Below are 288358 nucleotides of genomic sequence, written 5' to 3' on the forward strand. Positions count from 1 at the left end.
GGCCTTTTTAGAGCTAGAGATAGACACTTAAAATAAAAATGTAAATACTTTTAATTTAAAGACTTTAAAAAAATCAACCTCCCTCTCTCACAACACTAGAATCAGGGGTCATCCCATGAAACCGATGGCCAGGAAATTTAGGACCAACAAAAGGAAGTCCTTTTTCATACAGTGCATACTTAACCTATGGAATTCTCTGCCACAGGGTGTTGTGCTGGCCACTAGCTTGGATGGCTCTAAAAGGGGCTTTGACCAATTCATGGAGGATAGGTCTATCAATGGCTGCTAGTCTTTATGGTTATAGGCTACCTTTTGGTTCATAGGCAGGATGCCTCTGAGTAGCAGTTGAAGGGAAACAAACGACAGCAGGAGAGAGGACACATCTTCATCAGCTGCCTGTGGACTTCCCAGAGGCATCTGTTGGGCCACTGTGGGAAAAGATGCTGGAATGGATGACGCGGGCAACTTCCTTATAAGGCATCATACACACTTGGAGTCGTGCCAGGTGGGGGTGTGTGTGTGAGTGGTCACCGGCCAGGTAATTAGTACTTTTCTCACTACCCCTGCCCAGCTGCCCTTTATGTTGTATTCAGCACCCCCAGCCCTTTACTTGTAAAGGGGAATCCTTGCCGGATTCACTGAACCGGTTAGGCAGCAAGAGCTTTGGTTTGAATTTGATCCAAACTCGGACCAAACCACGATTTTGGGTTCATGCACACCCCTAGAGCTTTATGATGGGGCACTGCTGGCCTGCAGTACAGCCCAATAAGCAGGATGGGCAGGGGTGCAAGCAGTGTTTCAACTGCCCAGATTCTTTAGTGGGACTGTTTAGCATTTTAACCTGCGGAATGTACCAGTGTTCTTTAGGTTTTCAGCTTGGTTTTAACTGGGGTCCCAGTGTTCAGCCATATGTTTTATACTGTTTTGCTGCCTGTTGTGTATTTATTTATTTAAAACTGTGTGTTATTTTACTGTGATTGTATTTGTAAGCTGCCCTGAGCAGTATTGTGTTGGTGGGACAGGATATAAATATTTTAAACACAAATAAAGAAATAAAAGACAAAAGAAGAAATGATATCCCCCAACAAGCCTAGAGGATGATCCTAGTTTTAAGGGGAGGTCCGGCTGTCAGTCCCATGATTCTCCTCAAGCACAAGAGAGGATGAATCTGGACTATATGGTACTTTTCTATCTCCAGCACTATTTAAGCTTCAATGGATTACTGTAGAGTCAGAAAAATAATACAGCAAACCAAGCAAGTTATGGTAGTAGCAATGCTGGCGATCAATTTGGAAAGCACACTTTTACAACATAAGTGTTGGTTCCCAAATATCAGCAGACTGTCTGACCTTCTACTGGAGTTAGTATGCTTCAAAGGCAGATGCATTATGTTTATTAAAGCTCGTCTCTTCCAGAGAGTCCGGACAGCCAAGGAGACCACCTCCATGCTTGGGAGACATCCGGGTTTAACCTGAAAACAATTATTGGAGTGCTTCTGCTGCTTCTGGCATACACCCAAATGCTCTGTCTAAAGCTACAGGGTGATTTAGAGGGCCTTTTTGAGTTTGTCAACCAACTAGACCTCACATTAGAGAAAGCCAAAGCCATTCTAAGCCTAGTTGATGATAGCCAACACCGAAGGTAAGACCACAGTTATGGTAGGGAACAGAGGATATGGGCCAGGCTGTACTTTGAGGTTAGGTCTTATTTGAACAGATCTAAGCTTAGAACAAGGGTTCCCAACCTTGGATTCCCAGATGTTGGTGGACTACAACTCCCATCATGCCCAGCCACAATAGCCTTTGACCATATTCAGCCCTCAGTAGCGGGGTGGTCTGGCCAATTCTGTGGTAGAACATGCTGCTTTTTGACATGACCAGGCTTCATGTGTAGTGAAAATATATCCCAGAATTCCTTGTGACAGTGGAGGGTACCAAGGACCATTAGCTCCCACTGTTACTTCAATTGTCACCTACCACTAATGGTCCCTAATAAAGGTGGTCTGAGGAACCTCCCCCCAAAATGTGAGCCAGTCTGGAATTCCACCAGGGAATTCTGTTCCACAACCCTGCAGAGAAGAATTGGAGCTGCAGAGGACCCCTAAAATTTTCTGCACCATTCCATAGATTTCAGCAGGGCTTACCTAGGAGAATCTCCCAGAAGATGTTGTCTATAATCTGTTTTCAATCAATTCATACTTTCTTTTTTGGTTTTTTTCTTCTTCTTTCCCTTTTCTCACAGTGGAAAACAGCATAATGAACTTGTATTTCATTTGAATATAGTTTATTAATGACACAAACCACTAATCTATTAATCAATTGAAAACAAGTTGGTAAAAGAAAGGAAAGATTTTTATTTTTTTTGTTAGAAATGGGAACACACACATCTTAAAAGGGGGCCATTATCTCTACGGGTTTCTCAGCTGAAGTAAAAACTCTGAAAATGATTTTCATTCATTTCTCATTAATATGCAAAATTATTCAAATGAGGCAGTAATTAACCATCTACTCAGTAGAAAACCTTTTCATGATAATTTATGATAAACTCAGTTGCAGCTTTGATTGAGATTGGGAAGCTAGCATGAATACAAAAAAGCACCTGAAAAAAAAATTATTTTAAACACCTAACTTATTGCTTGCCTAATTATATGGTAACCATGTTCGTAGTTTATTTCAAAGGCAGGCCTGTGGGCAATAATAACACAAGCTTCACATCCTTTTGAGCCTGCCCTACATTTCATCACAAGGCTTTCCTTTCCTTTACATTTCCTTCCACAATCGCCATTAGAGGGACACAGCCACACAGACATTTCACATTTATTTATTTACTTCTTATAAGATTTTCATAATGCCCTTTGGTAATATTTCCAGAGTGGTTTATTTTCATTTTTATTTATGTTATTGTTAAATTTATATACCACCTTTCATTAAAAACAATCCTAAGGCGGTTTACAAAAGACATACCTTAAAAACACAATAAAGTCAAACGATTCACAAAGTGCAGTGATTCAAAACAATGATGAGAACAGCAGTTACCTTAGCAATAACTGCTTAGCAGCAATAACTTAGCAATAAAATACCAGGGAGAACCAAAAAGTCTTCACCTGGCATCAAGGGGGTACCAAGCAAATGGCCCTGGGGAAAGAATTCCACTACCCATCTCAGTTTAGATGCTGGGAGTACCCAGGACCTTCAGCATACAAAGATCTCCATGGTTAAGATCTCCATGCACAGACAGATGTGGAAGCACTTTTCAGTGGTTCCCATTCATTTCTTTAGGGCTTGTATAGGCAGAGGGAGTGTTGTTTTGCTACCATAAATGAAGATCAATTTTCTTCCATTCCACTTGGTACACAAAGTGGACCAAGAATGTTTCTTCCTCGTCTGTTTCCCCAGTTGTGTGTCCCTTTCCTGGAAGCTCAGTGGAAGAACATCTGCTTTGCATGTTCAAGATCCCAGGTTCAATCCCTGGCATTTCTTGGTAGGGCTGGGAAAGAGACCAGCCTGAAACCTTGGAAAACCATTGACAGTCAATGTAGTTAGATAATACAGAGCTAGATTAACCCTTATTTGATTGATTGATTGATTGATTGATTGATAGTTAAATGTATATGCCGCCTTTCATTAAAATGAGTTGCTCTGGTGGCGACTCTGGACCGAACTTTCTGGTCCAGAAAGTCCGGCTGCCTCAGGGCTTTGGAATATGCTCCCTGCTGAAATAAGAGCATCTTATTTCAACAATAAATAAATAGTATTTTATAGATTTTAAATTTGGTTTTATATTTTTAGTTTAATATTCTTATTGTCATTTTATTTTATTTATTGTCATTTTATTGTATATTTTTTAACTTTTGTAAACCACCTTGAGATTGTTTTGAATGAAAGGTGGTATATAAATTCAACAATAAAATAAATAAATAAATAAATAAAATCTCCTTCTCTCTTTGTTTTCAGGAAGACCCTCAAGACTTTCCTGTTCTCACAAGCTTTTAATTAGAATTTTAATAATTTTAATAATTTCTTTTATATTGTTTTTATCATGTTTTATGTATTTTAACTTGTGATTTTAATGTTGGGATTTGTACACTGCCTAGAGATTTACATATCAGGTGGTATAAAAATATGATAAATAAATAATAAATAAAATAATCTCAAGGCAGTTTACAATAAAATTTAAAAATACAAAACTATTAAACAATTAAAACAATATAAATATTAAATTGGAATAAGGTGGCCCTCATTTTCTGTGGGCTTCGCATCCGTGGTTTTGTGTACCTGCGATTGAGTCTTAGAGACCCAATTTCATTATCTGCAGGTAGAAAAATAGGTGAAATTCACCTACCCATCATTTTGAGGGGACAGAAATGACCCAGAAATGACTTCCAATGTCATTTCTGGCTGCCATTTTCCAGCAGAGAGCCATTTTGTGGCTCTTAAAATGTTTTTAGTGACTATTTGACTGTTTTGGGGCAGAGTTGCAGGGACATTGTGGGAGAGCTGAAGAGATGGAGAATAAGGTACTGCCATTTTCTTCTCTTGTTTCTCCCCCTCCCTGCTTTTTGCCCCCCCCTTCTAACCCCCCCCCCAATTCCCATTGACTCAAGATTTTATTATTTGCAGTTTCCATTTCCGTGCCTATAGGCAAGAACAGAAGAACAGAAAATAACGAGGGCCACCTGTATAAGAAGAAATGCAAATCTATTTTAAAAGTTAAAAAAAAATCTACACAATAAAACCATGAGACGCAGCAGAGAAGCAGAAGCAACAAGAAAACCGCACTCCTATCGTATGGCTAAAAAAGCCCCACGATTTTACTTGTTTTCTAAAAACTGTGATGGAAACTGAGGAGTGGATGCTCACTGGGAGAACATTCCAAAGCTTAGTGGCAATAACTGGGAAGGCCTTGTTTCAATAGTTCAGGGGCATCATTAGGATCTGGCCTATGGGGCTTGGACCCCCAGTAAATGGCTCAGATCCCCAAATCTCATCAGCCACTTCATTTTCAATAGGGGTGGACAGTCCACTAGCAGCAACTATTTGTCTCCTCCCTAAAAGGCGCCTTTTAGGGAGGAGACAAATAGTTGCTGCTAGTGGACTGTCCACCCCTATTGAAAATGAAGTGGCTGATGAGATTTAGGGATCTGAGCCATTTACTGGGGGTCATAGGCCAGATCCTAATGATGCCCCTGAACTATTGAAACAAGGCCTTCCCAGTTCCTCCTCCAGGTTCCCTTTCCCCTTGGGGAGGAGTCAGACATACTTGTTCGAGGGGGAGCATAGGAACATAGGAAGCTGCCTTATACCAAGTCAGACCATTGGCATGATTGAGTTTAATTAGGAAAAGGGGAGGATGTAAGTCCCGCCCCTGCTGCATCACTCACCTGCACACCCCACCACTCACGGTTATGACAGGGTTTGTCTGAAGAAGGAAGAGCCCCTCCCAGTGATGTTCAAAAATAATATTACACCAGGGTAAGAAGTGTTTGTCCAGTGCTATGTTAAATTGTTTCATCTGGTCATCTATGAATCCCCTGGAGAAGAGTATGTTCTCTGCAGCTGGGCCAATAATACACAAAAGGGTATTCACTTGTTGCTCTTCAGGCTGTTTATCCAGGCCAGAAGTTTGAGAAAACCTCTGAAATCTATTTATCCAAAGAGGCCAGGCTTCAGGGTTTTCAAAATAAAATTCTGCAGGAGAGTTAACTTGGAAGCAGCTCAGGGTAGCAATAAGCTGGATTGCACTCACCCTTGGAAATCCTTGTAGGCCTCGCCTTTTCCATTGTAGGATTCTGTTCTCAGGTGGCTGGAGCTGTACGGTGCAGAAACAGGAGCAGTAGCTGGTTGTCTTACAGAGTTGGTAGACTTGATTCTGTGTTTCCCTGTTTCCATAATGAAGTTCTCAGTGCCCGGACACCATGTGGAGATAGCAAAGAGTGTGGACGCCATGAGCTGAAACAGAAACTAAACTTTTATTTTCTCTTTCCAAACCTTCCCTTTTTCCCCACATAGTGCCACCTTGTGGCCCTGAACTGTATACAACTGCAGTTGTCCCTCTCAAATTGCAGTTTTCCCAATTGCGCATTTGAGTATCTGCGACTAGGAAATTGTTACTGCCCTTGCCTGAGTATCCGTGGTTTGGTGGGTAGTTTATAATTTGGTGGGTTGGGGGGGGGATTCAGGGTCAGAGGATCATTTCTGGAGATCAGGGGGAAATTGGGGGGGGGTTGGAGGCAATTTTCAGGGGTCTGGTGTGATTTTGGGGGGTTCAAGGGGGTCATTTCTGAGGGTCAGAGGTAATTTACAGGGGTCAGGGGGTGATTTTCAGGGGGGCCATCAGGGGGACTGCCCTGATCGCCCCCCTTAAACAATTCTTTAACTTGTTTTTGGTCTTTCCACAACCACAATTCCCCTGTTTGCCATTGTTTTCAATGGCTTGTCTACCACAAATTTGCCAACCGGGAGGTTTTTTGGGAATGGAACCCTCGTGGGTCCATATAAGTAGTTAAAGGTAAAGTTGTGCCATCGAATCGGTGTCGACTCCTGGTGACCACAGAGCCCTGTGGTTTTCCTTAGTAGAATACAGGAGGGGTTTACCATTGCCATCTCCCACGCAGTGTGAGATGATGCCTTTCAGCATCTCCCTATATCACTGCTTCCCGATATAGGTGTTTCCCATAGTCTGGGAAGCATACCAGCAGGGATTTGAACCGGCAACCTATTGCTCCCTAGGCAAGTTACTTCCCCGCTGTGCCATTAGGTGGCTCATATAAGTAATTACCCCTCAACAAATAGGACTATAGAGCCAGAGGGGACCATTTGAGCATACAGTCTATCCCTCTGCTTTATGCAGGAAAATCAGAGGATATTTTTCTGAAGAAGGCAGTCACCTGAGTAACCTGAGTTCCTACCAACAACAGAATTGAAGCACTGCTTGATGGGAGATGTAGTCTGACAGTACACCGAACAGGAAATGAAGAGTGGGAGATTTGAACCAGGGCCTGGGCCTCAAATAAATTATAAAGCAGTTGTTGTGCATGTTTTGCTTATAACACTACACCATATTTAGACTTCATATGTTGCTCAGTTGCTTGACACACTATCTGGCTAGTGGGCTGGGTTGGCTCTGTATGCAGGAGAATTTCTTGGAGAAGGGGGCCCTTAAGCTTCAATGTTGTGCACACATGTGTTAAGTCCCATAAGTGTGCACAGCTTAGGTATGTGCAAATTGATTCAGGTACAAATCGATTTGTACCCAAATCTAGCTGAGTCGGGTGATTTGGAGACAAAAAAAATCACCCCTGTGGTCCTTTGGCAAGATGCGGGTACAAATAAAATTGGGCTAGATTCAATTCAAATTGATTCAAGATCGGATCCCTTCTATTAATTCCCCCAGAATCCCAGCTTTCTTTTTTTAAAAAAAGCTAAGCTCTATCCCTTGTGGAAGTGAAGTCATGGAGCAAAATGTGTGGTCACTATTTTTCAAGTGTTTGGATTTTTTGGTGTATAATAACCTTTCCTCAAAGAATCCCTATGAGAATTCAATACACACCTTCAATTCTTCTATTCATTTTAACTGTCTTTTCGACAGTGCCAACTGTCAACTGCCATGTGCTAACTACACCCCACTCCCACCTACAAGACAGTGGGGTACTACTCAGTTTATGTTCTAGAATTTTTTTTCAAGTGTTTAGTCTCTTTGGTGTCTAATAACCTTTCCTATGAGGATTCATTACACACCAAAGAGTATAAACACCTCAAAAATACCTAAAATATAAACTGAGTATCCAGTGGCTTGTGGGTTTTGGGGTAGTTGGAACATGGGATGCCACTAATTCCCCACCCCCACCTGCAAAGCAGTGGGGTCAAAATGAACAGAAGAAATGAAAGTGTGTAATGAAGACACCAAAGAATATAAACATTTCAAAATACCTTAAAAAGAAACTGAGTACTTTGGCACTGTCCAATGATAGTCAAAATGAACAGAAGAAACAAAGGTGTTAAATGAATCCTCATAGGGACTCATTATGAGGAAAAGTTATTAGACACCAAAGAATCTAAACTTTTCAATATTCCTAAAAATTAAAATGAGTACCCCACTGCCTTGCAGGTGAGTGGTGGGTGAGGTGTAGTTGGCACATGGCAGTTGACAGCTAGCACTGTCCAGAAAGAGTCAAAATGAACAGAAGAAATGAAGTTGTGCAATGAATCCTCATAGGGATTCATTATGAGGGAAAGTTACTATACACCAAAGAATGCAAACACTTGAAAAATAATGACTGCACATTTTGCTCCATAACTTCACTTCTACAAGGGCTTAGCTTTTTTTAAAAAAAAAATTAAAGCTGGGGGTCCGTTTTAGGGTTAGGATATGGCAACTTTGAATCGCCATTGTTTCCTATGGTAGAAATAGTTAAAATCAGTAAAAACTTTTTAAAAATCATTAAAAATCAACCAAGTGTCCCACCGCCTTGAAATTCGGGTGGTAGGTGGCACCCATGGGGACCTACCCACCACCCAAATTTGGTGCCCCTAGGACCTTGTTAAACTGGTCTGAATTGGTCCAAATCTAAATCAAAGCAAAGCAAATATAAATCAAATCTGGGGTGATTTGGAGGAGGTAGATTTGGATACAAAGCAAATCAAGGTTGATTTGTTTGGGGCACAAATCAAATCAAAAAAATCTATTTGTGCACATCCCTAGCATAGCTGTGAATAGGATTACAGCCTGAAATGTGGATAGCACTGTCAAATTCAGCAAACTGATGTACTGGGTCTAAAGAGTTCTGCTTAGTTACCCTTCGCAGGTTTCTCTAAAATCCAAAATATATTCCAGGCAAAGGCTCTTTGACTTCCTAGTATTTCCAAAGAAGATTTATGAATAACCCTGTTAGATTTTTGTAAAAGGATTATTAACCCTTCAATGCTTTGGGGACCATAACTGACCCCAAACATAGTCTATAACTGAAATCAAAAGGGTGTAAATACTGACCGTATCTCTGGTATTAACATGTGTAAAATGCTTTCTCCTAACATGTCTATTCATAGTCAATGTATGCTTCAATAAAGTGCCTGATCTTTCTATGTCAAGTATTCCCTTCCTATGGTTTGTGTATCTTACTTAATTCAGGTTTCTAAATGATCCCAACAGGATCAAAAAGCTTTCTTTAACAACACTATAACTGCTTTAGATTGATTCAGCAATGAAGGTAAGGTGTTAAACATTCAGGTTGTTGTTGTTGTTATCGTCTCCCAAAGGTGTTGTGTTTTTTTTTTTAAGAAGTGAATGAAGCAAGCTATCAGGGGTCTCAGAGACCCCATTTGATAGTCAAATAGATCTCATTTTTTCTCTAAAACATGGACTTATTTGGAACTATTTGACCCCAACATCAGATTAGTTAAAGTGATTTTTAACAAACAGAGGAAGGTTTTGGTTTTTTTTAATTAAATTTTTATTAATTTTAACAATATCCTAACAATCACAGCATATTGAACAAATATGGACTTCCCGCTCACACCTCCTTGTGAATCACCAAACTATAGAATTAACCCTTGCTATAATAATAATTCAAAACATAGATCCAAACCTTACAAACACAATTCTGATCTACCCAACCTGCTAATATTACTAGATTTCAAACCCTGTTGTAAAATCAATATTAGGAAAATAATTCTTTAAATCTAATAAGAATGGTTTCCAATCTTCTTTAAAGCATTCTAAAAAGCAGAGGAAGGTTAATAAAACTCCTTTCTTTTTCAGAGAGCATCAAGAAAGGTAACAAGGTGAATGGGTTGTGAATGTGATGTTATATGTGAATGTGGTTGTGTTCCTATCAGTGGAAAAGTTCAAGACAGGGGACATACTTCTGCTAAACACTGCGGCGGGGGGCGGGGGGGCGGTGCATTTCAGCAATTTTAGCTCTCTGGAGAAAAGCAAAGAACTAGAGGGGTGAAAAATGTCTTGCTGCAGTAACATTAAGAAAGTCAAGTGTGCGTTTGCGTCTGCGTTGAATACATGTTAATGGATGAAAAATTGTTCTTATTATTCTTTTTCTGCTTTGGGAACCTTTCCATTGAAAAGCAGCATATTATTAATAATGGATTATATGTCTGTATATAGTGCTATATACATAATAAAGTAAAGTCAGTGTCGACTCCTGGCAACCACAGAGCCCGGTGGTTGTCTTTGGTAGAATACAGGAGGGGTTTACCATTGCCTCCTCTGGCACAGTATGAGATGATGCCTTTCAGCATCTTCCTATATCGCTGCTGCTTGATATAGGTGTTTCCCATAGTCTGGGAAACATACCAGTGGGGATTCGAACCGGCAACCTCTAGCTTGCTAGTCAAGTCATTTCCCCGCTGCGCCATTAGGTGGCTTTTTATATACATAATACATGTTTCCCAGTGCAGGTGTTGTATATCTGTGCTGCTGCAGGTCTCTAGCACATGCAGAAACTTTGCTGCCCATGGAGGCAGTACCGGCACTGCTGTGCTGACTCTTGTGTGATTGCACATCTTGTGTTATTTGCAAGGGAAGTCTCCTGCGGTGTGCAATCACACAGGAGGTTTGAAGGCCGGAATTTTCCCCAGCCCTACCTGGAGATGCTGCCAGGGATTGAACCTGGGACCTTCTCTGTGCAAAGCATATACTCTGCCACTGAGTTAAGGCCCCATCCCTTTCACTGTCTCTCTGCCTAACGTACCCCAGAGGGTTTCTGTGAGGGCAAAAGAGAGACATGAACAAGTGAACAAGAGACATGAACAAGTCCCAATCACTTATGCATCCCATTTTCCCTTAAAACCCTCCAAGAAAGTCAATCCCATTCCACAGCCTCCTTAGACAGCTTATTCGATTGCTAAACTGCTATTAAAGTGAGGGGCCTTTTTCGTCTAATCTTCCACCTAAATCTACCTCCCTGTAATTTAAAGCCATTGTTTGTTTTCTTTTATCTTGGCCTCCACCTATTAAAAGTAATTGTTATTAGGCGTTTATCAGGGTTTTGTCTCTTTGGGAGAATAACCTGACGTGAACCATCCAAATGGCATCCAAATGTCTATGCACATTTTTCGGTAACACTTGCCCCATTGTTTCAGCGCCGGCCTCGCAACAAAACCTCGCCTCGTTTCCCCTCCCACCCACCCCTAATCAGTGTGCCATGTAATTGTTTTGTTTAGGAACATATTCCCCCAGCTCGTCTTCTTGTTCCAAACAATTCCGCACTTCCATGCCGCATTTGCCATCTACTGATCTAATACCTATACTTACAATCTGAATCTTTTGAAAGCATTTCCATTGTTCGTCATTATTTATTATGCTTCCTATTGTTTCCAGATGGTGCAGTGGAACAATAGAGTCATTCACTCCTCGGGAAAAATGAACCCAAATTAAGGGCAATATTGGGCCCATCTCTCTCCCAGGAGGGAGGCGTGAAAGTTTTGCACTCCCTTCCCTTTTGTGCCTGCACGGAAGGTGACAGGTTCCTCCACCAACCATACACCTACCAGGCTAATCAACAGCAGACTCAACCCTGCTCCTCATGGTTTTGGGGTTGTTTTTTTAACATAGTACGGCTATTATTCAGGAGGGGCTGGAGCTCAGTGAAAAAATATGTGTTTTGCATTAAGAAGAACCCAGGTTCAATCCTCAGCATCTCCTGATAGGCCTGGAAGAGACCCCTGTCTGAAATGCCTCTAGTCAGAGGAGACAATATTGAGCAAGGTTCCCAACCAGTAGTACTCCAGATGTTGCTGAACTGCATCTCCCATCATCCCCTGCTGCAATAAGTTGAAGGTGGGGATGATGGGAGTTGTCGTCTTGCAACATCTGGAGTGCTGTCGGTTGGGATCCCCTGAGCTAGATGGACCAGTGGTCTGACTGAGCTGAAGGAAGTCTCCTGTTCTGCCCGCCCTGAGCCTCTGCATGTTGCTGCCCCTTGTGGCAACTTGTTGCACTGCAGTAGATCCTCAAGTCTTTGGGGCTTTAGACAAGCCATGACACATGGGATCACCCATTGGCTACCCTGTAGCCGGAAGCAGTAGCGGAACCAGACCAGCGGTGGCCCATGTCCAGCTCCCACCACGGCCCTGTTCGCCCTGCCCCTACATCTGACATCAGACGTGGGGGTTAGCCACGCCCCCGTATCTGACGTCCGATGCGGGGGGCGTGGTCTGGCTCCCTAATGGGGCTGCACGGCCCCATTTGGGAGTTAGATTCAGGCCATCGCTGTGTTCGCAGCGTGGCCAGGAGTAGCTCTTCCCTGCCTTAAAGGCAGGGAGAGCCTCTCCTGGCCATCTAACTCCCGAATGGGGCCGCACAGCCCTGCTCAGGAGCTAAACCAGCCCCCCCCGCATCTGACATCAAACGCGGGGGCTTGTCGGGGCCACGAGGGGTGGCCCCTGAGGGGCAACAGCCCAGGTTCTTTGAACCCAGTCACCCAATAGTGGCTACGCCCCTGGCAAGAAGGACAAAAACAGGTTTCCTGTATAAGGAAGGCCTTGCCTGTGTGTTTGTTTTTTGAACTGTTAAAGAAGAGCTCCTTTGAACTGTTTGGCTTGACCTAGCATATTCCCCATCTACGGCAACTGGTTTGACCCTCTGGCTCCTGGCTGTGTGCTCAGCTTGACCTCTGGCATGTTCCTGACCTGCGCGGGTCGCTGCTTAGTGACTGATTCAGGCTGCTCAAAATAGGGCTGTTTGTGTTGCCCCAACAAAACAGTACAGTCGCTGACATCTGGACTAACCCTGCACTAGTGCAAACATGTTGCACAAGGGCAAGGATGTTGCACTAGCTAGTGCTGCTGACGGGGGAGCTAGTGCTGTACTGGTGCAATCGGTGGCATCCCTCCGGCAGTCCATCTACCCACTTGTGCAATGCTTGTGCAAGTGCACAAGAGAGGGCGCAGCTTTGAGCCACTGCTCAGCTTTGTGACCTTTTTGCCTATGTGCGTCTTTGTCCCTCGCACTGTATAGTGAAAACTTCACAATTGTAGTTCTGTGTAGAACTACATGATTATGTAGGAGCCACCAAAGCCAACAGTACATTTGTACCTGCCAGATGTTTTAGTTTCAGTGTAACTTTTTCTTGTCTGCTGTCAAAATGTGAAATGTTTTTGTTTTTTTAATGGTATGGTTAAAAAATATGTGTGGTAAGTGAGGAGTCCTGAAGTATCCCACTCCCCCCCTCCTTTATTATAAAGTCATTTTTTTCAAATCACCTTTCTGACACATTTGTCCATATTGATTAGATGCTTTTAAAATGACATTGTCTGACCTGTCGAAATCTATCAATTGCTCTTTGGCTGATGCTTAATTCCCAGGCTCCTGCACGACCAACAGTCAAGTGTGACTATTATTCATGAAGGCTTTTTTCTCTCCGACTCTCTCTCTCTCTCTTTGCTAAAGAAGATCAATAATCATATGCATATTAAATCTGCATTAGTGCTGCTGTTCAATTTGCTCTTTTAACTGGCCCCTCTCTGGATCCATTTCCCCCCCTTTTCCACCACACTAAACATATCACTGATAGCATTTCAAGCAAATGTATTTGATACCAAAATCCCCACAAGCCTTGGACCCTCGCCCCTTATTAAGAACTTGTTGCACATTAGGATAAATACTTATTCCCAGTGGCTTTCATCATGTTTTCATTTGGTGCACTGCAAACTCAACTATCAAATATGTTTTGCCCATTTTTCCCCCTTTTAAAACCCCGTATTGTGGGGACGGGATGCCTTAATTGTTCCCAAGACATTGGATAATCCACTTCTGATGGGTCTTAGGTTAAACTAATAGGCAAGCAAGTTACAGCTTAGCAGTGCTGGGTTTTAATCGAGTAATGAGCCCGCAGTATTGTAAAATTCAAAACTTGTCAAGATGAGTAGATCATTGCATTAAAAATTGGAGCAAGCGGCTAAACTGGTTATTTTTGTTTAAAAAGCAATCAATTATTTCACCAGAAAAAGAAAAAGAAATATCTGAGCCAACTGAAGGCATCCAAGGTTAATAGGCAGAAAACAACCACACAATCTCAGAATGGTTCAATGAAGGCATATACTTGGCGTTTTATCCTTCCCCCTTTCCCTTGGGTTTGGGAGTAGAAAAGGCATTTAGAAGGAAAAACACACAACCAAATAGCTGCAGAATATCTCTCTGTGTGTGTACACACACACACACACACTTCCAACTTTCTATCACACTCTAGAAGAAGCTGGATAGACCAATGGTCTGACTCAGCATAAGGCAGCTTTCTATGGAAGCAGCTCTTGAGAAGACAAGGCTCAGACCAGGGGAGGCAGCAAACTTTGTTTCTGTTCCTAAAGAAGAAAGCAAGCCAGCAAATCAATCAATCAACAAGAAAACAAGGGGGGGGGAGGCAAGGTAAGTTTGTTAGGGCTAGTCTTTCCTAGGGTTTGAATTCTGTTTTTCCTAGGGTTTGAGTACTGGGCAATCGCCCACAGAACTTCACCTTGCTACTTTGTAATGCCAGGTCAGTCCCAAATAAATCTGAGATCATTTATGACTTGATTGTGGATGAAGGAATCTGGTATGTATTACAGAGACCTAATCAGGAGAGGCTAGTGGTCTAGTCTGGTCCCAGATTATCCTGGTGGGATACTCTGTGGTGGAGCAGGTGAGTGGATATGGGCGGGGAGGTGGTGTAGCTTAGGGTGTGCACGGAACTGGCTGGCCCAGTTCGGTTTGAGTCCGGACCAGACTCAGACCTGACTGGGCCAGTTCAGTGCGGCACCCTTTGAAACACGCCCCCCCCCGGTCCGGTGCTAGGGGTGGTCACGAATATTTTTTAAATTTAAAATAAATTTAATTACCTTCTGCCCCTTTGGGGGGCTTCCTATAGGCCGTGGGGGGGCTGTCCATGAATGTTCCCCTGCTCCCCACCAACTTCTAAAATCACTGCCGCGGCCCGCTGGAGTGTTATTTTTTTGCCTGTTCGGGCCTTCATAAATCATCGCGGCAGCCATTTTGGAGGTTGCCGCACATGTGCAAATGGCCTCTGTGAGGCCTGGCATAGCCTAGGGCTTCGCAGAGACCATTTGCGCATGTGCGGCAGCCATTTTTTAAAAAAATTAAAAATGGCCACTGGGGGAAAAATGGCCACCGCGCATGCGCCAATGGTCTCTGCGAGGCCCTGGGACATGCCAGGCCTTGCAGAGGCCATATGTGCATGTGTGATGGCCTCCAAAACAGCCTCCGTGGCAATTTATGGAGGCCCAAACGGGCCAAAAAATAATACTCTGGTGGGCTGCGGTGGTGATTTAGAGGACAGCAGGGGGGCAGGGGAACATTTGCGGACCCCACCCCCCATGGCCTATAGGAAGCCCTCCGAAGGGACAGAAGGTAATTAATTTTTTTTTGATTTTTTAAAAAACAAAAAACAAAACCATGAGCCAGCCGGGGGGGGGGGGGGTCGGTACTGGGCTGGACGGAGCGGGTGGGGTTCAGTTTGACTCAGAACCCCCAAACCCCTGAATTGAGCCACCGGACCCTTGGACCCGTAGTGTGGCTGTGGTCTACAAAGATACCATCTCACTTACCAGGATCCCTGTCAGGCAATTGGCCTATATTAAATGTGTGTACCTAAGCCTAGGGAGAAAGGATTGACTGGGACTTCTGTTGGTGTACCAATCACCCTGCTGCCCAACAGAGTCCCTAACAGAGCTGATGGATCTGGTTGCAGAGTTAGGGTAGTAGTGGGGTACTTCAGTGTTCACTTCAGGACTGGGTTGTCTGGAGCAGCTCAGGAGTTCATAGAAGCCATGACAACTATTGGCCTATCCCAAGTGTTCTCAGGACCAATGCATATTGCTGGTCACACACTCCATTTGTTCTTATGCTCTGATCAGGGTGGTGTTTCGTGGGTTATTTCTCCATTGGTATGGATGGACCATCATCTATGTCATGAATGGACCACCATCTGCAGTCACAACCCACCTCTGCAGGGGTAAAGGACCTATTAGGTTGGTCCACCCAAGTAGCTTATTGGAACAATAGGATTCCAAGAAGCCTTGGAAGAGTTTGGAGTTGGCTCTGCCGATGATTCTGGCAATGCTCTGCTGCAAACAAGGAATAACATGCGTCCTTGACCCTTGCCCTTCATGGTTGGTGAAGGCTTCTAGGGTCCATGGGTAGCGGGGGTGGTGAATGCCTCTCTAGAGCAGGGGGTAGTCCCCCCTCACCTGAAGGAGTCAGTCATTAGGCCCCACCTTTAAAAGCCCTCAATGGACGCAGATGACTTAAATAAATTTCAACCAGTTGCAAACCTCTCGTTCTTGGGCAAGGTGTTGGAAAGCATTGTGGCATCTCAGGCACTTCAGGCAGTCCTGGATGAATCGGATTACTTAGCTCCTTCCCAGTCCAGCTTCCGACCTGGATATGGAACTGAAACTGCCTTGGTTGCCCTGGTGGATGATGCACGCCAGGAGACAGACAAAGGGAGTGTGACTCTGTTGACCCTCCTGGACCTCTCAGCAGCTTTCAGTACCATTGACCTAGGTATTCTTCTGTGACATCTTTCTGGGTTGGGACTTTGGGGCATGGTTATATGGTAGCTCCGCTCCTACTTGGAGCATTGTACTCAGAAGGTGATGGGGGGCAGTTTCTGCAATTTTGCAGCATTCACTGGTTCAATCCACTCATTCCTCTTGCTGACCCTGCCAACTCTGTGTGATTTAAAGTGATTTTGAGTGTTTCGGGGTGGGTGGGTTCAAAAGTGCCTTCAAGTGATTTGGGGGGCGTTCAAAATTTTCCAGAGGTTCAATTTGCTCACTCCTCTTGCTTATTCTTGGTGATTTTAAGGGATTCTGGGTGATTTGGGGCAATTTTTTGCTCCTTTTTCTTTTCTTTCTTTCTTTCTTTCTTTCTTTTTCTTTCTTTCTTTCTTTTTGGTGGTCTTTTTACAACTGCAGTTCCCCTAACTCCCTGATTCCCATTGATTTTAATTGCTCACCAAACACAAATTTGCCAACAGCGAGGTTCTGCCAGAACAGAACCCTTGCGGTTGGCAAGGGATGACTATAGTATTGTTCTGAGGTTGTTTCTTGAGACTAGTCTGGTATGCAAGCTCCCAGCATCACAGAACTAGCTAGCAGCATCCTTGCTGTTGCACAACACCTTTGCACAAGCGCTTGGATGCTGCCAGCAAAGAGCAAAAGAAGGGAGGAGAGCTGGTCTTGTGGTAGCAAGCATGAATTGTCTCCTTTTGCTAAGCAAGATCTACCCTGGTTTGCATTTGAATAGGGGACTTCATGTGAGGACGGTAAGATATACCCCTTAGGGAATAGGGCTGCTCTCAGAAGAACCTTACATACAGAAGGTTCCAAGTTCCTGCCGTGGTATTTCCAAGATAGGACTGAGGGAGACTCCTGCCTGCAAGCTTGGAAAAGCTGCTGCCAGTCTGTGTAGACAATAATCAGCTAGGTGGACCAATGCTCTGACTCGGTATATGGCAGCTTCCTAAGGTCCTCAGCTAAGGGTCCAGAGCTTAGCTTCATTTGAGCAAAGTTGCACACTTGGAACACTGTTCAAGATCAGGTCCTGCCTTAAGGACAGGCTTATAAAGAGGGCCTTTTCCACAGCAATAAAGTCACACATTCCTCAGATTTGGAGGGGAGGTTTCCACAAAGGAAGATCAGCCAGCTGTATTACAATGAAAGCTATGCACAGGCCTAGTAACTTCACACAGGGCTGTTGTTTCCCTCTTCTAGCTCAGGCAGTTCCTGATGGGTCCATGGATCGATTATCAAAGACTCACCTCCATCATCTAAGGATATTGGTTCTGGCCTTGCAAGGAGAAGCGAGGAAGTCATTGGGAAAGGCACTTCAGAGACACCTCAGAACAATGTGAAACAATGGATGTAGTATGACTTCATTTGTCCAAATGGGCTTGGAGGACATCCAAAATGTTCAGGTAATCAAATGCTCCAATAAAAGTAAGTGCTATTTACATGGGGGTTAGAGTGACCCAAGGCTACGTGGGTGACACACAGTGAATTTGGATAACTAGGCGCTTCAGATTTGCAGCTAGGTCAGCCAGGTCAAAACTTCAAAGGTAAGCAACATAATGGATCTGTAATGTCCTTTTGGGGAAGTTCTCTGAAGTTTCATGTCTTGAAAAGAAGAGGATTGCTTATGTTCAAAGGAACTGTGGCAAATAGAAAGAATGACTGTTTCTTTAGAAAAACATATGTATAGGAAAGAAAAATGCACCTGGTATCACCTGGCAAAGTTAAGAACATAAGAACAGCCCTGCTGGATCAGGCCCAAGGTCTATGTAGTCCAGCACCCTGTTTCCCATAGTGGACCAACAGATGCCTCTAAAGCCCACAGGCAAAAAGTGAGGGCATGACCTTTCTTCTGCTCTTCTTCCCCTGAAACTGGTATTTAGCAGCTGTGGCTTATAGTCATCAGACTAGTAGCCATTGATAGACCTGTCCTCCGTGCATTTGTTCCAAGGTCTTTTCACACAGTAGGTTTTTTCCTCTAGTATACACCCAGGGTTTCTGGACAGCACACCTACAATATGTGAATGCAGCCAACACATTTGCTAAGATGTGTGTCAAACAATTTTTCTTGCTAGGGATCCTGGATTGACTGTAGCTCTATCAATATCCACAGGCTGTGTTCAATGCAGGCATAATCTGTGTATGGTGTACTTATTTACATATCTGTATATACATACAGTTATTCACACGGTATATCCAACGCAGTACACTTCCTATTGATAGCCTGCATTTGAGGAGCCTTTACCTAGGTTCACTTTCAACATGAATGCGTGCATATTCATTCACACAAAAACATGTACATAGGTATGTACACATACATAGGATGGGGCTAATATTATAATGCCCTTGTACAAAATTATGGTGCGGCCACACTTGGAGTACTGCGTACAATTCTGGTCACCACATCTTAAAAAGGACATTGTAGAACTGGGAAAGGTGCAGAAGAGGGCAACCAAGATGATCAGGGGCCTAGAGCACCTTCCTTATGAGGCAAGGCTACAACACCTGGGGCTTTTTAGTTTAGAAAAAAGACGACTGCGGGGAGACATGATAGAGGTCTATAAAATCATGCATGGTGTGGAGAAAGTGGATAGAGAGAAATTCTTCTCCCTGTCACATATCACTAGAACCAGGGGTCATCCCATGAAATTGATTGCTGGGAAATCTAGGACCAACAAACGGAGGGCATTATAATATTAGCCGTTTTATTTTCAATCCCCTTCCTAATGATCCCTAGCATGGAATTGGCCTTTTTCACAGCTGCCGCACATTGAGTTGACACTTTCAATGAGCTGTCCACCAGGACCCTAAGATCCTGCTCCTGATCAGTCACCGACAGCTCAGATCCCATCAGTGTATACTTGAAGTTGGATCTTCAACTTTAGCGTATACTTGAATCTGTTTCTGAAGGTTGTGCATATTCTGCTCTTAGATTTAAAGTGAGGGACAGATGGTGGGTCTCATATGCCGAGATGGGTGAGTTGCGTGAAATGCGTGAAATGCACAGTCTTGGTATATTGCTGCTGAGACCAGCAGTAGCGCTTGCACCCACAGCCATGGCTCCAGCAGTTTGGCGGAACTCGTGTTTCCCTGCTATGTCTGAACCTCGCCATAGTGTCAGTTTACAACCTTCCTTGTGAGGCACAAAGCATGGATATTTCCAGGGACATGGGAACATAGAAAGCTGCCATATACTGAGTCAGTCCATTGGTCTATCAAGCTCAGTATTGTCTTCACAGGCTGGCAGCAGCTTTTCCAAGTTTGCAGGCAGGAATCCCTCTCAGCCCTCTCTTTGAGATGCTGCCAGGGAGGGAATATGGAACCTTCCACTCTTCCCAGAGTGGCTCAATCCCCTAAGGGGAATATCTTCAAGTGCTCACACTTGTAGTCTCCCATTCATATGCAACCAAGGCAGACCCTGCTTAGCTAAGGGGCCAAGTCATGCTTGCTACCACAAGACCAGCTCTCCTTTCCTGCTATACAATAGATATATCAGCTATTGTCTATATGCCCTTTAGAATATGTATTAACAGCACTGCCACCTGATTAAAACAAGTCTTAGTGGGTCAAACGTTCATCAATCTGCATGGCCCGAATGGATGCCCATCCATCTGCTGTTTTAGAGGGCAGGTTCAAGGGCATCCTTTTCCACGCCCGCCTCTGCCCTTGCGGTTCTGGCCAAGTGGAGACCAGTACACATTCAATTTTACACTGTGATTTTTTTAAGGAAGCCCGCTTGAGACTTATCTCCCCCTTATTGTCTAAGTTCTTAGGGCACTCTGATGATTTTTATTTGAAGTTTTTATTACTTCATCCAAATGAAAAAAATATTAATATAGTGGCCAGGTTTTGTTTTATAATCTGCAAAACTTTAGCACTGCATTTCATAAGTAGTTTATACATTTCTCTCTTCTCTTTTTTATTTTATTTACATGACGCATTGTTTGTATTTCTTTGTATATTGGTCTATGACCGTAATAAAGTTCTGTTCTGTTCTGTTCAATCTGCATGGATTTGCATATGACAATGTTTGTTAAATGCAAATGTTTTGTATTCTAAAAACATGGGTTTTGTTCAGATTGGTTGTGTGTGTGTGTGTGTGTGTGTGTGTGTCTCAGTAGGTGCCATCTTAGAAGATCTTTCCTGTGGAAGAGAGAAGGAGGGGGACACCCATGGTGATTAGCATCTACAGTTTCTACCACTATTTACATTCAAAACATTTTAAAGTGGACTTTAAAAAGTATGATTGGCAACACTTAAAAAAAAAAGGTTTAGTGCTTCAAAAACTTGGTTCTCCAGATGTTGTTGGACTTCAACTCTCATAATCCGCAGCCACAATGGCCAGTCTGAGAACCTCTGGGCCTTGAGTTAATTGAATCGATCCACAATAAAGGTTGCAACCTTGCTTATCACCTTTCTACAGGAAGCGGACTAGCCAGAAGCGGCACAGTCAAGAGTGTCTCCTAGACGCTATCTACAATGCCACCAGGGCAGTTGAGTAACTTCCTGGGCCAGAAAGTTTGAACACATGCCTCAATAGCTATGCTGTCATAGAAGTAGAGTCAAGAGAGCCTCAAGCAGGCCAACTTCCTAGCCCATACCGGATCTTCCATGCCCAAAGCAACCCTGAAAATTCTCCCTCTGACTCTAGGTATTGTTCAAAGGTGGCTGATTCCACACCTTCCAGTACTGCATTTCTTCATGCTGGCGAGGAAAAGGAGACACAAATCGGAGATCTGTCATGCTGGCTTAAGCCAGGATTCTTCAGAGAAAATCAGGTGTGCTCAAAGTCCTGCTGGGAGAAGGCACCATGCACTGGGTACAAAAGAACATAAGAACAGCCCTGATGGGTCGGGCCCAAGGCCCATCTAATCAGAGCATCCTGTAAACAGCATCCTGTTTCACACAGTGGCCTACCAGATGCCGTTGGAAGCCTACAGGCATTTGTTGAAGGCATGCCCTCTCTCCTGCTGTTACTCCCCTGCAACTGGTACTCAGAGGCATCCTGCCTTGGAGGCTGGCAGTGGCCCTCCGACTAATAGCCATTGATAGACCTCAGTGGCTACTAGTTGGGTTGCCAACTCTGTATGAAGTACTGTATGAACTCTGTATGAACTCTGTATGAAGACCAAAAGAGCTGGTCTTGTGGTAGCAAGCCTGAATTGTCCCCTTTGCTAAGCAGGGTCTGCCCTGGCTTTCATTTGAATGGAAGGCCACATATGAGCACTGTAAGATATTCCCCTCAGGGGATGGAGCCACTTTGGGAAGAGCATCTAGGTTCCAAGTTCCCTCCCTGAAATCTCCAAGATAGGGCTGGCAGAGACTCCTATCTGCAATCTCGGAGAAGCCACTGTCAGTCTGTGTAGACAATACTGAGCTAGATGGACCGATGGTCTGACTTGGTAGAAGGCAGCTTCCTATGTTCCAATGATTGTTGCTTAAATATTGTTGTTGCTTTTTTAAAAAAGCATTAGAACAACTAAAGCAATTTAGGCTTTTAAAGTTCCCAATATTTAGTAACTAATGAAATGACTTGAACTTTTATTTGATTGTAAATTCTGTTTGTCATGTTGTCACAGACGGGAGGCATAAAATATTCCTTTTTCCCCCTCCTCGCTTTGATGGCATAAATACTTCAGTGTCCTGCTGCTAAGATATATCAATCAAATCAAAGGTTTAAAAATGGGTAATTATCCAGGTGCGAGGATGAGAGCAAAAAACCAAGGCTTTCGTTGGCAGTCAATCGGTAAAGAATGCCTTCACAGTCAATAACCGGCTGCTACATGTACCTCTTGCAGAGTTATTACTGCAGAGTTCATAAAGTGGAACACAGCACTTCTGACAGAACTGTAAAGGGCTGAGTTTTTCAGATCAGTTTGGAAAAAATTGCTGGTTGTGTTGCAAATTAAAAACAAAACAAAAGACCACCACCAAACCTATGTAAGGTTGACTTTCCATGGAGGACACAGTTTTGTCACAGCAAGACAGAAGCCCTATTCATACGTTCTGTGGAATATTCGTACAACGAGTATACAGTGTCATTCACATGTAATGCTGACAGCAGATACAGAAGTACATTCCCTATTTGTGCCATGCATTTGAAGGTCCTGTATCCAGGTTCACTTTTTAAATGAGCACAGGTACAGTTATTCACACAAACATGTGTACAAGTGTACAGACATCTATTGACTCATACAGCATAATGAGGCTATTCCCACGATCCACGGAAAGCAGGCTTGGGAGTGTGGGAACCACCGGGATCGGGAGCGAGCCCGGTGCTCCCAAGGTGGCTAGCCTGCCTAGAACACCTTCCCCTTACATGAGGTTAACGGAGCGAGTGCTCCGTTAACCTCATTTCATTGCTCATGTGTTGCCACGGTGTGTGGCAACACATGAAGAGACCCCCGGCCAGGAGGCTTCAAGCAGCCTCCCAGGTTTGGAGGTCTGTCCAGTATGCCACGCACGCTCACGCAGGGCATCCTGGGACTTCTGGAGGTTGCGTGGCCCCCGATCTCCCCACAGAACCCCATCAGGCACTTTGCACATGTCGTGTGAAGCGCCAGAATTTCTGAATAGGGCTCTAGTCTCTCCTCCAAGCTAGTGACTCCCCATGACCCAGGCTGAGGGGAAATTTGGGGATAGCAAAGAAAGGCCTCATTTAACAAGTGTGAGGGAGTAACTTCACTCTTCGGAGTCCAGCTTTTCCCAGTACAAAGGCATTGGAGTACAAGCGTGTTGTTTTGAATTCTTCATGTGTTCTGTGTTTTACTTGATGTTTTAAGGCTGTGTTGTGAGCCACCCACGGAACAATTTTTTTATGGGAGGGGGTAACAAATAAAGTTTATAATAAAATGATGCTGCTGCTGCAGATATAATATAAACAACTTTATTTGTTACAATAATAATAAACAACCACAATAATAATAATAGTAGTAGCAGTAATAGTTATTATTCCACTCAGAGTTAGTAAGGAGTGGAGGGCTGGTCTTGTGGTAGCAAGCATGACTTGTCCCCTTAGCTAAGCAGGGCCCACCCTGGTTGCATTTTGAATGGGAGACCACATGTGAGCACTGTAAGATATTTCCCCTTAGGGCAGGGATGTCAAACTGTGGCCCTTCTGCAGATGTTGGCCTACAACTCCCATCATCCCTGGCTATTGGCCACTGTGGCTGGGGATTAAGGGAGTTGTAGTCCAAAAACAGCTGGAGGGCCACAGTTTGACATCCCTGCCTTAGGGGATGTAGCCACTCTGGGAAGAGCAGAAGGTTTCAAGTGATCATAGCACCAGTATTAGATCTCGGCTGACTGGGCAAATTTAAAGTGGTGGCTCTCCTATTCTTGGTGAAGGGAGAAGAACTGTATCCGTTCAAGCCCAGCACAGCATTCCTTCAGTGGCTACTGCTGGAACTTGCTTTGTGTTTCTTTTTATACTGTGAGCCCTCTAAGGACAGAGGACCGTCTTCTACTCTTTTTTCTATGCAATTTTTTTTGAGAAGTTTTCTGTTGAGGAGTGGTGTAATAGCAGCAGCAACAACAACAACATTTAGAATATTCTCCAGTTAGAGGGAAACGATTAGCCAAAACACCTTGCTTGTTTAAATGGTTTTTTTCAAACCTAGCTCATGCCTTTGTTTTCACTGACTACTTTGGTGCCATTTTGTCCCCGATTGCTGCTGCTTTCTCCTTCCTGGATTAGTCACATGGTTGATCCCAGCCAATAGGGGATCACAGTGAATGGAATGACAGCACATTGTCCGATAGCCAGTCAGATTTGGCTATGTGATCATACAGATAATTTGTGCAATGCTTCCTTGATTATTCATAAGTGATCCCACCAACCAGGAATGTGAATGTACATGGGATTACTGTATACCATGATGCTGGTTATATAGCAACATCACTGCAGGCAAGTGAAAACAATTGAGAGTGAGAAGTAAGATATGACAATGTAAATGAAAAGGCAAATATTTTCTTAAACAGTGCTGGGGAAATGTCAAAAAAGGGTCTTCCCAAAAGAGTTCCCCCAAACTTGTGACAGGAACATAGGAAGCTGCCATATACTGAGTCAGACCATTGGCCTATCTAGCTCAGTATTGTCTTTACAGACTGGCAGCGGCTTCTCCAAGGTTGCAGGCAGGAATCTCACTCAGCCCTATCTTGGAGAAGCCAGGGAGGGAACTTGAAACTTCCATCTCAGTTCAGGACTGACGTAAGAACCTGCTGCAACATCCACGCAAAAAGAATAGAGATGGTTTTTCTTTGACAGGGATTTTCACAATGTTGGTTCAAGCACGGCAGAGACCTTGCTTTTCCCTCACTGACCTTATTTATTGGAAGGGCAGGATCCAGGCCATCTCACTTATTGAGGTTTGTGACTAAGTGTGAGCTTGCACCCCGGTCTCGCTTGTTCAGGTTATCTATCCCTCATCTACTTGCCAGAGATGGGGAGGCTCTTATTTCAACAGGGAGCGCATTCCAAAGTCCAGGGGCTGCAACAGAAAAGGCCCGTTCCTGAGTAGCCACCAGATGAGCTGGTGGCAGCCGCAGGCAAACCTCTCCAGATGATCTTAGCAGACGGTGGGGCTCATGGTGAAGAAGACGTTCTCCTAGATGAAGGAGCCAACAAAAACAGTTGTGAAGGGAGAAGGCCAGGAGGGGAAGGGGTATTCCCAGTGTATATCACAGAGGGGCAGAATTCGTGGGTGGGTGCTCAATGCAAGGAGGTCCTGGCTCTCAGGGAACAAGTTCATTCCCTCAGAGCCAAAGTAGCTGATCTAGAGAAGCTCAAAGAGGCAGAGAGGTATGTGGACGAGACCTTCTGGGATGTGATAGAGGCATCCCATTCCCAGGTTGATGGCTCCACTGCTGTCATGGAGAGTGGAGATCTTGGGGAAGAAGATCTCTGAGGGAGAGGGAAACGCTTCCTTAGAAGAGACCCCTTCCATGGATGATGATGATGAAGACCTATGATGAGTACATATCCTCTCACACAGGGGATACTACTACAACAACAACAAATATTTATATTCTGCTTTTCAACCAAATTCTCAAAGGGGTTCTATAGAAATATAAATAATACATAAATAAGATGGCACCCTGTCCCCAAAGGGCTCACAATTTAAAAAAGAAATATAAGGCAGATACCAGCAACATCCACTGTAGGGATACTGTGCTGGGTTTGGATAGGGCCAGTTGCTCTCCCACTACTAAATATAAGATAATCACAAATTTAAATGACAGGGAGGGGTTAATGGGGTGTGTGTGGAGTAGCACTGTATGTTAAAAAATGGATGGAATCTAACAAACAAGAAAACCTAGGAAGACCAAGAAAAAATGTTGTGCTTGACAACTGGAAGCCTGAAAGGAAATGTGCTATTAGGAATATATTCTAAATAAAAGGGGACAGGTTCATGTGTGGAACTGTAACTGGTTGAATGATAGTTCATTAAATGGAGAGAAGTGGGGTTCCCTAGGGATCTGTTCTGGGGCCTGAGCCTTTTAATTTATTCATAAATGATCTAGAAGTTGGGGTAAGCAGTGAGGTGGCCAAATTTGCAGAAACCAAACTATTTAGAGTAGTGAAATGCACAACATATTGTAAGGAGCTCCAAAAGGATCTCTCCAAACAGGGGGAGTAGGCAACAAAATGGCAGATGGAGTTCAATGGTAGCAAGTGTAAAGTGATGCATATTGGGGCAAAAAAATTCCAATGAAACTAGATTGATGGGGTCTGAGCTGTCAGTGACTGGCCAGGAGAAGATCTTGAGGTCATGGAGGATAGCTTGTTGAAAGTGTTGACACAATGTGCGGAAGCAGCAAAAGAGGCCAATTCCGTGCTTGGCCAGTTCCATTCCTGGAAATATCAAAATGCCTTTATACCAATCCATAGTGCGACCACATTTGGAGTACTATGTACAGTTTTAATTTATTTATTATTTATTTAACACATTTTTATACCGCCCAAAACGCAAGTTCTCTGGGCAGTTCACAAGACAACAAAAACAACCAATAAAAAGACCAACATATCTCAACAATTAAAATTTAAAAAGTGAAAACTATTAAAACACAATTAAAACAATACCTAATTAAAAGCCTGGGTGAACAAATGCATCTTGACTGCCCTTTTAAAAGTTGTAAGAGATGCTCTTACTTAAGCAGGAAGTGTGTTCCAAAGCCTCAAGGCAGCATTGGAGAAGGCCCGTCCCTGAGTTGCCACCAGATGTGCTGATGGCAACTGCAGACGGACCCCAGATCACCATACTGATCCGGGGTCCGTCTGATCACCATACTCAAAGAGGACATTATAGAACTGGAGAAGGTGCAGAAGAGGGAAACCAAGGTGATCAGTAGCCTAGAGCACCTTCCTTACAAGGCAAGGATACAACACCTCTCTTATCAGACAATCTAGCCCACGTTACTCATAACGTGACTAGGTTTTGTGTAATAGCAATGAATATACGATGGCATCTAAAGAAGCTATTCCCACGATCACTGGAAAGCGGGCTAAGGGAGCTTAGCCCTCTTTCCACTGGTTGTGGGAACCACCTGGCTTGCAGCTGAGCCTGGTGCTCCCAAGGCGGCTAGCCCGCCTAATTCCCCCTCCCCTTAAATGAGGTTAACGGAGTGAGTGCTCCGTTAACCTCATTTCATTGCTTGTGTGTTGCTCCCGGGCTTGGGGGGTCTCTCCAGGGTCCACACGGCCCCTGATCCCCACAGCCTGTGCGGGCTCCATGACGGAGCTGGCAGCCGTGTGGGTGGCCAATCCGGCCACCCAGCTATGAGTGGCTGCTCATCTGCAGGGAGAGTGGGCTAAGCCCGCTCTGCCCAGAGAACCCACTCAGGCGCTTCACAAATGTTGTGTGAAGCACCTCAGTGCGTAATCTACTGGAGTAATCTACTATACTACTGTATATTTGTAAAGTTATTGTTGCTATATTATGGTATGGACCTGATTTTGTGCTCCTCACCCCCTTCTTACTTCTGTACTAGTCAAAGTCTGTAATAAAGTTTATCTAACACCTGGGGCTTTTTAGTTTAGGAAAAAAGACAACTGAGGGGTGACATGATAGAGGTCTATATAATTATGCATTTTGTGGAGAAAGTTGATAGAGAGAAATTTTTTTTCTCCTTCTTTCAAAACACTAGAACCAAAGGTCATCCCATGAAACTGATTGCCAAGAAATTTCGGTCCGACAAAAGGAAGTACTTTTTTCACACAACACATCATTAATCTGTGGAATTCTCAGCCACAAGGTGTGGTGAGAGGAACCCGCCTGGATGGCTTTAAGAAGGGCTTGGATAAATTCATGGAGGAGAAGTCTTTCAATGGCTGCTGGTCTGCGGCCTCAAGAAGCCTCTAAATACCAGATGCAGGGGAGCAACAGCAGGAGAGGGGGCATGCCCTCAGCTCTTGCCTGTGGCTTCCCAGAGGCATCTGGTGGGCCACTATGTGAAACAGGGTGCTGGACTAGATGGGCCTTGGACCTGCTCCAGCAGGGCTGTACTTATGTTCTTATGTATTTAAAAGATGCATCTAGACTCTTCGGAGGGGTCCTAGTGAGCATTGCTATGCAGATGCCCATCCAGATGTCCATCAGCATTAGCTGTGCATGCGCTCTAGTTTGTGGCAGCCCCTGACATCTGCTACAGCTCATTTATCCCATCCCCCACAAACAAGCAGTCAATGGCCAATCAGTGGTAGTCATGAACCAATCAAATAGTGTGATGCTGTTCCAGTTTGCCATAGAAGGGTTCACTGTGCTGGAACAAAAGCATTGTATATCTGTTCATTAACAAGAGTAAATACAACCCCCTGAAGATCCATTTTCATTAACTGGAATTATTACGTACATATAAAATGCGATCAATTAAAAACACAGCTAATATTACATGCAGATTCCGCATTTTAAATAATCATTAACTGGAATCTGCCTGTGCTTCTGTTGGAGTAAAAATGCAACGTGTCACTAGCTTTAAAGAAACAAAAATTAGTTTTAAACTGCTGGGAGCGGGAGGGGGGGAATCTTTTCTGAGCTTGAAAAGAGCCACGCAAAAGGGAAGAAAACACGGAAGACAAAACCTTTTGCCCTCTTGACCTGACTTGCAAGACCCAAATTTAAATCTTGCATTGCATGGCAAGCTAACTACTTGCTGGCCTGTTATCCCTGGTGAGCTCTTTGTTTTTTTCAAAATGGAGGTGGTGGGGGATGTAGGAAATTAGCTTGTCTGCACTTCTCTGGGCCAGGCGGTATTAAGAAGGCAGTAAAAATAGACAACTAACAAGGGAACATCTTTACAAGAGGGCATGGAAGCATTTAGACCTTGGTTTCTCTCTCTCTCTATCACACACACACACACTCCAGGACATGAGTGATCCATGTCCCTGCTGCGACAGACCCCAGCTGCAATCGCACATGAGAGCTAGCAAAACACTTTCCCCCGTGTCCTTGTGTTGTTCACTCTTTAGGACAACATGAACAGCCTCCCCCTAAAACCCAGGGTTCCTTTGCATCCTAAGCAAGGCAGCGTTAAAAGGGGAGGGCGAGGTACATGGCAGGAGCGTATGTGGAATTCGGAGTTGCCGGCATTGATATCTTTGCTATCAGCTTCCTCTATAAGGCCTAGCACGGGCCCAAAGAGCCTCTGGATGAATTGTATTTTCCAAGGGTTAATTAAGCTGTCTTGAGCTTCTGCATGAAGCGGGGGGACAAACTGGCACTCACAGCGTTTTCTGAAACCTGCTGTCGACATTACAGTCCCTGCTGCTTTTAGCTGTATCGATCGGATGCCTGACCTGTGAAATCCTTGATGGCGCAAAAGGCTGCAAGCTTACTGGAGCTTTCCATGGAAGCTTCAGGACAGCTTGTGTAGTCAAGTACAATTACCTGTCCCTCCAGGAGAGCCAATTAGTTCACAAAGAGCTGGAGCAGAACAAATGTTTTGTGTGTGATTTTAGAATCTTTACAGGGGGAAGGAAAGGGGGGGGCGAAGAGGAAGGAGAGGAGGGCTTTGTTCTCCCCATTCTTTTGTTTCTTTTCTAATGTTATGATTATTGTTCAACTTGTGTAGAGGTGTGTGTGTGTGTGTGTGTGTGTGTGTGTGTGTGTGTGTGTGTGTGAATATTCCCTCTGCAGGTCTCTTTCTGAGAATTTGTTGAGCACAGGGAAAACTATTTAAAGTTAGATAAGGTAATGATGCAATTACGCCTATTGCAATAAAATTCGGGAATATCTCAGAAATAGAGGGTAGCGTGTCTGTAATGTTGCTCCCATCTGACAAAACTTGCCCTGGCCCCTCCCATTTAATAACTCCCACACTGTCAACCTGACTATTAGGATTAGGCTATTTCAGGGGCCAGGAGGGAAGATGGTCAAGGCTATGACTGCAATACTTTGGGTGTCCATAAACTGAATACGGCTCGAAACTAAAAGCAGGAAGTCATTAGTGTGATTCTCAGAGCTGATGTCTACACGAATGCCTCTAAAAGGTGAGGAATGCACCAGTGGCCTTCAGAAAAGGCAGCAGAGATAATGATGTAGGATATCCCTGATGCCCTGAAATCATGTGTTTGATTCAATAAAATATGGTGATTTGATAAAATATGGTGATTTAGGACACGAGGGCAACAAGAAAAGTGGGGACAATAATTCCTTTTCTGGCCAACTTTGCAGGGTTCAAAAGGCCTCTAGGTGCCATCATATGAAAATGCCTTTTGCTGACTCAGACTATTGGTCCATTTAGTCCAGAAATGTCTTCAATGATTGCAAGAGCTCCTCAGAGTTTCAGACATGGGTCTTTCCCATCCCTACCTGGAGATGCCAGGGATTAAACCTGGGGCCCTCCACATGCATATGCGGTGCTCTAGCACTGAGCTGTGGTCGCACCCCGTGATCTAGACACAATTCTGGATACTGCTCTTGACACGGCTAAATTCTAATTATCCAGGAGTACTCTGAGAAATGCAGGGGCTGTGAATTTGGACTCTCAATAGTGGACTCCCACCACCACATAATCCCTGTCCACTTACAACTGAGCCCTATTTATATGTTATGCTCATTACTCACACAAGTGTATAGAGGTATAGATCTGTCCACAGGTGCAAGTAATCACACTTTATGTTGAACACATAATAGCCTTGTTCACATGACCCGAAACTTTCTCCCAAAGGCCAGTGTGTCATTGCAGGGACCTGGAAGAAAGCCCATTGGCTGGCAGGATGGGTGGGACAAGGAAGATAAAAGGGATAGGGGTGTGTGCTGTGAAAGCCATCTTGGGTCTAGAAGAAGTTCCAGTTTGGGTTGCTGGGCTTCAGGTCTGCCTGACCAAGAAGGATCACGGCAATGGTGGTGGTTATGGCGGTGGCGGCCTCCCCACCAGTGATGGTGTGCTCCTACCAGCTGCATGCTGGGGATGGATGGTGGGCTGCAAGAGCATGCTGGGATACGCCGCTGGGCCTGGGCTGTACACAGCAAGGAGGAGAATGGACGAGCGAGGTGGACCTGGAGGTGGAGCAGCATGGGTTTTTGGGACCTGTGCGCCCTATTATAGCTCCACCCCTAGATAACTGGACACTCAGAAGGATAACTGGACTCTCAGTTATCAGTCAGTGATATAACCGGACTCTTTTAAAAGGCTTTCTGCTGCACTTCTGCCAACAAAGTGAGGCTTTTCAGGATTACCACCCTGACAAAAACCAGGATCACCACCTAGACAAAAAAAGCTTATATAGGATGCTGCCTTATACTGAATCAGACAATTGGTTCATCCAGCTCAGAGTCATCATAAATTCGGAGTTGCCTTCAATTTACAGTAGCGGTATCCTCCACCTTAGGATGGGTCATCAATCTAGCCTGGCCCAGGCTTCCAGCAGCACCACATCTAGCCCCCTCATCCTCTGTACTTCTCTCACTAGGAATATAGGGAGCTGCCTTCTACTGAGTCAGACCCTTGGTCCATCTAGCTCAGTATTGTCTACACAGACTGGCAGCAGCTTCTCCAAGGTGGCAGGCAGCAATCTCTCTCAGCCCTATCTGGGAGATGCCAGGGAGGGAACTTGGAGCCTTCTGCATGCAAGCAGGCAGGTGCTCTTCCCAGAGCAGCCCCATCCCTTAAGAGGAATATCTCACAGTGCTCAGACATGCAGTCTCCCATTCAAATGCAAACCAAGGCAGACCCTGCTTAGCAAAGGGGACAATCCATGCTTCCTACCACAAGACCAGATATCCTCCCACTAAATAGCCCTTTACATGCCCTGCAGCTTCTTACCCCCATTCCAGTCCCATGTTCCTACATTTCCCGATTTCCCAACAGTCCTTGTGCTCTGTGGATCTTCCCATCCTCCCTTCCCTGCTCTTTGCCCATCAGATCCAGTGGGGGATGGTTGTCTGCCCTGGGAACCTCCACTGCCTTTTGGCCTGCTCTAGCACAGCAGCTGCCATCTAGGTGCCCAGGGATGGACCACAGGACTTGGATGCCACCACATAAAAAACTAGTATGTTGGGGAACCAAGCTAGGCTACAAGCTAGGCTTTCTACCCAATGTCTCATTCTCTAGGGCTCTCCTCCTCCTCCTCCTTCCCTCCCTTCTTATCATCATCATTTATTTGTTTGTTTGTTTGTTTGTTTGTTTGTTTATTATTTCTTACATTTCTATACTGCCAAGTCCCTGGGCAGTTCACTATCTAAAAACCATTAAAACACTGACACAATTAAAACAATTTAAAAATACAAATAAAACTGTAAAAACCCAAAGCTTTAAAACTATAAACTAAAAGCCTGACTAAACAGGTATGTTGCCAGGCCCTTCTTCAAAACATTCAGAGAAGGGGAAACTCTAATTTCATTAGGAAGCATGTTCCAGAATCCCAGAGCAACTCTAGGGAAGTCCCGGTTTTGAAACCCCACCAACCGAGCTGGTGGCAACAGCAATTGGACCTCCTCAGATGATTTTAATAGGCAGCAGGGTTGATGAAGAAGGCGGCGTTCTCTTAAATACCTTGGACCCAATAATGACATTATTATATATTTTATATTATATATTCTATAATATATTATTATCTCTATATATAATTATCGAAGGCGTACCCGTGGCTAATCCCATGCATGGCAGCTCTCACGAGAGTTCGCAAGCAGAAGCACCATGGTGATTGGGCAGTGGAGATTCCATATGCAGATAGGGAGGAGGAGCTTGTGAGAGCAGAAGCACCATGGTGATTGGGCAGTGGGGATTCGATATGCAGATAGGGAGGAGGAGCCTGTGTGTCAGCAATCTGGCCACCCGGAAGGGAAGTCCAGGAAGATAGTCCACAATACAAACTGGACTGCAGAAACGAAACATGGTTCAGAATAGTTCTCTATATCAGGCTTGGGCTGAAAGCTGTCGACACAAGGGTTGACAAATGTCTTCCAGCGGCTAACAGAAAGCTGTTGATTTGCTTTATAGTCCAAGCTGATAACTCTCATCTGGCAGGGATTCAAGGCTTATCAGTCCTCTGCAAGAGGCGTTTACTCCTCCTGATAGTTTCCAGCTGTGCTCTTCGCCTTGTGACAAGCCTTTGCTGTGGAGTCAGTGGGTGTTGCCTGCACAGCTCATCTTCTAGTCTGTCCGTCACTGTCTCTGCTGCCTCAGACTGCTGTGCCTGCTCTAAAACATCAGCCGGACCTTCGTCAGCCATCTCTTGGGAATTGACAGCCGGGCTCTGCCCCTCAGGCACCCCTGCATCTGCTGAAAGGCTGTCAGCTTCCCCTTCCTCCTTGCTATCTGAGATCGAGGGCATGGCACTGTGATGGTTAAGGTCAGTTGGAATGCAACGGTTACAGGTTGGAAGATGTTCTTGATTGTAGAGGAGAGAAGAATATATATATTAAAAGGGATAGTGGGCAGGGGTCTGTGAAGAGAGGGGTTGTGAGGGAGGAAAGAGTCCCTTCAGAGGAAGGAGGCTGCTGTTGTGTGAATTGGATGAGGAAACAAGATGAACAAGATCTGTTAACTCAGGGGGAGAGAGAGAGAGGAAGAGAGAAAGAAAGAATAAAAAACGAAAGGGAAGAAAGACAGGAGAAGAGCAAGAGAAGGAGAGTGAAAGGAAGAGAAAGAAGGAAGGGTGAGGGATGAGCCCGCACCTGTCTGCGGGCTGAGGTGAATGAGTCATCATGGCAGTGCGTATTGGAAGAAAGGGCCCGGTCAACCTCTGCTGCTGTTTGGGGCTACCAAGGCCATCGGTGGAGGGAGGGAGGCAGGCAAGGGACGGGCCTGGGCCTGTCAGCAGCCTGAGGGGAATGAGCAGCCATGGCGGTGGTGGCAGTGAGGAAGGGTCCAGTCAACCGCTGCTGCTGTTCCTGTGGTCAGGAATAGGAGCTGGCCTCAGGTGAGGTTGGGGAGTTCTCTGGGAATAGGGGGTTGCAGCTTGGCCAATAGGCTCCAACAATGCTTAAACCACAACCAAGAGGGGTGAGGGGGATGAAGTAAAGGGATGGAGGAGTGACAAAGAGGGGTGAGGGGGATGGAGGAGGAGGAGGAAGAGGAGGAGGAGCAGGAGTACGGCTCAGGTGAGGGTGGTGAGGGGGGCTGTGGCAGGGGGTGAGGGGAGCAATCAAGTACTAGCACGCAGACGCTCTGTGAAGGTTAAGATAGTTGTAGTTGTTGTTATTCATGATGATGATTACTAGTTCTGGGGAGGGCATGCTCTTCCTACCCAGTGGGGGCTTGACAGACGATCAAGCCCCCCCTCCTCCAAACTTGCTTGGATCAACACACAATCAAATATCAGGGGCGTGAGCAGCTCCCAAGCAAGGTAGGAGGCTTCTCCTACCCTAGTTCTGATTGTGAGGACAACCCTTCTCTGCGCAGGACGTGTTTGTGTATGTTGCAATCAGTCATGTGAGCCCGCCCTGGTGGTCTGAAGTAGTTCAGCCCAGACAGAGGTTTAGCATCTCAGTGAGAACTAGATCCAGCTATCCTGACGGGGCAGTGAGCAAGGAACCAGCAGCTGGCTCTTCTGCTTTGAGTCCAGTCCTTGCAGAGCCTGACAGCCTGTCTTCAGAATGCAATTATGGGCAAGCTCCAGCCTCTAGCTTTTCCAGCGCATGTGGAAAATATTCAGAAAATGCTAAGTTCTAACACACGCCAAGTGCCTTCGTATTTTTTTGTCTCCTCTGTTCTGGCAGCATCCTTCAAGTAAGGTTAGGATAAAAAGCGGTGAGTTTCCAGAGGTCACCCAGAGAGCATCATGGCTGAGCAAGGGATTTGAACTTGAATCGTGCACATCTGGTAATCTCTCCATCCGCCACGCCACAATGAAATGCTAAAAAGATTCAGGACTCTAGAAAATGACTTACTGCAGGTAAATAACTTAAAGATTAGAAATATATCAAAGGAAAGAGAAGAGTGGCCTCCAACCTGTAAATGCACCGGCTGGCAGGCAAAGGAGGCAGACGCACACTCAAAGCCATGGACTGTAGCAGGCAGCTAATCAGAGAGGAGTTGGAAATGTTGACGAGGCTGCAGAGAAGCATAAAGGTTGCTGATTTTGACACCAGCTGTCACAGGGAAGGGGCCGCTTCAGCAGCGGAGGAATGGCGGAACCAAAGGGCATCCTCCATCACACCACAAAGGGAATTAGAGGCCTGTGGGGGTGGGGGGAAGGCAGAGAAGCCCCTACGCCAACCAAGGATGCTTCTCTTTTTAGAGCGAGCTTACAGGGCACTGATGGCAACCATCAGAGTCCAGCTCCAGAGCCTCATGAAATATTTAAATAAATGGGATACAGATTAGATCTGGGCGATCAGAAATGTCAGAATGCCGATAGGGACGTTCCCTCCCATCACCACGCAGAGGCAGACAATTGTGCGGCAATTGGGCCAGGTATTATGGTGGGTGGGATGGTGGGTGTTCTTTCATTCCTGACCCAACACGGGCATGGGGGAGGCTGGGTGGGTGGAAAGAATGCCAGGAGAGTCCATGGGCAGGGAGGGGAATCATACTGGGGAGGCTAGGAACGAGTTATGGGAGACTGGAGAAAAGCATGGGGGTCCCTGGGGACTGTAGTTTCTCCCAGAACCTCTCCCATGGGAATCAAAGAATGCCTACCCAACCAACCACCACACTATCTGGGGCAAATGCCCCGTGATCGGGTGCCTCCATGTGGTGGAGGAAGGGAATGCCTTTATCGGAATTCCAATATTTCGAATAGCCCAAACCTAACAGGTGTAAGGGGATATGGTACAGCAGGGCTGCGCAACTTCAGCCCTCCAGTTGCTGTTGGACTGCAACTCCCAGCCTCCCCAATCCTGGCCAGTAATCAGGGATGATGGGAGTTGTAGTCGAAAACCAGAAAAATGTGTACCAGGATCTTATATATCACCAAAACTAACACCAAAAGATCCAAACAAAACAGCACTATTTAATATAGCACAATATTATATGAAATAACCACCCATATATAAATGCATAATGCAGAACTATAGAATGTCACAAAACCATGATAAAACCATCCATAAATGCCTCTGAGTACCAGTTGCAGGGGAGTAACAGCAGAAGAGAGGGCATGCCCTCAACTCCTGCCTGTGGCTTCCAGCAGCATCTGGTGGGCCACTGTGCGAAACAGGATTCTGGACTAGATGGGCCTTGGGCCCGATCCAGCAGGGCTGTTTTTATGCTCTTATGTTCTAAATGAATGTTCATAAGGCTCCACAATGGTGACCACTTCCGTTTCAGGAAATAAAGTCTTTTTCACCAAATATCAATTACACTACAAAAATTCTTGGAGACATTGTGAGTTATCGATAAAGAGTAATTTTGATTTACTTTTTTATGTAGTCCAGAGACTTCAGTTAGTTCCAAATGCAGCAGGCAGATTGGTATCTGGGGTGAGACCACATTATGCCTGTTTTTAAACAGTTGCACTGGATGCTGATATGTTTCTGGGCCACATACCAAGTGCTGGTTATTACCTTTAAAGTCCTGAATGGCTTAGGTCCGAGTTACGTGCAAGAGCGCCTTTCTCTACAAAATCCCCAATGTTTATTAAGATCATCAGGAGGGGTCTGTCTTTGGGAGCCTGCAGTTCATCTGATATTGACCTGGGATCAGGCCTTCTTAGTTGTCACCCCTAGATTGTGTAGCGCTCCCCGTGGATATAAGAGGATTATCTTCCTTGGAGGCCTTCGGGAGAGCCTTAAAGATCCATCTTTCTAACCTGGCTTTTAGTGATATCTAGTTTGAATTTGAATGAGTTGTAATCTGGTTTAAATATTTTTTGCTTTTAATTGCCTTATTATGTGTTTTTGATTTTAATGTAAACTGCCCCAAGACTCTTTAAGAAGGGTGGTATATAAATTGAATTAAACAAACAAATTAAATACTGGCTATTTCATATAATATTGTGCCTATATATGGTTATATATTTGGTTGGAGCTTTTGTTGTTAGTTTCGGGAATTGTAGTCCAGCATCTGCAGGAGGGCTGAAGTTGTGGAGCCCTGGAGTATGAGAATAAACATTCATTTAAATAAACAAGCACACAAATACATAAATGGATATGTTTTTATTTTCTATTAAACAGCACTGAGAACTTGGGTCGAAAAGTGGTATATACTAGGGATGTGCACGGAACTGGGCAGGGGTGGCTCGAGGGTGTGGGGGATGCCACTTTAAGGGCAGGGGAGGGTGCACTTACCCAGCCCCTTGCTTTTCCCCCGCCGGTGCTCGTTGTCCATAGAAGCCTTCGGGGCGGCAATGTACCTCCCTGCTGCCCCTTCCCTCTCTTCAGCTGGAAGTGGCCAGAAGTACCGGGTGCGCATGTGCATGTCACGCCCATCTGACGTGCATGTACATGCGCACATGTGCATGCACACCCATTACTTCTGGCCACTTCCAGCCGAAGAGGGAGAAGGGGAGGCAGGGAGGTATACTGCTGCCCCAAAGGCTTTTATGGACAACAAGTGCCAGTGGAGGGAAAGAGGGGGGAGGGGTAAGTGCACCCTCCCCCGCCCTTAAAGTGGCACCCCCCTGGCTTTGAACTTCAACCCCCCCGCCCCTGGTGTTCGAACCTGTTCGGAGGCCCATGAAAGGCCCTCTGAACAGGTTTGTGCACATCCCTAGTATATACATATTTGTAATAGGGGTGTTGGTAGGGTTCACTCCCTCTCATACCTGCCCAGGGTATTTCACCTGATGCCACTCATCACCTCCCAGCTTGCCCCACTGTGGCCTCTCAGTGATATCCCTTATCAAGGAACAGGATCTCTGCAGACCTTATTCTATTGTTATGATGTCATAAGAAGAGCATGGCTGGCTCACATGAATGCTACATGTGGTCCAGCTTCCTGGAGACTTGCATTTTGGGCGGTATACAAATGTGTTTAAAATAAAATAAAATAAAATAAAATAAAATAAAAGGTCATCTCCTCCTCTTGTGGAAGTGAACTCCAACCACTAATCATGCATTTTGTGAAAAGTTCTTCCTTTTGTCTGCCTGAATCTCCAGTTATGTGTCAGCATCTCTGGCCCAAGTGTCTCACATCCATCAGAAGAGTGCCATTGGGGTATGTATGGCTTCCTGGCACAGTGGCTTGCCCAGGATATTAATTAAGTGTCTGAAGGTAGGAAAACTTGCTCTGAGAATTCCTGCCCAATTATTTCCTGATTGGAAAACCCTCCTATAACAAGGTCCCCCCAGTTTGCTTGCTAGAAGACTATAGGAAAAAGATAAACCCAAGGACATGTTCTGAAGGTGATCAACGCGGCAACCTTACCAAGGCTCAAGCTAGTCTGGACCAGGTCAATGCCTGGATGGGAGACTGCTTGGAAACTCTATGGGCAGCTTCACATGTAACAGGGCACCTAAAGTTATTGTGAGCTGCCAGTTCCCAGGGCACGTGAAAGTACCCAACCTCTGGTCTCAGCAAGGAAATGCCAAGATTAGGTGTGTTATCAAAAGTGGCCCAAAAAAATGTCCAGCTAAAATGGGCTATATGCATTATTAACTGAAATATTCATTTTGGTGGAAGAGATAATAGTGACGATAAACTGGCTAGGACAAGCATCCTACCCAGTTTCGGGAGCTGAGCATGCTTTCAATTTTTTGTCCTCTTTCAGCAAAAAACCAAGTAGGAGGAGGGGGAAGTGATCACATGGGAGGTGGGCACAGGCTCTAATGGCACCATCCAAAACAGCATATTACTGAGTGAGGGTGAAGGAATTGCCATCACAGCCTGTCCCCACTTCTCACATGATAATTTTCCTCTCCTCCTACCTAGATTTTTGCTGACAGATGGCCAAAAATCAGAACATGTGCAGCTTCTGAAGCTGCGTAGAATACTTGTGGTAGTTTACCATTAAGAGAACTAGGACTGTGCAATTTGACTTGTGCGTGAAAAGATTCATGCTGAATTGGGGCGATTTGTATTATTCTAACACAAATCAAATCACCCTTAAAATAAAAAGGTGTATGAATTGAATTAGAATGTTAGAATCCAAATAGCCCAGATGCAACGCAAATTGATTTGTGTGATTCAAATGGCCATTTTGGCGGGCTTTCCCCCCATTGCTGATTGGTTTTCTTGCACTGGCTTCTGATTGGCTTGTGATCTCCTTGCTTCTTGGTTGGCTTGTTGTCATTCAAATCAAGAGTTGTCATGAGCAACTGTGCCCCCATTGGATGATGGGAGTGTGATCAGAAGGAATCAAGGAAGGTTTGACGTTGTGATTTTATTTTACCTGCACAGAGTGTAATATGCTGTGCTATTGCTGCTATATTAACTATCTGGTTTTGCGGGATATCAGGCTGACAAAGGCAGAATCTGGGTGCCTGCCTTTCTGCCTTGAGTTGTGGTTTGGTTTGTGTTGTGGCATTGGGCAGTGGCAGCTCAGGTCTCTCTCTTTCTGTGTAATATTTTCTTAGCAATTGCTGTGAGATGGGCTCCATGTCTGGCCTTGAGAGACTAACTTGTGCTTCACTCACTGCTCTGGTCTGCTCTGAAATCTGCATTGCAAGGTGTACTCACTCAATCAAAATGTGGCTGAAGACGTAGCTGTAGTTGAACTTATGACTATCCTTGCTGCTCCTAAGGGTGCTGCTGTGGCAGCTGTTGCAAAAGCTGGAAAGTAAAGATGGAGTCATAATTGTGTGTGAGAGAGAAACTTGTGCCAATGATGTTACTGCAGTGCAGGCACTGTGACTGACAGTGGATTCTGGGTCTGTGATACTTTTTTGCCCTCTTTGGACTGTGTGTTTGGCAAAATGTGTTGTTCTGTGTTGGGAGGGACTGTGTGTGCTTGTGTTCTGCAGTGTTGCTTTTCAGGCAGGGTTGCAAAATGTGTGCACTGCACTCCACTTGTTCCACCCATAGGGAACAATGGGGAACTCGAATCCTAGGGACACCACAGTAGGTTGGGTTGGGTGATCTGGTAAGATGGGTGCTACCTACCAACAACCCACAAAAGAAATGGGCAAGCTGACAACTTTTAATTTTTGTTTAACCTAAGCCCCCATAGATCCTGTGTTGGTTTTGGGGAAAGTTTGTGAAATGGCCCACTTGCCCATTTCTTTTGTGGATTGGGTGGTAGGTAGCACTCATCATGCTCTACCATCCAACCCACTTTGGTGTCCATAGGACCTACCCAAGGGGGGACAATGGGGTGATTCAAGTTCCTTATTGTTCCCTATGGGGAAATCATTGAGGAGTTGGGGTTTTTTTGCATTTTGGAATCAATTTTTGATTCAATCAATATTTTGCAATTTTTTGAATCAATTCATCGAACCATCCAGCAGTGGCCAGCTGGTTTGATGAATTGATACTGATTTTTGTGATACGATTCTAGGTTGATTCAAATAGCAAAAAACTATTCATGCACACCTCTAATGAGAACCAGACTATTGTTTTCTCCCTAAGAAGTGTCTGCAAAATCTTGTTGCGGAATCTCTCTAATCTTTTTGATGTTATATTTATATGTACAAATATTTTTTAAGCTGCTTACCCAACAGGCATACAATCTACAAAAGATGGACAACTAGCACAGATTAAAGCAGAGGTAATATTAAAATAATAATTATAGGCAATATCCAGCCCAATTTCATCAGGACTAAGTCAGGAGCAGGATCAAATAACCCATGGTGCCTTGTGTCTGGGAGCCGCCAAGCATCTGGCAAGAGCTGCCGGGCTCCCCCGCCCTGGTTAAGACTCCTGCCGCTGCCGCCATCTTGTGAACCCTATGTGAACAGGGGCCCATTCTCCCTTCACTACGCCCTGGGCTAAGTCTCCTAGAGAGTAAAGGGGCATAAATTAGTCATGACTAAATTATCTCATTGAGTTTAGTGCTGCTTAGTAATGACTAATTAGTCTGCTACAGGTTGAGTATTCCTTATCTGGACTGCTTGGGACCAGATAAGCTCAGGATTTTGGAATTTTCTAGATTTTGGAGTCGTCTATAAAGAGATTGTGGAACTCTCGTGGGAGCGTGCAAGAGTTCCACCTGCAAAAAAAAAATGGCGGCGGCAAGGAGGAGGAACAGAGCATAGCGAACAGGGATAGCAAACAGGACGTAGGAGTTTTGCAGGAGTTTAGCGGGAAGTGTGCGGGGGAGCCTAGAACAAGCCCCTGCGATCACAAGGAGCCTGTTGGAGAAGAGAATGTAAGTACATATCCCTCCCTTTGTTTCCCTCATATTCTTGAGAAAGGCTGTTTGGACAGTTAAATAGTTGACCATTACAGCTGAGACCTATCCTAATAAACTATCTAATAAATGGACAATAAGCTCCCTAAATACTGTAAACAACCAACAAAAACTGTATGAAGATAGAAGGTCAGCAGGGGAAGGGGCACTTCCCAGTGTATTGCACAGAGTGCCACATGTATGACTATTTGCCCCATGGGCAGAAGTCATGGGTGTGTGCTCGGTGCAAGGAGCTCCTGGCTCTCAGGGAACAAATCCGTTCCCTTGAGACCAAGGTGGCGGATCTGGAGAAGCTCAGAGAGACAGAGAGGCATGTAGACGAGACCTTCGGGGATGTGATAGAGGCATCCCACTCCAGAGCTGGTAGCTCCTCTGCTGTCAGGGAGAATAAAGGTCTTGGGCAAGGAGGACATCGGTCTGAGGAAGAGGGAAATGCTCCTTTAGAAGGGACCCCTTCCATGGATGATGAGCCCATATCCTCTCGCACAGGGGATACTCCTCTGGGGGGTGGGGGCCTCCTTGTAGTTGGTGATTCGATCATTAGGGGGATAGAGAGATGGGTTTGTGACCCGCGTGTTGACCGCACGGTGACTTGCCTGCCTGGTGCGAAGGTTGCGGACATTACACAGCGTCTAGACAGGCTCCTAGGCAGTGCTGGGGAGGAGACAGCTGTCGTGGTGCACATTGGCACCAACAATGTGGGGAAATGTAGTCGGGAGGTCCTGGAAGCCAGGTTTAGGCTGATAGGTAGCATTTTGAAGTCCAGGACCCCCAAGGTAGCATTCTCAGAAATGCTACCTGTTCCACGCACAAGTACAGTGAGACAGGCAGAGCTGAGGGGTTTCAATGCGTGGATGAGACGTTGGTGCCGGGAGGAGGGGTTTACATTTGTTAGGCACTGGGATACATTTTGGGGCAAGCAAGGCCTGTACAAAAGGGACGGGCTGCACTTGAATCAAGATGGAACCAGACTGCTGGCACTTAACATCAAAAAGGTTGCAGAGCAGCTTTTAAAATGACACCTGGGGAACAGCCGATGGGAGCTGGGCAGTATCCCGTTTGGCAAAAGCCATCCTTTAAAGTGTGAGGCTGCAAATAATTCAGATAAAACAGAAGGAGACAGAGCAGAACTGCATAAAGAGCAGACGGGAGCCTGTGCCAGCAGGTCAAAGAGTCAAAAGAATAGCATACATCAGGGGAGAGATTCAGCATATAGGTGCTTATATGCCAATGCCAGAAGCCTCCGAGCCAAGATGAGTGAGCTGGAGTGCTTGGTTGCTAATGCAGAAATAGATATAGTGGGCATAACAGAAACATGGTGGAACAGTGAGAACCAGTGGGACACTGTTTTCCCTGGGTATAAACTCTATAGAAAGGACAGGGAGGGGCGCCTTGGAGGAGGGGTAGCACTGTATGTTAAAAAAGGGATAGAATCTAACAAGCTAGAAAACCTAAGTGGACTGGAGTCCTCCACAGAAACCCTGTGGGTGACAATACAAGGCCGGAAAGGAAACGTGCTACTGGGGACGTGCTATCGCCCTCCGGATCATAATGCCGATAGTGACTGGGAGCTGCAGGAGGAAATCAGGGAGGCGTCAAGGAGAGGCAGGGCTGTAATTATGGGTGACTTCAATTACCCACACATAGACTGGGTAAATTCACATTAAAGTCAGGACAAAGAGGTCAAATTTCTAGATATGCTAAATGACTGTGCCCTAGAACAGTTGGTCATGGAACCAACCAGAGAGGAGGCGACCTTGGATCTAATTCTGAGTGACACCCAGGACCTGGTGCATGATGTCAATGTCATCGACCCTTTAGGGAACAGTGACCACAGTGCCATCAAATTCAGCATACATGCGGGGAGAGAATCACCAAGGATGTCTAACACAGACATTTTGAATTTCAGAAGAGGAAGCTTCTCCAAAATGAGGAGTATGGTGAAAAGAAAGCTGAGGGGGGAAATCAGGAGAGTCACTTTGCTCCAGAGTGCATGGAGTTTACTCAAAACCACAATACTAGAAGCCCAGTTAGATTGTATACCCAAAAGGAGGAAAGGTACCACTAAGTCCAGGAGGATGCCAGCAAGGCCTGTCCAAACGAAGAGAACAGAAAGGAACACAAACTCTGGCAAAAGAAATGCAAGGTGACAATAAGGGAGGCAAAAAGAGAGTTTGAGGAACATTTAGCCAAAAGTATCAAGGGGAATAACAAAAACTTCTTTAAGTACATCAGAAGCAGGAAAACTGCCAGGGAGGCAGTTGGACCATTAGACAATGAGGGAGTGAAAGGGATTGGAGGTTGCAGAGAAGCTGAATGAGTTCTTTGCATCTGTCTTCATGGCAGAGGATACTGAGCATATACCTGTTCCTTTTTAGGGATGGAGGCTAGAGAGCTGAGTCAGATAGAAGTGACAAGGGATGATGTTCTAAACTGTCTGGAAAAACTGAAAGCTAACAAATCACCAGGGCCAGATGGCATCCATCCAAGAGTCCTCACAGAACTCAAATGTGAAATTGCCGACCTCCTTGCTAAAATATTTAACTTATCCCTGAAATCACGCTCCGTACCAGAGGACTGGAGAGTAGCAAATGTAACACCGATTTTCAAAAAGGGATCCAGGGGCGATCCGGGAAATTACAGGCCAGTTAGCCTAACGTCCGTTCCAGGCAAATTGATGGAAAGCATCCTCAAGGATAAAATTGTAAAGCACCTAGAAGAACAGGCCCTGCTGGGAGTGAGCCAGCATGGCTTCCACAAAGGTAAATCTTGCCTCACCAACCTTTTGGACTTCTTTGAGAGTGTCAACAAGTGTGTGGATCAAGGTGATCCAGTTGACATAGTCTACCTGGACTTCCAAAAAGCTTTTGACAAAGTTCCTCATCAGAGACTCCTGAGGAAACTTAGCGGTCATGGGATAAGGGGACAAGTACATGTGTGGATTGAAAGACTAACTGGTTGAAAGACAGGAAACAGAGGGTAGGTATCAATGGAGAGTTTTCACAACAGAAGAAAGTAAGAAGTGGGGTCCCCCAGGGATCTGTACTGGGAACGGTGCTTTTTAATTTATTCATAAATGATCTAGAAGTAGGGGTAAGCAGCGAGGTGGCCATATTTGCAGATGATACCAAACTCTTCTGGGTAGTGAAATCCAAAACGGATTGTGAGCAGCTCCAAAAGGATCTCTCCAAAATGGGGGAGTGGGAGACAAAATGGCAAATGCGGTTCAATGTTAGCAAGTGTAAAGTGATGCACATTGGGACGAAAAACCCCAACTTCAAGTATATGCTGATAGGATCCGAGCTGTCGGTGATGGACCAGGAGAGGGATCTTGGGGTTGTGGTGGACAGCTCATTGAAAGTGTCGACTCAATGTGCGGCAGCTGTGAAAAAGGCCAATTCCATGCTAGGGATCATTAGGAAGGGGATTGAAAATAAAACGGCTAACACTATAATGCCCTTATACAAAACTATGGTGCGACCACACTTGGAGTACTGCATACAATTCTGGTCACCACATCTTAAAAAGGACATTGTTGAACTGGAGAAGGTACAGAAGAGGGCAACCAAGATGATCAGGGGCCTAGAGCACCTTTCTTATGAGGCAAGACTACAACACCTGGGGCTTTTTAGTTTAGAAAAAAGACGACTGCGGGGAGACATGATAGGGGTCTATAAAATCATGCATGGTGTGGAGAAAGTGGAGAGAGAGAAATTATTTTCCCTCTCACACAGCACCAGAAACAGGGGTCACTCCATGAAATTGATTGCCAGGAGGTCTAGGACCAACAAACGGAAGTACTTTTTCACACAACGCGTGATCCACTTGTGGAATTCTCTGCCACAGGATGTGGTGACAGCCAACAACCTGGATGGCTTTAAGAGGGGTTTGGGTGACTTCATGGAGGAGGGGGTCTATCAATGGCTACTAGTCGGAGGGCTGTGGGCCACCTCCAGCCTCAAAGGCAGGATGCCTCTGAGTACCAGTTGCAGGGGAGTAATGGCAGGAGAGAGGGCACACCCTCAACTCCTGTGTGTGGCTTCCAGCAGCATCTGGTGGGCCACTGTGTGAAACAGGATGCTGGACTAGATGGGCCTTGGGCCTGATCCAGCAGGGCTGTTCTTATGTTCTTATGAGGTGGGCGAGTGGAGGAGGCAGGAGGTACTGGTGACGGCGGGGGTGGGTGGGCAGCTGTGGGATGGCCGGGCCTGAGGGAGGCAGCAGGATGGCCATGGCCCTGGCCCTGAAGGCAGCTTGACTGTATTTTTAAAGTCAGGTGAGGTGGGGTTTTGGGGGTTGTTTTTTTTAAGGCTGTGGTGTCCGGATTTTGGAGCTTTCTGGATTTCGGGTGTCCAGATAAGGGATACCCGACCTGTATAGCACTTTGTGTAATATGCAGTTCCTAAAAAGAATGCAGTCCTAAAAGAACTTTTATAATGCTAGAAAATCCAATTCATGCAAATATTACGTTAGATGATGCAAAAAAAAAAAGGGCAGCTGAAAACTGATAATAAATGATAACTGGTTTTGATTGTGTCCATCCATTTTTGAATGGATGGTATAGAAATAAAATAAATAACAATGAGAAAAGTGAAGTGTGCAGTCTAGGCTACCTTGGAACCTAGACTTTGATTAAACATACCCATTTCTCCTTCCCTTGTCAAAGATGCTTCCCATAAGCTCCACTGCTATTCCCCACAGAGTTTTCTCCAATGAATGTAACACTCTTCTATAATAGTGATATCAGATCCCCAGTTCTGATTATTTTCTCCCACTCTATATTTTTCTAAATGCCATGGAAAGGAATTCTAGGCAACCAAGTATGTGTGCACAGACCAGGAAAATCACAGCTGTGTGTGGTAGCTGTGCACACCCAGTGTGCATATTACATTCACATAACATTGTACAGTTCTGAATTTCCCTTTTCAAAAGCCCTGTTCTGAATGCTGTCCATTACAGTATTTCCTAAGTGCCTAAAACCAAGGCTGAGATAAAGAGCAAGACTGAGGTTGATTAAAAGAGGTCTACAGTGCGGGAAAGATTTTGCCAAAAGAACTGTAAAATGAGGAAGGATTAAAGGAATCAGGCAGTTATGGAGAGACAAACCCATTTAATGGTCTTGACCAGTCAATTGTTGCTCCGGAGATCATATTTTTAAGGCTGAATTAAAAAAACGGCCACAAATTCTCTTTGCAAAGGGTGAAGTTGAGAAGACCTGGAAGCAGAGTTGCCACAATGTCATCTAAAGCAAAATTTGTGCAGTGCTGTGGTTCCTGCTAGAATCAAAATCTAGGAAAATAATGTCAATGAAACTAGCCTAGTAACATTTATCAGGCAAGGTTCGCACATATCTACTAGCAATTTATTTTGATCTTGAAAACAAACATACAAACAAGCAAATGCCATGTATCGATGCTAGGAGTTGCATTTTGCAGGTCTCTGGAATGTGAACATCTGTAGCCAGGGCTTCTGTTCAGCATAATCGCTTTTCTCTGATGGCCTGGACCAGTCAAACAATGAACTCTGACCCCTCTGGGCCTTGGAAAACATGATTTGTTGTCTTTGGGCTGATTCCCCTCTGACCACCAAAGCGATCAGTGAACCAGAGCCCACAAAACAGATAAACATGCCCTGTCTTTTGTTCAGCATCAAGATGTAATGTCTGGTGGAAAGAGAAGAGGGAACATTTATGTTTACATCACGTGCTTTTCTGCAGAGCAAAGCCACTGTCAAAAACAAAGTGGAGGGATCCATAGGGTTATCACCTTTCCTTTAAATGGCCCTGAAGACTAAAGCACTAGATTTCAAACACAGAACTGGGAAAGGTGCAGAAGAAGGCAAGCAAAATGATCATGGCCCTGGAGCACCTTCTTTATGAGGCAAGGCTACAGCATCTGGGGCTTTTTCGGTTGGAAAAGAGGCAACTATGGGGAGACATGATAGAGGTGTATAAAATTATGCATGGAGTAGAGAGAGTGGACAGAGAGAAATTTTCCTCCCTCTCTCACAGCACTGGAACCAGGGGTCATCCCATGAAACTGAAGGCCGGGAAATTTAGGACTGACAAGAAGAAATACTTTTTCACACAGTGCATAATTAATCTATGGAATTCTTTGCCATGGGATGTGGTGATGGCCACTAGCTTGGGTGGCTTTCAAAGGGGCTTAGACAATTTCACAGAAGACAGGTCTATCAATGGCTACTAGTCTAGTGGCTATAGGCCACCTCCAGCCTCAGAGTCAAGATGCCTCTAAGTACCAGTTGCAGGGGAGCAACAGCAAGAGAGAGGACATGCCTTCATCTCTCTTGCCTGTGGGCTTCTCAGAGGCATCTGGTGGGCCACTGTGTGAAGCAGGATGCTGGATTAGAGAAGCCTTGGGCCTGATTCAGTAGGGCTGTTCTTATGTTCTCCCTTCAGGGAACCCTTTTCTATATGAAATTGCCTGCCACGGGACACTGGTATGCATATAGTAGATCAGTCACAATTGGATCACTTCTCCAGCTGCGTCAGGAGCGTAGCCAAGAGAGAGTGGGCTGTGTTCACATAGTGAACAGAGGCAACCTCCCCACTTTCATGTGGCAGCCCCCACTTACTCCCTATCATTAGGAGGGGCTGCTGAGTTCCCCCTTCCCCCAGGCTGCCACTGCTGGTCACCAGCAGCCACCAGCAGCCACCTCTATTGGCCGCTCACCTGGCTCCGCCAACGGAAGGAGGGTGCGCAGTGCTCCTGATGGGCCTCCTTCCACTCTTTGAACCTGTCCACCCTATTATATCTCCTAGATCACTTTCAGTCCTCTCCTACAGCTATAAGGGGCATCCGTCTTTCAGGGAAGTTCATCTACCATTACTGATCATCTTACTGACAATGGGGCTGTTGCTCGGTGTTGGAGCATCTGCTTTGCATGCAGAAGGTTCCAAGTGCAATCCCTGGCTGCATCTCCAAGTAGGGGATGGGAAAGACTCCTGCCTGAAACCTCAGACAGCCACAGCCAGTCAGCGTGGACAGTATTGAACTAGATGGACTAATGGTCTGAGGAAGCTTCCTATGTTCCTATGTTGCTGTGACAAGTTTCCAGGCATGTCCTGGGCTTTCTAGACAAAGAGTGTCCAACCTTGGGTCCACACAGAGGCAGCCCTTCCATGAGGCAAGGTAAGGCAGTTGCCTCAAGCAGCAGATTTGGTGGGGGTGGGGGTACCAGCGAAGTGGCAAGATGTCTTTCTGCCCTTTAAAAAAGTGCCCGGGGAGGGGGGAAGGAGGGGAGAGTCACATAAAGAGGATGGCATTGGGTACTCTGCCTCAGATACTCAGAGGCCTTGAGCTGTCACGGTCCTTTGGCTAGTGCAGCTGGGGATGATGGGAGTTGTAGCGCAACATTTTGTTGTGCTACAAATGGCTGAGCCATTTTTTGGAAGGGCAGTATATCAATCAAATAAATAAAATAACATAAAATAAAATGGATGAAAGAATGAATGAATGCAATGAAATATAAACATTTGTGAACTCAAGGTTGGGAACCCCTGCTCTAGAGCAAGGATTCTCAACGTTGGGTCCCCAGATGTTATTGGACTTCAATTCCCATAATCCCCAACTAAAGGCCACTGGGGCTGGGGATTATGGGAGTTGAAGTCCAATAACATCTGGAGACCCAACGTTGAGAATCCCTGCTCTAGAGCACAGTTTGGCCTATAAAGTAAATAGGACTTGAGCATGTAAGAAGAGTGTGCTAAAAGGGAATGGGCTAAAACAACCCCAACAACGCTGGATAAATAATGTGCTCCTGTCAACTGAGCATTTGGTGTAATGGGACATGGAATGGAAAAATTTCTATCATTGTCCCGGGGGGGGGGGGCATGGAGAAAGGCAAGACGAGAGCTGCTCCATCTCCTCCCACTGGTGGTCTTGGCCACCAGTGGGCGGGAACCCATTTGCTTTTGAGGGACTCTAGAAGGGGGGCACAAATATATATGTTCACCCATTAGGAAGTTATTATGTGAGCCAGACTGCTGTTCCTCACTTCCCACCATTGTCCACTGCAGTGGCCATAGGGGTGATCTGTTTATCTTCCCCCTTCTTCCCTGAACCGCGCACCAGCAGAAAAGTGGGATATCAGAATTTTAGATGGTGAGTCCTCTGCAATCGGGGAGCCATTTTTTAAAACCCCTTTTGCTATGTAAACCTTGCTTTGAGAACTTCTAATGAAAACCACTCTATCTATCTATCTATCTATCTATCTATCTATCTATCTATCTATCTATCTATCTATCTATCTCATATTTTTATACTGCCCTATATATAATCCCAGGGTGGTTTATTATAATAAAATAATGACAACAACACTGGCCACCATCCTGTCTATGGCTACAGGTGAACTGCAAGAAGATGCTCCAGGGCTGCCGAAGGCATCCTGACAACCGCAGCACCAGCCCACATGCTAGGGGTGAAATGTGAAATTTTTACCAATCTTCCTTTCCCCTAGAATTGCTCTGTGCCACCCCCACCCCCTAAATGTCCCTGAGACCTAAGTGAGTCCCAGGGACTTTATTTTGGGTGGTACAGGAACTTATGGGGGAAGGGGAGATCAGCAAAATGACCCCCATTGTGTGGTGGCCATAGCTGAGTTACGTAATAGAAGTTTTCTGCTGCATGCACTTGCATGGCACATGTACAGGATTAGTCAGGGTGTTGGTCAACAATGACGGCTGACATATTGTGAAATATTCTGTCTGCCTTTTACTATGATGACCACTGTGGATATTTACATACTTTTTGTAATGGAACATGCACACATTTGCACAAGAGCGCTCTTGCACAAGACACAAGGTTGCACAAATGCAGCTGCATGTTGGTCAGCCACTGAAAATAGAGGTCAGCCATTGCTCAACTGCGATTGCGCAAGTCTTGCATTTTGCACCAGGGCGCTCTTGCTGAAAGGCATCATCTCATGCTGCATGGGAGGAGGCAATGGTAAACCCCTCCTGTATTCTACCAAGAAAACCACATGGCTCTGTGGTCACCAGGACTTGACACAGACTCAATGGTACAACCTTTCCTTTCCTTTGCTCTTGCACATGAGCACTCTTGTGCAACAACACACATGTTCCATTACAAGAGAGACAGGACATTGTGCAGTATGTCAGCCAACGTGTAGCAAGCAAGCAAGCAAATAAGTAAGTAAGAAAGAAAGTACGTAAATAAGCAAGCAAGCAACCCTTCACAGTTACCTTGAGGCTATTGTTAGGCTTGGTGCAGATTTACCAGGTCTGTTACCACATTTCTGATCTACAGCTCCAAAAAGAGGTGAGAAAAGTTCACCCAAATCTTTGTTAATATCCCCCATACACTGCTGGGTTATGGAGAACTCATCAGTCACACCGTTCATTATTCATATATCAGAGCTACTTTCTATATATATATATATATATATAAACTTAATTATTGTGATGGGGGAATATATTAAATATGACTCGCTTTTACTGCAGGATCGATTTTCTCCTGACCTCTGAATAAATATTGATCTCTGTGATCTTTAAATGTAGTCCAAGGGTTATTATATTAATGGCATATTAATAGGAAGTAGCCCTGACCGTGCAATATTAATATATTTGCATTGTTATGTCCCACGTCTCGCCCAAAAAGGCCAGGGAGAGAGACTGAAGAGTCGAGCTCCTCTTTGCCTGAGGAGAAATTAAGAGGTTCCTGCATTTTAATGAAGGATGAGCCATTTTCATCTGGCTAAACACTGAGAAATTCTTTGTGAAGTGGCCAGTGTACTGACCAATATGCAATAAGCTGGGCTGTGTGTATGTTCTGTGATTCTGGATTCTCTAATTATGTTCTGTGATAGAGTCTGCAAATGCAAAGTCTAGAGGGTGGCATGGGGTGGAGAATTCCACTTCCTGAGAATTGCAGCTGGGCTTGACCTCTAAAGTAGGATTGTGCCAAAGGTTTTCACAAAAGAGCTCTTGGATCAAAATTTGGGGGATAAGTATCCTGTTCTAGAATGAGCCGGGGTCTCTACCAAGGCAGAGATCCAGGAAGGACACAGACCTTGCTCAGCTCTTAAGGGAAAGGGTTCAGGACCTTGGCTAGCTCCAAGCAGGAACCCACGTGATCTGGTTTCACCTTATGGGGAGGAATGTCACTCTAGCATCTTCTTGGAGGACACTGTCCATTTGTATGGCTTCTGTCCAGGTAGAGTGAATTGGTTTCACCCCTTCCCTAGGGAAGACTCTCTTTCTTAAAGAAGCTTTGCCTGTTTTTCTAAATGTTTCTAGCTTCATTGGTGCTGAGGGACATGTACCAGGACTGGCAGATTATCAGAAAACTTCTCTTTGTCAGAGAATAAAGGCAGGCTTGCGTCCTTGGGCTATGGTGGAGATACTGACTCATGCTCCTTTGGTTCTCATGATATGTATGTGTGGAGGGTACCCGAAGAATGAGGTCACCCAGGGTCTGGATCATAGGATCTTCCCACTCTGTTTCATCCCCTTAACTGTCTGCCTTGTCCACCAGCTGGAGGGTCTCAGATCCAGAGTCAGGACAAGAAGGGGAAGCTGGCAATTCCTTTAAAATCCTTCCCTAGATTCACCTTTTTATTGCATCTATTGGACAGCAATGCTGCTCCTGGCCGCTGCTGAAGCTACCATCTTTTTACTCAGAAGTACCCTCCCCATGACACTATGCCATGACGCAAGGCTGCAGGGAGGGGACTCCACAGAACTGGAACTGAAATTTCTTCCAAGTGGCCTTTGAAAAAGAATGACAAGGTTCCTCCAAAGGAGAAACATTGGAGAACTTTCTCAGATGGCTCCTCTACATCCCTAGAAAGAATGCTGGCTGTCTGCAGCCACTGTTGGTGGTAAGTTCACCTGGTTTTCCCCTCCCATGAAGATGCGTTCCAACATCTCATTCTACTGCAGGGCTGCAGATCCTGCCACAAAGCATTTGATGAGTTCTTCCCCCGATTTTACTGAACTCCCCTAAAACACATTTTCTCTCTCCCAAAAGTGTATTTTCTCCCTGTCTCAAAGCAAATTGGACTTGCTCCTCAAGCTCTTCCTCTGAAGCCTTGTTCTCACTGTATACATACTCAGCCTCTGTTGTATCTGTCCTTATAATATGAGGGAAATGAATGAAAGTATTGCACTTCTAAATTGAGTCCCCAGAGGCAGTTCAGGGTGGTGTCAGATAGCTGAGTCACAATGGAAAGATGTCACTTGGGGACGCAAGTCTGAAGCAAGAACTGGGAGAGTCAGGAACACACTAGGTACCAGGGCTGCTCAGCTTCAGTCCTCCTGCAGATGTTGGCCTACAACTCCCATAATTCCTGGCTATTGGCCACTGTGACTGGGGATTATGGGAACTTTTTTTGGATTATGTAGTCCAAAAACAGCTGGGGGGCCAAAGCTGAGCAGGTCTGAAGTAGACAGTCAGGGGCCAGGATTGTCAAGTAAGAGCCAAGAGTGAGTAGCATGCCAAAGGCCAAAGCTGTGTAGTCATCCGGAGGTGCCAGACAGAAGCCAGGAGTCAGGAAAATGCCAAAGGTCGAACTGAGGAATAGTCAGGAGCCAAAGGGTCAGACAGAAGCCAGGAATCAGAAAGAAGCCAATGATCACACCGAGTAGAGCTTCAGGAGCAAGAGGACCTTGCGGAGGACCTTCCTGGCTGAGGCAAGGGCTGTCTCAGCCAGGAAGTCTATTACGCTTCCTGCTGCAGGGAGATCCAATAGGCGATCCCACAGGGTGGGGCTTGTGCATGACTCTGGATCACATAGGAAATGACTGGTGGTTGCTACTGACTTCCTCCATTGGTGTCCTACAGGACAGTTAGGCCGCAGCCAAGCAGGGATTCTCTGTGCGCTTTGCCTGAGGGAGGCCTTCTACCCCTGACACTGGGTGGGTCAGCCCCCATGGAAAAGGATCCTGCAAGGGATGCAGTGTACATCTGTGCATTGAACACACCATGATACACAGGACAGCCCAGGGGTATTTGCCTAGTACAAGTCTTCTATGCACTTTTCATAAGGGCAGGCATACTACTCCCCTGTCTATAAAGCAAGCCAACTGTAGTGTTTAATACAGCTGATGGCTGCCTTTATTTATTCTCTACAAATTCTGCCACATTTCAGAACCCTCCAAGAGGGGCAAGCATAAGGCCAGTCTTTGAATTCCTGTTTGTGTTATTACAGTCTAATGAATTAGGTTCTACAGCAGGTGTCAAATCATATCCGTTGTTTTGCAATCGACTCTGAATAGAAGATGTATTGCTCCTGCAAATGAATCTAATATGAATCTAATGAGCAGTAATGAGCAACTGTTTTGTCATTATTGAGGCAACCACTGTGATACTAATAAACTCTCATTTCTGCTCTTTAGAAGAAAGCACTGGCCGGGATTTATAACGTGGCCTTAATGTCCCTGAAGCCTGAGGCAAAAGAGTGGAGTGAAACCCCCTAAACTGAGCATAATTTAGTCATTTTCAATCCAGCGGCCCTCTTATTTTGTCTTATTAAAATGAAGCTGGTTTATGCCTTTCGAGCAATCTCTGGCTTTAAAGGGAAAGATGAAGAATGATTGTCTATTAAAGGAACATAAAGTTAAAGAGATGGGCATTCTGCCTTAATTTCATTTAATGTAAATATAATAATTGTCTGCCTCCGTACTCAATGGTCCTTTTGTAGCCATCAAGGCAACGGTGCAAAAACTCTTGGGAAGAGGGTGTTCAGAGGTCCTCAAGTCATATGAGGATGCTGGAAAGGAAGTTATTGGCTGCGCCAGGAGAAGCAGTGGTGATGGTCATATCAGTTCCCTCTCACATCACTTAACTCTCAGTACTGAGACATACGTAGCCAAGGCAAATCTAGACTGAGTACCCGCAGCGTCAGGCCTGTAGGGAGCAGGGTACTGGCTTTACTTGGCAGGAGACTAGGGTAGTTCACGGGAAATCAGGACCACGGCCAGCTCACTGTGGAAATAGTTACGAAGTCAGAGAAGATACACAGCCATCCAAATCACCATGCTTAAAATGTTGCTCCAGGAATTCCCAAAGCTGATGAAGAGCTTAAGTAACCCTGCAGTCTAGTTGGTGTCTCAAGCTCTATCCTCAGTGAGGAGCTATTAGTACTGTGATAGCTCTACTTACTCCTGCTTTCTGTTTACTGATATAGACCTTGGATGGTGACCCCTGCCTGATTTAACCTTGTGCCTGTTTTTGACCCATTGGTGTCTGACCTGCTTTCCCTGGAACTTGATGGAAACCTGGAACTTCTGCTGATTCTGACTACATCCATCTCTGCCCGTATAACACCAGTATAACACCACAGTATATCACCACAGTCAAGACAGCCAGTATAACACCACAGCCAAGAGAGATTAAGAAAATAAAAACTTGATTTCTAGAAACAGCTTCATCATCTCAGCAGATCTCAACAGATCTGTTACTCTCTGTCCAACCCAACTCAAAACTATTTTGGAGTTCCTTTTCCTTCCTTTCTCCCAGATTTTCATTTGGTTTGTTCCTTAAAAGGACAGTAGTACATTAACAATCAACACAATAAAAACCTCATTGAATTGCATGCCAATTACCTCTGCCTTGACATAGGTTGAGGGGCATATCCCTGCTGATTCCTGATGCATCTGTGGCCTTTAGGGAGTAAAAAACAATAACCTTGTTTCATCCCCTCATTCTGGAGCAACAGGATCCACAGGATCCACAGCTTATCTCAATGTTTGTGTACCAGCACGAAATGGGTGATGCCAGAAGTTCTCATGATCTGCGAGCATCTCCCACTCATTGGGAACATCTCCCATTTGTTAAGTTCTGTCTGAAACAGAATGAATCAGAGCATGTTTACATAGAAATATACCACTAAATTCAATGGGACTTTCTCTCTAGTAAAGTACACAGGATTGTGACCAAAGGAGATCATCCAATGAGCTTCAAGTATGCATCAATTCTGTGTCCAAGCATGCATAAAGGGGTAGTTAGTTTCCTTATTCAGCCCTGTAGTGCATAAGAACAGCCCTGCTGGATCAGGCCCAAGGCCTATAGTCCAGCATCTTTTTTCACACAGTGGCCCACCAGATGTCCCTGGGAAGTCCACAGGCAGTAGGTGAGGGCATGCCCTCTCTCCTGCTGTTGCTCCCCTGCAGCTTAAAGGCACGATGCCTTGAACAGCAGATGGAGGCTGTGACCAGGGGTGCCTATGCCCGGCTTCAGCTGGTTCACCAGTTACGGCCTTTTCTCGACCGGCAGGCCCTGGCAACAGTAACTCATGTCTTTATTACCTCTCATTTGGATTACTGTAATGCACTCTTCCTAGGGTTGCCTTTGAAAACAATTTGGAAGCTTCAACTAGTCCAGAATGCAGAGGCCTGCCTCCTCATGAGTGGCCGTAGATTTGATAGTGTCACTCCTCTCTTACAGCTGCTGCACTGGTTGTCTGTTCACTTCCGGGGCCAATTCAAGGTGCTGGTTCTCACCTACAAAACCCTTACAGGCTTAGCACCTGTATATCTCCAGGACCGCCTCTCTCAGCCAGTTGTATTCCGACCTGTGAGGCCTTCTCAGCTGGCCCCCCTTAGTGTCCTGGGCCCTGGTGTAGTATGTGGTGCCTTGGCCCACAGGAGGGCCTTCTCTGTGGCTGCCCTCTTCTTTGGAGCATTATTTCCCTCCTGATTCATTCAGCCCCCTCCCTGGCTGCTTTTAAGGCCCTTCTTAAGACCCACCTCTTTCTCCAGGCATTCACCCTTTAATTATTATTATTTTAATTAATTGTTATAGTATTGTTGTGCACCGACTAGAGTCTTTGGAGAAGGCGGTATTTAGAAAATTTTAATAAATAAATAATCAATAAATCTTGCCTCTGAGCCTGAAGGTGGTCTATAGCCCTCAGATAAGAAGCCGTTGATAGACCTGTACTCTATTATTGTTATTTATTGTTAGCCACCCAGAGAACTTGTGTTTTGGGTGGTATACAAATATGTTAAATAAAATAAATAAATAAATAAATAAATAAATAAATAAATAAATAAATAAATAAATAAATGATATTAATTTGTCTAAGCTCCTTTTAAAGCCATCCAGGTTAGTGGCCATCACCACATCCTGTGGCAGAGAATTCCACAGATTCCATAGAACCCTCCCGCCTCGTTTCCCCCACCGATGCTGCACTTTAAAAGGGTCTGGCAGGGCAGCAGCATATCTCCCTGCTGCCCCGTTCCCTCGTCTGACTTCCCCGTTCCCTTGTTGGACCGTATGTCATGAGCACACCCAATGTGTGCACTAGCGAGTGTGGTGTGTGCACACGAGCCTGATGTGCACATGCATGTGGGGTACTTCCTGTCACTTCCGGTCCGACCAGGGAATGGGGCAGCAGGGAGGCACGCTGCCACCCCACCGGACCCTTTTAAAGTGCAGCCCTGATGGGGAAAACATGGTGGGAGGGGTAAGAGCACCCTCCCCTGCCTTTAAAGGTATCCCCTCTGCCTTAAAACCGTCCGAACCACCAGTCATTCGAACCTGTTCAGAGGCCCATAAAAAGCCTCCAAACAGGTCCGCGCACATCCCTATCAATAACTTGCATCTAACTGGCTAGGTTGCAAGTCACCCAAAGAACAATTTGCTGTGGGGTGGCTAACAAATAAAGCTGTTCATTATTGTTCTTATTCATATTATTTATTTATCACTCATCTTCAGATAGGGCAGGGGAAAATCCCTTTCTGAAGCCTTGGATTGCTGCTGCCAGTCAATGTAGATGATACTGAGCTAGATGGACCAGTGGCCTGACTCAGTATAAGGCAGCTTCCTATTAATGTATACATGTAACCAGACAGTTTACAGCAATCAAAGAGAATCCCAGAGAGTAAGGGAATGAGAGTGAAGTATCCCCTTCTGTGTGTGCACCAACAAAGCAGCAGACTTTCCAGTCTACATAGTTTCCCAGTGGTCAGCAAGGGTTTCATCAACAAGAGGAAGGGGCTACCCCTGGAGAACATGAGCATGTCCACCTGGCCAGCCTGAATTCCAAATGTGCGTCTGCAAAATCTCCTTTGACAGAGAAGAGGCAGAGAAGAACATTTGGTGGCAATGATGCTTGACTCACAATACCTCCAAGTATTACAACTGGACAATGAATATTAAAACTGATGAATCCACTCACAATCAAGGATTCTTTTAGTTTGTTTTATAAGAGTCAAGGTTCCAGTTGTTGTCTTTTAATTTGTCAACCACCCAGAGAGCAGAGGACAACTGGTCTTGTGGGAGCAAGTATGAATTGTCCCCTTTTCTAAGCAGGGTCTGCCCTGGCTTACATTTGAATGGGAGACATGTGTGAGCACTGTAAGATATTCCCTTCAGGAGATGGGGCTGCTCTGGGAAGAGCATCTGCATGCTTGCATGCAGAAGGTTCCAAGTTCCCTCCTTGGAAGCATCTCTAAGATAGGGCTGAGAGAGATGGCTTCTCCAATGGCTTCTCCAAGGTTACTCCTTCCTGTAACCTTGGAGAAGCCATTGCCAGTCTGTGTAGACAATACTGAGCTAGAAGGACCAATCAATGGTCTGACTTGGTATAAGGCAGCTTCCTATGATTTTATATGGGGCAGTATGTAAACATGATAAATAAACCAATCCATTTGCAAGCATCCTTTCAGTGACTGGTCCCTGGTCTTTTAGCACTGGCTGTCTCACCTGTGTTATGTGACTGTCTCACATCCTTTGCATGTAGTTAAAGTGGGCATGTGCTTCATATGTCCGCAAGAGCAACCCGCCTTTTTACTCTGTGGATGATACATTTGCAGGTTAATCGAGGGCAGCGATCCAACAACTCCCAAACAGGACCTCTGCATGTTTACAACTGGCTTAGCCGAGGAGATGGCCAGCATCCAAATTCCGACACTCCCCTGCTCATCTGGTTTCCAAGTATAAATAATATGCATAATACAATAGTTGTGTTTAAAATAAAGGGGGGAAAAGGAGCAAAGACAGCTGGGTACCCACCATCACAGTCTGCGAGTAATGTCCCGAGAAGTGGTTCCAATGGTTTTCTGAAAGCTAAGTGCTAGCCTTCCATCAAAAATAATACTTTCGGTTGGTACAGAGCTTTCTCCCTGTGCAATAAAATGAGACTTACTGTAGAGATTTGTTCGGAAGGTTGAATGATTCTGCACAGGGTACAGCTGTTTGTTTTACTGCATTATGCACTATATACACACTTAACTACCGAACAGAGAACATATCGCTGGCATTTAAGGTATTATATAGACACAGTGGTGTAATTATGAGTGGGGAAACCAAAGGAAGGGGGAACAGAAGGGGAGGCTGCAATAAGTACCTCCCAATATTGTGAATTAGAGATGTGTGAATACCAGCAGCCCTGTTTGTGGGAGACATTCAAAGGCAGTGGAAATTTCCAAGTCACGCGTGCCTTTGTTCCATGCCTTTGGTTTCTGTGGTCAATAAGAAAACTGACAGACGGTGCCAGATCATTAACAGAAGATAGGCAAAGCACCTCCATGGGATTAAGGATGTTCCTCGCACCCAATGATTGCGCCCCCCGCCCATAAATTGGCTCATCCAAGTGTTGATGTTGATTGTGATTATCTCAAGGGGTTTCCTGTGTGGTCAAAAGGCACTTGAAGATGCCAGTTTAGCTGCTGCTACCCCTGGTATACCTACTCACACACCCCTGGGCAGAAAGGCCTTACTGTGGGGAGGTGGGGGCAGGTAGCAGAGGACTCCATTAGCATGGCAGAGAGGCTCTGTGGGACCTCCTTTTGGTGGCAAATGATGCATGAAGTGTCATCTCCTACCAAGGATTGTGGGACTGGACTACAAACTCCATGATCTTGACTAGAAGACACCCTTCAGTCTGAGGATCTTTGGGACTGAGGAGGAGAGAGCAGCAGGGAAGGCACAGGGCGGCAGAGGTAGGGGTTGAGCCCTGGTTTAAAAAAGGCTCTGCTTGTGGGCGGTGGTGGCTGGGCCCACAACAAATCTGGGGGTGCACAAGAGCATGCTGTCCACTTAAAGAAGAGTCCAGACCCCAGACAGGGATCTAAACACATGCTGCCTCATGTGCAGTCAGAGCATTAGTCCATCTAGTGCAATATAGTCAACTCTGACTGGCAGCAGCTCGCCAATGTCAGACAGAGATCTTTCCCAGTCCTGGTACAACAGGTCCATAGATGGACTTAGCCAGGGATTGAACCTGGGACCTTCTGAGAGCAAAGCATATGCTTTACCTCTGAGCTATGGCCCCTTCCCCAATGGGATCGACTTCCCTCCCAATACAGAACACTGAATGGATCTCTACGGTAGTGCCCCCGGTGGTCTACTGGGGAAGGGCCTGCACAGCAGGAACCGGATAAGCCTCACCTCCAGTGCAGCCTGCAGGGCTGGCTCAATTGCACAATCAGCTCAGGGGATTGCTTGGGGGACACACACCATGTTTTAGGGGTGCTAGGGTACTAGCAGATGATCTGGAAGGTGTTCCCAGCATCACTTGCCATGTCTCAGAGCATGCTGGGATGCAACTCTGAAATTGCATGGCCCAGCATCCCCTGCTGGGCTGTTTAGTTATAACTAGGCAACTTAACCTGGAAGGAAGCAGGAGATAAGCCCTATCCATGCATCATCGGGGCATAGTGGCTATTGAGCAAGGGGGGACAATTGTCCCCAGGCCCCAAGAGTCGGGGTCCCCAAGGTGCCCGCTCCCACACCCAGCCACTGAGCGTGCTCGCTGGCTAGGAACACAAGGCATGCTTCTCTCCTCCCCAGCCAGCATTTCATGGTGATGGACTCCTTCCCCCTGGGTATTGGCCCCTCCCCTGCATCTGATGTCAGATGCAAGAGGCCGGGGGCAGTGCTGAGATTGGGGCTGTGACAGCCCCAGCAGAGTTTCATTTCCCCTGCCAGCAGTTGGTGGAATCGCTGAAAGGGAGCACCTTTGAGCTCCCTTTCCGCAATTCCACCAACTGTTGACCATAGAAATGAAACTCTGCCAGGGCTGTCACAGCCCTGTTCTCAGCACTGCCCCACCCCACCCCCTTGCATGTGATGTCAGATGCAGGAGGTGTGGCTTGGGGCACTTTGCGCATGCGATGAAACACCAAGGGGGCGGGTGACCCACCAGTTTGACTTCATTCCCCGGCCTCTACCAAGCTCTCTGTGCCCCCTGTGCATCATGCTCAATGCACATACAAACATACATACAGTTATTCACATGTTACATTCAATGCACATACAATAGTACACTTCCTACCTTTACCCTGTGTGTGGGGGGGACTGTGTCCAGATTCACTTTTAAAGTGAATGCATGCATATTCATTGACACAAAAACACCTATAGGAACAGATATCTGCATGCACATATAACCATGTCCGAATAAGGCTAGAGTCTTATCTGTTTCCAATCCCATCACAGTTCTGAACACCTGAATGGAGTAACTCAGTAATGCACTCTCCAACACCAGTGATTCTTCTGAGGAGGACAATAATTTGTTTGATCAGGAGAGACTATTTATTTCTCCCCACTGTGCATGTATTTTGGAGAAGGACCACCAGACCTCAATGAAAATTGATCCCAGTTCTCCATGGTGCCAACGACCGTCATTACCAACAGTATCGCTTTGCTTTATCTTGATCTGTAATATGTGATGCCAGAAATACTCAATCACTTTGCAGTGGTTTTATTTGAAGCCAAAGAGAAGCTGCTGGATCTCTTTGTAAAAAAATTTCTCCCTAATTTCTTCTGAAATGGGAAGACTGGGATTCCCCCCAGTGCCAGTTAGAGAAAACATTCTCATTAGGTTTTTCAACTCTAGCAATAAGGGACAGAGTTTTGGCAGCAGAACCCCTTTGAGCAACTGCAGTCTTGTGTTAAAAACTGGTCACCTAGAAATGTCTTGTCTCTTTCAGCAGCGTTGGGCAGACTGCATGCTGAAGTAATCTACTTTGTTTTTTACTAGAACCTTGAGGTCCACCACATCGACCAGAACCACATGCAAAGTAGTGTCTGGGGAGAAGAGCCGGATGCAAAATGGTGGCTCAAGGCGGATAGAGCCAATTACCTATTGCACCCCATGAACCATTGGTGGTGTTTTGGTAAACCCATTCCTTGATCCAGGCCAGCTTTTGAATGGTGCTTTAGTTACTTGGATGCCAGTCCTGGAGTAGAGGCGGGGCTAACAAACAGCCAGCAGCAAGAGCACAGAAAAGCAGTCTGCACTACTTGCCTCTCTGTCCATCTTCTATATATTTATTTCTCCGAGGCATACTTGTTGCTAATCCCGTGTGTGGCAGCTCTTGCAAGAGTTCACAAGCAGCTGCCGATTAGTGATGGGATGGGGAGAAAATAGGGATGCTGGCCGCCAGTGGAATTGGGATGCTTGGAAAATAGGGATGCCAGTCGCTTGGAATTGGTGGGCGGGAGGAGGTGGTGGGCTGGCTTTCCTGCCTGCCTCCCTGCCTGCCAGAAAGTGCCAGGGGGGCAGAAGAAGCAGGCTGCTCCTGCCAGTGGGTGGCCTGCCGGTCAGCCGATGTGAGCAGGCAGCGGCAGCGGGCTGACCCGGCTGCTGGGAATTGGTGGGCAGGTGGGAGGAGGTGGCGGGCTGGCTTTCCGGCCGGCTGGCCCGCCAGCCAGAAACTGGGGGTGGGGAGAAGCGGGCTGCTCCTGCCAGCGGGCAGCAGGCCAGCCCGGCTGCGGGGAGCAGCAGGTGGTGGTGGCGGGCCGGGCCGGCCACTGGGAATTGGTGGGCGGGAGGAGGTGCTGGCTTTCTGGCCCGCCAGCTAGAAACCGCGGGCGGGGGGAGGAGAAGCAGGCTGGGCAGAGGGGGGGAGAAACAGGTGAGCGGGGGAAGAAGGAGGCCGACGGAGACGCAGATGCTCTGCGCCTGGCCCAGCTAGTAATATCTATTTCATTAAACTTTTAATTTTCCTGATTCCACTCCACTGCCTTGTTCTTGCATAGCACAACTCCTTCCCTTGGATTCTACACCATTTGCTGGGATATCTTGCATAAATCAAGTCAAATCGATCTTTGAATTGCTACTGATCAGGGATTCTTCTCACACAAAACTCTAATGCTGGCCAGCTGCACAAAAAGACTGCTCAAAAGCAATCAATTATTATTCACATTTTCCAGTGAGGCCAGGCCTGTCCTTATGACGGGGGGCCAGGGCAATCACCCCAGGCCCTGCTCTGGGACAGGCCCCCGCAAGATAGCAGCCTGCCCTGCAAAAAAAAAAATTGACTTTCCTCCCCTCTCCCAACCTGTAGAGCTGCAGCCTGCAGGAGCTGTGTGCAGGCAAGCCTGCTACTCAAAGGGTCCCTGCACAAGAGGAGAAGCTGCTCCAGCTCCCTTCCCTGGACCGACTGTCAGCTGTTCGGTGGGCGGGTGGACTTCTAAGGGCTTCTCTGCTGGAGCAGGACTCTCTGAAGGCCTCCCAGTTTCCTGGAGCTCTCTCCAAAACGTGAAGCTCTCCAGCCAGGAGGCAGAGTGACCAGCGCTGCCCACCAGAGCGCTGGGCACACCCTCTGTCCTCCCTGGGCTGTGCAGAGACCTTGTGCCTTCCTCCTCCTTCTCAGAGCCTGCAATGAAAGGTAAGGGATTTCCCTTTTTTCATAATTCCCCACCCCCTTGTATATTTATGGAATGGCTTCCTATAGGGCTTTGGTATCGGCCACAGATATAGGGCAGGGTGGGAGGGCTCTGAACATTGAAATTGAAATGGATGGGACAAATTGCTAATTTTTAATACATTTTTTAATTTTTTAAAAAATATATCAAAAAGTCCTACAAGTGGCTTGCTTCATGGCAGAAAATTACAAAAACTTCTGGAACTGAAGCTGCACCCCCTTGGACCATCATCCCACCCCCATGTGGAGGAATCTGCCCTTTGTCTTCATTAAAAAAAAGTAAAACCACCCCACTTTTTGCCCCGCCTTTTAGATCACCTGGAATGACTTGCATTAGGGCTTTGATATCGGGCACAGATATAGTATAGGATGGGAGGGCTCTGAATATTGAAATTGAAATGGATCGGACAAATTGTTCTTAATATTTTAAGAAATTGTTCTTAATACCGCCCTGAGCCATTTTGGAAGGGCGGTATATAAATCTACTAAATAAATAAATAAATAAAATAATAAAATAATTTTTTTTTATTTTTTAAGTATATAAATATCAGAAAAAAGTTCTATAAGTGGCTTGTTTCATGATTTTTAATAAATTTCCCTACTGCAGTAAAGCTGCCAGAAAGAGTTCTCTCTATCCATAGAATACTTCACAACTAGTGAAAAGTAGGGCTAACTGTAAACATCTAAATACACTTTATTTTATGTGTACATGCACTATGCTCAAGTTGGTTTGCAATCCCGAATGTCTGAGTGAGAACTGTGAAGCAAGGGGCATGTGTTGTGCTTTTAACTTTCCCCCCTTACAAATGACCTATATGACCAAGCTGGTTGGACATGTCCAAAAACCTCACTCACTTACTCACTCGCACTATTTACACAGTATTTACATCAGTCAGTATGATTTTGTAATCATACAAAATGTGAAGGGAGCCCCGCACGTGCTGATTCGCCCCCAGCCCTGCACCTCGCTAGGGACGGTCCTGAGTAAGGAACACATCACAGCTAAGAAATCAGTGATGAACACAAGTCCAGCTACAACCAGGGCTAGTTGTGGTGTGGAATAAATAGTAGGTCTATTCATGGACAAAACAATCAGATCAGATCTATTACTGATATGATCACATTGTTATTGAATCGTACAACTGATAACTGTATGAGCCAGGATTGAATCATTTGATGTATCAGAGTAGACGCAGCAGCCCATAGGATACAATGGTCCAAGAAAATGATGGGAAGTAATCAAAATGTCTATACAAATATTATTGTAAGTCAGAATGGGATGAAACTTTCCTAGTCCGGAAGGTATTCCAGACCTATTTGATGGTGGACCCTCCTTGGGTTTGGAAACCACCTAAAGTTCATTCAGAAGCACCTGGGTTTCTGAGAAGCAGGCAGTGCCTGAAGAAGCACTGATCTGAAGCAGAGATGTCAATCCTATCACTCTTCTCTATCCCATCCTCAGTGTTATATGGCACATCACCAGATTCACTGAGAAGCAACTTTTGTGACATCATCAACAAAGCAGACGGAAACAGCCCATCTATTTTTAATGTTTAAATTTTAGTGTTTTTAATGTTTACATTTTGTTCTTATTGTGACCCACCCAGAGATGTAAGGTTTGGGCAGTCTAGAAGTTTGTTAAATAAAAATAATAATTTAAAGATCTGGTCATGGGATGACGTTCAATACCACACGATACAGAAAATAATGCATTGGTTGCTGCCGGTATGAGCAATTTTGCATCAAAAATGAAAATGTCGCCAAGAGTACTAAACTGGATCCGATTATTCTTTCAATTTGATGCACAGCCCTAATAACTAGTGTCCGAGGTGAGAAGTATCTTTGGTGCCCACCCTCCACTGAATGGTTCATTCTACAGACAGTGAGCCACCAAGTTCAGCTTGGTGCTCCCTTCAGGTGGGCATCCTGAGCAACTGCCTGCCCTGCTTGCCCACCCTTAAGACTGCTCCTGGCTATGGCAGAGAATTTTTTGAATCTGCAATTTTATTTGCTATGGTTAAACTATTTGGGGTCAGAAACCCTTGCTAATCTGCTTTAAACCACCTGGAAATCTACCAGTAGATTCCAACTTGACTTCTGCCCACCCCTTTCACAGTGCTCTAGATCAGGGTTTCTTAACCTTGGGCCCCCAGATGTTGTTGTACTACAACTCCCAGAATCCCCAGACATGGCCTTAGTGGCTGGGGATTCTGGGAGTTATAGTCCCACAACATCTGGGGGCCCAAGGCTGAGAAACCCTGCTCTAGATGAATAGATCCTCTTCCCAACAATAGAAGTGATATTATTATTGCTGCTGTTGTTGTTGTTTACACAGTCAGACAGGTGTTATTGACTGGTTTGTTTTATCCAGACAGCGAGACCTTCCCAAGGACCTGGGATGGCTGAATTTTATTATCTATGTTGTTGCTGTTATAGATATCGTCGCAGAATATAGGCTGTTCCCAATTATGTTGCTTTTTGTAATTGGCTGATGGTGATTTCTGTGGCCCCTATGGTGTTGAGGTGCTCTTCAAATTGTTTTGGAATTGCACCTAAGGCACCAATTACCACTGGGATTATTTTGGTCTTCTTCTGCCACAGCCTTTCAATTTCAATTTGTAGATCTTTGTATTTGGTGATTTTTTTCTATTTCTTTTTCATCTATTCTGCTATCTCCTGGTATTGCTATGTCAATTATTTAACTTGTTTTTCTTTCTTCTCGACTACAGTTATATTCGGTGTATTGTGTGGCAGATGTTTGTCTGTTTGTAGTCGGAAGTCCCATAATATTTTTGCATCTTCATTTTCTACCACTTTTTCAATTTTATGGTCCCACCAATTTTTGGCTACAGGTAGCTTGCATTTTTTGCAGATGTTCCAATGTATCATCCCTGCTACCTTGTCACATGCCTTTGTTTGTAGTCAGTCTGTGTGATCTTTTTACAACAGCTGATTAGGTGGTCCACTGTTTCATCTGCTTCTTTACAAAGGCGGCACTTGCTGTTTGTGGTGGATTTTTCGACTTTTGCTCTTATTGCATTTGTTCTTAGTGCCTGTTCTTGTGCAGCCAGTATTAAACCCTCTGTTTCTTTCTTCAAGTTGCCATTCGTAAGCCATTGCCAGGTATTGGTGATGTCTGATTTTCCACTTATATTGTGCAAATATTGACCATGCAGTGGCTTATTTTTTCCATTTTTCTACTCAGTTCTTGACTTCTTCTTTCTTGTAGGCCTGCTTTGTTTCATTCGTGTTGAATAGTTTCTCATTATTGACCATTTGAAGTGCATCTTCTTCACTGTCCTTGATATATTCTTCAAGGCCTCTTTTCTCCTCCTCTACTGTTTGATGGACTTGCAGCATTCCTCTTCCACCTGAGCTGCGAGGGAGGTATAGCCTATCTACATCACTGTGGGGGTGCAGAGCATGATTGATGGTCATGATTTTCCTGGTCTTACGATCTAGCGTCTCTAGCTCTGCCTGCGTCCAGTCTATTATTCCTGCAGTGTATCTGATAACAGGTATAGCCCAGGTGTTTATGGCTTGTATGGTGTTCCCGCCATTGAGTTTGGACTTGAGGATTTTTCTAACTCTCCTGATGTATTCACTTCCAATTTTTCTTTTAACTTCAGTGTGTGCAATGTTATCAGCCTGGAGAATGCCCAAGTATTTGTAAGGTTCTTTCTCTTCCAGGTTCTTGATCTTGCTTCCATTGGGCAGTTCTATTCCTTCTGGGTTTTTTCCCCCCTCTGTTCATTATTAATGCAGCACACTTATCTAGTCCAAACTCCATTGCTATATCGCTACTGAATATACGGACAGTGTTTAGCATTATTATTATTATTATTATTATTATTAACTTTCAGTCTGTATAAATTTCCTTTTCAAGGAGACATGGAGTAAGCAAAACATTGTTAAATGTTTCCCAGAAGTGGCTTGTACAGTACATGGAAAAATTGCGACACAGTGGTTGAGAAACAAAGGCAAAATAAATACCATATTGTAACCCAAACAACCAGCAATTCAGAAGTACTCGCTAGATGTTCTATGTTTACATCAGATAAAATAGCCTCATTGCTTCCCATAAGGGTGTTTGTCCCTGACACTGCCATTATATCAATACAGCAACCTACTGTACTTGAATGGTTTGTCAAATTGAGCCTTTGTGGGAAGAAAAATAGATTGGCGCAGAAGGGTATTTTCTGAAATCCCTTAAAGATATAAATATCACTTGTGGGAATCTTGAGAGATGTGTCCTCTTTGGGCAAATGGTTTGCTTTTCACACAGGTGCTGCTTTTTATGTGGATGAGAATGAAACCTCACTTCAGGGCAGGAATTATCAGGTATTTTCACACATCACAAAAGTAGCCCCAAATTTATTTATTTATTTATTTATTTATTTAACACCCTCTTCCTCCAAGGAGCCCAGAGCAGTGTACTCCATACCTAAGTTTCTTCTCACAACAACCCTGTGAAGTAGGTTAGGCTGAGAGAGAAGTGACTGGCCCAGAGTCACCCAGCAAGTCTCATGGCTGAATGGGGATTTGAACTCGGGTCTCCCCGGTCCTAGTCCAGCACTCTAACCACTACACCACACTGGCCCTCTGACTGATCCAGGCTGTTTGGCACCAGTAAAGGTAAAGTGTGTCGTCGAGTCAGTGTCAACTCGTCACGACCACAGCCCCGTGGTTGTCGATTAATTCTGCCCTCCACAAATCCATGGATGCAGTCGGAGGTGGGAGGGGACTGTTGTGTTGTTTCCTCCACCGCCTCCTCCTCAATTTTGCTCTTCCTGTTCTCTGCCAGTGAATGGAGAGGAGGGCTGGGGCTTATGCCCAACTCCCTTCTCTGGAATGAAGAATAAAAGGCTGCAGTTGTAGAAAATCAGGGAGGACAATTGTTCCCACACCTTAACTAGGTTGTCCCAAGTGTCTAGAATAGTTTGGGGCTCTGCTTCCCCTAGAGGAGGTAGCCTGGATTAGGCTGGAGCTCTGGAATGCTCTCTCAGCACCCCAGACAGCTGCCTTCAGGGGCATAGGGTGACGGCATAAGTGGGTGAGCCAGGAGTTCCCCCAGCATTTTCCTGCCATGTGGTTCAAACACAGAAATTTTGAGCAGCTCCCAGACACGTGATACCTGCTCAAACTACAGTTGATGGTCTGATGACGCATCATTCTCACTGCATGCACTTATTTTGATGTAAACCGCCCTGAGCCATTTTTGGAAGGGCAGTATCTCAATCAATCAAACAGACAAAACAGATCGATTTTCTTTCTTTTAGTACTGCAAAAGACACCTAAACCTTGCTGCTTTTTTGAAACAAGTTCTTCAGTGTCTTTCCCGGTCTCTGTTCTTCATCTAGGTTGGCTCTAATAAACACACACACACACACACAAATGTGTTTACACAACTCGGCATCTGATTTGCTGCAGGCAGCAAATCTCACAAGATCATGATCTAGATCAGGGATTCTCAACGTTGGGTCCCCAGATGTTATTGGACTTCAGCTCCCATAATCCCCAACTAAAGGCCACTGGGGCGGGGGATTATGGGAGTTGAAGTCCAATAACATCTGGGGACCCAGCGTTGAGATTCCCTGATCTAGAGATACATACAGATACAGTATCACCTGGGCCAGTTATCTGGCCCTTTCATCGCAATGGCCGGGTAACAAGAATTTCACATGATATTTTGGTTGAAGGGAGATCTCCTATCTTCTAGCATAACAGGGAGGGCTGCAACATTTAGTTGATTGATTGATTAAATTACTCAGTTAAAACACTTTTGAACAATTTTAAAAGGGCCCTTGATTACTCAGGTGGCACATTTAAAAATAATGGCTAAATTACTTGTTCATGAAAGTACTTGCATAAACCAGTGGACAAGATCCAGTAGTTAGACATGTCTAAGTCCCATTAGCTAAGTAAATGAATAGTACTACTCAGGTGTTACTCTAAAGGACTACTTAATTCCAATGAGACTGCTCAGGAGTAATTTAGTCTGGTTGTCAAATTAATGGGACTTGAGTTGGTTGTGACTAACTTGACTCATTTATTTCAGTAGTGCTTAGTTACAACTTATGGAGTTTGGATCCTGCCCACAACCTACAAATGAGAATTTGGGGAGGAGAGCTGGTCTCGTGGAAGCCAGCATGAATTGTCCTCTTTGCTAAGCAGGGTCTGCCTTGGTTTGCATTTGAATGGGAGACTACATGTGTGAGCATTGCCAGATATTTCTCTTAGAGGATGGGGCCATGGTTCAGTGGGAGAACATCTGCACGCTGGCATCCTGAAGGAGTCCCAGTTTCACTCCCTGGCATCTCCACGTAGGGCTGGGAAATACTCTTGCCTGTAACCTTGGAGAGCTGCTGCCAGTCAGTGTAGACAATACTGAGCTAAATGGACCAATGGTCTGACTCAGTAGATGGCAGCTTCCCATTTTATTCTCTCTCTTCAGAGATGATGGTGCCCACTGTGACGCAGACATGCATAACCTAAAAGCAAAGTGTGTCGGGGGGAGCCTTTTTTTAAAAAAAGAAGTAGTGTGTTTTTGATATACAAAGACATGCAGATTTTCACAATTAATTGATTAAAACTCATGTGATAAATCAGCCACGATGTCTTTCATCTGGTGATAGCCATCACAACAAATCCACTGTACTGTCTCGCTCATTTTCTCTTGGTTGGTTTAAGCACTTAAAAAGTGCTTCACGCTTTGAACTTTCAGCGCTCTACAGAACGTTAAGAATTGTCCACCTGGGGGGAAAAATAAGAAGAAAAAGAAACCCTTAATCAGTCACCAGGCTGGCAAATTACACCATCGTGCCATCCATATTGAGTATGCCTTCTCCTAGACATAGTACATTAACTGACTCATTAGCTATTTCCAACCATATGGACTTGGGCTTGGGTGGGTCACTCTGATAATATTCTGAGGTGAGACTCCTTAATTATTGTAATTATGTGATCTCAATCATGAGGCCAGACACATGGAAGCGGGCCAGAGCCTTTAAAATGGGTGTCAGCACCCCCCAGACATTGACGGAGATGAACGGCCTGTCCTTTGGACGCCGAAGGTCCCTCGGTACCTGGAGAAGTAATTACCTGAAAAGTTCTGAGAAACTGGCGTCAAGCACTGAGTAGCACTAACGGAACTGCATAGGCGAGGATCACTTCCTCGGCTGCAGCTTTTGAGGAACACGCTTCATGCTGATGTACTTTATACAAGGTTGTTATGTTCCTGGGTGTAATTTTAGCGATGGTATTTTAAGCACTCTGGAGCTAAAGGGAGGGATGGCGAGAGAAAGTGCTGAAATGTCAGTGTTAAATACCACAAGGGTGTCACACCAGGCAACAGTGTGAGAAGTTACAAGTTGCTTGCCGTAGCTGTTGCAAACGGAGGTGCGAAATGGCAAGATTTCAAGATAATTGAACCATTCTTCTCCTTTCCGGCTCCAAGTTGGAACGGAGTTATTAAAAAAAAAAGGAAATAGAAAGGGATAAAATCAAAAGGGAGGTGGAACGACACCGCTGTCCGTCAAACGTGAAGGCAAAAGAATGTAATGGTGAATCAGGGCTGGGTACATAATATTGTGCATGGTGCTATGCAGGACTCAGAGTTTCAAGGCACTGCATCAACTCGGGCTGACTCATACATTTGCTACTGAGGCCATCTCATGGAAGGAAGCCTCCTGACACCTGTAGTGCTGGCTAATCCCTCAAGCAACTACAGGCAGCTGCGCCTTCAGATCTCCCCCTCCCTTCCAACTTTCTCCTTATTCTGTGCTTCAGGTAAGGATATTGCTGCCAGTGCTCATTCATCCTTGTGGCAGCTCAGCACCTACTGAACCTGGACAGTGATGTCCTCATTTCCTTTAGCAGAAAACATTAAAATAGTACAGTGGGGTATTACCGTGAGGGCGAGCGAATGGCAGTAGCAACTCTCCCATTGTCAAATCCAGGGTTTTGTGGCATGTGTGTGTGTACAGAGTATACAATACCTAGACTCAGTTATGACAAACGTAGACAAACTTAGTTGCCATTAAGAGAACTGCAAATTAATTCACTGCAGCTTGTTGAAAGGGAAACAATTGGAGGGGCCCTGAATAAAGAGACAATTATTAGATTCTCTCCCTTTTCACGCTCCCTGCAGGGTGAAAAGGGAGTACCCCAGATCATCTTTATCTCCTTTGCATCAAGAGGATGAGCTTTGGCTTTGTAAACTGAAAACACAGAGGTGCTGCATCACAGGAATTCTAAAATAGTGACTAGTAGGCCATTCAAGAGTTGGTCCATCCCAGCCATGTTGACTGAGGATACTACAGTGTTGTGGACCCTGCTAAAAATATTGAAGAGGAGAAGGAGGCTTGAGCCACATTTTTTCAGGCAATTGGAAAATCTGGATTTATGAATAACACCAAGATTCCTCTTGTCCTTTCTGCAGGGAGATGCTGTACTTCTGCTCCTGGAACTAAAGCAACTCCGCCATCAGTTCTACACAGACCTTTTGAGATTTGCAGCTGACTTCAGTGATGAAAAGCCACCATCCTTTCCTGATGACTACCTGATGTCATAAAGGCATGAGCTACTCTGGAGGTCAGAGGAATGCCTCAACAGCAAAAAGATCAGGCTCTTCAGAGAAGTGAGAGTCTAACCATACCAAAATAGCAACACTCACTGTGTGTGGCAAAGGCACCAACCGCCGAGAGTGAAAAACAGGAGGCAAGTGTCTCCTCTGTTGGCGGGAAAATGGTGGATTTCTTGTTGGATCTTTTGTCATAGGATAATAGCAATTCAGTTTGGTATCTCATATTCCACCTGGAAGGGAGGCAGGACACCTTCTAGTCCAGAGGCCCCCAAACCTGGGTCGCCAGATGTTACTGGACTAAAGTCATTGTGGCTGGGGACGATGGGAGTTGTACACAACATAGGAAGCTGCCTTCCACTGAGTCAGGTCATTGGTCCATCTACCTCAGTACTGTCTACTCTGACTGGCAGCCACTCTCCAAGGTTTCAGGCAAGAGTCTCTCCCAGCCCTGCTTGGAGATTCCAGGGAGTGAACTTCAACCTTCTGCATGCAAAGTAGATGCTCTGCTACTGAGCTATGGCTCCATCCCATAAGAACAGCCTGATGGATCAGGCCCAAAGCCAATCTAGTCCAGCATCCTGTTTCCCACATTGGCCCACCAGATGCCTCTGAGAAGCCCACAGGCAAGAGGCGAGGGCATGCCTTGTCTCTTGCTGTTGTTCCCCTGCAACTGGTACTCAGAGGCATCTTGCTTCCGAGTCTGGAGGTGGCCTATAGCCATCAGACTAATAGCCATTGATAGACCTGTCATAGGAACATAGGAAGCTGCTGTCACACACTGGCTTGAGACTGCAGTACCCAACCACCTCCCTTCCTCTGATTCTGTTCTTAGGCTGTGGAAGTGGCCCCAGAGGTGCTGGTGAGGGGGTTAATTGTCACCCTTTCCCTCTACCAGCTGTCAGGGAGAGGGGTAAGACTTCTCCTCACCAGGAGACTCTAGGTCCAATTCACCCCCATCTCTCCAAAGCTCCTCATCCCTGGCCATCTAAGCCTTAAATAAAGCCCTGCAATCAAGGGAATCTCAACCACCTCCCCCTGAATTCGCCCTCTCCAGTGTAGCTGCCTCCCTTCTCCCTCCTTCAGCTGTTGCCTCTCTTGCTTGCTGTTGAAGCCCTACCATCTCCGTGTCGCCTCTAGGAGGCAACCTATTGGGCCATGCTGGCCCATCCAGTCTGTGGGTTCCTGTGTGTCCTGGCTCTCCTTGGCAACTGTGTAGGGCCCCAGCTGACTTTGCCTGTACCCAGGACTGTATTGCCTCCGTCTTCTTGGCCCTCCGACTGGGTGAGTACTCGGGCCTGCCCGAGGCCAGTGGGAAGGCCCGATAGCTGCCATATACTGAGTCAGACCATAGGTCCAACTAGCTCAGTATTGTCTACACAGACTGGCAGCAGCTTCTCCAAGGTTACAGGCAGGAATCTCTCTCAGCCCTATCTTGGAGATGCTGCCAAGGAGGGAACTTGAACCTTCTGCTCGGCCCAGAACAACTCCATCCCCTAATGGGAATATCTTATAGTGCTCACTCATGTAATCTCCCATCCAAATGCAAACCAGGGCAGACCCTGTTTAGCAAAGGGGAGAGTTCATGCTTGGTACCACAAGATCAGCTCTCCTCCCTAAACCTCATGCACCACTGATGGAGTAGTATGAAAAGAAGGAAGCAGAAATTATATAAGGGCCGTTGAATAGAGGATGTGTATGGCAGACATTCTACTGCACTTGATAGAAAGGGCAATTGAGTACTAGATGCTCTACAGAACTTCTGCTGTGTGCTGCTGACCAGCAGTTCTACAGAGCTGCTCTTGTGGTAGTGAGCATGAATTGTCCAATTTGCTAAGCAGTGCCCACCTTGGTTTATGCTGGATGGGGGACTACATGCCAGTGTTATAAGATTCCCCTTTGGGGATGGGACCATAGCTCAGTGGGAAAGCATCTGCCTGCTTGTGTACAGAAGGCCCCAGGTTCACTCCCTGGCAGTATCTCCAGGCAGGGATGGGAGAGAGTCTTGCCTGAAACCTTGGAGTGCCATTTTCAGTCCATGGAGACAATACTTAGCTAGATGGACCAATGGTCTGACTCTGTATAAGGCAGCTTCTATGGTCCTATGTAGGGATGTGCACACAGGTTTGACGTCGAACGTATTCAACGTCAAAATGGTTCGGCTCGTCGAACCGAAACACCCCGTTTGGTCCGACCCCGGACTGAACCACCCCAGGGGTTCATGAGTTTTCGCAAATAGTTTTTCATACCATTCAGCCATGATACTTGCTGGGTGACTCTGGGCCAGTCACTTCTCTCTCAGCCAAACCTACTTCACAGGGTTGTTGTGAGGAGAAACTTAACTATGTACACTGCTCTGGGCTCCTTGGAGGAAGAGTGGGATATAAATGTAATAATGAATAAATAGATAAAAATAAAATTATCTTCATGTTCTGGTTTTTTGCTTTGCTTCTAGAGGCATTTCATTGGCTGTGGCTGAGAACCAACTACTGAACTGGAGTAAAGAATTAATGCCATTCACATTCTTCATGGCAATCATAGTGGTCAGACAGACACTCGATTTCTTCCCCTCCCCTTATTCTTTAGTAGGCTGTCTGGGACCTCTGGTAATGGTCACAGCTATTTTCATTGAATTTTAATAGATGTTCAGGTAGATATTCTATATTTAATGCACCCTACTGCAATTTGCTATCCATCGTGGGCTTGCGATGATATTTAATTAATATACAAGGTGATCTATTTAATCTTGAATGTGAAGCAAGCCCCATCTACCTAGACTCTCTAATGCAATTTTTTTTACAAATGGTGGGTCTGAGATAGGGCTGCCATATTCTGGCTCTCCAAATCCGGGTGCCTAATCTGCATGCTATGTAAATTGGCTTGCAAATAATTTGCATATGCAAATTAGCAGCTGCCCTTTCCAGTTGACTTGTATTTGCTCTGGATATCTACCAACAATAGTTGGGGGAGATATATTGCCTGGCCATTTTCCTTGACACATTAACAGCAGCAGTAGAACAACAACAAAAAATGCACAGCTTTTTAATTAAGGCTGCAATTCTGTACACACTTATTTGAGAGAGGATCTGATTGATACCAACTCTACGTACTTCTAAGTACTAGGTATGCATTGGATGTAAAGCCAAGCAAGTCATTAAACATTGCAATACACAGCCTGATAGGCAGATAGTGATTCACATCAAAAGCAAGCTATCCTCTCAACTGCCCGATAGAGATCCCCTGCTGATAACAAACAAGGCAACATTCCTCAGGGATTACTGTAACTTGGAGATGCCAGGGAGGGAACTGGAAACCTTCAGATGCTCTTCCCAGAGTGGCCCCATCCCATAAGGGGAATATCGCACAGTGCTCACACACATAGTCTCCCATTCAAATGCAAACCAGGGCAGACCCTGCTTAGCAAAGGGGCCTGCTTGCAGTGGCAAGACCAGTTCTCTTCCTTTAGTTAGTGATGAAACAAAACCCTAGCTCTCGGCTTTCGCTTTCCTTTCCCCGTTGTTTTCTGCAGGGGAAAGGCCAGACTAGGCAATCTTCAACTGGAAATCCTGACTTCTTTTATTTTCCAAATAGCAACCCGGGAAATAATTTGGACTGAACTGCAGTGTGAACGGAGGGGGGAGGCTTTAATCCTGGCCCTTACCCTGTACCAAAGCCCCAGCGACCATTGCCATGCCCCAAAGCTGCTATTGCCGTACTTACCTGCTATTGCCGTACTTACCTAAATAGAAGACAACCTTGAATTTAAGAGGACCCCCTTTTAAAATGTTGATTAAATATAGATTATACTATTTACCCCAAAGATCCCCCTCCCCCTGCCCATTTCTAACATAAAATAACTTGGAAAGGATTCAGGTAAATAAACAGAGGGGGAAACTTACAGGTGCAAACATAGTAGCTTGCAGGAAAATTGGGGAATTGGTGTGGGACAAAGGACTAAACCCCTTTCCTCCAGGATCCCAATTCAAATCTCTGCCCACCCCAACCCCCAGCTGTAGCTGCATTCTGAAAAATAGCAAGATTTTGAGAACTTCAGGCACGGAATGTCTGGTTTAGCCCTGAAATAATCTGCAGAAAACAGGAGGAAAGGAAAGTGGAAGCCGAGAACTAGGAATCTGTTTCATCAGCAATAAAAGGAGACTCGTCACGTCTGCCTTTGTGGTTAGGGCAATCTGGGTAGTTTCCAAGTGACTCATTGAGCCAGCTAAAGAGAAGCGCTTTCAGCTCTCTCTGATCTCAACAGGAGAGCTAAATACATACTGAAATATCTCCCATTGTAGTCAGTGGGACTTTAATGTGCTGAAATGTAGCTGGATTCTGGCCAGTTCCAGCAATTTCCTGATTCCATTTGGTGACAAGGGACCGGTTCAAGCGATCCGCGGCCACTGAGAGAACGTGCCCACCACCCAGCACCACTAACGGATGTGCTGACGAAATCCTGGCACACGTCCTTTAATCGGGTTTGAGGGGTCTGCTGGAAACGCAGCTCCTGACGGCATCAACTCTTAGCACCAGCAGCCCTATTGACCATGAGGGGCCCTGGGGTAGAGATAGTGAGCAAGGGAATCCCCTCTATGACTGCACTTTCTCTACCCTGATTCCCCTTTGTTAGACTGCAGGGCCGGTGCTACCATTAGCCCAACGAGGCAGCCGCCTAGGGCGCACACCTCCGAGCAGGGCAGAGTGTAGAGTGTCAATGTGTTAAGAGTGTGAGAAACCAGAATAATGAGTAGAAATGTGATGGGGGGGAACAGTTCATTGTTTTCAACACTAACAATACTGTTAAACCTTTTTTCTTGTGTGTGTGTGTGTGTGTGTGTGTGCGTGTGCAAGTACTTAGTCCTGCCTAGGGCGCAAAATAGTCTGCCACTGGCCCTGCTTCTCCCCTTCCTGAGGTGGAAGGCATGAAGGCCTTTCCTATCTCTCTGATGTATTCCCTAAATAAAATACACTAATAAAGAAATAATAAATAAATAAGAACCAGCATGGTGTAGTGGTTAGAGTGCTGGACTAGGACCGGGGAGAGCCGAGTTCAAGTCCCCATTCAGCCATGATACTAGCTGGGTGACTCTGGGCCAGTCACTTCTCTCGCAGCTTAACTTACTTCACAGGATTGTTGTGAGGAAAAACTTAAGTATGTAGTACACCACTCTGAGCTCCTTGGAGGAATAGCGGGATATAAAATGTAAATTTATTATTATTATTATTATTATTATTATTATTATTATTATTATTATTATACTTTACTTAGAAGTATAACTCCATTTCTCCCAACAATATTAATTAGCAGCACTCTCCTTACCTGTGCACTTCCCCTGTGGGTGGGGTAGATAAGTTCTCCCCTCCAAATCTCTAAGAAGGTGCTCACCCGAATTGCCTCTCTATATGTATTAAAGTGTTTTGTAGCGTTAGTGTTGCCAGATGCTGACTGTTACTGCGGATTCCCGACTATTCTGCCCAGAGGCGTAAGTTTTGTGCGGTATAAAAATATGTTAAATAAAATAAAATAAAATATTCTGGGGAAAAACAAACCCATTTCTGAGTTGGAGGGGCTGTCCGGAGTCTGGGGCCAACTGCCGTAGCGCCGCACAGCCGGCCAGCCAATTCTCCTTTTTTGAGTCACACACACAGTTGCTGCTGCTGTGTGGGCCACGGTGTGGTCACCAGCCAATCAGAGGCTCTCCTGCACACGTGGGGAGCCCAGCTGCACCCTCACCTGCCCCGAAAACCAACCACTCGGTAGGGATGTGCACGAGCTGGTTCGGTGCCTCCGGTGGGAAGCACTGAACCGGCTTGGGTGCTAGCGTTCAAGCCGGCTCGACGGGGCGGGGAGCAGTTCCCTTAAGGTGCCAGTAAAGACCTCCTTACCTGCTCCTCCGCACCCCGCCACTTTTCTGGGCACGTTGCCTGGTCCCAAATGGGCTGCGTGGAGCTGCAGCGCTGTTCCCTGCAGCCTCTGCGTGGCGTCGGAACACACATGGCCGCTGCGCATGCTCGCCGGCCATGTGCATGCCCACGCTGTGCAGAGGCTGCAGGGCACAGCGCTGCAGCCTCGTGCGGCTGTTTGGGGATCGGGCGCTGTGCCCGGAAAAGTGGCGGGGCAGGGAGGAGCAGAGAAGGAGCTCCTTACTGGCTCCTTAAGGGAACCGTTCCCTGCCCTGCTGGCCCATGCACGAGCCATTCGTACACAGCTCTACAGCTTGCTGGTGTGCCTGTGCAGTGTGGAGCACATGCGAAGAGCGGCAGCCAGCCAGCTGAGTCTGAACTGCACAAGCAAGAGTGTCCGCCAGCAAGCATCCTCCACCACCAGGAATTCCTGTGCCGCCCCGACCCATCCCTCGATGACAAGGATGCCGCCGGTCAGAGGAAGACGCAGCACGGAAGCTTCAAAGGAATGGCACTTACGGGGAAGCAGAGGAGACCTCGGTATCTGTGGTTCTTCATGCACTTATCAGGTTGGTCAATCATTGTTATCCCTGGCTTCGGGCGGCCCACATCTCTCTCTTTCTTTTCTGTGGTCACCTTGGCCTGCTTTCTGGTAAATCCCCTCTCTGGCACTGGTAGCCAGAGGCTATGATGCCCCATGATACATTTCAGAGAAATAGCTCCAGTGATTTCTGTGCAGGCACACTTTAGCATTTTGAGACTTGATTTATTTGCATTTAAATTCACAGTTGGAGCAAGTGGGACGGGAAAAATGTCTGTGTGTGGATAGATAGATAGATAGATAGATAGATAGATAGATAGATAGATAGACAGACAGACATATATAGAGGAGAGCTGATCTTGTGGTAGCAAGCATGACTTGTCCCCTTTGCTAAGCAAGGTCCACCCTGGTTACATATGAAAGGGAGACTAGAAGTGTGAGCACTGTAAGAGATTCCCCTCAGGGGGTGGAGCTGCTCTGGGAAGAGCAGAAGGTTCCAAGTTCCCTCCCTGGCAGCATCTCCAAGATAGGGCTGAGAGCGACTCCTGCCTGCAACCTTGGAGAAGCCGCTGCCAGTCTGTGAAGACAATACTGAGCTAGATAGACCAATGGTCTGACTCAGTATATGGCAGCTTTCTATGTTCCTATGTTCCTAGATATATAAATATAGATATAGATATATAGGGGAGGGAGAGAGAGGGAGAAAGAGAATTCTATTTCCCCCAAACTAATATTTCTGCTCTCCCACAGTTCTTGAGAGGAAGTTCCATTAACACCAGTGAGGCTTACTTCTGAGTACACATTCATGGTAGCAAGCTTTTTATTTTATAATAAAAGTTAAAGGGGGCGGAAGATTCCAGTAGCAATAAAACTGGCCTTGGTTTTAAGAAAAACTGCAAAGAACCATGAGAGAAGTGATGTGGCAAAAATGTGCTCAGGTACAGACGTGTGTGTGTGTATGGGGGGGTGTGTGCCTGGGGGAACCAGCCCACGATATGTCACCTTCTACAAAGACATGGGTGCTGTACAGGAGTGACCCCAACGGACCACAAGACGGGGCCGCCTTTGGCAGCCAGCTAGCCTCAGCCGCAGAGCTGTTTAGAGCTGGAGTCAAATGTGCATCCACCCTCCCACAAAGGCCGTGCGCTAGCAGCTGGGCAAAACAGAACCAGCAAACGCAGCAGACCCATATAACAACCCATCCTCAAGTAAAGGTTGGTGAACAACACTAGTTCACTCCCCCCTCCCCCAGTCATGTTATGTAATATATACGTCCCTCCAGGAGAATGATGGACTGGACCGCGTTTTCCTTGTCACAGCATCATTTTGGAATGAAGCAGTCAAACCAGCACCGTGGTGTGGTTAGTGTTGGACTAGGATGATGGATTGGGAAGAGCTAGGCTCAGATCCCCACTCAGTGATGAAACTCATGCGAGATAGAAAAGTAAAATAAGCAAATATTTGGGGAAGGGAACTGATACACCGACACGTCCTCCACGAATTTGCCAAAGCTTCTTTTAAAGCCATCAAGACTGGTGATCATAATCCTGCGGCAGAGAATCCCATAGATACGTTCTGTGCTCTGCCTTATGAGTTGTACTTATTCTCCAATTGTCCTATTTTTAGCAAAGTATGCATATAATTACCAATTAGCATATGCAAAGATTGTTCACAAAATGTGCACATGGAGCAGAGCTGGTCTTTGCAAGCATGTCCCCTTAGCTAAGCAGGGTCTGCCCTGGTTGCATATGAATGGGAGACTAGAAGTGCAAGCACTGTGAGATATTCCCCTTTCAGGGGATGGAGCCGCTCTGGGAAGAGCAGAAGGTTCCAAGTTCCCTCCCTGGCAGCATCTCCAAGATAGGGCTGAGAGAGATTCCTGCCTGCAACCTTGGAGAAACTGCTGCCATCATCTGTGAAGATGATACTGAGTTAGATAGACCAATGGTCTGACTCAGTATATGGCAGCTTCCTATGTTCCTATGGAGACTTTTTTTTTTAGTGAATAACACCAACTATTTCCACTTTTTTGGGTGATGGATTCTGACTGTTTTCACTATCTGGACCTGCCAACACTATGTAGAATGTGTAGGGGGGCATTTTGGATGAACGCTCCTCCTGCATAATTAAAGGATGTGCCAAGTTAGCACCAGCACATCCTTTAGTGGCCTCGGGTTGGGTGCATTCTGCAGCGGCCCAAGCAAAAAACACCCTGAGCTGTTTTTGGAAGGGCGGTATACTAAATAAATAAATAAAATAAAATAAAATAATTGCATGTGGCAGCCGCTGTTTTTCTTCAGCTGGCCCAAGATTATTTGTATATGCATCTACTGCACTCCCCTCTCAACCCCATTTCTGCCTCTTATCAGGTTATCTCATCATGCTATGGTGCTCTCAAGGACACCAGGAGGTTTTTCACATATGGTTCTATGCCTTAGGGTATCTGGAGAACAAATCTGCTTCGCAGCAGATTCGAGGCATTTTAAATTGAGGGATGAGATGGACCATTCACATAGCCATCAGCACCTCCATCAACACCTTTGAAGAAAGCAAGCCCCACCCCCGGAGTTTTTTTTCAAAAGCTGCTGGAAATAGAGGATTTTTTGCCCTGGACATAACTCGGGCTAAGCCAGAATTTGCAGCCTCCTTTTGGAGAAAAACAAAGCCCTGTCTGTCCTGCTCCCTGATAGCCTGCAGGGAGGTCGGGTTAAATCCAGAGAATTTGTGGACTGGCACACTCCAATCAAGATTGGATTTGGGGGGAAAGCCCTGTCTGTAAAACCTCCTGGCAGCACAAGTTTTGCAGGCTGGGAGGAGGATTTCCTCTGGATTTGCTGTGGGCTAACAGAGGTTCTCAAACTTGGGTCCCCAGATGTCATTGGACTATAGATCTCATCACCCCAGCACCATTGCTGCCATTGGAGCTGGGGATCATGGGATTCATTTAGCCCAGCAACATTTGGGGAACTCAGTTCTGAGAACCTCTGTTCTATAAGGAGAGCAGCAACACAAAGCACAAGAAGGATCTAGCATTCCCACAGAGCGTCTCTCTTAGGCCCAGTCTAAACATGCAGGAGGATGAGCTGGGGGACAAAGTGGTATCATCCCGAGGCCACTGAATCGCCAAATTGTGCAGCTGAAAGCAACTTTGGGGGTCTTCTAGTCCAACACCCTGCTCAGTGCAGGGATCAGAGATCTCAGTGCAAGGATCTCACTCTGCTCAGGGCAGGGATCTCCTATAACATCCCTGAAAGATGGCTGTCCAGCCTCTGTCTAAAAGCCTTCGGCAGAGGAGAGCCCACTACTGCACACAGCAGATTGTTCCACTGCCAAAGAGCAAATTGATCAAAGAGGCATCTTTTAAAGCGGCCATTCTCTTTCCTGAGCGGGGGAGAGCAACTGGCCCTCTCCATCCCCAGCACAGCATCCCTCCAGTGGCTGTTGCTGGCATCTATTTTAGATTGAGAGACCTATTTTGTTTCTATTTTAGATTGAGAGACCTTTGGGGACAGGGAGCCATTTTATTTTTTGGTGTCTAAGAACTTTTCCTCATAATGAATCCCTATGAGGATTCATTATATACCTTTATTTCTTCTGTTCATTTTGACTGTCATTGGACAGTGCCAGCTAACAACTGCCATGTGTCACAAAACAAATTGTGACCCACCCAGAGATTTTTATATGGGACAGTTCAGAAATGTGCTAAATAAACAAATTTCAACCTACTGGTTTTAGTCCTTTCCTCAGGTCTGCTCCTCTTTCTACGTGACGGCCCTTTCAATATTTGAAGACAGCTATCATATCTCCTCTTCGTCCTCTCTCCTCCAGGCTAAACATACCCAGCTCCTACAACCATTCCTCATAGGACCTACTTTCCAGACCCCTCGCCACCTTGTTCCCCTCCTGTGAATCTATTCCAGTTTATCAACGCCATCTTGCCACTTCAGACTTTCAGAGGCTTGTAGCAGCTTCAGTATGTGTGTGTTTCGGCAGGAAAACAATGTGGACATCAAAGATTTCCCTCCCCTTTTGCCTCTGCCCTATCTGGATTGGGCCCCCACATGCTTGCCATTTTTTAAAAAAATAAATTGTTCTGGTAAGAACTAATCTGCCTACTACTACTGTCCACTATCCTTACAACAGGACTAAATCTGGTCCAGATCGGTTAGGCAGTTCACAAGTTAGCCCACTTGTGCCTCAGCTGTTCAGGCATCCACCAACTTGCATCGGGGTGGATGACATCATCACAAACTACACTGTTGAGATGTCCCTATGTGTCCCTACAACTATACACAATTTGGTCCATATTGGTCCAAGCATTGTAGAGTTGATGGGGGAACAGACATGGACACACACACGATACCGGTTGATCTCCTAAGCCTATTGGAAAGTAGGCTAATAGGTCACAAACTAGGCACCAACGCTTTCAACACCTTGTCTAGTTTGACCCTAAGTTAGTGGCCATCCCCATAGGTTGACGTAGCGATGAATTTGAAGTCAGGGGTTCTCGAACCTCGGTCCTCAGATGTTGTTGGGACTTCAGCTCTCCTCATCTTTAGCATGGCCTTTGGCTAAATCTGAATAGATGAAACTGACCATATTCTTCCTCATTGGTTTATCCCTCAGTTTCCCTCCCCCTTCCTTGTTGCTTCCCTTGTGTGAAATTGCCCTTTAAGTGAATAAATAAATATCCCACTTTCCCCGCAAAGTGACTTGCAGCAGGTCAAACACATAAAAAGCAACTTAACCAAGTAATAATAATGGCGGGGGCGGGAAGGGCTAAACCCACAAACAGAAAGCAAAATAATGTAAGCTCCTTGGGGCAGGGAACCTTCCTGTACTTTTATTAGAGAAGAATCTAAACTTTTTTTAAAAAACCCTCTTTCATTCTCATGATTACACTGACGTTCCCCTGCTGCTTTTTCTTTCATTTCTAAAAAAAACCATAATAAACCCCAAACCCACACACACAGAACAAAAGGCAAAGTGCTGTAAGCTCCTCGGGGCAAGGACTTGTGCTTTTGCAAAGCGATAGGCAAACTTGCTTAGGATGGGGAATAGTGTCAGTAATCCTCTTAAGAAAACGTCTTGTGAACTGATACTGACTTTACTAGCAGTGGCTAGAGTGTGTGTAGCCATAAATGGAAACCGCAAAAGTGGATGGAGGAGATCTGGCATACTGCCTTGATGATAAAATTAAAATATTATACAAAAGCATTGGAAAGAAGAGGGCAAGACAGATTTCTGGAGGTATGGAACCTACTTATAGGCTACGGCAATCGTATTATACAGGATGATTTTCCTATGCTTGCGAGGTTTTCCTTTCCTGAGAGAGTATTATAAAAAGGCTTCAAAGGAGGTACAAATTTTAAGTAATTTTCTAATGTTAATAACCCTCAACAAAACTCTCGACTAACTGAAAGCTTTTGTGCGCGCGCGCAATAAAAGGTCGTTTTGTTGAGAGCTGGAGTTAATATGCACATTGCATCGTGGACATATCAACTTGCACTCATGTTAATAACGTCGTAGTCATTGTGATTGGTAACACTTGTGGGGTTTCCCCCGCTTTTGTAACTTGTAATTTTGTGTTGAGTATCAAAGTGGTATTCTCTGTGTGGGTACTGAGATAGATAGATAGATAGTTGCAAACCGCCCAGAAGCGGGAGTTTGGGGCGGTCTACAAATTTGATAGAGAACGATTGAAAGAACGCTTCTGCTCTTAGGATTACGTCCTTCCACTTTCTCTTGCATCCTCTAACACAAAAACGCATCACGCAACACACGCACAGAACATAAGAGAACACAGAGCGCGCGCACTCAACCCCCCCCCCCTACACACACACCCACCCCCACGCGCGCGCCCGCTCCCCACTTGCGCGTCTGCTTTGGATTTAATCCGGAGACGACGGGAAAGGAGGACCCGGTTTGTATCCCGCCCACTCCGCCTCTGATAGGCTGTCCCGGGCGAAGCACGCGCGCTAAGTTGCCGGCCGGCTCCTATTGTGACTGGGCCGTTCGCGGCCGGGCGCGCGCTTCTGGGGGTTCCGCCGCTGCCGGCCTGGGCTGCCCACGTGACCAAGCAGCTGCGTGCGTGGGGCGGCGCTGCTCCCGCTGGCAAGCCTTGGCCTCGGCGGGCAGGCGCCGGAGTAGAAAGAAAAAGAAGGAGGAAGATACAAAGTTTCCCGAAGGAGCAGCAGGAGGAGGCTGTCCCGGCCGGGGGTGCAGCCCGAGAAGGGACCCGCCTTGCCACAGGGGTAGGTCGGTGCTGTGCTTCTCAGAAAGAGAGAGGAGGAAAGGGGTGCCCCTGGGCAGGGGTTGGAGTGGGGTGGGTTCGCGGGAGCCAAACGAGTCTGGAGTGCTTGGTTCAGCCGGCAGCAGCAGGTTCCTCCGCCATCAGCATCCACACCCCTCCCCCGCTTTGCACATTTGGGCTGCTGAAGAGTGAAGAGCGGCTCGCACGCTGTAAAGGCTGCTGGGAGGCGAGTGCTGGGCATCCCTGCCCACAGAGAGCTGGTGCGGTTTGGACTGGCAAAAAACAAGGGAGCACAAACGCCTGGTAGTTGCGTTCTTCTTCTTGACATGTCTGCACTACCCTTTCTCTCTAAGAAGTGAAGTAAAGGGTGCCGTCGAGTCGATTTCGACTCCTGGCGCCCACAGAGCCCTGTGGCTTTCTTTGGCAGAATACAGGAGGGGTTTCCCATTGCCGTCTCCCGTGCAGTATGGCATGATGCCTTTCAGCATCTTCCTATATCTGCTGCCTGATATACTGCCAGCAGGGATTCGAACTGGAAACTTTTTGCTTGTTAGTCAAGCAGCTCCCTGCTGTGCCACTTGAGCCAGGCAAAATACAGCCCCCCCCCCCAAAAAAGTCCATAGACCTCAGGTTTAACCACACAACAACCCTAGGAGGTAGGCTAGCCCACTTCACCTAAGGAGCTGGCGGGGGAGGGTGGGCAATGAGGCAGCTGGGGTGGCTGCTCTCTCTCTCCTGCACAGACTGGCAGTTAACTGTGCAGCTTTACCTGATGAAGGGCCAGCCTGCAGGCGGTAAGATGGGAGAGAGGGGCGGCACCCAAGCTGCCTCCTTTTGTGCCCCCCCACACACCCCAGGTCCTTAGGACAAAATACTAAAGGGATAGGCTGAGAGAAAGAATGTGACTGTCCCAAAGTTAACATAGGCTGCCTTAGGAACATAGGAAGCTGCCTTATACTGAGTCAGACCATTGGTCCATCTAGGTCAGTATTGCCTCCACTGAATGGCAGTGGCTCTCCAAGGCCTTGGGCTGGAGTCTCTCCCAGCCCTGCCTGCAAGTGCCAAGAATCGAACCTGGGGCCTTCTGCACGCTCTTCCACTGACCTATAGCCACATTCCTATCCCCTAAGTACCTTATAGTGCTCTCATGTAGTCACCCATCCAAATGCAAGCCAAGGTAGACCCTGCTTAGGAAAGCAGGCAATTCAAGCTCACTACTGCAAGACCAGCTCTCCTTACCCAGTGGCTGAGTGGAGCTTTGACCCTGCATATCCTGGCCCTAGTCTGAAGCACCATTACACCACCCTGGCTCCCGGTCGATGAACTGGCGGGTTATACTGCAAAGCCCGTGGAGATGTGTTGCATGAGGGATGTGACCTCTCTGCACTGCAGTCAGCGAGGATCGGGCCACCTGGTGTTAGCTGAAGAGCTAGGTTTGGCCCTACATAAGAAGCTGCCATATACTGAGTCAGACCACTGGTCTATCTAGCTCAGTATTGTCTTCACAGACTGGCAGTGGCTTCTCCAAGGTTGCGGGCAGGAATTTCTCTCAGCCCTATCTTGGGGTTGCTGGGGAGGGGCCTGGGAGATTTCTGCATGCAAGTATGCCGGTGCTCTTCCCGGAGCAGCCCCGTCCCCTAAAGGGAATATCTTATAGTGCCCACACTTGTAGTCCCCCACTCAAATGCAGAGCAGGGCAAACAGTGCTTAGCAAAGGGGACAATTCATATTTGCTACCCCACCTTAAGTGGTGCAGCAGGGAAATGCTTGACTAACAAGCAGAAGGTTGCTGGTTTGAATCCCTGCTGGTATGTTTCCCAGACAATGGGAAGCACCTATATCGGGCAGGAGTGATATAGGAAGATGCTGAAAGGCATCATCTCATACTGCGCAGGAGGCGGCAATGGTAAACCCCTCCTGTATTCTACCAAAGACAACCACATGGCTCTGTGGGCGCCAGGAGTCGAAATCGACTTGACGGCACACTTTACCTTTACCACACATTTATGCTTACTACCACAATTCATGCTTGCTCTCTTCACATTAGTGTTGCCAACAAATGCAGTGCTTTTTACATTTCCCCATAGGAGTGAATGGCAGCCTTTCATGCATAGGGAGGGCACCATTGGAGAAGAGGCTACCCGTATTTCCCCGAATAGAAGAAGCCAACGACAGATATTTAACAAAGTTCCCAAAGGGGTTTAAATATGAATGAATGAATGGCTCCCTGTCCCCAAAGGTTTCCCAATCTTAAGAAGAAACATAAGATAGCCACCAGCAACAGCCACTGGAGGGATGCTGTGCTGGGGATGGATAGGGCCAGTTGCTCTCCCCCTGCTCAATAAAGAGAATTGACACTTTGAAAAGGTGCCTCTTTGCTCAGTTAGCAGGGGACAGTTAGCAGAAGACAACTGAATTTAACAGGGCCCTGAATTTAAGATGACCCCCTGTGGAGGATCTGCTCTGCTGTTAACAGCAGACACGGATACAGGAGACCGGATCTCCCCTGTTTAACTGCTGCCACCAAGTAAACTTTTGTGCTCCAGGCTGAGTCTACCAGAACAGTCTTTCAACCTTCTATTGCAAAAACAAACTTTGGTTAGGCCTATAGGTGTAGGGTCACAGAAGCGACAACTCTTCTATAAACAAGAAATGTTACTTTGTCATTAGTTCAATAAAAACCATCAACCAAAAGAGCACAAGGAACAGACAAAAAGTGGTCAAAAATGCACCCACCAACCTGACTGTTACTGAGCCCTAACGGAGAGTCCTTGACGATCACTTTTAGCAACTCGTAGTTCAGCCTCAGGTCTTGTTCTTTCCCGTCCTTAGTGACTTCTTTTCTGCAGAGATTTCACCTCTCTGCGAGTGATTTTAACAGCTCTGTGCCAGCAATTCTTCAGTTCTGTAGTCTCTCACCAGAACTCCCAACTTTCTCAGCTTGGACTGGAGCTTCAACTACCTCTTCTTCAAGTCCAACTCTTCTGACTTTCTCTAGGACTCTTTCTCTCAAAGCTTCCAATCTCAACTCTTTCCAGCTCTAGCTTCAACTCTAACTCTCTCTATATATATTCACATTTTTGCCCCAACAGTTTTTTAAACAATCCAATTAGTACAACTCAAAGTTCCCTCCATTTTTCAATGTATAACCAATGCAATTAAAATTCTCTTTCTCTCCAAAATCCAACCAGTGCATTGCATCATCCTTAACTGAAACTTGCTTCACAAAAGCCATGAACATTTGACCCTGCCAGTTTTGTTTTGTTTTTTTTAAATACATAGGGTCTTGCAAGCACAGAAATCCTATTTACAATAATGAAAGAGGTTTGGGCCTCATTCCTTCCCATCCCCTGATTTTTAACACCAAAGAACTTTTTTAAAAACAACAACCCCCCTAGGGGTTGGATTCAGGTAAATACAGTAAAACTGGTGATTACAGCCACTGAAGCTCGAGCTAGCTTCTCTGTGTGTAGCCCCTATGTGTTTCTGGTCATGTTAGGGTTAAATGTAGACTATTGTTGAGATCTAGTATTTATATAAAATGCTTTGTTCTCATAATGCATTCAAAGCAATTGAAAGTTCAACCATAAATGATCTTAATATGGCTTGCGAGAACTCTGTATATCAGAACTGATATGCCCGTATTGCAGATATAGGTGCTGAATAAAGCCTCATTGAACTCTGTGGAAGTTCTGAGGAAAAAAATGCATAGGATTGGGCTGGTAATCCTTTACTTGGTGCATATGGACTTAGATGCTGGTGATAATTGAGTGCCAGTCAGTCTTTATTATGGTCTTTATTAAAACCAATACACCTAAAACAGTTATGTACTTTTTTACACAGACATACTAATTGCACGACAATGCATTAATTTGGCCCATTTTCCAACAGAATGCAATGGGTTCATATTGCAGAGCAACACAATTTTGCAACTAGGAATGTAATTGATGAATCCTTGTCTATTAACAAGTCTTTGACATAAAATTTGTCAGAGCATCCCGGAACCTTTTTAAAAACAGATTTGATTAACCTTTGCCTGAGGTCCGTATAAGACACACACCACAAAAGCACATGGACAACCAACTCAATCTCTTCTGAGTTGAGTGCCCAAAATACATTCTGGGCCAAACTGGGCATAAACCTAAATGTGCAATTGCCACCAAAAATGTCAGCTGTGTATCCAGTCCCCTCTTGCATCATGTCTGAGAAAGTTGATCCGATTCAGCAGGGATCATCATCCTCATGTAGGTCATCCTCTGGCCATGGTGTTTAGTACAGGATATCCCCAGATATTCATTGTGCCTGGGGGTGATGGGATTTCTAGTTCAACAACATCTGGGGACCCAGTGTTGAGAGAGCCTATACTAGTAGAATTTATCTCTAGGCATGACGTCAATATGTTCTCTATGGGTCTCCTCAACACTCACTGCCAGCAGCCACTGATGTGGCTTGAGGATGAGGAGAACCTTGTGGTAGCAAGCATGACTTGTCCCCTTTGCTAAGCAGGGTTCTACCTGGTTTTACATGCATGAGCACTGTAAGATCTTCCCCTCGGGATGGAGCTGCTCTGGGAAGAGCATCTGCATGCTTGCATGCAGAGGGTTCCCAGTACCTTCCCTGGCATCTCCAAGATAGGGCTGAGAAAGACTCCTGCCTGCAAGCCTCTGCAAGTCTGTGTAGACAATACTGAGCTAGTTGGACCAATGGTCTGACTTGCTGTATGGCAGCTTCCTATGTTCCCTGCAACATTAGAATGTGGGTAAATTCTCAGACATGCTGCAGGAGGAGAGGGCTGGACCCATGTAGTTCGGCATCTTGTTTCTTATTATTTTTTAATTATTTATTTTTTATATTTATACCCCGCTCTTCCTCCAAGGAGCCCAGAGCAGTGCACTACATACTTAATTTTCTCCTCACAACAACCCTGTGAAGTAGGTTAGGCTGAGAGAGAAGTGACTGGCCCAGAGTCAACCAGCAAGTATCATGGCTGAATAGGGATTTGAACTCGGGTCTCCTCGGTCCTAGTCCAGCACTCTAACCACTATACCACGCTGGCTCAGCTTACAGCTGCAGCAGCTGTGTACAGTACTCTGTTGATGTCCAGTTTGACTCCCTGGGCTTTCCAGAATGATTGCATTATCGGGGTCTTTGTCCATCCACAGTCCAGAGGCAAAAGACATGGTGAATGAAAAGGGACCCAGAATGCTCAATTGCTACTCGATTCAGATGTGTTTTGTTGCACACCACTAGGCTTTTAAATGTACCACAAGCCCTCCTGCCTCCTTTGGCCTTCCTTGTGCTTGCCATTGGTAAGAGTAAAGTAGCAGATGCTGGCAGGGAAATTCTCCTCTAGTTCTTTACTTCCCCTCTGCCTTTTGCAGCAGTGCATGGAGATTATGCAGGTGAGGTTTTCTCCTCTGCTCTAAATCTATGCTAGGAAAAGCATCACTTGCGAAATGTCTGTATGTTTGTCACGGAACGTCTCGGAAGAGTGGGTGGAGGGAGGGGCGAAACCCAGCAACAGTTCTAGTTTCATTTTGCCTCATGATGAGTGAGAAGTTTTAAATCCGCTGCTCCATTTGAATGACATTTTAGCCCAGAGGAGTTGAACTACAACTCCTATCACCCCCTCCCCCCGCCACAGTATATTGACTCCCATCATTCCAACATACTGTGTCAGGGAGTTGTAGTTCATGAACAACGAGAGGGCCAGGTTTGCCTGCCCCTGCTTTAGCCCTCTTCACACGTTGTGTTGAACGCAGTGCAATCTGTGTGCAGTGCACACCCATACAGATCTGTATTTACGTGCAGTTATATGTTGAATGCATGTATAGCACGACACTTCCTTTCTCTGTCCTACATCTCGGGGGTTCTGTACCCAGGTTCACTTTTCTAATGAAAGTGTGTGCCATCATTCACACAATCACATGTGCATGAGTACAGACATCTGAATGCAAATACGAGTGGACTTCGTTATCCGCGGGAGTTCCATTCCCGCAGATTACTGCTGGTAACGAAACAGCGGATAAAGAGTAATTAAGTCTACGGGAATACGGGGCTTAGGTTTCCCGACTAAAAAACACACACAGAGAAAAAACCTCCAGAACAGGCCAAAATAGTGCCCTACCGTGCTCCATGGGTCCTTTGGCATCCAGCAATACCCTCCACCCCTGGTCCCAAATGGTCACCAAAATTGCATATTTTTTCAATTTTTTTTGGTTGAAATTAGCCACAAAATGGCTCCAGCGGACAAAATGGTGGCCAGAAGTGACCTCCACAGTCACTTCCAGCACTCTAGGAACTGCAGATACATGGGCTTTAACCCTTTTGTATCTGTGGCCATTGAAATTGGATGTCAATTAGATACCCGTGAATACATGAAACAGCACATAATCCGTATAAAACAAGGTTCTCTTGTCAACATAATGTCTGAAGAGGAATTAAGAGAGGCAATTAAGTGGAAGACATGACCTATAAACATGCAATGATTCAGTTTTATTTTCTTTTTTGTAGGAAACGTTTGGGAAACCTTCATAGCCTACATTTTCCTAAGGATTGGCATCTTCCTCTTCCTCCTTAAGGCGTGATGCCTCCTAAAAGGCAGGGGAAAAGCAACCTCCCAGTTCCCCTCCAAGAAGGAGTCATACTGAGAGACACAGCAAAGAGGGAGTGGAGACTAGGCTCTTTGGTTGCGCAGGGAGGATTTGGACTGATCTACCTAGGTAACGTATGGCATGGAACTAGAAAAACTGCTCTGCAATCTATGCATGATGGTGGTGTCCCTGTTCTGGGTGTGAAGAGAGGCGAATGCTGAGACCCCTGCACAGCTAAAGAATTAAAAACTTGCTGAAACGATGTGTAATGTAAAATGCCCTTGTGGTCAAAAGCAGCCCAAATGTACAGGGCATTATAGGAATCTAGCCAGGGGAGCACACAGCATTGTGTAAATGGTTAGAAAATGGGTTGAAATTCTGTACCCACATTCTGTGCCAAGAAAAATGCTATTCTGACATTTGTATACACGGCTACCGGTTGGAGGGCTATAGGCCAGGGATTCTCAACATTGGGTCCCCAGATGTTATTGGACTTCAACTCCCATAATTCCCAGCCCCAATGGCCTATGGTTGGGGATTATGGGAGTTGAAGTCCAATAACATCTGGGGACCCAAACTCCCATAATCCCCAACCATAGGCCATTGGGGCTGGGAATTATGGGAGTTGAAGTCCAATAACATCTAGGGACCCGACGTTGAGAATCTCTGCTATTGGCCACCTCAAGCCTCAAAGGCAGGATGCCTCTGAGTACCAGTTGCAGGAGGGAGGGCAGGCTCTCAACTCATGCCTGTGGGCTTCTCGTGGGCCACATCTTGTGGGCTACTGTGTGAAACAGGATGCTAGACTAGATGGGGCCTTGGGCCTGATCCAGCAGGGCTGTTCTTATGTTCTTATGATCTGCAGTTTCCCCTATTTTTGCATAATCCTGCCATTAAAAAAAAAAAAAAGACTTTGTACCCCAGAAATTCTGTGTTGTGCTAGTCATTGGAAGGCAGGGAACTGCTCAGGACACGAAAACTTTACCACAGCCTGCTGATCTTGTTCTGAACCCAGTCTCTGAGGTCTCAACAGGAATTACCTACCTGCTTTCAAGCTGCTTTGAACGGTTAATGGATGGTAAAGAATTGAGGATATCTCACACAATTCCTCTGTTGGCTTAGGAAAGACCATGTACTCTAATATGGTCTCCTGCCACACTGAAGCTATGCCTGTGACTTTAATTTTTATATTTTATCTCTGCTAACTAGACAAAGAGGCACCTTTCAAAGCAGTGATTCTTTTATATTTATTAGCACCTGGCCCTGTTCAGCCTCAGCACAGCATCCTCCCTGTTGCTGGCATGTACCTTGTATTTCTGTTTAGACTGTGAGTTCTTTGAGGGACTGGGAGCTGCTATCTTATTTTCTTTTTCTGTGTAAACCACTTTGAAATCTTTTCCACTGAAAAACAGTATGTAAAAGCTATTTCTAATTTAATCTTCCTGTTTGCTACAGGTTTGGGGTTTTATCGTTGTGGTTAGGGCCTTCGCCTGATAAAAGACATCTCAGTGGTTTGAGCAAATGATTGTTGATTTGTTAATTGATTGATCAATTGCATCTGTGTGCACTTGAGTATGACCAAAACAAAAGGTCCACTCGGACATCATGCACGTCCACCATAAAAACTTGGTTCCATGCAATGTTCCTGAGCCTTGGAAGGACCCCTACCCATTCCTGCCCATGTGAGCTTCCAAGAAATTCTACTTCCAATGTAGGCTAGAAAGAAATTGGGATCAGTTGCGATGTCCAAACTAACTGATTGTGGATTATTCAATCCATCTTGCTTGAAATCAAGTTGTGAAACCCCTTCGACCCTTGTATTTACATATCTAGGTTTATTTGAAGCAAGTTGGTTGGTATAAACCAAGAATTGTTGGTTTGGATGTCACGACTAATCCTGGTGTATTTCTAACCTAAACTCCAATTAGAATTGCTAGGAGGATCATGAGGCAGGAGTGAGGGACATCTCACGGAGCCAGGCTTCTACATAAGTGGTCCAGTAGAGTAGAAGAGGAAAACATACTTTCCCCCATTCTTAGATGGGTCATAGCTGGTGCTATTGTTGAAGGTATTTCCTCCTAAGTGGGAATAAAGGGGGAATGCCACCTATTAGATCACAACTGCACCACTTTGGCCCTCCTGCAGACGTTGGACTACAATTCCCATAATCTCTGACTGCTGGGGATGATGGGGGCTGTAGTCCAAAAACAGCTGGAGGGCTGAAGTTGTGCAGCCCTGTCATGCCTGCCATCCTCCAGTTTTTATAAGTATTTAACGCTTTTAAAAAGTACTGCCTGATTACTCAAGAATGGCATTCTTAGTTGATTTAAAATATTCTCAATCTTTTAATCTATTATTCATTATTTTATTTATTTATTATTTTATTTATTTATTTATTTATTTTAATTTATTTTAATTTAATATACTGCCTGACTCCAAAGGCTCTAGGCAGTTTTAACCAATGAATCAGTTGTGGTTTGTAGCCTGAAGTAGAAGGAGTTCTGTCCAATTGTTATGGCCATTAGTTTTGACAAAATAAATTTCTCTTGCCACTTTCATGCGCAGCTTTACAGCCATAAGGGCTGGAATCTTTTTTTTAAAATTAAAGCTGAAAGTCTTAAGAAGCTGGATTTTGCACCCACTACCGCATTCTGTGTTTTGTATCCTTGCCTGCAGAATTGTGAGATATTCCACACTGCTGTGGAAATGTTGCAAGGGGAAGAAGTGATTTACATGGCTTCTGTTTCTGACAATCCTTGTTCCTTAGGAACAGAGGAAGCTGCCTTCTGCTGGGTCAGACCCTTGGTCCATCTAGCTCAGTATTGTCTACACAGACTGGCAGCGGCTTCTCCAAGATTGCAGGCAGGTATCTCTCTCAGACCTATCTTGCAGAAGCCAGGGAGGGCACTGGGAACCATCTGCTCTTCCCGGAGTGGCCCCACCCCCTAATGGGAATATCTTACATTGGTCACATGCAGTCTCCCATTCAAATGCAAACCAGGATGGATCCTGCTTAGCAAAGGGGGTGATTCATGTTTGCTACCACAAGACCAGCTCTCTGCCCATTGTGAAAGAGAACGAGTTAAGAAGTATACAATGGCAAGGACACACACTAGTAGCTTAGAAAGGAGGGTTGTCCATAAGCAGATGCTCAGGTGATGCCAGACTATTTGCTACCATGCACACTCCTTAACATTGGCACCAAGACATGGCACTAGCTGTGTTGTGCGGAATACTCCTGAACTCCTCTCTAATTGGCAGCCAGGCCCTGTTGAAACTGGCATGCCACCTTCTGAATGGGCATTGAGACAGGATAGCAGATGGTCAGGAGCTGAGCTCTGCCAGAAGCCACCATGCGTAGCACAGCGAAGCATTCCAAAGCCCAGAGGGACATCCAGAAATGCCGAAGCGCATCACTTTTGCTCTTGAGGTTAAAGTCGGCTCTGAAAGTCAAAACAGTCGTTTCTGCAAGAGGCAAACTCTGCTTGTTGAGGATACTCTACTTGGGGGAATTAAAAAAGAGGGTACCTGAAAATAAACACGGCCTTCATTCTGTGACCTGGGTTTGATTAAGAAGGGAATAGACTTCTTAGCTGGATTAATTTAGAGATAGTGAAGGAATTAAATTGTATCTGTTGTCTACCAAGGTTCTGAGGCCGATGAGAGAGGGGAGAACCACTGGCCAAACCTCAGTAGATGGGAGATATTTAGACACACATGTAATTTAATTCCTTAATTCTTAATTCCTTCAACAAGGAAAAAGCTTTCCCCTGCTAACTGAGCAAAGAGGCACCTTTCCAAAGTGGTAATTCTCTTTATTGAGCAGGTGGAGAGCAACTGGCCCTCTCCATCCCCAGCACAGCATCCCTCCAGTGGCTGTTGCTGGTATCTACCTTGTGTTTCTTTTTTTAGACTGTGAGCCCTCTAAGGGCAGGGAGCCATCTTTATTTATATCTGTGTAAATTGCTTTGGAAACTTCTGTTGAAAAGCAGAATATACAAATTAATCGTATTCGTGTTGGAGTAACTTTTGATTAATGGTATGTGTCAGGAACAGGAAATGCTCCTGCCTTATTCTTCCAATCCTCCCCTTCAGTGTTCCCTCTAAAAGGGATCCCCAGATGTTGTTGACTACAACTCCCATAAGCCCCAAGCATAAGCCATAGCAGCTGGGGATTCTGGGAGATGTTGTCAAAAACATCTGGGATCCCTGTTACTGGGAACACGTGTGAGCATGAATTGTCCCCTTGGCTAAGCAGGTTCTGCCCTGGTTTGGATTTGGATGGGTGCCTACATGTGAGCGCTGCCTGCTGTCGGATATTCCCCTTAGGGGATGGGGCTGTAGCTCAGCGGGAGAGCAGCTGCTTTGCTTGCAGAAGGCCTCTGGGTCACTCCCTGGCATCTCTGGGTAGGGGTGGTAGACACTCCTGCCTGAAACCTTGGGAGAGCCATTGCCAGTCAGTGTAGATAGTTCTCAGCTAGATGGACCAATGATATAAGGACTCGGGATAAGGCAGCTTCCTAGGCTCCTAAATGTTGTTGGGTTACACTTTTGGCCATTGAGCCTGGGAGATATATGGGAGTTGTATATATGAGGTTGGAACACGAGGTTGTTCCACAACAACATGAGGTTGGAAACCCCTGCTCTAACATCTGATGAGGCCTTTTTGTGTGGCTACTTTCTGAAGTATGCACAGAAACTGGCCTTGACAAATTCTCTCTGGCTTTAGGAGCCAAATTGCCCTCTGCTGCATGAGGGGGGCTCACTGTGTAACCCTGCACTGATTCCCCCCCACTCCATGGGGTAATGGACTCCCCATCTTGCTTGATTGCTCCCTCTGCTTCCTGCTCATGTCTGGCTGGCTGAGACAGGTAAGGGACCCATGTGATCAGGAGGAGGGGAGAACAACCCTCCCTTGCCTTGCTTGCTCATTCTTCCTCTTGATTGCATCCGTCCATCACCTATTATGTTCATAAGAATGTAAGAACAGCCCCGCTGGATCAGGCCCAGGGCCCATCTAGTCCAGCATCCTGTTTCACACGGTGGTCCACCAGATGCTTCTGACAAGCTGTATTGATCAGCCTCCCCTCCCTCTAAAGAGTTCAACAGAAGTGAACCCTGTCTTGACTGACAGACTGGTCAACTCCAGGGCTCAGCCATTCAACAGGTGGGTGGGACCTAGAAAGCTGTTGCCAGGGAGGTTATTTGTGGAGAGAAGCTAGGCTGGAGGTGCACAGGAGGACATGTGGCCATGGAGGTTGGCTGCAGGAGAATAATTCTACAGATCCTGGAGAGACAGGAGGGCAGGAAGCTTGAATTCTTGTGAGGAGTTTGATGAGTTCAAGGCAAGGAGCCAGGGCTTTGGCTTCGGAAAGATTGATTTAGGGAAAGGTTTTAGTCAGACATTGTGTTAGAAACTTATATTTCTTTGTGTGTGTGCTTTGTATATCCCTGATAATGTTCTAGTATTGTTTACTTGCCACGTAATTGAATTAAGAAACATAGCCTATGCTCAAAACACCAAGGGCATTGCAATAGCCTCTGTAAACATTTAAGCATGCATTAAGACAACCTATTTTTGTAATCCTGCTAAGAATTCTTAACTATATAAAAGCTGAGAAAGCTTCAGATGGAAGCAGTCTGTAGTAATTGAATAAAACATTTTTTTAGTTCTTTTCTTTTTACAAGCCTCTCCGAGTCTGTTTTTAACTCAAGAAAAGGGCCCCCTCTGAAGGGAGATTACTCTGGTGCAAACACATATGTCCTCAAACGCTCAGCAGCTATCAGTTTTTCTCATCCCATGTAAGCTTACATGTGGAAAGTTTTTTTTTAATTTGCCCAATACACAGTTACAGAAGGACCTTGGATTACAGTACCCAATCGACTGGTCCAGTTCTCTGAAATTTTTAGGGTGCTTGGTGGCAGCGTCTTACAGTGCTAACTACCGATAATATGGAATAGTTTTAGGAAAAACCTAGTCAGACAGCTCAGCAGGGATGATTCAGAATTTCTTTCCCTCTCGTGAGCTTGCTCTGAGACAAAGGCTTTCATCCACTACAGAAGCCCACAGGCAAGGGGTGAGGGCATGTCCTCTCTCCTGCTGTTGCTCCCCTGAAGCTAGTATTGAGAGGTATCATGCCTCTGAGGCTGGAGGTGGCCCACCAAGCCTGGAGGATGCCAAGCTTACATTTCTAGGTGCCATGGCAAGCTGGCACCTGGGAGGAGAGTTGGTTTTGTGGTAGCAAGTACGAATTGTACCCTTTGTTAAGCAAGGTCTGCCCTGGTTTACATTTGCATGGGAGACTATGTGTATGAGCACTGTAAGATATTCCCCTTAGGGGATGGGGCTGCTCTGGGAAGAGCACTTGCATGCAGAAGGTTCCAGGATTCCTCCCTGGCATCTCCAAGATAAGGCTGAGAGAAATTCCTGCCTGCAACCTTGGAGAATCTGCTACCAGTCTGTGTAGACAATAGTGAGCTAGATGAGCCAATGGTTTGACTTGGTATAAGGCCGCTTCCTATGTTCCACTCTTGGCACCTGTGCCAGGGGTTGCTAACCCCTGCGTAACTTTACTTTTACTTGACATGCATGTTTGTGGGGCTGCTCAACTTCAGCCCTCCAGCTGGTTTGGACTACAACTGTCATAATCCCCAGCCATGGCAGTCAGTCACCAGGGTTTATGGGCATTGTAGGCCATAACTTTGGCCCTTCCAAGGGCCGAAGTTTGAGCAGCCCTGGTCTACTACCTAATTGGATTTTTGAATCTATTTTATTTGTTCTTTTGTTGATTTATTATTCTTGTTGTGTTTGTGCTGTTCATGTTGTGCGTTTAATTACATAAGATGCCTTGAGCACTCCCATTCAGAAAGGGAAAGTTGGGATGAAATTTTCAAATACAGAATTAAAACTCGGTGTGGTCCAAAGGATGGAGTGTCAGAACTGCATATTCAAGGCAGCGTATCAATGACAAGATGAGGAGAACAATTGCATAGGGTCTCTGGAGTGCTTTACAAGATGGAGATAAAGGAACAAGTTGCCCATGAAAATGTATGGGATGCTCTTTTTCTCTGCTCCTCCCTAGTACACATTACAGAACACAAAAAATGGAGAAACCTGTTGCTCCCATGCCTCTTTGTCCTTTGGAGATACCCTGGTAGAGGTAGAACTTGTCAAATGTTGTGTTTTGTTATTAGCCCAAGAGTCCAAGTGGTCAAAAAAAAAAAAGGGAAGTTGACAGGAAAACATTCATTAAATAAATAAATAGATAGATAGATAGATAGATAGATAGTGAGCTCGGTTTATATCAACAAGCAAAGCTTTGCTGGCTCAAAAACTGTGGATCAGGTGTGCTATCTGATCTTGACCAGTTTTCTTTGCATGTAGGAGTTAGCCCCAAAATTTAGGAGCCAGGTGATGGACACTTGGCACAATTTCCAGACTTAGTGACAGACGTTGTTGATGGTAAATGGACTTTGCTTTATCTCTTTTGCAAGTAACATACTTAGAACAGAAATAAGGCTGCTTGGGACAAAGATTTCATTCAAAAAACCCTCTGACTCTAAAATCCTAGTCTAGGCATCCTAGTGTTTTAGGCACCATGGCTGCCTGGTTTGGGATTTATTTTATTTATTAATTATTTATTTTATTTCTCAGATGTGTACACTGCCCCAAACTTTTGTCTCTGGGCGGTTAACAATAGCATAAAACAAGTTAAAAACACATGCAAAAACTTAAAACAATTTAACAATTTAAAATAAACCAGAGATTAAAACCTAAAAAATTTCAAAAATCTGGGAAAGCTTGGGCGAAAAGATGGGTCTTCAGGTGTTTTTTGAAAATTGCCAGAGATGGGGAGGATCATATCTCAGCAGGGAGCACATTCCACAATCTCAGGGCAGTGACCGAGAAGGCCCATCTCTGTGTAGCCACCAAAGGAGTCGGTGGTAACTGGAGACAGACCTCCTCCGATGACCTCAGTGGGCGGTGGGGCTCGTAGTGAAGAAGATGCTCTCTTAGCTCTCTTAGTCTCTGTTACACAGGGACTAGTTTGAGCCCCATGGTGAGGACTGCTTTGGAAGCACAAGAGAGTCCAGCTTATGGCTGGGCTGTGCTTGGAGGTGTGTGTCTGAGATCCGACAACTCAAAGTGAGTGTGATACATGTGACCCTGCAGTGTTTATGGTATGGGAAGTATAGTTGCATTGTTCCTCCTTGCATGCACATGGCGTGAAAGCCGAGTTGCAGTAAGCCCATGAGAGATGCTTGCATCTCCTTTGGCTACTCATGGCACCTTCCCATTTCCCAGAATTGTAGTACGAGCTGAATCGCACATTCTTTCTCAGGCACCCAAGTAGAAATGTTGGTTTTCTTTTCTTTCTTTCTTTCTTTCTTTCTTTCTTTCTTTCTTTCTTTCTTTCTTTCTCTCTCTCTCTTCAAAATACCTACTTGGAAAAGCCGTGGAAAGCTGTGCATTCTCCTCATGTGCTACAGTGCTCATTGTGCTAAGTTTGTCTTTAAGTGGGAATAAAAAGAAAAGGTGCCCCAACCACCCTGACGGATGATGGTACACACAGCGCTGCTGAAAGTGTGCTTGCAGGATTATAAACGGCTCACTAAGCAGGAGCTATAGCTCATTGGCAGAGTAGGTATTTTGTATGCAGAAAGTTCCTGGTTCAACCCCCAGTGCCACCACTTTAAGAATCTTAGGTAGCTGTCTTCTGGTAGCAAGCATGACCTGTCTCCTTTTCTAAGCAGGGTCCACCCTGGTTTGCATTTGAATGGGAGACTACTTGTGTGAGTACTGTAAGATATTCCTCTTAGGGGATAGGGCTGCTCTGGGAAGGCCAACCTGCATTCTTGCATGCAGAAGGCTCCAAGTTCCCTCCCTCAGGGGATGGAGCAATTCTTGGAAGAGCAGAAGTTTTCAAGTTCCCTCCCTGGCTTCTCCAAGATAGGACTGAGAGAGATTCCTGCCTGCAACTTTGCAGAAGCTGCTGCCAGTCTGTGATGACAATACTGAGCTAGAGAGACCAATGGTCTGGCTCGGTATACAGCAACTTCCTATGTTCCTATCCCCAGCTACAGTGGCCAGTAGCCAGGGATTATGGGAGTTGTAGGCCAACATTTGCAGGATGGCCAATGTTGAGCAGCCCTGGTTTAGATGCAAGTTGAGGAAGCCTGTGTGTGGGGTGTGTGTTGGGTTGGGTAGAAGAAGAGGAGGACAGAGAATGAGGAAACCATGAAAGTAATTGCGTTGTAAGAGTGGTTAATCCAGAAACAAAATTTCTTGATTAAAATAAGCCACCTTAAAATGGCCATTTGCACTTCCTGGTCCTAAAATATGGCTACAAATCATGGCTATTGTGATGCTGGTGGGTAAACTAAGCTCAGAGGAAATTATTTACTCTTCAAATTTTCATAACCATTGGATTTAAAAAAGCTACTTAGTGTGCATACAAGCCACTTTCTTGAGGCCATCCATATTTGCAAAATGAGCATGCTTTGCCAAAACCTCCAGCAGTAACAATGAGATCAGCTGTGGACAAGAGTTGGGAATTCTATTTAATTGCCAGTAGGCACTGTTTTTACCTTCCCCACTGTGTAAACTTTGCCTGCAAAACTGACTCCCTAAGATCTACTGCAGCCGCTTCCTCCGTTACTCCAAAAGATGATTGCCACAAAATTGAACGCCGTTACGTGAAAGCTGGCAGGCTCCAGCTGGCAAATAAAACCAGCAAGTTACTTGGTTGGACTTCTGTGTGCCGTGGTGCCAGGCTGCCAGTGAGCAGGGAGGAAAAGGCAATTTCCTCCCGAAGCGTGCTCTGATGTTGCTCTTGCTTATTAAAACTAATAAAAGCTGTGGGGAGGCGCCATTGCTCAGTGGAAGAGCACATGCATTGCATGCAGAAGGTCCCAGGTTCAGTCTCCGGAGAGCTGTGCTCAGAAAGACTAGCTGGAATTGGCGATCCTGGGCTAGAAAGACCAAATAGCTGACTCAGTACATGGGAACATAGGAAGCTGCCTTCTAGTGAGTCAGACCATTGGTCTATCTAGCTCAGTATTGTCTTCACAGACTGGCAGCGGCTTCCGCAAGGTTGCAGGCAGGAATCTCTGTCAGCTCTATCTTGGAGATGCCAGGGAGGGAACTTGGAACCTAGATGCTCTTCCCAGAGCGGCTCTATCCCCTAATGGGAATATTTTGCAGTGCTCACACTCCTAGTCTCCCATTCATATGCAACCAGGGTGGACCCTGCTTAGCTAGGAGGACAAGTCATGCTTGCTACCACAAGACCAGCTCTCCTCTCCGAGAAAGTAGCTTCATATGTGTTTCCCTCCAATCATTTAAGATTGCAGTGCAAGTCGACCAAAACTCTTGGATTTCATGATCCAGTGTAAATGGTATTTTTTAAAATAGAAAGGGGAAAACAAGCCAAGGGATTGAGGTATGGTATATAAGACCTTGTTTTGCTCTCACTATCTACTGATCAGCATGATTGGCTTGGAGCTTAACAGGACAGACAGTCAGAAGCAATAGAGCAAGGAAGACCAGTTCCTTAAGTGAGCACTGAGGACAGGTGTATTCCCTGACCAGTTGGAGGTCATATCCCTCACCAGTTGGAGGCTGGTTCTTCAAATCCTAGAGTGTTAGAGTTGGAAGGGAGCTTTGAAGTCATCTTGTCCAATTCTCCCCACCCCCCAGCTCAGTGAAGAAATCCGTAGAGTTTTTGTAAAACGTATGAAGTGAAATCTGATTTTCATGGCTGATATTCAGAGGAGTGGAATGCTTGTGGAATGAACAAACTTGTACTCGTTCAAGGAGTTGTGCTTAAAAGTGGGGATTTCTGCAAGGGCACTGTTGCCCTATAGTGCTCTTGTGCAAACGTTTCCATTAAAACCACCACTACTACGACAGATATTTATATACTGCTCTTCAACCAAATATTTCTCAAAGCGGTTTACATAGAAAAATAAGTAATACATAAATAAAGTGGCAACCTGTCTCCAAAGGCCTCACAATCATAAAAACAAAACAAAAACACATAAGGTAGATCCAGCAACAGCCACTGGAGGGATGCTGTGCTGGGGTTGGATAGGGCCAGTTGCTCTCCCCCTGCTAAATATAAGAGAAATCAGCCCTTTAAAAGGTGTCTCTCTGCTCACTTAGCAGGGGTCAGTGAGGTCTGCTGTAGTTGCACAAGCTCCTTGCTTAGCACAGGTAGCCAGAACAGTTCCCTGTAACAGGGATTTCCAGATGTTGTTGACTAAAGGTAAAGTGTGCCGTCAAGTCGATTTCAATTCCTAGTGCCCACAAAGCGCTGTGGTTTTCTTTTTAGCATACAGGAGGGGCTTACCACTGCCATCTCCCACGCAGTATAAGATGATGCCTTTTGGCATCTTCCTATATCGCTGCTGCCCGTTATAGTACCAGCGGGGATTCGAACCGGCAACCTTCCACTTAGGCAAGCATTTCCCCACTGCGCCACTCCCATAATCTCCAGTCAAAGGCCATTGCAGCTGGGGATGCTGGGGGTTGTAGTCAACAACGTCTGGAAATGCTTGTAACAGGGAACCCTAGTAACCAGCACAGCTGACTTGGTGCAGTGTCCTCCCACAAGGGGTATGTCTTCTGGATGTCAGCCAGTGTCCACCTCACACAGTCCAGCTTTCCTTACATTAGTTAAAGAGCCTTCCAAGCTTATTGAAAGACCTAGCAATTGGAGAGTGACATGATGTACGTGTGTGCCGGCCAGAGGGGGAGAGGTTGGTGCAGCCAGAGGTTGAAGGAACGAGCTAGTTGGGACCATAACAGCAGCCCTGTAAGGTAAAGTGTGCCATCAAGTCGATTTCAATTCCTGGTGCCCACAAAGCGCTGTGGTTTTCTTTTTAGAATACAGGAGGAGTTTACCATTGCCATCTCCCGCATAGTATAAGATGATGCCTTTCAGCATCTTCCTATATTGCTACTGCCCGATATAGGTGTTTCCCATAGTTTGGGAAACATACCAGTGGGGATTCGAACTGGCAACCTCTGGCTTGCTAATCAAGTCATTTCCCCGCTGCGCCATTAGGTGGCCACTAGAGACTATTATTAGGGATGGTCCGATTATGACTCATGTTAGGGGAATCCCAGAATGTCTCTACTGTCGGGGCTGTAGAAATCCACTAGTCTGTGACAAGTGAAAAATTATGCCTGATGAGTGGCGGGAAAAAATGCTGATGAGCAATGTACCAACATAACTTGATGAGTAAAATATTTTGTCTGGCTGATAAACTGAGCCAACATTTCTTTACCCCTGTCTAGTATGATGTCATTCTCTGTGTTGGAATGAAGAATTGGGCACAAGTATTGTAGGATTTCACTGCTCTGCTGTTGAGCACCTAGGGAAGGGTCAAATTGTGGGGGCTGGGTGGGTGTGAAGGGAGAAGAGAGAGTAATCACTGCAGAGGCCAGGGAACTCCCACTTGACAATCCCTGCCATAAAGGATGAAGCTGCTGTACCACGGCAGAAGAGGGAATTTTGGCTGGTCTGGTTTGTCGTGCCACTTAAGTGAGAGAAAGTGCCCTTCCATTCAGGGTACAGGAACCCCATCCTCTGATACATAATATTTACCCTAGAACAGGGTTGGGCCAACATGGCCCCCCAGCTGTTGTTGAACTACAACTCCCATCATCCCCAGCCACAATTTATTGTGACTCTGGAACATGGGAGTTGTAATTCAACGACTGAAGGGCTGGGTTTGCCCTCCTTGTCCTGGAGGAGAAGGGCCTTGAGTTCAGATCTCAGCTTTGCCATATTTCCTTCCTTCCTTCACTGCATTTCTTCTATTCCTCCTAGTATAGAAATCTCTAGGTGGTGTACAGATTAAAATATAATATGAAACAGAACATTTAAAATGCATAAAAACAGATAATATCACAATTGATAAAAACACACATTAAAATTTAAAATTTAAATGTCAGTTCAAAGCGTGGGAAAATAGGTACATCTTCAGGGTCCTCCTAAAAGCAAACAGAGAAGGAGATGCTCTTATTTCAGCAGGGAGTGTGTTCCAAAGTCCTGGGGCAGCTACAGAGAAGACCCAGTCCCAAGTTCCCATATATTAACTGTTTGGTCTTTGGGGCTAATTTTTGGCCTTGACTTTTAGTCTGTACAACTAGGAATCATGGGGATTTATCTCAGCAAGAGGTCATGGGGAAAACACAGTGAGAGTGCTGTATGTGGAAGTATCTGAGATGATTTCTGTAGTTTCCAGCCGTGAGGTGGCATTCCCCTGTTTATTTGGATAGCAGCTTTACCAAACATAGTCGTGTTCTTTGTGTGGAACATAGCACATGGCACCTTTTATTGCTTAGCTGGAATTCTGTTCAGTGATAAGAGGAATCGGTGCTTCCATAACTGTTTGTTTCCCCCAACCCACATTGTGTCTTGCAGCTTCCCCCCGCCTTGATGTTCCTGTAGACGACAGCGCAGATCATGTCATTAAAGTGGTAATTCTCATATCTTTTTTTTTCTTTTCCCAAAAAAAAGAATTTTCTTGGCACAGGGCTGCAAGTTGCTGTATTCAAGTGGATTGCATAGTTTCCTGATTAACTGCCGTCTTAATAACCATGTTGGACGAATACATCATTTCCTATTCCCACTTTGCAGTGAGCCTCTGGCCAGGGTGAGGGGACCTCCTGTGGCAAGGAGCATGGGAGGCCCAAGTCGCCCTCTGATGTATGAATCTCAATGGGTGGCCTGGAGGGCCTAGTTTGTTTTTGAATCTGTGGGTCCGTTGTTGTTTTGTTTGTGTACTGTAATGCTGTTCTATACTCTTGATTTTCTCTGTTTGAATACTTCCTGCTCTGTGTGTTTACCATCATATAGGGCAGGGGTGGGCAACCTTGGCCCTCCCACTGATTGCTGGACTACAACTCCCATCATCCCCAGCCACAATAAATTGTGGCTGGTGAATGATGGGAGTTGTAGTTCAGCAATCAGCTGGAGGGCCAAGTTTGCCCACCCCTGATGTAGTGTCATATAGGTCGGAAGGCAACTGGAAGAGCGAGGCGAGAAGGAGGCTTCAAAGCCATTGTGGGTGGAGTGGAAACTGGAATAGGCAGCTGATATAAGGCCCCTGTGCAGACATTAACCTATATAGGTGTCTGTGTACACCTATGTGGGCTTTCTGTGTGAATGACTATACGTAAATGGACTTGAGTACAGGCCCTGACAAACTCTGAGTACCAGTTGCAGAGGAGTCACAGCAGGAAAGAAGGCATGCCCTCAACTCCTGCCTGTGGCTTCCAGCGGCATCTGGTGGGCCACTGCGCAAAACAGGATGCTGGACTAGATGGGCCTCCTTGGGCCTGATCCAGCAGGGCTGTTCTTATGTTCTTAAATGCAGAGTACAGATAGGGCACTACTATACCTGCATTGAACATGATGAGGGAGGAACATGGGAGGAGAGCTGGTCTTGTGGTAGCAAGCATAAATGGTACCCTTTGCTAAGCAGGGTCTGCCCTGGTTTGCATTTGAATGGGAGACTACATGTATGAGCACCATAAGATATTCTCCTTCAGGGATGGGGCCACTCTGGGAAGAGCATCTGCCTGCTGATTCAGTATATGGCAGCTTTCTATGTTCCTATGTTCTAAAGTTCTTTCTCACAGAAGCCAAGTTATCTTCTAACTGGGTACCAAGACTTCCTCTGCTTCTGTAGCCCTACCTTGGGTGCTATTCCTTGGTTGCACTAAAATGGGATGGAAAGTTGTGAACTGACTTTAAAGAGACAGAGAGCTTGAAATGGACATGCACTCCCATTTTTTGAAAAAATAAGCCTGTCATTTTGAAACTTGCTAATCAGTTTTAGCCCCCTAAACTAGGAGCTTGGATAAAGAAAAGACTTGCATGTGGTTATACTAGAGGTCCATCTGAGGTTCATAATGCAGAAGAGATTTTCAGTCACTGGATAATACTTAAACTTTATTTGCATGTCATGTCCAAGGATTTGCAGCACCAAACTTTTTTGTCTTATGCAGGAATATCTTGAAAATGGACCCTTGTTTTCTGAGCTGAAATTCTACCAGCGAGCTGCAAAACAAGAGGACCGTAAGTTTGAGCAGCGCAACGGTCCTGTGTGGGTTTAGCATGTATACATTTTAAAGGGGCAATAAATCATGCTTGCTGAGATTGAACTATGTCACTCATAGGACACGTTACCTTCTGCAGTAGTAAACATGTCATTAAGCATGGCTTAAGTCCAGGTTACCTTAGAGAGTGCTGCCTTCTGTATGATCCTCAGCGCACGTTAAGGTTATCTGAGGAGGTCCATCTTCAGTGACCACCAGTATATCTGGTGGCGACTCAGAGGCAGGCCTTCTCTGTAGCTGCTCCTGGGCTGTGGAATACACTTCCGGCAGAAATCTGTAATCTGAGTTCATTATTGTCCTTCAGGAGAGCCCTTAAGACCTGTCCAATTGGCCTGGCCTTCCAGGTTTTTAAACTGTTTTATTTGTTAATTGGTTTTATATTGTGTTTGATTTTAACTGTTAATTGATTTTATTTGTTTTTGTTTTAATGTGAACTGCCCTGAGCCATTTTTGAAAGGGCGGTATAGAAATCAAATAAATTAATTAATTAAAGCATGTTTTTGGTCTTAATGATGATTTCTGACAACAGTTTCAAAAACTAAACTGGTTTTGCTTTTGAAGAGAAATAGACTCTAAAATCTCTTTTCTTTAAATTTTATCTTTTTGGTAGTTAATAGATGGAAGAAGGAGAAACATCTAGCGTTTTTAGGGATTCCTGTCTTCTATGGAGCAGGCCAGGCTGAACACAATGGCAAAAGGTAAGGAATATACACATACAAATGGAGTGAAATTTAAAAAAACCACCAGCATGTTGGGGTGGTGAGTCCAGCTTTTCCTTCCTTAAAATAGAAGGGAGAAGTCCATGGCTTGTGGATAGAACACACATCTTTGTCTGCAGCAGGTCATAAGGACAGCCCTGTGGGATAAGGCCCAAGGAAGCCCGTCTAGTCCACCATCCTGTTTCCCACAGTGGCCCAGCAGATGCCGCTGGGGAGCCCACAGGCAAGAGGTGAAGGCATGCCCTCTCTCCTGCTGTGGCTGCCTTTCAACTGGTATTCAGAGGTCCCCAGGTTCAATCCTTGGCTGCTTCAGTCAACTGGGTCTTGAAGAGTTGAGAGAGACCTCTGCCTATGACCCTGGAAAACTATTTACCAGTTCGACTATTGGGCTAGATCAGGGCTGCACAACATAGTGTCTCGCAGGCACTATAACCCCCATCATCCTTGACTGCTGGCCATGGTGGCTCTGGATGATGGGAGCTGTAGTGTTGCAACAGCTGGAGGACCAAAGTAGTGTAGCATTGAGCTAGATGGACCGAAGGCTTGATTTGGTACCAGGCAGCATGGGGGCAGATGGACGGATGGACTGTGTGCTTGGGCAGCAAAGTTGCACTTGTGTGAGAAAGTTGCAGATCTCCGAGAATCTGTACTGCTCCATAATGTGAAAGACCTAGTGGAAGATCTTTTCCGGGAGTCATGTACAAGGTTGCATTAGGAGTGTATAGAACATGCCAACGTCTTCTGCTTGCATTAGTCTCAAAGAGATACTTGCTAAGCAGGGTCCACCCTGGTTGCATTTGAATGGGAGACCACAGGTGAGCACCATAAGGTATTTCTCCTAGGAGGTGGGGCTGCTCTAGGAAGGGCATCCTTATGCTTACATGCAAAAGTTTCCAAGTTCCTTCCCTGGAATCTCCAAGATAGGGCTGAGAGAGACTCCTGCCTGCAACCTTGGAGAAGCCGCTGCCAATCTGGGTAGACAGTACTGAGTGAGATGGACTTATGGTCTGACTCAGTATATGGCAGCTTTCCGTGTTCCTATGATGACCCTTCCTCTGTGCAACACCCTTGTTCTATGTCTAGCACAGCTGCATTAGACTAGTCTGGAGCACAAGCACTTGCCTGCACAATGTCCATGTGCAAGTACAGTTGTAACTTTCCATTATTGATCCCAATGTCCACACTCCAGAGACTAAGACTGAAACAAATTTAGAGGCAAAGAAAACCACAAGCCATTAAAAACACTGATATTTATAAATCAGCATAAACAAACACACCTCTTATGCATATAATATCTGGTGGTTGTAGGCCATCTCCAGCCTCAGAGGCACGTTGACTCTCAGTACCAGTTGCAGGGGAGCAACCGCAGGATAGGGATGTGTGAACCGTTTGAAGGAGGTTTGGTTCTATGGCAAACTGATTCAGTTCAGCAGTTCCGGGGTCAAACTGCACCCCCTCCCTGTTTGGTCTGACCTTGGACCAACCCCACCCCAGTGGTTCGGGGGTTCGCGATTTTGGTTTGGTTTTTTTTTAACCTTTAGCCCCTTCAGGGGGCTTCCTCTAGGCCGGCGGGGGGGGGCGTTTCACGAAGGTTCCCCCTCTCCCTGCTGGCCTCGTTAATCACCGCCTGATTTTTTTTAACCCTTTGCTTCTTCGGGGGGCCTCGTTCATCACCTCTGCGACCCGTTCCACCCCCTTTTCCGGCCCTTTTGGGCCTCCGTATGTTGGCGCGGTGGCCATTTTTTCCGCCACCACGCATGCGCAAATGGCCTCTGTGAGGCCCTGGACCATGCCAGGCCTCGCAGAGGCCATTTGTGCATGTGTGGCGGCAGAGAAAATTGCTGCTGTGCCAATATACGGAGGCCCGAAAGGGCCGAAAAAGGGGGTGGAACGCGTCGCGGCGGTGATGAACGAGGCTGGCGGGGGGAGGGGAAACATTTGCGGACCCCTCCGCGGCCTAGAGGAAGCCCCCCGAAGGAGCAAAAGGTTAAAAAAAATCCCTTCCCAAAAAACTTTGCGTACTCCCCCGGACCGAACCAAAGTGTGTGTGGGGGGGGTGGGGGGGTTCTAAGGAGTGCCAGACCGAACTGGTCTGGTCAGGTTTGAGTCCAGTCCAAACTCAAACCGAACCAGGCCAGCCGGTTCCGTTCATATTCCTACCGCAGGAGAGAGGGCATGCACATACCTCTTGCCTGTGACTCCCCAGAGGCATCTGGTGGGCCACTGTGTGAAACAGGATGCTGGACTAGATGGGCCTTGGGCCTGATCCCGCAGGGCTGTTCTTATGTTCTTTTAATTAATATTGTTTTGATGGCTTTAATGCTGTTTTAAAATATTGTTTTAAAAAATTTAAATTGTTGTAATGTTTTAAACTTTTTGTTCTTGTTTTAACTAATGTTTTACTTTCTGTTTTTATTTTGTTGTAAACTGCCCAGTGATGTAAGTTTTGGGCGGTATAAAAATATGTTAAATAGTAAATAAATCACATCTTGCGCATAAAATGGGGCTTAGCGCCTGTTGACCTTCAGGAGCTCCTCTCGCCACCAATCCTGTCCCGCCCTGTGAGATCTTCTCAGGTTGCCCTTCCTTTGGTTCCTGGTCTTAGAGACGTCCCTAGTATTTCTCTGTTTTTGCCCTAGTACTCTGGAACTCTCCCACCACCCGATTTGGTCTGCCTACTCCCTTTCAGCCTTTAAATCCTTATTGAAGACATTTCTTTTCTGCTAGGCCTTTGCCCTTTAATTTAAATATATTATTATTATTATCTCGGATGCTGTTCTTGCCTAGTACACTTAAGTCTGTAGATTGGGTGGTAGATTAAATCTTTAAATAAATAATACAATTATGTATTTAAATCAGAAAACCAATTTCATCGAAAGGAGGCTGTTCACAAGGGTAGAAGCAAGCAAAACAAAAATGCAGGAGACTCACAGATGTTCTAATTCACAAAATCCTCAAGCCTCTCAGCAGTTCTTAGGCCCCGGTCTCCCTGGCTCCTGGTACTGACTCCTGGTGCAAAATTGGCCCTCTGGCTGCTGTTGAACAACATTTCCCATCATCCCTAGCCATAATTTATTGTGGCTGGGATGATGGGAGTTGTAGATCAACAACAGCTAGAGGGCTGAGTTTGCCCTGCTTTAGCTGAATGAATGATGCTTGAGATCGTAGATAATCCAGTCTCTTCTCCTTTTCAATAGTACAGTCTTTGCCCATTTTCTTATCTCAAACTCTTCTTCATAATCTCTTGCCAAGATCTCTTCTTCCTCTTTTCCCTACAGAGTCTCTGTTCTCAGGATTCTCCCTTACATGGTCTCCCTCCTACAGCACCCACCATAGTCAAAAATAATTCAGTGTACTTCCCATCCAACAGAAGGCTATATAGAATCACACAGACAGGTGGTTACACAATGGTCTTGTGAAAGCACACTGTTAGGATGTCAGCCAGTGTGTCCATGTGTACTATACATATTTTGTCATTGCTGCTGCTGCTGCTGCAGATGATGATGGTTAAGTGCTGTCAAATTGGTGTTGACTCTTAGCGACCACATAGATAGATTCTCTCCAGGATGATCTGTCTTCAACTTGGCCTTTAAGGTCTCTCAGTGGTGCATTCATTGCTGTTATAATCAAGTCCATCCACCTTGCTGCAGGTCGTCCTCTTCTTCTCTTTCCTTCAACTTTCCCGAGCATTATGGACTTCTCAAGAGAGCTGGGTTTTCACAGAATGTCCAAAGTATGATAGTGTGAGCCTGATCATTTGTGCCTCGAGTGAAAATCCTGGATTGATTTGTTCTAGGATCCATTTCTTTGTTTTCCTGGCTGTCCATGGTATCCTCAAAAGTCTTCTCCAGCACCAAAGTTCAAAAGCGTCAATAGTGATGTTAGTGCTGAATAATGATAGTGCTGAATAAGTGCTGGTACCCAGTGCTTAAGCCTGGTACTGATGCCTCTTCTTGGTTCTTTGTGTGTGTGCTTTAATAGTTACAGATTTATGGTGATGGAGAGATTAGGAGAGGACCTGCAAACCATCTTTAAAAGGAATGGAAAGCTTAACAAGGAATCGGTTCTGCAGATTGGGGCGCGAATGGTAGGTATTGGTGCTCATGGCAATGGGAAGCTGGAAGGCGATTGGTGCCCGTGGAGTCAATCCCACTCTCCTTGACACTTCACTTTCCTTTCAAGGGAAATGAAACAACCTATTTCAACATGCCTTCTTAAAGAAATGATCAGCCAGATGAAATTGCCTTGGGGGCTAGGGTTGTACCAGACTGGATATTCCTGAATATCCATTGTTCCTCTCTAAGCCCTACCTATATGGAGCAAGCCATGGCAGGCAGCTATGTAGCAGCTGGGGGAGCACAGTTGCACAGGACTATTGCACCAGCAATTGAGGACTGAGATGTTTAAATAAGAATTGAGGACTTTCCACCCACCCCTAGGTAGCACGCGGACTCACCCCCCACAGCTGTGCTTGGTTCGGCCTCCTCTTGAGGAGACTCTTCCATCATCAGTGGGCGAGTTGGCATCATCGCAGCTATCACCGGACCCAGGCTCAATGGTCACTCCTGGGGGTCGGTCATTCATTCATATACTGCCTTTCCCGAAGTGGCTCAGGGTGGTTTACATTAAAATAAAAAACGCATCTATATCACATGGAGTATACAACAGTAAGGAAATTAATCAAGTTAAAAAGCTAAAAGGCTGAGCTGAAACTGCATTTAAGACTTAAATGTTTTGAAAGCTTCGGACTGAAAGCTGCAAGTCAAGAGCGAAGCACCAAGAAGAACTATGATCTCAAGAAGGGCCATGGGAGGGAAATGGTCCTCCTAGCTCATGGCGGACGTGCTGTCAGCTAGGAATGTGCCGCTCTACCCTTTCCGAGCTCTATGTCCAGGCCCCTTCTGCTCACCGGCAATAGCCAGAGGGCCCCTCTGTTTCCTTGGCCACTCCCAACATAGCGTCTCCTGCAGCTAGCGATTCCCCAGCAGGGTTGGGTCTGGGATCCCCATGACCCAGTCTTCCTCAGGAGGGGCCTTGCCCAGGGGCTGAACAGCAGAGGGATCTCTGGTCCTGGACTGAGAGAGCAGCTAGTTGTGGCTTCCCTTCCAAGGACTCTTCAGGGTCCCAGTTGAGAGAGTCCCTGACAGCTCCTTGTCCTGTACTGCGATATAGTATATCTCTCATATACGATATAGTGATCGGTCCTGCAGGTTGTCTTTTTAAATTCCAGACTGACATTCTGGAGGCGTGCCCTTTGGCCTTTTCTTAATGTCTGTTGGCTTTCCAGTCCTTGTCTGTTTAGAAACACATGGCCTTTTTCTGAAAGTGACTTGCCATCCCCCCAGCCCAATTCCAGACCCATTTGCAAGCTCCTGCTCTTATGACTTGCTTTCTGTACTGATTTTATTGTTAAGAATGTTTGTATACACCACTTTCCCACAAACTAAGATTTTCCAGGGGGTATACACAGGAAAAGGAATAAGCTATTTCACGACATTAATAGAGTTTCAGATCTGCCTCTGGTTTACTAGCTGTGCCATTAATAATTTTAGATATGGGGGTGGTGGTGGGGAGTTGATGCCATGTGGTGGTTGAGAATGTGAGTTTGGAAGATCCTGGTTTCAAAACTCGCCTTGGCCATGACCTCAGTAGGTGGCTTGAGACCCCTATTCTCAGGCACTCTTAAGACTTCGAAGGGGTTCTGGGAGAGAATTGGCCATCGACAGGAGCAAGTGCATGATCCCAAACTGAATTCCAAAGAAGCAGAAGATCAGGAGGGCCAGAATCAGTAGTGGTTAGAGCATTAGACTAGGACTGGGGAGACTCAAGTTCAAATCTCCATTCAGTCACAAAACTCTCTGAGAAGGTCACTTATCTCTTAGCCTAACCTATCTCACCTGGTAGCTACCCCCTGGAAGCTGAGCAAAGTGTTCAAAGTGGTGATTCTCTTGAGTTTATTGGGGGAGAGCAACTGGCCCTTATCTAACCCCAGCACAGCATCCCTCCATTGGCTGCTGTTGGTGTATGCCTTATGTTTCTTTTTAGATTGTGAGGCCTTTGAGACAGGGAACCATATTATGTATTGATTATTTTTCTATGTTTTCTATATTATTTTTCTATGTTTTATTTTTCTATATTTACTTTGGAAACTTTTTGTGGAAAAGTGGCATATAAGTAGTGTTGTTGTGTGGATGAACATAAGTATGACTGGCACTTCAGAGGGAGAACAAGATATAAATGTAGTAATAACATAAACGCCAGGCAGGGGTCAAGCTTTACGGCAGTAATCAAGAAAAGGGAGACAAGAGTGCCTTTGCATTCAAGACAAGCTGCTCAGGCTGAGGAGGAAGCACTGAGGCTAGGGTTTTATAGGGTCTGATGGGCAGGGATTGGCCATTTGGGGGTCAGCTGACAGAATGCTCAGGCAGCCTGGGACTGCAGCCTAGGTGGCGCCATTGCAGCACAGCATTCAGTCTGCCGGCCTCACGGATGGAACGGAATGTGAATGGTGCAGTAGGTTAATTCTCTGAAGCCTGAATGCTAGGAGTCCCAGCTCAAGACCTGCCTTCCCTCTGTACCTCACTGGTACTTAACCTGTTAAATGGGATAATACTGTACTGATGCAATGACGTACAGGGTTGATATGGGGTGGGCTCTCCTTTTTTGCTGGAAGTTTCCAAGCAGAGGCTGAACAAGGCACCTGCCAGGGATGTTGTAGCCACTTCCTGCACTGAGCAGGACTAGAAGACCTGTAAGGTGCTTCCCAACACTGATTCAACACGCTGACTCTATAATGTATGTGAAGTGCAGAGCTAATTTATGTAATTGATTTACATTTACGCTTTACAGATGCTAAGTATTACTACTGTTTATGGCCTATTTAATCAGCCATTCAAGTCCCACCTCTCTCTTCACCCCAAATCAAGAAAATGCTTCATTTCTTTGAAATTATCCTTTCCCCTGCAACTTACTGTGTAACAACTAAAACTTGCTGAGCCTCCAAGGAATAGTTAGAGAGGTGATGATGATGTAAATACAAATTCTGGTTTCCTTTTTAAAATGTGTTTTTTTCCACTAGCTGGATGTCTTGGAATATATACACAAAAAAGAATATGTTCACGGGGACATTAAAGCAGCAAATTTACTTTTGGGCTACAGGAATCCACATGAGGTAAATACAGCATTCTTTCTTCTACTTTATTGTTACGTTTATACTGTCGCTCTAGTTCACGGTTGGTAAGAAAAATATTCATAGGGCTCTGTAGAAACCAAGGTGGCCTAAAGCTGCGTTTATTTTTTGAAGAAGAAAGCGGCTGATTTCTGTACTCCGGTTGTGTGGGTGAAATCTCTGAGATGGGATCTTCAAATGGCACCATTTGATGCTGTTGTCCTAGTGGAGTGATTGGGTGTGGAAATTCTTTTTCGTGTTAGGGCTGGCAACCCCATTCACTGTTCCACCTGCTCATAACCTTTTTGTGTAATCTTGCATTGTTGGGAAACCCCAAATTATGTGTGTGCTGTTGGAGCATGCATGGGGTTCTAAATGGGAGAATACGAATCCAAGACTAGATTCCCCCCAAGTTTTTTGATGTTAGAAATCAGGCAGTTGTTTTTAAATTTAGAGCAGTAAGAACAGCCCTGCTGGATCAGGCCCAAGGAAGCCCATCTAGTCCAACATCCTGTTTCACACACTGGCCCACCAGATGCTGCTGGAAGCCACAGGCAGGAGTTGAGGGCATTCCCTCTCTCCTGCTGTTACTCCCCTGCAACTGGTACTCAGAGGTATCCTGCCTTTGGGAGGTGGCCTATAGCCGTCCAACTAGTAGCCGATGATAGACCTCTCCTCCAGGAAGTTATCCAAACCCCTCTTAAAGCCATCCAGGTTGTTGGCTGTCACCACATCTTGTGGCAGAGAATTCCACAAGTCGATTACGTTGTGTGAAAAAGTACCTCCGTTTGCTTGTCCTAAATTTCCTGGCAATCAATTTCATGGGATGAGCCCTGGTTCTAGTGTTATGTGAGAGGGAGAAAAATTTCTCTCTATCCATTTTCTCCACACCATGCATGATTTTATAGACCTCTATCATGTCTCTCTGCAGTTGTCTTTTTTCCTAAACTAAATAGTCCTGTGCATTGTGGTCTTGCTTCATAAGAAAGGTGCTCCCCTGATCATCTTGGTTGCCCTCTTCTGCACCCTTTCCAGTTCTACAATGTCCTTTTTTAGATGTCTTCTTCCTTTCTGGCAAAAATAGAGTATAACCTATATTTTTAAGGGGGTCATGTTGGATCCAGAGACATCTTCTATTTGGGTAAATATGGTATCTCTCCCGTTTTGAGATCTTTGAAAATACATATCACAGTTGTAACGGCATGGAGGTCAGGGAGAAGGCCTGTTTTCAGAACCAGTTCTAAAAGCAGCAGCAGTGGCTGCTGGGCTTCTGCAGCCCTATCGAACATGTGAAGCTGACTCATGCTAGCCCTCTTCAGACACTATGCAGAACTCTTGTGCAGTGAGTATACACAGGTATAGTGGCTGACATGTTACGTTGAACACAGGAGCAGCAATAGACTTCCTATCTGTACCATGCATTTGCAGGCCCTGTATCCAGTTTCATGTTTAAAATGAATGCAGGTCCTGTCATTCACACAAAAACCCGTATGAGTGTATAAACTTCTTTGCACTTGAACAACATAATGTTTGAATAGGTCCAGCATGCGCAGTGGCTGGACTCAGGTTGCCCTGTTCAGACATTCTGTTGAACAAGTGTATAGGTGTCTATACACTTGTACATGTGTTTGTGTGGATGACCGGGCCAGTGTTCATTTTAAAAATGAACCTGAGCACAGGCCCCTCAAATGCAGATTGGAAGTGTAGTGCTGCACCTGTGTTCAACACAATGTGTCAACGACAACTATACCTGTGTACACTGTACACTCATCATACGAGTGTTGACTGTAATGTGTGAATAGAGTTCTGGTCCAGTAGCAGCAATAGCAATAGCACTTACATTTATATACCGCTCTATAGCCGGAGCTCTCTAAGCGGTTTACAATGATTTTAGCATATTGCCCCCAACATTCTGGGTACTCATTTTACCGACCTCGGAAGGATGGAAGGCTAAGTCAACCTTGAGCCCCTGGTCAGGATCGAACTTGTAACCTTCTGGTTACTGGGCGGCAGTTTTACCACTGCGCCACCTTGCAGTTGCGCCACCAGTGGCCAGTACTGTGTGCTATGACTGTCAGCAGCTCCACTCAGTTTCAGGTAGGGAGTTCTCTTATTGCCAGCTGCCTGGCATCTTAACTGGAGATTCAGCTCTCTCTGCCCACCTTTTGTGCTTTTTCCGTAGTAGCAATGCTCCTGTTTCCTGCTTTGTAACTTGAAATGATGGCAGGGACTGCAGCTGGGATCTTCATGCAAAAAAGATGCTTTGCGACTGAGCTGTGGCCGGTCACCCACTGTAGCATTGAGGACTCTAGTAGTGGTGGGAGGCATTGTCCATCTCTGTGTTGGCAAAGCAAGTTGAACCAGATCAATATTCTTGTGCCCAGGATAGCTTAGGGAAATTATAACACAACAGAACTGGCATTTAGGAAATTCCTACCTTTGTGCGGGCGAAAAGACTGAGTTGACATTCATGCTCAAAGGGTACTGGAATTTCTGTGTATTAATGCACAGGGACAGCAGCAGCTGCACACACACACACCCCACTAGCTGCCATCCACCCACACTCCTGTGTCGGTGGATACACACCATTATTGTACCGTGCATTCTTTCATGCGCCTTAGTACCTGCACTGCCAAAATCTTCCCCATCACATGGCAGAATGATAAAGGACCAAGCTACTTCAGGGTGGCTTGATTTTTTTTGCTTCTGTGAGGTAGCAAGGGAAGTCCTATCAGACACAGCCAGAAGATGCTAGGAGCACCTAAGCCTCATTAATTGCAGCAGAACGTGCAAAGCAAGCGTGTGTATGTTTACCCAGAAGCCAGGACATCCCACTGTGTTTTTGAGGCTTACTCCCTGGCTGGCACGCAGAGACCCGCAGCCTTGAGCGTGTCTCCTTTTTCTGTGAATTGCGTCTGTTCCAGTTAGGAACATAGGAAGCTGCCTTCTACCAAGCCAGACCTTTGGTCCATCTAGCTCAGTATTGTCTACACCAGGCATGCTCAACTTTGCCCCCGCCCAGCTGTTTTGGGACTACAACTCCCATAATCCCCAGACTCAGCCGCCAATAGCCAGGGATTATGGGAATTGTAGGCCAGCATCTGTAGGAGGGCCAAAGTTGAGTAGCCTTGGTCCACCCAGACTGGCAGTGGCTTCTCCATGGTTGAAGGCAGGAGTTTCTCTCAGCCCTATCTTGGAGCTGCCAGGGAGGGAACTTGAAACCTTCTGCTTGCAAATATGCAAAAACTCTTTGGATGTTTGCAAGCAGAAGGTTTCAAGTCCCTTCCCTGGCACCTCCAATATAGGGCTGAGAGAGACTCCATCTCTCTGAGAGAGACCCCACCGAGAGAGTGGCTCCATCCCTTATCTTACAGTGCTCACACGTGTCCCATTCAAATGCAAACCAGGGCAGACCCTCTTAGAAAAAGGGACAATTCATGCTTGCTACCACAAGACCAGCTCTCCTCTCTCAGGACCTTTCAAGCAAAGTCTCCTGTAGTCCTGCTCTGAAGCTTGCTCTAATACTGCATCCTTCTCCCCAAACAGTGAAAGGCTTTTTTGCTTAAGATGTGTAGGACTCGATCCATATGCTCTGCACACAATTCATTTATGTTGGGCAGAGAGAAGGCTGCATGGGAATTTGGGAGTGGTACTCAGATCTCCCATTGCACCTAACATTCATTTATACTTTCTGCCTGTGCAGGTGTATAGACAGGGAAGGTACTATAAGACTCTTCTGTGGGTGGACGTTGCCTTGTGGTGTGCACAAATTGGGGCCGCTTTTTTAAAAGCTTAAGTCAGGTTCTCAAACTTGGGTCCCTAGATGTTGTTGGTCTTCAGCTCCCATAATTCCAAGCCCCAATGAGCTGAAGTCCCAACATCATCTGGGGACCCAAGTTTGAGAACTCCTGGCTTAATACCAATCAAATAGTTTATTTAAAATATTTATACTCCATCCCTCCAGTACACTACTGCTCGGTGCAGCGCACAACAATAAAACAGATACAATGTAAAATAAAACTAATAAAATTAAACCAAATTAAGTAAACAAGTTAGAAGCCCAGGCTAAAACCACAATCAGAATTAAGTTTCAAATTAAGTTATTTAAAAAGTTAAAAATTGAGAATAATAAAAACTAAAGAACCTACCAGATCCTGTATAGCCAAAGATGGAACATTAAAAAGCCTCTTTAAAAAGATGTGTGTTTAAGTTGTTTTTTTGAAAACACTGAGAGAGGGAGCATGGCGAAGCTCTTCGGGGCAGGCATACCAAAGCCAAGGGGCCACAAACAAAAAGGCCCTGTCTCTAGTCCCCACCAACCGGATCTCTGTTATTGGCAGGACCTGAGATGATGAGCGGAGTCCCCTGGCAGGTTCATATGGTTTACTCAAAATGAAAGCAGCATAAATACAGAGGTAAATGGAGAAAGGTATTGCTCCTATCCAATCAGTTCCTCCATTTCTGCAGTGTTCTAAGCTGTGCTGGATGGTGCTGCTACATCAGACTTTGCCTTCTTTTAGCCACAGATATTTTTAGCAGCTGTTAATGAATTCCAAACCAGCTTGAACTGGGCCTTATCGAAGATACTGTTCACATGACCTAGTAAAATATAAATTGGGCCAAAAGAGTTATGGTTTGACACTGATGGATTTCATAAAGGAAGTTCTTCCAGAAAGCTTTTACTTTCAAGCAGTCCCAAGCTTGAAATTTGCCAACCATAAAACCTTGGAGAAGCCGCTGCCAGTCTGTGAAGACAGTACTGAGCTAGAGAGACCAATGGTCTGATTCAGTATATGGCAGGTTCCTATGTTCCTCTGAACATATGAAGTGCCTTACAGAGCATCGGATTACTGGTCCATTTAACCCAAGATTGCCTTCTCTCACTGGCCGAGGCTCGCTCCAGGTTTTCAGATGGTTCTTTCCCAGCCCGACCTGCAAATGCCAGATATTGAACCTGGAACCTGCTGCAGGCAAAGCTGGCGCTCTACCACTGACCTTTGACTCTTCCTCTCACCATATTTATTTATTTTATTTTTACACTTATAGCCCACCCTTCCTCCAAGGAGCAGTGTACATGGTTATGTTTATCCTCACAACAACCTACATATAGCCTGCATTGCTTTATACAAGTTGTTTTGTGTGGCCTTAAGTACCAACAGTGTAACATCTTTTTACACTGAAGAAGAAAAACACTTTACACTGAAAAGTAAAAGATTTTCTTTTGCATTAATATGTGGACTTGTGATCAGGTTATGCTTCCTTCCTGGAAACTTTCAGTTCTAGAAACTAAACAATTTATTCAACTGAAGGAAGAGCAGAGGATGAAGATGTAATAAATAAGCTTAAGGTGACATCAGAAAAGTCATTTGCAGGCAGTCCTTGGCTTAAGATGTTTTGAGTTGAGACAAAAGGCACTTAAGCTGTTTGTAAATTAGGAACATAGGGAGCTGCCATACTGTGAGTCAGACCATAGGTCCATCTCACTCAGTATTGTCTACACAGACTGGCAGCAGCTCCTCCAAGGTTGCAGGCAGGAATCTCTCTCAGCTCTATCTCGGAGAAGCCAGAGAGGGAACTTGGAGCCTAGATGCTCTTCCCAGAGCGGCTCCATCCCCCTAAGGGGAATATCTTACAGTGCAAATACTTTTAGTCTCCCTTTCGTATGCAACCAGGGCAGACCCTGCTTAGCTTAAGGGGACAAGTCATGCTTGCTACCACAAGACCAGCTCTCTTCCCTGAAGAACATAGGGAACTGCCTTATTTGTGTGTGGTGCGATGTAGAAATCCTCAGCGATGTAGAAATCCTTTGGGTGGTCTTTTGGGCAGCTGGTGGGGGGAGCTCTGTGTGCGTGTTGGTGCTTCTGCACATATAAGGGCTGGCTGGATTGGGTTCCCTGTCTGTAAAGGACATCCTAGTCAATGGGGATGTTTTGGTCCTGAGAAAAGAAGTGCTGTGGAAAGATCATGGTTTGGAACCTGCTGCAGTTGAGTGCCACTTTCCTACTAATAACACTGTCATGGAGCCACTCTGGGAAGAGCATCTGCCTGCTTGCATGCAGAAGGTTCCAAGTTCCCTCCCTGGCAGCATCTCCCAGACAGGGCTGAGAGAGACCCTTGCCTGCAACCTTGGAGAAGCCTCTGCCAGTCTGTGCAGACAATACTGAGCTGGATGGACCGATGGTCTGACTCTGTATATGGCAGCTTCCTATTGAGTTCTGTGGCCTAATTAAGTCTGCCTGCTAACACACTGCCGATCTAAATTTATTACTGAGCTAACAAAGCACTAAAACTCTCAAGGTGTCTTGTATGTCGGCTCCATTGCTGAAACGCGCAAGGGATGAACTACATCCCATATGACTGCTGCAAATATTTATATACTGCTTTCCAGCAAAAGTTCTCAAAGTGATTCACATGGAAAATAAATAATAAACAAAATGTTGCAGTTTAGCTCTGGTGTGCATGTGTTGCCTGAGCGTGTAAACCTTTTAGACACCTTTCCCCCTTGGAAGCAGAAGGGGGGCTACGACTCTCTTGAGGGAGTATTCTGCAAGCGGAGAAATGTTGTCCTCTTTTTGCTCTAGTCCTCCTTCCCCTCTCTCCTTTCCATGGAGTCCCCTTAGCTCCCTCCACTTGTTTGTCTCTTCACTGCACCCCCAGTGAGTTCTCATTTCCCCCCCAACTGTGTACAGAATGAGTTTTGTTCTGGGCAGCAGTATCAAGGCAGTGTGTGCACGGACATGCTTTCAGGGCGGGGCCTTCTCGATTCAACCTAAGCAGGATCTAAAATTGACTGAGTGGACATCAAAAAAATGTGTGAGTGTGTGCACATGCGCATGCATGCCTTAGAGGGAACACTGTCCTCAAACATTCGATCCCATTGACTAACATGGGGGTACTTTATGATGGGATTGGTCCCCTTGGGCTTTTGTCTTCAGATCAACTAAACACTGACATATAGGGATGTGCACGAACCTGTTCGGAGGCCCTTTTATGGGCCTCCAAATAGGTTTGAACACTGGCTGGTTCGAAGGTTTGATGGCAGGGTGTGTGAGTCTGCCTTTTAGGGGTGGGGGAGGATGCACTCTCCCCTCCCCCCCGGTGTTTCCCCCACCGGTGCTCGGTTTCCTAAAAGTCCGTCGGGGCAGCAGCGTACCTCCCTGCCGCCCCGTTGCCCCCTTTACCGGAAGTATTCGCCATCCTCGTGCATGCTGGTGCGTGAGCGTGGCATGCACATGTGTGCGCCCGATGTGCGCAGGTGTGTTGAATACTTCCGGTAAAGGGGGCAGCGGGGCGGCAGGGCGGTACGCTGCCACCCCTACGCCCTTAACGGCAGACACACATGCCCTGCTGTCGGACCGGCCCTTGCCGGTTCTGTGCACATCCCTGCTGACCTCCCAATCACCGGCAGCTGCTCCCGTTCTCCCTCAGTAAGAATCATGACCCTTCTAGCTCTTTCAGAAATAGATACAAGGTGGGTCCTGCTACAGCCCTCCTGAGAAGGTCGAAGGCTAGCCCCGGGGCTGCCCCCTTCCTTACACGCACATGCACGGAGCAGCTAGACCATGTGGGGAGTTTGAGAAGTAGGCAAACTAGACACAGGGTGGGTTTTTTTGAACGAGAGGATAAGGGCCTGGATTGAAGGGGAGTGAGGGGGAAAGAGAGGTTAACACCACCACACAACCAAACCGAAGGATAGTAAAGACACTAACCAGTCTAACCTCCCAGCTTCTTCTGGCTACCGCCAGGAGTAGAAAATCACTCTCTTTTGCTGAGTCACCAACTCTCTTTAGGCAGAGACTGGCTTTTCCTACTCCGAGTTAGAGACCTCCCTGGGATGCAGCTGGCACTCCTGGGGGCAGGGCCCAGCCGATCCCTGCAAAGCTGGGAAGGAACGGGACCCCAGGCTTTGCTTGCAACCTTTGCAATTCCTTTCAGTTCATCTAGCAAAGTAAAGAAGCCCCCAGCTCCACACTCAGTGAGTGCGGGTTCTCTGTTAACAGTTTGCTGTCCCCAAAGGGCTCGCAGTTGAAAAAGAAACATCAGGGAGACACACCAGCAACAGCCCCTGGAGGAACGCTGAGGCTGAACAGGAGCAGTTGCTCTCCCCCTGCTAAATATGAGAGATCCCACTTTAAAAGCTGCCTGTTTGCTCAGCCTGCTAACAAAGAGGCACCTTTTTAAAAACTGGTGATACTCTTTATTTAACAGGAGGAGAGCAACCGGCCCTATCCAGCCCTTGTCGCTGGTGTGTATCTTAGGTTTCCTTTTTAGATTGTGAGCCCTTTGCTGACGGAGACATTTTATTTATTTATTTTTATTTGTATTTGTAAGCTGCTTTGTTGAACAGTGGTGCATAAATATCCCTCATATTCAGCTAGTCTTTTGCACTGTGCAGACTTTGCACTTTGTACTTGTGCAGTCTTTTGGACTGCCCTGTCCTCATCGCTTCCTCTCGATGTGCTCCTTCTGCTGCCCTCTTGATATTCTCAGCATTAACTTTCCTGTGCGTGAAATGTTAAACCTGGATAATTAGGATGGATCTGTCTATGTCTTGTTGTTAAAATAAGGTTTTAATTTGGTTTCCTGTATCGCTAAAGTGTCAGAAAGGCAAATGGTGATACCACCGTAAGTATTGTGCAAAACCACCAGACATGTTTGGATATCTTTCTTCTTTATTTGAGCCCTGCTCCTGTGGCCGTATAGCCAGAAACCAGAGCTCCTTGCGCATGATGTATTCCAGATGTGGAACACAATGTACATGTTGCGTTGCTTGGTATGCAAGCCACTTTTAAAAATTCTTTTTTTAAAAAACCTAAAGTCTGAAGAAGGGTCACTTTTGCATTTGTTGCCATATTTACACTTTGTGACTACTTGGTAATCTCACACTTGGCTGCAATGGAAATTTTTGTGTGTTTTTGGACGTTCAGAAAATTTCACAAAATGGTTGGATTGAAATACAATTGAATGAGGTTACGGCTTTTAAAATATTCAGATTTTTGACTCCCTAGAGTCATTTCTCCTCCAGAGTACAATGTGGGGGTATTGGAACGTTTTTGTCAAGTGGGTTCAAATACGGTCATCTCTTGCCAGTGGCGGTTTTCCCAGTTGTGGTCTCGAGCATCCGCGACGGGCAAATTGTGGCAGGTCCTGCCAAACGTGACCTGAGTTTCCGTGGCTTGGTGAGATTTTTTTGGCAATTTGGGGGGGGGGGTTGGGGTCATTTCCGGGGTGCCCTTCATTCCTCTGACTCACTCCTGGTGATTTGGGGGGATTTTTTAACTGTATTTTTCAGTATTTTTGAGACCCCCAAAGTTCCCCCTTGTATTCTTGCCCTAACCCTTTGTTTGCCATTGATTTCAACGGCTCATCTACCACGAATCTGCCAACCGTGAGGTTTTCTTGGAACTGAACCCTCGCAGTTGGCGAGGGATAACTGTAATGTCGTCAACTTCACAGTTCAAATCTCCTTCACTTCACAATATATATGATTTTAGGCTCAAGTCAGACATTGTACCAAATCCATGATTTGGTGCAAACTGTAATCTAGAATCCAAATCATGGGTTGGGTTTCCAGATGTACAACATGAAAACCTGGCTGTTTATTTAATATATTTTTATACCACCCACTTCCAAAGTCTTTAGGTGGTTTACAAAAACAAACAAAAAATTAAGTGTTGTGAACACAGTGTTATGGAGTTTGGAACATTGGAAGTTGCCTTAAGAACATAAGAACAGCCCTGCTGGATCAGGCCCAAGGCCCATCTAGTCCAGCATCCTGTTTCTCACAGTGGCCCACCAGATGCTGCTGGAAGCCACAAGCAGGAGTTGAGGGCATGCCCTCTCTCCTGCCATTTCTCCCCTGCAACTGGTCCTCAAAGCCATCCTGCCTTTTGAGACTGGAGGTGGCCCACAGCTTCAGACCATGGGTCCACAGTCAGACCATGGGTCCATCTAGCTTAGTATTGTCTACACAGACTGGCAGCAACTTCTCCAAGGTTGCAGGCAGGAGCCTCTCTCTCAGTCCTATCTTGGAGATGACAGGGATTGAGTCTCAGACCTTCTGTATGCAAGCGTGCAGGTGCTCTAAGGAATGCACTAAAATGAATGACAGGGAATGCCCACTGAAAAGCCCTGATTCCTTCCAAATCGCCATGGGATGCATGGAATTTCCAAATGGCCAATGGCCATTTGGAAATTCCATGCATTCCTATGGCCTTCTGGAAGGAGGTACATAGGAAAATATCTGCCTTCTACTTCTGTCGAGTCAAGTCATCTTAAGTGGCACTGTGGGGAAATGCCTGACTAACAAGCAGAAGGTTGCCGGCTTGAATCCCCGCTGGTATGTTTCCACATCTATATTGGGCAGCAGTGGTATAGGAAGATATAATCTCACACTGCGTGGGAGGAGGCAATGGTAAACCCCTCCTGTATTCTACCAAAGAAAACCACTGGGCTCTGTGGGCACAAGAAGTCGGAATTGACTTGACGGCACACTTTACTTACCAAGTCAGACCATTGGTCCGTCTAGCTCAGTATTGTCTACCCAGACTGGCAGCAACTTCTCCAAGGTTTTAGGCAGGAGCCTCTCTCAACCCTGTCCGGAGATGCTACCGGGGAGGGAATCTGGATGCCAGCAGAATTCAGCCATAGTTCTACCATCTGTTCTTGCTGGAAATTTTCAGTTGCCTTGAAAATATTTTGGATTACACGGTGACGTAACTTTACCACCAAATTATTTTCTTAAGAATTTCCAAACTGTAAGAGCTGTTTGGTAGTTCTCATTCCCTAGAGGTTTTCAAACAAAAGATGGGCAGCCCCCTGTGAGGGATGCTGTAGCTGTTTCCTGCACTGAGCGGTGGGCTGGACTAAATGACCTCAGAGGCACCCTCCAGCTCTAGCATTCTATGATGTCTGTGACGTGCTGAGCTAATCTATAAAAAGTGCTTTGCAAATGCTAAGTATTACTGTTGGGGGGAAATGCATACGGTGCAAGGGTCACCAGAATTAGCACCAATACAAAAGTGTCATCTTCTTATTTTTAAAGGATGGGTATAAAACAAGCAAGTCATTTGTTTACTCGTAGAGGGATGACAAAAGGAACAATATAGAAGCAATGTTCTTTTGCGATGACCTCCTAAATGCTGCGCAGGGAATTGTGAGACAATTGGAATCTTCTGACCTTAGAAGGGCAACCTTCTACCCATCCATTTACTTGTTGGGAGCAGGGCCATTCAACAAGCTGTCGGGGCAAAGGAACAATTCTCTCGTCAATAAGCCTCTTAGCGTGCAACAATTGTTAAGTGTGTGTGTTAAGAGAGGAGGTGGATCCCTCTGCTGTTCTGTGTAGCTACTGGAGATGGGTTGTACTGCAATTGGTTTATATTTGCAGACCAATCTTATGTATGTAGAACATGCTTATGGTACCTCCCCATAAACATGTTGGGGTGTGTGGGGGTGACTGACGGTGGCACTTAATTCCTGCTTTTGCCCTTGTAAGTGTGAGCGCCCACAACGCTCATGACATTTGAAGAGGGCTTAGGTGTCACCGTTAAATATCTAGGGGCCTGGCTTTCTGGTGCCTGAGCTTTGTGGCGCCCTGGTTTAAAACTCCAAGAGGTGGAGTCTTGTGGTAAAGGTAAAGTTGTGCCATTGAGTCAGTGTCGACTCTTGGCAACCACAGAGCTCTGTGGTTTTCTTTGGTAGAATACAGGAGGGATTTACCATTGCCTCCTCCCACACAGTCTGAGATGATGCCTTTCAGCATCTTCCTACATTGCTGCTGCCCGATATAGGTGTTTCCCATAGTCCGGGAAACATACCAGTGGGGATTCGAACCAGCAACCTCTTGCTCCTAGGCAAGTTACTTTCCTGCTGCGCCATTAGGTGGCTTTGAGCCTTGTGCTAGCAAGCATGAATTGTCCCCATTGCTAAGCAATGTCTGCCCTGGTCTGCCTTTGAATGGGTGACTACATGTGTGAGCACTGTAAAATATTCCTCTTTGGGGACGGGGACGCTCTGGGGAGAGCATCTGCATTCTTGCATGCAGAAGGTTCCAAGTTCCCTCCCTGGCAGCATCTCCAAGATAGGGCTGAGAGAGACCCCTGCCTGCAACCTTGGAGAAGCCGCTGCCAGTCTGTGAAGACAATACTGGGTTAGATGGACCGAGGGTCTGACTCGGTATAAGCTTCCTATGTTGCTAAGAGAAAGGGTCGTACTGAAATAATTGATCTGAATAACGGTTTCCGACTTTGTAATTCATATATTTCCAGAACAAGCATGTATATGAGTCTGAATTGCAGCTTGCTAGCCTTGATTGAATTTTTTTTTTTAAGCAAACTGTTTTTCGGCCTAGATTAACACGCTGTATGGGAAAGGCCGCCTCCTACATTGCTAAGCTGGGTGAGAATGGGAGCTTCAGTCAGTTCCACTAAGTCGCTTCCTCTGTCACACTGACTTGATGCATTATTGTCTTCCGGCTCGGCTAGGTTGGGTACCAAGCAACATGAATTCACTGGAGGATACAGGAGAAAATAGAGTCGGTCAACCTGACAAAGCTTTATGCCTTGTCCCAGATTTCCCAGCGCCGCCTCCAGTCTTTAATCTTTGTATCGCAGTTTGTACAGGCCGTCAGGTGAGAAATATAATCAGTATAATCTTAAAAAGCTGTTGCCCCTGCAGGAAGAGAGAGCTGTGGTCCTGGTGCCATGCTCCAAATAGGCACAGGAGATGCTGTAGCGAGAAAGCATATGTTTAACACACACACACACACATACCAGCCATCCCAAGATTGTAAACCTGCCTGGAGCACAAACAGGAACCGGTAATTTTAACAGAATCAGCTACAAGATAGCCTGCCTGCTTTCTCTCTTTTTCTTTTTCTTTGAGAGGCAAGAAAAACCCCATCAAGAGCAATATAATTAAATTAAGAGCAAGGTCATTCTTGTGCTGCTCATATTTTTTTTTTCTTCTCCAGGGCAGGAATTTGCCTCCCAGGAGAACACAAAACTAGTTAGAGAGTGACACAGAAAGTAGTTTCTCTAACTTAGCGGCTGGCAAATTAAGACCATCTCTTTCTTAGCTTAGCCAAGCCTGAAAGATGGCTGTTTCCAAGGTGTGTTTGAGAATAGCTGTGTGAACGTCAAGGACAGCTGTCTCGGCAGCCGCTAAAATTGCTTAAGATAGTCGTTTTCAAGCGGGGGTTCCCTGATATTGTTGCACTACAACTTCCATCATCCACACAGCCACAACGGCCTTCAGCCTTTGCAGCTGGGGATGATTGGAGTTGTAGTCCCAGCATCAACTGGGATTCCTAGTTTGAGAATCATTGATTTGAAGGGTTCCTTGCTCAGTGTTTGCTCTTGGAATCCAGGTGCCAGAACTGACTTGGGCACTTCCTTCAGAATCCCCGGTTGATCGACTTGTTGCCGGCAGTGTGTGCTTCTAGTCCCCAAGGTAATGGACAACCTAATTGTGTGGCTATTGAGGGACGTGGCAATGCTTAAGTCTAATTGACAGAGGGTGGTCTGAGTGGCCATTGTCTTGCCCATCACCCCCCCCCCCGTGAGTCACGGCTAGCACACCTGTATGCATTCATTGTCTGCAATGACTTACAAGTGCCATTTCCACTTCTCTTCCACTACTGTTTTAGGCCCTGAGAATTAATTCCGAATTTTATAAGCATTTGCAACCAGAGTACAGCATACAAGGTTACGGACATTTGCTTGGATGTGCTTAATTCAAGCAATATTTCTACTGCAGAGTTCTGTCCTTGCTGGCTGGGAGATCAACTGCTTATTAAAAAGGAAATTGGCATCAGTTTTGCATAGTAAATGAAAAACGGACTGCTTGCATCAGCCAACTGTCATGTTGTGTCACCTTTCTCCCCTGCCCATTCCATGTTGCTCCACTGAATAGGGCCTTTTCTGCCGTGGCACCCCACCGTGTGTTCTTGGGAAGAGCCCCAGGCCCTATTTGTTCTGCTAAGCTTTTAATGGGAGTACTTGTTTTCTCGAGATTCCTTGCTGCTGTTTTGATGACCCTAGACTTTTAACTTTTAATGTTTGTTGTAGTTGGGTATTATAGCTTTGATTATACAGGTGGATGGTTGGAAAGGTGAGATGTAAATGGGGAATGATCAATTGCCCGGATGTTTCTGGGGGCCAGTATGAAGGGGAAGGTGGAGGAGGGAGTGTGGGCCAGTTACTGGGACGTGCTTGTTCCCAGTCAACTGCCTCGTGTTGCATTGGGACTCCGAGGCAAATGAGAACAATGGGGGCGTTCCTGTGGGGCGGAGGAGGAGAGGAGAGGAGAGCTGAGCTCTTCCTTACCCCATTTAGCCCCCATTTCCACAATCTTATTCAATGCTAAAAGGAGGTCGCGGCTGTTATACTGAGGAAGGCTGCACCAGTGCCATGAGAGAGCAGCCTAACAGAACTTCCCAACTGGAGCTGCACCAGTGGAGAGGGGAAGGGGAGGGACCATTTTTGATACCCTCCCCTTCCGCAGCAAGCCCTCTGTGCCCCCCGAAAATATGTCCTTGAGGGTTGCACAGCGCGCACAGACATCATTTTCAGGTGGCACAGAGGGCTTCTTGGGGAAGGGGCAGGCATCAAAAATTGACACACACACACAACTCTCTCTCTCTCTCTCTCTCCTGCAGTTAGTTGGGAGGTTCTGTTTGGTGGCTCTCTTGCTGCACTGGTGCATATTTGCTCTGTATGTCAGTTGGGGCAGAGCTATAATAGGGCACACGGGTCCCAAGAACCTGCCTTCTGGGCTGCCTCGCTCCTCTCTGGGGCCACCTTGCTCGCCTCCCCTCACCCACTGGCCAGCCACTCCCCGTCTCCATGTTTGCTGCCTATCTCCAGCGGTGTGCTCCTGCAGCCCGCTGTCGCTTCCTGCCCATCTCCAGCATGTATCTCTCTCAGCCTAACCTACCTCACAGGGTTGTTGTGAGGATAAACATAAGATTGTACTCTGTGCTCCTCAGAGGAAGAGCGAGATATAACTGTAATAAATAGATAAAGTGTAAAAATAAATATACTGCTTTTTCAGCAAAGTTCCCGAAGCGGTTTACATAGAGAGAGAGAAAATAAATAAGATGGATCCCTTTCCCCAAAGAGCTCACAATCTAAAAACCATAAGATAGAGGAGAGCTGGTCTTGTGGTAGCAAGCATGACTTGTCCACTTAGCTAAGCAGGGTCCACCCTGGTTGCATATGAATGGGAGACTAGAAGTATGAGCACTGTCAGATATTCCCCTCAGAGGATGGAGCCGCTTTGGGAAGAGCAGGATGTTTCAAGCTCCCTCCCTGGCAGCATCTCCATGATAGGCCTGAGAGAGACTCCTGACTGCAACCTTGGAGAAGCTGCTGCCAGTCTGTGTAGACCAGGGATTCTCAATGTTTGGTCCCCAGATGTTTTTGGACTTCAGCGCCCATAATCCCCAGCCCCAGTGGCCTTTGGTTGGGGATGATGGCAGTTGAAGTCCAATAACATCTGGGGACTCAACGCTGAGAATCCCTGGTGTAGACAATACTGAGATAGATAGGCCAAGGGTCTGACTCAGTATATGGCAGCTTCCTATGTAAGTCTCGGCTCCAACCCCTGGCACCTGCAGGTAGGGTTGGGAGTGACTTCTGCCTGAATCTTTGGAGAACCACTGCCAGTTCAGACCAGGGCTGCACAACTTTCGCCCTCTAGCTGCTATTGGACTACAACTCCCATCATTCCCTACATCCTCTGATGAAGGCAGTAGTGAGCCAGACGGACCAATGGTCTGACTCGGTATATGGCAGCTTCCTATGTAATCCTATTTGAGAACAGGGCCGTAGCTCAGCGGAAGAGCATTTTCTTGGCACGCAGGAATTCCAGGTTCAATCCTTGGCAGCGTCTCCAGGTAGGTCTGGGAGACACTCCTGCCTGACATCCTGGAGAGTATTTCCAGTCAGTGTGGGCAGCACTGTGCTAGATGGAGCAATGGTTGGACTCTGTATAAAGCAGCTTCCTATGTTCTTGGGTAGCAAGGGAGGAAGGATGGAGTTGTTGGAGGGAGCAGGGGAGTTGTGGATGGCGGAGAGTGGTGGAGTGAGGGTCACTGAGATATATTGAGGGATATATGATGGCAAGATAAGTTAATAGAGGTTTTGAAGGTAAGGTTGGGGTGTTCGTGCTGGATTTACTAGCAGAGAAGAATTCAGGGCAGTCATTTGAGGACCAGAGAAGAATTCAGGGCAGTCATTTGAGGAGGCCACCTCCAAAGACGACAACTTTGGGATTTCGCCCAGCTGCACGGTGTTCTAGGTTAGATGCATGTATTCCAAGAATGCCCTGTTGTCCGTGTCCCTCTGCCCATGGCTGATAGTACGAGAGCTCATTAAACATGGGTTGAAGAATGGGGTGATCTGGCAGTTGGGTATTGAGCACACAATTGGGTTTGCTTCAGACTTACCACCTGCACTGGGTTGCCATTGTGTTTGCTGGATCCAGGCACCATAGAATTGGCCTTAGGGAATCTTCTTTTTGGGAAGCATGGTGGTTGTCAGCCACCACCACCCCCCACACCATTTCTTTTGTTTCCCAGAAAACTTCCAAAAGCTGCTAAGTCAACTACAGAGAAATGTTCTCTCCTGGAGTTTCTTTTTCCAGTAGCAAATTAGTATGTGATACAGGGAGTGTTTGTGAAACTTTTTCCTCCATTCTTTTTTCCTGTAACCAGGGCTGTTATGAACTTGTTGAAGGGCTGGCTATTGAAAGATGGGATCTGTCGTGTCTGTGTGTGTGAGTGTGTTTAGTAAGGAGGAGAAGGGGTCCCATAAGCAGCATGAAGACAGATAAAAGACATATTGCACTTTATGATGTCTAGATGCCCACCTGGAGAGAAGAGAGCTTAGGAGCAAAATAGAGTGAAATCCTGTTCTGTTCTGAAATAAGATGGGGTATAGGCAGCCCACAACTTAGAAGGGGGGAGTGGAGCTGTTACAGCCCCCAGGTGTACATATTTTATCCGGAGGTGCCATTTGGCTTAATAAAATGCAGATCTAAGAGTGTCCTTAAGCCACCATTTTCCTCTGGCTTAATTAGAAAGGTTATACTTTTCCAGAGGACAAAAGCATCATTCATTTCTCTGTTCATGTCTTCCAGGTTTATCTTGCAGATTATGGACTCGCCTACAGATATTGTCCCTATGGGAAACACAAAGAGTATCTGGAAAATCCTAAGAAGGGCCATAATGGGACGATAGAGTTTACCAGCTTAGATGCCCACAAGGGAGTCGGTAGGCTTCTCTTTCTTCCCCCTCCCTTTCTAACACAAAAGGAGTCGTTGGACTCTGCAAACGCTGAAGCAGCAGTGGATTTCAGTGCCACTTCGTGGGCCTGTGTGTGGTGACCTCCCATCCTACTTGTGTCAATGGCTGTCGTAGATTGTGAGCCCTTTGGGGACGGGGATCCATCTTATTTATTTGTTATATCTCTGTGTAAACCGCCCTGAGCCATTGTTGAGAAGGGCGGTATAGAAACCGAATAAATAATGCCACACAAGGGTATGCCAGCCTGATGACGTTGCACGCACGCAAGTTGCACATCTGCAAAAACTGAGTCAGTGACGTCGCACAAGAACAAGCCCACTATTTACAATGGCCTTACTCTTGTGTGTTGCCGTTTTTGCCCCATTTTTACATTTGTGCAACTCGTAGGCATGGCATGCTGCCGGGCTGGCGTACCCTTGCACGGTAAGTCAATCCGTGTGGTGATCCACGCTGTGGCATAAAAGAGTGGGTGCTGAATAGTCCTACAAGGCAAGGAGATCTTTCTCTCCCTAAAATATGGCCTTCGGATGCACATTTTCACGTGTGGTGGGGTTTGAGCTGGAGGCTCTGTGGATCAGGTGCCGACTCCTTACAGCCCTTCCTTGATCTGGTCAACTCGGGAAGCCACCTGACTGTCCCTTCATGTCTCCAAACTCTTCGCCTGCCTGTCTAGAACTTGCAACGTCTAGTCAATTTAATTGGTTGGATTGACTTAAAACCTACCTGATTCACTGACTAAAAATGTGCCCTGATTAACTGGGGAGCAGATTTTAGTCGACACCAACTCGACAGTACAACTTTACCTTACATGCTGTACACACACTCAGCTCTCCAAAGATAATGGCTACTACTATTCATGCATAGGGAGGAGAGCTGGTTTTGTGATAGCAAGTATGACTTGTCCACTTTGCTAAGCAGGACCTGCCCTGGTTTGCATTTGAATGGGAGACTACATGTGTGAGCACTGTAAGATGCCTGCCCCTTAGGGAGTGGGCCCACTCTGGGAAGAGCACCTTGATGCTTGCATGTAAAAGGTTCCCAGTATCCTCCCTGGCATCTCCAAGATAGGGCTGAGAGAGACTCCTGCCTGCAACCCTTGGTCCATCTAGCTCAGTATTGTCTACCCGGACTGGTAGTGGCTTCTCCAAGGTTGCAGGAAGGAGTCTCTCTCGACCCTATCTTGGAGATGCCAGGGAGGGAACTTGGAACCTTTTGCTCTTCCCAGAGTAGCTCCATCCCTGAAGGGGAATATCTTGCAGTGCTCACACTTCTGGTCTCCCATTCAAATGCAACCAGAATGGTCCCTGCTTAGCTAAGGGGAAAAGCCATGCTTGCTTCCACAAGATCAGCCCTCCTCTCCCAAAGAACAATTGTCTCTTCATAAAGTAGATTGGAAGAGAGCAAGAGGGAGGGGAGAGTTTTCATTAAACCTGGCAGCTCAGATTCCAAGCAATACAGAAAAGAAAAATATAAGTTCCCTCACATCTAACTCGTTACTCACTAGCTGTGGCCTTCCCATCTCCCCAGCAGCTCTCAGCCTGCTTCTTCCTCAGGTCCCTCCGGGGACAGAACTAACTAACTGACCAAAGCTTTCTCCTCTCCAGAAAATGGCTGTGTGTGTAGTTCCCACCCAGTCCTCTGGATTGGTCCTTCTGTTTTTAATTCCCTGGGATTTTTTCCTGATTAGGAAGGGCCCACCCTCCGAGCAGTTGCTCTAAGTGAGGCCTCCCTCAAAGCCTTCCCATCGCGACTGTAGCGGAGGGCAACTCTTTCATTGCTTCCAGGCTTGCTGGTCCCGCGTCTCATACCAAAGCTTATAAGGCCCACAAAGCTCTCCTGGCTTTTGTCTGCAGGCCACCAAATTGGCTACTGCTGGACTAGGTGATCCTTTCAGTCTTTCCCCAACTCCCTTGCACCATGCTCTTTGGCAAGATAACTGGCTTCGTGTCGTGTATGCATTAAATTACTTAATCGTCTTCCCTTGTTCCTTTGCATGCTGTATAAAGTGTTAACTTTTTTTAAAAAAATCTCTTTTTTTTCCAGTAGCCTTTCATATATCTTACTTATTTAAACTCACTTTGACGGTATTGGAAACACATTTGCAGGTAAATTACATACATAGTCCTTTTATTGGATATCGATTGGACTGCCTTGCATTCCAAGGCAGACTTAATTCAACAATTCCCTAATTAGTTAAAGTCATAACCTGTGTCTTGTATTCATTTACCATTAATTAAACCTCAGCTGTTTATTACACTGCAGTCCAAATTCAATAGCAGGCCCATAGAGCCATAGAAATGGGAGTGGGAGGTCAATATTGGAGAAATATGGCACGCTGGGTGTCCCTCCCCCCGATGGCTGCATTGCTGGCAATCAATGTGGTCAATGCAACACGACTTTCTTAGTTGCTATGTCAGCAAGACAAAAAGTCAATTCTAATGTTATGCTACTGTGGGAAAAATAAAAGTGATCATTGCCAAACTTTGGTGCTCGTATAACTGAAGATTTTCCGGCTTCTTTGGAATTACATCTGGAATTTTATTTCCAAAGCGCCCACATGATTCTAATTCTCTCTCCTTCCCTTTCCCTCTCCTTAAAATCTACCTCTTTTACAAAGCTTTTAACTCGGGACCTAGCAAATCCCAGGCACCAAGGCACCATGGTGCCTAGAAATTTAGAGGTGGCAGTCACAAGGGTGTCCTCAAGTCCTGGGGTGGGTGGCAAAGCCAGCAATCCCATTCCCCACTCCACCCTGGGAGTGTGCCCCATTGAATTCAGTGGGAACTGGCTCCATCCATGGCGGTCGGGGCACTGCCCCCGCCCTGGATACCCATGGGCATCTAAACTAGGATATTCAGAGGCAGAGTTATCGAATAAACTCTTTATTTGTCCCAGGCAGCCCTGTTCCTATTCAAAGAATGCTACTTGTAAATGGAATGAAGAGAAGGCTGTTTGCCCTCCCGTTCCACAGTGTCCATGCCTAAGTTTGGTAATTTTGTCAAGTGCCCATTGTCTGGCTCCGACACCTTTAGACCGGCTCCTACAGCTAAAGAGAGCTTGTCACAGCCTCCTTTAACTTAATCCCTTACACTTCCCTGGTCCATAGGTGTGACTGCATTGGCTCACATTCACCGTTGTCTGTGTCTCTTCCTACCCCGTCAAAATTTAGACTGTATGCTCCTTGGTACGGGTTATACGGAGCTGCCTTGTGCCAAGTCAGATGCTTGTTCTGGGTATCGTCTACTCAACTGGAAGCAGCTCTCCAAGGTCTTGGGCAGAGAAAGGTCTTTCACAGCCCTGCAGGCTGCGATCCTTATACTGAAGCTTGCTGGAGACTGAAGATCTTCGGAGTTTCTGCATGGAAAATAGGTTCTCTGCCCCCCAAGCTCTGATCTCTTCCCACAAGGTTTTCCATAAAGCACCATATACACTGATGGCACTATATAAATATTCTCCATTTCTAAAGGGACAGGTTTTTGTGTGTGTTCTTCTCCGGCTCCTGCTGCCCACTTTTCTCAGAGACAGAGTGTCTGCAAACATTTGTGGTCGTTAATAGCTGCTGAACTGTTATCTTAAACTAATACTTTCTAACGAGTTTTACTTGGCACAAACAACTATATATTATTGCTTTTTCTATTAAAAGGACCATTGACCATGTAATGTAGAGGGGCCTTGATAATTTGCCAGCACCGTTAAGACCTGCAGTCATTTAACACTGGTCATTAGGAAAAATGGAATGGGACTTTTGCGCCTCTCTGATGCTGAGACAATTGCACTGTTTGACCTGCCGGGAACATTTTAGGAATAAAGAGGCCGTAATGGGCAAGCAGTTCCTGACCCATACGATGGGATAAAGAGGATGTGAATCTGTTAAAAGCAGTGATGCTGTGGCCTGTTTTGCTGCAGGCAGGCCGGCCCTGCTCTGTGCAATGTACCTACTATGTTTTGTGCAGGAATTATCCGATGAAAAACGGGATGTCCTGGCTGTACTTCTGTGGCAGCATCTTGAGTCTCGCTGTCTGAAGGCTTTCCCAGACGACCGTTGATCTCACCCCCCCTCCCTTTTTTTTAAGCTCCCGGGGTACTTCCTGCTGGGCTTTCATGCAGGATCGTGCAAGACAGACGAAAGGAAGTCCTTCTTTACGCAACGTGTTGTTAAACTATGGAATTGGCTGCTGCTAGATGTGGTGATGGCCACCCATCTAGATGGTGTTAAAAGGGCCTTGGACAGATTCATGGAGGATAGGGCTGTCAGTGGCTGCTTGCTGTTGTATCAGCGGTAGTGTCCTCCTAGGTGCCAGGGAACACCAGTGGGAGGGGTTGGTTGCCCTCTTTCCCCCTGCTTGCCAGCTTCCCAGATGCCCCTGGTGGGCCACCGTGTGAATCAGGATGCTGGACTAGATGGGCCTTTGGCCTGATCCAGCCAGGCTTCTCTTAGGTTCTTATCCAGATGCATGCATGGGTTTCTGAAGCGCTTACTTTTCCATCTCTTCTCATGGCTACTTTAAAGTAAAAGTGCTTTAAAAATAGCACCAAAGAGGTGCTCAGTGTCTGATCAAAGAGGCAAAACTTACAAGAAGGGAGAATGGCATTCTTCAGAAGTCCATGTGTTTACAGATCCCCACACACAAACACACCTACACCCATACACTTATTCACTTGTTCAGTACAAGGTCAGCAGTAGATCTCACTATCCCCTGCATTAAGCCCAGGCCTATATTCAGTGTCATTTCTAAAATGAACACACAGCAAGCATGAATTATCCCTGTGCTAAGCAGGGTCCACCCTGGTTACATAGGAACATAGGAAGCTGCCATATACTGAGTCAGACCATTGGTCTATCTAGCTCAGTATTGTCTTCACAGACTGGCAGTGGCTTCTCCAAGGTTGCAGGCAGGAATCTCTCTCAGCCCTATCTTGGAGATGCTGCGAGGGAGGGAACTTGGAACCTTCTGCTCTTCTCAGAGTGGCTCCATCCCCTGAGAGGGGAATATCTTCCAGTGCTCACACTTCTAGTCTCCCATTCATATGCAACCAGGGCAGACCCTGCTTAAGGGGACAAGTCATGCTTGATACCACAAGACCAGCATTTGAATGGGAGACTACATGTGAGCACTGCCAGATATTCCCCTTTGGGGATGGGGCTGCTCTGGGAAGAGCCACCTACATGCTTGCATGCAGAAGGTCCCAAGTTCCCTCCCTGGCAGCATTTCCAGATAGGGCTGGGAGAGATTCCTGCCTGCAACCTTAGAGAAGCCGCTGCCAGTCTGTGTAGACAATACTGAGCTAGATGGACCAATGGTCTGACTCGGTAGAAGGCTGATTCCTCTGTTCCTATATCATTCACATGAAAGATGTGTACAGACACCTGAGTGCACGAACAGCGTAATGCCTAAATGGGGATTATGTGGAGTGTGGAGCTGATAAGAATAAATGCAAGAACAGCTCCCCTCCTCACATGGTAACTGGGTTTCCTTAGTAGTGTGCTCTTGTATCTCTGTTTAAAAAACAGAATAGCAGCCGCCCGCCTTGTAGCAAGCCCAGTAAAATTTCCATGGAGCCAATAAAAATGCTGCATAAGTAATACACGCTTAGAACATTTGGTTCTTATTCCCTCACATTTAATTTCTTTGGGCTTGAAACGGATCATCTGAGTGAGCAACAGTACAATTGGCTTATTTTTATCCAACAGATCCTATTGAACATTAATTTTTGAAAATGTTGTTGTGTAAATGGTGTTGCTTTTCCTGCTTGTTTCTTGGTAATTAAAGAGAATTATGCCTACGTCAAGCATACCTCTTAAAAATTTGTTACATTGTTAGTAGTGTTAAAAAGTAATATTTGGATCGATGTGGTGTATGGATTTTTGTAGATTTTCTACTCACTGAGGCATGCAGTCAATACCTAATTTCTCTGGAGATATACTGCGCTTAACATATCGAGCGTCTCTTAAATACTCTGGGTTCTGCACACCAAGTGTGTAAGACCGGTTTTAATTTGCCATCATTGATGAACATAAGAGGAATATGAACTGTCTGAATTAAATTTGTTCCGATGTGTCTATCTGTACTGGTGGGAGGAGGGAGTTCAGGAGTCCTTCTTCCATCCAATCCCTTTAACAAGTAAATTATATAGCTGCTGCTAACAGATTTGCTCCCTGGAAATCAACATCTCGGTGTGCTTTATTAATTTGCCAAAGCCATGCTGAACACATTCATTCAGGTACTTAGCAGTGATATCGGGGCATTTTCACACTGGAGGCTTAAAAGTGCAGAGAGCCTGGGCAATGTAGTATGTTGGACTTGGACACAGATCCCCACTCAGTCATGAAGGTTGTGGATTGGGTCTTCCAGTGGAGTCATCTTGCAGAATTCAAGCGAGGAGATCTATCAGAGCATGTAGCTGTATATAGTGGACAGAGTGTTGAACTTGGACTGAGCAGATCTGAGTTCAGATCTCCGCTCTGTCACTAACAAGGTCACTAGAGGATTTTGGGCAAGTCGCATTCTGATGAATGAAGCACTAGTGCAGTGTGAGAGCTTCTGAAGAGCTCCAGACCTGTGACTGCACTGGGTTGCATGTGTGTGAGAGGAGGTGTGAAAGGAGAGCTGGTCTTGAGGTAGCAAGCATGACTTGTCCCCTTAGCTAAGCAGGGTCTGCCCTGGTTGCAAATGAATGGGAGACTAGAAGTGTGAGCACTGTATGATCTACCCCTTAAGGGATGGAGCCACTCTGGGAAGAGCAGGAGGTTCCAAGTTAATTCCCTGGTATCTCCAAGATAGGGCTGAGAGAGATTCCTGCCTGCATACTTGGGGAAGCCGCTGCCAGTCTGTATAGACAATACTGAGCTTGATGGACCAATGGTCTGACTCGGTATATGGCAGCTTCCTCTATGTGTTCATTCGTGTGCCAGTGTCAATGACTTCTCTTTCCCCCAGAAGCCAGAAGTTCTGTGCCACTCTTTGTTTGAATGGAGAATGGCTGCCATTTTAACCTGGTTATGAATGTTTTAATATAGCTGCACTGCCTGGTTTTTATTGAGGATTGATGTTTTGTTGTTTGGGGTTTTCTAAGTGGATGCTTGGGCTTTGTTTCATACACCTCTTTGGGTGCTGTCCCTTAGCAGAAGCATGGTCTGTAAATAAACTCTTGGCAACTACAGTTGACAGTGCTGTGCTGGGGTGAGCCCCTTCATCCCAGGAAAGAATCTGAGGCACGAACAGTATCTTTTGCTTATCTGCTGTGTTTCCTCTCACCCACCCTTCATAGAACTGGAAAATGGCACTCAAGATCAGTGGCTGACATCCTAACGATATCATTATTAGTTGAATTTTTAATTGTTAAGTATTTTAATTTTTCAGTAGTATATGGTTTTCCCCCCCTTTGTAAACTGCTTCAAGATTTAATGAGGAATGGTATAAGAATGCAATAATAAATAACAAAGTTTCTGAAAAGTTCAACTAACTTAGCTCCACAATTGGCTCAGGGGTGGTGACAAATTCCAACTACCTCCCCCTTCCCCAGCAAGTGTTCTGTGCCATCCAAAAGTGTGTCCTGGAGGGTCGCACAGCCCTTAGGGCTCTATTTCGGGGTGGCACAGAGGGCTTCCGGAGGAAGGGGAGCTCATCGGAATCCCCACACTCACCCACTAGTACTGGTGCAGCATTAGTCTTGAAGATGACTGAGGGAAGACATGATAGAGGTCTATAAAACCATGGATGGTGTGGAGAAAGTTGATAGAGATTTTTCTCCCTCTCGCATAACACTAGAACCAGGGGTCATCCCATGAAACTGATCGTCAAGAAATTTAGGACTGACAAAAGGATGTACTTTTTCACCAAACTCATGATTAACCTATGGAATTCTCTGCCATAAGACGTGGCAGCCAACAACCTGGATGGCTTTAAGAGGGGTTTGGATAAATTCATGGAGGAGAGGTCTATCAGTGGCTACTAGTCAGGGGGCTACAAGCCACCTCCAGCCTCAGATGCCTCTGAATACCCGTTGCAGGGGAGCTACAGCAGGTGAGAGGGCATGCCCTCAGCCCATGCCTGTGGGCTTCCCAGAGGCATCTGGTGGGCCACAGTGTGAAACAGGATGCTGGACTAGATGGGCCTTGGGCTTGATCCAACAGGGCTGTTCTTATGTTCTTCAGGACTCCTGGTACTCTGCCTGTGCTTCTCCCATTGCACCAGTATTTTGTTGGGATGTCAGCCACTGTCTTTTTCTCTACTGTGCCTGAAGAGGGTTCATGACTCTCATCTGCCTCAAAAACATCACTGCATGAATTCTCTCTTGCTATCCCCTTCCCAGGTTAACAAAGGTTCCTTCTCCCCACCCGCACAAGGAGGCCTTAGCAGGCATTCCGCAGATCTTGACTGGGATGAAATCACTTTCTTGTCCTAACATCATTCCCACTTTACAAATCTAAGCTGGGTTGTGACCGCACACTTACGAACTGGTTAGACTAAAAGTAGAAATTACTAAAATGTTTGGCTGGTGACAGTAGAAACACTGCATGCTGATAAACCAGTTCAAGTATTGTCACTTCAATGCTTATAATGAGGAAGGCAGTCTTAAATTCCTCCGTGTGCTGGGGCTTACCAGTTGTTGTTATGATGATGATTACCTTGTTGTTACTACCAGTTACCAGGGGCATACCAGGCATTATTTGGTGCACGAATTACATGCCGTAGATACGTTTGCATGCACAGGCGGAGTGGGGAGTTTTTGGCAACTCCACCTCCCCTCTGCAGCTGCCTCCTTCTAGGGATGTGCACAAAACACAGTTCATATCATGGATAGAACACTTTTGGGGCAAGGGGACCAGAACTTATAAGAAAAAGGAGAGCACGTCCTTAACTATTCTCTGCCACCCTATATAGCTTCCTGCTGGGGCGGCATGGCATAAGGACAGCCCTGCTGGATCATGCCCAAGGCCCATCTAGTTCAGCATCCTGTTTCACACAGTGGTCCACCAACTGCCTCTGGGGAGCCTACAGGCAAGAGGTATGTGCGTGCCCTTTGTCCTGCTGTTGCTCCCCTGCAATTGGTATTGAGAGGCATCAGCACACATGTGGTGTCTGCGCATGCGTGGGTGCCTTTTGTATGGTCAGCATGGTGTTGCTGTCCATACAAATGGTGCCTGCACATGTGCACACACCACACACAGCTTTTAAGGACATGCACTGCTCCAGCAGGAAGCTGTCTGGGGCAGCAGAGAGCAGGTAAGGACCTGCTCTCCTTTTTCTTAAAGTTCCTGGTCCCCCTGCCCAGAAAGTGCCTGAACCACAGTTCATGCACATCCCTAGCTTTTCATCTTTTGAAAATATGTCCTTGAGGGTCCTGCAGTCCTCGGGGATATATTATCAGGCATAGCTGGCTGCAGATGGAAGGAGAAACACTTATCTTCCCTCTCCAGGGAATTTGCTCCTCTTCTCCATGCATGCTCCAAAGTGTCCCATGGTCCCGGCTCTTAGTTTGGATATAGGCCACTATCCAGGCTATCATATCTGTATCCTAAAGCTGACCTAAAGTACATAGAGCAAGAGTTGTGTGCACTTTACACTTAATGGGGGTGGGATCAAGATACAATCATGTAGCCTGAATGAATTGTGTTTATTTAGAACTCTTGCCCTTCTTCAAGACTTACAGAGAAAATTCCCCCCCTAGAATAAGGAAATATATGGCTAGAGGTATGCATGGCCCTGAAGCTCCATCCCATTTTAAAGGTTTTTACCATTTGAATCCCCTCCGTTTCCAAGCCTGTATTGTAGTCTTGGGGACCAAAAGCTTGAAAGATCAGATTTTCGGAATTCAGAACCTGTCACCGGCAGTGTTCCCTCTAAGACGTGTGTGCATGCTCGCGTGTTTTTTTGATGTCTGCTCAGTTAATTTTAGATCCTGCTCAGGTTGAATCAGGAAGGTCCCTGCCTGAATGCACATGGGCACATGCTGCCTTGACACTGCCGCCCAGAACAAAATTCATTCTGCACACTGATGAGAAAAATTAGAACACTGGTCACCAGAGAGTCCATTAGCAAGGGATGACTGCAGAGCATACACCACTGTGCCTTACGCCCTGCTCCCTAGCAGGTAGCCCACAAGCCACTGAGCCTCTCTTCCTTCCATTCCTGTTGCTCCTGTCATTTGCCCTCCCCAGTGGTGGCAGTGGTGGAAATAACAAGGGGTCTGCCTTATTATTTTTTATTCAGTGCCCAAAAGTGCTATGCATATGTCAAATTAACAGCGGCAAGTCCCTGCCTGCAAGTTTACAGTGCAGTCTAAATAGACATGTAAGGAAAAGGAAGAAGTAAGGAAAGAGTGGAGGTAGAAACATGCTGGGCTAAAATTACAACCAACTAGGCAAAGAGGCACTACTATGAAGATTTGTATAAAGTGCCACCTTTCAACACAAAGTGCTTTAAAGGCCTGAGATTCGCTATAGGGTGGTATATAAATATGACAGATAAATACATGAGAATAAATAAATCAGTTTGCATAAGCAAATAAGATGGCCCCTTTCCCCAAAGGGCACACAATCTAAAAAGGAGGACATCAGCCACAACCACAGGAAGGGTGCTGGGCTGGATAGAGACAATTGCTCTCCCCCTGCTAAATTTAAGAGATTCACCACTTGAAAGGGTGTCTCTTTGCACCATTAAAGGTCATCTTTGCTGTCTGTTTGACTCCTGGTGCCCACAGAGCCCTGTGGTTTTGTTTGGTAGAATACAGGAGGGGTTTACCATTGCCATGTCCTGCACAGTATGAGATGATATAACCTCTCAGCATCTTCCTACATCGCTGCTGCCCGATATAGTACTAGTGGGGATTTGAACTGGCAAATTTCTGCTTGTTGGTCAAGCATTTCCCCACTGCACCACTAGGTGGCTTTTAGCAGAGGTAAAATACTGGCTTCTCAGTTCTGGTCACCGGTGTTCCTTCCAACAAAATCCCAGATGTTGTTGACTACAACTCTCATAATTCCCAGCCAAAGGCCTTTGCGGCTGGGGATGCTGGGAGTTGAAGTCAACAACATCTGGAATTCCCTGTTAGAGGGAATACTGCTGGTCACCATATTCTTCTAGATATCCAGTTCCTTTATGTTGCTACAGAAGTATATGCAACAGATCTAATACTGACATGAATGTCGAATTGTTGAGTATTGATGCTTCTATAAAGCTTGTTATTCCTGTTATACCTTAATGTGTATGTGCTGGCTCTAAAATGTATACATTTTAAAAATGGATAATAAGATTTAGTTACTGGAGCATTTACTATTTCCCTGCTTCAACCCCACATTATTTATTTGACTAAGTTACTGATGAACGGTTAATGAGGAAAGAATTTTCAGATACTTTCAAAAACGTTGTTCTAATTGTAAACATACTTGTCCAGAGAGAAATGGATCCGAATCTGATTTGAAATGAGAGTTGAGTTTTGTTGGGAAAATATAAGCATGTAAAAATGATAGATTATAGAGAGGAAAGATTGGATTTTTCAGAAGTGAAATAATCAGAATTGTCACTTTGTTTATAATATCTTAAAAATGATGAAGCCAGGTGTCGTCCCCCCGACAATTAATCTTTCTGAAATGGACAGAGAATTCCACTAACAATGTCTCTAGACTTTTCCAGTGTTTCCCCATAAGAGCATATATAGATAGATATATAAAACAACAAATATCCTCATCACCTTATTGCTTTGATCCTGTGTTTGCTCAGTGTAGACACCTTTACATAAAATTGTGTGGCTTTTGTTAGGGATGCAGATTGACACAGGACGGTAAACTATGTTGCAATGTATTGCTTACCTAGACATTTGCTATTTTATATTGGTGGCATAATGATTTAAAGGCAGCTTCAGTAGCTTATTCTTTCCCCTCATCTTTGGCAGTTCATGAACTTATTTCTTGTGTGTAATTGTTAGAGCATCAGAGCTGTTGTGAACAAATAAGGGTGTGGTGGATCTTTTCTCGCTGCCGGAGAACAGAGAATACAGAAAACTGAGCTGACCTCACAGATGTCTTGAATGTGCAAGTTTAAATAATGTTTTAAAAACACACCCAGAGAAATAGGGTGGATCTAAAAATTTACGGAACAGTGTTGATAGGACTGCAGAGTCTATAGAGGAAACGGTTTCTGTCTGAAGACGAGCGACAGGCTAGCGAGGGAAATCTCTGGAACCTGCCGTTACTTTTGGCTTTGTATCCTCTGTGCCCTCCGCTGCCAGGGTGCAGGGAGTGTGTTCAGTGGAGGAAGGGGAAGGCTAATTATCATTCTGGCAACCCGTCTGTTGAGGGTTTGTTGTAGCTTGTCTGTGTCTTGCAAAGCAGGTTCCAGAGTTAGGTTTTTGGTGGAAAGGGGGGAAATATGAAAGAGCAGATATAATCAGGTAGTGCCGTAATTGAGAATTAGCAGCGGTGGGGGGCACATGAAAGTGAATGGGAATATCTTGCCCTGTTTCCCTCCTTGGAATTAAGGAACCCTTATAGCAGAGGTGGGGAACCTTGGCCCTCCAGCTGTTTTTGAACTACAACTCCCACCATCCCCAGCCATTGTGGCTGGGAATGATGGGAGTTGTAGTTCAAAAACAGCTGGAGGGCCAAGGTTCCCCACCCCTGCCCTATAGGATGGCAAGTGTTAAAGATTGGGTTTTTCTTGCTTTCCTACAAGAAGCCAGGCCTCTGGATTTAGGACCTAGTTGAAGCTAGTACAGGATACAAACGACACCCAAGGGGATAAGATGGCATCCTGCTAGATTGAAGCGCCTTTCATAATCCGATAGTCTAGCAGCAGTTAATACAGAGAGAACATGTAAGAATTTATGTGCTTTCATCATAACTGAGAGGAAAAGTGTGTGTGTGTGTGTGTGTGTATAGGGGGAACAGGAACAGAGTTTTTTTGATTGGTGACTGCTGGGCTTCCAAGGAATCACTTTTTATAATTAAAAAGTGTGCTGAGAGTCTATGCTGGAAGTCCTTTAATGAAAGTCCACAGTACAATACTAGTTGGGTTAACGGCCATGCCATCTGGGGGGTCATCAGTCTTCGATATTCTGACCACCCCCACCCCCGAATACAAACTCCTATTTTTAGTGCAGAATGCAGGTGACTAAAAAGACAGTTTCAAATCTGCAAAGACTTCTTGCAGTGATATCTTGAGCTTTTTTTAAAAAAAATAACTTTTAATTTAATTATTTAACAGTGCATTTTTGTCCATGCATTTCTGGCTAGCCGTTTTTTTAAACTACAGACTAAAAAGTATGCTTGGAACAGTATGACAGGGTGCAGGATTCTATCTTTCCTTGATCTTTTGCTTAATGATTTCAGCTTTTGTTCAAAGGTTTCAAGAGAGCCTTAAAGACCCATCTTATTAGCCTGGCTTTTAATGATATCTAGTTTCTGGTTTAAGAGTGTGTGTGTTTTAAATTTATTTTATTAGGTGTGTTTGATTTTAATGTAAACCACCCTGAGCGTCTATAGGAAGGGCGTTCTATAAATCGAATGAATGAATGAATGAATGAAATGAATAAATAAGATGGTTTAAAACTGCAACTGGTGACACAGTCCTTGGATTGAATTTCTATGGGTCTGTTCTCCCTCCTCAGTCTCTTATCCCACCAACCTTCGCTCTGGGGAGTATATACCATCCTGAGTATAATTTAAGTTATTTGTCAGTGGTGCATGTTTTGTGGGGGGGGGGGGAGAGAGGAGTTCGCTTATGTTTATGTAAGACAACTTGTAGGTGAGGCCAGCTTGCCTTAACTGCAACATATTTTGTGCCTTTTCATGCTGTGGAAGTAAAACCAGGGTTAAATTTAATGAGCAGTTTCACTCCCCAAACCAAGTGATTTTAGCCTGTGTGGGAGAACTCCTGCATATCTGGCAGGCAGAGAGGCTGGTGTCCCGATAGCCACTAGAGGGCACTGTTGCCATGCCTTCCGCTCTCAAGCCGCTCTCATTGAGGCTCGGAGCAGGAGAGGGCATCACTGTTTAGTCTGCTGGGGAAGGGTCTCCGCATGACCAATGTAGACCCCATGGACTTCCTGGAACATGTGTTAGCAATTTAGCAGCAGACATTTATTTCTTTGTTTTACTGCCTGGCTTTTGGAGAAAGTGTTGGTGCCGGGTTATGGGCTGTCTGGATCATGTCAGAGGCCACAAGGCTCAAGTTCATGTGACAGGCCAAGCGAAGGAAGGATGAAGTCTGAGGAGGTGAGGAAGCTGACCCTCTCTCTCGGCAGCAACAAATCGTTGCCTGTCTGTGGACTGCAGCCAAAAGCCGGGCCGTTCAGAGTTCTTGGGACAGCTGCACAAACACCGTGCAATTCTGGCAGTTTCCCTGTTTCCTCCAACCACTGCTTGAAGTCACTGCTGTTTCTCTTTCTCACAAACGAGGGGGAAAGCCCTTAATGTTCATCTCTCTTTCTCTCTCTCTCTCTTTCTCCTCCTTTCTTACTTAATTTAGCACCATCCAGACGGGGAGACCTAGAAATCCTTGGCTACTGTATGCTCTACTGGTTGACTGGGAAACTACCCTGGGAGAAGAATCTGGGGGACCCTAGAGCTGTCCAGGCTGCAAAAACAAAGTAAAACAAAAGTTTTTTTTCCCCCTCTTGATTTAATTAGTGTTTATGTATCCTGTCTTTTCCCTAAGGCTTGGGGCAGTTGGCAGTTTTATTTATAATGACCAACATCCTAACGCTGCATGTGGACAATGAAGAATGTTGTGTGGGTGCAAGAAGAGCACATAACTGCAATAAATCATAAGGAATTTTGATATTGGGCTGTTGGGCCTCCTTGCAAAACATATGAAGTGTGCCATGGGTTACATGGCTTGTTGCACAAGCACAAACATGTTTGTGGTAGTGCAACACCAAGTCTGAAACTTGAGCTCCAGGTTTTACATAGAACGTAGGAAGCTGCCTTCTGCTGAGTCAGACATTGGTCCATCTAGCTCATTATTGTCTAGACAGACTGGCAGCGGCTTCTCCAGGGTTGCAGGCAGGAGTGTCTCTCAGCCCGACCTTGGAGATGCTGCCAGGGAGGGAACTTGGAACCTCCTGCATGCAAGCATGCAGGTGCTCTTCCCAGAGCAGCCCCATCCCCTAAGGGGAATATCTGGCAGTGCTCACATGTCTCCCATTCAAATGCAAACCAGGGCAGACCCTGCTTAGCAAAGTGGACGATTCATGCTTGCTGCCTCAAGACCAGCTCTCCTTCCTAGCTACTTTGTGCAAGTAGCTAGCCCAACAGCCTCATGCAAGGGCAACATTAGTCTGGATGTCAAACAATAATACCTGGACCTCTTTCCACCGCCAAAATGAGACTCTCAAAGCAGGTATGTTGATAAACAATAATGCACACTAAAATTCACCCCAACTCCAAACCAGAAAGCAAAACAGAAACAGTAGGAATAAAAACACCCCAAACAGGACCCCAAGTAAAAGTATTGTCCCTAGAGTTCCCCAGTATTTGAAGGGCTCCCAGGACTCCTCAGAGCCCCCGCAACCTCCCCATCCGGAGACAGGCCACTACAGTCACTGGCTCACTCACTCACTTAAATGTTACAGCTGTGAGACAGGCTATTCCAGTCACTGGCTTACATCCAAATCATTCCTCATAGGCAGTCTTATTGAAATTAATAGGACACGTTTGCCCTAACAAATTCAGTGGGAGTACATAGGAAGCTGCCCTATACTGAGTCAGACCACTGGTCCACCTCGCTCAGTATTGTCTTCACAGACTGGCAGCGGCTTTTTTTATATTTTTATTTTAAATTTTTTTTACATTTTGTATCCCGCTCTTTCTCCAAGGAGCCCAGAGCGGTGTACTACATACTTAGGTTTCTCGTCACAACAACCCTGTGAAGTAGGTTAGGCTGAGAGAGACGTGACTGGCCCAGAGTCACCCAGCAAGTCTCATGGCTGAATGGGGATTTGAACTCGGGTCTCCTCGGTCCTAGTCCAGCACTCTAACCACTACACCATGCTGGCTCTTCAAGGTTGCAGGCAGGAATCTCTCTCAGCCCTGTCTTGTTGAAGCCAGGGAGGGAACTTGGAACCTTCTGCTCTTCCCAGAGCAGCTCCATCCCCTGAGGGGAATATCACACCGTGCTCACACATTAAGTCTCCCATTCATATGCAACCAGGGTGGATCCTGCTTAGCTAAGGGGACAGGTCATGCTTGCTACCACAAGACCATTTCTCCTCTGAGACCCATGAGTAAATTAGTCTGAATGTAAGCCAGTGACACATACTCACACATTCTCTAAAACTCTCTGTGGAATACCTGAGCTAAAGGTTTGGAATAGGTATTTAAGATAACACTTTCGTCGTCTTCGTGAACCTTTCTGCCTATTAACCCTCATCCAGATTTTGGGTTGGATTCCCACCTCTAGCTGCCTAAAGGTGTGTAAACAAGCAAACCACTGCACTCCCAGATTCTTCTTGTCATTCTCTTACCTGCACTCCAGCTCATGATATATCCACACATATGGCCTCTCACCAGTTGTGATATTTACCTTACTGTATTAATAAAAATATGACACAGGGTAGAAAAGTACCCCAGAAATATATGGGGTTTCTATCCCATTCCCATTATAAGTCAGTTGGGGTGGGGGAGAACACCCTCTTTCTCTTTGGAAACTTCTGTTTTCTTTCCCTTGATGACAGTGTCTCAAAACCATTCTGAGGCACAGCAGAGTTCTGTGCTCTTGCGTTAAGGCAGACGAAACCAATCTCTCCCATAATGTCAGAACTACTGTTTGGAACAAGTAAAGCATGTGGAAATATCTGACCATGCAGAAGCAGGAGTTTTAGCCAGCAGAACAACGTTAAAGGATCACAATGGAAGCAACCACCACGACATGTCAGCTTCAGTAAGCCTGGCACCAGTGGATCCACCATCCATAGTACATCTCTGGTCTTTTCCCATTTCTCCTAGTGGGATACCGTCCAGAAGGGGTTGGGGGTTGGAGATTGGTTCCAGATGAAGATGTAGAGGTGAGATGTACAGTACTGAGCAGTCTGATGAACCTCACTCACTTGCCAGTGATGGTACCAAGAAAATGGGTTACATGACAAACAGAAATGGCAAAAGGTGGTCTAAAACCAGCCCGTCACTGGCCCACCATAGGCCACCTCCAGTCTCCAAAGCAAGATGCCTCTAAATATCAGGGGCAGGGGACCAAGGGCAGGAGAGAGGGCATGCCCTAACCTCTTGCCTGTGGGATTTTCAGAGGCATCGGGTGGGCCAATGTGTGAAACAGGGTGCTGGACTAGATGGGCCTTGGGCCTGATCCAGCAGGGTTGTTCTTATGGGACCACTGGGATAGAACGTGGAAATCTGGGGCCATTCTACTTCTGTGCCACAGTGCAGCTGAGATAGTTTGACTTGAGGACATCATAAGTAAGGTTCGATGACAAAGCTGCATGCCAGGAGAGGAGAATAATTGCCAAGCCAGCACCATTAGAGGTATCTGGACCTTGTGCAGCAGTAGCAGTGCTACATTCCTAGGTCTGACCTAACTGTTGATGGGCAGCCATTAGGTTTCTGAGACACTGTTCCTTCTGGGAACACATTCCAAGCAAGCCAAAGAAGTACAGTTTGAAAATATGATGGTGCTGTGATGCATAAACATCCTACCCACTAACAGGCGATGTTGACTTTGGGAGGCAAGCTGGAGGAGAACTGCAACAAAGATAAGGAGGACTGCAAGTTGTGCAGCAGTGTGTACAGCCATGGAACAACGCGTGAGGCTGCTTCAGTTGAATCACTCCTCTTCTTGCACTCCAAAACTCTGCTGGAGCATGTGTAGAGGGGTGATTCAGATTAGCGTCCCTCTCGCACGGTTGAAGGATTTGCCAAGAGCGCATCAGCACATTCACCAGTGACTTCAGGGCAGATGCCCTGAAGTCATTGTATGTGCAGGGATGTGTTCATCTGAACTTGCCATCAGAAAATGGTGATGGTGGGTGACTTTCCCCCCAGTGTACAGCTGCCGGAGGATCTCCTGAGCAAGGGGTTGGCCTCTGTAGCCATTGTGAGGCACAACAACAACATCAAATATTTATATACTGATTTTCAACGAAAGTTTCCAAAGTGGTTTACATAGATAGATAAAAAAAATGGATCCATGTCCCCAAAGGGCTCACAATCTAAAAAGAAACATAAGATAGACACCAGCCACAGTCACTGGAGGTACTGTTCTGGGGGTGGATAGGGCCAGTTACTCTCCCCCTGCTAAATAAAGAGAATCACCATGCTAAAAGGTGCCTCTTTGCCAAGTTAGCAGGGGTAAGCAACAAGCCAGACATACCCCCAGAGATGCAACCACATTCACAAAGGGAAGCACTGTCATTTGTGTTTGGCTTGGATGGACAAGCCAAGCTGATGAAGAGGAGAGCTGGTCTTGTGGTAGCAAGCATGACTTGTCCCCTTAGCTAAGTAGGGTCTGCCCTGGTTGCATATGAATGGGAGACTTGATGTGTGAGCACTGTAAGATATTCCCCTCAGGGGATGAAGCCGCTCTGGGAAGAGCAGAAGGTTCCAAGTTCCCTCCCTGGCTTCTCCAAGATAGGGCTGGGAGAGATTCCTGCCTGCAACCTTGGAGAAGCCACTGCCAGTCTGTGAAGACAAGACTGAGCTAGATGGACCAATGGTCTGACTCAGTATACGGTAGCTTCCTATGTCCCTATGACAGCAGATCATGGTCTTGCGTGTATCCAAGAAGTGTGTGCCCAGGTCAGCTGACAAGAAACCAAGCAAAAAATGTGATGGTGGTGGGAGACTGGCCCGCAGAAGGCCCTTGACCAGCTCCCAGATTGCCTTTAGGTTGGTCGCAGAGTGTCCTTGTAGAACCGAGCTGTGGAAGTATGGATCCTTATTAGTGTGGGGTCTGAAGTGTTCATTTTTCTGAGTTGAGAACTCGCTTTCAGTCACATGTGGTACCATGCTGAGGACGTGGGGGTCATCGCTGCACGCACGCACACATACACACGCCAGAATGAACTGTTAAATTATTGTGGTTCTGTGGCCTGAAAAAATTGGGGGACATCCAGTGTCTCCAATGGGACTACTTGGGAGTAGTAGGAAGTCCTAGTCATGTGTAAAACATCATGACTCCAGATAAGACGGTTGGTGGTGACAAAACCGCCTTTGTTCGGGTTGCCCCAGGACTTTGGAATGCGCTTCCTAACAAAATTAGACCCCCACCCCCCCTTCTGTGGAAATTTAAAGAAAGATCTGAAAACATACCTGTTTGATCATGCTTTTGTGTTTTGAGTTTTGGAGCTTTTATCTATATTTTAAATTGTCCTAAATGTGTTAACATTTTAATTGTTGTGTTTTAGATTGTGAACCACCCAGAGATTTGCATAGGGTGTGAAATAAATGTGCGAGAAATGTGCTCAATAAAATAAATAATAGAGTAACATTTGTGTTAAACGGTTGGGAATTCCGGGCCTTAGCTATGCAGCAGACAGGTTTTAAAGCTTGCTGGAACAAAACAGAAGCGGTGAAGGGACGTTGGCAGAGTGGCGGTTCAGCAGACCTCCAGAGCCAGAGAGTCTTGCGTTCTGGGTGCTGCAGCAGAATGGCCCTGACTGAGCTGAAGTTAGTAGATGTGGTGAAATCTGTTGGAAGCAATTGAACTTGGAGTTCATTGTGACTGACTAGTTTCAGAGCCACTCCGCATAGCCCACCTTAGCTTGAGGGAGGAGAGCTGGTCTTGTGGTAGTAAGGATGAATTGTCCCCTTTGCTTAGCAGGGTCCACCCTGGTTTGCATTTGAATGGGAGACTACATGTGAACACTGGGAGATATTCCCCCTAGGGGACGGGGCTGCTCTTTGAAGAGCAGCTGCATGCAGAAGGTTCCAGGTTCCCTCCCTGGCAGCATCTCCAAGATAGGGCTGCTACCTGCAGCCTTGGAGAAGCCGCTGGCAGTTTGGGCAGACAATCCTGAGCTGGATGGACCAGTGGTCTGACTCCATATATGGCAGCTTCCTATGTTCCTATGATGGGGACCAGTATTTGCAGAACATTGCATAAAATGATGGTTGAACTGTCTAAGCCAGGGCTGCACAACTCCGGCCTTCCAGCTTTTGTTGGACGATCACTCCCATCACCCTCTGCTGCCCTGGCCAATGATCAGGTGGTGGGAGTGGTAATCCAATTTCAGCTGGAGCGCTGAAGTTGTCCAGCCCTGTTATAAGGGGTGGTTTGTGGTGGGATTTACCTAAACCTTGCTTCACTGTCCTGAGTGATTTTTAAAAGAACACTTTATTGTGGTTTTGTTCATCTCTTTGGATGCTCGCAGAAAGGTGGTTCATAAATGTGAAAGATAAATATTGGGACCCTCTGCTTCACGTCCTCGAAGCATGCATCCTGTAATTAGCAACATTTTATCTCTCCTTTGCTCTTGCTGGTGTGGCTCCATAGAGCCAATTCCTTGAAATGCTGCTCATCAGCTACGCTGAGTTGGAAGTGGCGAAGGCAGCAAACTTTTAAGTAGGGCAAGTCACAACAGAGGTACACAATAGGGATGGCTGATCTGCAGAAATCAATCTGCACGTTCAGTTTGGCACTGGCTCTCTGCAGAGAGAGGGAGGTTAGCCTGCAGGCTGCGGATAATACAGATTGCATCTGTAAATGTTGACTTCGTACAGTATTGTTTAATATTTCCCTTTCAGAACTTCTGATCATTAAAGTTCCCCAAAAACTACCCCTTGTGCAATCCAACATTCAATCAATTTAACCCGCCATTAATTAATTAATTCTTTTTTAATTCTGCAGTCAAGCGTTAACCGCTTAGGGGTCCAATTCCTCTATCCCAAGATTCCTGTCAAAATCAAGATAGACAAACCATATGCAGTTCTTGATTCCATTGTACTCGCCCTGCTGGCAGTCAGAGGTGCAGAAGTGGGCAACCAAGATGATCAGGGGCCTAGAGCACCTTCCTTATGAGGCAAGGCTATAACACTTGGGGCTTTTTAGTTTAGAAAAAAGACTGCAGGGAGACATGATAGAGGTCTATACAATCATGCATGGTGTGGAGAAAGTGGATAGAGAGGAATTCTTCTCCCTCTCACATAACACTAGAACCAGGGGTCATCCCATGAAATTGATTGCCAGGAAATCTAGGATCAACAAACAGAACTACCTTTTCACATAACGCATAATCCACTTGTGGAATTCTCTGCCATGAGATTTGGTGACTGCCAACAAGCTGGATGGCTTTAAGAGGGGTTTGGATAACTTCATGGAGGAGAGGTCTACCAACGGCTACTAGTCAGAGAGCAGGATGCCTCTAAGTACCAGTTACAGGGGAGTAAGAGCAGGAGGGAGGGCATGCTCTCACCTCTTGCCTGTGGGCTTCTCAGAGGCATCTGGTGGGCCACTGTGCAAAACAGGATACTGGACTAGATGGGCCTTGGGCCTGATCCAGGAGGTTGTTCTTTCATTCTTATGCAGGGCTCCAGCTCTGTGATGGAGCACATGTGTTCTGTCTAGAAGACCCCATGCTCAATCCCAGTCAACTCGAGTTTAAAAATCTCGGGTAACAGGACTGAGAAAAATCTCTCCCGGAGGCTGGGAGAACTGTTGCTGGTCAGAGCCGACAATGATGGGCAAATGGTCTGATTAAGCATGTGGAAGCTCTGTGTAGTTGTGCGTTGACTGTTCTCACCTTTTGAGATGTGTTCTAGTTCATTTTTATTGTGTTGATAGAACATTTCTCTGTCCCTTGGGATATTTGTGCTCATTTCTCTCTCTCTCAAGGGAAGGAGGATCAGAGCATTGCTTTGCTTATCAAACAACCTGTGTTTGCTTCTTGATATCTCCAGTTAAAGGGTTATTGGGCAGAAGGGGTGGGTGGGAAAGGCCTCTGCTTGAGACTGTTGGGGACTTTAGGCAATCCTGGGTGAGTCGGACTATTCATCCATTTTAAGGTCTTCATCAGAGAGTTGGTTCCAGATACCCCTACCTTCAAACGTTAGGCAGGGTCTTCCCCAGAGATGTCAGGGATTGAACCTGGGACCTTCTCCATGTAAAACACATGCTCTACCACTGAGCTGCTACTCCTCTCAGATAGCATCTGTGTTCATCCCACTTATGGAAAACATCCCTGAAGAAATTTATTTGGTGCCATATTTTTTTTGTCTTTAAAAGGGTAAACTTAGATCAGTTTTAATGCTTGGCACTTTGCTCCACAAGCCATTTCCCTCCCAAATCGAGCCATGGCAGATTGTTGAGTGAGGAGATGGGAAGGGTTAAGCATCCCTCCACCATACAAGGCTTCACTCTCCCAAATCACTCCTCCCTCCCCACATGCATATGCTTTCTAATGTTTGGAAAGTCAGGTTCCCAGACCTGGGTCTCCACTGAGTTTGGCCTTGAATATGACCAAAACTCAAGATCTCCTACAGTTTAGCTCCTCTCTCTGGTCCTTGTGGACCCACCAAGAACAGCCCTGCTGGTTTGGGCCCAAGGCCTATCTAGTCCAGTGCCCTGTTTCCCTCAGTGGTCCACCAGGTACCTTGGGAAGCCATACAACCAGGAGTTGAAGGCATGCCCTCTCTCTTGCCATTGTTCCCCCTGCAACTGGTATTTGGAGGCATCCAGCTATAAGCCAGGCCTGCTCAACTTTGGGCCCCCCAAACTGTTTTTGGACTACAACTCTCATAATCCTTAGCCATAGTGGCCAATAACCAGGGATTATGGGAATTGTAGGCCAACATATGCAGGAGGGCCAAAGCTGAGCAGGCCTAGCCTATCACCATCAGAATTAGTATTAACTGATAGACCTGTCCTCCATGCATGTTTCTAAGTCCTATTTAAAGCCTTCCAAGCTGGTAGCTGTCACCATTTCCTGTGGCAGAGAATCCCATGTATTAACTGCTTTCTGTTATGAGAAATTCAAAGGTGTGAGAAATGGCCAGGCATGGAAATGCAGTCCCTCCAAGGTTTTGCTGGGCTGACTGACCTTGTCTTGCCAACTGTTTCTCACTCCTGTGTGCTGCTCCATCTTCCAAGAACTTGCTTGAAAGAGAAATTGTGTTTTGGACTTTCCCCAAAACTTCATAGAGAAAAACGCCAGTGCACTGTAAAAATGTGACCTCTGAGCATTGCCTTGGATTTGCAAAGAACCACCGGGTGCAAGGAGAAGAAAACAATAATAAAAGCATAATAATTAACAGTCAACCAGGAAAGTTGTCACATTGGCAGCCCCATGAGAGAGGCTTAAGTGTGGAGGATTCAGCAAATTGAATTTGGGCAACTGCCCATGATCCATTAGCTAAGAGGATGCGGAGTATGATGACCAGGTTCAGATACTAGCTCAGGGAAGGTTTTCCGGACAGCTTCTGGTGTTTTAGGGAATGAGTCACAAAACCTGACCTTGAGGCTTAAATGATATCACACAGGGACAGGTAGATTCGGATCTCATGTACAACGAAAATGCACAATCTCAAGATTAGCTTCTGGTGACCTACCAAATGTGCAGCATCATGCACTTTCTGTGTGTTTACATGGGTGCATGCCACTCATAGACAAGGTCAGGGGTTCCCAACCTGTGGACCTCCAGATGTTGCTGAACTACAGCTCCCATCATTCTTGGCCACAACTTACTGTGGCTGAGGATGATGGGAGTTGTAGTTCAGCAGCATCTGGAGGTCCACAGGTTGAGACCTAGGATCACCTGCCTCTTGATTCCGCTGTCATCTCTCTTCTATGAGCAGGTGTTCTGGTGGGCTGGGACTCCCAAGCTACAATTTTCCAGAAAATGGAAGCCGAGACAGGAATGCTTGCTACAAGAACCAGCCTCTAGTGCTGAAATGTCACCCTCCCCTTGAAATCCTCAAATTGTAAGGTTGAAAAGCAACTGAAGACGGCATATTCCCAGGGAGTCAGACAGCACAGCATTAGCAGCCCTGGGGTTACACATGGAACAAAGGAAGCTGCCATATACTGAGTCAGACCATTGGTCTATCTAGCTCAGTATTGTTTACACAAACTGGCAGCAGCTTCTCCAAGTTTGCAGGCAGGAATCTCTCAGCCCTATCTTGGAGAAGCCAGAGGGGAAACTTGAAACCTTCTGCTCTTCCCAGAGCGGCTCCATCCCCTGAGGGGAATATCTTACAGTGCTCAAATATGGTCTCCCATTCAAATACAACCAGGGCAGACCCTGCTCAGCTATGGGGACAAGTCATGCTTGCTTCCACAAGACCAGCTCTCCTCTCTGGGTTGGCGGGGGTCTGAGTCTCCCCAAGGGCAAAAGTGGGCTAGTTGGGTCCCCCCCCCCGACATAATGAGGTGTTGGCACCACTGTGAACCGACTCTTCTGTCGTCTCATTAAACAAGTGGGCAAGAAAATTATTGGGGACTCAAACTTGGAATCTTTAAATCGGATGTGTGAAATTCTACAGAATCTCATGTCAAAAGGTAAATGCCACTTGGGACTTCATAGCAGAAGGTGGATCGCCATGGTCCCAGCATATATTTACTGTACTTAAAAAAAAAAAAAAATTACATTGTATTCAAGCTGGGGGTAGGTTGTACTGTGTTATTAGTGGGGAAATGCCACAGAGAAACACAGGCAAGGAGCAGAGCATGGGTGGAAACAACTGAAGAACAGGGAGGGGACAGTCGGTTGGATTCTAAGGAACACAAGTCAAAAGAGGTCCTGCAAGCAGTTCTCTGCCCCTTCTCCTCATCACAGCAGCCCTCTGTGTCCCCCAATCAAATTTAGGAGGCTGGGAGTTCTCCAGAGCCAGGGTGCTATGGGATGCAGAGGGAACTGGGTGAAATTTGCCCCCTCCCTTGTACAAGTGGAAGTGCCTTCCTCCACGGAAGAGACACTTAGGAATAGGATCCAGCCCTGTATCTTTTGGTGACACTTTAAATTTTAATTTTACGTTTACATTTTATTTATTATTAATACATTTTATTTATTAACATATTGATGTACTGCCCCAAACCCTGTGTCTCTGGGTGGTTTATAGTAAAACAGCACAAATCAAAACATTAAAACAACTTAAAATTTTAAAACAATAGTTAAAATCTATGCGTCTAGTTAAAAGCCTGGATGAACAAATGTGTCTTAAACCCTTTTTTAAAAAGTCGTCAGAGATTGGCAGGCACTTATTTCAATAGGGAGTGCATTTCAAAGCCTCGGGGCAGCAATGGAGAAGGCCTGTCTTTGAGTAATCACCAGAAGAGCCAGTGGCAATTGCAGACGGACCTCTCCGGGTTATCTCAATGGGCGGCCAGGCTCATAACGAAGAAGGCGTTCTCTTAAATACCCTGGACCTAAGCTATTTAAATGCACCCATGGGTTTGAAAGCATGCAGTAAACCCCTATCTGGGAACTTGAGGCAATTGACAATTCCTGGACATGCATTTTGAAACGTTACAGAAAAGTTGCCATTGACATATGGGCACCATCTTTGCAGTGATGCACCCTAGCTTACCTAGGAGGTGCACACACAGGACTTTATACGTTTGATGCCCAGTCAGATCCTGGCTGTTTACAAAGGCTTCTGGCTTAGTCTGATGTGGATTCACTGTTGGAATGTTTTCTTCTTCCTCGTGTTGGCCATTTGAGATGGCTGAGCTGGGTTTTATTCTATTCGATTTTTGTAAGTGACTCTGAGTTGCTTGTTCAGAGAGGCAGGGCATAGCCTTTTGAAAATGAATGAAATTAAAGTAAAAGGGGTTCAAAATAGGTTTCTTATTTCCAATAGGCTTCTGGGCAAAATACAAAGTGCTAGTTATAAAGCCCTCAACGGCTTAAGCCCTGGGTATCTAAGAGAGCATCTTCTTCACTTCTTCATCTCTGGCAATTAAAAATAATAATTCTGAAAACTCATCTTTTCCCCCGAGCTTTCCCAGCTTTTTAGAACTGTCTGTTTTTAACTTTACGGCTGATTTTAAATTGTTGCGTTGTTTTAACTTTTTATATGTGTTTTAATTGTTTTGTGTTGACCGCCCAGAGACAAATGTTTGGGCAGTGTAGAAGTTTAATAAATCAATCAATAAATCTTGTCCTAGAAATTCATCCCCTCTCTAAATAGGGCAAATAACCTGGTGCAGTTTTACACTCAGCAGTAGTAGGGGTACCTGTCTCATTCATGCGAAGAATCGAGTTGCAGGCAGCAAGAAGCAGGCAGACGAACTGTGCTGAACTTTTAAGAAGGCAACCATTAATAATCTTTGGAGTGAGAGTAGCGAAGGTAAATTTATCCCAGGGGAATGCCTTCCTCCCATAAAACTACAGAGCACTTGGCAAGACCTCTTGAGAGTGGAGATATTTCCTTGGCCATAACTCTGCTCAGGCGCCTTCCATGCTTAGAGCTGCTCACTCCAAAGGGTTAAGATTTGTGGGTAGAGAACATGGGGCGATTGGTTAGCTGCTCGGGAGGTCTCCCCTTTCTCTTTTGAAACCGAGTCTTCCAAAAAGAGAGTGGCTTCCTCTGCCTCCCCTCCCCACCTCAGTGTGCTGCATTCTTATTGTTTCAGGCTCCTGGACGAACTCCCAGATTCAGTGACAAGGTGTGCTCCTTCAGGGATAGACTGTGGTAAGTGTAATCTCATGCAGCGTGTTTCTGCTTTGCACACAAAACTCAGAAGGGCGGGGGAGACACTTATGGCCAACGGTGACCTGAATTGCTCCCTGAAGCTGTCATTTGTCAGGAAAACCACACAGATACCTTTCACCCCTCATTTGGTCTTCATTGGCACACAGTAGCAAAGTGGCACCATTGCACCTGGCGACACCAGAGCCCTGTGGTTTTCGTTGGTAGAATACAGGAGGGGTTTACCATTGCCATCTCCCATGCAGTATGAGATGATGCCTTTCAGCATTTTCCTGTATCGCTGCTGCTCGATAGAGGTGTTTCCCATGGTCTGGGAAACATACCAGTGGGGATTCCAACCGGCAACCTCTTGCTCGCTAGGCAAGTCATTTCCCCAGTGCATACCATCTCTGAATCTGAACCATGAAATAGTATTGTATGTCATCACAGTAGGATTGATCATGACATACCAGTGATAGTGTAGCGTGGATGGGAGTTAAATATTAGGTTAGTGGCAATGATGTTGACTCCAGATTGTAGGGTTTTATTTTCTTTTAAGCCATACAGGCATAAAGATTTCAGTTCTTACCGGGCCTGTTCCAACATAGCTAGAAAGAGAGGAATTGCTCCTACGTGCTGCTTGAGAGCTGCATGTTCCTGGACTTGCTTATAGGTTGCCATGCCTATCCCCTACCTCTGCCTGTACTATGGGCCTTGACTCTTCCCCAGAAATGATTATTAGTTGGCTTTTTGGGTAGGTGCCTAATTCACATTACTTAATTGATTCAGAATTGCCAGTTTGGGGATTGACTCAGCAGCTCTGCTTCAGCACCCATTGGCCATTGAAAGGCAATGAGACAAGACCATGACATAGCCAACGGCCTCCTGGTCAAAGCAACATAAGGCAGAAAACCCATGCCTCCCATGAAAATGCTTACTGCAAACATAAATTCACTTGACGCAATAAAAGTCTGGAAACTCCTGATCGCTGTCCAATTGAAGTTTGTGTTCTACAGGTGAAATAGCCACATTCTTGGAAAACGTGCGTGATTTGCCATACAGTGAAGAACCGAAATACGATGTGCTGAAGGAGATCCTCTTGAGTAGCCTAGAACGCAGAGGAATCCGTTACCATGGCCCACTGGCTTTTACTGCTGCCCAAAGCACTCCGCGTGAATATGCTGCGAACCAGAGGAAAGTAAGTAAATAGTCAAGGCTGGATCAATAGGAGACGATATACAAGTTGTAAGAAATAGTGCCTCACGTACTGCGCAGGGAAATCCGGGTAGCTGGAGTCATCCGCGCTGCTGCGTCTGTGTAAACGCCGCTGGCGGTGTTGTTGAATAGCACTTTTCTGCTCTGTTGTAAAGTTGTGCAAAAATAGTGAGCTTCGCCTTGCGTAATGGTGTTTGCACAATTTTAAGACTGAGCAGAATAACACTGTTATGCAACAGCTGCAGCGGTGAGGGTGCAGCTTCAACTGCCCACGTTTCCTTGCGTGGAATCTGAGCTGCTTTTTGATAACATCAACATCTATTTCAGATTTTATTTTATTTAAATCTCTTTCAGAGAAAGTGACTCTTGGGTGGAGGGATGTATTTCTAATTTTTATTTATTTTTGTAAGTTAATTGTCAGCGAAATAATTTTATTTTTAAAAAGAACTGCAAGTAATGTTACCATTCCTTAAGCTTCACGGATTGAATGAAAGTAACTGGTTGCAGTATGTGAAAGTGGTGTCTCCGTCCCCACCCCTTTTCCATACAAGGAAGGAGCTGGTGATTGAAGACATTACACTAACAGCTGTTCTCTGTCAGTTTCATTGCATTTCTTAATTCCTTTTCCCCTGAATTTGCTCAAATGTTGATGTCGACCCTTAAGGAGGGGGGAAATGCCATAAGTCCTTTTGACGTGCAGCCTTTTGCCTCAAAATGTTAGACATGTATAGATTTGTGTGCTTTCTTTATAATGGGGAAGGTCTAGGAGTTAGTTTGCCAGTAGCACAGGGGCCAGTGCTGCCAGTCTAGAGGAGAGCTGGTCTTGTGGTAGCAAGCGTGACCTGTCCCCTTAGCTAAGCAGGGTCTGCTCTGGTTGCATCTGAATGGGAGACTTGATGTGTGAGCACTGGAAGATATTCCCCTCAGGGGATGGAGCTGCTCTGGGAAGAGCAGAAGGTTTCAAGTTCCCTCCCTGGTTTCTCCAAGATAGGGCTGAGAGAGATTCCGGCCTGCAACCTTGGAGAAGCCGCTGCCAGTCTGTGAAGACAATACTGAGCTAGATAGACCAATGGTCTGACTCAGTATATGGCAGCTCCCTATGTTCCTGAATGCTAACCTTTTCCTTAGAAAGCAGATTGAAAGCAGAGTTGCATTCATTTTTTTCTTTTCCCCCAAACAACTTTTGTCATATTTTGCTCTTGCCTCCTAAAAGCTGCTTTTTATGCAGTTCTTGGATTTCAGTGCTTTGTGAAGTTCACACGGGCAGCACCAACATGCCACCCATTGTCCACCTCCCAAATCTTGGCGCCATAGTTAGTTAGTTTGTTTTTTCAAATGTGCTTTTAAAATATTTTTTTAATGTTTTGTTTTATTTAGATTTAAAAAAAAAAAAAAAAAAACAACTACTACTACTTCGTGTTCTGTAATCAATAGCACTTACTGGATCCCATCAGAAATGTCAGTCATGGCTGTCTCCCATCCTAGGGAGAAGCCCGAACTCTTTGCTGATGCGTGTTCAATAAAGCAAGGTCAAGACGCCATTCATTTTTAATATTCCTAGTGAACTTTGGACCGTTGCGAGTGTCGGTGAGCCAAAAAATGCCGGATGCAAATGAATGTGACGGATCGGCTGAGAGATGAACGGCGATTCAAATCTTGGTGCACAGATGGTTCTGATTTGCCAAGTTTTGTAGCTGCTGCAACTGAAGACATAAAATAGCCGCCTAGTCATAAATTAGCTCTTTGGAAGCCAAACCTTGGCACCAGAGCTTTACAACCTTCAATTAGTAGCGAAAGAAGTATTTGAATGACTCTGGTATTGACATCTGTAGGTCTGCATAGTAATCATTCCTAATAGAAGAGAATCTCCGTTTGAGGGGCTTTTGCATGGCTAATTAACTACCAGTGAGAATATGTAATTTTTTCATGATCTCCCGATTGTCACCTTTCTCTCATGATACAATTACATTTTATTGTAGTGAGTGCCTTTGCAAACCCAATTGTCAGCACTATTTACGTTGTGCGGAAAAGGAGAACAAAAGTTCATGTTTAATAAAAAGCCACTGGATTTTGATCTTGGTAATTACCAAGACTTTTTTCCCCCAGAATTTTTATAGACTTTGGGTTTTTTATCCCTTTTACAACAAAGCAAAAAAGCCATTTCTTTGATAGTGGTTTGCTTGCTGTTGTGGTCACTGTTTAATCGATGCTAATTTTAGCAGCTCCTCTTGTTTCTGCAATTTGTAGATTTTCCGAAACTTAATTGAAGTATATATAAACAGTTCTAAAAAAAAATGCATCCACTTTCTCCATTACTGATTTTGACACTCGCCTCTCCACACCTGCACTAGAAATGTGGATTTAAGAACTAGCCATTGGCTATTTAAAGTTGGAGTGATGAACATTAATAATAATAATAAAATAATTAATAGGAACATAGGAAGCTGCCATATACTGAGTAAGACCATTGGTCTATCCAGCTCAGTATTGTCTTCAGACTGGCAGCGGCTTCTCCAAAGTTGCAGACACGAATCTCTCTCAGCCTTATCTTGGAGAGGCCAGGGAAGGAACTTGGAGCCTAGATGCTCTTCCCAGATTGGCTCCATCCCCTAAGGGGAATATCTTACTGTACTCACACTTCTAGTCTCCCATTCATATGCAACCAAGGCAGACCCTGCTTAGCTAAGGGGACAAGTCATGCTTGCTACCACAAGACTAGCTCTCCTCTCCCAGAGCTACATTAAGTGTCTCAAGAGCTTGGGCCTAACTAGAACTTTTGACCTGTTAAAAAACTGTGGATTCATGCCTTATTGCAAACTGAGCATACTTCAGTTTCAAGAGTGTTTTGCCATAGAGCATGAGCCCTCTTCAGACAGTATGCTGTACCTGCATTCAGATCTATGCACGCATAGCAACGCAGGACATCACCTTCTACAAGTCAGACCATTGGTCCATCTAGCTCAGTATTGTCTACAACGGCTGGCAGAAACTCTCCACCATTTCAAGCATGAGTCTTTCCCAATCTTACCTGGAGATGCCACTGAGCTATGGCCCTATCTCCTAAGGAGAACAGCTTACAGCAGACAATGGTCACATGTAGTCATCCATCTAAATGCAAACCAAGGCAAACAGTGCTTAGCAAAGGGGACAATTCATGCTCACTACTGCAAGACTGGCTTTCCACCTGTCTTTGGGTGGAGAGTCTTTTGTGTGAACGACGGTGGCGGCCTTCATGTTAAAACTGAACTTGGGCACAGGCCCTTTCAAATGCAGGATACAGATAGTGCATTCAACCCAATACGAGAATAACTGTATACAGACTGAGTGTTTGATGTAACTTGTGAATAGGGCTATGGCAGCTGCTAGTCAATAGCAATGTGCAAAATATTTGACCAAATTGATTCAAATTCGAATTGAATTTGAGTCGATTCAACTAGAAACTACTTGCACATATTCTGTTTGAATTTACCTGAACTCAAATTGAATTTGCTCGAATTCTGTTTGAATTCTCCCAAATCGCAATCAATTCGAAGGAATCCCATTCTGTGCAAGCAGTTTTGAGTTGAATCGATTCAAATTCAATGTGGTCTTTTTCCTTTCTTTCTTTCTTTCTTTCTTTCTTTCTTTCTTTCTTTCTTTCTTTCTTTCTTTCTTTCTTTCTTTGGCAAATTCCTGCTATTCAAGAAAGGCAACCTACGGGCATTCAGAGCTAGTGGCTCAGTTTTTTTTATTCTGGCCCCAAAAGATCTAAAGACCCGCTTGGCCATGCCTAATGTGATCTTTGACTTTAAATAGCAGACTCCTCCTGCTTTTGAAACTCCCCTTGCTCCAAAGGTAGCTTGCTGTGCAGTGGGGTGGGGGGTTGGGTGTATGATATGTGAGAAATGTCTAAAGCCCCCCCCCCCTGAACTCTTGCAGCTAGTTCCATGGTTTGGAATCAGTTCTGTGCTCAGTTGCAGCTCATTTGGCAGTGTGGGTCATTTTCTCAGGAAGAGTGAGTTGGTTGTGGAGGTCGGCACCAGCATGCATTCATTGTTTATCATGCCAATAGGAGCTTCTAGCCACTGTGATTTTGAAGGTGCAGCAGAACAGTCAGTGCACTGCTCAAAACTGGAAGAAAGCCAGAAGTCTAGTGCTCTTGCCAGTTCTGCCCCAGATCAAGTGCCAGTTAGCAAGAGGGCACTCATGATGCCTGCTTTGTGGCCTTTCTTTTGCTGAAGAACAAGAACTGTGGCAGAGAGAGGGTCATTAAATAGAGAACGTGTAAACACAAAGCATCAAGAACAATGATCATCGTTCTAATGTCTGTAAAGATCAATATTCAGTGCACAAAAGGGCTACCCAGTGAACACCAAAGGTTTCCCCTGGAAATCTGCTATGCTGTCGGGCAAAGCAAGGCTCCTCTTTTACCCTCTTCCATTTCATCAGAAAGTGCAAAATCTATTACATCTTGTATTTAGCTTAAAACTTATCTTGGATATTGGTGTCAAGCAAGATGTTGCTGAACTTTGATTGTAAGAAAATGAAGATCTGCCACAGTATTTGCTATTTGCAAGTGCATAACCCCATTTAAAGTCCATGAGCGAGGAGTGTCAATTATCACAGCTTCTGTTCCTTAGACACAGGCAGAAATATTTTTAATGGCCAATAACAAGGTCAGAGAGAAAACTGTGCTGTTTGCAGATGACTTGATCCTAGTCCCTATCATCCTCTGAATTTTCATGGGGAATTTCAAATATTCTCTTTCATTAGCATGAAATGCATACTTGCATCATCTCAGTTTTGAGCTGTTTTTAACTCAAGGGTATTTTAAAAGATAACATGATGTGAACCACTGGTAAATGGGGAATAAAGACAGGAAAGTCCATTTTCTGTGAAAAGCTTCAACTGCTTTCAAGTTTGAAAAACATTGTACTTCACCCTCAATTCTGCAACAATTGTGTCGGTGGAAATGGACTGCCTCTACAGAATACAAAGAAGGGGATAATCACTTATTCATAGATTCTGAGGCAGAAGTGGGACAAATGATCTCCCATATATTGCTTCGTGACCAGATAATCCTGGGTTTGCAATACAGATTAACTAGGAGCTGTCAACAGTTCCACGCTGGGTGTATTTACCAATATTGGTCGCTCAAAAGTAGTTCTTCCAAGGCCAGCGCACTGGCAAAAAGGCAGATACTGGTCCCGAGTAAGGAGATACTTCATTCCCATTCTATCTGCCCTCATACTTTACCTTCCCAGGACAAAGCAGACGAACGGAAGGATGTGATTAGACTGACAAATGCTATTGATAAAAGTCATTTTGCCCGTTAGATATTGCACTGTGTTTGTGGAGAGGGGCATTTCTGATGGTAACATTAGTTTGCTGAGCGATGACGTGACAACAAGTGAAAGACTTCTCCATGGAGAGCATAATTAGCCTGTCAGTAGATCTTGCTGCTGCGGAAGGTGGTGGTGAACACAGTCGAGATCAGGGATTCTCAGTGTTGGGTCCCCAGATGTTATTGGACTTCAACTCCCATAATCCCCAACCAAAGGCCACTGGGGCGGGGGATTATGGGAGTTGAAATCCAATAACATCTGGAGACCCAACGTTGAGAATCCTTGGTCTAGATGGCTTTAAAGGGGGGATAGGCAGATTCATGGAGGTCTGTCAGTCACTTCTGCTGAAACTGGAGGGGTGGACCAATTGCCTTTGGGCCCTACATGTGGACTTCCTGGAAGTATATTCATGGGAAACATGATGCTGCATTAGATGGACTTTGGTCTGTTTCAGCAAAGCTTTTATGTCCTTAACCTTCATTTTTCTATGACCTGCTAGATCGGGGTAGCCAACCTTGGCTTTCCAGCTGTTGTTGAACTAAAACTCCCATCAACCCCAGCCATAAACTGTGGCTGGGGGTGATGTGTGTTATAGTTCAACAGCTGGAGAGCCAAGGTTGCCTACCTGTGCTAGATGTTCTGAGTGCATTCACATAAGGAGTGTGGTTGTGTGATTGACATTAGAGAACTCGCTCACACCCACTAGAAAAGGTCAATAGAATGCTAAGGGCAGATTGTTAACACAAGTTGCAATATGATGTATTGGACTTGAACCGTGGAGACATATGTTCTTATGAATACATGAATAGAGCATTGGGTGCTCACATTCTTTGGGAATCTAAATTTATGGGAGGAGAGCTGGTCTCATAGCAAGCATGTACTGTCCCTTTTGCTAAGCAGGGGCCACAGTGGTTTGCTTTTGAATGGGAGATTACATGTGTGAGCACTGTAACATAGTCCCCTTAGGGGATGGGGCTTCAGCTGCTCTGGGAAGAGCATGCTTTTTGCATGCAGAAGGTTCCAAGTTCCCTCTCTGGCAGCATCTCCAAGACAGGGCTGAGAGAGACTCCTGTGCCTGAAACCCTGGAGACGCCACTGCCAGTCTGTGTAGACAATACTGACCTAGATAGACCAATGGTCTGACTCAGTATAAGGCAGCTTCCCATGACCTGCATTCAAATTCATATGTCACCAGTGAAGCTCACTAGATGACCTTGGGGCACGTAACTCTTAGGGATGTGCATCGGACTGATAATCAGCTGAGGACCGAGGCGATGCAAGCTCTATTGGGGCATTTTTCATCAGAAATGATGCCAATGAAAAATGTCTCCAATATCGATAGAAAATTCAATACAATAAAGAATTGCATCAGTTTTGTATTGGTGATGGCAGGGCTTCCCTCTGAGGCAGTATGTAGCAATTGAATGAAACTGTTTTTCTTTTTGTTCTTTTCTTTTTATAAGCCTCTCCCAGTGGGGTTTTTAACTCAGGAGAAAGGGGGTTCTGAAAGGGGATCTTTCTCTAGTGCAATCAGGTCCTCAGATGTTCAGCAACTACCAGTTTTCTCACCATGTGAAAGCTTGCGCGTGGAGGATTTTTGTGTACTTTTCCAATAGCAAAATAGAGTTTCCCTGGGATTCCACCCCATACCCAGGGAGGGTCAAGCTCTGTTGAAAAACAGGGGTGGTGGCAGCAGCCATGTTTGAACCTACCAGAAATACAGAAGAGTTTTAGGGGGTAGCCTTTGCCAGAAAGCTCAGCAGGGATAATTCTGCATTCTCTCTTCTGCTCACATGAGCTTTGCTCTGAGACAAAGGCTATAATCTGCTACAGCACCATCGAAGGACGTTAGAACCTTTTACTCCTGGGGGTGGGAGGGATGGCCACGCCTTGTAATTATTCTGATGCCTCAAGCTGTTTCCTTTTACCATACTATCCAGACCATCCCCTGTATTGGGTACTTGATGCCAGAATGGCTGGGATTGGGCCAATCATTTGGCCTGTCTGCTTTAAGTTCAAAAATTAAACCATCCCAGGAAGAACAGCACACCAATGTGATGGATTCAAGCAATCAGTGAATCCAAACATTTAACATGGGTGCAGAGTTGCTGATGGTGGATGGTGATGGTGGGGCACCTGCACGGCCTCTTGGAGCAACTGAGCACATGCCTATCAGCAAGCTCTAGAGAAGAGATGAAACTTGCCAGGGATCGCCACACGAAAGCAAGAAATGATTATTTTCTCATTTCAGCCATTGACATTAATTAGAATCATTGCAATAATGGAAAACTTATTTAGATATAGGTAAGAGCAGTTTAATTGACAGAGACTTATTGGTTTCACATCCAGTAAAGGTTAACAACATTCATCTACAGTTCTGAAAGAATCCATGAAACATTTTCAACAGTATGTCATATGTTGCCTTAGGGAAGCACAACTGCAGTGCTCATGTGACTAGCACATAAGAACTGCCCTGCTGGATCAGGCAGCCCAGTGGCCCACCAGATGCCGCTGGAGTGCCCACAGGCAAGAGGTGAAGGCATGCCCTCCCTCCTGCTGTTGCTCCCCTGCAACTGGTATTGAGAGGCATTGTGCCTCTGAGGCTGGAGGTGGCCCACAACCACCAGACTAGTAGCCACTGATAGACCTGTCCTCCATGAATCTATCTAAGCCCCTTTTAAATCCATCCAAGCTGGTGGCCATCACCACATCCCATGGCAAGGAATTCCATAGATTAATTTATGTGCTGTGTTAAAAAGTACTTCCTCTTGTAGATCCTAAATTTCCCAACTTTCAGTTTTGTGGGGTGACCTCTGGTTCTAGTGTTGTGGGAGAGGGAGAAAGATTTCTCTCTGTCCACCCTCTCCATTCCACACATAATTTTATACACAAGCAACAGAGGCCCTATATATCATTCTAACCTCCTTGTAAATGTTGCCACTTCCCTTGCGTGGGCATCCTCTTGGGGTGCCATGGCTAGAAAGTGCCCCTGCTCCATTCTTGGGCAACAGCCATGGGCCACCCAAGGCCTGCCTTGAGGCTTCCATGCTCATTCCAGCAGCAGCGGCCCCTGAGAAACTGAATCCTTGGTCACTTGTACCTTTTGAACAGGCTGCTTTGCCAAAGCCAACACCGATGCAAGTGAGAGACGTGAAGGAAAGCAAGCTGGAAAGCAAGGAACTTGCCTATCGCCGAAAAGCCGCTGTGGGGATAAAAAGCAGCCAAGCACAAGACCAGCGGATTCAGGCTGGCCTGAACAAGCCTCTTCAGACTGAAGTGGTGAGTGTGCTTTAGAGTTGCGTCAAATTGCACGTGGCTTTCTGAAACCCTTCCTTTGCTAGCTCTAGTTTTTTCTTTCCCCTCAGAAAGGTTATGTACAGATCAGAGACAGAAAAACGAAGGTTCCTCTTCCTCTCTCTGAAGTGTAAGTTTTCCATGAACGGGGAGATGTTGAATATAAAGTTGTTTGGAAGCGAGAAAGTGACTTGTCGTCCCCTCCCCACCTCCATTTTGAAAGGGTGCCAGCTACTGAGGACCTCAGCACCAGCCCTTTTTACGTATATTTGGATCTGTTCTGGTAGGATCACTTAGTTTTGGTGTTTCTTGGGCTGTAGCTGCTTCCAAACCTCCTAGATCTTCTGCAGGTTGGCAGCCTCGCTGATTTGTCTTGCCCGGGTCATTCGTTTTCAGCTTGATAACTGGGGCCCAGTCTGTGCACAGGACACGAGCCTTGGGTAGAAGCCTGAACCATGTAAGCATTTTTATGTCGATCCAGTCATGTTTAAATTCAGTAACGTGCTGGTCCAGTTGCGTGTTGCGCAAGCAAACCAGTTATCAATGTCATGGTTGGGTGAGCCACTGGTATGTCTCATGCCTAAGTGAGCTAACTAGGAATGTGTGGAGCCGGTTCTATTTGAACTCTAACTGGGCTGGTCCCTCGCAAAAGGGGCGCCGGTCCAAGTTCAGACCCAACTGACCCCTGTTTGAATGGAACCGGATTGGAACTGGTTCGGCAGTTCGAGGGGTATGCTTGCAAAGGGGAATCTGGTGAGGATTCCCCTTTGCAAGCAAGGTGTGGGGGGATGGGACCTGCTTTTAAAATACTTCTAATGGTAGCCTGTGAGGTGAGAGGGCACCTTACCACTGGCTCTGGTGGCTCATCTAAACTAGCCATAAAACTGGCTTCTGGACTAGGAGTCCAGTTCGAATTCAGCTCACATTTGAACCGAACCACCAAAATCGGTTCTATGCCACACCCCTAGAGCTAATGGGGTTAAGTGCATTTAAGCACGACTGGAAGCTTGGAGCGGGCTTTACCAGTGGCCAGAATCCACTGCTAGCCACAGTGCCTGCATTGACGCAAGTTGTTTTCCCACACACAATTATGACTCCTTACATCACTTCCCAGCATTGCAACAGCTGCCACAGCAGCACCCTTGGCAGGCAGTATAGCCATAAGCTCCACTAGAACATTGTCTTCAGCCACAATTTGACTGAGCAATCCTTGAAATGCGGATTGCCGGGCAGACCAGAGCAGTGAATGAAGGACAAGTTAGTCCAGGGCTCCTCAACTTCACCCCCTTCTGCAGTCATTGGCCTGCAACTCCCATAATCCCTGGCGATTGGCCACTCTGGTTGGGGATTATGGAAATTGTAGTCCAAACACAGCTGGAGGGCCGAAATTGAGCAGTCCTGAGTCTCAAAGCCAGACATGGGGCTCAACTCATAGCAATTGCCAATAAAATATTACAGAGAGAGGAAGAGCTGAGCTGACACTGTCCATTTCTCACCAGAACTATATTTCACAAATGGACCCAAACCACAACTCCAGGCAGGCAGCCAAGTCCAAGTTCAGCTTTGTCAATCAATCTGAGATCCAGCAAAACTACATAGTTATAGCAGCAAGCAATAGCACAGCAAGCATCTTATACTTCCTCGGGGCTAATGAGAACCACAAAATCAAACCTTCCTTCCATCCGTATCACAGAGAGACAGAGCGGTCATGGCCTGATGGACTAATGGTCTGACAAGAAACAAAGCTCCCAGACCACGCCTGCTCAACCTAGCCCCCCCCGCCAGCTGGTTTTGGACTACAACTCCCATGATTCCCAGCCACAATGACCAGTAGCCAGGGATTATGGGAGTTGTAGGCCAACATCTACAGGAGGGCCGAAGTTGAGCAGCCCTGTTCTACTCTTACCATGAGAAGAACTCACCTTTCTTCTCCAGCAAACATCCCTGCTTGCCTAGTAACACCATGGCCACAGATTGGTGTTGGGCCCTGGTTGACAACCTGACACATGGGTTCAGGGCACCAGTCCATCTCACCATTAGACGTGGTGGTGGAGTGCACGCGTGTGTCAGCAGCACAAATGGGCAGACTGTGGCACATCTGGGTTTGAGGTTGGCGTAATCTGTCAGTGGTGTTTGCAGTGGGCATGAGTGACCATGAGTCCCTTTTGAATACATTTTAGAATACCTCCCTTTTGTATCTCCCCCTCCCTCCCTACCAGTTGGGGCACGGTTGCCCATGACAACACTTTTTATTTATTTTTCTATCAATTTTGTATGCTGCCCCAAACTTCCATCTCTGGGTGGCTCACAACATTAAAAAGTTAAAAGACAGAAATAAAAACCTTACAACTAAAACCACAATTAAATTCAAAACCTTGGGTGAAAAGGTAGATTTTAAAAGATTTTTTTAAAAGATTTTTTTTTTTAGTTGTCAAGAGATGGGGAGGCTCTCATCTTGACAGGGAGTGTATTCCAGAGTCTCGGGGCAGCTCCTGCGTAGCTGCCAGACAAGCTGGTTGCAGCTGTAGACAGACCTCTCCAGATTTGTTTGATAAGCCAGCCAAGCCAATTGGAAGCTAGTGCCAGAAAACCAATCAGCAAGGAGAAAACAGGCCTCCAAAATGGTGCTTGCAATGTAAAAACGTTTCGATCGAAATGGGGTTTTGTTCCAAGCTTGAAACATGCCCTTTATTTAGAGGGTGTTTTGTTTTGAGCTTGAAACACTCAAAACAGCCTGTTTTGCATCAAAACATTTCAACATCAGAACGTTCTGCACATCCTCATTAGTTAGTTTCCCTTGCTTCTCCAAGTCCAGTGAAATTGAGGATAGATGTCTGCAGAATGCGGGGTGGAGGGTACAAAGGAACAAGCAAAATTCAGATCTTCAATTGCGTTTCCAGTTTATTGATAAACTGCAGAACTTTGATAATTACACTGGAAATAAAAATATCTTTCCTTATGCTTCCTTTTGGCATGCTTTTAAATATAGATTTCTTTTGTGAAGTGGGCTGTTGAAATGGGAAAACGGATGGAGGATGAGAATATAGTCATTTTTTCCTAGAAAGAAGAGAGGCTGTAGGCTCAGCTTGTCCTTTAAACCCTAAGCTAAGCATGCAAGTCAAGGCAAAGTATGCCCTCGACTTCTGAGGGAGTATATGGACTAGACTCCTGGGCTCAGCCCTGGTGCAATTTGACAAATAGTGTACGGCAGGGTGGCGGGGATCTTGTGACTATTAAGAGTAAAGAACAAGTAGATATTTGCACTTAATGAGCTGGATCTCACAATCAGCGAGACCCGGGTTGGGGAGCTAAGCGGGGAGAGTGAGCTAAGCCCGCTCTCCCCATAGACGATCAGGGCGGGAGCCCTGGGCAGCCTGATCGGCCGCCCACGTGATTGCCGACTCCATGATGGAGCCAGCAGGGCTGGGGAGTTCGGGGGGCCACGCGGCCCCCGGAAGCACCAGTATGCCCTGCATGAGTGCGCAGGGCATACTGGGGAGACCCCCTGCTTTTCAGTCTTCCGTTGGGGGTCTACTTGTGAGTAACTGCAGTGTGGAGCCACACTGTGGCTACTCATGGTAAAAAAAACCCGGGTCCGCCAAGCCCGGTGGTTCTCATGATTGTAGAGAATCGGGCTAGCGGAGGCTAGCCCGATTTTCTACAGCCATGTGAATAGCCCCAATGTGTGTGTTCTCTGGTCATAGTTTGCTGGCAACACAGATGGGGGGAGCAGTTACTGTCTAGAGAGATGCTGGAGCTTTATTCTGTCTGGGAGAGATGCCATTGCTCTGTAAGAGGGTGCCGTTGCTTAGGGGCAAGTGGCAAGCAGTCGGTGCGTGCTCCTTAGGAGTTCTCTCCCATCTCCCCAAACTTCTGTCTCTGGGCGGGTTGCAACATAAAACAAATTCAGACAAAAACCAAAACCTTAAAAACAATTTAAAATCACAGTGGAAGAAACCTTGGTGGACTTTTTTAGTTGTCAGTGATGGGGAGGCTCTTATTTCAACAGGGAGCACATTCCACACAGTCCCAGAGAGATCTTGGGTGATTGTATTGTTGTGCTTCCATACTTTCCAGCTGCAAAATGGCAGCAATTGTATAAATCCTACATAATGGACATATATGAAGTAGATGTCAAATCTGTAACAAATTCCTAAAAAACGTGCTGGTTTTTGAATCTGTGCCATGAGTGCAATGGTAAACCCCTCCTGTATTCTACCAAAGATAAGCACAGAGTGCAGTGGTCGCCAGGAGTTGACACCAACTTGACGGCACATTTTCTGTTCTCTGGTCTTGGATCATGATGATAAAGAACTGAATTGAACGTACATATGCATTTTATTTGCCATGCTGTGCATGAGTTGTGGATCTGCTGCTGTGCTCTAGGGCTGTTTGTACATTCAAATTTGGATTGTTAGCCCTGCCCTTGTTAGCTGGACAGTTAGGCTTGTAGACTCCACGAGGCTCCTGGATTGTCCCAAAGTCCATCAGCTGTGTCCATATTTTCTTCTGCAAAATGAGAGAGGATATGCTACTATGCCATAACTATTTGTGTGAAGGGGACGGCCGGGGCTGTCATGCTTGGTGCCATCACAGCAGTCTTTTCTTTGAGCTGCTGCAATCATATTTCAGAGTGGCCATGTGAACCTTTTAAAAAGTTCTGGTCCTCACACACAGCACATCCATAGGAGCAGTTGTGCCCTGTGTGTTGTGTCTCATCCAGGCCTCGCAGAAGCCTCTGAAAGCTGCTATATATAGGGCCCATTATTGTGTTGTGGCAGGTGTAATGAGTAAATAACTAATTGCATGGATTGCCAATTGCACAGATGGATGTCATCCAATCAAAAACTGTGGTCTACCCGGGTTTGGGAGCTGTGTGTGAAAACCTGGGTAGCTTTTCCTCCTACCTTCCTTCCACACAATCACGTCTCCCCAGGTTTTCCTCTTGCCTTGCTTCCACACAACCGAAAACTGGGAGTAGACACAGCTCCCAAACCTTGGGTAGAAGGCAGTTTTTGATTGTGTGAAGGACCTAGACTGTGTGCTCACCCAACTTAGTGCATGTAATGTGGTTGGCCCAGAGCATCTCCTGTAGATGAGGACACACACCCCTTTTGTGCCAGCCTAGATTTACCAGCTACAATGGAATGAAGGCAGAAGAGAGGTGTGTGGACTTGACGTGATGTATCTATGTTCTGCTGTTAGCTGCATTCGGAGTTGAAGAACTAGAAGGCAGAAAGCAGATTGGAGACATCAGCAGCTTTTTACACAGACACTGTTTGAATTTAACATCTCATTTCTTTGCTACAATGTTGCTTATAGTTACCAGAGACCAGTCAGTGTGTGCTCACTTCCAGAGTGCTTGGACAAAATCCAATGCCCCACTCCCACAAAACACGTAGGGGCTGCACCAAAGGTAAACATTTTGGGTACAAATAGAGGCTGGGGGTATGCAGGTATACGGAGCAATTATCAGAGAAGCCCTCAAAAGTTTAATTTTTATAGGAGCCGATGAGGGTTCATATGTGGCTCATTCTAGATCCTGAGCACGAGGGAGATGCAAAGTGACTGTTCCATGCTCTGCAAAGACTCCCCCTGCCTTGGCGAGGGATGGGGCTGTTTTTCACGGGGGTGGGGGAGGAATGTTTGCAAAAGCAGTTTCAGCCATAAGGGACGGTCTCCTGACTGCTTCACACAACACGGCAGCAGGGAAGTAGGAGACAACAACCATCTCCTGGCGAGCATGCATTTCTGGTTCTGCCACTGCTTCCGTGTCTTGCAAGCCTGCCAATGCCGGGTAGAGAATGCCTAGTCCCCTCTGCTGCCCAACGTTACCCACCCAACTTCAAATGTAGCAGATATGCTCACGGGGAGCCAGTGGTTTTCTCTTACTTGCTCACAGCTGTGCTGCATGAAGCCGCCCTGTGTTTGGGTCAACGGGAGAGCACTGAAGCCAGCCTACTTCCCTAGCTTGGAATGGAGGATTGCCACCAAAGGCCATCTGAGTAGTTTAGTTTCTGCCCCGGTAAAGGCAAAGCCCCGCTGCTGGATTGGGGCACTAAAGAGCCCGACAGGCCTTAGTGCCAGGAGTAGGCCTTAAGAAACCACACATTCTTTCCTTCCAGGTTTCCTTGGCTAGAGCACATAAGCATTGTGTTCTGTTATACAGAGTATCAGATGTAAGTGTTTGCTTTTATTTAAGTCCAAATTAAAAGGATGGACTCTCCTTTCTTCTTCTTCAGGAAAGAACAGAACCACTCCACAAGACCTTCCAGAAAATTGAAGATCACTCCGTAGGGAATGGATTTGCATATTCACCAGTTGGTCAACAAAGCTGCTATCAAACACGGACTAGCTCTTTTTCTGATTGCAGTACTTCATCACCTGTACTAAATGAAGATGGCTACTATCAGAGTAGCTCTTCTGTTCCTAATACTTCATCACCTGTACTAAGTGAAGAATTGAAACAATACATTATAGCCATAGCTGTTCTTATTGTCTTCATATTCTTTGCTTGGTTTTTCCTTTGAGATCACCTTCATCAGGGGTTAGACTGCAGAAATATGTAGTAAGGGATCCTTTGAAGTTTCAGATTTTCTTTGTAGACATTTTCAATGTGATTTGCTAGAATAATTTTTGCAAAGTAGAAATGTATTGTTAGAATATGAAAAATAAATTTCTTGAATTTTGCTTACACTATTTTCTAATGTTTGTAACTGAACAGACTGCTAGGTTTCTTCTACCTTTTACTATCTTAATTATATCCCCTAGGAACATACTTCACTGTTTGGAGTATTTAACTACTAGCTGGGCCAAGCACAAAGCATCTGCGCCTCTAGTTCTCCCGCCGCTTTCTTCCCTCCGCCATCTTTCCCGCCTCGCCCGCAAGCCTGTTCGCTGGTGCTTTCCTCTCCCCCTGCCAGCAGCTTGCTCGCAAACTCTCATGAGAGCTGCCACACATGGGATTAGCAACAGGTACGCCTTAGAGAAATATATACAGATATACAATTACAAGGTTACAAGAAAATTAAGGGGTTTTTCCCCCCTTGGAATAATAAGTTGAACATAAAGTGGTTATTGATGCAGAGAATGTTCCGAGCTCGGAACAGAACGTCCTTTTAAAAGGGGTCCTATTCCAAGCTCGGAATGGAAAGACCACCATTTTGAATTTCAAAATGGACGTCTTTCTGGTCTGAGCATGTGTGGTGACCATTTGCATGGTGGTGCTGACCATGCAAATGGCCACAGCGCATGCACAGAGACCAGAAAGACTGCCATTTTTTAATCATTCCGTCAGAACAGCTGGCTCACTCAGTTGTTCCGAATGAGCTTGTCGCATATTTTGTGTTCCATTCTGAACTTGGAACGGAACACAAAATGCATTGTGTACACCCCTAAAAATGGATCTTAATCATTAATTCCCCCTTACCTTGTTACAATATGGACATTCACCAAATATGACGTTAAAGCTTTGTCGACTAGAAGGGAGACCACGTAGCCACTGTTGAGAAACACAAGGTTTTATTATCTGCTATACTTGAAGTCTGGGTGCTATTTGAGCACAAATAACCCCTAGGGTGAAGTTCCAGAAGGTCTTGTTTGTCAGAAGCCTCTGAGCCAAGATGGATAAGCTGGAATGCTTGGTTGCTAACGCAGAAATAGATATAGTGGGCATAACAGAAACATGGTGGAACAGTGAGAACCAGTGGGACATTGTTATCCCTGGGTATAAACTCTATAAAAAGGACAGGGAGGGGCGCCTTGAAGGAGGAGTAGCAATGTATGTTAAAGAAGGGATAGAATCTAACAAGTTAGAAAATCTAGGTGGACTGGAGTCCTCCACAGAAACCCTGTGGGTGACAATACAAGGCCTGAAAGGGTACATGCTACTGGGGATCTGCTATCGCCCTCCAGATCAAAACGCTGACAGTGACTGGGAGTTGGAGCAGAAAATCAGGGAGGCATCAAGGAGAGGCAGGGCTATAATAATGGGTGACTTCGATTACCCACACACAGACTGGGTAAATTCACAGTCAGGTAATGACAGAGAGGTCAAATTTCTAGATACACTGAATGACTGTACCCTAGAACAGTTGGTCTTCAAACCAACCAGAGATAAGGCAACTTTGGACTTGATCCTGAGTGGACCTGGTGCGTGATGTCAGTGTCATCAACCCTTTAGGGAACAGTGACCATAGTGCGATCAAATTCAGCATACATGCGGGGAGAGACCACCAAGGAAGTCTAACACAGATGTTTTGAATTTCAGAAGAGGAAACTTCTCCAAAATGAAGAGTATGGTGGAAAAAAAGCTGAAAGGGTTCATTCCAGAATGCATGGGGTTTACTCAAAACCACAATACTAGAAGCCCAGCTAGACTGTATACCCCAAAGGAGGAAAGGTACCACTAAGTCCAGGAGGTTGCCATCATGGCTAACAGGTACCGTCAAGGAAGCCATAAAAGGGAAGAAGACTTTTAAGGCTTTAAGAGGGGTTTGGTCAACTTCATGGAGGAGAGGTCTATCATCGGCTACAAGTTGGAGGACCAACTTCCAGCCTCAAAAGCAGGTTGCAGGGGAGTAAGTGAGAGGGCATGCCCTCAACTCCTCCCAGTGGCATCTGGTGGACCACTGTGTGAAAGAGGATACTGGACTAGATGGGCCTTGGGTCTGATTCAGTAGGGCTGTTTTTATGTTCTTAAGCTGGATACCACCACCCCGCAAGATATTTTTAGCTGCTGCAGTTTAGATTTTTAATATGTTGGCTAGATTCAATTTTTTTTGTAAACTACTTTCTGAATTTTGATGAAATGTGATATGCAAAATAAAGTTAATGAACATCTTATTACAAGTTTTAGGATAATACAGAACTATTCAGCTAAAAAGCTCCCAAAGAGACTTACCAAAAATTTAGAATAGGTCCTTATTCTACTATGTCACTCTTTAAGCACTTGGATTCTCACTGTCGTTTTGAGTTGCATAATCCACGTATGGAGAAACACAGACACACCCCAACAGATGCCTTACGAAACACTTCAGACGGTTTTACCTCATATAAACAAGCTTGATGGAAAGGCTGGCCACAGCGGGAGTCATCACAAACTTGGTCTGGAGTAACCCCATCAAGTCGATAAGCGTAACAGATCCCACAGTCCATAGAGAAGTCCTAGAGAATACAGGAAAACTTTGATATTTGCAGGGGTTCCATTCTGAGCGACAACCGTGGATACGGAATCAGTGAATATTGACGCATTGGGGCAATGGGGATTGGGGGTTCGGTTCCCAGTGGCGTTGGCAGTACCTTTTAAAACCAATGCTCTGAGGCGGGAGCAGCATCACAAACTATCTAGTTGCTATTTTGTAGAAAATAGGCCTTGGGTGATCATGTTTTACAGCAAAACATCAACTGTGAAATATCACAAAGTTCAATAGATTACAACTAGGGCTTTTCCACTTACCTATGAAGACTCAAACTCATAATAAAGGGTAAGTATGAGAGCATTTAATCCATTCTAAGTCACATTTGGATTCTTTATCAACTTCTTTCCCACTTTGTTAAGAGCAATGTTTGTTATTTCAAACCACTCTTGCCAATATATAATAAATATGTATTAAAATGTTTTTAAAATTTGACAAGTGATATTTTCAGACATCTTTGCTTACATGTAATGCTATTATTTTCCAGCAGTTACCATAAAATGCTTGTTATACTTTTGCCAGTCTATGATTCACATAACCATAGAGCAACTTACAGATTTTTCCAGAGTTTCTCGAGATGGAAAATCAATTTCTAAAACCTCTTTCAAATTTGATAATAAGCTGGTTTCTGGATCCCTGAAGAAGAGCAAAAGGTAATATGAACATTTTTAAAAAAAAAATCAACCAACTAAAAATCTATAACCAAACACACTTACCATAGATGTATGTTGTTGTTCAGCTTGACTTTCAAGGGGTTTACCACTGAAAAGAAAAGTAATGTGTTGACACGTTACACAAAAGCATTTTATCGAATTTATACAAATTTAACAATAAACTGTGAAAGAGAGTTACTTTAGGATGAACAGTAAGTGCTAATAAAATATTCCACATAGGAGTTTAGTTACATTCAAAAGTTTTATGCCAGTTTTAGAACTGGCTGTGCAATTACACACACAGTCAATTCTCGGTGTTTGAACATTTATTTATTTTTCAGTTGATACCCTGCTTTTTGCTACAAAAAGCTCCTTGGATAGCTGTATCCACCCCCAGCACAGTACTTCCAGTGACTGTTGCTGGTGTCTATCTTATGTTTCTGTTTAGATTCTGAGCCCTTTGAGGATAGGGAGCCATCTTCTTATTTATTATTACTCTATGGAAACCACTTTGGAAACTTTTGTTGAAGAGTGGTATATAAATAGTAGTAGTAGTTGTATATTTGATAGCCTACACAACAATGGCACTCAACCAAGTAGGCATCCTGTATTCTACAGTACTGACCATTGCAAACCCATTAATAGGTTTTCAACAAGCAATGGCTTTGTGCATGTATTTATACTACTTATCATGCCCTCAAATTTACTCTAGGATCCGAGGACAACCAAAATACTGTGCAATGGTACATCAGCCTAGTAATGTTGCAAGCCTGGAAGTTGCACAACTGCAAAAACTGTGCAAGTGACATTACAAAAGACTCAGCCCAATGGAAATAATAAGTTAACTTTTGTGTAACAGCATTCACACAATTAGTGTAACCTGTGGGCTTTCAATGTTACTAGGCTAATACATATTACAGGGTGTGTCAGTTCATACCACATGCATGCACCAAGCCTATATTTATTTATTTATTTATTTGATTTATATACCACCCTTCCAAAATGGCTCAGGGCGGTTCACAATTAAAACAAGCCACTAAAACAATAAAAAGCTAAAACAAATTAAAAACAATATAGCAATTAACAATTTAAAAATATTTTAAAACAGCAATTAAACAATTTACAGTAATTAAAAGCCCCAAAATCGGGTTAAAATTTTTAAAAACCCTGGAAAGCCAGGCCAAACAAATACGTTTTAAGGGCTCTCCTGAAGGCTAATAGAGAATTCAGATTACAGATTTCCGCAGGGAGCGCATTCCACAGCCCCGGAGCAGCCATAGAGAAGGCCCGCCTCTGAGTCGCCACCAGACGAGCTGGTGGTAACTGGAGACGAACCTCCTCAGATGACCTTAATGTGCGGTGGGGATCACACAGAAGAAGGCGCTCTCTAAGGTAACTCGGGCCTAAGCTGTTCAGGGCTTTAAAGGTAATCACCAGCACTTTGTATTTTGCCCAGAAACATATCGGCAGCCAGTGCAATTGTTTCAAAATAGGTGTAATATGGTCTCTCCGGGTTACCCCAGAGACCAATCTGGCTGCCGCATTCTGAACTAATTGAAGTTTCCGAACTACGTACAAAGGCAGCCCCACGTAAAGCGCATTGCAATAATCAAGCCAGGAGGTTACCAGCTGGTGCACCACTGTTTTGAGGTCATCCTCCTCAAGGAATGGACGCAGCTGTCGAATCAGCCAAAGCTGATAGAAAGCACTCCTGGCCATGGCCTCCACCTGAGAAACCAGGGTGAGGCCTGGGTCCAGGAGTACTCCCAAGCTGCACACCTGCTCCTTCTGGGGGAGTGTAACCCATCCAGCACAGGGAGATCTAACTCACTCCTCAGATTCTGAGCCCCCACAATGAGCACCTCCGTCTTGCTTGGATTCAGCTTCAATTTGTTCTCCCTCATCCAGCCCATTACTGCCTGTAGGCAGGCATTTAAAGAGTGAGTGCCATTTCCTGAAGATGAAAAGGAAAAGTAGATTTGGGTGTCATCAACATACTGATAACACCCAGCACCAAATCTCCTGATGACCTCACCCAGCGGTTTCATGTAGATATTGAAAAGCATTGGTGACAGAATGGAGCCCTGAGGGATTCCATATAACAGCTCCTGCTTTGAGGAGCGACTGTCACCAAGCTCCACCATCTGGGATCTACCCGAGAGATAGGAACGGAACCACTGCAAAGCAGTGCCCCCTATTCCCAACTCCTCCAGGTGACCCAGAAGGATACCATGGTAGATGGTATCGAACGCCGCCGAGAGATCCAAGAGGACCAACAGAGTCACACTCCCTCTGTCGATTCCCCGCTAAAGGTCATCCATCAGGCCGACCAAGGCTGTCACAACCCCATAGCCAGCCCTAAAGCCAGTTTGAAATGGGTCTAGATAATCAGTTTCCTCCAAAACCGCCTGGAGCTGGTTAGCCACCACCCTCTCGATTACCTTGCCCAGCCAGGGGAGATTGGAGATTGGCCTATAACTATCCATCGCTGAGGGATCCAGGGTAGGCTTCTTCAGAAGAGGTCAAACTATTGCCTCCTTCAAACAAGGAGGCACCCTACCCTCCCCCAGCAATGCATTTATGATATTAACTAGGCCATCTCCAACAATCTCTCTGCTAGATCGAAGCAGCCAGGTCGGGCAAGCATCCAGAGAACAAGTGGTAGGCCGTACCGCTCCAAGCAGCTTGTCCATGTCATCAGGAGTCACAGATTGAAACCGATGCAACCTAACATTGCAAGAGGGATTGCTGGATACCTCCCTCACAGACCCTGCAGAAATAGTGGAGTCCAAGTTGGCCTGAATACAGGAGATTTTATTCGCAAAGAACCCACTAAAGGCGTCACAGCAGAGTGTCTCTGGGAGCTGATTTGAGGCAGAAGGAGCAGAGATTATACTCCTCACCACCCTGGATAACTCTGCCGTACGTGAACTGGCAGACGCAATGCACGCCAACCAAAAACGCTTTTTAGCTGCGCGCACTGCCATTGCATAGGTCTTCAAATGGGTTCTATGCTGCATCCTGTCAGATTCGAGCCGAGTTCTCCTCCACTTGCGTTCCAGTCACCTACCAAGCTGCTTCATCCCCTGCAACTTCTCCGTGTACCAGGGGGCCATCTTAGAAGCAGGCCTGGAGGGACGCTTAGGAGCGATAATATCTACTGCCCTGGTGAGTTCTCTATTCCATGTTTCCACCAGGGCATCGACAGAATAACTGCCCGCACCAACATCGAAACCCTTCAAGGCCTTTTGGAAACCTGCTGGGTCCAGCAGCCTTTTTGGGCGGACCATCCTAATAGGTCCATCACCCCTGCAGGGGTGGATTGTGACCGTGATACCAACTTTAACCAGGTAGTGATCCGTCCATGACAATGGGGTAACCACCGGATTCCCCACCCACGGAACACCCCCCTGATCCGAACAGAAGACCAAATCCAGTGTGTGGCCGGCAACATGAGTTGGTTCAAAAATTAATTGGGATAGGCCCAGAGTTGTCATGGCCGCTATGAACTCCTGAGCCGCACCAGACAAGCCAGTCCCAAAGTGGATATTGAAGTCCCCCAGCACCAAAAGCCTGGGGGACTCCAACACCAACTCCACGACCAGCTCAGTTAGGGAGTCAGTTGGGCAGTGGGGTGAACGGTACACCAACAGAATCCCCAATCTACCCCTAGTTCCCAGCCTGAAGAATACACACTCAATATAGGTCAACTGTCTCACAGGGGCCCTGGGAAGGGAGATAGTATTTTTATGGACCACAGCCACTCCACCCCACCCCCCCGCCCACTTCCCCTAACCTGCTCCACAACAGATTAACCTGGAGGGAGAAGCTGAGCCCACACTGGGCCACTCGCTTCCCCCAACCAGGTCTCAGTTATACATGCCAGGTCAGCTCCCTCATCCATGATCAGATCATGAACAATTTCGGGCTTTTTTTGAACTGACCTGGCATTACAAAGGAGCAAGGTCAGGCTCTGTGGGTAGTTGGTGCTGCTCCCCAAGGCCTGAGAGTTGTCAGAACAGTTGGAAGTAGAAATAGTTACTAGATTACTAATTTCTCTTCCCCTGTAACGGCGAGCTGTTCTGCCAGCGCCAATTCTTCTATTCCCCACCACTACAGCAATAGCTGCCCCAAGGCTGCCAGGCGCACCCCCTGCATCATCCCCCTCAGGAGAGCCCAAACACATCTTATCAACTAGGCCTGGCACAACTCAGGGCAATAAAAACAGCACATGTCCCAAAAAACTCCACCCACCCACAAAAGAACCATCCCCCAGCCCTCAGTCCCACCCCCGAAGGCCCGGCCCCAAAGGCTGGCCCCCTTTGGCGGCCGGATTCCGGCCACACCACCAGCGTGTCTTCAGCAGGATTTATGTGATGGGTGTGAGAATGGGTGATGGGTGTGAGAATGGCATGTCCATACCACGGTTATAGGCACATTTGCAGAAGCTGCGATGCTTTCTGGGGGCATGCAACTGTTGACATATTATGTAATCAGATTAATGTATCTGCCTGGTGGAAACTGAAATCACCAAATAAAAAATGCTGCCTTGATTGGGCATTTAAGTATGTGCACCATCTGGATTTTGTATCATAATGCTGCTAAATTATGTCAACTAAAGAGTAGGGATGTGCATTAACAGTTTGAAGTGAACAGGGCCACTGTGACTTGGGCCGGTTTGAATGGTTTGATCATGAACCGGACCAGCCTCTAGGAAAGGGGGCCAGTCTGTGATTGAACTGAACCAAACCCGGTTCATGGCAGGCTGGTTTGAGCCAGGCTCGATTAGGGCAGTGATTGAGGGATGAGAGATCTTTTAAAAGTAAAGGAGATGGCCCCGTCTTACTGATTGTACTGAAGCTTAGCAGCAGCTCCCACCAGTAGCCCGCGCGTGGTGGTGGCGCAGCTCCAGTAGTAACCTGGCTTCTGCGCAAGATCCCCCACCCCTTGGCACCACCCTCACCCTTCAGTCACTGCCCTAATCAAGCCCGGCCTGAACTGGTTAACTGGTTTGAGGATCCAAATTCGGACCAAACCGCCAAAAACAGTCTGTGCACATTGCTGCTAAAGAGCATCCAATATAATTTGCCCCTTCTGCTATAATTCTCGTTATCTTATCAAAAACAAGCAACGATGTTTTATCACAAACAAGAAACAACAGTGGCAAAAACTCCAATGCTGCTGAACTGGCATACACGACTCAAGTGGAGTTGGGTGTAAAAGAGAAAAGGAAAGAGAAGAGGCCCTATCCCTACATCACAATGTTGCTTCAGCTTCATGGAACAGCTGGAATTCTAGGAACACTTAACTTCCCCCTGAGAAAAACAGTACCAGTGAATAGGAAAGATGGCTTTCCCTCAGGAGGTCCTAAACCCTGAGCTTCTCCTGGGGCTGGGGTGGGTCGCGTTCAGCCTGGTGTAGCCATGCATATCTTTTTGGTTCTTTTTACTACAATTCCTGCAATCCCCCAATTTTTTAAAATTATAAAGAAACATCCATAAGATCTCTTCACTAGTCAAGGCATAGCTAATCTATGTTAGGTGATCCCAAGTATGCTCTCTTGCTAAAGTCGTAGGAGAGCCTGGGCTCACAGAAAGCCAGGATGGCCTGACAACCACAAGTGCAGAGTGGTGTGGGGGAACTCAGCAGGAGGACCCTGATATCTCCCCCCAGCCAACAGGAGAATCCAGGAAAGCCAACACAGACCTGGACATGGGGGTTAAACATGGGAGAGTGGGGGGAGGAATGACACAGCACTGAAAAGCCAAGGGGAGGGGAGGGGGGAGTCTCAAAGATGCTGTATATTTAAGATCTATTTTGAAGACTGGTTATTTTAGTGTAATGTATATAGGCAATCAGGGAATAGGCAGCCCATCTCGGCATACGTGGGGGGAATACGAATGTATCCATGGTTCAGGGATCAACCACGACCATACTTGTAAAGGGGAATCTGGCAAGGATTCCCCTTTGCAAGTAAAGGGCTTGGGTTGGAGGGGGCAAAGGGAAAGGAGGCAGCACTTAACCCTTAAAAGCTGCCGTGGAGGACAGTGGGATCATGGCAGAGGTGGCACATTTTACCTGCTAAAATCACTGCAGATGACAGCAGAGGCAGCAGCAACAATGGCAGGGATTGCATAGAGGCAGCGGCATATTTTGCTTTTTCAAATTGCCGTTAGGCACTTGCAGCAGCAGGGAATTGTGGTGGAGGCAGCAACGGGGACTCCTCCTCCCTTCAAGCCTCTCATCCAACTGACCATGGGGGCTAGTGTGCATCCCATTTCGGGCCTCTCTGAGCACGTGCACAGGCTCGGAGAGGCCCAAAATGGGATGCAGACTGGCTCCCACGATCAGTCGGAAGAGAGGCTTGGAGGGAGGAGTCCCTGTTGCTGCTCGGGGGCAGGGGGCAGATGACACCTCTCTGTGTTGTTGCAGCTAAAATGAACTTTTTCAATCAGGATGGCAATACATTAAGCAATGCAAAGTAGTTTTGCAGTATGTTGAATCTTCAATGTTCTCCTGAGCAACATGTGCAATTTTCTGAAAATCAAGTTCAGTGATGTGGTCTGAAACAGCTAAACTCAATTTCCTATAAAGTTAACTACAGTGAGCATAAGCTAATATACACCGTGACAGAAAAGTTCCTCTAATTGACAACATGGGTTTTTATGAGAAGTCACCCTACCGTGGTCTGCTCCAAGAAAGGAACACTCAGGAAGCATCGTTGGGTGTCTGGGATCTACATCAATATTAATTGAAACGTTGTTTCCTGAAACAGATGCGTATGGCTGTAGATATCTCAACAGAAATAGAAATATTCAACAGAAATATGGCTTTATGCTTCCTCACCTAAACTCAACATGAACATAATCCATAAGAATGGCCTTAGTCCACACTTTGAGCCCAAAACACCGTGCCTAACATTTCTAAAACAAACCTACAGTGTGAACTAGAACTTTCCTTGGTTTAATATTTACTGCTGCCACAACCTCTAAGCAGCTTTTCTATTTACTTCTTCCATTCCACTTCTCAATCTTTATTCCTTATTTACAGCAACCCACATACCCCACAGTATCCCGTGGGTGGTTTCCACACCACCCACAATGTCGCAAGCATTTAAAACAAAATTGACACCATTGTGCAAGAGTACAAACGCATAAAAATTGAAAACACAGCTACACAGCACTACGGCCATTGAAAATAGTGTTGTGCAGCTGCATTTGCATATTTTTCTGCATTTGTGCAGGACTACTCTTGCACAATGATGCCAATCTTCTTTTAAATGCCCACAGCAGCATGGGCAGTTCAGAAACAGTCTGTGGCACACAACATGGTAAGTAAGCCAGTGTAGCAGCAGCAGCAGCAGCAGGCTTGCAACAGTTAAATCAATTAAAAACATTTTAACCGATTAAAAAGGTGCTCCCAATAAAACAGAATTTTTAAGAACATGTTTTATTGCAAATATTTGAAAAACGATGGACGACAGGCATGAGAGGAATAACTTGAGAGGAATCACAGCAGGCACTATTTTATGATAGCGCCTGCGCTGTGACATATGCATGTATCAAGATGTACATTAGAGATGTGCAAATTGAATCGAGTTGAATCGATTCAAGCTTGAATCAGGCAATTTTGAGTTATTCGAACTCAAACTGAATCACACTTAGAATAAAGGGCCTGATTTGAGTTCAAATCGAATCGATCCTGATTTGAATCGAATCGATTTCCTGATCCCGTTTCAAGCGGCCATTTTGTCTCCATGGTTTTCCCTTGCTGATTGGTTTTCTGGCATTGGCTTCCAGTTGGCTTAAGAGCTCCTTGCTTCTTGGTTGGCTTATCATACAAATCAAGTGCTGTCATGGGCAACTGTGCCCCATTGGCTGGGGGGGAGCTTGAGGGATTTTCAAAATGTATTTAAGGGGACAGCTTCGAGCCAGAGAGACAGACACTTTGTGCCTTAGGAGAGAAGGATCAGAGAGAGAAGCAGCAGCTCACCACTGGTGGTGGCCTGTAGTTCATCTGTTTTTGCTTTCCTTGCAAACTTTCCTTGTTTATTTTATTTCTATTTCTATTTTTAATTTTAATTGTACTAGCAGCCCCAGTGGCTTTATCTGGGTGCTGCCACTTTGAATTTTTTTAATTTTGATTGCCCCCCTTCTTACTTGTAGCCAGCCCACAGTGGCTTTAATAACTGGGGTGCTGTGCTGATATTTTATTTTATTGCAGCCCCAAGCTGCACCTTTGCTGCTGCTATGTGCCATAGCAAATCATTGTTTATTTCTGTAGGTTGGTGTGTTGAATTCTGTTTCCCTTTTGGGGGGGCAGGGGGGTTTGTTTGTTTTTTGTTTTATTTTGAGGGTGGGTGGATGCCTGACTGGCAAATGATTCTATGGGGAGTTTGGGGAAATGTTAAAAATTTATTTAAAATCACCTGCTTGCCCATTTCCATTGTGGGTTGGGTGGTAGGTAGCCCATCATGCCCTACCACCCAACCCACCTTGATGTCCCTAGGACCTACCCATGGGGAACAATGGGTGATTTGAGTTCCCCATTATTCCCTATGGACAAATAACTTAAATTGTTTTGAGCTGATATGTTGAGAGGCCGCTGTTTCAACAAATCGATTCAAGTATTTAGCGATTCAAGTTCGAACAGAATCACAAAATCCTATTCATGCACAACTCTACTAAGAACAGAGAAGCCTGTTTTTTCAGAGCTATTGTTTTACTTATAAGCAAATTTAATCAATGGAGTGACCACCTATTAATGAAATAGGTGTATATGGCAGTTTACATGTGAGGAAAAGAGTCCCTGCCTTGAGGAACTCACAATCTAAACATTATTTGATACTAAACTGCTCAAGAACCATATTAGATTTAATAACTGCTATTCATCAATGCATACTGTTTACAACAGCATTTAAACATGAACATAATTTTTTGCTTTTCTGTTTTTTAAATCTCTATTAACTTGGAGTCAACACAAAATTATGCTTTTTATTCTTCTTACCAACTGCAATTCTTCGCATTGTGGCACTCCGTGTGGGTTTTTCTGGCTCAATTACCCAGGTCTTCTCATCAATTTCATCTAGAGCATTCCAAAACTCCTTCAATGATTCTAATGCAGCCAAGAACTGACTATGAATGCTTAATAAGGAGCTCTAAAAGAGAAGGAAATTGTAACAAATTTTATAGATGGCACTTTACCAACAGCAATAGAGAATAATTTTTAAAATATATATATATTATAGCCTGTCCTAGCATTTTAAAGTCTAACTGTAAAATATGTGGCAAAAAACCTGATCTTTCTCTATATTTTTTCTTCAAATAGTCTTTAAAAGTATGAGCCACACTAATTCTGTACATTTGTGGCTACTTTTAGACTTGCAATTCAAACTCCCTTTAAAACGTATTTCTGATCCAAAATATTCCATGTTCAAAGTAGGAAATAACCCAAGACATTTCGCATATTTTTTTCATTCAAAGTAAAAGCCTATAACTTTTTATGCCACTAATAAATACAGGTTACTCACATGTAAGGTTGGTTCTTCTAGTGGTCATTAGGGATGTGCACGGTCCGGAGAAGTCCGGACCGGCACCGAAGGGGGGCCTTGTTTTTAGGGCGGGGAGGGCTTGCTTAGCCCTCCCGCCTCCTTGCCCCCGCCAGCGCCCGTATTTAACATTATAGGGGCGCTGGAAACCAGCCGCCCCCCCCGCCACCGCCGCCGCCGCGAAATCACTCTTAAAAACATCCAGCCCTCCCTCCCTCCCAGCTAGCTGCCCCTTCTTACCCCCGGCGGGTAGACCGGGCCTCCGGAGAACGGCGTGGTTTGCGGCGCGCGCAAGCCACCATTCTCCCGGAGGCCTTCCTAGCGAGAGGAGCTCTGTGCCGGAGCTCCTCTCGCTTAGTATCTACCGACCGGGTGAGCGACTGGGTGCGTGGGTGGGGGGGCGGGCGGGCAGCTAGCTGGGAGGGAGGGAGGGCTGGATGTTTTTAAGAGTGATTTCGCGGCGGTGGCGGGGGGGGGGGGCGGCTGGTTTCCAGCGCCCCTATAATGTTAAATACGGGCGCTGGCGGGGGCAAGGAGGCGGGAGGGCTAAGCAAGCCCTCCCCGCCCTTAAAGATATACCCCCCACCCGGACCCGAACCAGCCCAGTCCGAACCGGTCCGGCAGTTCGGCCATTCTTTGGAATGGCCGCCGGACCGGTTCGGGCACACCACTAGTGGTCATCTGTACTTCTACACAAATGGGCTATGCACCTGCGCAGAGACCTCGTCGGAATCTAACAAGCTCAGTTCTTCTGTTTAGGGTGGGAACCCCGACCCCAGCCGCTATATGCAGCTGGACCACTCCTCATCCCTTCAGTCATAGAGTGCAGCTTCAGTGAACACGTCAGGGAGGATGGGAGGGCGTGTAGAAGTACAGATGACCAGTAGAAGAACCAACGTTACAGGTGAGTAACCTGTAGTTCTTTGACGTGGTCTCTGTCTTCTACACAAATGGGTGCATAACAAGCAAGCACCCGAGGAGGAAAGCACAGAAGCAAATATAATCTGCCAGAATTCTCTGTTGTAGAAACAAGTACATTAACTGAAAATAGATTGCAGGACACTCCTGCCAGATACAGCATCATTCTGTGCCCTGGTATCAATTGCATAATGACAAATAAATGAATGAGGCAAAGCCCAAGTAGCTGCCTGACATATAGCGTCCAACGGGACCGCACGATCAAAGGCCACAGAGGCCGCCACAGATCTAACAGAGTGTGTCTTAACTGTTGCTGGCAACTGTTTATGAGCCAATTGATAACAAAGTTCAATTGTGGAAACTATCCACCAAGACATGGATTGGGCTGAGACTTTGAGACCTTTACAGGGCCCATCATAAAGAACAAATAAAGAGGGAGATTTTCTCCACTCAGGAGGCCTCTTAACGTAAAGGATCATGCCCTTCAAACGTCTAAACAGTGTAACCTCTTTTCTGCATCCAATAAAGGATTTGGAAAAAACGCAGGCAAAGTGAGCGGGGACAAACATAGACACCACTTTGGGCAGAAACCTGACATCTGTCCTGAGTACAACCTTGTCCTTATGGAACTGAAGGTACGGCTGGTCAGCCCTCAGGGCCCTTAATGCACTCACCCTCCTGGCGGAGCTAATGGCCACCAAAAAGGCGACCTTCCAGGTCAGGAGACGTGGATCAATTGAAGCCAAAGGCTCAAACGGCGGCCGCAGTAGACCAGTTAAGGCTACTGACAGGTCCCAAGCCAGTGACATAACCAGATTATCAGGGAACGTGTGTTAAGTTTTGGGTGGTATAAAAATATGTTAAAGAAATAAAATCAAATTAAATCTTTTAGAAAACTCTTTACCACCGGATCCTTAAACCACGAAGTCCAGTCAGAGGGGGAATGTGCCACAATGGCAGCCAAATACACCTTAAGGGAGGAAAGTTTTAAACCAGATTCCTTAATGGACAATAGATAATTACAAATATCCTGTACAGATGGATCAAAGGCATCAAACCCATGCAGGGAAGTGAAAGAAGCAAAACGAGTCAACTTATGACCATTTGACTTCCATGTGGACTGCTTTCTAGCAGCAACCAAAACTTCCTTAAGTCTCAAAGGGACGTCGGCAGGACCTGACATGCAGTCAGATGGAGGGACCGAACATCTGGGTGGTGCCCCCATCCCTGTTTCTGAGACAGCAGATCCGGCAGGACGGGCAGGCGTTGCCAGTTCCTCACCAAGCACATCAGGGTCGGAAACCAAGGCCTCCTGGGCCACCATGGGGCTATTAGGATTGTCCTGGCCCAGTCCACCTTCAGTTTGTGCAGGACCCTCGGAATGAGGGGAAACAGAGGAAACACATAGAGGAGAGGACCCGTCCAAGACAGGACGAAGGCATCGCCCAGAGAGCCCTCGACTCCACTGGAACAGTAGAGGGCACACTGTGTGTTGTCCTGGGAAGCAAATAAGTCTAGAGTTGGGACCCCCCCCCCAATGTACAAATATGTCCCTCAGAACACCTTAATGCAATGCCCACTCGTGGGAGACCACTGTCATTCTGCTCAGAGTGTCCATCTGGACATTCAATGCACCCTGAATATGTACTGCCTGAGGCAACACCGCATGTGCCACGCACCAATGCAATTAGCAATGCCATTGGTCCAGTGCCAAAAACAGCAGGCTCCATGAGGATGTGCCGCCCTGTCGATTGACATAGGCTTTTGCCATTGTACTGTGTCTGTATTAGCACTGAATGACCCCCAATTAGAGGCAAGAAGCCTTTGAGAGCGTTGAAAATGGCCAACAGCTCCAGATAATGTATGTGTTGAGACTTCTCCTTCGGGGACCAGTGTCTACTCAGATGAAGCCCTTCCAGGTGTGCTCCCCAACCGAGCTCCGATGCATCCATTGTGACCACCCACCGGGCTGCAGGGGCTTGAAAGGGAGTACCGACACTCAGTTGCTGAAACTCTGTCCACCACTCCGCTGCCTCCCAAACCGAAGGAGGGGGTGTGCGTGTGAGATGGCCCAGATCCTGAAGGGGATCGAACATGTCCAAAAACCATCTCTGAATGACGCACATTCGTAGATGCGCTTGACGTAGAACATATGTATTCTATGCCATGTGACCCAACAGGCACTGTATGGAACGCATAGTCTGTGCGCCACCGGCTAGAAAAACATTTGCGAATCTCCAAAGAGTAATTATGCGGCCCTTTGGAAGGAAGACCTTTTCCAAGATCATGCTGAATATCAGCCCAATGAACTGAATTCAACGAGTGGGCTCCAGCTGAGATTTTTTGTAGTTTATCTGGAACCCCAACTCCTGCAGGGTATCCATCATGATCTTGAGAGCTTCCAGTACCACACGCCTGATACTCGCCATGATGAGCCATTCATCTAGAAATGGTAGCACTGTAAGCCCTGTTCCTGCAGGAATGCCACCACCGGGGCCAGACATTTCGTAAAGACCCATGGTGCGGTCGTAAGGCTTAACGGCAAGGCCTTGAATTGATGGGGGATCCTCCCCATCTTAAATCGCAGGAAGTGGTGGTGCTGAGGGCGTATGGACATGTGATAGCATGCATCCTTCAAGTCCTGGGAGATCACATGTTTTTGTCTAGATAGGTCATAATGGTCAGTACCGAGAGCATTTTGAACCATTTGTAGACCAAATGTTTGTTCAGGGCCGTGAAGTCTAGTATAGGGCGCAGACCACCATCTGGTTTTGGCACCAGAAAGTTCAGAGAATAGAACCTGGGGCTGCCGGGGTTGGCAACGTTCTCAATCACGTCTTTTTCCAGAAGAGCAGCGACCTCTTGATCAATCTCTAGGGTGCAAGGAGTCTCCACAACCCTGGACACCAGTCATAGCCTACAAAGCTCTACGGCATAGCCCAGGTGTATAACCGTGAGGACCCACTGGTCTGTAGTCACTTTGTCCCAGCTCGCCAAGGGGCCAGGCGCCCCGAGTCATTGTTTCTTCTGGGGAATATTAGGGCGCTGTTTTTGAAAAGCCTATTTACTGGGCTAGCCACTCTACTTGTATTGTGGTTGGAACTTGTTGCCACAAAAGGACCATTCCGAAAGTGACTGTTGCTGGGATGGTGCCTTCCTCGGCTGATAAGGTGACCACTTAGCAGTCCTCTGTGTCTTGCTAGTCGGTGAAACATATGACATGGAGCACGCTGTGCTCCTCAATTTCTGTACCTTTTGGAGCGTATAATCTGCCCGCTCCGAGAAGAGGCTAGAGCCCTTGAATAGCAGGTCCTCAACCCTAGCCCGAGCCTCATAGTGCAGCCCCAATGACCGCAACCAAGCGTATCGTCTGAGCGCCATTCATGTGGCCATCACTCTAGCCATGCATTACACTGAATGTTGGGCCAAATAAAGTTCTTGCTTGGCCACTTGAATAGCCTCACAGGCAAAAGATTTGGCTGGAACCCTCTTGTCTTGTGGGAGGATATCCAGAAAGGGACTCACCTTCTCCCACAAAAAAATTGATTATATCGGGCATTATAAGCCTGATAATTGGCCACCCACAAATGTAGGGCATAGGTGTAGTAAAGTCGCCTCCCAAAAGAGTCCAACTTTCTGCCTTCTTTGTCACTGGGAGCCGACTGGCTGTGTCCCCTTGTTCGTTGCAAGGATGCCTCCACGACGATTGAATTCGTGGTGGGGTGGTTCTTCAGAAAGGATGTATCATTGTCCAACTGCACTCTATAGAAATTTTCTAGATGCCTGTTAGACTGGGAAAGCATTGTCGACTTTTCCCAGTAACCCCGAATGATTTTCAATAATGCCGGGTTCAGGGACAAAGTGGCCGGTACCTTGGCATCGGAAATGATAAAGCTGAACAACGGGTCCAGCAACCCTTTCTGTTGGTTCCCCAGATTCACGCCCAGGGCTGAAGCCATTTGCAACACATACACCGTGTACAGTTAGAGGTCCTCTGACGGGGAGACCGGTTTCTAGTCCGACTGGACATCACACGAGGACAATCCCAGAGAAACAATCTCAGAGTCTTGTGAGCTATCATAGTTCTCATATTCTGGCTCCAGTGGGGCTAGTGAGTCTTGCGCCACGGGCGTCGCACCCTAAGGGGGATTCAGCTTGCTACCCTGATTGTCCGGTACTGAAGCGGCAAGTCCCGTTGGCGGCACCTGGGAAGACAAGGTGGCCTGAAGTATCACTGGAACCAAAGGGGGAGGTTCATGACGCTCTGCACAGTCCCTCGAGGAGCATTGTGGTGAGCTGGAACACAGTCTCCCTTCCAAATGTGGGGGGGGGTCCACGCCAACCCTTGCTCGCTAGAGGTTTCCCCATATGCAAGGTCCTCCGAGTAGCGGGGCCCATAGTGGGAGCAAGCATAATCAGAATAGTCAGATGGGTAGTCCATCTGGTATCGATCGCACGAGTCGGAGTCCGGGTGCCAATCATTGTAAGATGGTTCAACTGTGCTTAATGGGGAGCAATACTCTGGCGCCTGGTATCAATCTTGATAAGGCTGGTCACACCGGTCCCAGGATCAGTCCTGTCTGTAAGTTGAGGGGTGATCTTCTGGTTCCCAATGGGTCCTGTGGTCTTTAAGAGGAACAAACTCTTGTTGGGCCTGAGGGAGGCGACCGTCTCCTAGGCAGCTAGGAGGCATCTTCTGCAGGCTTGGTCAGCGAATATGTCTCCTCCAATGAAGCATACCCTGGTTCCTCCGTTGCCACCGAAAGTTCTCTACTCAACCAAGTTCGATTGTGGGTCATATCGAGCGATTCCAGCACCACAGGCGAGCTAGACCGCATTGATACAGATCTGTGCACAGTATGATCCGAGGCCACTTTAGTCTTCTTGGCCGCTGGGGCCTCCAATGTAGAAACTTCCTCCACTTTCTTCTTAGGTATAGGAGGGAGGTGACAACCTTCTGGCAAGTCCCAATGCAATTTCAGCTTCTTCTTTTTCAACTTTGGTACCGATCCAGGGAGGACTTCGGTACCGTAGGCGCTGAGGAAGATCTTCTGAGCATGTGGGCTCACTCGAAGTTGCTGATGGCTGAGCAGCCGAGGGCGTCAAAACCGGTGTCGAGGCTGGGTTTTTGGACTCTGCAGGAGCAGACACTGCACACTCCAACTGCACTGACGAAGTCATCTTCACTGACCGTTTCAGCGACAAGGCTTCCAAGGAACTGAGAGCCAGATCTGCACTCAAGCGAGAAGCCCTATTTTTGCGAACCTGCTTCATGAATTTCTGGCAATGAAAACAGTTCTTGACAATGTGGGATTCCCCCAAGCACAAGTTTTGGAAATCTGTTGCCACAGCTGACCTGACAGGATTTACGATCCCTTCAGCTCTATTTGTGTGAGTCAAAATAAAGTTCTCTAGCTAAGAGAAGCAGCTTAGCTGCACGAATGAAAGCAAAGAATGACTCTCAAGATAAAGTATTATAAACAAAAGAAAGTCCCTTGAAACTAAACTAGGTACACCCCTCTACAATAACTGAAATAACGGAGCAAGGAAGAACAGAACAAGGACAGGCTGAAACAGGGAAGACTGAGAAAGTACAAATACGAGGACACTGTCTGCGAAAAAAGGCAAAGTTGCTGACAGTGCTGACTTAGAAACCACGTTGGCTTGATATAGGGCTCAAGATAATCAGCAGCCAATCAGGCTTTCCTAACTCAGCATTTCTATTGCCTCTCCTGTGAGATCTTGCACCTGCGTGTCTCCCACTGAGCCTTTCTCTTGAGGCGTCTTAACACAGGTGAAATTCCAGCTTCCTCCTGATCAGACTCCTCAACCCTCATCTCTGTCAGCTGTCCAGATTCCCCTGTCTGTTGCCGACCCCGCTCAGCTTCAGCATTTGTTCTCACAGCCAAATCCCCCTGCTGTGCTTCTGAGCCTGCTCTCCCAACCAAGTCCTCCCATTCCTCCTCAGACACTTCTGACTCAGAGGTCTGAGCCATGACAACAAGAGACACTCGGTATGAGTATTGGAGCAAGGGATCTTAGATCCGGAGCGGATACATTTTTTAAAGTTCGTTGTGCCCGGCATAAATGCCGAAGGCTGGCCGGCCACCACACTCCATCCCAGCCAGGATTGGAGCTCCAAGTAGGGGGAAACAGCAAAAACAAAACGCAAGAAACACAAAAATGCTACTACGTGAAGAATAAATAAAATTTAATAAAGAAAACAAAGAAGCAGGGAGAAAAAACATCAAGGGGATAACTGAATCCTACTCGTTGCCAAGCTGCAGACTCCACGATGTTCACTGAAGAGCGGATGAAGAAAGACTGAGGGCATGAGGAGTGGTGCAGCCACATATAGCAGCTGGGGGCAGGGTTCCCGCCCCAAACAGGATAATTGAGCTTGTTAGATTCTGACAAGGTCTCTGCGCAGACGCAGAGCCCATTTGTGTAGAAGACAGAGACCACGTTGAAGAAAATGGGTTCTGTAATGTTGAATAAGTAAAAACGCTAGTAACATACAATATTTATTTGAGATCATCCTCACAACAGTTTGCATTTCAAGATCTTCAACTCATTAGTTATCTGAAATACCAGAAATTTGTTATAGTTAAAGGAATCCCATTATAACTCTATCGAGTACAGTTTTCTACCACCAATGTGGGCTCTCTCTTTTTAAGGAATGGTGATGGAATACCACAGATTACTTTTGGAAGGATTGTATCTCACCAAATTCTACTATATCCAATTTGATTTATTTTATTTATATAAAATAAAGTCTCTCTTTCTCTCTCTCTCTCACACACACACACACACACACACACAGAGGTATTTATGGCAGAAAAGAAGAGGGTATTTTAGGAGTGATTTGTTTTTTAAAAGTAGAGTTGTATAGCATCTGCCTCTAAAATACAACGACTTGAAATTACACTTTGAATACCACACCAAGGATTACTTTGAGTTTACCTAACCATGGATCTTTTTACCATTCTTTTTTGGTCTCAGAAAGATGAAGTTTTAAAAACTGCTTAGATCACTTATTTTATACACATAGAAAAAATCTGAAAGGGTGGGGAAAGCTGGAGAAAGAAAATGGAGTTTTCCCCTCTACTGTAATATAATTTAATAAAAGTGAGAAAGCACTTAAGCAGAAAAGTGTGAATACTGCCAATCTCAAAATGTAACGCTTATTATCTTTAAAAGCATTGTTACTTTTATAATACCTGAAGTGATATAATAGTGTCAGTCACTTAACCAGATCTTAGAGCATAATATCTTCATCTTAAGTACTATTATTTCCAGTATTTTAATAATTTAATAACTGTCTTGGAATGTGATCTTTTGTGCTCTGATGACACTTAAATTAATAGCATAATTTTCTGGTACTTGCAACAGTTGCTTTCCATTTTGATTTTCCACATTTCCCTACATCACATACAGATAAATCCCCTAATAATCATTTTTATCTTTATCTTTTGGGAATTCAAAGGGTTTCCTGTAGAAATAAAGAAACATCAAGGGATTAGAATCCACAGATACGTTTTGAAATCCAATTAATTTTAATACTAATTGCAATTTTCCGATGATGTTCCTTAAAAGGTGGCCAAATCTTTTCTTAAATGATCTGCTCATCTAATCTTATTTGCATGCTTCATTGATGTTGTCAACTGACTTTCCATATGCTTATCTAAATCTCTATCTTAAAATCAGCCACATTACTTTGTCATGCAAATCATGGAAAATGTATCACCCATTTTACACTTCAACCAGTTTATTTCTGACCACTTCTCCTTTAAACAATCTGCAAGGATCCTACTTTTGTCTGCACTAAAATAACTTGGTGAAGTAATAAATAGCCACTCTGCTGCTTGGTTATACTTAAAGAGAGCTATAGTGCAATTAGCAATGTCCACCAAATAACACTACTAAAAATGAGAAGGAACACAGGGTGGGATTGGATCTAAAGGAAGATGAACAGAAGCAAAAAGGCTGCTAGAGCTTTTCTGCAAACTCTTAGTTAACAGTGCATGCACAACTGATAACCAGTAGATTTTATGGCGGTTCTCATGCCTGCACAAGCTCTTGTGAAAAGGAAACTACATCTTTGTGTTTGGTTTCATAATTTCCAAAGTAATGTGCAGAAGACACCATCCGCACGCAGAAAGGCACCTTTAGATCCAACAAGCTCTGTAGTACTACTGCTAATATGCAGCAAACAGTCAATTAATTAACAACGAAAAACTGAACTGGCAGACTAGAATCGATGCTAGCTTTAACTGAGTCAAATGCAAAACATACATCAAATTTAACAATAATATATTGTATCTTTTTTCCTTAAATATAGTTCAAATTGAAAAGGTCACATGAGTTTTTGGAAGTAAATAGAATTCTTCCAAGAATTGGAAGTTGTAACTGTCTGGCTCTCGCCATATACATTTCTTTTTAAACAGAGCAACTATTCATATTTAGGAACAAGTGGCTACCATGCTGTGTAGCCCTATGAGAGAAGGGCTCTACTCTCTCAGAGGGAAGGGACTGAAGCACTGAGGCTTTTGTGTGTGTGTTTGATTTTGTGGAAATCTGACACAGATTGAAAGGCGTGACTGAAAACATAGCTTGTGCATTGCTTTATAATTAAGTGAAAGTTTGAACTTTCTGCCTCAAAAAGTACCAGAGAAAATTGCCGAAGTTTGTCAGAAGATAACATTTCCCATGCTTTTCCAAATGGGAGTTTCCCCACATTTTCCAGGAAATTAAGCATTTTTACGGGGTTTTTGATTTTTCTGGTAGCCTAGATCCTACTTGTGGAAACGGTTTGTTTCTATTTTACATGGTTTGGTCTGGGACTTTCATGTTAGTAAGTGAGTGACATCCAAGCTTTATATATAGAGATTCCCAGTCCCTTTCCTAGTAATTCCTAGTATCAAATGTGTCTAATGCATTACTATGCAACAATTGAGGTGACAATGAATTTTCACTATGATTCCAAGATCTCTTTCCTAGATCCCATATCCATATAAGACAAGTTAGAATTTTAGGGCCAACGTCTTACGTTTAGTGCTTGCTTATGGTGAACCTCATCTACCACCCTGCTGTTTAGTCACCAAGTATGGAGCGATCCTTTCAGAGTTCTTCAGCAATCTATTGAGGATTGTACCATCTTAAATAATGTAGTGTCATCCACAAACTCAGCTTCCTCCCTGTCTATTCCAGACTTTAGATCATTTAAGAAAAAGTTAAATGGTAGGGTACCTCAGTGCAAGTCCTTGAGAGACTATCATTGGTTTCTACATTAAATAACTTAGAAACAAGATTTAAAATACGGAAAGCTTACAAGCCAGTATCAAGCTAAAGAGATTGCCAAGACTGCATATATAGATTAAGCCAAAGTTGCTCAAACTTGGATCCCCAGGTATTGTTGGACTACAGCTTCCATCATCCCCAGCCACAAAGTTCTCCATTCTAGTACCAGATTGGCAGGCCCACTTTAGAAGTGTTGCACAGATTGTAGTTTCCATGTGAAGATCATCAAAACAAAAACAGTAGCGTACATTCTACGCAGGGCCCAACTAACCTGTACTTCTCTAAAGCCTGTCCACATAGCTGGTGAAGATGGAGAGGCCCTGAGACTCCGAAGGATTGTGTCCCTGGTACAGTGATGCTTCTCTCATTGGGAATCATGGGAGAAGCATTGCTCCAGCAGGGATGCAATCCTTCAGAGTCAGACAGCCTCTCCACGCTTGCTTGGAGTGTGAATGAGCTTTGGAGAAGCACAGAATCAGTGTGAGCGCCTTGCTCTTGGATCAGCAAGGAGCTGTACATAATCTAAGCCACTTATTGATAGAGTCAACTGTGGTGAACAAGCCTGTGATGAACAAGCCACCACTGCAACACTGTCACCAAGTGCAGTGCATACATTTCCTCCAATTCAAGTGATAGCCAATGACCATGGGAATACATAAGTTGCTGCCCCACCACCCCACAGTTATTTAGAAAAACAAATAAAGAGACAGATGCATTCACTCTATAGTCATGTCTAGCTTGATCCTGAATGGCAGCCATTTGTTTATATGAGAGAAAGGGTTGAGCTTGGAAAAACCACTGGTAGGGGGGATTGACCCCACCATAAGGTGGGGAACAGGGAACCTTACAATTTATAGTGGGCAATATGCAGTCTAGGTTGGTCATCACTAAGTCCCATTGAAATTAATGGAACTGAAGCAAATATGGTTAACTTGAATGGGAGACTTGATGTGTGAGCACTGTCAGATATTCCCCTAAGGGGATCGAGCCGCTCTGGGAAGAACAGAAGGTTCCAAGTTCCCTCTCTGGCATCTCCAAAATAGGGCTGAGAGGGATTCCTGCCTGCAACCTTGGAGAAGCCGCTGCCAGTCTGTGTAGACAATACTGAGTTAGATGGACCAATGTCTGACTCAGTACATGGCAGCTTCATATGTTCTATGTTCCTGTGTAACTTGTCTCATGAATTTCAATGATGTTTAGTCATGACTAACTAGTCTAGATGATGCCCTTTGTCTACAGTACATAATGGAAGCCACTTAGACCTCAGCCAGCCGCTATCTTTACAGCCCTATGCTGGGTTCTATTTCTTAGTGATTCTACACTGTGACTTTATCATGTGTTGGAACCCAAGTAACAGGAAATAGACAGAGTACCCTTTGGAAGTGTCCAGACTAACCCTGGATAACTAATGCAAGTAGCTGCCAACTATGAGTGGATCTGGCACTGAGGCTTTCTGTGCAGTAAGCAGCTTTCAAACATTATGGTCCGTGTATGGACCCACTAACATGAAAATTTTTACATTTGTTCAGATGCTGATATAAAATCAGACCCCAGTAGCATGCTTTGAAAATGATTCCCTCTCTGAAACACATAGGACTGTCACACAAAGATCTATTTATTCTTGTTATCTGCAGTTATCTGGTGCAGACCTGCCTGCACCACTGCGGGGCTCTGACATACAAGGCGACGCTGCTTAACCTTGTGTGATTCCAAGTGATATGCCTTCTTGCCTTATTCCCAAGGCTAGTTTAAGAACCCTACAGTGACACAGGTGGGTTCTATACTGCCCACACTATACTGCAGGGTCTGTCAGTCAATATTATTATGTCAGATCTAGTCTGATTACTTGGGGTAAGAAGTCCTCCAGAATTCATACTCTGAGTCCCTTTCTCACTCTGCAAAAGGCTGAAAAGATCATATACAGGAGAACATCATTAATCATGGACTCCATACCCATAGTTTTGTGGATCTGCGGTTGGGGAATTGGCACCCAACCTCGGTATACATGAAAAAAATAGGCAACCACTTCCCCCAGCATTTTTAGGGCTATCTCCCCCCCCCCCCATTTTTTGGAACATTTTCCCAACCGGGAACCTAATCCTCGCAATCCCATTACCCCAATGCTTCCATATTCACGGTTTCCATATCCATGGTAGCAGCGGAGAACAGAACCCCTATGAATACGGAGGTTCTCCTGTACCGTTTTTTATTTACATCCGAGATTGTTGAAGTATGCTATTTCTTCTTCACTTCAATTACAAATTGTTAGGGCTTGGGAACATGTTTGCGTGTTCCAGAAACATTCATTTGGAAGGATTGAACTGCAAATGTGTAGCTCAAATCCACTAATTTTAGATACCCCCATGGTTTGCAATACCTGGCTCCCAACTGTAACACTTAAGAGCAAGCGTCTATGGCTAAAACTTAAGGAGGAATTAAAATTTCTTTCAACTAAATAATGGGGGGGAGGGGGCGGGCACAGACTTGCTAGGCTAGCAATATCCACTACATTGATTGGAGGATTAAGACAAAAAAACATGAGAAAAATGCACTGCCGTGAACAGGTTCTGACACAGCAGGGGTATGGATTCGATGACCTGCTAGGTCTTTTCTACTAGTAATTTATTATTCTTTCAGATTTGCCTGGAAAATGGTTTTCATTTGTCATTTACCGAAGCTGAACCCGCTCTTCAGCACCACCACCCCCCACATCCCCACAACCACCAGCAAAATGGGGTGGGGGTATCAGATCTGAAATCTTTTTTAAAAACCAAAAAAAACCTCCCCCTGTCAACCACCCAAGTCTTTGTGTGTGTTATTGATTCAATATTCCACAATTCCATTGCAGGCTTAGCAACAGAAGCTAGAAATACCCCGGGCTTATTTTTGAAGATCCAGTGCAGCATATTTTACGAGCAATATCTTAACTAAAAATTCAAAGGAAAAGGAAGGGCTTTAGTAGGAGGGCTCCTGAATAATAGTATGCAATAAGTGTACCTTAAAAAAAAAAGAGAGAGAGAGTCAGTAGACAGCAAACATATTTGGCTAATTAAAGGGCGGGGGGGAATAGGAGTACATAAGCGAAGTAAGCACTTGTCACGGAGAAGCTCTCGGTTTATTTGGCACATGGAACAATGGCAGCAGCCTTGCCCTTGGTGCTGATTTCTGACTATTCAAAAATGTCTCCTCTGAGCCAGAATACACTGGCTGCTACTGATCATGCTGAGAGACACCTGCACTGGCTACTAGGCTTGTCATGACGCACAAAACCCTACCATCTTCAGCTTGACATTGTGCACGTTATAATTATTCATCCAAATGAATATGTCAGAGCAGCAGCAGCAGCCCTCTCATCAGAGCACAAGAAAAATACATCAAAACATTATCAACCCAGCAGGAAGACAGGGACCATAAGGAAAATTACCCATTTTTAATACAGATGCCATAAAGCCATGTCTATTATTATATAAAAGGGCGGGGGGGGGGTTGCGGCAAAGAGAATCAAGCTTAAAGTCCAAAAGTACTAGGAGAACATGAAACAGGGAACAGCTGTTAGGAGAGAAAAATCAATTATGGTACCTGAAATCTATTTACATTCTCTTTAACAAGAGTGTGCTGGTATTCCAACAATGACATTTGCACTGTTTGAGTCAAGGGTCTTGTCAATGTTTCCATTAAGGTGACCTACAGATGTTAGAATTAAATACCTATCAGGCATCAGAACATGCATGCTGAATACCCAAACGATCTTAAACAAGAGACAACACCAGACGTACACATTACACAGAAACACGTATGCTTTTAAGAGCATCAACCTGAACTATGAAGTCAGCCTATTAGTCAGTACTTCTGGTACCTGAGTGCATATACCCCAGTTCAAAGTGCATGTATAGGCCACCATTGTAAAGGATGCACAGATGTAGAGTTGATACACATCTCTTCAAAAAATCAAGAACAAAGCACCACCACACACAAATCTCAGCTATGGCAGGCAGGTTCTCTCTCTGTTTCTACAGGCTCATACCTTTCAAACCTCATGGGACACTGCGTAGCTGGGGATGCATGTTAAAAAAAAATTAAGGAAAATTTGACCCTTAGTCAATTAAAAAGGTAAAGTGTGCCGTCGAGTCAATTTCGACTCCTGGTGCCCACAGAGCCCTGTGGTTGTCTTTGGTAGAATATAGGAGGGGTTTGCCATTGCCTCCTCCTGCGCAGTGTGAGATGATGCCTTTCAGCATCTTCCTATATTGCTGCTGCCTGATATAGTACCAGCGGGCAACCTTCTGCTTGTTAGTCAAGCATTTCCCCGTTATGCCACTTAAGGTGGCTATCTTAGTCAATTACGGGGTATTATTTTGCCCTTTTAAAAGGCATGTTGGCTGTACAAAGATTTACACCTATGTTTCTTTTGTGTGTGGAATGGGACAGATTTATGGTGCCAATATTTAAGTGTTCCCATACTAACAATTGCAGTGGCACCAGCATAGTGTCTCCAGCGATGACCTTAAATGCCACCAATAGATGCCACACAGAAAGCATTTAGGTTCACACTAAGTCTGGCAGTTTGCATTATTCTGGAATAGTGAAGTTGTTAAGTGTCACATGTAAAAAAACTGGTACATTTTGCATATTAGCATGCACAGGTAAAAACTGCCTAACCTTTTTCAGGTGGCAGTCTGGATGGATGAGAACATTTACTATCAAGTCATTTTTACTTGTCAAGTAACGTTTATTCCTAAGTTATGAAAGACACCCTATTGTGGTGGTGGTGGTGCTCAGCTGATAAGGTGAATAAGGAATAAATCTAGAGGAAAAATAATATGCTCCAAGCAAACGGTTAGAATAAGTGGAGTTAGATCTGCTTACTGGCTAATGGTTTTCCCCATGACTCTCTATGGATGTGAAAGCTGGACTTTGAAGAAACAAGACAGAAAAAGCACTGACGCTTTTGAACCTTGATACTGGAGAAGACTTTTGAGGATACCATGGACAACCATGAACAAACAAATGATTCATAGAACAAATCAATCCAGAATTTTCACTCGAGGCACAAATGACCAGGCTCAAACTCTCATACTTTGGACACATTATAGCAAGACCCAGCAACCTTGAGAAGTCTATAATGCTGGGGAAAGTTGAAGGAAAGAGAAGAAGAGGACAACCAGCAGCAAGGTGGATGGACTCGATTACGACAGCAATGAATGCACCACTGAGAGACCTTAAAGGCCAAGTTGAAGACAGATCATCCTGGAGAGAATCTATCTATGTAGTCACTAAGAGTTGACACCGACTTGACGGCACTCAATCAATCAAAGATCTGCTTACCCCTGAAAAAGGTGACACACCAAAATATGTTGGGCATATCACAACACGTTAAAGTGAAACAATCTTAAGAATCTTATTGAGACTCTGCCTCCCTCTTTTGGGGTCCTGTTACCAGAGCTGCAGGTGCCCCGAATTATACCAGAGGAGCTGCGGGTTGGGAATTTGAGACTGGGCTGGCACAAGTGACTGAGAAGTGGAAGCTCTATAGGGAGCAGTCCAAATTAATACCCTCCTCACAAATAACAAAAGGATACACCCACCAGCAGGTCCCTCTTTTCGATTCCGCATTTTAGAGCCTCAACAGTTGATTTGGAGCATTGGGAGGTACAGCAATTGAATGTGGGTGCTAACTTTGGCCCTTGTATAATTTTTCTACAGATCTGCTGGGCCTGAACATTCATAAAGTACAAGACAACATTGGTCAAAGCTTTGTGAGTGCGTTAATTTGGCATCTGCAAAGACCGAATGGTTAGGAGGTGGTATTATGACTCAAGCTGCTCTGCTTACAGTGCTCTGTAAAGCAACATGTGCTCTGACAGAACTATAAAAATAAAGGACATCAAGATGAGAAACCTTCGAAAAATTAAGTATTTTGCCAGAGGGGGGCATCCCATGAACAGCACAAACTATTAATTCTGCACAAGTAATTTATAGTGCTCATGTATCCAAGTGAAACAGGAATAAGAAGATTCCTAGCATGGACGAATGTATTTGACTAGGTTACCGCTCTCAGAAACACTAGCTTCCCATAAGTTCCCTATATGAAAAAAAGCTTGAAACCTGAATATCAAAAGATTCCCAGCCATATTTACAGACTTCTGAAAACACCCATGAATTCACGGTAGGTTGTTGTTAGTGGTACAACATGTTAACTTCAGTCACAGTGTTGGACTTCCACCCGAGCAACCCGTCCGGTCAAGAAACGGTGGCCCAGTTCAGACATAATGACAAAGCATGGCTTATTAGACTGAGAGGCACAAACACACCCGAGGTAGCTGGGGGCCCATATGTTCCCGCACTTCTCTTGCACACCCGAGAAGGACAGTCGAAGCAAAAGCAAATATTTCCAGTTTAAAACAAACATTCGTTCTGTCTTATATAGGAACAAAGCATTAACAAACAGGTTTGTTTCAACTCTAGATCGTTAACAAACTGCAATTACCCAAATTAGATCACAACCTAGAAATATGGTTTGTTCTTTACTACGAAGTGGACGTTTTCACTCTTTCTCTGGTACACAAGAGGAGGGGAAGGGAGACAGAATGTTGGATAATTTGGACTTTTCTTTTTTGGACAGCTAAGGTACATGGTACAAGAGAACCCCATTATCTGCAGGAGTGCCATTCATTCATTCATTCATTCATTCAATTTTTACACCACCCTTCCAAAAATGACTCAGGGCAGTTTAAACAGAGAATGAATGAATGAATGAATAGAGCCCCCCCCCCCCGCATTCCACGGTGGGGGGTGTGTGTGGTTGGATAGTGAAACTGCAGATAACAGGGCATTAGGGCTATGGGAATTGTGTGGTTAGGTTCCCTAGCCATGGAAAACAGTACTGTCCAGCAATGAATTTTTGGGGGGAGGGGTTCCCACGAAAAATAGCGGTTTGGTTAAATTGTAAAAAGGAATGAGGCAGCAGCAAATGGTACCCTTATTTAAAATGGCCCACCCCTGACCTGCAGATACACGAGTCTTAACCCTTTCAATGCCTGATATTTTGGCCTATACCGAGGTCCGGTGGCAATTCCCCAACTGCTGAGATGCGAAATTGCAGATGCTGGGCCCACAATTAACAGGGTTCCCCCATATACTGCAAGCTGCTTTTGAAATTGTCCTTACTTTCAAAAGCAGTTTGTTATGAGGCATGCAGTGGGGTGAGGAGGGCTGCTGCTTGGACAAAGCAAGTGCCCCTGGGTAGTTCTCACAGAATTACCATATTTCCCCAAATGGAACATGGCTCTGAATTTAAGACAAGTACTTCCATGGTTCTTTGGATCCTGGTCCATTAATATTCAAATCAGGATTTAGCAAATTAATTTAGCCCCTAAACAGCTCGAGCCCTGGGTATTTAAGCGAACGTCTTCTTCGTCATGAACCCCACCACCCACTGAGATCATCAGGAGAGGTCTGTCTGCAGCTCGTCTGATGGCTACTCAGGGACGAGCCTTCTCCACTGCTGCCCCAAGGCTTTGGAATGCGCTCCCTACTGAAAAAAGAGCCTCCCCATCTCTGACAGCTTTTTAAAAGTCTTTAAAGATGCATCTGTTTACCCAGGCTTTTAATTAATATTTTTTAATGGTTTTCATACTGTCTTAAAAGGTTACTTTAAAAAATTTAAATTGTTGTAATATTTTAAACTTTTTGTTTTTTGTTTTAATTAATGTTTTACTCTTTCTGATTTTATTTTGTTGTAAACCGCCCAGAGACGTAGGTTTTGGGTAGTATAAGAATATGTCTGTCTGTCTGAATGAATGAATGAATGAATAAATAAATAAATAAAATAGCATTTTCTCTACACAAGGGCTGACATTCTGTGCCAGGTTAGAAGTACATAACAAGAACTGTATCAGTGAATATTGCAGCTCCACCCAGCATGCTGTTGAGCAGGGAAACACATGCAGAGGGAGGAAGAGAGTTCCACTGCTCTCTCCAAAAGGACTTTTAAACTTCAGTATTATGTTGTTGAAAACTGTACAGCCCTCAATGACATATTCCTAAAGTTGAAAAAGTCCTTTTGGAGGGAAGAAATCACAGCAAATGTTTCTCCCCCTCCATGCATGTTTCCCTGATTGGCAACATACTCAGGAGAGCTGCAATGCAGAGTTCTCCGCCAATGCAGTCCTAACACTTTGCAGAAAGTTATCCAATCAAACTAAGTAGCAAGAAAGCTCAGTCAAGTTTCTTTTCTTTTCTTTTAAACCTTGTTATGCGACCCTTTTATTATACAAGATATATGATAAGTAGGTAAAATATTTACAACAGGAAAAAGATGGATGCTTACCTGTGAAATCCAGGAAACAGCAAACTGAACTGGTAAATCCACAAGACAATCTGGTGGTTCAGTGGGATACTAAGAGAAGAGAAGCAAGGAAATGAATCATTTTCGCTTGTTAGGTTTGCATGTAGTCATAAAATACATATGACTGAGGATAAATAAATCAAAAATCGAAGAGAAAGGGTAAAACCAACTCAAACCAATCAGGGAAGCAGAGAGAGCTACAGGACAATTAACTCTGTCTCCGGGACTTCCTAAGCTTTCTGTGCTTACAGGAATATATTCTTAAAATCATTATCTTTTTTATAGTTAGATAGATAGATAAACTATCTTTTTATAGTTAGATAGATAGATAAACTTTATTACGATTGTAGATCAGACAGTGTCTTCTTTATAAGCAAAGTCATAGTAAGATATTTTCTGGTCAGGAAAATCCCCTGGCCACCTTCCAGCTACTTGGCATTTTTCCTACTATGACTGCCACACAAATTTTATGATACAAGAAAATAACTCGGCAAAGTTCCGAAGTTTTGATTAGTCATTTTCAAACCTATAGGAAGAACACACGATTGGTGGCAAATTCAGGTTACATTAGTTAGTGCTCAAATGTCCATTGATTTCAACAGTTGTTGATCTAGTCACAAAACTGCACGGCTAGCCCCAATGATAGAGACTAAAGCCCTATTCAGACAACATATTGTACAAGTATACAGATGTTTGCATATCCATATATGTTTGTGTGAATGACTTTACCTGTTACGTGAAGCTAAATACAGTTCCCTCAAATGCATGGTACAGATCGGAAATGCACTGCTGTACATGCATTCAAAATAATGTGAGAATGCAAATGTTGAACGTAACATGTGAATAGGGGTACAGACATACAATTGAATACAATACATTTGGCTCATAGAGAAACAGGAGCACCAGTGAAAAGACCACTACCTTTCTCTTAATCCACCTTAATAAAACTCATGATTAAAAGGCAGAACACGAACATCTGAGGTGTTAAGAAGAAGTGAGGTTAAATATAAATACAACTTAAACCTTCCCAAATGAATCCACCCAACATTAATCCTGGATACTTGCCACCTACTACTCTGAATGAATTATCTCCCCTACTTTGTTTTCTAATGCTATGGTTCCCTGCTAAACTTAATTCAGTAGTAGACCACATCCAATTGGCTTTTATGGTAATGAAGTTTAGCTTCTCTATAACTTTATATCCTCTTCCGGTAATCTCTCACTGATTCTCACACCTGCTCCTCACCTATGCTACACTTACATTTATTTTTATTTCTCTGGCTACTTGGTATTCAAATTTACACTTATATTTTATTATGCCTACCATGGTTTATGTTCCCTGCTGTACTTTCAGTTTTTAAAGGAAACTTTTATGGCCTGCAAAAGCTCTTATGCTTTGTCATTTTATCATGTTCTTTTCAGCCAGTTACACTAATGACTTTTGAACAAGTTACAAAATGGAGAGGGAGTGGTCAGAGAAGCTATCAAAAGAAGATGGGATGGGATGCACACACCCCCGACCTCCCCTCTAAACATAACCTTTGAGACCCACATTCTTGATTAGAGCATCACTGTGGGCATGACCCCGGAGAATACAGAATTTGTGTTGGACTGAGCAGAGGAATAGCTTTTTAGGCATTAAGAGGGAGCAGGTGGATTAAAAACAGCATAACAATGGAGTGAGAAAAATAGTGCAGGAGTAAACCCAGTTGTCACAGAGATGGGTTTTAGCCCTTTGTTCCGTATTCAGGGAATTTTTCATGTGGGAGATAATTCAATCATATCAGCTCCCACCTGGAGTTTGAAGTGGTACAGCCCAGGCAGGTTTACTACGCCCAGAGACGTTAAGTTTTGGGCGGTATAAAAATATGATAGATAGATAGATCCCGCAAGTCACACTGGTTTCAATGAGAGTGTTTAACATATGCACAAATATCTCACCTTAAAATCAATAGGATTAAAATATATTTAACATCGGCTGTATCATGCTCATAAGCTGTACTACTTTTACTTCTTTAAAATAAATGTTTCATGAATGAGCAACGCGGCTCAGTGTATTTAATACATATATTGCTGGAAATCAAATTCCCATGTCACCAAGCACACGTTTTATATATTAATTTTCTCCTGTGGCAAGTTTAAATGCCAGACACATTTTTAAAAAGGACAAACACAATTGATCCTTTCATCACTATAATCTTGTGAAACAGAGTTGATTGATGACCACTAGTTACATCTAGCAACTTGCATAATCTGGTCACTGCACTGTAAAACTAAAATACTCTTGCAGCCTTAGCTAAGAACATATTAGCTTTGGATGAAACAAAGCTACAAAGCATTCACACAAGAGGAATTGTTTTTGTAACAGCCTGCAAGAATGTGACTTAATGGGACCACTGCTTTTGTGTGAGGAATACTTTAGCAGACATAGCCAAGAATGTAGAATGTCACTCTAATATCTTCTTGAAGTGATAGAAAGGAATCAAAACCTTGATTTCAAAATCCCATCACAGAGTTTGCTCTCCATATAGAAATTAGCATTAAAGATAGGAACATAGGAAGCTGCCTTCTACCAAGTCAGACCATTGGTCCATCTAGCTCAGTATTGTCTACACAGACTGGCAGTGGCATCTCCAAGGTTGCAGGCAGGAATCTCTCTCAGCCCTATCTTGGAGAAGCCAGGGAGGGAACTTGGAACCTTCTGCATGCAAGCAGGGAGGTGCTCTTCCCAGAGTAGCCCCACCCCACAAGGGGAATATCTTCTAGTACTCACACATGTAGTCCCCCATCCAAATGCAAACCAGGGTAGACCCTGCTTAGCAAAGGGGAAAACTCACGCTCGCTACCACAAGACCAGCTCTCCTCCCAGGATATTTTGGCCTAGACCAGGTGATATATGGTGATCTCCCCACAATTCAACCCATCAAGTGGAGGAGAAAATACAGCTGCCCTTTCTCTTCACCCAACATACCACCCTCGCTTGTACACGAGGACAGAAGATTTTCATGCCAAGTGTGCATACGTAATCCAACACATGCACTTTTATATCAAGTGGTTGATTGCCAGATTTAAATTGTAATGCTCAACCATCCAGTTTTAACCTATCAGGGCTGCAAAATTTTGGCCTGCCAGCTGTGGTTGGCCCACAACGCCCAACATTCCCAGACACAGTGGCCAATCGTCAGAGATGATGCGAGTTCTATTCCAGCAACACCTGGAAGGCCAAAGCTGTACAGCTCTGGATTATATGCCTATAAAGCAGCATGGCAGTGTTACATCCCTGAGTGTAGATGTGTGGCTGAGGAAGGATGCTCTCGCTTGAAAATAAAACTGCTAATATTATAACGCCCTTATACAAATCTATGGTGCGGACACACTTGGGAGTACTGTGTACAATTCTGGTCACCACATCTAAAAAAGGACATTGTAGAACTGGAAAAGGTGCAGAAGAGGGTAACCAAGATGATCAGGGGACTAGAACACCTTTCTTATGAGGCAAGGCTACAACACCTGGGGCTATTTAGTTTAGAAAAAAAGACGACTACGGGGAGACATGATAGAAGTCTATAAAATCATGCATGGTGTGGAGAAAGTGGACAGAGAGAAATTCTTCTCCCTGTCAAATAACACTAGAACCAGGGGTGATCCCATGAAATTGATTGCCAGGAAATCTAGGACCAGCAAATGGAGGTACTTTTGCACACAACGCATAATCAACTTGTGGAATTCTCTGCCACAAGATGTGGTGGCAGCCAACAACCTGGATGGCTTTAAGAGTGGTCTGGATAACTTCATGGAGGAGAGGTGTATCAACGGCTACTAGTTGGAGAGCTATAGGCCACCTCCAGCCTCCAAGGCAGGATGCTTCTAAGTACCAGTCGCCTCTGAGTACCATAAGTAACAGTAGGAGAGAGGGCATGCCCTCAACTCCTGCCTGTAGGCTTCCAGAGGCATCTGGTGGGCCACTGTGTGAAACATGATGCTGGACTAGATGGGCTTCCTTGGGCCTGATCCAGCAGGACTGTTCTTATGTTTTTATTTTCTCTCCTTTATGTAATGGACTGGATGGGGTGGGGGAAGGATACATAATAAGATCAACCCATTTATGCATGCGGGGGGGGAGGATATTTGGGAAACAGGGAGGGTCCTGGGGCGGCATTGTAGCCACTGGGTTAAATTGGAGGTATTATGGCCTCTATCCCCACTTGACCCATGCCACAATCGTATTCCCTCTGTGCACATACACACAAACAAGTAAATTACAGAGAAGCTCCTCACAGGAGTCAGGATGAACCCTCTCCTTCCTCACCCAGGCTGGCTAATTAAGACAAGACAGCTGACTTCAACCAAAGCGCACCTCCTCCCAGGACAATCTGGCATACTGCTCCATCCCAAACCATTGGCATGCAAGTTACAGAGCTGTGCATGGTGACTGGCAGGGGCAGGCTGCCAGATGCAAGGTGTGGGAGGGACTCTGCATGAAGTAAAGTCACGCCGTTACACTGGAGCATGCCCAGCACAGCAGAATGGAGGCCGAGGGGAGGCTTCTGTGTGACTTCTGTGAGAAGCTGCTCCTGCAACCTTTCCTCAAGCACATGGGCAAGAACCAGGATTGAAGGAATCTCTTTCTGGCTAGTGAAAGGCCACTTATGGGTGGACCAAATCCAAGTGGGAGACTGCCAGCTGATACAAAGCCTCCAAAGATGGCTGATCCTCCCACAAAGGGCTTTGGATCTCATTAATCGTGGATTGGAGTGGAGAAATATAATCCCCACACCAAGCCAGAAGGCTCAGCATAAGCAGATGCCACCAGGCAAACCCCATACATTTAGAATGCTAACTGTTGGTGCCACTAGATTTCTTTGACAGAGATCTTCACAAGTTTCTACTATGCAGCACGAATTTTAACTGAAAGCAAGATTACCATTCTTAAAGTCTACCCACTATTTAAATGAGTTTAAATAGACATAAATTTTAGTCGAATGATAGACTTTGGTGTTAAACAAATCCAATATTTAGGGTACATAATCATTAAAATAGTTATTTCCCCCCCAACCACCCTACAAATATTCACCTTTGGATTTAATTTCAAGGTGATTAGATGAGCCCGACTGCAGGAATCTTCTGCTTTTAGCTTGATGATACTAAAACCGGGATCCACAAACACCACCCTGGAAGAAGAAAAGAAACAAGCTCTGGTGTAATTCTATTTGTATCTAACTTGAAACGTCTGCTATGCTCCTATTAGTCTCTTACAAATATATTAATCAGAAATCATCTGTATGACAGCCATTTCTGCTGTTGGAGATTTACTGCAGTTAGTATACCAGCCTGCTGCTTAATGCAGTCATATATCTCTGGGTTATTTACATTGCATGTCAGAGCTCACGCTGTGGTCAGTGAGCACTATGTTTCAGTTTTCCATCACTGGAACCTTTGGCACACACAGCATGTTCCTGTCAGCCTCTACTTATGTACACATTAAACTTCCTGTCAACTATTTGACCCATTTTTGCCGTTTCTTCAAAGTAGAAGACTTTTACGCATGCTTCTTCTTCCATGAACTTATTTGATTATAAATACAGATAGAGTAGGAAATTCAGTTAATACTGGTTCATATACTAAAAGTGATATTTGCAATAATATTATTTTTGAATTTTAGCAGCAAGCCCACATTTGCAGTTTGTAAGGTTTACTGTAAATATGCACTACAGCAGATTACAGAGGCATCTAGCATATGATCACATGCTAGATTATGCACACAGAAGTCCCACTGTAAATGTCTGAGACAGCATAGACAGAACTGGGTGCAGGCAGCAGATTTGCTTTAGAAATGAGTACAGGAGAACATCAATTAGGGGTGTGCACGGAACCGCCACACTGCGGTCCGGCACTGGGGGGGGGTGTCGCTTTAAGAGCGGCGGGAGTGTTTACTTACCCCTCCCGCCGCTTTCCACTGTGGCGCCGCAATTTGTAGAGTAATTGGGGCGGCAGGATACCTCCCTGCCACCCCAATTACTCTACAAATTACGGCGCCACAGCGGAAAGCGGCAGGAGGGGTAGGTAAACCCTCCCGCCACTCTTAAAGCGACCCCCCACCCCCAATCCGAATCACCCAGGTCCGGACGCGTTTTCAATGGCCTCTGGACCGGTCCGGGCCCATCCCTAACATCGATATTCGTAGGGGCTCTGTTCCCCACTGCAGGGTCCACCCTGGTTGCATCTGAATGAGAGACTAGAAGTGTGAGCACTGTAAGATATTCCCCTCAGGGGATGGAGCCACTCTGGGAAGAGCAGAAGGTTCCAAGTTCCTTCCCTGTAGGGCATCTCCAAGACAGGGGTGCTGAGAGAGATTCCTGCCGGCAACCTTGGAGAAGCTGCTGCCAGTCTGTGAAGACAATTCTGAGCTAGATAGACCAATGATCTGACTCAGTATATGGCAGTTTTCTATGTTCCTATGAATACCAAGTCATTGGGGCTATGGGCTGGGGGAGGTTCCCAGTCATCGGAAATGTCATCCAAAATTGGCCAATTATTTTGGGGGGGAGCTGCCTACCATGCTTTGCTGGTCCCCTTGAATTGAGCTGTACCCCCGAATGGCCAAAAATTGGCCAAAAATCATTATTTTTTTTTAATGGAGCCATTTTGAGGCTCCCAAACACAAAACAGTGGTCACCAGTTCTGGGTGGCTCAGAACCATCTACATTATGGTGCAGAACATGTTTGCCACCCAGTTTCTCTTGCCACTCTCCTATTTCAAAAAGCACTGGAGCCAGGGACAAACTCCATTGTGCTTCAAAGCAAGAGCCCCAGGAGGAGATCCACAGTCAGCTACCTGGGTCATAACTACCCTGGGTGGGAATCTATTCTAAACTACACTACAGAATTCTGCACTACACAATTCTACACGACAGAATAATATTCCATGTAAGAGCCCTTATTAAGACAAATAAATTGCCACTTACATAACTCCTTTCCAGTCAGCTTTTTAAATGCATTAGGAACTTTGATTAAAAGGATGTTAATAAGAAACCAGAGCTATTTTAATGAAAAGCCACAGCATTTATTCCCGAAAAACACAACTGCTTCAAAAATAGACATGCTGAATTTGCTTATTTTCCCAAAACATTGCTATTAATAAATAGAACACACTTATTCCAACCCAAGGTTTCTATATCTCTGATGAGACTGGAGTAATATTGTGGAGGTGGTGGTGCATGCAGTTCCTGTGTGTTTTTCAAAGCCACTTCCTGTTTAAAAATAATAATAATAATCACATATGAATTCATTTAGCATTAAGCAGCTTTACAAATCACTTGTATTTAGGGATATGAAATATATGTTAAATTGAGCAGTACAATACATTACATTGACTCATAAGAGCCCCAATCCTCAGTCATAACTAACTGAATCCCCATTGCTTTCAATGGATATAGTCATGACTAATTGGATTGGTTCTGTTGGAGCCAAGGTCTATATGCATATTCAAGTGGAACATGCCTGTTTTAGTTTTTTTAAAAAACAAACAAAAACAAAACAAACAAAGACTGACTGAATGAAAACACATTACAAGAAGAAAGGGACAAATTACAAAATGGCTGCCTTAATGGGGAGGCATATATAGAGAATTCTGAACCATCAACTCCTGACAAATAAACTCCAGTTGCTTTTCTAGTACATAACCTACAAAAATGAAGTTTTTAAAAATGAGGCCAGTGCGGCGGTGGGGAGTCATATTGCTGTCCTACAAAATGAAGAGGATACAAATGCCAACATGGTTTCCAACTTTAGTTCAAGCTTCAACTTCTGAGAACTTATCTTCTAGGTAATTAAAACCCAAACATCTTACTTTTCATTAATATTCATGCTAGCCACAGTCTACTGACAGTAACAGGATGCAGCGTCCACACACAAAGGATTACAAAGGGCAATATTGTTGAAGTAGTTAGCCTGTTTGTTTTGTTCTCTCTGTGTGTGTCTTTTAATTTACAGATAAATAAAACATCTCTTGCCAACAGAGGAAAAAGACGGGGGGGGGGGAGAGGTGTGTGGCACAAGAGTCTAAGAGCATTGCTCAGTTTTGCTATTTTCTTCTGTAAAGGGCTCCATAAGCACACTCACATTTGAGTGTTTCAGTGAGGAAGGAAAACCCCGAAAGGAAATAATAATAATTTTAAATAAGTCATAAAATAGGGCAGATATACTGCCTATATATGTCTAGTGATGAATACCATCCAAGAGATGCCCCAACATAACAATATTTAAGGTGATATTTGTAACAACAAGGGAAGCACTATCTGAAGAACAGCATTTTCTTAATCATGAAATACCGTTATCTGAGTGCTGGGAAAATAATAATATTCCTGCACCCGCACATGAAATAAGTCTTTATTCCAGCAACAAGTAAAGAGGTAACCATTTTCCACATCCTAATGTTATGTAAAAAATATCTTCAGTTGAAGTATTCATTTGTGTATATATTGGCTGACACGATGGATAGCCCTTCATTGATGGCAATGTAAAAGGTAGCCCTGATGGGGCTGCTGTGGGTTGCCATCAAACTGCTTCTGGAAAGCTGGGCAGCCCTGACGGGTCACTACCATCAACAGAGAGCTTCCCGTCATATCGGCCACTAATTACAAAAATGCTAAGAAAAAATGCCCATAACAGCTGTATTTGCAGCAATTTCTCCAGTTCTCTAAAATCTCAACATGTATAGCATTAGTCTTTAGACTGTACAACACTAATTATTTCTTGGAAGGACCTTTTGAGAAACTGTCATTGAGAAACTACCATTGGGTCTGTCACTTATGGGGTCAAATAGGGTCTCTTGCTTAAGCAAACAAATAGGAAAAAAGGTATTGCTATGTACATCCTTTGTAACACTGTTGCTTACCAAAAGTGTCTTCAGCTCCATCATGAAACTGACCAGATCTGAAGAGCGCTGCAATCTCTGAAAAATACAATTTTTGTTCATTACTTTGTACAGTAGTTAACTACACAGAATCACTGTATTCTGTTAGAACCAGCATATCTAATATTTTCATCAGATGGCAGAAGAATGATACTCTTAAAACTAATTCACAGATATACGAATGATTCAGAGCTGAATATGAGCGAGTAGCTTTGTGTTTGAGATGACCTGAAAGTTTTGCATGTAATGTTTGACCCGAGATATTCACACATGCAAGTCATCCTTTGATTCTGCAGTTATCAAGTGAGAAACATTCACATGTGAGCTAACCCTTAGGAAACAAGGACTAACAACATTCTCGAATTTCTGCCAGCTGTGCTGGTCAGTTTATCTTCCCTACCAGCCAGCCAATGATGTTCTGGGGAAAGACATCATGTTACCTTATGGAGTCTTTCTCATATGCAATACTGGAGGAAAAATGGCTCCCCCTATTAATCATGCCTGGTTAAGGGTCTGAGGGCAACAGTCCTCCTCTGTCAACTGTTAGAGTGGCATTCTGCTTCTGAACATGGAGGCTCTGTCTATCCACTATAGACAGAGGAATTTAGATAGTGGATTTTCTATCCACTATAGACCTCTCCTCCTTCACAATTTGTAATCCTTTTTTAAAAGCCACCTAGGCCAATGGCAATCACAACATCTTGGGGAGGCAAGTCTGATATAAAAATGTAGTTAATTATTTCAGCACAGAATTGCATGTCAAAACCAGTGTTCTCACTAATTTTTTTCATCTCTGTGCCGAATGAGCTTTGTTCTGGGTGGCAGTATCAAGGCTGTGTGTGCGCAAATATATTCAAAGTGGGGCCTTCCTGATTCAACCTGAGCGGGATCTAAAATTGAGTGGACATCAAAAAACGTGAGCGCACGCACAGGCGCATGCTTTAGAGGGAACACTGGTCAAAACTGCAATCTCCATGCCTTATTTCTCTAACATAGCTTGAAAGCAATCACAGGATGCACATAGCGGCAAAGCTGTGAGCTCCTCTGTCCCAACATGCCTTGCTGCAACCTGATGTACCCATTCATTTTCCCCAACAGAGCAAATAGCAACTTCAGAGTGGGTTAGAATGGGAATAGGGTACAGAGGGAAAAGCTTAACTCTTCTCCCCCATGCTGCTGCTCCAGTCAAAACTGGACTCCCCTGCAGCAGCTTTTAACTGATAATACTATAAAATTTTCTAACAGTCCTATCAAGAAAGACCACCTTAAGTGGCGCAGCGGGGAAATGCTTGACTAACAAGCAGAAGGTTGCCAGTTCGAATCTCCGCTGCTACTATATCGGGCAGCAGCGATATAGGAAGGTGCTGAAAGGCATCATGTCATACTGCGCAGGAGGCGGCAATGGTAAACCCCTCCTGTATTCTACCAAAGAAAACCACAGGGCTCTGTGGACGCCAGGAGTCGAAATCGACTTGACGGCACACTTTACCTTACCTATCAAGGATCCGTGGGCATTGGCTTGTGGGGTCCTGCAGGGTTTAGTCTCGTCACCCATGCTGTTCACCATCTAAATGAAACCACTGAGAGAGGTCATCGAGGGACTTGGAGGGAGTTGTCAGCAATATGCAGATGACACTCAGCTCTATCTCTCTTTATCACCTGATCCTAGGGAGGCAGTGGATGACCTGAATTGGGGCCTGGACACTGTGATGGGCAGGATGTGGGCTAGTAAACTGAGAATGAATCCAGACAAGACAGAGGCGCTGTTGGTCAGTAGGAGAGCCGATCGGGATGAAGGGATCCGGCCAGTTCTAGATGGGGTTGCACTTCCCTTGAAAGAGCAAGTGTGCAGCTTGGGAGAACTGCTGGACCCAGTTCTGCTTTTGGAAGTTCAGGTGGAAGTGGTGGCCAAAGGTGGTTTTGCACAGCTTCGGATAGTGTTTCAGCTGCGTCCTTTTTTCGAGAAGGCAAAACTGGCCACAGTTATCCGTCACGTTGCCGCTGGATTACTGTAATGAGCTCTACTTGTCCCTACCCTTGGAGAATATTTGGAAAGTGCAGCTAGTGCAAAATGCGGCAGCTAGGATTGTATCCAGAGTTGCCCACTGGGATCATATTACACCCACTCTGAAAAAGCTGCACTGGCTACCAATTTGTTTCCGGCCAGGTCCAATTTGAGGTGCTGGTTTTGGCCTTTAAAGCCTTTAACGGATTGGGCCCTGGATATCTGAAGGACCACCTGCTCCCAAGGGTTTCTGCCCGCTTGACAGGGTCATCAGAGGGGGTCTGCTCTGCGTGCCAACAGTGAGAGAGGCTCAGATGTCGAGCACATGGGAGAGGGCCTTCTCAGTCATTGCCCTCAGGCTTTGAAATGCTCTCCTGGCCGAAATCCGCTCCTCAGTCTCCTTGACAGTTTTTAAGGGGAAATAAAGTCCACCCAAACTTTTGGATGAGAATATTGTTTTTTACTGCTGCTGCTGCTAAGTGTTATTATTTTATGGGTTATTAAATTTTTATATAGAGATTATTTTTATACTGATGTTATCTGTACTTTTGTATTATTATGTATTTTAATTTTTAAGATCACCTGTACCTTTGCATTTTAATTATGCATTGTTTTAATTATACTGTACACCGCTTTGAGATTATTTTAATAAAAAGTGGTATATAAATTGATCAATCAATCAATCAAATAGCCAACGCTAGATGGGCCAGTATTCCCTTGACTACTCAGCTTACAAAAGCTCCTAATCGGCCTTAGTCCCATTGAGACTTGACTACTATAATATGCTTTATGTGGAGTTACCCTTAAGAAGTGTCCAAAAACTTCAGCTAATCCAGAATCCTGAGATCCTTGGATATAAATAACAAACAAACAATGTTGTGGCTAGCTAGACTATTGTTAGGTCCTCATTATAAAGAGAATGTAACACCCCTACTTCATCATTTGCACTGGCTCCTAATCCTGTTCCAGCCACAATTCCAACTCTTTAAATTCCTTTAAAGATCTTAACAGCTTTGGGACCAAGGTATTTAAAGGACTGTCTCCTTCCATATGAGACTGCCCAGATACAGAGGTCTTCTGCAGGGGTCCTTGCTCTTACCCCTCCCACCACGTTTCCCTCACCGGGGCTGCACTTTAAAAGAGTCTGGCAGGGTGGCAGCCTACCTCCCTGTGGCCCGCCGCCTTGTCAGACTGGAAGTGACCAGAAGTACCCAACACACATGTTCACGCCCAATGTGTGCACGCACGCCGGGTACTTCCAGTCATTTCCAGTCCAACAAGGCAAGGGGCGGCAAGGAAGTATGCTGCCGCCCCGCTGGACCCTTTTAAAGTGCAGCACTGGGCGGGGCAACATGGCGGAAGTGGTAAGAGCACCCTCCCCCGCCCTTAAAGGTATCCCCCTCGCCTTCGAACCGGCCCAAATGCTGGTTGTTTGAACCTATTCGGAGGCCCATAAAAGGGGTGCTGGAGGTGCTGAGAAGGACATGTGGACATGGAGGTTGGCTGCAGGCAAATAACTCTGCAGATCCTGGAAAGGCAGGAGGGCAGGAAGCTTGAATTCTCATCAGGCGTTTGGTGAGTTCAAGGCAAGGAGCCAGGGCTATAGCTTCAGGAAGTTTAGTCTTGGGAAAAGTTTGTTTAGTCAGACTTTGCGTTAATGAACTTATATTTCTTTGTATGTGTGTGATTTTGCATATTCCTGATACTGCTCTATTATTGTTTACCTGTAACGTAATTAAAATAAGAAACACTAGCCTACGCCCATCCTACCTAGGGCATTGCAAAATACTCTAGGAACATTTAAGCGTGCATCAAGGCAACCTATTTTTATAACCCTACTAAGTATTCTTAACTATATCTCAAAGCTGAGAAAGCCTCAGACGGAAACAACATCTGTTTCCAAGTATCTCAAAAACACCGAAGAAAATAAACTTCAGCATTTCAAAACTGCAGGAGTATAGAGAAATGGCTGAAAGCATTTTCTTCCCGATCTAAATTTAACCTATACTACAGAAAGAAAGTTTGACAGATAGACCTGTAAGATCAATGAAGATATGACTATATGAAGTATAGGTTTTTCAAGTATATTAAACAGAAACTTATTAAAATTGTAAGCAGGTCAGTAGATAACACCAAGAAAATATATTCGTCCCATGGTGAAAAGTTTGAGTTTGAACAGAGCGGATGGACATCATTCCCCCCACCCTTGGCTTCAGAGATTAGGTCACTGGAGCCACAGAAGGAGGACTCCAATAACTCACCAGCCTTAGACAACTCCTCCTCCCTACCCAACGGGAAGAACAATACACAAAGTCCCACTGCTGAATTCCTCCTCCCCTGGTGAGAGATCCAAAGTCATGAACAGACTCACTCTGGCTGTGATTCATAACTCATAGACTCTGAAGCATTCCCACAGAAGTCAACAGCACTGCTATTGGTTTACTCATGAGTAAATGGGTTGAGAACTGCAGGCCTCTATCTCAAAGTATTTATGACAACCAAGTTTCTGGAATTCAAAATGTTACATCTGCACATTTCACTCACATACCTGTTTTAGAATCTGCTGATATCCACTCAATATCTTTTTCAGCCGCCAGCTACACTGTATCCTAAAAGATATAATGCAGTACTTAATCCGGATCAAGTAAACTGGACTAAACATTCAAGCAGCACAAGAAAACTCCCTTTAGCAGACCCGAATCATTTGGGGGGGGGGACGGGACAAAAAGGGTTGTTTTAAGGAACTTTGAATCATAGTCCCCTGCTAACTGAGCAAAAAGGCACCTTTTAAAAGTGGCAATTCTCTTTATTTAGCAGGGGGACAGCAACTGGCCCTATCCATCCCCAGCACAGCATCCCTCCAGTGGCTGTTGTGGATGTCTATCTTATGTTTCTCTTTTTAGATTGTAAGTTTTTGGGGGACAGGGAACCATTTTATTTATTTATATCGATGTAAACCACTTTGGCACTTTTGTTGAAAAGTGATATATAAATATTTGTCGTATTCATATAAAATTCTATTCACTATCAACCATTTTGGACGCTGCTTCCCACCCCACAATAGGCCAATATTTATTATTTATTTATTTATTTGATTTGATTTATATACCGCCCTTCCAAAAGGGCTCAGGGCAGTTTACAACAAGATAAAAGCAATTAAAACAAGTTAACAGTTAAAATCAAAACTATAAAAAACAGAATAAAACCAATTAAACAATTCAAACATTCCAATGCCCTCCAAATGTATTCCTTTATCGTGTGGGGGAGGCAGTTCATTCGAAATATCGATTTATACACAGGTTGCTATAGAGCAGAGGTCCACACTATCCCCAACAAATACACAATATGATGCCAGGAAGACATCAGGATATCCAGGAAAGCAGCCAGGAAGGGCTTATTCTTGGCAAGACCCCCTTCTTAATCATGTGGGGTGGTTTAGGGAGGGAAAGTATCAATTGGACCAGCCTTTAACATTTTATAAGAAGGCATTTATCTACCATGCACCTTTATAAATTGTGTTGAAAAGTCTTATCAGATAATGGTACACTTTTTCTAAGTTCACATACCGTATTTTATGGACTATAAATAAGACTCATTTTTTTCCTCGAAAAATATCCACCAAAATTCAGGTGCGTCTTACACTCGTAACTGCCCAACAGGTTCAAGGAGGGGGGGGCTATCCCCCAGCAAAGCCTGTACCGATGCTAAAGCAGGGGTTTGGGGACGACCCTCTTTCAACCCTGTGCCGCCTGGGGACTGCCGCTCCAGCTCACCCTCCGCCGCTTGGGCTGTGGACTCCTCCTCCTCCGACGAGCCGGTGGCCTCCGAGAATCGTGCAAGTTTTACATCACCACCAGCAACACCATCGTTATCAGCTTTTCCTCCCGTTTTACTTTCTGCAAACATGTTCAGCTGAAGAAAGTGCAAAGAAGTAGGAGAGCCGAAGTGGTGGCCGCTCCCTCCTCTGGAAGTTCATATGACCCCTGCCCGCCCACCCCAAGTATGTGCATTCTGGTGAGGCGAAGGAAAGCTCAAAAACGAAAGAGGGTGTTGTTGTTTTTAATAGGGTCAGAAGAGGTTGAAGAGAAAACACGGAGTGGAGTAGGAGCAATTGAAAGAGGACTTATCTGAGGCAAGAAGAAAGGAGAACAAACTGAAGCAAGGCTGAGAGTCTTTTGCTGGAGCTAGCAGGACTTTTCGGTACAGTTTTGATAACAGTTTAATATGTTAAAACTCTGAAAAACTGGATTAAAATTAAGGTGCGTCTTATAGTCTGTAGCGTCCTATAGTCCATAAAATATGGTACGGCATGTTGGGAACATTTAACATTCAGCAAAGCTATATAGCTAAAATTAAAATATGATATATAGCAACATATAAATATCAACCACTTTCCAAAAATCCAACTGGCGCCTGCATTTTATCTCACTAAGCTACATTTTCTTATACTGAACTTCAGAACAGCAGTTATGCCTAAAATCAAAGTAGTATGTTGGAGAACACATTTCAGTTTGTAAACTAATTTCAAAGAGCCTTTTCCTCGAAGCTACCTGTATCAAACCTGGCACACACAATTTCCAATCCTAACTCTCCAATCAATGTAAATAAGACATTGTAAATACATAAACAATGTAAACACTAGCATAATTACATCAAAGCATTAAGAAAGCAACCACCATAAAACTGAAATTGTTCAAATTTCCTCATTTTAATAGTAAGCAATAAAGTTTTTTTAAAAAAATCAACTTATCAACTTAATATTCAGCCTGAAATCCATTTTCATCTACTGGAAGCATTCAAGAAGGAATCTTGCTAAAACAAAGTTTTGTAAATAAGTATTTAAATTTGTTTTCACACTAAATATTTAAAATACATTTAAAGCATTACTTGAATCTCCCACATTAGTATGCACTGATAGATATCATACCAGCCTCTATTATGCATGTTCAAAGGTGTAAATCTCAGGATTTTCTAGTTCATCTAGTGAAGGAGACAACATCTCTCCTACCCACCCACTAAAGTCTACATGCTACTATTCTCCAAGTAGCTATAAGGGACTGATAATATGCCTTTGTCTGACCACATCTGTTTAGGAGGACGGAAAAATGTACATCCATCATCTTGTTTGAATTAAATAGCCTCATTAGTGTGAGCTATAATTCACATTTTAAATGGCTGTATTCTGAACTGCAACATTCAACAATGGAGGAAAATGAGCTGGGCCAAAAACGCATCCCCCATATCTGTTGAAAGCACCTCTACAGTATTAACCACAAACCTCAAAATGGGACCACAGGTCACTAAACTGGAAAGGGCCTATTGGAGTAAACTGGCTTAAGTATGAGAAACAAACCAAAACGGCAACACGAGGAAGCAAAAAGGATAAAAAAATTCAGTAAGTTTTGTAGAGCAGCAATTTATACAATTTGGGTCAATATATTTCTTTGTTATCTTTGCAGTGGTCATTAAATCCTTTGAGCCAGGGTTGATAAAAATCGATGTGCGTGTTATTTTAATTAACACCCCCCCCCAGATTTTTAAGATTTAAATCAGAATTTTATTTAAATTTGATTTTAATTTTTAAAAATTCATTTTAAAAGAACCTAGGTCAAAGGTATCATGAATGTTAATCATAGCTTCTAATTATATTCTATGTACATGTTAACAGCAGTATAGGGGGATGAGAGATCTGACCTGATCAATCCTATTCTGCAGGTGGTATACATGCAGCACATACACAGCCCTTGCCTCCCCGCCACCTCCAGCTAAAAAGGCAAACACATTGGGCTGATTCACACATTATGTTCAACACTCATACGAGTGTATAGTGTACACAGGTACAGATCTGTACAGAGGTACAGCCAATATGTTCAACATGTTATTTTGAATGCAGGTACTGAAGTACACTTCCTATCTGTACCATGCATTTGAAGGGCCTGTATTCAGGTTCACTTTTAAAATGAACACAGGTACAGTCATTCACATAAACATGTGTACAAGTGTACAGCCATTTTAATGTCTGAATAGGGCTAAAGGCCAATGAATTAATAAAGGGTTTGGAGGGATGGAGTAGATCTGAGCAAGAAGAAGTCTGGCTATAAATGCAAGAGATAAGGGAGGGGCATAGAAAGTGAAACCAAAAGTGAACAGGTATTCATGCAGTACTGAAGAAACCTTTTTTCCATGTGTATCCTCCATTGTAGCAGGGAAACACCTATCATGCCAGCGAGCCATAAAAGAAACACTATTTGAGAATATTTTTATGAGTTCCTGTACCCATGGATAAGAGGCATGCGTGTGAAATGCAAACAGTGCAACACAGAAATGCAAGGCCAGGTTGCCCAAATGAAATAGCATTAAGAGATGTGTGCACATATCATAGTGTGTACCTAACTTTGAAAAATTTAACCTAAATCTGTCCCTGAATATGTATTAAACTAAATTAGACAACAAGAATGTACTTTTACTAGAAAATGATGATCAAATAGAACCTCCTGACTAGTGGTTTAAATCATGATTTAAATTATTAGAACTGAGTCCTTCTGTGAAGCGATTTAAATCACGATTTAAATCAATTTAATTTAAATCAAGTCAACCCTGTTTGGAGCTCATCCTACAAAGAAATTATCAGAAGTGTCAGGTTTTCTTGCCCCTATTAATCAAAACATGTTGGATATGTGATTTATACTAATTGCATCAATAGACCTCTCTCGTGCACTTGTTGGATCTTTCATTTAAGCACAAATATGCCAGCTTAAGCGGTTCATGGATGGCAACTTTAATTAACATACCACCTTCAATATGTCCAATATACAGTATATTGTATCAGTCTTGCCTTTAACTCCTTACCCAGTCATCTCTTGATACCGTATTTACTTGAAAAGACAACCCTGAATTTAAGACAACTCCCTGTATTAAGACATACAGGTTATTCGTGTATTTACTGAAAAGGAATGGGCCTGTGAATTTAAGATGACCCCCCCAATTTCTAACATCAAAGAACTTGCGGGGGGGGGGGGTGCTAATCTTGGATTCAGGCAAATACAGTCTCTGGAATTGTTCCTGGGGTGAGTGGCATTGAAGGAGGTTTTCGTTTTTCAAAACGTTTTTTGCCACACTTCTGAGGGCAGGGTTGGTTTCATCAGAAAGTGAAGCACTAATAATGTTCTCAGCTGCTGTAGGTCACCATCTCTTTTTTAAAAAACTCTAGAACATCCCAGGAAATAACCCTGGCATATTCTAGAGTTTAAAAAAAAAAAAAGATGGTGACTGAAAGCAGCTGGCCACTGGGAACATTACCAGGACTTCAAGAAGGGATGTACACGACCTGTTCAGAGGCCCTTTTATGGAACTCAGAACAGGTCCAAACAATGTGAGATTCAACAGTTCGGCGGGGGGGGGAGATAACTTTAAGGGCAGGGAAGGATGCACTTACCACCACCACCCCACCACATTTCCCCTGCCGGCGCTCGTTAAAAAAGTGGTCCAGCAGGGCGGCAGTGTACCTACCCGCCATCACATCTGCTCCTTGGGCCGGACATGACAGGAAGTAGCGTGTGCATGTTGCACTTGCTCACACATAGGGTGCGCATGCAACATGCATGCGCCCAACGTGCACATATGTGCATGCTACTTCTTGTCACTTCCGGTCCAAAGAATGGGCAGGGCGGTGAGGAGGTACGCTGCTGCCCTGCCCTTCCGGTTTTTCAGTGAGTGCCGGCGGGGGAGGAGTAAGTGCACCCTCCGCTGCCCTTAAAGTTATCCCCCCGCTGTCGAACAGGCCGCCGCCAGTTCCATGCACATCCCTAGCTTTGTGTGCTTCTGAAATCTCTTCTTCTCTCAGAGGCATGGTGAGGAAAGAGATTTTTTCAAAAAAAAAATTAGTCACGTTGATACTAACAAGGACAGCCAGCCTCCCTTCTTGCAAAGCAGGCAAGTACAAAATTGTAAGGGTGGGGAAAATGGGGGGGGGGGCTTAATTACAAAGCTATATTATACATAGTTCAGTATCTCAAACTTTGGCACTTGAGATAAACATGCATGAGTATTTCATCTGCACATCTAGGATACCCACTTTAAACAAGGAAAGAGAACCAGTTTTCACTGACTATTCAGCTTCACTTAAAAGTTTCATAACCTTCCTCATAACCTGGGTAACCAACCGTTCCTATCAGTTCTTCCTGTTATACTCACTGAACTGCAGCACAAACTCCATTCAATCTTTGCATCTTAGAGAACAATGCACCTTCCAAAGAATTTGATGCATGCTAGGGACCCTGAAACAAGAAACTGACTGCTGTTCTCCAGCAGCTTATCAACAGCTTCATCCACTAAGGGTTACGGTTTGTGTGACATTTTTCACATGCATACATGGATGAAGAGAAAAACGGGTGCATGTCCACATACCCTAATTTATGAAAATTGCACAAACTCATACATGTGCTCAGTCACTGCCCCAAAGATACTCTATACATGAATCCTTTACAAATTGACCTATGCCATCAAGTTATTCAGCTGCATAAGTAAAAAACAGGAATTTGCAAGTTGCATCACGGCAGTCACAGGACTCAGATTCAAGAAAGTGAGCCACACACTTCAGGAAAAGGTAAAAGCACACACAGAACTGTCAGTCAAGCTGTGCTAAGCAAAAGTTTCTTCCCAACCTCAAATATGAAATCCAAGTTATAACAGAACCCAAAATTATATATAACAGAACACAGAAAACTGTTCTAGTCAAAGAGGTCATTCACACAATCAAAAACTCTGTTCTACCCAGGTTCGGGAGCTTTGTGTGCTCCCAATTTCAGTTGTGTGAAAGCAAGGTAGGAGAGAAAGCTACCCAGGTTTCCTCCTACCTTGCTTCCACACAACCGAAAATTGGGAGCACACACAGTTCCCAAACCTGGGTAGAACAGAGTTTTTGATTGCGTGCATTACTCATTGTCTCCAGTACTTAACCAGGACACACACACCAGGCTTAGATGGGAACAATCCATGAGCTGACGGACACCAGTACAGAAGTTTTAGTGGCCAGTTTAATTTGAGCATCCTGCAGCTCTCAGCTCATGGTGACCGGTTGATGTGATACAATCTCTGTACACAGAATCCAATTGTTTGCATATTACAACAAAACCTAAACAGGAATTTCATACAAATTGAATGCCATCACCTGGGACATCCTTAAATTTTAAGCAGACACTACTCCTTCTAAGTTTCTCTGCGCCAGCCTTAAGATGACCCCCAAAGTTGGCGGGGAAAACTATCATGTTCAATGGGCTCTGGAGTTCCAGGACTTTCTCAGTTACACCTGCAATGCCACTTCCTTGCCAGATCCACTGATATGAAGACATTTTTGCTCTGAAATAGCCACTGGCATAGTAAACTCTTAAGTCAGGGGTTCTCAAACTTGGGTCCCCAGATGTTGTTGGACTTCAGCTCTCATAATCCCGTAAGGCAAAGGTCACTGTGGCCGGGAATTATGAAAGTTGAAGAACAACATCTGGGAACACAAGTTTGAGAAACCCTGCTCTTAATGATATTGTCCTTCAGATTATCATTCCTACTACTGCTGCTATTAATATTTATATACAACTTTTAAATGAAAAAGTTCTCAGCACAGATTACATAGAAATGAATAATGAGATGGTTCCCTGTTTCCCAAAGGGCTCACAGTCTAAAAAGAAACACAAGGTAGACACCAGCAACAGCCACTGGAGACACCCCGTGCTGGGGTTGAATGAAGCCAGTTGCTCTCCCTATGCTAAATATAAATCACCACTTTGAAGTCTGAAGCATCAACACTTTGCCTAGTTAGCAAGGACTATAAATAATTTTCTGGTTCACATTCTTCTCAAGTTGCTCTCTGGTCCGCACAACCAGAAAACTCTTACTCACTCTCATATACTGTATTAAGCTGTTAATCTTGAGATTTCACCCATGTCAAGATTAACTAATATAGAGTATTCAACAACTAAAAAGATTACTATCTGGCATTTTGCATGTGCAACAGGGGAGGGGCATTTTTTTTCCTGATTCACCTACCCTTCCTTCTGCAGCCCTCTGTGCCTCCCAAAAATATATCCGTGAGGGCTAAGGGATCCTCAGGGACATATTTTCAAGAGGCACAGAAGGCTGCAGATGGAAAAGTGGATTGACAAAAATCCCCCCTCTCCGTTGCACATGAAACATTATTTGGAGTGCATAGGATTAGTCTGAGTGACAACAGATATTCTCAAAATCTCCACAAGCAACAACAGCCATCACTGCTTCTCACACAAGATGTATTATTAAAAGTTGCAACACAAGAAAAATACAGAAAATCATGCACTTCACCTGGCATTTTTCAGCTGAAGATCCACTGGTAGCAATATCCTTATGTGAAAGTCTCTGCCCTGGAAAAGTAACATCTCATTAGATGGCATGTCTACTCAGCAAAGTCTGAGTTTGGGTATGTCAATAAATACTGTAAGGTATTTTGGGCTGCAAATAAACCAATAGGTGAATGGATTATGTATGTTTTAAGCCAATATAATTAAATTTCCAATTTTAATGTATTTCACTGTTGCTCTTAATCTACTGCCACACCCTCAAAGCTTTAGAAAATAAGAACTATCAATAAATAGGCTTGAATATAAAACACCATGACTAGTGGATAGCATGCCATTACAAAGAAGTAGAAGCAACTTATCCAACTCACTAGAGAAACATAGTATAACTAAAAGTCACATTCCAGTAATATCTTCATTAAGATCAACCAAAGTGACACATCATCTTCGGTAGCTAGCTTTTGAGTTCCTAAGAACTCTTCATCAGGCTGAATGTTGGGGGAAGCAATAAAAAAGCTGGGGGTGAAGAAGCTGGCCCTGGTGAAATTGATGTGTTTTAAGAAAACCAAAGTAACTCCATTTTACTTAGAAAACCTCAGTCTGACTTAAAGTAACCCCAGCCCAGCACAGGGCCATCACGGCCTCTCATGATCAACGTCATTATCTCTCTCCACTAAATTGTATCTAAGGAAACTTGGTTCTCACAGGATTCTCACTGTTCTTTGCTGACAATTAAGAAAACAGGATGTAACCAAATAAGGAGTAATCACCAGATGAACAATGAATCATTCGCATGCGTACTAGATACTTAGTCCACCATTTTGTTGCCACGTATACTATGTCTAGGGTGTCAGCATCATTCAGGTTGTCTGTATAAATGTAAGATGCACCTATAACCAATTGCTAATCAGTTTGAGAGCGTAAAGCCCACTGATTACCTGTTGCAACTGCAGTAGCAATAAAATGGCTCTAAGATGATTCCCACCGAGTCTGTTTGATTGGCTAAAAGGCGGACCCAGGGACGAACCAAATTCATATCAAAATGACGCCCCCCCCCCCCCCCCCCGTGTTTTATAAGTTTTAAGATGGAGCCAGGAGATTAGTCTCACTAGGTGCCTGACATGATCTCAGCCTACTTGCGGAGCTTCTGAGATAAATAAAAGTAAACTATGACTGTACCCCATTTTCAGCAAATACAAAAATTTAGCAGTTTACTCTGTTTAGTGCACTCTTCTCTACACGCCCTTTTGCTGGAATGCCCTCCAACCACTATGTGACACTACTAATTTGGCTTCTGTTGACTTTTTTTTTAGTGAAACACCTGAATTAATCTCCAGCTTTAAATATAAAATGTTCTGCTTTTACTCCTGCTCTCTGCTTTACTAGGGGCTGTATGCTTCAATGAACAGCATTGTCCCCAGTGGTAAACACTGGGATAAATTCATGAAAAGCAGTATAGAAACCAAACTATAAATAAAGTATCATAGACACTATTCACTTTGAAGTTATGAACAGATTTGGAACAACACAGCCTTATGTTCTTGCACTTTAGGGGTTGTTTTTAACCCATCAGTGGCTGCACACTCTCCTATAACAATGAAGTACTGATCTAGGATTTTAAAATTAAAGAGACAGAACAATAGCATACTTCTACACTTTATAGCCCCACTGTTTTGAGTAACCGAGTTTTGTTGTAAACCACCCAGAGACTTGCATTTTGGGTTGTATACAAATATGTTAATTAGTTAATTAATTAGATAAATAACGGTCTAAATTTCTGAGATGTCCTTTGGAGGCTATATACTCCTCTTCTGCACACATCCAGATAGGTTATCCAGCCTTACATGAAGTGTGAGCAGAATATCACACTGTTGTTGCTGGACTGTGGCTAATGACAGTATTGTGCAAAAGATGACATGTTGTGGTTAAGAAGACATGTGTTGCCTCATTGTGTGGAAAGACCTTAATAATAGTCTCATCCTTTTATTCTTCCATTATGTTAAAATTAGTCATGCAAATCTGCTTCGGCTCTAATCAAATCAATAGGAGAAATTTTTTTAAGATGTGTGGCAATACTGGATATTCTTATAGGCTGCATCCTCCTGCGTATACAGTGTAATACAGCAATGTCCATACTGAGAATCAGGGGCTAAAGACCTCCTGTAGGCCATGAGACTGAGCTGCCAAGCAGGCTAAGAAGCAATGCCAGGTTTTCCAACTAGCAGGGTCGATAAAAATCGATTGCTTTTAAACACACACACACTTTTTTTAAAATCAGATTTTTAAATTCACTTTGGTTTGAGTTAAATTGGATTTTAATTTTTAAAAAATAATAATAAAAAAGAACCTAGGTCAAAGATATCATCATGAATATTAATCACAACTTCTAAATGTATCCTATGAACATGTTAAGAGCAGTAAATGGGGAGGAGAATTAATGGACCTCATCAGTCCTCTTCTGCAGTACATACATGCAGTGAGCTCACACACACACAAGTCCTTGCCGCCAGGTCTCCGCCCCTGTGCAAAGACAAAGGTTGTCAATAAATGAATAGAGGGTTTGAGGGGATGGAGTAGACCTGAGTGAGGAGGAATCTGGGTACAAATGCAAGGGTTAGGGGAGGAGACTAGTAAGTGAAAACAGAAGTGAAAGAACCTATTCATGCAATCCTGAGGAACCTACATCTATCTCTGAATATGTATTAAGGTTGTATTAGACAACAAGAATGTACTTTTACTAGAAAATGGTGATTAAATAGAATCTTCCTGACTAGTGATTTAAATCATTAAAAATTAAATCCTTCTGTGAAGCGATTTAAATCAATTTGACTTAAATCAAATTGACCCTGCCCACTAGTGTTACACAACCTGAAGAGACCTCTTTCCATTCAGTGAAGGATTGATTTGATTTAAATCAAATCAATTTAAATCATGATTTAAATCGCTTCACAGGAGGACTCAATTTTAATGATTTAAACCACAATTTAAATTACTAGTCAGGAAGATTCTATTTAATCATCTTCTTCTATAATAGGACATTCTTGTTGTATAATATCACCTTAATACCTATTTAGAGACAGATGTAGGTTTCATTTTTACAAGGTAGGAACACACATAATGCTGTTTCATTCAGGTAACCAGGCCTTGCATTTCATTGTTGTAGTGTTTGCATTTTGCACGCATGCCTTCCTTACCCACAGGTACAGGAATTTCATTAAAATAGTCCCAAATCGGGTCTCCTTTACAGCCTGCTGCCATGACAGGTGTTTCCATTCCAAAATGGAGGAAACACTTGGAAAAAGTTTCTTCAGGGCTGCATGAATATGTTCCGTTCATTTTTGGTTTCACTTTCTATTCCCCTCCCCATCCCATGCATTTATATTCTCCTTGCTCAGATCTACTCCATCCCCCAAAATTCTCAATTCATTCACTGACCTTCTTTGTCTTTGCACTTTGGGGGTGAGGAAGAGCGAGGGCTTGACTGTATGTGTATGCTGCATGTACACTACTTGCAGAATAGGACTGATCAGGTCTGTTATATCTCATCCCCATATACAGCTGTTAACATGTTCATAGAATATAATTATTAATATTCATGATGATATCTTTGACTAAGTTCTTATGAATTTTTAAAATAAAAAATCTGATATAAATTTAAAAAATTGGATTAAAAATTTTAAAAATCCAATTTTATTTATTTATTTTAAATCATTGATTTTTATCCACCTTGATTCTTAAAAACAACTGAGGTGGAATAGCTGAATATTCTGAATTTATTTACTCCAAGATGTCAATGTGACTTACATCCATGTAAGCACTTAGTGCCAAACTACACATTACAAGCAAGCAAAAGCAAAATGGTAATGCAAAGGGAGTGCTTAATCCTTTCCCTATTTTTTCTCCAAACCATCACCACCTGCTTTCCTTCCAGTAAAAATTCTAGGCACATATTTGCAAGAGAACACACACATCTGGATCCCAGAAAAGGAAAGGGGGAGATCTGGATTTGAAAAATGGTAGAAGGGAGAGATAATCCTCCACTTCTCCTCCATAAATCCCACCCACTTCAAGTTGCTTCTCCATAAACCAAGCAACCAAAGCAATGTAAAGACACATTTTTGCTATATCTAGTTTGGTCCTTAGGATTGCAGTTTTGAGAAGGGAATTCCTCTGTGGTACTTTATTCTGCAGAACTGCAGCCTTCAGATGTAAATATGTGAAAATCCAATATATGAAAAGATGCATTGTTTTAAGCAGAGGCTAAAACTATTGTTTAAAACACTCTTATGAAGCTTTAATGTTTGGGAGCAGAATATTTCAAAGGGCAAGAATAAATTCTATCATTACTTGATCCTTATGTAGTCCCATTAATCAATATACTAGTTGAAAAGTCAACTAAAGCTGGGCTACACATTCACATTGGGTCAGGGTTTATAGATTGTGCTCAATATTACCTTGGCTAAAACAGTGTGAAACATAATGGGCAGAAAAACATCTCTCTTATAAGGCTAATGTCTAATCACTTCCATGCTAGCATCCAACAGAATACAAAGCAGCTTTCAATGAAGTCATTTCAGTTGGTCTTAAAAGGTGAGTTGGACTCCTTTAATACATTATCCAATAAAGGTTTCTACTGGCCAAATTTCAGAGGTCTGACACAAAGGAATGAAGGTGGCAGGTCTCTTCGAAACAGTTTGTAATTGCTCTAATCAAGGAAGTACTTTAACTAAGTTTAGAAAGTTATCAGCTAGCCGATAATTATTTTCAGCATTTGCACAAAAGCGATGGACATTTGAAGAACCTGTCAGAATGCAGTTTGAAGAACAGAGAAACACAATTAATGTACCCCATAACCTTTACCTTCATAGTATAGTGTAACTTTCACTTCAATTACATTTAAATGGCCTTTTTTATATATATACAGGGGGAAAGCAGGTGTAATTCTGACCTTTTGTAAAGGTCAAATAACTATGATTCAGTGTTTCATTAAAGTTCTGAAAGGTATTTTAAAACACACCTTTAAAAAGATACTCATACTGAAAAATATAGTACCATACGCAAATGTTGTAAATTCTAGACATAGAATAGCTTTGATAAATTTTGGTTAGAGGGGAGAAATGTTTTGCTTTTTTTAAGCTCCCTCTGCAATTTCAGCAGCACATTGTATACCATCAGCTACTTCTGTATTGTCATTGTTTTAAAAGAAGAATCTCTGTAACAAAAGAAAGCAAAGTATTTCCCTACAGGCAACACAGCTGTATGTATTCTTTGGCAAAACCCAACCAGGTTTTAATGCAACTTTATAGCCCAAGAGCAAAATCCACTGGGAAGCCTTCCTACACAAGCTCCATTGGAATGAATGGAGCTGCTTTCATACTGTTCTCATCCACTTCAGTGCAGCTTCAGCAGGAGAACTTCCAAATGAACTGAGCCCTTAGGCTGCAGTCCTGAACACAGTCCCTTTTCCCCTAACCCCACTACCCATGAATGGAAGTAGGTGGTTGTTTTTCCATATCACGCCCTCCCTTTCTCTTCCTGGGATGAAGTTTCTAGCTGTTGACAGAACCTATGCAGAGGACCAGTGCAGCCTAGTGGTTACCATCAGACTAGACTTGGAGAGGACTAAACTTGGTGAGACCCAGGTTCAAATCAGGGATGTGCACAAACCTGTTTGGAGGCCCTTTTACGGGCCTTCGAACGGGTTTGAACACCAGGGGAGGAGGGTGTACGAAATTTGAGGCCGGGGGTGCCACTTTAAGGATGGGGGAGGGTGCACTTACCCCTCCCCCTCACTTTCCCCCGACTGGCATTCGTTGCCCGTAAAGGCCTTCCGGGCAGCTGCGTACCTCCCTGTCGCCCCTTCCCCTCTTCGGCCGGAACCGGTACTTCCGGCCACTTCCAGCCGAAGAGCGGGAAGGGGCAGCAGGGAGGTACACTGCCGCCCCAAAGGCTTTTATAGGCAACGAGCGCCGGTTGGGGAAAAGCAGGGGGAGAGGTAAGTGCACCCTCCCCCACCCTTAAAGTGGCATCCCCCACCTGGTCCCATGCACATCCCTAGTTCAAATCCTCAGTCTGCTAATAAATCCACTGGTGATTCTGGGCCACTTCCCCACTTTCAGCCTAGATCTGTGGATCTAGGAGCCAGACAGATAATGGTCACTTAGCAAAATTACCAGATGTAGACATTATAGACAGGAAAGATAAATGAGCTTCTCTTTATGCCTCCTACAAGTAACATGTAGTACTTAGAAGTCGGCTGCCAGGGACTAATTAAAAAAAGTTATTACTCTTTCTCTCTCTGAATAACCTAGTATATAAATATGACTAATAAATAAATAGTAAATATAAATAAAAGCCTCCAAGGAGTTCAAGGTGTAGAACAGGCCCGCACAACTTCAGTCCTCCTGCAGATGTTGGCCTACAACTTTGCATAATTCCTGTCGATTGGCCACTGTGGCTGGGGATTATGGGAGTCGTAGTCCAAAAAGAGTTGGGGAGGGCCAAAGTTGAGCAGGCCTGGGGTCGACGTTCCCTCCTCCCATTTTATCCTCACAACCACAACCTCTCTCTGAACATCCTAGTCTGGGTGCCAGGGCTCCCTACTACTTGGGATTTCTTAAGCCCAGCTGGCCTAGCCTACCACACAGAGGGGTTGTGAGGATAAAATGGGAGGTGTAAAAGAACTTCTACACCCTGAACCTTTGGGAGAGGCTTTTAATTTCTTTATTTATCATAAGTATATACACGAGCCGTTATGTGTATCTCTAGGCAGTGTACACAACTTAAAAACAACAAACAGAAAACAGAGTAAAAACAATGGATTTCACAGAATAAAAAAGTGAACACCATTTCTTGGGATAAAAACAATGAAACAGTTTTAAATTAATTTCAGTTAAAAGCCTGATAGATTTTTAAATGTTTTATCCACTGCTTACATCTGGCTGATTTCTTAGTTATTCGCTTTTTACATATAACTTTTTTTTAAAAAAATGAAACTTTAAAAATTGGTCACCTCTAAATGTGGTTTTCGCTTGGACTTTTTAACTTGCTTATACTTATTTATTTTTATTGTCTTGTAAGCATCTTTAGAGCTAATAGCATTAGAGATTTGAGTTTTGGGCTGTATACAAATGTGTTAATTAAAAATTAAATTAAATTAAATTAATAGTGAGCTGCAGTCGTGTACTGGGGAGATGGGGGGGATAAATATAATTAATTAAAGGCGGTATTAAAATGCTTTTGTGAACCCCATAATAATGTGTCCTCGTGGCAAAGCGCCTGGCATGGTCCAAGGAGGCCTGGATTCGAATCCTGCCTCAGCCATGCGAGTTACCCGGGGCCGGGTGAGGGGACACAAACTTAGCCAACCTCAAAGGGTTGTTGTAGGCATAATAGGGGCAGGTGGCGAGAAGGCACACCACTACCCTGACGCATGAGAAGGAAACGACCCGCCCCGCCATCCTGAGCGAGTGCCCGTGTACCTGGGCGGTGACGAAGCCCTCATAGACAGTCCCTTCCCGATTCTGGGGCAGAAGCAGCGGGCACTCGCGCAACAGCGACCCCAGCCCGGTAGCCATTTTCCGCCCGACCCTCTCGTTTCTCCGCACCGGCCTAAAAGACAACCTTTTTTTTTTCCCCTCCCCGCTCCTCTCCTTTTACGCGCCTCCAGAGAGTTCGAAAGCTACCCTCGACAGAGCATGCGCTGCCCCTCCTCCTTTCACGACCCACCCCATTCAGGGGGAAGATTTTGGCGACGCATGCGTACGGCGGCCTGCTGAATAGCACGCCCGCTCTCTCCCTTCTGATGCGTAGGGACGTCTGAAAAAAGGGGAATCAAAAAATTCGAGTGGGGCGGGCACACAAAAGACAGCAGAACGGTCGCAAGAGGGGGGGGGTGGCGACGGCGCGCGCACGCGAGGCACAATGACCATTTGGCTGATTTTTCTCTCTCTTTTAAATTATCCACGAATCTCGCGCGGCTACCTATGGTTGGACGGATCGCGCGCGCGGGAGTAAGACTGGTGGGAGGGGCTTGGGGAGGCCGCGCCCCTCCCCGACTTTCTCCCAGTCCAGACCGTGAGGCGTTTTTTTCTGGTCGATAGTCAGCCAATGACAAGAGTAGGCAAGCTACTCTTCCCAGCTGTTGTTGAACTACAACTCCCATTATCCCCAGCACAATGGCTGGGGATGATGGGAGTTGTAGTACATCAACAGCTGGAGGGCCAAGGTTGCCTATCCTGTGACTTGTTCTTTTGAAAAAGGGCTGAGGGGACTAACACTAAAACAAATTCACTTTACATGGCTTTCATTTTATACAGTTTAAACTCAGTGAAAGAGAAAGCAGCCTGATTTTTAAAAATTAAAAACAGCAGCCACAGCAATAATAATCAGGGCTTTATTCAGGTGCTGCAGTTGATGAATGTAGCTTTTCTGAAAAATATACTATTTTTTGGCTTTAAAAAGACATCTTTTCACAGGAAGAGATGGAGTGGCATCAGAGAAATCTAGTCACTTATATGGGGATATTCATACAGAAGGCCGTTTTAAGGATATTTTTATTTTAATTATCTGCTTTTATTTATTTTGCTATTTTTAACCCTTTTTTCATTTTTCTCTCATGTATATTTGCTTCTCTGTGTACTAGGTTTTATATACCTATGGCAGAAATGTTTAAACAATTCAAAAATTGTTTTCATTATTAAATCAGCAGCCACACACACAGCCATTGCAAATGATACAAGCACTTTACATCAGAATAAACAATGCTCGCCTTTTCATAGGAGTTCATAATAGAGCACCTATTACACCTGGATTTCTTTTTCTGTTTTGCTTAGAAAAGGCCACCTCTTATATTTCTTTAAGTTAGAATCAGGTGTGTGGGGTAGAGTGTGATTGTGACCTGCAGTGGGTGGTTTAGAGACAGAGTGGAGAGTGGGGAAAGAAATAGGCGGGATGGGATTATATTAAGTTGTGTGTTGAAATGTTTCTGCTAGTGTAGATTTGCATAAATATACATGTTTTATATTCTCACACTAGCTGACCCTGCACAGAGCATCGTGCGGTCGTGCACTGAGTCTGTGGCATCCCCCCCACTCTCTTGCTCCTCTCGCCGCCCCCCACAATTCTCTCACTTGCTCTCGCCACCTCCACAACTCTTTTGCGGCACCCCACAACTCTCTTGATCATTCTCGCCGCCCCCACAACTCTCGCTCGCTCTTGCCGCCCCCACAACTCTCTCGCTCGCTCTCGCCATACCCCATAACTCTCACTGCACCCCACAAATCTAGCCACCCCCCACAATGCTCTTGCTCGCTCTCACCGCCCCACAACACTCTCACTCGCTCTCGCCACCCCTCACAATGCTTGCGCTCGCTCTTGCCGCCCCCCACAACATTCTCACTCGCTCTGATTGCCCCCAAACACTCCCGCTCGCTCTCGTTGCCCCCACAATGCTCCTGCTCGCTTCTGCCACACCCCACATCGCTCCTGCTCGCTCTCGCCACCCCCCACAATGCTCCCGCTTGCTCTCGCCGCCCCCACAATGCTCCCTCTCGCTCTCGCCGCCCCCACAACGCTCCCACTTGCTCTCGCCACCCCCCACAATGCTCCCGCTCGCTCTCACCACCCCCACAACTCTCTCGCTCACTCTCGCCACCCCACAACTCTCTCGCTCACTCTCGCCTCTCCCAACAACTCTCTTGCTCACTTTCGCCGCCCCCCACAACTCTCTCTCTCTCTCACTCCCTGCAACTCCATCGCTTGCTCCCAACTCTCTCGCTCGCTCTCCCCCCACAACTCCCTCTCGCGCTTTCCCCACAGCCCCCCCTCTCCTTCTGTCCTCCATCTTTCTATCTCTGTCTCACAGTCCTTGCTTCCCCCTGCCACTGCCAAAGACTGTCACCCGCTCGCCTGACAGCGTCCTAGCTCCCTGCTCCCTGCTGCTTCACAGCGTAACTCAGCCAACCATCTGCCACCTGCAGCCCCCAGAGCCAACTGTCCTGCTCCCGAAACCACCCCCAGCCTCCGAGCTCCCTGCTGCTTCACGGCGCCCCCGAGCCAACTGTCAAAATGTCCAGCCACCCTGCTGCTACGTAACTCTCTTCCCCTCTGTCAGCCAATCACCTCCTTTCTACCACGTCCCCACGCATGGTCCGTCTTGGAGAATTAATAATATAGATTCTTGTGAGTTCAGATGTTTGTGCTGTTTGTGACCTCAAGAACTCACATGTTAACATGGGCAGAGTCACCACTGGGCGAACAGGTTCAAAGAACCTGGGCCGCCAGCAATCAGGGGCTGCATCTCACAGCCCCAACATGCCCCCTATATCTGATGTCAGATGCAGGGGGCGTTATTTCGCTCCCAAATGGGGCTGAACGTGTAAACCACTTTGGAAACGTTTGTTGATAAGTGATATATAAATATTTGTTGTTGTTTTTTGTTTGAATGCTGGATTCTACCCCTTCAGACTGCAAGCAGGGGATTATATTTTTAAATATTCCCTCTCCTAAGAAAAAGGTATTTGCATGTATTAAAACTGCATTATCAGAAAAAGGAGTACATTGCAGGCCATTTGAGACAATACTTCACACGTTCAGGATATGCACCTGCCATGAGTGCACATCTCAGTGCCGGATTTAGGCACAAGCCAAGTCATGAGTGGCCTTGGAATACCAAATATTAATATTTGTATTAATAATATTTTATATTAATAAATACTACTACAAACCACTACAAATATTTATATACCACTTTTCAACAAAAGTTTCCAAAACAGTTACACAGAGAAATTTATTATTTATTTATTTATTTTTAAAACACATTTGTATACTGCCCAAAATGCAAGTCTCTGGGCGGTTTACAACAAAACAATAAAAACAACAGATAAAAGATTAAAACATTACAACAATAAACTTAAAATGTTAAAACTATTAAAAACACAATTAAAACAATATCTGATTAAAAGCCTGGGTGAACAAATGAGTCTTGACTGCCTTTTAAAAAGTTGTAAGAGATGGGGAGGCTCTTATTTCAGTGTGTTCCAAAGCCGCGGGTCAGCAACGGAGAAGGCCCATCCCCAAGTAGCCACCAGAGGAGCCGGTGGCAACTCCAGACGAACCTCTCTAGATGATCTCAATGGGCGGTGTGGTTCATAGCAAAGAAGATGTTCTCTTAAATACCCAGGGCCCAAGCTGTTTATGGCTTTATAGGTTATAACCAAAACCTTGTATTTTGCCTGGAAACATATCAGCAGCCAGTGTAGATCTTTTAAGATAGGAGTGATATGGTCTCTCCGAGATGACCCAGAGACCAACCTGACTGTCGCATTCTGGACTAACTGCAGTTTCTGGACTACATACAAAGGAAGCTCCACATAGAGTGCATTGCAGTTGTCAAGTCTGGAGATGACCAGCAGATGTACACTGTTTTGAGGTAATTTATCTCAAGAAATGGACCCAGCTGACTTATCAGCCGAAGCTGATAAAATGCACCTCTGGCCACTGCCTCAACCTGGGACACCAGGAAGAATTTTGTGTCCAGAAGCACCCCCAGACTGTACCTGTTCCTTCTGGGGAAGTGTGACCCCATCCAGAACAGGCAGATCAGAATCATCTTCCGAGTGCCTACTCCACACAATAAGTACCTCCGTCCTATCTGGATTCAGCCTCTTTATGTTTTGCTGGTCGAATGACCGTAACAATAAAGATTTGATTTTTGATTGAGCCTCAGCTTGTTACCTCTCATCCAGCAGGCATTTAGGGAGGTTATGCCTTCTCCTGATGATATTGACATGAAGAAAAAGATTTGGGTGTCATCAGCATACTGATAACACCCTGCACCAAATCTCCTGATGATCTTTCCCAGCGGTTTCATGTCGATGTTCAACAATAGTCATGTGCATGGACCAGTTCGGAGGCCATTCTAAAGGCCTCCAGACCGGTCCGGACATGGGGTGGTTTTGGTTCGGGTGGGGGGTTCCAATTTAAAAAGGGGGAGCTTTACTCACCCCTTCCAGTAAAGAAACATATTTAATGTAGTAATTGGGCGGCAGGGTACCGCCCGCTTCAATCTCCGGCCGCTGCGCGGGCTCCTCATTCGTAGACATAATCAGGTGGCAGGATCGCTCCAAGTCCCTGCCGCCCACCCTCTTCATGCTAAGCAAGCCCCCCTCGGCTGGTGGCCGCCCCCTGTGACTATCAAGGGGTTCCCCCCTCCCCTCCGCCCCCTTCCTGACAAATGGCCCCCCATTACAGGAGGACGGCAGGAGAACTCCCTGCCGTCCCCCTTCTCCTTTGCCGGCTGGGCTGCAAATGGCTCCTAGGAAGCCTTTCGTGCGCGTGCGCAAAAGGCTTCCTAGAAGCCATTTGCAGCCCAGCCGGCAAAGCAAGCGGACGGCAGGGAGTTCTCCCGCCGCCCGCTCGCTAAAGTTAACGTAAAAGAAGTTAACTCCCAGTGGGCCTTAATACTAAGGATTTCACACTGATTCAAAGACAAACTCACCATTAATAGCCATATTATTAAGACATCACATTAAACTCACTTATCACAAGAAGCAAAGTAAGAGCAAATGAATACAATCCTAGCTCATAAGCTTCAGCTCTGTATTCACAAGCCCTGATTCTCTGTACATAGTGCCAAACTAAATATGTGTGGAGTGATTTATATTATATTATTAAAAATAAATAAATTACCTGTAGCCCCTTTGGTGGGCTTCCTAAAGGCCATGGGGGGGGTGTCTGCAAAGGTATCCCCCTCCCCCCGCTGACCTCTAGGGCCTTGCAGGGACCATTTGAACATGTGCGATGGCCATTTAAAAAAAAAAATTAAAATGGCCGCTGAAAACAAAATGGCCACCATGCATGCTCAAATGTCCTCTGCGAGGCCTGGCATGGCCTAGGGCCTCACAGAGGCCATTTGAGCATGCCTGGTGATCATTTTGTTTCAGGCGGCCATTTAAAAAAAATAGTTTTAAAAAATGGCGCCCCCCTTCAACTGGCGCCTGGGTCATGTGCCCTGCCTGCCCTACGATAGATATGCCCCTGCTTCCAGCATTTCCCTTTCCCTCCTGCTCAAATGCAGAACATGTGGTGAGAGCATTCTGAGAAAACAATGTTAAAAACAATGGCACTTAATTTAAGGTAATTCAAGCTAATTAAACGACTGATCAGGGTGCTCATTTAAGTACAGGCATGGAGTGCCTGCCAGTTCTGAATTTTGTAAACCCTTCAGTGTCCCAGTAGGTGAGAGGAAGTAGGTGTTTTGAAGCATGAGCAACCAAGCCACAAGCACACACTTGGAAATTGGATGATAATAACAAGTATAACAACAAATAATAGAAATGTTGATGTTGTTATTATTAGTGAACTCTGGTAATGCACAGAACAGCAAAAGACAAAGGCCCAATTCAGACATTATGCTGTATGACTGTACAGATGTCTGTACACCTGTATACATGTTTCTGTGAATGACTGTACCTCTGTTCATTTTAAAAGTGAACCTGGATACAGGCCCTTCAAAGGCATGGTGCAGATAGGAAGTATACCTCTGTACCTGCGTTCAGCATAACATGTGGATGTCTGTACCTGTGTACAGATCTGTAATTGTGTACCCTGTACACTCGCTGTACAAGTGTTCAACAGAATGTGTGAATGGGCCTAAAGTTAGCATCCCCTGCTAACTTGTTAAAGAGGCACATTTTAACATGGTGATTCTCTTTATTGAGCAGGGGGAGAGTAACTGGCCCTCTCCATCCCCAGCACAGTATCTCCAGTGACTGTTGCTGGTGTCTATCTGATGTTTCTTTTTAGATTGTGAGCCCTTTGGGCTCAGGGAGCCATCTTATTTATTTATTTATTTATTTATTTATTTATTTATTTATTATTTCTCTGTGTAAACCACCTTAAGCCATTTTTGGAAGGCCGGTATAGAAATCGAATTAATAGTAATAGTAGTAGTAGTAGTAGTAGTAGTAGAAAAGTCAACAACAAACAGCAAGTGCCGCCTTTGTAAAGAAGCAGATGAAACCGTGGACCACCTAATCAGCTGTTGTAAAAAGATTGCACAGACTGACTACAAACAAAGGCATGACAAGGTAGCAGGGATGATACACTGGAACATCTGCAAAAATTACAAGCTACCTGTAGCCAAATATTGGTGGGACCACAAAATTGAAAAAGTTGACGATGTAAAAATATTATGGGACTTCCGACTACAAACAGACAAACATCTGCTACACAATACAACAGATATAACTGTAGTCGAGAAGAAAGAAAAACAAGTGAAAATAATCGACATAGCAATACCAGGGGATAGCAGAATAGAAGAAAAAGAAATAGAAAAAATCACAAAATACAAAGATCTACAAATGGAAATTGAAAGGCTGTGGCAGAAAAAGACCAAAATAATCCCAGCGGCCATTGGCGCAAAAGACCTTGAAGAGCACCTCAACACCATAGGGGCCACAGACATCACCATCAGCCAGTTACAAAAAGCAGCTTTACTGGGAACAGCCTATATTCTGCGACGATATCTATAACAACAACACTGACAATAAAATTCTGGCATCCCAGGTCCTTGGGAAGGACTCGATGTCTGAATAAAACAAACCAGTCAATAACACCTGTCTGACTGTGTAAATAAATAATAATACAACCAATACATATTATGTAATGTAATATATGCAAGTATCAAAACCAGTACCAATTCCTTTGGTAACAGAGGGCTGTGGAGGATGTAACCATTCCAATATGACATTTGGATATGGATTACATCATGGTTGTTGGTGCCTGTTTCTTTAAAAAAAAGCAATATCAAGCGGGCCTTGAGTTTATGCATGCACATATGCAAAACACGCTCTTGGCTCCCCAGAATTATTTCCTCCTGGCAGATGTCCAACAGCAACCACATAAATCAGCGACTTTCTACATATAAAGTACATAGGTTCTCTAATGCCTCATTTACATCTCCTTGAATTATAAAAATATTCCCTTTGCAGACATTGGCAAGACTGGAAAACCAGACCAATCCATATGCTGTACTGATTTTGAAGGCCCAGAAGGATGCTGTTAATCCCTTTCAAACCTTGAACATACTTGGAGGTTTTCCAAACTGTCCACTGAAAGTTTCCACTTCAGAAATGGTGGGTGGGCGTTCTGAAATGCTAACATCAGACCTTTGACTCAGGATATTATATCTTACACCAATGTAACTCCTGTTTTTCTGTTTCTGCTGATCTTTCCTCAAAATTCAGCTCTTCAGCCTGATATTTCTTGAACTGTCATAACTACACCTGTTCAATAGAGTCTACTGCCTGTTAATGCTTCCCCAGCTTAACTTCAAAAATACATATAAATCAGATCACATGCATGCCATATTGTGATCATTGCATTTTTAAGTGCATTAAGTGTATTTTAACTATGAACTGTCAGGACTTGCCATGAAATAAAAAGGCTGCTGAAATTAAAGCCCATTATCATATCTAAAAAGCATTTTGCTGCAAAAGTAAAAGCATGTTGAAGTGATACAATGCATGATTTCATGGGGGACGTATGAAAAAACCCCAGCAAGACAAATGAAACATTCCAAACTCATACTTGAAGAGGAAACATTTATGAAAACTAAGAAAGAAGATTTTACTGGAGCAAAACCGTTTTTGAATTGTAAAGCTCTAAATGAATAAAGCAAAGTCTTTGAATACCAGGATGATTAAAAAGACAAAATCATTAGCAAAAAGATATTTACAAGTTTGGTCTCTTTCATTTTGACTGTAATTTTAATTAGTTGGACACTGGGGGGGATGAAAATGAAAGCCTACATCATGTACTTACTCTTCAAATTGCATTCTACCTTAATTTTATGCTCTTCAGTTCTTAATTTTCTTTCTCTCTCTCCCTCTTTTTGTTCTATGTAATCCGGTTATCAGACTAAAGTGATTTTCTCTCAGCCAGGTTTAACATTCAGCATTTCATTATAAGGGACACACACACACACACACACACACACACAAACACACACATACACACACTCCACTGCTTCAGCTTTTAGAGTTCCACAAACCAAAACTCTCCAGGTAAGTTTCCAAGCCCTTTGTCTTCATACGTCCATAGCTTCCCATATAATCACTGGTCTTTCTTGACTTCAGGCCAAGTCTCTCAAAGAAGCTTACACAGACTGCATTTGCATTTAATGTGGAACCACAGGTCCAATGGATCTGTGGTTCCAAGCCTCTCCCGCCACTCTCCCGTCCAAATTTGGACGTTCAGGATTGTTGTCTCTCTGTAGTCAGCGAGACTGCAGAGAAGAAGGGCAACTTCAGTAAAGAAGGAAGTCCACACAGCCAGTCACACTGGAGTAGAGGGAGGAGCTTCAACCCTCAACTCCGGTTCCAAAGCTTGCGGGTCCAAATTCAGATGTACCGCAGGCTGCCTAGAACCTCAGGTTGCAGCAACGAAACTCACTCCGGAACCCTCAGTTTTGTCACCACACCCGACTGCAGTTCCTCAATTTGGACATAAGATTCGCGGAACCACAGGCCTATTCAACTGCGGTTCAACATTACGTGTGAATGCGGCCATAAAGTTTTGCAAATAACAATCAATGGCTGACATCCTGACTGCAGGAGATTTCCCAGGGCTGTTACTTCTAATCCCCACTGGAAGGGAGTGAGTGTGTTCACACATCAGCCAGATTTACCCCCAAGTCCATGCAAGATCTTTGGAAGCCACACACAAATTGGGCTTTTCCTCCTGAATTTCACCTCATCTGATTTATATCCGAGTGTTAAAAATCCTGTATTACACCACAGTTTCCTGAAAAATCCGCAGCAAGTTGCTGACACCAGTCTTTACATTTACATGATAAGAGCAAATCACACCTATGGAATGCAAAAACAAAGCTGCCTAGCTGCCTTGCCTTCAACCCTGAGGCAACGAGTGGAAAACCCAATTTTCAGATTTTTTGCTCTTTGCAAGTTTTTGGAGGGGGGAGATCTGGGTGGAGGGTTTGTAGTCCTTTGCAGAAAACAAGCATTTCCTTTCAGAAGAGCATGCAATCCAAGCTGGGATGGGGATGCAAAAGCAGAGGCGAAGCTGCAGGAGGTCTGACACATGCAGTGTGTGTGTGTGTGTGTGTGTGTTTGTGTTTCAACAGAGCCAGATCACAGAGGGTGTTTCAGTTACTAAACCCCTGGGGGAAAGGGAGGCATGCTGTCGCACCTCCTCTTGGAAGCTATCGGCCACAAGGAAAACACAGACGCAAGCTGTGCGTGAACCTACACACACACACACACACACACAAAACCACTGCAGCAGTGTTGCATTATAGATTTAGCCTGTCCCACTGCTCGAGGGGTGGAGAAAAACAATCTTTCCTTCCTCCTGCAGCTGCCTGCACCACCCCAAAATATGTCTTTATAAATGTTGGGGTCGTTCAGGGCAGCTGTGGATGGAAGGAGAGATTGTTTTTCCTCCTTGCATGCACTGGTGCATCCTTCGTTTGGAACATCACACTGCTATACCAGCTCTTTGTCACACAGAATGTTGGCCAATGTAGTAATAGTAACAATATCATAACATTAAAAACAAGGATAGCAGACCAGCAAGAAAACTTAACACTGGATAGAAATGGAACAAAAATGGCAACACATGAATGGAAGAAAGGAACGCCTCCCACCCTTAGATATGAGCAGTTCAATTATAGGAGAGAATTTGAATCAACCTTTTATTTAGCAGAGAAACCCAGTTTGATGAGACCAGAACTCACTCAGGGAGGAGTACTTGAGACAAGTGCTTAAGGTCTAAAACAAGTAAGGTTTATTTTAAGAAGTTACAAACTTAGATAGAAAGCCTGCCCCCTGTACTAGCTCATGGTAGGAGGAAGAAAAAGGAACAGAGAAAGTAAAGAAGAAGGGAGTGTCCTAAGCATATCAGTCTACCAATCAGAAGAGACTTAGAGTAGAGATACAGAAATGAGAGAGAACAAAGGGGAAGCCCTACACTTTCTGCCTTAACTCCTAATGTCCCCAGTGGTCAATGGGAGGTATTGGTGTTGAGAGTTGATGCCTATGGAGTCAGGTCTCCAACATCAATTGCATCAGAGGACATGACCCAGAGTTCAAAAGAGGTTTGGCAAGAATAGAGTCTCTCTCTCTCTCTCTCTCTCTCTCCCCCTCTCCCTCTCCCTCTCCCTCTCCCCCACCTTATGGGCCATGTGGACTAATCAGCTTTCATGCTCCGAAGTATACACAATAATTTAAGATCCAGAGATCTGGTTTCCAGAGTCCAGGAGAAACAGTGTGCTAGAGGTGAAATTGCCACCTCCCATGCAGAAACTGGTTATGGACAGAAGAGGAAAATGCTTCAGGGGAAAGACGAGGAGAGGAGGCCACGGAAAAGCTCCAAGGTTTGCATGCTTCTGTGGATTCAGCCTTGAGGGAAAGGAAGCCGTCAAGTTTCAGTTGATCCTCTTCCCATTGTCCTTGACCTAAAGGAAGCAGATGGCATGGGCAAAAGCAGCAGCATCACCGATAATGGCTTGTTCCTTTTGTACATGATTTCTCCTTTGAGGAAGTTTGTATCGGAAAAGTGGCAGAAATGATGTAGTCCTGAGTCAATGTGGTGCAGCAGAAAGAGTTCTGGGTTGAGATGTGGAGAATGTGTTTTCAAGACCTTGCTCAGCCATGGAGCTCAACCATTAAATAACCTCAGCTAGCTGTGGCCTTGGATTGCTCACACTAGCAACGTAATGAGCCCTATATCTTCTGTTCAGATAAACAACGAACTGCAAAGCTGAAAAATGCTACAGAACTAGAAATAAGAGGCTTGCAGATGTGTCTACTCAGGAGCAGGTCTCACTGAATACAATTGGACTTATTGCCCAGTAAGCATGCTGCCCTAAAGGCTGTGGCTAACATCCAGACTAAATGACTCAACGGAAGTCCCGCTAAAATTTGCTGGACAAGTTAGTCAAGACAAACTTGTCCTATTAATTTCAATGGGACTTTTGTTGAGTAATTGAGTCAGAATATCAGCCACTGAATATGGAGAAATTCCCCCGCCCCCAAGGACATAACAAAGCCAAGCATGTTTAAGCAAATTATCCATCACATCACATTTTAAGAAGGTTGTTAAAACACTGATGAATGTATATAGTGTAAGATGATGAGTCAGGGATACTAAAAGGACCAAATGGGAAAGTTCCACCAGATACTACTTACGGTAGTACTGAGATGTTTTACTTTATAACCCAGTGTGATTAAACTGCATGAAAATTAAGATGTGATAATGCTACAGTAAAATAAGTCTTAAAAATAAAGAGGCTTCAAATGAAACTGCAGCATTAAAAGTCATGAAGGAAGCGCTGTCAGAAGATGTTTCTCAAAACTAGGCACATGTTTAGGGAGAACCTTGGTCAGGAAGGAACTTGACTGTATCAGACTGTATCAGGTTTATGACCATAAGAGTTGGAAAAGGTTCCTAGAAGTCTGGTAACCCACCTTCCCTCTCCAGTCCACCCGATGCATCCCAACAGATACAAGACCAAAAGCATTCAGAACACTCATGTGATGCTGGCTGATCTTCAGATTTCTTCTCAAAGATCTTCACATCTTCTGTGTAGCCTTTGACACAAGCCCTTAGCATTCTGTGGAGTCTTTGGCGACACCCCTTAGTCCTGATCAGGGGCAGAGCCACCATTGGGCGAACGGGTTCAAAGAACCTGGGCTGCCACCAATCAGGGGCCGCGAGCGTGGCCCCAAACACGCCCCCCGTGTCTGACATGGCCCCATTTGGAACTGAAATCAGCCCACGCTGCATTGGCAGCACGGACAGAGTGACTCTTCCTGCCTTAAAGGCAGGGAGAGCCACTCCTGGTCTTGCTGCCAACACAGTGGGGCCAACCAATCTCCCTCCCAAACAGGGCCACACAGCCCCGTTTAGGTGAGAGATTGGCCCACACTGCATTGGTAGCGCAGCCAGAACCACTCACCCTGCCTTTAAGGCTGGGAGTTGCTCCGGCCCGCGCTGCCCAACGCAGCATGGGCCAATGAGCTAAATGGGGCCGTGCATCCCCGTTTGGGAGGGAGACCACACCCTGACAGCTGACATCAGATGTTGGGGTGTGGCTAGCTGGGCCCCTGCACCTGATGTCAGATGCAGGAGGGGTGTTCAGGAGGCTGCGGCGGTGGCTGCACACGGCCGCCCCCAGCCTCCCTACACTACTGGTCCTGATTTCCTACTCAAGCCAAAATCTTCTGGTGAGGAGCATTTTGGTGAGGAGTCAAACCCTCACCCCGTTACCAAACCCTCACCCTTTTACCTAGCAGTTCATGATGACAATCTGATGCATCAAGCCAGAAGGCACAAAGAGTCACATCGTCGTCGTCATCATCCTTCCATGCTGGTTCTGAAGAGGAGAGAGATAGAGCAGAAATGGAGGAGAGGAGAGTGGTAGGCAAGAGTCTCCTCACCACTCCCCCACCTTCTGCTTCCCTTTTCAAATCCAGCATGGAAGCAGGAAAAGGAGTGGTTCCTTTGTGTCTGCTGTCTGGGCATATGAGATCACTATCACACACTGCTTGGCAAGGAGGTGGGGGCTAGATACCCTAGGCCACTACAGACCAGTATACAAGGCAGTAGGCAAGTGGAATGGTGGTCACCTCTCCCCTACACCCCCTGACTACCTGCCTCTGGGGCCATCACTTCTACTTGCTTCAGCAGGCCAGCCCTTCCCCATCCAGGAACTGAACCAATCCTAGACCTGTTTAGCTGCATCAAGATGATTGTATTGTATGTCCGCAGACCATGCCCTGAAGGCCTGTACCCTGAAGCCTGTATTGTTACTCACAGGACTGGTTCTCACAATCCAGCAATCGTAGTTACACCACCAAATGTAGAGCAGAGGAGGGGGGAGGAGACACGCACGCTCCCGATTCTTGGTCATCTGCACAGTAAAATGACCCGGAAGTGATCGTGTGTGAGGGTTCTGTCATGGTTGCCTGGCACTGCAGCCAACATCAGCCAACCTACTTCAAATTTAAGATCACCAGTCTTGGTTGCCTGCACAGATCAACCACCATTTAACCCTTCACACATGATCACACATGGTTGTTTTCACCACGCAGGCAACTGGGAATCAGGAGCATGTGCACATCCAATGGCTTGGGTCCAAGGTATTTAAGAGAACCCCGTTGCCTATTAGCAACCCTGACGCCTATTCAGATCGTCTGGGGAGGTCTGGTTGCAGATGCCACCGGCTTGGTTGGTGGTGATTCGAAACCAGGCCTTTTCTATAGTTGCCCCAGGACTCTGGAATGCCCTTTCTAATGAAATTAGAATTTCCCCTTCTCTGATTGTTTTTAAGAAGGACCTAAAAACATTCCGGTTTAGTTAGGCTTTTTATTGTTTTAAAGCTTTGGGTTTTAGTGTTTTTTTAATCTGTATTTTTAAATTGCTTTAATTGTGTCAATGTTTTAATGGGTTTTTAAGATTGTGCAATACCCAGGGACCTTTTTGTATCAGGCGGTATAGAAATGAAATAAATAAGTTAAATAAATAAATTATTATTTAAATGAATGAATGAATGAATGAATGAATAAATAAATAATCCACCTCCTTCCTCCACCCGACATTCAGCAGCATAACTGTGATTGCCAGATCGTGAGAACCAGCCCATTGAGTATAGACATTATTATGGCTAATGCGGGGGGTGGGGGGGGACCATATAAACTGAAATTTAACAACAACAAAAATGTTCATTCTTTGCTAGGAAGTATTCAAATGAGGAGAACCTGCAGCCGCCCTCGGTGGTTAGCACAAGTGCTGAACTGCTGTTATAGTTAGAACCTAACTATAAATATAATTTCCATGAGTTAAACTCATTATTCTTGGATATTTTTATTGGCTTTCAGGCTGGCCAATGCACACAACCAGATTGGAACAGGATGAGAGTTGGGTCAAGTGGAGTTCAGCACATCATGCCAAAGCAGCCACATGGCACTCTTCGCACATGCCCAGCACACAACTCAGCTCACATCCCTTGTGCTGCTCTCAAGGTTGCTGTGGATTCCCAGCATGCCTATTTAAGGAAACAGGAAAAGGCAAACAGCAGGCTGGCAGATGTTGCTGTAGCTCTTTTCTTAGTGCCTGCTATGTTAGCCTTGGACTTGAACCCTCGCTTGGCTTTGGATTGCTCTTTGCTTTCTTTGGCTGGATGCTTTGGGCTGGCCTGATCTCTCTGTTAGGGCTAGACTGGTCTTGTGGCCAACTGGACCTCATCCTAGGCCTGGAAGTCATGTCCTTCAGCGCAGGGTACCCAAAGTTTAGGATTAGAGCTGGCAAAGGGAGTGTTCTTTTGACCAGGCAGGAACAGAAGGCCAAGCTCATTTATACCAGACTTGGCCAATCTAAAGGCTCTATACTGCCTGCCAATCATAAGGGGCGATGTTGCACGCACCTCTCCTTTTTGTGTCTGAAAAGGGCTTTGAAGTCTGAGCACACACACAGTTCCATGTAGCTCCTTAAGCAGGGTCTCAGTCTCCCACACCATGTGGTTTCTGGTTCCATTCCCAGAACTGACTCTTGACTTTGATAACTGATTAGGGCAGTGGTTCCCAACCTGGATTCCTCCCGATGTTGCTGGACTACAACTCCCATCATCCCAAATTGTAGCTGAGGATGATGGGAGTTGCAGTTCAGCAACATCGGGAGGAACCCAAGTTGGGAACCACTGGACGTGGGCATGCCATTTTAGATTCTGCAAGAACTGCTCTAACTGGGCTCCAGTCCAGTTCTGCAAGGAGCACCATCCCCTGTCCACTGTCTAACAGTTAACTCTCAATGAATTTAAAGGCTTGAAGCCACTTTGTGGGATATGGTAACTGTGGGCTGGGCTGGAAACTTCGCATGTGCTGAATCAATTATGCTCTTGCATGGGCACATGCTGAAATCTGCACACTCAACATGCTCAACATACTAGACTGATTGGGTTAATTATCTCACCAAAAAGGTTGTCAGAAGCATAGCATTCTGTATACTCTTTACAAACCCTGACTGGCCAAAGTCTGTGATCTGCCTCCAAAAATGAAATGACTTTTAACACTGGAAGTCTAGACATGATCTCCTCCAAAGCATTCTCCAGGGTGCTTTTCTTTCATCCACCATTTCTGTTCGTGTCTTCTATGTCTCGAAAACCCCTTGGCTTACTGGGTTTTCTTACAGAGACCAATCTAGTATGTGTTGTCATTCCATAATATCCAATTTTACCATCTGGTTAAACTTAGCTTTTGCCTTCTCTTGCAGCATTGATGGAACTTTGCATGGCACATGTACTTTTGCAAGTGCGCTGGGACCCATAACATTGCTAAAGTTTTCCTTTGTCCTACAGTTCATTCCAATAAAAGTCATCAACCAGTTTTCTTAGGAGTATGGTCTCTTTGCATGAGAGTTGTTCTTAGAACAACTTGTAGAGCATTGACATGAATCAGGCAACCTTCCTCTCGTTGACCTACACAGGTGGTAACCCTTCCCTTTGGCCATTGTAGTGGGGGGACGATGGGAGCTGTAGTCCAAGAATATCTGGGGACTCAAGGTTAGAAACCTCTGGATTAACAGGTGTCAGCCTATGCCTTTCCATACATCACAATAGGAAAAAGAAAAGGTGGACAATAAGCAATATGGCCTAAATTCTCCATGCCAATAGTTTTTGAACTTGTCTTCCTTTGAGGAACCCATATCCTTGTTTGCTGAGGAACATCCCTGTGTCTTCCACAACATCCTTCTTATTGCAAAGGGCACTGCCCAGTTTTCTCTGTTGTCCTGCTGTCCTCATCCTGGACAGCACATCTGGAGTCTTGGTTGCCACAGCAGGTGGGAAGTAGTAGACAATCACCTATGCTCCAGAGCAGGGATCCTCAACATTGGGTCCCCAGATGTTATTGGACTTCAACTCCCATAATCCCCAGCCCCAGTGGCCTTTGGTTGGGGATTATGGGAGTTGAAGTCCAATAACAGCTGGGAACCCAACGTTGAGAATCTATGCTCCAGAGCATGGTCTCAGGACACATGCTATCGTCACCTTGCTGAAGCTAAGCAGGTCTAGATCTGGTTGGTGCCAGAATGGACCCAGAGGCCAAGGAACCCCATGTATGCGACCTTGACTTCCATGACTGGAGACAGGTGAGAGATAAGTGCAATGCATAAATAAATATATATATTTTCTACGATGCACACTCAGTTCTTATGGCATGTCAGCCAAGTATTCTGAGCTCCATCAGGACCACTAACATGCTCCACAAACTGAGAGCATTCCCTAGAACACGGGTTCCTGAACTTGGGTCCCAAGATGTTGTTGAACCACAACTCTCATCATTCCCAACTACAATGGCCAAAGGTCACTTGGAACTGTGGTTCAACATGAGGATGGGAGTAGTAGTCCAACAGCATCTGGAGACCTGAGATTGGAAACCCCTGCCCTGGAACCAGAGGCGCTTTTACCCCTGGACTTCCAGGCTGAAGTCCAGTGCCTTCACACCCCCGGGGGCCTCCAAATCCTCCTTAATCTGACCTGTGTGGCACTGACCCGTCACTGTGCTGGGCAGCCACCGAGCGTGACCTCTGTTTTAGTGTCAGAGGGGGAGTGGGGAAAGAAATATGTGGGGTGGGAATACCGCGTGTGTCATGGTGTGTGTGTGAGAAAGAGGGGGGCCTCCAAAGCAGGGGGGCCTCCAAATACCTTTAGGTTCAGGCTCCAAAATTACCTAGGTGCACCTCTGCCTGGAACACACCTACCCCTCACCTGCATTGCCTGTTAGTGTTATTCATGGAAGCTCAACCATCATTACTGCAGGACTTGACAAATCCCAGGCACCAGGGAGCCATGGCTCTGAGGTGTTTAACTGCAGTAGCAAGACTAGGATATTCAGAGGCAGAGTTATTTAATAAAATATATATTTGTCCCAGGCAGCCCTATTTCGTTTCTGTTACTTGTAAAGGGGATCTAGAGAATCCACTTACTCTCCTCCCCATAATCTCCATCAACGGTAATTTTGTCAAGTGCCCATTGTCTGGCTCCTAAATTTTGGGGCTGGCTGCTAGATCCACAATCAGCCTGTGTTGCTGATTGAGAAAGCCCAGATAAGCTCCTGAAGAATCAAAAAGAATTCTCCAGAATTCTTCAGAGCATTGATAGGAAATCAACCCATCTAAAGATATTCCTACCACTATACCAGAAAACCAAATCCAAAAGATCATATCCTAAATTTCTCCCTTCCTTACCGTCCTTTGGAATAAAACAGCACTTATCCTCAAAAGGGGGTGGTGGGGAGAAAAAAAGAAATGTGTTCAACATATGGCGTCCAAGACTATTTGATATTTTAAATCTATAGTAAATGTCAGGAACAATTTTTACTGCCCTCTCTGCATTACAAGCGCTTGGATCATTTGTCTTTCAAAGGACTAGTAAACCTTAATTTGCTTTAGCAGCTCTCAGTGGATTTTTATTGTTTCTTACTGCCGCCTCTCAACTCGCGTAATTTGTAAAACTAAATATGAACTGCTAAACTCCATCAATCCGGTAGTATTCTTTTAATATCAATTTTTACATAATTAGCCTCCAAACTGTGTTCAATTACTGACAATTAATCTCGTGTACTTGGAAGGACAACACTCATTTCACAGTTAGCAGCATCTAAAAGGGACAATGGTTGCAATACTCTGGAGGTGGAGGGAATAATTGTTTCTTTCTTGCCTCTCATCTGATTGCAAGACAGTAAGGGGGTGGTTCACATATGGGAATTCACAGTGGAGCATCAAGTGGCAGCTTGCATGTGTGAATCAGCCATCAGAGAGAGGGAACTTCCACGTAGCTCAAACGCAATGCTGCTCAATCACATATTCAAGACTGGTCTACACCTGAAGCAGAATGCTGAGAATATAAGAACATAAGGTCCTACTTGGAGGTCCATACCTCCAAGACCGCCTTGTTCGATATGTCCCTCACTGGGTCCTGAGACCAGCCAAAAGTAATGCCTTGGTGATCCCAGGCCCTAGGGATATTAAACTGCAATCAATGAGAGCCAGAGCCTTCTCAGTGGTGGCCCCGACTCTATGGAATGGTCTCCCAGATAATATCAGAGCTCTCCATGATCTGTTGGCCTTTCATAAGGCATGTAAGACTGAAATGTTCTGCCGGGTGTTCGGTCACTGAGATAGCTGGTTGTAGAGTGATCTTGTGATCCATGGTTATTATGTCACGTGGAATGAGTATTGTATGGGGTTATGGTTTATGAGGCTATGTAAGATATATTTTTATGAAATTGTGTTGCTGCATATGTTATTGCTTGTAAGCCGCCCTAAGTCCTAACCGAGTAGGGCGACATATAAATCTAAATAAATAAATACTTATCCAGACTAAAGATCCATCTAGCCCAGCATCCTGCTTCCTACAGTGGCCCACCAGGTGCCTCAGGGAAGCCTACAATCAGGGCATGAAAGCATCCTAGTTCCTCCCTAAGAGCGGCTATTCAGAGACATGCTATGTCTGAATATGGAGCTTTCATTTAGCAATCACTTTATGTTGCATCATCTTATTAACTGATTGATTAAGTGCCGTCAAGTCGGTGTCGACTCTTAGCGACCACACAGATAGATTCTCTCCAGGATGATCTGTCTTCAACTTGGCCTTTAAGGTCTCTCAGTGGTGCATTCATTGTTGTCGTAATCAAGTCCATCCACCTTGCTGCTGGTCGTCCTCTTCTTCTCTTTCCATCAACTTTCCCCAGCATTATGGACGTTTCAAGAGAGCTGGGTTTCGCATAATGTGTCCTAAGTATGATAGTTGCATCATCTTATACCTATTTCCAAAAGAACTGGAAACATTATGACCTTTATGGATGGAGAACTGGAGCACCTGCATACATGTGGGAGCTACCGGCAGACTTAGGGTGACCCGCAGATACGTTGGGGTTCATAATATCTGAGAGAGAGAAACCTAAGGGGACCAACCTTCCTTCCAAACTGCCTCTTTGTTAGTCAATGGAATGGCATTTTCATGAGCAATAGCAATAGCAATAGCACTTACATTTATATACCGCTTTATAGCCGGAGCTCTCTAAGCGGTTTACAATGATTTAGCATATTGCCCCCAACTTTCTGGGAGTCAACCTTGAGCCCCTGTTCAGGATCGAACTTGTAACCTTCTGGTTACAGGGCGGCAGTTTTACCACTGCACCACCAGGGGCGCCACCAGTTAACAGATCATATTACTATAAGGGCATATTTCTACAAAACCCTTACATATTATAGTCTATAAGGTCATACACATGACCTAATCAGCGGGTGAGGGTTGGCAGGGGGGCCTGGCTTCCTGCACATGGTTGCCTGTGCAGACTCTGCCACTCGCCCACCGACACATGATTGGTGCTGTGACAAATGGCAGAGCAGGGAGCCAGAGGAGGAAATCCTCCAGCAGCCTTCAATGCACTGCACCAGAAACATGGTGCTTTGAGGGATCCTCCTTCAACTGGGCGCTCTAGCCGCCCAACTCAGCATATGCTCGGGATCCGTGCAGCCTGAGCATACACATGGAGTTAAGGGTGTGCTCGCATCCTTAATCCTGGCTAAAGGCCAGGGTCAAAAGTAGGGTTAGGCAAGGCGGAAACACCAGGATTGGGAGCATACCTGACGTGCAACATGAACAGCCTAAATCAGGCTGGACTGCCCTGGCCTGGGTTAGGCTGCTCGTGAGAATAGCTTCAGTGTCTGAAACATGCAAAATACATCGGTAACAGGATCACAGTTTTTGGACATAGTTTCTGCTTCTGTTATTGACATAGCTTGCATGTTTTAGACATTACCTGTAACATTTAAAAGTTTTGTAAAAATATGGCCATATAGTAGATGTTCTCCTGCCAGTGGGTATATATAAGATCTGCTGGAAATTTTGTTTCTTGCTACAGTCATTTAAAAAGTGGCAAAATATCTGATTCTGTAACCCTTGGAATTACCCATTGGATTATGGTAGAATCTTGTGTGGACTGTTCCACTTCAGGGTATGAGTGAGACTGTGAGGCATGCTACTTTTGCCCTTTGGAAGGATTCACTGCAGGTACAAAAAACCAAACAAACACTACCATACCAAGAATAAAGGTCATAACCCAGCTCTATCCCTGCTGTGCTATCTTTACTTTATCTTTACTTGCAGGAAGATTTTTTTTAAAAAATGTAAAAATCATCAGAAATGTGGTTTACTTCCACAATTTCCATCATCAAGCACAGCAAAATCAAGTGATGCTCATGAGTACATTAACCATCTTCAGGAATAGCCTTCTATGTGCCCAACTGTTATGTATCACTCTAGCAGCTGAAGGGCTGGCTTTATTCTAGAATCTTGCATATGGTATTTATTGTCTTATAACCTCGTTTTCAGCCAAGGTTGGCTTCCAAAGCATCTTGCAATTAAAATCTACAGAGGCAAAAAGAAAGAAGGGGAGGGGGGAGGTTTCCAATGTTTTTTTGATACATGGAGGTGTTTATAGGAGAGACTTTTGGTCCTTGACAATTGATGTAATGGTCTGTTCCAGGCTTTTTCTTCATCTAGAGGTGGAAAGAACTGAAGATACTTAAGATCCAGCTGAGGTGAAGATGCCAACCCACAGAACATAAGAACACAAGAACAGCCCTGCTGAATCAGGCCCAAGAGAGCCCATCTAGTCCAGCATCCTGTTTCGCACAGTGGCCCACCAGATGCTGTTGGAAGCCTACAGGCAGGAGTTGAGGGCATGCCCTCTCTCCTGCTGATACTCCCCTGCAACTGGTACTCAGAGGCATCCTTTCTTTGAGACTGGAGGTGGCCCACAGCCCTCCGACTAGTAGCCGTTGATACACCTCTCCTCCATGAAGTTATCCAAGCCCCTCTTAAAGCCATCCAGCTTGTTGGCTGTCACCACATCTTGTGGCAGAGAATTCTACAAGTGGATTATGAGTTGTGTGAAAAAATACCTCCGTTTCTTGGTCCTAAATTTCCTGGCAATGAGTTTCATGGGATGACCCCTGGTTCTAGTGTTGTGTGAGAGGGAGAAGAATTTCTCTCTATTCACTTTCTCCACACCATGCATGATTTTATAGACCTCTATCATGTCTCCCCGCAGTCATCTTTTTTCTAAACCAAATAGCCCCAGGTGGTGTAGCCTTTCCTCATAAGAAAAGTGCTCTAGGCCCCTGATCATCTTGGTTGCCCTCTTCTGCATAAACGCATGATCTGCAGAGTATGAGATGACTGAGGTCTTGTCTTCCCTGATTAGATTTTGGGGCCATTCACAGGGCTGGCCATATTGAGTGCTCCCCAGCTGGGTAGCCTGGGTTTTCTACTCAGGTTAAAAGTGAGGTAGGAGTGTGGCGCACACCCTCTTACCGCACCATCGGGTCATGTGGCAGCATGGAGACCAGGGAAAGAACATCCTGGACTCAAGAATGGCTACAATGTGGGCATCCTTCTCTGGCCTCTCTCTTGCCTCGCTACTCTATGCAGTGGTGGTTGCGTAGGAGCACGGTGCAGCGAGTAATGGTCGTATGGTGGAATACAGCACCAATCTTGCCTTCCCCCCTGCCCTCCTCAACCCAAGCCCTGTGGGTCATGTGAACGACCTTATTTATTTATTTATTTATCTATCTATCTATTTAATTATAATTTTATACTGCCAAAAACAAGTGTCTCATGGCAGTTTACAGAAAAAGAAAAACCATAAAAGCACACATAAAACCAAACCAAACACTTAATTTTTTTAAAAAAACCCAACAACACAAAAGTAAAACCAGCTTACAGCTGATCAAAGGCTTGGTTAAAAAAGTGTGTCTTGAGAGCCCTTTGAAAAGCTGCTAGAGAAGGTGAAGCTTTGCATCAGGGAGTTCATTCAAGGATCTTGGCGTGGCTATAGAAAAGGCCTGACCCTGAGTCACCACCAGACAAGCTGGTTCGAACCTCAGGCGGACCTCTCCAGAATATCTTGTTCAGTGGTGGAGATCCTGAAGCAGAAGGCACTCTCTTAAATACCCTGGGTCCAACCATGTAGGACTTTATGGCACACATCATCTCTATGTGCAGACACATAGCAAAAGGAGAAGGAGAAGGAGAAGGAGAAGAAGAAGAAGAAGAAGAAGAAGAAGAAGAAGGTTGTTATGGGTGGCTTCACACCATCACCACCAAATCAGTAAGCTGGGAATCAAAAGTACCCAGCAAGTACACACTTCTGACAGGCAAAATGTGTGAATCCACCAACTGGTGGTTCCTGTGCTGCATTACCAAGATTCTCCCAACTTCTGTAATCAAGATTTGAAGTTGGTTGGACAAAGTTGGGAGAACCCCGAAAACATGATGTGGGGGATCTGGTGGTTGGCAAATTAGCACAACATACCCGCTGGGAGCATGTGCTCACTGGGAACCTCTGGTTTCCGACTTACCGACTTGGCAGCGATTGTGTGAATTTGCCCAATGTAAGAGTCTTCTTTCGCAAAGAACAGTTGAAGCATTGGGCATTAATCCTAGTGCAGACACGTCTGAAGGACAGAAAAGTTTGGGATGAACATTCTCCTGCTCCCACTTCTCTTGTGAGTAGTCTTCAAAGGCAGTTCAAAGTATAACACATTGCAGTAGTCCAGTGCAATAAATTGTAGTTGGGGATGATGAGAGTTGTAGTTCAACAACATCTGGAAGAGCACAGGTTGAGAACCATTGCAGTAGCCTAATTTGGATGTTACCAGGGCATGAATAACAGCAACCAGACAAGACAACTAGATGGTTTGACAAAGGCTATCACTAAAACGACCTGTATTTCTTTATTCTTCAAACAGCCTCATTCTACATGCTTGAAAATTCTCTGTGTTGTCTGTTGACATTAGCTTTCAGAACACAACTCAGTGAGCTTATCTTCCTTCCCACAAGGAAATGGGAGATGGGTAGGATACTGCAGTATGATTGTGAAAAGTGGGGATGTTCTTCCGTGGTAATAGATTTCATCTGGGAGTAATTGGCAGTTCTGCCTTCTTATTTATGCTTCACCTCCTAAGTGTCATCAACATAAACGTTCGGGGGACTAAATGGGTGCACCTTTATTGCAGGGTAGTAAAGATATTCAGGCAGATAAATAAAAATGGCACCTTGCCCATGTTGGGACAGAGTGAACCAAATAAACACAAACTGATGAGTAACACTGCTCAAAAGGTTGTATAAATTACCCGGCACACAGCGCGAGAGTAAACAGCAGAGGCCTTTTTGTATGAGAAGTTATTGCTACAACAACATGGAGAGCATTAACAAGGATATGACAACTTCTTTTTCACGGTGAAGAAAGCCAATATTTGCTGTTCCACATATTGTAAGAAGAAGAAGGAAAGGTAGATGATAAATAAAATGACACAAAGAATTAGGGAAAGTGATTGCTCAGAAACTGGCAAGATCCCATATACAGCATGTGCATAAGACCAGTCAAAAACACTGGTGGGCTCAGACACATTCATAGGAACATAGGAAACTGCCATATACTGAGTCAGACCATTGGTCTATTTAGCTCAGTATTGTCTTCACAGACTGGCAGCGGCTTCTCCAAGGTTACAGGCAGGAATCTCTCTCAGCCCTATCTTGGAGCTAAGCCATGGCTTCCAGAGGATGAGCAAGAGTGTCCTAAAATCACCTGCAAACAGAAAGCTAGTGAGCTAGGCAAAACAGTCAGGGAAACCCACTCACATTTCTTAAAAGAGTGTGTGGTAGCCAAAAGTGTGTGGCAGGGAGTAAACAAGATGTTAGAGTAGCCTGATTTGGAAATACAGACTTGGGAAGAACTAACCTCGGGTTTGAGTGATAGAACCTCTTTTCGAGGTCCCAGAAAGAAACCTTCAAGGAAACGGGACGGAACGGGTGCCCCCATACTAGGGAATTGGAATGTTCCCCTTCTCATAATCAGGTTAGTAAACTTGTATGTCATTTATGCAATGCTCCTGCATAGGAATAGAGAGGGAAGACGCGACCAAGAGGTTCACGCAGATGAGACAGTAAATCTCTTCTGGAAATGTTTGTATGGTTATGTGCAAAAAGACAAGAGTATCTCTTCTAAACAGCAATGGGACAAATTGTGGAAATGGACATTGGACGTAACCCCCCCCCCCCATTACCTGATGTACCTTGTAATCTCTCCCTCCCCCCCCCCCCCGTGTTACAGTACTGCCTGCATATACTTTATAACCCTGTGGGTTACCAAATCCTTGTGTGTAAATCTTTGTAGATATATCATGTACAAACAACCACTTTGTATATAATTGTGCTTTGGCAACGTACTGTATGTTTTGGTAGTTTGCTGGTTCAATTAAAAAATCTTGTCCTATAAAAAATAAAATAAAAATCTTGTCCTATCTTGGAGAAGCCAAGGAGGGAACTTGAAACCTTCTGCTCTTCCCAGAGCGGCTTCATCCCGAGGGGAATATCTTGCAGTGCTCACACATCAAGTCTCCCATTCATATGCAACCAGGGCAGACCCTGCTTAGCTATGGGGACAAGTCATGCTTGCTACCACAAGACCAGCTCTCCTCTCCAATTCATGCAAAGGTTCTCAAACTTGGGTCCCCAGTGTTGTTGCACTACAACTCCCATCATCCCCAGCCTTTGGTCACTGTGGCTGGGAATGATGGGAGTTGTAGGCCACAGCATAGGAAGCTGCCTTATACCAAGTCAGACCATAGGTCCATCTAGATCAGTATTGTCTATACAGACTGGGAGTGGCCTCTCCAATGTTTCAGGCAGGAATGTCTCTCAGCCCTATCTTGGAGATGACAGGGAGGGAACTGGGAACCTTTTGCTCTTCCTAGAATGGCCCTATCCCCTAAGGGGAATATATTGCAGTGCTCACATGTGGTACCCCATTCAAATACAAGCCAGGGTGGACCTTGCTTAGCAAAGAGGACAATTTGGAGAAATATCGGGCAGCAGCAACATAGGAAGATGCTGAAACGCTTCATCTCATACTGGGAGATGGCAATGGTGGACCCCTCCTGTATTCTACCAAAGACAACCACAGGGCTCTGTGGTTACCAGGAGTTGACGAGAACTCGACGGCACAGTTTTACTTTTACCCCAAGACCAGCTCTGCTCCCCCATGATAGATGATGTTAGATGCACGTAAATCTCATCAAAATCAATAGGATTCAATCACTTAACTATCCATTTTAATCCCACTGATTTTGATGGGTCTTAAGCTACAATGAAGGCACACTTACTTAGGAGTAAGCTCTAGCCCAGTAAAGTAATGGTAAAGTGTGGCGTCAAGTCGATTTCGACTCCTGGTGCCCACAGAGCCCTGTGGTTTTCTTTGGTAGAATACAGGAGCGATTTACCATTGCTTCCTCCAGCGCTGTATGAGTTGATGCCTTTCACGATCTTTCTATATTCCTGCTGCCCGATATAGTACCAGCGGGGATTCGAACCAGCAACCTTCTGCTTGTTAGTCAAGCATTTCCCCACTGCACCACTTAAGGAGCTGCTGCCCCCAGGCCAGTACAAATACCCAAAGCTGGACAATCAGCACAGCACCCCCTGCCAGCACCATACCGCGCAGACCTTTCCTACCACTCACCTCCAAACAATGCCGTGCTTCCCCCTTCCCACTGCTAACGCAGCTCCTTAACGATAAATGGAGCCCTCCCCTTCCCCAGGAAGTCCTCCGTGCCACCTGAAAATATGTCCTGGAGGTTGCGCAGCTACTTCCTGGGGATGGGAAGAGAGTCAAAAAATGCCACTTCTCCACTGCACTGGTGAAGTTAGTTGGGGATTTTGGCTCTCTTGGTGTACCAGTGCATTCTTGCTCTAGATGTCAGCCTGTGTTACCCCCTACAAACAAGCACTGAATGCCAGGACACCTGATGGGCATTGCCGGTGGGAATGCCAATGTCAGCATGGAAGGCATGGCTAATTGGTGTGCTGCCCCCTTGTGCATTGGCTGTCACCATACCATTTGAAGAGAGTTAGTAATCACCACAAAAAGACACAAATTGTCAAGTCTTGTACCCCCCCCCAGGTCATTGCCTGTCCCCTTTTTGTCTGTGGTCTGGTCAGCCTCAGAGATTGTAAAGAGTACCACCTATATGGATGCTAAGTTCATTCACAGACACCTCCCAGGTGTGCTCTTGAACTGACTCACAGAGTTCCTGCCAGCCTGAGCTTTCATTGGTAACTGACCCCTCATCATCGGCCAGTCTCTCTTTATATCACTCTTGGCAATCATGGAAACTCTTTCAAGATCTCAGACCGGAATGAGATCTTGTCCTGAGTTCTCGCAAGGGTCCCTACAGACCATCCAAGGCCCCAGTCCTGACCACACTTACAAGTATCCCTCTCTGTTTGGGCCAGTTCAGCCCCAACATGCCCCCATCGGGGGTTCCATTCCTCCCAAGTCGGGACAGCAGTTGGGTGCACGATGGGCTAATCAAGCTCTCCCCAACAACGGGTACATATCTGTGTCTCTTCCTGCCCTACAACCCCTGTCTCCCAACAGTAATACTCCAGGGCTTCTCAAACCTGGGTCCCTAGATGTTGCTGGGCTTCAACTCCCATCATCCCCAGCCTTTAGCCATTGTGACTGGGGATGATGGGCATTGAAGTCCAGCAACATCTGGGGACCCAGGTTTGAGCACCCCTGTAATACACATTTTGGAAGGCCTAGGCAAATAAAAACCAATCTGCCTAATACTGAAGGCCATCAGAGTAGACGCCAAGAGAGCTTCTTTGGAGAGGGTGCTAGAGATGTGAGACCCCATAACCAAAGACATGACACACTTCAGCCAAAATTTACATTTTTATTCACCTCCTTTCCATTCCTGGTATTTAATACAACACATGAACTACAGTGTTAGACCCAACCTGAAAACCATTACTCCAGCGGAAATAAAGATCTAACGTTGCTTCCCCCTCCACACACACACACTTTTACAGACTGTAAGGCTTCCAAAATCAGCTGGAAAGTTGTTTGTCTATTGCAGAATGATATGGAGCCTACAATAAAGATCAGCATGGTCTTACTCTTCTTTCCTGGCAGCAGAAGTCAACATTCAGGAAGCCTATAACAAACCTGCACCTGTTAGGCATCAATCCTACAAATGAACCTACAGGTGGACCCGTTCGGGAGGACATGACAGGGGCAAGCCTCTTAGAAGCCTTTAAAACAGTTTCAGAAAAATGGATCCACAATCTAATAAGGGAGCCATGAGTTGACTTGTGAGCACAGCTATAACGTGAGTCTCGGTCGGTGTGCCAGGAAGATGTAGCAGGACCATTTGCACAGGCTTCACCCCACTGTGACTGTACAGTGGCAGTCCTGCCAGGAGGAAGAAATCACCATGAGCAGCAACGGCAAGAGACCGAACTAATACAAAGCATAACTCCTTGCTTTTTCTACGCCAGGCAAAAGTGGCACTCAATAGCAAGACGACAATCCTAACATGGCTACCTGATCCAAGCAGGTGCAGGAGCAGAGGTGCTTTTCCTGTGAACTGACTGCATTACACTGCTTGGAAGAACAAAAAACTGACTATGACTGCAGGTGGACTGAAACCCAGGTTGCCCACCATGGTGTCTTTCAGTCTCTTTCGGAAGCTTTCTGTTGTGCTAATGAACAACTCTGCAAGTGCTACATACATTACCATTACCAGCTAGCTCTTCTTTGTTTTGTTTGTGTGTCAGAACCCATTTAAACATGATATTAAAATATGCTATTTTCTGGTTTAGTGATTAATCCCCACCCCCTCTGAATATCAGCCATGCGGAGGTCCATTGTGGGTTGGGACCATGGTGTGTAGTTAGAAGGGGATCAACCCTTTCCTTCCATGCCTTTTCCTACCAAAAATCATCCCCTTCCCCAGTGATTCTGGGCCCTCTGTGGTCCCATTTCAGCAAACAGGCACATGCATTTGGGGAGCAGCAGAGTGTTGGTTTTTTGGAAAATTTTGAATTGGAAAATTTCTCCATGCACATTCCCCCCTCACTTGCATAAACTTTGTATTCATTTTCCCCCTCAAAAAATTACAATACACATTTTCCTGATGCCCTAAATAGATTGTGATCTAAGTTGGCATGTTATTTGACCTATTTATACAGGGTTGTTTGTTTTTAAAAAAATACCTACCATATTAATTTTCCCTCAGTATATCCTGGAACGTTCTCAAACAGCCAAGTCGAAACAGAAAACCAGGCAAGGTCCCTTTAAATGGCAGAGGCTTTCCCAGGGATAGGGTGGGCCAATCCACTCTACTGGGGCAACAGCTATAAAAACTGGCAGTCAACTCCAAGCATCTGCTAGAGCACCATCAATCTTATGTTTTTGTACCCAGCTCTCTTGCTCTAAATTGTCTGAGGTCCTGACCCTTTCCCCCTTGCAGCTGTTTGAGGTCTGTGCCCTTTTGGATCACTGTCTCAGCAGAAATCTCAGATAGATGTGATATGGCTAAATTGGGCAATCAGGAGATAGTGTTTGTAAACTGCATTAAGGGACCGCTACTTCCCCACTCCAATAATCTGACCACAGTGAGAACTTCCCTACTCTCTGGCTTTCCCCTGACAACTATCCTATCCAAGCTGCCCACGAGGCTGAGACTGCAGGACCCTAGAGAGGTCCCAGGGACCCAGGGAATAAGTTGACTCACCACTGTTGGAAGGCAGACTATGCCCTTAAGTGCTCTGGAGCTCAGACCTCCTCCTCCTCCTCCTCCTGGGGTATCTGAACTTTAAATCTGAGATTCCACCACACGTGGAGTATCTGAGCTTTAAAGAGGCCATGGCTTAGAATCTGGCACTTATTGCCATTCTTACTGCTCTCCCTGGGCTATTGGTGGTGCAGGTGTGCTGATATTGGGGGGCGTGGTGATGAGGGACTGCCCAGCTCTGTGGTGAGTTTGGGTCCCATGGGGGCTGTTTCAGGGGCCCCGACTCCAAGGGGACATTCTCGGAGGATCCCTGTCCAATGGTGTGATCTAGGGCTAGGACCAATGTTGCTCCTGCCTTCTTACACTCCGCTACGTTCGTCGGATCCAAGGCAGGGGGTGGCAGGCACAGGATTCACCCCGCTCAGAATCGGACTCGAATTAGACTTGCCACTGGGAGCAGTGGTGGCGACAAGCTAGATCACAACAGCCATCACACAGGCTCCCAGGTGTGTTTCCACCCTTGGAGTCCCTACAGGAAGAGGAAAGTCTGGAGTGCTGTCTGTACCTGCTCAAAAACGAGACATTTCTCAGCTTGTGATATCAGCTTCTGCCTGGGCCACCAGCTAAAATCGAATGCTGCATGTCAGATGGACACAATATCCCTCCCCTGTAGGTGGTCTCTGTTTCATTAGGCTTCAGATTGATGGCACCAAACAGTAATCCAAAAATGTGCAATGGGTACATCTGCCTCGTTTTTCATTAACAATGTTTCCCAAACACACTGAAAGCCAAGAAAAACCATAGATTTTGTCGGGCTTATTTTTATCCTTGAAGACTCTATTGACTATCCAACATCACTGCTGGATGCTTGCTGTTTCCGTTAAAGGATGTCTGGTGCCTAACCAGAGGAGACCAGTGTTTGGCACAATCCAGCCATTTGACTGTATTGCAAAAGGAACAAAACCCAACAACAAAATTAGGTGGGAGCAAAGCTGATAACGCTTGCTTTTTCGAAGGATTAAATGAGCTTAGATGTGCGACTTCTTTGTATCTCTTGACATTAGATGGTTCATCCCAGATCTAGATGTACCAGCATCCGATAATAAGGAAAAGTCAATCTTAGCTTTGTTTCCTGAAAGACAGACTTTCCCAACTCTTCCAAGAAAATAAACTTTTCCTTTAAAGTTTCACTTGTTGTCAGAGAAATGAGAAATTTCAGCCTGGGAAACTACTTCTTTGAAGCATGTCATGCTCTAGGTCAGGTGCTGTTGGGCTACAACTCCCATCATCCCCTGCCACGATGGCCTTTGTGGCATGGGTTGATGAGAGTTGTAGCCCAACCACCTTGCTGGAGATACAGATCCTCGTGGCATTGACTCTTAGCACCAGCAACCCTATTGACCACTACTGGCATTAGGGGTAGAGATACTCAGTAAGGGCATTCCCCTTCTGACTATGCTTTTTCTACTCTGATTCCCCTTTGTTAGACTGATAATCTCAGGTTTCATTCTCTCACCTGGAGAGAGAGAGACTTCCTTTTTCCTCTCCTTTGCCTCTTCCTTTAGGTACCTAGCAGCAAGGCATGTAGGCCTCACCTATCTCCCTGATGGATTTCCCAAATAAACTACTTTATTTGGAACTTTAACTCCATGTCGCCAGACCATATTAATTAGCAGTGCTCTCCTGTGCACTTCCACTGCAGCTGGGGCAGATGCAGAAATAGTCCCCCCCTGAGCTCTCTAACACACATCTGGTGGCCTGGAGTTGGGAGCCTCTGCAATAGATTGCTGCGTTGGCCATGATGGCTATGTGGAAGATTTTTTGACAAAGTTCTCCAGCAAAGGCTCTTGGGTAAACTTAGCAGTCATGGGATAAGTGGACAGGTTCAACTGTGGGTTGGTCACTGGTTGAAGGACAGGAAACAGAGGGTAGGAATAAATGGACAGTTTTCACAATGAAGTAAGAAGTGGGGTCCCCCAGGGATCTGTACTGGGACCAGTGCTCTTCAACTTGTTCATAAATGATCTAGAAGTTGGGGTAAGCAACAAAGTGGCCAAAATGTGCAGAAGACACTAAACTATTTAGGATACTAAAATCCAAAACAGATTGTGAGGAGCTCCAAAAGGATCTTTCCAAACTGGGTGAGTGGGCAACAAAATGGCAGATGTGGTTCAATGTTAGCAAGTGTAAATTGATGCATATTTTGGGGGGGGGGGGGAACCCAACTTCACATAAATGCTGATGGGATCTGAGCTGTCAGTGACTGACCAGGAGAGAGACCAGCAGGGTCCAGCCTAGGGACAGGAGGGTCTCTTTCCAGTCTAGGAACAAGATATTCTGTATATGGCCTACGGACAGGAGGGTCTCATGCTGTTGACAAGGGAGGGGGACAGGGGAGTGAAGGTTGGCTGAGAAGCTGAATATGAAGAGTGCTCATAAATACTTTTACTGCCTCATTTCAGTATGAAACTGGAAAAACTCCATGCTAATTTTTATTCAAATGTTCAGGCTAATATCTTTATTGAAAGATCTTAAGAGACATATTTTATGTCAGGTTAAAATCCAGGATCCAAACATTTTGATGGTTGCTTAAGCTCTTAACGAACCCTTTCCATCTGAACAATTCTACAGTTCAGGGAAGTGCACTTCAGGAAGTGTTCAGGTAAAACTTATGATGGGCTGTGGTGGCATAATAATATTTCACACCTCCTTATTTTTGCCAGCTTCTTTTGCAAGAGTTTAAGGATGACTGTCAAGTACATTTGTGAAATTAAACAGAAAATGATGTGAATGTTCCTAAAAAGACTGGTGGGCGGGGGGCTCTTTGGAAACTTGTCATGCATATTCTATCACACCGGCATTTGAGCGCAATGGGAACTGTCTTTGGGAGGTCCTTTTGAAGCTGATAGGGATGAATTGGCCTGATTCAGAATTCTCTTCCAGGTTTGAGAGATGTTTAGCATGCAGGATACATCTTCTATATCAGGACTGCTCAACATCGGCCCTCCTGTAGATGTTGGCCTACAACTCCCATAATCCCTGGCTATTGGCCACTGTGGCTGGGATTATGGGAGTTGTAGTCCAAAAACTGCTGGAGGGCACAAGTTGAGCAGGCCTGTTCTATATGGACAATCCCCCACTGATGAATTCTGCTTCATAAATGAAGGCTTTTTTGTTGTTGTGCACAAAAAATGGTGTCGCATTAAGGAGTCATGTGCAGAGCATGTATGGTGGATCCTCTTCTCTTCCCTGAGGTCTCAGAATTGGTGGGGAGGGAGTTCGTCAATCACCATATTCCTCCTGCTTCTTCTCCACAGCGGGGCTGTGGAGTGCCTTGGCCAACTCTAAGCTTCCTTGCATGGCCTTCAGCGCACTGCCTTTCTCCTCTTCAGCCTCCTTTCTTCCTTTCCCTAATATCCCTTCGTCCTACCCTGTAGGCCTGTAAGAATTTGTGTAAGGGCTGAGCTGTGGACAATGACCATTAGGCTAGAAGGCAGGACTGGTGGCTGTGGGCCATCTCCAGCTTCAAAGGCGCGATGCCTCTCAATACCAGTTGCAGGGGAGCAACAGCAGGAGAGAGGGCATGCACATACCTCTTGCCTGTGGGCTCCCCAGAGGCATCTGGTGGGCCACTGTGTGAAACAGGATGCTGGACTAGATGGGCCTTGTGCCTGGTCAAGCAGGGCTGCTCTTATGTTCTTATGACTGGAAGAGCCAGGCAATCATTTGCGACTCAGAATTCAAAATGAGTTGCAGTCAGGAATCAGGGGAGATCTGGTATGCTCACAGCGATAAGGGGAATTTTCATCAATCTACCCCTTCCAAAATGCTCCCTGCAAGACAGAAGCAGGTGCCTGAGAGTCCTGCAGCCCTCAGGGACCTACTTCTGGGTCATATGGAGTGCTTCTGGGGGAGGGGTCAGTGAAAACTGCCCCCATGTGAGCATCCAGAAATTCAGCTCCTGCCAAGGCAGCTCCTCCCCCAGGGCTGCCACATTCAAGCTTCCCAAATCGCGCCCCCCGCTAATTATGCAAATCATGCCGCAACTAGTTTGCTATTTATTTATTTATTTATTTGACAGATTTGTATATTTCCCCCTCCTCCTCTGCCCTCCCATGTGATCGGACCCAGAGTAAGATCTGGGCAATCTGGACAGCGCATTTGAAATCCCAATAAATCTGGATAGAATTTAGCAGCTGGGTGGAGGAGCCACAATCCGTGGGCTACCCTAAATGCTGGGGGTCATGGCAACCCTACCTCCCCCCCCCCACCCGCCACACTGCACATGCATGTCAGCCTCTGAATTTATTCACACGAGCAGCCCTTATGGGCTTGCACAGTGTTGAGTGCTGGGATCAGTCCGAGACCTGGCGCTCTTCACCACGGTAGCAGGGTTTTTTTTACCCATGCTTATAGTGGCGTAGATTTATTTTTATTTATTTATTTATTTATCATATTTTTATACCGCCCAAAGCTTACGTCTCTGGGCGGTTTACAACAAGATTAAAAGTAAAACATTAATTAAAAACAAAAACAAAAAAATTAAAAGCAAGACATTTAAAACACAATTTAAAATTTTAAAACAATATTCTAAAAACAACATTAAAACAATCAAAACAATATCAGTTAAAAGTGTGGGTGAAGAAATGCATCTTTAGAGACTTTGTAAAAGCTGTCAGAGATGGGGAGGCTCTTATTTCACTAGGGAGCGCATTCCAAAGCCTCGGGGCAGCAACGGAGAAGGCCCGTCCCTGAGTAGCCGCCAGACGAGCTGGTGGCAACTGCAGATGGACCTCTCCTGATGATCTCGATGGGCAGTGGGGTTCATAACGAAGAAGACGTTCTCTTAAAAACCCAGGGCCCAAGCTGTTTAGGGCTTTATAGGTTATGATCAACACCTTGTATTTTGCCCGGAAACATATTGGTAGCCAGTGTAACTCCTTCAATACAGGAGTAATATGGCCTCTCCTGGATGACCCAGAGACCAGCCTAGATGGGCACAAGTGCACCCTTGTACACTGCTCCCCAGTCGTATGAACGCTCAGGCTGCCTGCAGCCCAAGCATTTATAGAGCCAGGCAGCAAGAGTGACAAGCAGCGGGAAAATCCCCCAGTGCACTGCAGGATTTCTGGGGGCCAGGCTTCATTCCCCTGGCCTCCAGATGGCCGCTCTGCTCACCGCAGTGGCCATTGGGTAAGAAAGTGAGAGCAATCCTGTCTCCGCGCCCACCACCAGCCCTCCCCACCCAGGGTTGTGTGGATGATCTTAATGTCTTTTATGCTGCTGTTTATTGTTTTTGGTTTTTATTGTATTCATTGTTTAATTGTCTGCTGTTAGCTGCGCTGAAAACGATGCTAATAAGGTGGGTTATATATACTTTTAAATAAATACAATCAATTCTCTGGGTCAATACAGGGTGACTCTATTGGCAGTCCTCTATAATGAACCGCATGGAAAAAGGACACCATTCCAAGCATCACATCAGAGTATCCGGAAACTGAAGGACTAAAACTTTTCACTTCTTCCTCCCTCCCCACGGCTCCTTTACGAGAGCTTTCCTGTAAACTGATGTTATCTTATGGACGCTTATTTTTAGTTATATGAGGGGGTGCCAGGAAAGATTAAAACTTGGAGATAAAGACACTTTGGTTCTTGATCTTTTCTTCTTCTCATCTCAACCTTTAGAAAGCCTCGCCAGAAGAACACAAGGAACAGCAGGAAGGTTTCGAGCACACCTCTGAGAACTCCTTCCACTCAGATCCCAGGGTGACTGGTAAGGTATCTCTTGGTGGTTCAAAAGTCTCGGGGCCAGGAAAAGGCGCCTTTATCTGCCGACATTTCAAACATATCCCATCACAATATCAGTGGGGGGAATCAGACACAACTTTTAGCCTTCTAGCAAAGACATTAATTTCGGGCTACCCCATGTCAAAGACCTATGCACTAGTTCTCTTGAACATAATGATGGCTCCTTTGAGGGCATCAAAAGTTTGTATGGGCACCCAACTAATTTGACAGTCTTCTGACATGCATGGAAGAGGGGAGATACACATCCACTTGCCAACAGTAAGGTGTTGGGGGGATTATTTCATGTGGTGAGACCTTGCATCAAGGAGCCAGGTAGGTTTTCTCATCTCTGAAATAAAAGAGATAGCACACAGCTCATTTAACCTTCCAGGGAGGTTTTCATCACTGCAAACATCTGATACCTCTGATTCATGTTAGACCTAGCAGCAAAGACCTCCTCCCACTCATAAACACTCCCCTTCTCCTCCTTCTGAAGCTGCCTGTTTTCAAGGCCTGTTTTCTATTGCTGCCTTTATAGAAGCAAGAGGTTCTGACTTCCGGGTCCAGAATTTGGAAACAAAGGCAATAAAACGTGCACAAAACTATTAAGCAACATATTGAGAAGTCATTTCACAACTGTTGCCAAACTCCAGCCTTATAATGTTTTCATTGAGATGTTCTTGAAAATGACATATTTGCCTGCCCAGAGAATGGCAATCTTGGCTTTGCAAAGGAATCTCCTCCTCCTTCTTCTCTTTATATACTACTTTCAACAAAAATTCTCAAAGTGGCTAACATAGAAAAATATAGAATATATGCAGTTCCCTGTCTGAAAAGGGCTCTCACAGTCTAAAAGGAAATATAGGAACATAGCAACATAGGAAACTGCCATATGCTGAGTCAGACCATTGGTCCATCTAGCTCAGTATTGTCTACCCAGACCGGCAGCGGCTTCTCCAGGGTTGTAGGAGAAGTCGCTGCCAGTCTGCAAACCAGGGCAGACTCTGCGCAGCACAAGGGACAATTCATGCTTTCAACCGCAAGACCCGCTCTCCTCTCCAATATATCTCCTCCTCAATAATAAAGATGAAGTAGACACCAGCAACAACCACTGGGAGGGATGTTGTGCTTAGGTTAGAAAGAGACAGTTGCCTTTCCTCTGCTATATATAAAATAATCATCCTTTTAAAAAGGTACCTCTGTCAGGACCCGAGGCTGGGACTGGGAGATTAGTGATTAAAATATATAGATGTTAACGCAAACAATACATTTGTGACCATTTGGTTTATTTTAAACCCTTTATTTACTGCCACCACCAAATTAAATCCTAATTTGGGTTTCTAACACTAACTTTGGTATTGTGCATGAGTGGTAACAGGGGAGAAGTAAGCAGACACAGTTGAAACAGTTTTAAAGTTCCAAGCCAAAGAAAATAACTTTATTCTTGTACAATAATTTCAGTGGTTTCTTATTCATGACAATGTAGGGTCAAACATGCAGTTGGAAAATAGGAAGCTGCCATATACTGTGTCAGACCATAGGCCCATCTCACTCAGTATTGTCTTCACAGACTGGCAGCGGCTTCTCCAAGGTTGCAGGCAGGAATCTCTCTCAGCCCTATCTTGGAGAAGCCAGGGAGGGAACTTGAAACCTTCTGCTCTTCCCAGAGTGGCTCCATCCCCTGAGGGGAATATCTTACAGTGTGCTCAAACTTTTAGTCTCCCTTTCATATGTGACCAGGGCAGATCCTGCTTAGCTATGGGGACAAGTCATGCTTGCTACAAGACTAGCTCTCCTCTCCAAAGACCAGCTCCACTCTCCACTAATGGTTGCCGAGACGAAGTAACAATCTTAGAACTCGTAAGACTACTGTATACACAACCTCTTATATTTTGATCTTGTATTCAGACATCAGGTATTTATATAAGATTGTGTCAGTACATCAACAAAGGCTTTACTTTCAAGTTACTGAGGTGACTGTTTAGCAATAACAAACTTCTTTAGATTTTCAACACCTTTACTGTGAGACAACCCTCCTGGCTACATTTTCTGTGAAAGCAACCATACACAGGTCTTGCCTGGTGTATAAAACCTACCCACCAACCACGCATTTGCACCCTCAGCCCTGCTCTAGAGACCCTAAGCAGAGATCCTCTTTCTAGCCCTAACTGTCTCTAACTCTGGCTCATCCAATCCCTATCTAATTCTGGCTCCTTCCAGCCATATCTGAACTGAATTTTATAGCCACTTGTTCACTCCATGCCAAAGCCCCTCCCTTCGGAATCATCTCCAGAGGAGGTTCCTAAGTTTAAATTCCTCTTGATTGACAGTATTTACTAGCCAATCACCACAACCTCTTTGCTTAGTTAGCAGGGGTACAGTCAAAATACTGGACTCTACGGGTAAATCAGTATAAACATTGACTTTCAATCGCTGACATCTCGACCACGGCTGAGCTAGTGCAAATATGTGGCACACACTAGTTCCACTAAGCTGGGAGCTTGAATTCCAGACTAGCTAGTAAAACAGGGTGTGCTGGCAGAACCCATGACACATTCTCTGCCTTGAAACCTCTTCCTTGGTCCATATAGGAGCACCTTTTATCCGCTTCAGCTGATTCAACAGCTGCCTCCATTCCTTGAAGAGAATGAACACAAAACAGTGGTGCACCAGCTGCTAACCTACAAGTTTGATTTCTGCAATGTTCTCTACATAGGGTTGCCTTTGTATGTCGTTCTGAAACATCAGTTAGTTCAAAATGCAGCCGCCAGATTGGTCTCTGAGGTAACCCGGAGAGACCATATTATGCCTGTACTTAAACAGCTGCACTGGCTGCTGATACGTTTCCGGGCAAAATACAAAGTGCTGGTTATTAACTTTAAAGCTCTGAATAGCTTAGGTCCGGGTTACCTTAGATAACACCTTCTTCTGTTTGATCACCACCGCATGTTGAGGTCATCTGGAGAGTAGGGGTGTGCACAAAACCGGCTGGCCTGGTTCAAATCGGGTCCAAATTGGACCCGGACCGGGCCAGTTCAGTTCTGCACCCCCTCAAGCTACACCCCCAGTTTGGTTTGGGTTTTTTTTGCAAAATTAAAAAAAAATTTCTTACCCCCTCTGGGAGGCTTCTCCAAGGCTGTATGTGCGTGTGTGTGGTTGTCACTGGAGGTTCGCCCTCCCCCTACCGGCCTTCATTATGCTCCCAATCACCCGGTTCGGGCACTCTTCAACCTGTTCCAGGCCTCACCCCCATCGCAGTGGCCATTTTGGAGGCCATTGTGCATGCCCAATGAACATCTGCTTGGCTGGGTCATGACCCAGGACATGAAGAGGCCCATCGGTCATGCATGGTGGCCTCCAAAATGGCCAAATGGCCACCATGAAGGGGGTGAGGTCTGGAATGTGCCGAAGACCGCCTGAACTGGGTGACTGGGAGCATAATGGAGGCTGGCATGGGGAAGGCATACTTCTAGAGACCCCCCTTCAGCCTCAGAGAAGCCCCCGGAGGGGGTGAGTAAAAAAAATTATATATATTTTTTGCGAACTCCCCAAACGGCCGGGGAGTTCAGTCCGGTAAAGAAATGAACCAGGGGGCTTTAGTTCGATATCAGACCATCGAACATGTTTGACATCAAACTTGTTCGCACATCCCTCCTGGAGAGATCCTTCTCCAGCTACCACCAGTACATCTGGTGGAGACTCAGGACCAGACTTTCTCTGTAGCTGCTCCTGGGTTATTGAATGCACTCCCCACATAAATTTGTGGTTTAAATACATTACTGGCCTTTAAGAGAGCCCTTAAGACTTGTTTGGTTTGGCCTTCCAGGGTTTTTAAGTTGTTTTAATTGTGTTAACTGTTATAAATTATTTGAATTGTTTAGATTTTATGGTTTTAAGGTTGATTTTTGAATGATGTTTTCTTTTGTTTTATAAACCGCCCAGATCCATTGGATGGGGTGGTGTAGAAATGTAATAATAAATTAATAAATAAGTATCGGTTATAGGGAAGGATCCGCTTATCCTTGTTGAACAAGTGCAATCCTTTTGCAAGCAGACCAAGACCACAAAAGGCATCTGCTCACAACACAACCTTCTTGGATGTGGGCATCCATTTTAGCAGGGTTGGGTTCTGAAGAAACCACTTGGAACCATAGTTAATAACTATAAGAAACTGTGGCTGCATTTGCCTGCAATGCAGAACTGGAGTTGCAGGGGCCCGAGGTTGACAAACCGTTACATCCGAATGTGTACAACTCCGGTCCCACCTGTAAAGTGACCCAAGGTTGTGCTCCAGACTCCAGTTTGAACCCTTGGTTTGTAGTGAGTATTTTGCTGTTCATTTGGAGTTGGAGTGCCAGAATGTGACATCTCAAAGCAGCACTGGAGGCTGCATTTGTTCTAAGCAGAGTTGAGAGGAAGGTCCTCCCTCTCTCTGGCCGTAATTGGCTGTGCGGGCTGTCTTTCAAGCAAGAAGGAAGCCTGCACAGCCAGTTCCCCCTCCTCTCTGCTGCCTCCTTGACAGCAGAGATTCTGCTCTCCATATCGTCTGAATGCGGACAGGAGAGCAGAGGTGGGTTTGCTCTCATCATGGGTCCATTGGACCCGCAGTTCCACTTCTCACCTTGTTCTTCTGCCTGCATTCAGATGAATTGGACCTGCGGTTCCGCGTTATGCAAGAATGCAGACTTTACTTTAAAATACAAGAAGATCTTAGCTGAATTACATGTCTGTTTGGATGGAGAGAGAAGTCTTTGTCTTGTCTTGGTCTGTGTCTCTGTGCCTACCTAACACAAAAGCAGGTATGCAGCGAATCCATTTACATATGAAAACCACCACATCCCTTCACCTCTAGAGATGAGATTAACCCTCTGCTTTCTGGCTGGGAATAATCTTGCCACCATTGCACCTTCCAACACCTAGGACTCACCCCTGCTGTGAAACCTTTTCCTTAGTCCATATAGGTTACAGGGAAGGATGGATCCACTATCAATCCTTGAGCAAGCATACCAAAATGACAAGAGGTTGGGCAACTTTAAGCATCTGCTCACTTCTTGGACGTGGGCACCTTTGTTCATTGCACTAGCCCAGTGTTAAGCTGGAAGTCAGCCAAGGTTTACCAAAACCTTTTAATTGTATGTTTTAACTTTTGTAAACCGCCTTGGGGTTGTCATTTAATGAAAGGCGGTATATAAATGCAACAATCAGAATGCAACAATCAAATCAATCAAAACATCCACAAATAGCTTTAATTCTCATCATTACAAAACATGATTTCCCACATTTCCTTGAACCAATGATTGGGAGTATGCGCCTGGGTACCAACATACCCTAGTGCTGGTTGTAAAAGAAGAGTGAATGCAACATGGCTGTATGGAAATGAATGGTAAAATTCCGATTGATTTTAGTGGATTTTGAACATCCATATATTCAATCCCTGTAGACGTGCCTCTGTGGGGATGTGTCCCGGCAACCCAGCGGATTGGCTGGGTAGCAGAGGTGCCGGATTGGCTGGGCAGCGGTTGGCCGCGTAGGGAAGAGGCTGCTTAGGGAGGAAAGGAAAAGAAGGAAAGCGGGCAAGCGGAGAGGAGGACTGAATGGACTGGGGCAGAAGGGAGGGGGGAAGCTGCAGGGAGAGAAAGCTGCGGAGCCTGGCTGGGCAGAGAAACAGAAATGGCTGGCTGCTTCGGAAGACGCTCGGGAGGGCTATGCAGGAAGGAGCCAGCTGAACACTTGGCCGCCCGACACTAGGGACTGGAGGAAGGAGGAGGTGACAACGGCCAGCGGAGAAAACACAAGCAGGCTAAAAAGTGGCGGGGTGGGGGGGAAGCACGAATGAGAAGGAGAAAATGAGAGAGAAAGAGGGAAGAACGGAGGAGGGAGCAAGCTGGGGCAGAAGGCTTGGGGGGAGGGGACTGGGGCAGAAGGCTGGAGGGGAGCAGACTGGGGCAGAAGATAGGGGGAGTGTACTGTGGAGGCAAGCGGTGGGCCCTGGAGCCAGTACTTCACCCAGCAGTGGGCCTGCCAGGAAGCGGGCCTGGCATGTCCGCGGAGGCCAGGAGGCGGTGGGCCCGCCTCGCCCGCAGAGGCCAGGCGGCAGCGGGCCTGTCTCGCCCATGGAGGCCAGATGGAGGCGGGCCACGGAGGCCATGCGGCAGCGGTGGGCCCAGCTCGCCTGTGGAGGCAAGGTGCCCATGGGAGGCTGGGGCAGGAGGGAACCGGGCGCCAAAACTCCCCTGTTCGCCGCCCAGGAGGATGAGCAGCGGCAGCGTGGCCCTTTTCGGCCGCCTGCTGCCCGGTAAGGCCTGTGGCAGCAGAGGTAAAGAACTCAGTGCGGGGAGGGGGAGGGCAAGAGAGAGTGGGGGAGGGAGAGAGAGGGCAGGAGACAGTGGGGCAGGAGGGAGGGGGGAAAGCCAGCCCCAAAGAGCACACAGATGCTCTGTGCAAGTCAGCTAGTAACCCTCTATAATGCGAAGACACAGAGAAGGAAATCCAAGCGAGCCATTGTTACAACACTCACGTCAGGACACCAAATGGCATGGCACTGTCATTTTAGTGTGGTCTGTTTAAGAAAACCAGCATTTTAATTGGAATTAGAGGCTCAGTTTAATTAGCAGCAGGCAAATATATAAAGCACAGAGCTGTTCCTGACAAAAATGGGTTTGCATGGCAAGCATTTCATGAGGAGGAAAAGGTAACTTTTCCATATGTTCATCTTGGGCTTGCTACATTATGAGAATCCCACAAAGCAATTTTCTGGTACTCAAAGGAGAGCTGGTCTAGGGAGGAGGCCTGGTCTTCCGGTAGCAAGCATGAATTGTCCCCTTTGTTAAGCAGGGTCCTGCCTGGTTTGCATTGGAATGGGAGACTACATGTGAGCACTGTAAGATATTCCCCTTAGGGGATGAGGCCGCTCTGGGAAGAGCATCTGCATGCTTGCATGCAACAGTGTTCCCTCTAACAGGGACCAAATGTTGTTGACTACAAGTCCCACAATCCCCAAGCAAAAGCCTTTGCAGCTGGGGATTCTGGGAGTTGTAGTCAACAACATCTGAGAATCTCTGTTAGAGGGAACACTGATGAAGAAGGTTCCAAGTTCCCTCCCTGGCATTTCCAAATAGAGCTGAGAGAGATTCCTGCCTGCAACCTTGGAGAAGCCGCTGCCAGTCTGTGTTGACAATACTGAGCTAGATGGACCAATGCCAATGGTCTGACTTGGTATTAGGCAGCTTCCTATGTGTCTAAATCTTGACTGCAGTCAAGATTTGGGCCAATTCACACATTACATGCATTTTTAGTGTTCCTCTTCCATCATAATGCACAGCTATAGCTCAGCATAAGAAGGTCTGCAGGGAATCTCCAGCATCCCTGATAGAATCCCTGCTAACTTGGCAAAGAGTCACCCTTTAACGTGGTGATTCTCTTTATTGAGCAGGGGGAGAGTAACTGGCCCTATCCACCCCCAGCACAGTACCTCCAGTGACTGTTGCTGGTGTCTATCTGATGTTTCTTTTTAGATTGTGAGCCCTTTGGGGACAGGGATCCATCTTATTTATTTGTTATTTCTCTGTGTAAACCACCCTGAGCCATTTTTGGAAGGGCAGTATAGAAATTGAATTAATAAATAATAAATAATAAAATCCCTGTGGTGACAGCTCATTATGCCATTGTGAGGACACAAAAGGGGAGTGGAAAGCGATTTTTATTTCCCTTCCCTCCCATAGCCCTTTCCATTTGCAAGAATATGTTCCTGAGGGTTGCACAGCTCTCAGGGACATATTCCTGCAAGTGGAAAGCACTTTTGAAGGGAGGGGAGAGAAGCAGAACTCAATCCTCCCTCCCCTTCCATAGAGCTGCACAAGAAGTTATCACCACAGGCACGCTGGAGACTCCCTGTGGACCCGCAGCCTCTCTTAACCTGACTGACAGCTGTGCATCATGTCAGCCATTAATAACATCAACAATGATGATGATGATGATGATAATGATAAGTTCTCCCAGGAGCTGCATAAAAATAAAATGAGACAATCCCTTTCCACAGGTCTAAACTTACATAGGATGGACACAGGAGGCTACGGGGAGCAGGAAGGAATAAGAATAAGGGCCAAGGCATAAGAGTAGGAATAACAGCCAAACTAGATGCAGAGGTGCACTAGAGTAATTTTGGAGCCTGGACCTAAAGGTCTTTGGAGGCCCCGCTCCACTGCAAATTAAACAACACCATGCTCCGCCAGGTGACCAGACCACCTGGGGGAGACTAAAGAGGATTTGGGGGGCCCCAGGGACTTGGAGGCCCTGGACTTCACCCCAAAGTCCAGGGGTAAGAACGCCTCTGGCTAGATGTGTTAGCATCGGATCTGTCTCTTTAAGTACAGATCTACTCCCATGAATTAGGTAAGAGGTTCATTTAAAAGGCAAAAGAGTTGCACAGGTGAGGAAGAACTAAACCCTCTCTATGCTTACTGCTCCCCTCCCCAAAATTCTCTCTGCAGAGTCCCCCCCCCCCGCCGGTTGATCTGGGTTTGCTTCTGGTACTGGACCCCAGATGAGAAAAATGCAGCCAGCAAGACAGACAATGGAGAGTTAAGGCAAGGACCCCCCCACCACCACCACTGCCCTCATATCCCCCTTACTTTTTTCAAGTGTGGTCCTAGTAATGTGAGGCTGAGAGAAAAAGATGGTGACTGGAAACGTTCTTAGAAGAGGAGAGGGCGAGGTGGGGAACAGGCTTTCCTAGATTAGGGGTTCCCAATCTGGCGACCCCAGATGTTGTTGTGATTCCCATCCTTTGTTGCTGGACTACAAATCCCATCATGACCATCATCAGAAACTCCATTTCCTCTTTTATAAAGAACAATCCACCCCGCAGCTTTTTTCATACCAGAAAGCTCTGCTTCCCCACATGCATTCCATTGTATACATATACAAATACAAAGTCTGAATGCAATACACTTGCATTCCCATGCCTGTCACACAGGTGTGTGCACCAGGGATCTAGGGCTGGCCACAGATTCTCAGTGTTGGGTCCCCAGATGTTGATGGACTTCAACTCCCATAATCCCCATTGGGGCTGGGGATTATGGGAGTTGAAGTCCAGTAACATCTGGGGAACCAAGGTTGAGGAGCCGTGGTCTAGAGTGTGCTTCATGGCCAGTGTGGGTTGGTTGCTTCCTAATGTCTCAATGGCCTTAAGCATACCACTTTTTGTCTGCCGTGGCCAGTATCTGTACATAAGCAGGAATTTCCCGAGAATTATTGCAAGGTTTGTCATGGTAGCAACCCACATTGCCATCCAGAGCACTGCAGTCCTGAAAAGGATTTTACATTACCATGTCAGAGTGGCCCGTGATAACCAAAAGTCATTTATTTCCAAGGAAAGATGGTCACAGAGTATGACAACTGGGGCTAGCTTCCTGGGATGCAACAGTGTTATTTTCTGATAACGGGGAATACAGCTCTAAATCATGATTTTGTTTTCGGTGCCGGAATTCTCTCTCCACTCGGTGATCAGGAGATAAGAGTTTCCGAGAGCACAAAACAAACCCAGGCTTTCTGGATCTCTGTAAAGTAAGCAACCTTCGCTCTCCAGCTGTTGTTGAACTACAACTCCCATCATCCCCAGCCGTAGTAAAATTGTGGCTGGGAACCATGACAGTTGTAGTTCAACAACAGCTGGAGTGCCAAGATTGCCTACCCTGGATTTAGTCTGTATTTAGATAGATTTCTATTGTCTTGATATTATTTTGATGTCTGTGTGCCATCCCGATTGATTGCATTTGCAGAAAAGCAGAATACAAGAGGGGTTCTCAACAGGGATTCTCATTGTGGTGGAAGATGATAGGGTTGTACTCCAACAACAACATCTGGGGACCCTCACATTTGAAAACCCCAGGAATACAAGTGGTTTGGGGCGGTATAGAAATGTGTAAAATAAATAAATAAATAAATAAATAAATGTAAGGAGGCAGATGCTCTTCCCAGAGTGGCTCCATCCCCTAAAGGGAATATCTTACAGTGCTCACACACCACCACCACCATCAAAAAACTTTATTTGTTAGCCACCCCATAACAACCTGTTCTCTGGGTAGCTCACAATGTGTAGTCTCCCGTGCAAATTCAAACCAAGGCAGACCCTGCTTAGCAAAGAAGACCATTCACGCTCACTACCACAAGACCCGCTCTCCTCCTGAGTCCTGAGGTGGTGGTCCTTTTAAAGGGGGTGACTATTTTATATAGCCCCTAATGTCCAAAGTAAGCTAACTCTGGCCTTTTTACCCTCGGTCACAAACCTTAATATTGTCCACGACCTTTCCTGAGACTCTCAGCCTAGATAACAGCAGCTGTTTCATCCATTTCTCCCCCTTCCTTCCTTCCTTCCTTCCTTCCTTCCTTCCTTCCTGGGAATAAGTGCTCTGTGCTACACAACCAACGCAATGCAGATTAAGTGTGCGCTTTGAAGTTTTAATGGGTCTTCCACTGCAGTAATAGCAAGTCCTGCCTATGCTTGTAATAAGGTTGTGAAAGCCCCGAGCAAGAACGCTTATCTAGAACGATGCTTTGGATTCTGATGAACTCAAAGGGAACTGTCGGCTTCAAAGGCCTAACTCTTAATATTCTAGATCTGCTCTTCCCCTGCCTGGGAAGAAAGGGAGGGGGCAGCGAGTATGAAACTACACTTTGTCATATCAAAGAGAATGTTTTAACACAAACCATTCAAAATAATAAGCTCCTTTAATAAACCTGCCCAGCCTTCCGGGGTAAAAAGGTTGTGCTCAGGTATGCTTCATTCCAGCTTTATGTGTTGGGGTGGGGGGTGGAAACCAGGAAAAACTACAGAGTTTTTCTCTGCCTGTTCTTTTGCCCTCTCTCCTACTACTACTCCCTTGCAACTGGAATTTAGAGGCATCATGCCTCTGAGGCTGGAGGTGGCCTATAGCCACCAGATTAGTAGCCATTGATAGACCTGTCTTCTGTGAATTTGTCTAAGCCCCTTTGAAAGCCTCCCAAGCTAGTGGCCATCACCACATCCTGTGGCAGAGGATTCCATAGGTTAATTACATGCTGTGTGAAAAAGGACTTCCTTTTGTTGGTCCTAACATTTCCAGCCTTCAGTTTCATGCCATGACCCCTGGTTCTAGTGTTGTGAGAGAGGGAGAAACATTTCTGTCCACGTGCTCTACTCCATGCATAATTTTATACACCTCTACCATCTCTCCCCGTAATTGCCTCTTTTTCAAACTAAAAAGCCCCAGATGCTGTAGCCTTGCATCATAAGGAAGGTGCTTCAGGCGCACGATCATCTTGGTTGTCCTCTACTGCATCTTTTTCAATACTACAACGTCCTTCTTAAGATTGTTAGGGCATTGTTAGGACTCTCTTGTTCTTATGTTACTCTGCAAAGGGGTTTTAGCTCAGAGGTAAAGCACTTTACATGCAGAAGGCACCAGGTTCTCTCTCAAGTGGCAGGACTACCTGAGACCTTGCTGGAGAGCAATGGTTGCCTACCCCTGCACTAATGTATAGCATGGAGCCATTGTCAAAGTCATCAAGTTCTTTGGTGGCAACTCATCCCTCTCTTGTCAGCCAATGGGAATGACCCCCAGGTCCATGCATTATCAATGGGGGCACCTAGCAGTAGGAGTGTGCACAAAACTGGCATGGCCTGTTTGGTTTGAATTTGAACAAGGGTGTGTAGGTACAGTTTTAGTTTTGCTCAACCCCCACCTCCTTGGTTCAGTTCAAATTCGAACCCAACTCAAACCAGTTCTACATGTTCTACTTAGGGTATAATGGGGACTTGAACAGACCCATTATGCAGAGCACCTAGGGGCACAAAGATGGGGTGGGTGATAGGCACCCATGGGTGCCTACCACCCACCAAACCCCAAAGCAATCGGACACTCCTGCAATTTTAAATGTTTTTTTTTTTTAAAGAGTTTTACATTTTTTGCATTTTCCCCATAGGGAATAATGGAGATTTGAGGCTGCCCCATCTGCCCCCTTGGGGGTAAGGCAGGTATGGCCACAATGCTCCCTGGGATCCCCAAGCCAGTGGGGTTCATGGATTTTTAAAGGGTTTTTTTTTTTAAAAAAACTGTTCCTATCTCTTCAATGCATTCATCGGACTCCATTCAGAAATCCAACCTGTGTGACCTGACTTGGTGACATGTGTGTGAACTCATGGATGCTATTCTGAATGGAATCCTATTAATGCATTGAAGAGATAAGAACAATTTTTAAAATTCCTTTAAAAGATCCACTGGCTTGGGGCTCCCGGGGGGAGTTGTGGCCATACCTGCCTTGCCACGTGGTGCATGAACCCTGTGGGTGTGGGCTTTTTAAAAAATTAAGAAAGAAATTGTAGGGGGATTTTAAAAAAACCAAAAACCTATCCAACCCACCCCCCCCATTAAACTGTGCACCTACCCATCCACTCCACCCACAACAACAACACAACACAATGGAGGGCAACTCTGGGGAACCTGTAAAAACAAGAGATAACCTGTAAAAACAAGAGACAACCTGTTTTTTAAAAGCACAGAAAAAATACCTCCCCCAACCCAAACAAGAAAGGAGGCCCTCTTTAACGAAAGCTAAGAACCAAGGGGGCACCTAAAAGAAAGCACTTACCCCTGATTTTCCCAAAGAATCTTCTGCCCCACACACTGGCCAGGAAAAAAACCTTACCTGACCAGTGGCAGGCTGGCAGCACAGCCGGGACAGGGGGAGGGCAAAATGAGCAGCCTTCCGGCTACCCACCCAAACAAACAAATTAAAAGAGAAACACTGAATAAAATAAAATGAAAAGCTGGTGGTGGGAAATGTGCTGGGGAATAGGTGAGAAGAAAAGGGAGGGAGGGAAAGAGGACAGAGGGGAAGCAGCTGCTGCACTGGAGTCTGGAGCAGGCAGTGTGCTAAGCACAGCAGGAAAAGGGTTAAAAAAGAAAAGCACCGGCTCTGGAGAAAACAAGGAACTCCCCCCACCCCACCCCACCCCACCCACCAAAAGCCCAAAATGAAATAAAGCAAATGAGGCTGCTGAGCTAAGGACTCTTCAACTCAGCCCAGAAATGCAGCAGCCAGTAAGTAAAAAAGCAAGAAGGAAGGGGGGGGTGCAGGGTGTGGGTGAACCTGGGGGAAATGGGTCAGAGAGGCCTCTCAAGCCAAAGTGACTGTGGCCCCCTAGCTGTGGGCACAGAGCAGGAGAGAGAGTCACTCACTCAGGAAACACAAAATCCAACAGCAGCGGAACACACATGCACACACCCAGCCAGGGAAAATTACTTTGAAGGAGAAGGAGTGAGGGGAGGACAAGCAGAGGGGACTGGGGAGATCTCACCAGCAGCAGCACAGAGGCAGGCAGGCAGCACAAGAAGTCTGCAGCCAGAGCCGGACTCTCTCACCAGCACCAGCCGCCAGCAACAGCAAGCAGCAAGAGTGATAGGGTGCCAGTTCTCCAGGACTGGCACCACTGGAAAGCCTACCAGAGACCCAGAGACATCTGGCCAATCAGTGAAGCAGGAGCTCGGCAAATGAAATCAAGACAAATGACACAAAATGGCCACTAGCACCAAAAACGGTGGCTCGAGCCTTCGAGCCTGTTTGAACCGGTTCGAACCGAACCAGGTTCGATTGGTTCAAACTTGAACCGGCATGGTCAAGGCAATGCCCTGTTTGGTCCAAGTTCGAACCTTCAAGCAGAATTGGTTCGAATTCAAACCTGTTTGCACACCCCTACCCAGCAGTGAAGACAGTGACGGCACAATTTGGTCATCTTGGCCATCAGAAAGGAGTTGGCTGAGTGGGCAGATGTCGACCCTTGGAGGGACATGGATGGGTGTTGGCCCTTGAGTTAATTCCCAACCTGGCCCACCTGTGATGCTCAGACACTGAACCCTTTCTCAAGAGCAGAAAAAGGCTGAGGGGAGGAAGCTTTGAAAAGCTTACCTCCGCCACAGAAGAGCAGGTCCTTGCCTCTGGGCAGGCAGATCGCCCACCCAGATGACCACCAGCTGCTGTTGGTTGCTTTAAGGGTCAGGGTGCTGGGATGCATCGCCCTGCCCCCCAAAGTTCCAATAATGCTCTGCGCGAGTGCATGGTGCATAATGGGGATTCCCCCTCCCCGAGAGCGCCGCAGTCTGTCAGTTGCAGCTGCAAGCAGCTGCGGCTAACAGACAACCCCAAAAACGTGGTTAGGAGATTGCTCGCTCTCCTAACCTCATTTTAAAGGGAGGCTTCATAGGTGGGTTTACCGATGTGGTGCCACGGGAATTGGCCCAATCCTAGCAGTACACATGTACATGCAAAACTGTTTAGGGTGAAGAGTAATGCCCCCTCCCCAGGGAATCCCAGAAATGGTAAGTCTATGCAAAGGGTGCAAAGGATTGGCACAAGAGAATTCCCAGCATTTTCACCAAAAAACTACAATTCCCAGCAATCCTTGGGGAAAGCTCTACAGTCTGGTGGTCAAAAGCCACCAGAGTCTGTAGTGTTGATATCATCACCTTACAAGTAGAGGAGCCGAATCCACATTTGCCCTGAAAGAGACTTGGTCCTTTGTGTGTTATATACTTGAGTCTCCATTTGGCAGCTATAACACACCTTTCTAGCATCAAAATCAGACCAGCAGGGCAATTCAGATAAAGAGCAGTGTCTTCAGCAATAACAGCTGGATTCAGATTTATGTGCCAGTTTCAATTTTTGGCTCTTTGTTGCAACATTTCACAAGTATCTCTAATGGGCCACTCAATTGGCCTCTCCAAGGAGATGAGGTGTTGCAGCACTCTATAGGGCAAGCGGCTCAGGTGTCGGCCTGCACCACCTTGGCCATTCAGTGACATAATATATCATGCTCGCTTCTTCCTGCACAGTGCCAGACTGACAGCTCTTAATCTAAGGTTTCCCTTCCCAGATGTCAAACTGACTTTGAAATACCTTTACAGCATTCTCGGTTAAAAATAGTGTCAAGTGGATGTGGATCATTCAGGACTTTGGTGGTTCTTCTGTCAGGCTCTAGCAACGGTAAAGCCGGTCTTTTGCTGTGGATCAGCAAAATTTGCAGCAGGAGTTCACATGAAGCTGCCTTGTACAGAGTCAGACCATCTCTAGCCTACTATGGCCTATTCTGATTGGATGCATCTCTCAAAAGTTAAGGCTTAACTTAAGGCTTCCAGAAGCCCCTTCCTTTTTCTCGATTGTTTGAATGATTGCCAGAGCCTTAGGAGCTACCAGCACAAAACAGCAGCTTGGGGTCATCACAGAATGGTGGCTTGCAGGGGGATCCAGTCACAGAATGGTGGCTCAGGGGCGGAGCCTGTTACAGAATGTTGGCTTGGGGAGGTGGGGCTGGTCACAGAATGGTGGCTTGGGGAAAACTTCTCAGAGAATTTGGTTGCAGGGCGGGGGGGGGTGGATCAAGAGAGGCTGCTTTGTGGGAGAAGAGACAGGAGAGAAATTAACTGTGAGAGAAAGTAAAGGCAATTGATCACTCAGGGGTGCTTTCCAGACAAGCTGGGAAGCTGCAAAATGCCTCCATTTAGGCAAGTCACACTCGAAACGGAAACAGCAGGGGGAGCAGTCTGGCGGAAATTAACAACCCGAAAAAACAAGCAACATTCTTACGCTGGATATACGATGCCTTAGCTCTATATTGCAGCAATTAAATTTGAAACAAGGCATTGGAAATGTGAACGGCACCCTCCTGTCCCCATAGGCTGTGCGGTGTCACAACACAGGAAGTGTGGAAGCACACTTCCGGGATAGGATGTGACCCTGTTGCAGGGTCTAATCTGGAAAGCGCCAAGGAGAGAGAGAGGTTAAAAATGGCACAGGCATGCCCCGCTCAGCCAGCCAATATTGGTTGGAAGGGCAGGGAAGGAAATGAAAGCCCCAGTGCCCGGAAAGTGTCTTCAGACAAGCCCAGGAACGACCAATACTTCCAGAGCTCCATAATGCCCACCCATGCTCTAAAATCTCCAGATTAGTTGGAAGTGCTAAGGATTTAACTGAGGGTCTTTGGCATGCAAGATATGCTCACCCACTGAACGATGTGCATCCCCTGACAAATGAAGAGATTGCAGATTAATCCTCAGCTGAACACTAGCAGAGGAAAGTGGGAAGAAGCCTTCCCTCCACTCTCCGGTTCCTTTCATACTTATTGGGGCGATTCACATGGCTGCAGGTGGGGGCGAGGGCAAAGCCAGGGTTCCACCTACTTTCCCCCAGACAATCGTGTGCAGCCACTGAGGCACGCAAGCTATACACGCAGAGGCAAGGACTCCTTATCTCAGCCTCCGCATATCCCACAAGGCACCACACAACTATCATGGTGCCTTGGGAGATTCCCCCATCAGGTGGGCACTCTAGGTGCCCATCTCTGTGTCTCTTCAGCTCTCTGGAGCCAAAGAGACACATGCGCCCAGCAGCTGGGTTAAGGGAGCGCTTGCTCCCAAAGTGGTCTTAAGCTGCCCCAGGCAACAGCCAGGTTCTAGCCTTGTCTATGTTTCTCTGGGGCACTTTCCAGACTAGCTGCTCAACAGCGGCAAAATGCATCCATTCAGGCAAACCACATTTGAAACTTAAGCAGCAGGAAGAGCAGTCTTGGGGAAACTAACAACCCAAAAAAACAGCAAACTTTTTACACCGGATCCACGGCATCATAGCACTATATCGCAGTGATTAAATTCGAAACTAGGCATCGGAAATGTGAATGGCAACTTGCTGCCAGCGTCGGGACTGTAGTGTCACAACACAGGAAGTTCCGCTGTGACCCTGTTGCAGGGTGTACTCTGGAAAGCACCCAGGTGCTTCTCAAGTCCTTCTGCTTCCTGATTTCCCTGCCGTTTATGCACTTGTGGCAACATCAGCATTGGGAGGGTCTTTGAGAGGAGGTTTGTACAAGCCTCCTGGTAGCTGCGGTGCTCTTACACTATGCCGCATAAGCACAGTGACTGCAGCACTGAGGCTGTTCTGGTCTGACCACGTAAATATCTGGTTGGGCCACAGAACCACCAAAGGAAATCTCTAAATGATATGGCTTCTTGTGGCATCCTAGGAACACAGGAAGCTGCCCTTTTCGGAGTCAGAACATTGGTCCAGCTAGCTTGGTATTCTCTAAACTTTCGCACACAGCTCTTACCTAGCCTGACCTACAGATGCCAGGGATTGAACCTGGCACTTTCTGCATGCATAGCAGATGCTCTTCCACTAAGCCACAATTCTTCCCTATAGGTGACATAAGAAGCTGCCTTGTACTGAGTCAGTCTATTAGTTCATCTAGCTCTGTACAGGAAGACTTTGATATTTAATGGGGTTCCACTCCGCGATTGTACCGCAGATACGGAAACCGCGAATATCAAGGCATTGTTTCAATGGGGAATTGGGGTTTAGGTTTCTTGTTGCTGGGAAAATGGGGAAAAAAGCCAATTTCATGCCAAATTTAGGGGGAAACACAGGGGAAAACTGCTTACTATGCTTTGCTGCTCCCTCCATGTCATGCTGTGTCCTTGGAATGCCCCCAAATTGGCCAAAATTGGCATTTTTTAGGGAGCCATTCTGTGGCTCCGGGAAACAAAATGGTGGCCAGAAATGACCTCCATAGTAATTTCTGACCACCTCCGACCCGCAGATATGCAAGGCCGATGTATTTTCTCCCCCTGCCCTCCCATGTATGCCAAGGTTGGGTGTCTTTTACCTCACCACAGATATGCAAATCAGCGGATAATGAATCCATGGATAATAAAGTTTCGCTGAATTGTCTACACCAGGCCTGCACAACTTTGACTTTCCAGCAGATGGTGGACTATAACTCACAGCATACATAAAGGAGAGCTGGTCTTGTGGTAACAAGCATTACTTGTCCCTTTAGCTAAGCAGGGTCTGCCCTGGTTGCATATGAATGGGAGACCACATGTGTGAGCACTGTCAGAGAGTCCCCTTAGGGGATGGAGCCGCTCTGGGAAGAGCAGAAGGTTCCAAGTTCCCTCCCTGGCAGCATCTCCAAGATAGGGCTGAGAGAGACTCCTGCCTGCATCCTTGGAGAAGCCGCTGCCAGTCTGGGTAGACAATACTGAGCTGGATGGACCAATGGTCTGACTCAGTATATGGCAGCTTCCTATGTAACTATGACTATTGATCACTATGGCTGGAGTTCATGGGAGTTGTAGTCCAAAAACAAATGGGAGGCTGAAGATGTGCAGCCCTGGTCTACAATGACGGTCAGGGGTTCTCCTAGATTTCTTCCCCAGCCCAACTGGGAGGGGCCAAAAATTATATTCGGGACCTTCTGCTTGCTAAGCAGATGTTGTACCTCTGAGCTAAGGTCCGATCCCCAGTATCTGCAGCCAGCCGGTCTCCATGGTGAATAGCACCTTGGCAACCTCAAAACAAGGAGCTAATAAACACCACCCACAAAAGAACTCAGATACTTAACTGTAAAACAGTTCTTTCCCTCTACCTCCCCCGCCCCATTTTATTGAAAAGTATTCTGGCTTTATTGCTGTAAACAACTTGGATCATAATGATGCCATTTGAAAGAGCTGATCAAGCCGAGAAAAATGGCAAATGCTGTAATAAAGGCATACTAAATTGTGCTATTAACATTTTATAGTTCATCTAAGGAAAAAGACAATGGGCTCCAAGTTGCAACTACAGACAAAAGAGGAAATTAATTTTTAAAAGAGGGCTGTGGAAACAAACATTTGCCATAGACTGGGAAAGCACTCCCCAATGTGAAAATTGGTGCTTGGGCTGCATTACTTTTGTTGAAGGGCATCATCACACAACGGGAGGCATGAGTTGCTCTTTGGCGTCTGTCAGGGGCATTGCGTAGGCCACCAAGAGCTGAGAGTCCCAAGGAAATAATGCTAAGCTTGGAGAGGAATAAGAATATAAGAACAGCCCTGCTGGATCGGGCCCAAGAAAGCCCATCTAGTCCTGCATCCTGTTTCACACAGTAGCCCACCAGATGCCACCAGAAGCCACAGGCAGGAGTTGAGGGCATGCCATCCCTCCTGCTGTTACTCCCCCGCAACTGGTACTCAGAGGCATCCTGCCTTGGAGGCTGGAGGTGGCCTATAGCTCTCTGACTAGTAGCCGTTGATACACCTTTCCTCCATGAAGTTATCCAAACCCCTCTTAAAGCCTTCCAGGTTGTTGGCTGTCACCACATCTTGTGGCACAGAATTCCACAAGTTGATTATGCATTGTGTGAAATTTGTTGGTCTTAAAATTCCCGGCAATCAATTTCATGGGAGGACCCATGAAATTGTTCTAGTGT

General features: G+C 45.4%; 2 protein-coding genes across 9 annotated transcripts; one reads left to right on the forward strand and one right to left on the reverse strand.

Annotated features, from left to right (window-relative positions):
* Window positions 1-83819: 83819 nt before the first annotated feature.
* VRK2 (VRK serine/threonine kinase 2) lies at window positions 83820-174119 on the forward strand. Of its 6 annotated transcripts, XM_053246524.1 has the most exons (15): window positions 83821-84098; window positions 90611-90819; window positions 104124-104179; window positions 105713-105782; window positions 106434-106521; window positions 110524-110629; window positions 113621-113713; window positions 130853-130985; window positions 145487-145607; window positions 157535-157593; window positions 158607-158788; window positions 167241-167408; window positions 167495-167553; window positions 172746-172839; window positions 173666-174119. In XM_053246524.1, exons 2-15 carry the CDS (start codon window positions 90684-90686, stop codon window positions 173951-173953), a joined length of 1653 nt encoding a protein of 550 aa, XP_053102499.1. In that variant the 5' UTR covers window positions 83821-84098; window positions 90611-90683; the 3' UTR covers window positions 173954-174119. The 6 variants fall into 6 exon arrangements, with proteins under 6 accessions (XP_053102516.1, XP_053102499.1, XP_053102546.1 ...); XM_053246541.1 differs by lacking the exon at window positions 167495-167553 and having other exon boundaries at window positions 83820-84098; window positions 173666-173914; XM_053246550.1 differs by lacking the exon at window positions 172746-172839 and having other exon boundaries at window positions 83822-84098; window positions 173666-173914.
* Window positions 173597-234286, reverse strand: FANCL (FA complementation group L). 3 transcript variants are annotated; one of them, XM_053246584.1, is made up of 15 exons: window positions 234111-234286; window positions 226637-226695; window positions 218853-218913; window positions 214282-214338; window positions 212538-212635; window positions 210460-210556; window positions 205368-205436; window positions 200618-200722; window positions 186280-186430; window positions 183956-184039; window positions 177337-177382; window positions 177175-177256; window positions 176472-176588; window positions 174853-174924; window positions 173597-174047 (listed from the first exon to the last, which is right to left on the reverse strand). In XM_053246584.1, exons 1-15 carry the CDS (start codon window positions 234204-234206, stop codon window positions 174012-174014), a joined length of 1230 nt encoding a protein of 409 aa, XP_053102559.1. In that variant the 5' UTR covers window positions 234207-234286; the 3' UTR covers window positions 173597-174011. The 3 variants fall into 3 exon arrangements, with proteins under 3 accessions (XP_053102559.1, XP_053102569.1, XP_053102579.1); XM_053246594.1 differs by lacking the exon at window positions 200618-200722; XM_053246604.1 differs by lacking the exon at window positions 226637-226695 and having other exon boundaries at window positions 234111-234266.
* Window positions 234287-288358: the final 54072 nt, after the last annotated feature.

This window comes from Hemicordylus capensis, chromosome 1, assembly GCF_027244095.1.
Source record: "Hemicordylus capensis ecotype Gifberg chromosome 1, rHemCap1.1.pri, whole genome shotgun sequence".
NCBI lineage: Eukaryota > Metazoa > Chordata > Lepidosauria > Squamata > Cordylidae > Hemicordylus > Hemicordylus capensis.

Coding starts and splice junctions, on each gene's coding strand:
- VRK2 (XM_053246524.1), top strand. CDS start 90,684: ATGCCTCCTAAAAGGCAGGGGAAAAGCAACCTCCCAGTTCCCCTCCAA. Junction 167,409..167,494: donor AGCCTCTTCAGACTGAAGTG/GTGAGTGTGCTT, acceptor CTTTCCCCTCAG/AAAGGTTATGTACAGATCAG. Junction 167,554..172,745: donor CCTCTTCCTCTCTCTGAAGT/GTAAGTTTTCCA, acceptor TGTTGCTTATAG/TTACCAGAGACCAGTCAGTG.
- FANCL (XM_053246584.1), bottom strand. CDS start 234,206: ATGGCTACCGGGCTGGGGTCGCTGTTGCGCGAGTGCCCGCTGCTTCTG. Junction 200,723..205,367: donor CTGTTTCCTGGATTTCACAG/GTAAGCATCCAT, acceptor TAACATCTGTAG/GTCACCTTAATGGAAACATT. Junction 184,040..186,279: donor AATGCGAAGAATTGCAGTTG/GTAAGAAGAATA, acceptor CATCTGTTTCAG/GAAACAACGTTTCAATTAAT.